Here is a 288,358-nt window from a genome sequence, read left to right on the forward strand (position 1 = left end):
GCGTAGGAAATGTCAAGGTGGGACTAGTCAGGCACGGTTACACTTGATTGGCAGTTGCCAAGGATCAGGTTCCAGTGACGTGCAAATGTCCTAGTCGGTCACCATGGTGATCTGTAGACGCTGTGAGAGGGTTGTCCCTCTAGAATCCAGGGATGTAGTAGAGCGGCTGTTTGTCTGCCTGTATCAGAGAATGTGGAAGGATAAACACCATGCAGTGCGAGTGGAACTCCATTACCCAGTTCATCCTCATCTGTGAATACATTTTGCTTCTTATTCCTCCCTCTCTCCATACATTTACCCGCCCCGAAATATCGCAGCAAACAATTATTAGTTACTGATTTCTAAGAATGATAACAGGTATATTGTAGGCAATCGGTTGTGATAGATAATGATTACAATCGATTGTTCCTGGTATACATTTCTTCTCGCTCCATTCCCTCTAAAACAGCGGTTTTCAACCTGTGGGTCGCTACCCCTTCGGGGGTTGATTGACCCTTTCACAGGGGTCGCCTAAGACCATCGGAAAACACATATTTAACAATATATAATTACATAATTTTATGGTTGGGGGTCACCACAACATGAGGAACTGTATTAAAGGGTCGCAGCATTAGGAAGGTTGAGAACCACTGCTTCAGGGAGTAAGCGGGGCCCTCGCTACAGAATGTATTGGTTTGTCGCACACTTTCAGTCCTCCTTTTGTCATTCCCTTTGAATATGTGTGTTGTAAGACGTGCTGTGTAAATTGTTACATTATTAAAAATAATAATATTTCTATGTATATTTAATGGTCATCTCTAGCAATAAAGTAATAAAGCATAGCATTGTCCAAAATGACCTAGTGTGTGCCCCTCAGCATACTGAGACTTTGTGGACAATGCTATGCTTCCAACTTTGTGGGAACAGTTTGAGGAAGACACTTTTCTATTCCAGCGTGACTGTGCCCCAGTGCACAAACCAAGGTCCATGAGGACACGGTTAGAGTTTGTTGTGGAAGGACTTGACCGGCTGCACAGAGCCCTGACCTCAGCCCCATCAGACCTTCTCATCCAACATCAGTGCCTGACTTTACAAATGCTCTACTGCATGAATGAGCAAAAATTCACACAGAAGCCCTTCAAAATCTTGTGGAAGGTGAAGGAATGAAGAAGGTGAGAAGACTCTTATCTCTTAACGCTCTCTAGGAAGAGCTACATCTTTCACAGTCTCGGATGGTTTTTGCACAGCTGCTGTGATGTCTCCTACATATACAGTAGAGCCCTCTTTCCTAATGTATTGCTTTTTCTGCCAATTCCTGTTTTGTCAGACCCCTTGAATATATGTTTTGCGAGAAGCACTGCGTAATTGTTGGTGCTATATAAATAAAAAACCATTAACCCATACTATTTCATTTGTACACATTAGGCATACTATCTCATTTAACCCATTGGTGCTGTTTATGCACACATTAGGTATACCATTTCATTTATTAACCCATTTGTGCTGATCATGCACACATTAGGTATTTTATTTCATTTATTAACCCTTTTGTGCTGTTTATGCACACATTAGGTATATTATTTCATTTATTAACCCATTTGTGCTGATCACGCACACATCATTACATCTTTTAGGGCGATGGGCACGGTTATATGCATAGTTTTCATCTAGTTCCGTCGTGTCAGTTGAATACACCATGCGCATCACTAGAGGCGCTCTCGCAATGACCGAGGACGTTTGGCCTTTTGTGGTTACCGTAGCTCGTACAATCTCCCGCTCTACTCCGGTAATTTTGGATCTTGCACCGCGGAACCGGACACTCGCTCGGTGCAAGAATAGCCATCATGGCGGCGGATCCCGGGCTAGAAATGGCCTCAATGATCCCAGCCTTGAGAGAGCTAGCCAGGTAAATATGTGCAGCGCGGCAGCAGGAAGTGACAGCGAACGGAGGGAAAGTGTGAGAAGATCCCCTCTTCAGCACCGAGCTGAATGCCAGCCATACATTCATATAAATGCGGTAGCATTATGGAAACTGACGCAAAATACGCAGGAATTCTACTGCCCTAAATATTTCCTACATTATAACCCTACTTCAGTAATCTGAAGGGTTAAACATTCTCCATACAACCGTACTGTGAGCTAAGATATGCCATATGTCCGAAGTGTCCCTCTGCAGGAGGAGCAGTCCCTGACAGAAACCTTACTTGTGTTTTTCCTCCCCTGATGTCCCTCTTTCCTATCAGCGCAGAATGTTTGGTGCTATGAGAGCATCGCAGTGTGTTACAGCCCTAAAAGTCACAATAGTGTGTATCTAAACAGATTGTGCTAATAAAATATGTTATTGTAAATACCTGAGTAGTGGAAAAAACTACCAAATAGGTATTTTACTAACATCGTTCCGTACGCAACGCTACAGAATAATAACTTCTAAGCCGAATATAAAGTAATAACTTCTAAACCGAATATAAAGTAATAACTTCTAAACAGAATGACATATCTTATAAAATGTGAATGCTAATTCAGCTGCATGGCCACATTTTATAACATATATATTTATATACACAATGTATACGGTATATATATATATATTATAGTGATATTTTCACATGTTCAATGAAAGTAAGCCTCCAATGACACAGGCAGGTAATTAGCTAATGCTGTTTTTCTTAATGGAGTACAATCATTACCAAGTTCTAGTAATGGGGTTGCCGCCTTATTTGCGCACACACACACACACACACGCGCGCTCGCGCGCGTTTGTATTTCTGTATTTATGTTAATTATGTATTATTATCGCACTGAGAAATGTCTGTAAAGGAGCAGCGCGCGTCTTTATAAAATCTTCTTGAAGTCGCCTCTGCCATGTAAGCGATACAAGGGACTTTTCTGATGTCATAGCCTGGTTTATATTATTATTATTAGCCTTGGATCCGTCAGCACTGTCCTGAATATACGCTGAGGGGCCGGGCAGACTAAGCCTTGAGTCTTTAACGCCGGTCTTTTCCTTCGCTGTCGTTTTCTAGCGCGAGCCCCGAAGCGTACAATACTATTGTTCAGAAGCCGAGACAAATTCTTTGTCAGTTTGTAGACCGGATTCTTACAGATGTAGATGTCGGTAAGTAACATTCACCTGTGTTCATTGTGTGTTTATTATTTCTTCTCTCCCGGCCTATAGATTGATTATGAGAGCGACCGCCGGTTAAATGATTGTGGTTTCTACGTCTGTGGCCGCTTTGTGGGACTCCAACGGCTGGATCCCTGCAGATTTTGTCTTCTAAATCTATGTTAATACTTTTTAAGAGATGCTGCCATTCACTTTTGGTATTGAGGGTTTAGTTCACTAATTATTATTATTTTTATTTTTTTGGGGGGAAGAGTGCTGGACTAGCCCTGGGTGATGCATTGTTTAATCTGTGACATGGCTAATTGAAATATGCCTATTACAGGGCTCAGTGATAAAGTGATACCGCTTAATAAAGCTTTTGTGAAGCCATGAACTTGAAATAGCATGAATGACAGACCTCCGGGGCTCACTGGGCCGTCTGTTTAAATTTACAGTTGCCGTGGAGCTGTCTAAGACGATGGAATCTCTTCCGAGTTCTGTGATGCTGCTGGACTTCATTAAACACATCATGAAATCCTCCCCGCTCATGTTTGTCAGCGCCAGCGAGAGCAATCAGCCCGGTGAAACCGATCGCAGCTGCATCGGTGAGTGTTTGTTATATCGCTGTCCACACTGGCTTTTGTGCCGACATAAAAGGCATTTGTTCCCCGTTGAGCTGCTTAAGGAGCAGCCCCAACAGCCATATTGAGGCCAAGGTGCAGTAAAACAAAAAAAGTATGATTTGGGAACCAAAGACGGCTACCAAGGTTTTTACTGATGTCTGCATTGCATCAGTCGAGCGTCATATTAGCCAAGAACAAGTAGTGAAAAAGTGAGGAAAATGAATGGAAAACCAGTGGCGCGTTGGGCTTTTGGGGCACCTGCTGACAATTCATAGTCACAAGTTTTCTGCCGCTGCCTTCTAGAATAGTTCTATTAAATCTTTTAAAAAGTGTCCCAGAGTGTGTTGTTCAATATACAGTTATCCATAACCTATACTCCTGCTCTAACCTAAATATATTTATTTTATAACAGAGTTTAGCAACTGGATCATCACAAGGCTTCTGCGCATCGCGGCTACGCCAAGCTGTAAAGCTTTACATAACAAAATCGCTGGTGTCATCCGATCATTACTCTTTCTTTTCAAGAGTAAGAAGCCATCCCTTTTTGGTGTTTTTACAAAAGACTTACTAGATCTCTTTGAAGACCTTATTTACTTACATGAGCAAAACATGGAAGCGTCTGTAGACTGGCCAGTGTCTATATGCAGGTTTCAAGCCAATGCCAGCGAAAGCCACATCTCTCTGCGTTCCGCTCCTTTCCAGCTGCCAAACATGCAGCATGTCGAAGCTCTAGAACTCACGTTACTGATGATATTGACAGACCATGATAACGATGTTTCCGCTTTTTATTTCCAAAGACAGAATCTAATTCTGTGGGGGATAGGGTGTTCTTTGTTGGACCATGGAAGCCCCCTTCTTAAAAGTCTTGCCTTGAATTTCATTAGAGAGCTGATCAAACTCGGGGGGCCACCTGAACAACCTGCAAACTATTTCTTCACTGTGTTTTTTGGGTTGCTTGCACACATTAAAGAAATGGATCCTGAAGAACGTTCAGTCTACGAGATGCCGTTGTTGGAGTTGGTGACCGTCTTGTTCCCTGTTGAGTCTGACTCTTACTTAAGCATCCAACCTATATACCTAAACATGCTGCTGGAGAACCTTGTGGCGCTATTTGAAGCTGGTATCTTGCAGAATGTTTCCTCTGACCCATTAAGAAGAGCACTCTGCTACATGTTTCAGTATTTCCTAAATGTTGTTCCCCTGGGATACGAATCTGCTGTGGAAGTTCGGGAGAGCCTTGTTTGCCGCATTACCAAAGTCTTTGTTGAGGTCCTCGGAGCACAGCGTCAACAAGTGGTGAGCCTTATAGAGTCTGCGACCGTTATATTGTATACGTTAGTGATGTTTGAGTTAATATCCACATTCCTTTTGTTCTTGTTTTATACGAGTCATAAAGGATCTGTAATATTAGGAAAAACAGCTAAAGTTAGTAGTTACTGGAGAAAAAAATAATGTATCCGCACAAAACGGAATATGTCATAACGCTCGCTGGGACCTAATGATGTGGATGTGTCTTTGTCCATTTGAATCGCATGTCTATGCGAAAGTGATGTCTCATTTGTGTACATTATCTGACTCTGAAGATCTAATAGTTCTGTATTGTGACTATTGCTACGGAGTAAGACCACCTCTCTCACGTGGTCTCCCTGTGAACGCTCGGAGCATGTTGTCCAAGCATAGTTTGTACAATAAGAAATAAAAGACTGAGAAACTTACCAGGAATATATAAATGTGCCGGCTGTTGCTTGCCTGTGCAGATCTTTGGTTATTTGCTTGTGAGTCCTTCCTGCACCAAAGAAATGCCAATGACATCATTCATATGAAGTAGAAACATGTAGTCTAAGTTTATGACTTGTATTGAGAAGATGGAAATGCTTCCTCCACATACGATTACAGAGAAATGATGTTCGGACCTTGTTGGTTAGGATTTATGCGCAATCTGTTTCATTGTCTTTTCTTTATCGGCTCGTATAACTCGTATATATAACAGTACCTGCTGGGCTCCCTGTCTGCGGCTCTGCGAAAGGACGGCCTGGAGTGTACCCAGCACCCGCAGCAGGTACAGCCCCTGCGTCCTGACTCCGAATGTGGCGGAAGCAGCAGCGATGAAGTCCACGAGAAAAGGCCTCTCTTGAGTCTGACCGCAAAACAATCAAGAAAGCATTCTTCGTCGGGAGGGTAATTATTTCTCGGATTCCCATCTGTTTGTATTTGTATTCCGTATGTGGTTTCTGTTTACTGACTTTAATATAAATTGTGATATTTTGACACTTTTATTCTTTTCACCTCCCCGTAGTTTTTACTAGTTCGCTGTGTCATTTGCCTGATTGTTGTATGCAAACGTGTGAACATTGTATGAGAAGTTGCCATTAATCCTAGGAGTGTTCCAGTGGACATGAAATCAAAGAGTGCTCTCTGGAGAGATGTTGACGTGAAGCTCTCCTCTCTTCTGCACACCCTTCGGCGTGACGATATCACCGAGGAGGATGTGCTGGGTTCGCTGGAAGGTGTCGCAGTCACTCTGCATGTTGCTGCTCTTTGCACCAGTCATTTCTCCTCCGCAATGTATGTACGCTTTGTTTGCTTTATTGGTTAAATAGCCGTTGTGCTTTTACAGACCGCCTTGGTTTGTGAATGCACTTTTTATCTTTATCCACCCGTGGAAATCTTATTAGTCATCATTATTACTAATTTTCTCTTCTCAGAATTAACCAGAAAAATTCAAATTTGGGTGAAACTGGTTGTACGCGACCACTAGACGTAAGACTTATCTGGCTTAGTGTAGATGACATCATGGGAATACTTACGACATGCAGGATGCTACTTGATTCTGGATGTCCGAAAACAAACATGAGCTTTGTGTGGATAAAGTTGGTGAAAATATTTGACGCCTTACTATATATACATGGTAAGAAGTGGTTATATTGACATATCTATCTATAGAAAGTTATATGAAAATTGGATGTCTATTAACAAAAATCGTAGGACTGTAAAACACGCTCTAATATTTATTTGACATTAAACAGTGGAATACATTTCTTAAAAAAACTTAGAGCTGGGGGGGGGGCAGGCGATTGCATATGGGAGGACTCTGCAGATTACCTCCATGCAAGATGGACAACATAAAAATGTAAAGGCGGCACTCAGGGCACGACGAACCCAGGGCACCTGCTTCCCATGGCGACTAGAAACCACTTGCTGGCACCCAGGGTTTTGTGGGACAAGGGCTGCCGTCGTGAATCTAGCAGGTTATGTGACTCCGCTGGGCCCTTAACTATGCAGTGTTAGGGTGTGTATTTTTATATATGTATAGTATTAGCCAGAGTGTGTATGTTGTTGGGTAGTGTGTGCATACTGAGTGTGGTGCTGGCATTTATGCTGTAGTGTATGTAACAGTATGGCATTAGCATGAGTGTGTATGTCGGCATGTAGTGTGTGTGTATTAGTGTGTGGTGTTAGGGTGTGTGTACATGAGTGTAGAATGTTAGCGTGTGTGTACTGTAAGGTGTTGGTGTTTCTGAGCATACATTAGCGGATGTCAGTTACTGTATGGTGTTAATGTGTGTAAATGGAAAAATAATGCTTAATCCTGTACAAAGTGGTGCAGCACTGAAGAAAGGTGTGGTTTGTGTAATTTTTTTAGGTAATAAATGAACATTAAAATATTATCGGGCAAGAAAAATGTTTTTGGTCTTGCTCGTAGATCCAGATATAAACCCACATATATAGTACTGGAACACAGTATTTACTAGGCACGTGCTGACAACCTTGTTCTGATATTTTTCGGCTTAAACCCACAAATAAATGAAATTGCTATATTTTCGTGGGCACATAATAGGTGAAGTTTACTCACCAATATCGGCAACATTTTGAGGAACTTTTACATTTTTAAAGCAGTTATTGTGTTTAAAGGGACGGTTGAATGGATCCCGAAGAAGAATGCATATTAAAGGGTACAGTCCGTCATGGTCCCACTATTCTTGCCACTGATTGGCAGCTTGAAGCAGCCAATCGATGCCGGGAAAGCCCTCCCATTGAAATCAACACACATGCACACAGAGAGGTCTGAACAAAAAATTCCCCGACATTGTTTCCTTCATGCAGAGCATTCTGTTGATTTCCCCTCATTAAATAAAGATTTTCATGGAAATTAGGCCCAGAACATCTCATTCGTATACAAAGCAAAATGAGATTGTAAGACTTCTCCTCTTCGGACTGTTCTGCCTTATGTCTGTACAGTACCACATCTGTACCTTGTGTCTCTTGTGTTTTTTGTTTTTCTTTAGTGACGAGGCAATTAAATGACACAATCCTCCGGTGCCTGTGTGAAATGGCTTCTTTACCCTGGATTCACAGCCGTTCCAACCATCCTTCCTTTAAGGTGGCCGCATTTGACCCTGCGCTTGTAAAATTAAGTCTTCAGGTCTGTGAGACTTTAAGTAAGTGTTGCATTTGATTGTGTCTATTGCTTATTGTAGGCACAAGAAATATATATTTAACAAATATTACATTACATCATCTATTTTATATTCTTTATATAGAACAAGAGATTAGGAGGGTTACCTGTGATTGTACGGGAAGATGGTGTTGCAGTTTACCTCCTGTTTCCCTTGTATCTGTTCACTTATAAAGAGTCCACAGAGTAACGGTGGGCTGCAGCAGGAGATGGTGGGGTTCAGGGGCTGATCAGATAACAATACCCATAAGAGAGGGAGATGGTTGAGATTAATACGGATTGCAGGTATTAATCTCAACCAATCTCAACCATCTCCCTCTCTTATGGATGAAAGCATGAAGACCAGGAGTGGATGTCTGGATAGTCCAGTGTAACTCCTGTCTGTTCACGTATAAAGAGTCCGCTTGGGATGAGGCCGCTGCAGCTACAATAACTAACATAACATTGTTACCATTGGGATGTGGGCCAAGGACCTGAGCAGATTGAGTGGATCCCTTGTATTGCCAGAAGTCCTTCCTCTTGCTACAGTTGTGTCTCTAGTCTGTGCCTGAGGCTTCTGACTTCGGTTCCGCTGGCATGGACGGGTACTTCCGGGTTCATCATTGGATTTAGCTTCAAGGAGGAAATGCATTGGGAGTGCTTGCAAGTGTGCTCTCAGTGCCTTAATATACAATTGCGAACCTCAGCTTCTAAAGTAAAACATGGGAATGATCACCTCTTTGATTTAATGTTCAGCATGTTGCGTCTGAGCTGTTACTGTTTTTCTTAATACATGTTTTTATTTTTCTCTTAGCGCCTGAAACCCAATCTCACCTTGTATTTCTCTTGTCACTGTTCCCAAATACGATAATTCCCGAATGGAGATTAGCGGTTTACCATTGGGCTCTGGAGAGTCCAAATGATATGGTGCTTGCTTACTGTATTAAAGGCTTTCCTATTCTTCTTCGCCATGTTGGCCAACAAACTTATGGTCCCATCCCAGAGATTTTCCTGTAAGTATTATACAGCAGTGCCTTTTTCTTCCCCAGAGCTATGTTTGCAAATGTATTTTCTGGATGCATTTCCCTTTAAAGCGACAGTAATATATTTCTTCTTCTAATGTAAAAGAACTTGGCTAAAGACATTGAGATGCGTATTTGTTCTGCAGCTCTGACACCGAGGGACTGCAAGTTGGGCAGGCATGCGCTACTGTGCATGCATCTAAACCCAGTAGTCTATATGTAATCTATACATTTGCAGGTATGCCCTCATACTATATTTCTTATTATCGCTGTTGACTGTCAAGACATTTCTTTGTGTATTTTGCATGTAGAGAGCACTTGGATGATGACTCCGAGTTGGTGAAGAGGGAGTTTGCCGGTGCTATAGGCAAGTTAGCCTGTGGCCTTGCATGTGGTTTTGAGCTGAAGAATTCACCCGTGGAGCCGTCTGCAGAATGTGATCTCCTCTGCGGCAGCCTCAGGGTGATGTTATTACCGACTCCTGAACCCTCTCGTGTTTGCGCCTCGGCTTTCAAACCCTTCCTGTCGCTACTAGACAGAAGCACGCCAAGTTCTGTTAAAATGGGTAAGTTATTCAGTATTATCGGCACTGCTTTAGGAAGTCGATTTTATGCTGTTTTTATGTCCTGCTAAAGTTTGTTTTGTATAACAATAAGTAAAGTCCCGCCGGGTAGCAAATGCTTTGTTTGCTTTTTGTAGCCTTTATTGAGAATATCCCAGAACTTTTTGCACACCTTGATACTAAAGATGGATTGGATTTGAGGGCCGTGGTTGAGGCGTTGCTGAATCTTATGGAAGATCCAGACAAGGAAGTCCGAATTGCTTTCAGTGGGAAGATTAAATATATATTGGAGGTAGCAGACTCTGAGCAAGGCTATCTAAAAGAGGTAAACCAAAAGCGTATGACATGGTACGTGACTTACAGATGAACCTTTCTCAACAAATATGCTGCTGATATAAATCAAAACAAATTTGGGTTGAAGTTAAATTAGGTTGAAATGACCCATGTATCTTTTTTTAAGTACAAAAATGTATAACATGGCCTAGTTTTTATATTGGATTTGTTGTTGTGCAATATATTGTCTTCTCACATGTGCAGCTCCTTGTTACTCGGATGAAAAGGGCTTATACAAATGCCAAGATTGCCCGGGACAATGAGATGAAAGACACACTGATTCTTACAACAGGAGATATAGGAAGGTAAAGCGTTTCTTACTTATGGGCTATGGAATGATGGTTACAGCTGAACCGTTTATCTCTGGGAAGTACATCCCAAAGCTGTGATGCCCATAAAACTGGTCACCTGCTGCTTCCTAAGTCTGGTAAATGAAATACATTCCCATGTAACAGCGGCCGGTGCTCGGAGGCAGCATTTACAATCCTTAGAAGGAAACTGAAAGAATGTGCTAATTTAATCACGCATTGTTTCTTTTTAGAACCCTTGGCTTGGTTTCTGAAAGATAAAGCTTCAGGGTATATCAACTTGCTATTAAGTTGTTGCTTAATAGCCTGGACTTCCCATGCTTGTGGTTATGGCCGGTGAAAGTCCAGTCTCTCAGGCAAGAAGAGATGGGATCGTTTTACGGGGAAAATGTTATACATAAGAATTCTTCCCAATAACACCTTTGAGGGATTTCCGGCCATTGCTGGTAAATGTAATACCGGCAAAGTAAATGTCCATTATTTTTCTTGCAGAGCAGCGAAAGGTGACATGGTGCCATTTGCCCTTTTGCATTTGCTGCACTGTCTTTTGTCCAAATCCACATCTGTGTCCGGGGCTTCGTACACTGAGATTCGATCCCTTGCAGCGGCAAAGTCTATCCGGCTTCAGGATTTTTTCAGTCAGTATAAGAAGCCTATTTGCCAGGTGGGAGACTTTGTATCATAATGCCTCCTCGGCTATCAGTAACTGGAATTCCATATGCAAAAGTGTTTGTATTTTTACAAAAGGGACACTGGCTTTATAGAAGGTGTTTCGATGATCCCTGAAAAAGGCAAAATGAGCTTGACTATTAATTTTACTGCTGTTGACTACTTCCGTGGCACTTTATGGTAAAATGTACGTCACAACATCCATTTTGGAGAAGTGTAATTAACCCTGTGGATCGTATGTGCTAAATGATGTATATTCGTGCAATTCCCAAAAGAAGTTGATGTTTTAACATTATTAAGGTAGTAAGATATTTTATTAGTTCCTCATACGAGATGGTATAACATGGTATAAATGTTCCCGGCAGTTTCTTGTGGAATCCCTCCACTCCAGCCAGAGGACCTTTCTCTGCAGCACCCCAGGTCCGAGCACTGAGGTCCAGAATCAGGAGGCTGCCCATCACAGGGAAGCGGCACTCGACATGATGTCTGAAATCGCGAATGTGTTTGATTTTCCTGACCTGAATCGCTTCTTGACGGTATGCGATACATTTCTATTGATTTATCTGATTGAGGCCAGTCGTATGCTTTGGTCGTGGCTTTCAGCTTTGACATTTACCCCTTACAAATCTGGAGGGGAGTGGATTATTCTCCCTGCACACCATAGAGCTACATCTTACCTGCTCCATTGATGCTGCCAGTCAAAAGCACAGTTAATGCTGTTCAGAATTAATGAGCTTCACATCCAATCATTCATATTGTTTTCTTCTAAAACATGCTTTCTTTCTTTACCTAGCGGACCTTGCAAATGTTGCTTCCATACCTTGCGGCCAAAGCCAGTCCTACGGCCTCTGCTCTCATCAGGACAATTGCCAAGCAACTCCACGTAAACCGAAGGGAGATCTTGATTAATAACTTCAAGTACATCTTCTCCCACCTAGTCTGCTCATGTACAAAAGATGAACTAGAAAAGTCACTTCATTATCTGAAGGTATGTAGGAGCAAGTGTTACTAGAACAGCTGGCGCCATTGGAGGAGCACAAAATGCCATTTTAAAAGGGAATTTGAAAGGCGCATGTAAACGTTATAAAATCCAGTCCATTGTATGTTGTTAAAGTGATCTCTTTATTTTCACGCAGCGAATTCTCCGGTCAGGATAGCATCCGTGCTTTCTGTATTGAATATGCTATTGATGTCTTACTAAAATTGTGTATTAAACAAACATTTTGTGTCAGCACCGGAGGCTAGACATTCATCAAGAGCTGGTTTATAGTGGCTGCTCTCCCAAAAACATACAAAGCGGGGTTAATGGCTGCGTCTCTCTCTCTCCGTGTGTCTCAAATCCTTTTCCTAGTAGGAGTACCCTAATTACAAGCAGGGAGAGAATACTCCATCTTAACCTGAAAGAACCCTGCCATATTCTATTCAAACCATGAAATTCTGGAATAACTGAAAACTAGTGGCGGATTTGTAAACTTTGAGAATCATGGATTAATTCAACCACACCATGTCATTTTTCATCAGACAAGTCATATGTCCCCCACATGGCCTGTCTTTTGAAACCAAAAACTGGAATTAGGTCTCCAATGTCTTTGTCATTTCAGTTACCAATCACACATTTTATACCCAGAATAAAAATGCCTGAATTTCACATTGAATCCATTGATTTAAAAAAAAAAAAAAAAAAAGTAAATTATGAAGATTGCCCATTCATTATCTGTGAAATGCTTTGATTTGTACTAAACAGAATGAGACTGAGATTGAATTGGGCAGCTTGCTGAGGCAGGACTACCAGGGGTTGCACAATGAATTGCTTTTGCGGCTGGGCGAACATTATCAGCAAGTCTTCAACGGGCTCTCCATTTTAGCATCATTCGCATCAAATGATGATCCATACCAGGGGCCAAGAAACATTACAAAACCAGAGATAATGGTGAGAGAATCTGTATGTTGTGTTTTCTTTGTACACTTATGAGAGGGAATTGATTTATCAACCTCGCCTATGTTTGCTGCATAAATGCACAGGATTTTGCTTCAGTATATATAATCAAACAGGTGATGTGGCTGTTCCCTCTTACCGGCGCATCACTTATGTGGCCATTACATCAGCAGCGTTACTTACGCCCAGAAAGAATGATAGCCCCCTCCTTAAGTTTTGAAACTAATGATACGTAGAATAAAAAACTGCAACGTCTAAGACCACCAAGTTTGTGCAGCCAGTTGCAAACGTATGGCGTAAGAAAAATAAATGGTTAAATCGGTTTGTTGGACTTGTAAATGGTGAACTGTTATGCTTGCGTGATGTTTTGCTTGCTTTGTGTTGCATTGTTTGGGTTCCAGGCATATATATATATATATATATATAATATTCTGTAAACATTACATCATGAACAAGGATGCCCTTAACTTTGATTAATGTGCTGTTTCTTCGTTGCCACAGGCAGATTACTTGCAGCCCAAACTATTAGGGATATTGGCTTTTTTTAATATGCACTTATTGAGCTCCAGTATTGGGATCGAAGACAAAAAGATGGTAAGTGAATGAAGACTTCTTAGTCTTAGCAGTTATTTCATGGCACAGATTAGGTAGTCTGTTGTAAACACGTACATATTTAATGCTCTGTTTGCTTTCTGTAAACAAAAGCATTCATCATTTTAAAACAATCAGTAGCACAGAAACTGAATTGACAGTGAATTTCTTTTGTAAGCTACCTGCGGTTGCTCTGAAAGCGGCTAGGTCAAACTCCATGCTATCCTTTGAAGATATTTGAGGATCTGCTGGTGTGAATCATGAAGAATTAGGACAATTTTAAGACGCTTTAAAGAAATTAGGGACTGTTGGTATGTCTCCTCTGTTAGGGACACTGGCAGCTTCCAGGATTAGTTTTGCGCCATTGACATTACTATGCCTAATACTTTAGAACATAAGAGGGGCATGTCTCTATGAAACCGACCTTACAAAGCATTAAAACACCCGCATGAAATAAATGCAGAAATAAAATGGCAAACCAAGTGCCTAAAGGGGCTCATATGTTACCTATCAACATACTTAATTGATCAAAAGGCTCTAAAGGTATCAGGTAGGTGAGCCGGCCCATATGTGGCATGCACTTGGCCCCAGACTTTAGTAAGCATGCACCCAGCTCACCATGACTTCATACAGACCCTCACAAGGAACGATACTGAACGATAGGAGTGGTTTCAGTTGGCCCGTACTTCTCTTTCGATTCTTATTCACGTTTTAGGCTTTAGCCAAATCCAGCTCACCCAGCTATAAAATGTAATTCTATGTGAGTAGTTATGAACTCTGCTGGCCCATCGTAGAAGTCAAGTTTGTAAAAATCAAATGTCTATTCAAACCTTCGCATTGCCAGCTGACATCAGATTTTGTGAATCTGCTAATGTGCCACACTTACAAAAAAAGAAACGAAGCTCTACAGAATAATGATTTTATTTTTTCTTTCAGGCCTTAAACAGTTTGGTGTCCTTGATGAAACTCATGGGACCCAAGCATATCACTTCAGTTAGAGTAAAGATGATGACCACCCTCCGCACCGGCCTTCGATACAAAGAGGACTTTCCAGAGCTCTGTTGCAGGTAATCAAATGAGGCTGCTGCAAAACATCGAGCCATCCTTAAGTGTAAGGTGGCTTTGTCACCACGCCATCGTAACGTGCTCTAAAAGCCAATGTCAGGAGATTGCTGGGGGCAAGGATGGCTAAAATTCTCTACATGCTGTAGGCCCTTTAGTCTTTTCCTGCCAGCTGTAAGGGGGCCGCCACAAGTGTTTTTAATCGTAGCTCACTTGCAAGTTTATGGCAGTCCATTTACTCAGGCATATTGTGTGTTTTTTGTCCACTACAGAGCTTGGGACTTGTTTGTCCGGTGTCTGGACCAAGCATATCTCGGCTCCCTCCTCAGCCACGTCATTGTTGCATTACTGCCTTTGCTTCACATCCAGCCGAAAGAAACCATGGCGGTGTTTCACTATCTCATAGTGGAGAACAGGTAGGCGTGACGGGAAACGCTGTGCTGCGATCTGTGATACGCATTAGCTGACAAGCAACTGACAAACACTGCTACAACTACTACAACATGGTGAATGTAACTAGACCGACACATATGTAACCCCTTATATTTGTTTTCTTTTAAAACCCCAATAGAGATGCTGTTCAAGATTTTCTTCATGAAATCTATTTTCTACCTGATCATCCAGAGCTTGGCGAAATCCAGAAGGTTCTACAGGAATACAGAAAAGTAGGCTTCCAACAGTATTGTACTCGGCATGCAGGTCCCCATACTTGCCTCATTATGTGTAGTTAACACCACCCGTGTGTTTCTACATGTGCGCAGGGATCACCGCTTTGACCTAGTGTAGGGTAACGGATATCCATTTCCCACTGCATGGATCTGACCGTGAATAAGGCACTTTTATGCCCCATAGCTTATCTAGTTGAGACCTTGGCCCTGGCTCGGTCAGCTCCTTCTGTGGTCCATATCGTTCAGACGCTCTTTGCAATGAGTTCCTTGTTCTTTTTTTTTTTCCCACCATAGGAAACAAACAAAAGCACCGACCTCCAAACCGCAATGCAATTATCCATCAAAGCAATTCAGCATGAGAATGTGGATGTCCGAATGCACGCCCTCACCAGTCTGATTGAAACCCTGTATAAACACCAGGTCTGCTTCATAGCGGCTGTTCGATTGCTTTTCTTAATGCTTCCAGTTACAGCACCAGGGGTGCAAGCATGGTCTGCCCTGTAGATGGTCAATGTGCACACTTCTGTACCCTTCCAGAGTGCATACAAACCAGACCCCACGGCTTTTTAAACCAGTCGAAAGATTTTAGCAAATTAGAAGGGTTTCACCTCTTAAAAAATCTTTTTTTTTTTTTTTTTTTTTTTTTTTTTAAAAAGGCAATGGTTAAGTTCTCACAGATCTGGAAATTGTTCACCAATCACCACCCAAAAATTGTATAGAAAAGTCTGTTAGATGCTACTGCATAGAATGCAACAAACATTCTTAATTTCATTTGCTCTTTCTTACAACTTAGCGAAATAACCGAACAAAATAACTTTAGGAATTCAATTAAAGCCTTCGCAATTTCTCACCAAATTGGTACCTAACAACTTTTGCCAGAAGTTGCAGTTCTAGGGAGATTTTAAAGGTAAAATTATCAGATTATCTAGAATAATACAAAAGGTGACATGTTTGTATTCTCCCATCTAACTAGTATAGTCCATGTATGTGTGTATGAGATTTTCTGATGAAAAGCGTTTTGCTTTTGATTACAGTATGGTGAAGATCTGCTAGGTGTTTGGGGCTCTTTTCTAATACGTCTTTCCCGTGCATCTAGGCTAAACTATTACAGTATTCGACAGACAGCGAGACTGTAGAACCAGTTATTTCCCAGCTGGTGACCGTCCTATTAATCGGGTGCCAAGATGCTAACCCGCAGGCCCGCCTGCTGTGCGGTGAATGCCTTGGACAACTCGGCGCCATAGATCCAGGTCGACTGGACTTCTCATCAAGCGATACACAAGGGAAGGGTTTCACTTTTGTTGTAAGTAAATGTTCCCAGGCAGTTGTTGGTTTAAACACCAAGTTAAATAATTAATAAACATAAGGATGCGTGCGTGCTGGGAAATTTTCTGTCTGTAATACACACCCTGTTTATTCTTCTCCATAGACAGGAGTTGAAGATCCAAATTTCTCTTATGAGTTACTTACGGAGCTAACCAGAGCGTTTCTTGCATATGCAGATAATGTCCGTGCTCAGGATTCAGCTGCCTATGCCATACAGGTAAACGGTCCTCTTCATTTACTGAATACACTTTTTACGCCAACCATAATCTTTTCATCCAGTGAGAAGGCCAAGAACGGTTTTATTTGTAAAGATTACCAAATGCATTGATTCACAGTGGATAAAGAGACAATAAGTAGAACAAAAGACATATAGTGAAATATTTCATAATATCGGCAAAAAATGTCATAGCCTTCTAGAAGCGTACTCCGTCCCGTCTTGCAGGGTGCATGATTAATTTAGGGCATCCCAGGTTACTGATTTTACTAGATCACAAATCTTATTCTTATCCTATGTCTAATGGTTTCTTTGCCAGGAGCTGCTGTCGATCTATGAATGCAGAGAAGGAAGGATCGATTGTCCAGGGCGAAGGCTCTGGAGGAGATTCCCAGAACATGTTCAAGAGGTCCTGGAACCTCATCTTAATACAAGGTATACCTTTCCACTCGGTACCGGGCAAAGTCTATATACTGTCCGTGCGCCTATGTCTTTTATACATTTTAATAGGATTTTTCACACTGATGGAGTGGCCTGAAGCACTTAAGCTGCATTCATGACTTTTCCCCCCAAACCCTACATTTTAGTTCAAGATACTAATTAAGGCCGTTTACTGATTAAAATATGCAATATGTACATTTTGGAAACCCACCATTTGTGTTCACCTCAAAAGCAGTTCTTCCTGTTGCCCGGATCTGCGTGATTATTCCTTCTTTTGTTGTGATTACATCTGGCAACGTTTGAAAGAGTGAATCAAGTTCAGAGCACTTAAAAAGTACTTCTAATTCCTGATTTGCCACTTTTTGTGAGCGTTTCTACTTTCCTATAACGTAAGTCTGATGTTTCTGAAACAATTTAATTGATTGGGAAAAACCCGCAGGCTATCGTTGGTTTTAATAAGTACTTTTAGTCATTTCAAAATCTCTGAAAGTGGTGATTCCTATAAAAAAATGCAAAATGTAACTCTTCAGCATAAATTCATATTTACAGGTGGTCGCTAGAGATATGTACTACGTTGTTAAATATAAGGATATCATTTCAATATAAAATGACTTTCATTTGCAGATACAAAAGCTCCCGGAAAGCTGTAAACTGGTCTAAAATGAAGAAGCCTATTTACCTGAGCAAGTTAGGGAGTAACTTTGCAGATTGGTCGGCAACCTGGGCAGGGTACCTGATAACTAAGGTAATTTAAGATTTTGTGAAATCAAACGTTTAAAGTGTCAAGCAGTAGTGGGACGCAAGCCGCAGCGCGACGCAAGCAGACGTGGAAACATAATGAAAATCCTCATAGATGCTCACAAGGGCTAAAATATTAAATGTGAAGTGAAGTCCGAGTCAGGTTAGCCCCGGCTTGCACTTTTTTCTTATAAGTGACTCAACTGCCTGCTCATCCAGCTATGCTTAGTTATATCAGTGCTGTGAGAACAAAGATGTTATGGCCCCCGTTGACTAAGTAGCATTTGTTTTAATCTGTTTAGGATTAAAGTACTATTTTTTTGCATCACTAAAATACTTGTGTTGTATTAAAGCACATTTACAATTGCATACCTAGAATACCCCAAGATCTTTGTGGACAGATTAAATTCAGTTTATGTCCCCGCAAATAAAGTAATCTCTGTCCATTCAAAATCATGTGCGATCTTCGTACAACTGTATTTTTACTACATGAACAATACATTCATCTAATATGTAGCAGCCATACAGATTGTAACATAAATCTTAACATTTAGTGCCATCTATCAACCGTACTTGATACGTCATTATGTCCTATTTATTCTAGACTCTTTCCCTGAATAGAAATAGGAAGTTAGTCCGTTTCAGTACGGAAAGAGTTTCTCAAACTTGTCTGTTGTACGTTCCAAGTATTGTATGTTGTATCACATTTAACTCCCTGAAGTAAGAATCAAGCTTTTGATTAAGATTAGATCCAGATTAAATCTGTTTGGTTAATCCTGATGGCTGCCAAGCGTACTCCCAAAACTTCAGTTACTTATCTCTCTGACAGAGATACTCAAAGAGCCATTTACATGTGTTTTGTTTTTTTGTACATCAGGTCAGGCATGAACTTGCAAGAAGGGTCTTTAATTCTTGCAGCATAATGATGAAGCACGACTTCAAGGTGACCATTTACCTTTTACCGCATATTCTGGTCTATGTTTTGCTGGGCTGTAACAACGAGGATCAGCAAGAGGTGAGCTCTAAGAATGCAGGCAAGTCATAACTGCTCCTTTATGGCACATCACATAGTTCAGCTCTTTACTGTCTTTCTGTACGTGGGGACCAATACAGATACTACAATAAAAATAACATGGTTTGGGTTCGGGGGATTAGTGGGGGCATTGTATATTAACATAGCATACATAGACTCAGACATGTATATAAAATAAGCACAACTCTCAGCGGATGCAGCTTGGTTGCTGCAAGAGAAACCTGCCAGTTTATAGTTGAATGAAGCAGAATTCGCTGACACTTTAAAAATATGATGTCATCAAGACGCGCAGATGCTGTGGTCCCCCCCCCATGAAGACCTTAATCTCTGGAGACTACATCTTCCATACTCCTCAGCCAGCCCCTTAGCTGAAAGAGCATTATGGGAGATGTAGTCCTGCAGCAGCTGGCGGGCCGCAGGTTGGACACCCCTGCCTTAAGGGATATTTTAGCACATTTGTCTCTGCTTTGTTTCAGGTGTATGCTGAGATTATGGCAGTTTTGAAGCACGAAGACCCATGGGTTCGGCGATTACAAGACAGTGCCTCGGATCTGAGTCAGCTCAGTACGCAGACTGTCTTCTCGATGCTGGATCATCTCACACAATGGTCACGGGAGAGGTTTCAGGCACTCAATGTGGAAAAAACCTCCTCCAAGCCTGGGAACCGACTAGACCCAAAGAGTTAGTGTTACAGCAATATACCCAAAGTGCTAGCAATGCCCCCTTTGTGTCAGGTTCCTACTTTACACACCCTTCACACCCTGCCCTCTTCACACCCTGTCATTGTTCGTTGCTATGCAATGTGTTTGCGCTATACAAATAAAATAAAAGTTGTATGCATTTCATTCTAGGGGGTAGAAGATACATTAAATTCATATTGTGCACACATAATATATGAATGGAGCACTGTGGATAAATAAAAACAGAAGATATTGCAATTATAGTTACAAATAGATGTACTTAATTGTGAACATTTTCAAGACCCTTCATCTTGAAACATTTTATAGATAAGATGATGTATGCAACATTGAAAGGCTATATGAATTATACAGGAGGACAAATATTAGAACAATAGGTCCTTATCTAAAACTAGAGGCTTAGATGTAATGTAAGGACGTTTTACTTTACTGAGAGTGTGCTAGATACATGGAACGTCCTCCCTGAAGAAGTGGTTTAGGCTAGTACAGTGAAGGAATTTAAACATCCACGGGATAGGAATGAATCCTGAAGACAAAATCAAGGACTGATTAAGGCCAGGAAAAATGGGCAGAAGTATAATCATTCTTAGCTTTTTTTTACTGCTAGAAATATGTATTGTGTCATTAATGTATGCTGCATGATGCTAGTATTATTTAGTAATACAGTGTGTTTGTGTTTTAATTATATTTATTTTTCCTGCATTTCCTGCCAGTATCTGAAGAAGACCACCTAGAGTATCAGAATGTGACCAGGTTCTTAGAGCTTATACCCCAAGACACTTTGGCCATAGCTTCTTTCCGCTCCAAAGCCTATACCAGAGCTGTCATGTACTTCGAGTCCTTCATTATGGAGAAAAAGCAGGCGATTCAGGAGCACCTTGGATTTTTACAAGTGAGCCGTTCCCCCGTTTATTTGGGCGCATGTCTGTGTATATGATTAACTACTCAAACCTGCAAAGGGAGTGAGAGGATCCCTTCTACCCCAACGCATGGCACCCTTCTTTTACTGTTGTCTGTGAATGTATTGCAGCGCTGCGATGGTCCCTCGGGTAATGCGCCCCAAGTAACTCTTGCTTTATTGTATTCTGGAAATAGAAACTGTATGCTGCTATGCACGAGCCTGATGGAGTAGCTGGAGTAAGTGCCATTCGCAAAAAGGAGGCGTCTTTGAAAGAGCAGATCTTGGAGCATGAAAGCATTGGTTTGTTGCGAGATGCCACTGCCTGCTATGACCGAGCCATTCAGCTGAAACCAGACGAGGTACCAATCCCGAATAAAAAGCAATGTCACGTACCTAATAGTGACTGATAAATGCCAGAAAGTCAACCTATGCTCAATAGGAGTATTCAGGAAATTCTCCTCTTCCTCCTCTTCTTCCGTCATACATAGTAACATAGTTCATAAGGTTGAAAAAAGACCAAAGTCCATCAAGTTCAACCTAGGTCCATCAAGGTCATACTTGAAGTCAGTAAAATAAGATTAGTGAAAGCAGTCAGTTTCCCCAGTACTAGATGTACATATCTGATGCAGCTCGAGTGTTTTTATCCTGGCACAAAAAGGCACAGAACCTGGTGTTAGAAATGTCTTTTTTCTTGATACATTCATCAGCGATGCCCGTGAAAACTTGAAATAACAAAACATATACAATAAGATAAAACTAAACATGTCTATAGTGCAGGGAACAGCTCACGCATGGGGCGGCAATGACTGTATTCACACAGGTTTCAAACGTAAAGCGTGTTTATTTGGATGCTGTAGGCACAGAGCACCTTGAAAACAAAACAAACTCTAAGCCTGTCTGGCTCTAACTAAACATCCGGATACCTCTCTACAAGCCTACGGTCTGGCACAAAGCAAAGTAACAGGTTTTCCATAGGTAAAGCTTCATACCTGGTGGGCTGCAGCGCTGGCTGTAGCTGCTCCTTCCCTCAGTTTCTCCTCACCCTGCAAACCCAACAGCCCTCTCTTTTAAGGCTTCCTCCCCAGTAATGAGCTTAGGAAGCCTCACCTGAGGGCTCCTGGCTTTGCTACCGTGCCTGGCTGAGGAAACCAGGTGAGATATATATCCCATCAACCACTCTCCCATACACTTTACCACAATATATAGAAGATATCTCTTGTGATTGCCGTGCCAATGTTCTCATGATGGTGCTCGCTCCTTAGATCACTCATTATCATGGAGTAGTAAAGTCCATGCTGGGACTTGGCCAGTTATCTACAGTAATCACGCAAGTCAATGGAGTACTGAACAGCAAGTAAGTAAACCTAATCATGGAGACCTAATAATATTGGTTATGCCCAGCCTTTTACCATCTGATTCTGTTTATTAAAGCACACGTTTGTAGAAGATTATGGCGGACCAATAAGAGCTGTGTGCCACCCGTTGTTAAGTATGCAAGGTGATCTCTTGTTGATGTCATCATACTTAAGCATTGAAACATCATTTCCCCAAAACAGTTAAAAAAGCATCTGTTTGATAACGATATGTGCATTGACTCCATTGTGTTACACACCATTTGTCTTTTTTAAATGCTTTCTATTTTGTTTCTTAGACCCGAATGGACAGCTGAATTGAATACATATAGAATTGAGGCGGCATGGAAACTGTCACAGTGGGATTTGGTGGAGGATTACCTGTCTGCAGGTATTAACTAATTCTGTAACATTTTAAAGTACTTCATTGACATGATCATATGGGTAGTGGAATCATGGTCGGGATGTATTTTCTTTGTGACTGGAAAACAATGTTATCGTCGTATGCAGGTTATGTTCAGTTCTGTCATTCTGAATGTAGAGTATAGTCTAGGTACCCTTTTCACTTAATACGGCAGTGTCTAAATCCACTAAGAACAAACCTTCATACAATGGCAGATGGAAAAATAGCCTTCTTTATTACAAATTATTATACCACTATTTAAAGTGATGGAATCAGTGGCTCCCATAGCTGTATACCTGTATAAAGAAGATACCACCGGGTATTTAGTCCAAAGTTGTGTCTTATCTATATGGAAACTGTGTCTTACTGAAGATAAATATTGTGCTGGGTATTTACAGACTTTGAACAGTCTCTGCCATGAACAGCTTTGATAATTAGTTACTGGGATGGTTCTTTCTGATATATTATACTTCAATTGATTTTTTTTAATTGATTTTTTTATTGACATTTGTATAAGTCACTGGTCATTCACTGTTGTATTTTGGTTGCTCCATAACAGATAACAAATCCACCGCTTGGAGTATCAGACTTGGGCAGCTCCTGCTCTATGCTAAGAAAAGTGAGAGGGAATTATTCTATGATACGCTCAAGGTGGTGCGAGCGGAGCAGATCGTGCCTCTGTCAGCTGCTAGTTTTGAGAGAGGATCCTATCAACGTGGATATGAATACATTGTAAGGTACGCTTATAACCAATACTCGAAATTACTTCCAAACCGCAGAGAGAGGTATATTCACTAAAGGGAGAGTTTCCAGGAGAGCCGTGAACTGCCTTAATTCACTCTTCATTATGAAGGGCCGACACTGGCAGGTTCTTTCTTGTTAAGCCGTTGCATATTCGTTTTCTGTTTGAGGTGGAAAAACTAGTTGCGAGGTGCATCTAGGGACTGATTTATTGATAAAATATTATCGTCATCATGAACTTTGTCTAGATCCCCTTTTCAAAATGTCCCTTTGGTCTTTCTATAGTTGCTGTATCTTTTGTGGTTTTGTTTTAGTTTAGCCACTTAAAAGTTCTAGCCATCTGTAAGAAAGGCGTGATGCATCTTCTATCATACAATCTGGTAGCAGTTACTGGATACTGTTCTTGTGAACGTTTATTGACTCGTGTAGTGATCGGTACGTTTTTCCTGAATTGTGAAGGTTACACATGTTGTGTGAACTTGAGCACAGCGTGAAGATGTTGCTACAGAAACCTGCCGGGGAGCCTACAAAGGACACGCTGAACTGGCTGGCACGTCTAGAAATGACCCAGAATTCCTACAGGGCCAGGGAGCCCATCTTGGCGCTGCGCAGAGCGTTGCTAACCATCGACAAAAGGTGATCTTGCTTCTGCTTGGTTATAATCGTACCAAAATTACCATTCACATCATTCTGAGAGATGTAGTTATCCTGTGAATGGGGCGTCCTATAATTTCCTATAAAGTTTAACATGGCGCCGCGTGTCGCTGGAGGAGTCTGTCGTTACTTCCTAGAAGGAGTATTTAATGTGCGGTCTTTTTATCTTTTATCACACGTACACATTTAGGAGGCTGGTAATGATTTTGTGTTCTTTATTACTCATTGTATTGAGAAAGTCACTGAGACGTTTTGTGGTTTCTTTCGCCCAGACCTAATCACACTGATATGATTGGCGAGTGCTGGCTCCAAAGCGCTAGAGTCGCTCGCAAAGCGGGGCATCACCAGGCGGCGTACAACGCTCTGCTCAACGCCGGGGACTCCAGGCTGTCTGAGCTTAACGTCGAACGTGCTAAGTGGCTTTGGTCCAAGGTAAGCAGCTTCTTGGCTTGTTTTCTCAATCTGTGGCAAGCGCGCACATGGGCAAAGCAATGTACTGACTTTTAGTTGCTGTAACTGGTAGTTATAAATGACTAGTAACGCTCCCTTATGTTCCCCGCTGACGCAGGGTGACGTGCACCAGGCTCTCATCGTCCTTCAGAAGGGAGCGGAGTTATTCTTGCCTGATAACAGCGCCCCTCCAGAGCAGCAGCTCATCCACGGCAGGGCTATGTTACTGGTAGGACGTTTCATGGAGGAAACCGCTAACTTTGAGAGCAACGCAGTGATGAAAAAATATAAAGTAAGTCTCTCACAGAGGTCCTGATTGTTGTTGTTATTTATTGATTTATATAGCGCCATCATATCCCGCAGCTCTGTACAATTGGTAAAAAAAAAAACCCATAACAAATGGTACATAACATAACATTTCCAAAGCAAGCTTATGGATTAAAAAAAAAGAGGCTGACAACTTCAGAATGCCAAGGACAAATATTGTTTTCATGTATTAGCATGTGTGTTGCCACAGGCGGCGCATGTACGTAGAAGTGACATTTTTGCACGCAGTCTGCTAACGTTTTTGCCGCTTTTGCAGGACGTAACCAGTCTGCTGCCCGAATGGGAGGACGGCCATTTCTATCTCGCCAAGTATTACGACAAGCTGATGCCGATGGTGACAGACAATAAGATGGAGAAACAGGGTGACCTGATACGATACATAGTATTTCACTTTGGCAGGTGAATGCATTTTATGCACCCTATATAAAAAAAAAAAAGAAGATAGAAACTTACATAAAAGTTGTGTGATTGGAGCATCACTTCTTTTGGGTTCAGTTATTATATTGGTAATAGTAATAGTTATTGTATAGATAATAGTAACATGAAACAGCTCTGCAGCACTTCGCCCTCCAGTTGTAAATGAACTACAGCTCCCATGAAGCACTGCATAGAAAGGGTTCTTATGGAGATCATGTTGTAGTTCAACAACAGTGCTGTTTGAAGTGTCCCTCCATTCCCGTGTAACTAATAGGCCTGGCTGAGTTGGCCTAGGAAAGGGTTTTTGTTTATCACCCGGTTTTAATGCAATGTAGTTGTTTTTTTAAATCCCAAGGTCTCTGCAATATGGGAACCAGTACATCTACCAGTCAATGCCGCGAATGCTCTCATTATGGCTGGACTTTGGAGCAAAAGTATATGAATGGGAGAAAGGTATGGCTTTTGAATAACTATGAGTTACTTTACACTGACCCTTTGTGTCCCAGTCTCCTGTTATATGTTTGCTGCGTTCTCATTCTCTGGTCTTGAATCCCTTCCCAGCTGGCCGGGCTGACAGACTGCAAATGAAAACTGACTTGGTGAAGATTAACAAGGTCATTACAGACCATAAAAATCACCTGGCTCCGTACCAGTTCCTAACAGCCTTCTCTCAGCTGATCTCCAGGATCTGTCACTCCCATGACGAAGTGTTCGCGGTGCTCATGGAAATTGTGGCCAAGGTCTTTGTGGCTTATCCTCAGCAGGCCATGTGGATGATGACTGCTGTATCCAAGGTAGCATATCAAGCTCAATTTTTAACTTTGGATTGGGTTTTCAACCATCACACATAACATCAGTACTCTGTGAAATAAACATTCTTTGAAAGTAGACAGAGATACAATGAAATGTGGTCTTGGCAGGGTTTAAAACAATCATACCTGCTTGATTATTTAGGGACAGAACATACATGTCATATAAAAGCAGACTATGACAAAGCACAGAATGCATACATCGGCAGCCATACATTTGTCAACCTTCATATTTGCATTTTGGCATAAAAGAGTTCTATACCTCAATCAAAGTCAAGGTTAATGGTGTCAAAGTCAAGTGGTTAGCAAAGCATTAATGGTGGGAATGTTGAGAGTATTAGCAGCTGGTGATATGTTATACTTCGTATGAACAGAAGGACTACAACTGCTGATTATATAGAAGTCACAAGTCGATCAGTAGGTTAGCAAAACATCATGGGAGTTCACGTTCTGTAACAAATACGGAGCTGATGCTTTGAGTCAGTTGACTTAGGCGCGGACTTGCATGTGGGTCATGTATTCTTTTTTTCATCATCAATAAGTCTGCTGGCGTTTTTAACGAAATGTTACGTTTACAGAGATTCTGCTTTTATTTCTGCGGCTGCATGTTAACTTGTTACGCTGGGCTGGTCGGCACCTGCGAGGCAGGATTTACTAATTCTGTGAATTACTCCCACAGTCATCGTATCCAATGCGTGTGAACAGATGCAAGGAAATACTCGAGAAAGCTATTCACATGAAGCCTGCTTTAGGGAAATTCATCGGTGACGCGACGCGGCTCACGGATAAACTCCTGGAGCTGTGCAATAAACCGGTACGTACGGTCAGCGGCGTGCAAGCCGGTCTGCAAGCAGAGAAACCCTCCTGGGTTCATGGTTATCTGTATTAAAAGACAAAGCTGTCCATTTACTAAAGTGGGAGCTTGCAAGAGAGATAATCATTTCAACTCCCAAATAGCCATCTGCATTATGGACAGCAAACCCTGTTGAGTCTCTCGTGCGGGCTGAGCGGAAAGGTCGCTGGATCGTTCATGGTTTGCATATCCCTGATATCGGGAAGGTCTGTGTTCAGTTCTTCTGCACACTCTTTTAATTATTTGATTTTAATGAATCAAACTGGACAGTCCCCAAATCCCAAATTTATGGAGTTCAAATAAAAGGCCTATGATTGCAGGATTATGTATTCTTGTTCAAAAGGTAGGAAGTATATATATATATATATATATATATATATATATATATATATATATATATATATATATATATATATATATATATATATTACATTGCCAAATGAGGCACTTTATAACATAAATTGCCGCTTTTACATTCTGCTGGCCTCGGACCTGCATGCTTTCCTATTATGTTAATGGAGCCATATTGTCTACAGACAATCCTCATCTCAGCCACCGGGTAGTAAGTGAATGTGAGAGTAAACTGTAAATTCATGAGTGAAGTCTGCTTTCTCGAATATTCCAAAATATTTTTCATTTTTGTTTCTTTACTTCTTTTTTACTTTTAGGTTCAGTGCCACTTAAGTTTGAATCAAATATTTTTATTTTTTTCGCACGTCAATCTTTTTTTTATTTTTAGGTGGATGGGAACACTGGCACTCTGAGCATGAGTGTTCACTTTAGGCTGCTCAAGAAACTGGTTGAGGAACAAACATTCAGTGAGATCCTGATTCCGTTACAGTCAGTGATGATCCCAACATTGCCGTCTACTGCAGGGAAGCGCGACCACGCTGACCATGATCCTTTTCCGGGGCACTGGGCATACATCGCTGGTTTTGATGATGTTGTGAGTATTTTTATATAGAGTCTCTGTTTAGTGGTGAAGATATAGGATATGAGGCCTTCCCCACACCGTTGATTCGTATTTCTTATGTTTAATGTAATTTAACAGTAGCCAATGTAATAAAACACATAATTAGACCAAACTTGTAAGAAAATGTAGAGTGCATATGTACTTCAGATGTCCTGAAATATGCCAAAATTCACAGCGATGTTCACTTTGAGGGACAATGTTGGAGAAAAATATTTAATATGTATTCTTTGCTCATCACTGTTCCCCTTCCATCTCAGTGTCACACTTTGCTGCCATTAGTACTGGTGTACCTTTGACTGGTACATTATACTGTTTGCTGTTGTAAAATAATATGTGGCTATTAGGCTTGGGCCAGAAGGTGCCATAGCCATATTAGTGTGTAATACTGAATTAAACCCGTATTATTTATGTCCCTCCTAGGTTGAGATTCTGCCATCTCTCCAGAAACCGAAGAAGATCTCGTTGAAAGGATCTGATGGAAAATCCTACATTATGATGTGTAAACCAAAAGACGACTTGAGGAAAGATTGCAGACTTATGGAGTTCAACTCCTTAATTAACAAAGTAAGTTGTCCAAAAATGAAGTAAATTGACACAACTTTTGGATTTTAATCCTGAGAACTGTTCATTTAAATTGCACATTCCTAAAAATCCTTTAATGTGTCAACCCTGCAAACTGAATAACTAGACGATTTTCGAAATATTGCTGACTCGGCATGCTGCCTTTCTAATCTTGGGTTTTGTAAACACATGTATAAGACATTTACCATTTTAATTAACCAATTTACGCATCACGTTCCTTTGAATCAGATGAATTGTCCTTAAATGCACTTCTACACGAAGACAAAACATTAATTGGACGCTCTTGTATGTTAAAGAAATAGACCTTAGGAGACCCGCAATGATATTATTTCCTATGATGGTTTAATAACTGAGAAACCAACAATGACACATTTAGGATCATTTTTCTGTTTCCATGGCGACAGTCTGCTCTTGTGTCCAATTTGACAATTTGTCTCATTACGAATGAGACACAATTTTCCATGATTAAAGAATTATGTCTGGGAAAGGTCTGGATATTTAATAGTACTAGAGACGTGCTTATGCTGCTTTTAACATGTAAATAATGTGAAACATGAATGTTAGACGATTCAGCAAGAATGCAAAAAAATGCTGTGGTCTTTGTGGTTCTCAAGTGCAAATATCCACGGGAGTGAAGGGGTTAAATATCAGATATTTTAACGTTATGGTAACTGTTACCTGAAGCCAGCAAACATTTACCTGAGTTGTGGAACCTTTTTGTAATGCTTTGTTGCTGTTCTAGTGTCTGCGTAAGGACGCAGAGTCCCGGAGGAGAGAGCTTCATATCCGAACCTATGCCGTTATTCCATTGAACGACGAATGTGGAATAATAGAATGGGTTAATAACACAGCAGGTTTCAGGAACATACTAATCAAATTGTACAAGGAGAAAGGTGGGTTAATTTACATGAACGTTATATTCTGAACCATGCCTACATATAGAGTACAGTTTGAGTCTGTATTCACCCTGTAACCAAGTTAATAGAATTCAATGAGGTTTGTAACATCGTTACTAATTGCTTTGTTCCTACCCAGGGATGAGGCGGCCGGATACATTAGATATATGGCAGGGGTGTCCAAGTTTTTTCTGCAGTGGGCCACTTCATCAGAATTGTATACGTGCGCGGGCCGCACTCATTTTTCACTGTGACAAAAAATATGGCCTTTAATAAAATATGCAGATTAAAATAAAGTAAAATGACACAAAACCTTTACTTTTCCTCTCACTGATTTCTGGGCCTTGAAAGTTTTGCGAGTACAAATTCAGGATTCCCTAGATTTATTCTAGGGATGAACTAAAATGAAAATTCTGGACCAAAACATTCATGGTTCACTTAGCCAAAACCGAAAATGACCCCCACCTTTAAAAATACTAATAAAAACTCACATGTTTAATAAAAGTAGGTAACACGCAATTGGACAAAATTAGCAATATGACTTGGCATGATAGGAGTGTGATTGCTGTTAGCCTAGGCAACCAGTAAATGCTGGTACCTAGGCATGATGGGACTGTGCTCGCTGTGATTGCTGTTAGCAATCACACTCCTATCATGCCAAGTCAGCCAGTACATGCTGGTACAGGGTGGCTGTAAGTGATGTGCAGACCCCATACTGCTGGCAGCATCACTACACAAGGGGGGCAGCTAGCTAGGTTTCAGCATGTACTGGCTGACTTGGCATGATAGGAGTGTGATTGCTAACAGTAGTCACAGTCCCATCATGCCTAGGTTCCAGCACTTACACATCCATCCAGTAAATGCTGGAACCTAGGCATGATGGGACTCTGATTGCTGTTGGCATGATAGGAGTGTGATTGCTAAGTCAGTCAATACACGCTGGTACAGGATGGCTGTAAGTGATGTGCAGACCCCATACTGCTGGCAGCATCAATACACAAGGGGGGCAGCTAGCCAGGTTTCAGCATGTACTGGCTGACTTGGCATGATAGGAGTGTGATTGCTAACAGCAATCACAGTCCCATCATGCCTAGGTTCCAGCACTTACACATCCATCCAGTAAATGCTGGAACCTAGGCATTATGGGACTGTGATTGCTGTTAGCAATCACACTCCTATCATGCCAAGTCAGCCAGTACATGCTGGTACAGGGTGGCTGTAAGTGCAGACCCCATACTGCTGGCATTATCACTACACAAGGGGGGCAGCTGGCCAGGTTTCAGCATATACTGGCTGACTTGGCATGATAGGAGTGTGATTGCTAACAGCAATCACAGTCCCATCATGCCTAGGTTCCAGCACTTACACATCCATGCTATCACACACACACACACACACACACTCATTTATTCATATAATCATTAATTCACAGATTCATTCCCTCAATCACACACACTCATTCAAACACCCACCCCACCCCACCCCCTCCCCTTACCTGTACTGCAGCTCCCTCGATGCCGCTCACAGACTTCAGCAGGGGGCGCGGCCTCCCTCTGCCTTCTCTGCTAAAGCACAGAGGAAGTAGGAAGTCACGTGAACTCCGCTTCCTCTGTGCTGTCCAGAAGACCCTCCCACAAGTAAGTAGCAGGGCTTGAGGTGCGGCTCGTGTAAGATCGGTTGCCCTGGCTGCCGATCTTACGCGGGCCGCACCTCGAGGTCTCGCGGGCCGCATTTGGCCCGCGGGCCGCATGTTGGACGCCCCTGATATATGGTGTTGCATGTGTTATAAACGCATTGGCTATATGTAGCCAATATATATATATATATATATGTATATATGGTGGATGGCATAACCATATTAAAATATTTCTTTAGTGGCCTAGTCTAAGCAGGACATTGATGTCCTGGGTTACCTTTGGGGACATGACTACAGACAAAATCAGTACCTTGGCAGACCCCCTGTCTATTACCCTTCCTTCTTTTGCTAGATCATTCCTATGAGCAACACATTTGGAAGACTGTCCTCTGGCCATTACCTCGCTGTCGGGTGCTAGAGATTAGGGCTGTGTCACGCAAGCCTGCTTCTCTGATATCCAATCCATACAAATCAGCTCTTTGACCATTTCTAAAATGTTTGTGTATTTATCAGATACATCTTATATACAAAAAATACACGTATGTACATTAAATCTTTATCAGCGATAATATATATTTTATAGGGATATACATGGGTGGAAAAGATCTTCGCCAGTGTATGCTTTCCAAGAGCGCCCATCTACAGGAAAAGCTGAAGATGTTTAAGGAGACTCTTCTGCCTCGTCATCCTCCAGTATTCCACGAATGGTTTCTGAGAACATTTCCTGATCCTATTTCTTGGTAAGCGTTCACGGAATTACAAAGCCATAGTTAAAAAAAAGACACGTCTTTGTTTATGTGTCTTCCTTTTCCTACACCTTTAGTAATTGTTTTCCGGACGCTGTGTGTAAGCACCGAGTATTCTCCATTGTATTAGCAGTAGTCGGATGCACCAGAAAGTAGATGCAATGCAGTACAGTCTGTTCCTAGATAATGCAAACCGTTTTAAGTAATATTTCAATATTTAAGATTTGGTTTCATTTTAGGTACAATAGTAGGTCAGCCTACTGTCGGTCGACTGCTGTGATGTCCATGGTTGGTTATATACTGGGTCTCGGGGACCGACATGGAGAGAACATTCTATTTGATTCATTTACTGGGGAATGTGTGCATGTGGATTTCAATTGTCTCTTTAACAAGGTAAACGGTTCAACATCAACTGTAAGCAATGCAGTCAATGGTGGTTAGCAATTGGTCTTTTTTTTTATCATCATCATTATTATTATTTTTGTATTCAAACTTGTCATACGATTAGAAACTTATCTGGTCATCACTGCTGGAAAAATAAGAGTACCTAGGGCAGGGGTTTTTAGGGACTTGATGTTTTTTTAAACCGTCGGCAGGTTTAAGACTATAATGTTTTTACATTTCCACCAGGTCAGTGGGATGCCAGGAGTGGAGTTTAGAATAAAGTGAGTTAGTGTGTTCCGGCGAAATACTGACTGGCATACAGATCTATAAGATCCAACAAGCTGTCAAACGGCATTTGTGATAATGTGGCTACTTACGCCGGATGTTGCTGTAAAAGGGGGCAAATCGGGTACCACCAACAATCCAAATTTGGTTACAAGGCAGCCCCCTGCACCAGGAACTCGCACGGAGCGTGCAGCGCCACTTAATGCATGACATCTATGCAGTCAGTATAGGTTTTTGGGCATTGAACACCATGAAAGTTTTAAGGGGTTCATTTGCTTTGGGTAGATCTTTGGTAGATTTGCTTTTGCTGTTTTTTTAATAATTTTTAGGGAGAAACATTTGAAGTTCCAGAAATTGTCCCATTCCGCTTGACTCATAACATGGTTAACGGGATGGGCCCCATGGGGACAGAAGGTCTCTTTCGCCGAGCATGTGAAGTCACCATGAGGTTAATGAGAGACCAGAGGGAACCATTGATGAGGTAATGTACATGATACCACACGTTGAAAATATATTTTTATTATCAAGCAAAGATGAACTAAAGTAATGTATAATGTGGATTTGCTACATCCCCAGTCCTAGGTGTTCAGGGGCCTATTAGAGGAATAAATTTGCAGGAACATACCAGAACTTAGCTTCCTATAATAAAGATGAGGCACATGCTTATTTTACCTATGCTTTAAAGTTATATGGACTTTATGCATTGATAAGGGATATCAAGCTTGCCTGTGCCCACTCTGTCCCTGAAACAGCCTGCCTATGCCAACTCTGACGCCCCCCCCCCCAGTTAGCTGTTTGAATTAAAACAATGAGAAGCCTAATAGATCCAGAAGGGTTGAAAATATATTTATATGTTCATAAACTATAGCTAAAATGAAGCTGTCGAACTGCATAATGCTTGCGTGCAGAGGTTTGTTATAATGAGGCGATTTCAGCTAATCACAGCGCCCCGCGGGTTGTCTCGCAGCGTCCTGAAGCCTTTTCTGCACGACCCTTTGGTAGAATGGAGTAAACCGGCGAGGGGTGGCAGCAAAGTTCAAGCAAATGAAACGGGAGAAGTTATCAATGAAAAGGTCGGTATCTTAAATACCCCTAAATAATGTGTATGATTATCAGTCTGACTATCGATATTACTTTGCTGCAGCTAATATCTAATGAACGTAGTCGTGCAGAACCTCTTATTGAGCTACAAGCTATTGTGATATTACATTAGAAGGAATCGTATGACAGATTAATCAGTCTCTCTAGAAACGTGTGGAATATTTTAAATGCTTTTTTCCCATCTGCAGGCAAAAACACATGTGCTGGACATAGAACAGCGCTTACAGGGAGTAATTAAGACTCGGAATCGTGTGAAAGGACTCCCGCTGTCCATTGAAGGACACGTTCACTACCTGATCCAAGAAGCTACTGACGAGAACCTTCTGAGCCAGATGTACCTGGGCTGGGCACCGTATATGTGACCCTTTAAAAACAGTCTTCTGTACATATGTCCATTACCCTTTCATTTCTGGTCACTTAGTGAGATATATATATATATTTATAAATACATATACATATATACATTCACTACAAAGGTAGCTGGTGTATGGACCAAGAAATTAGATTTTCTTTCTTATTTCATTGAGCTTTCATTGAGAAGAAAAAAAGATGGAAGGCTATTGTGATATGTGTACCGGTACCTATGTTTTTTTGCGGAGACAGGTAAACTTGGAACTAAAGATATATATTTTCCTGTATCTTACTATTTTAATTGTTAATCTTCTAAGGAAGATGTTAAGATTTCTTGAAACTAAACTGACAAAAATCGTATGATAATTTCTGTTGAAATGAAGTCATATGTGCATTCATGTTATCTTCCACCCTCGGTGAGCTTCAATATACCTCCGTGGAGAGTCACTTTACGGTGCCACCAAACCGGTGTAGGCCTGCTAATCCGGAACATGGTTTATTGTGTTGATGTCTGTGGATCTGTTGAGCGGGCCAAGTTCTTTTCTGATCTCACAAGCCGTTCTGACTGTATTTAAGGAACCACAACATACGACTGTTGGGACGGGGGGGGCTTCCTGTTACCTGCTGTTGTAAGCAGATAACTTGTTACTAACCCGTATCGGTTCAGTTAAACAGAACTGCACTTTTTGTTTTGAGTGATTTCCCCCCCTGTATATGTTGTCTGGGTAAAGAAATATTAGAATGTTTGTTCTGCTAAAGTATTGAATATGGCAGCAAATAAATATGGTACAATTCTTTCATAAATCTTGCGAGTGACGCTTCTTCTTGAGTTATCGTGTTTTTAAATCCATCATGTTAAACAGATGATATGTAGCGGGCAGTACACGGGATATATGCACATCAATGCAAAAGCCAAGCAACAGCTACTGTGCCAGGGAGTGAATACAGTCATACAAGCTTGAGTAAAAGAAAATGTGTTCAAATATTCTTGGGGGTGAAATTTGAGACGTTATGGCTACGGGGCAGAGTAAAGAGGATACCTGCAATCACTGGAAACAAACATATTGTTACATTAATGTTAAAGTCAAGTGGCAAGACCCCTCCGTTCCCTAGAAGGTGAATACGATTCTCTGTGCAGAGAGAGGGTTAAGATGTGTTGCGGATCATTACCTGAATGAGGCCTTGTCTCTAAAGCTTGCAGTCTGTTTTACTTTAGCCAATATATGTGAGAAGAAACGTGATGAAAACCAGTATGAAGTGGGTGTATAGAGAAGGAAATTCAATAAAAAATACTTCCCTTATTATATTGTGACCTTCCCGGATACTCAGCTGCAACCCGTACAAAACACTCTCCAAGTGTTTCCAAACAAGAACTAAGAACACTAGGGGGCGCTCGTGTATACCGGTTTCAATGAACAATAAAATACAAAAAAAGAAAAAATATAATTGTGTAATATTAGACCCAGGTGATATCGCTGCAAGTCTGTGCGATGCACTTACAGTGTTTACACGTATACAGGCTTCAAGAGACAATCCAGTCTTCCAGATGGATGTGTGACCAATATGCAAAAAAGCAGAGAGACAGGTAGGGACCCCAATGGTGTGTTATCACGCAACGTATGTACCACGCAAAATACCAAAATGCACTTACACTTCGGGAGGGGTTTATGAAACCCTTACACAGCAAATGTCTTTTCTCTGCTCCTTTTGTAACTGCTTCAGATGATCTGTATGTGTGGAGCTGTATCCAATGCTGGAATCAGACTACATCCACTATATATGTAATATAAAACCTATTTATTCAAGGCTTACAAGCCAAAATAATAAAAGATTAACAATCATCCGCTAAGGGATGCTTAAAATGAGTAAAAAGTCCAAATAAAAAGTAAGAAGAGCTCTATAAAATCCTCGACGCGTTTCGCCAGTTCCGTGGCTTCATCAGGAGTGTTCTTCGTTATCGGTGTGTGGTCCTTTTAAATTGTATGCGACGCCATCTTTTTCCGCCGGCGTCCGACGTCAACACGTTCGTTTTCGTCATTCCGTCCGTTTCACTCTCCTCCCGTTTGTCTCCTCCTCTCCAGACGTTCTCCTTCTCGCCAGACGTTTGTCTCCTCCTCTCCAGATGTTCCGTAGGGTTCAAAAGGCAATCGGTAAGTAAAGATTATATGTTATATATCTTAGTCAGAAACGATCGAGTATATCGATCGGTGTCTTAACCCCATGATCTAATATTTTCGTTATAGGTGCCTATTGGTGCCGCCCATACTATATATTATTTTGGTGATCGTGAAACGACATTTCAATAGTGGGGACGGAAGTGGGAGGTAGCCGGAGTTGTTTTAAAAGTCGTGCCATTCATAGTATCCATCTGGTGTCACCCCCTTAGATCGTGATATAAGCAGAGGAGGCCTCATACGGACAAACATAATATCTGAGGTAAGTGAAGGAAGATCATAAAGCCAGACTGTGCTTTAAGTGATTTCGTATATGGTGTATATCCCCTTAATGACAATTGCCGGTCCTGGCACGGCACGGAAAAGCATGTGCTTTACGACAATTGACGTGCCAGGACCGGCACGTCTTTAAACGGGTGCAGAAAGCGATCTACTATCGCTTTCTGCACCCAAAAAGCGTTGCTGAATGCCTCGACCTCGAGGCATTCAGCAACGCCGCGATCGGCACGAAGGGGCCATCTCTGGCCCCTCCACGGGGCGTCAACATCCGCCATACTTTGTATGGCGGCGGACGCCCGTTTTAAAAGCGTTTAGGAGGCGATCGACGATCGCCTCCTAAACTTAAATGGTGTCGCTGGAATGCCTCGATCAGGAGGCATCCAGCGACACCAAACACTAACCTTTTGATGGGCTGTGACCGCTCCGGAGAGCGGTCACAGCCGCAGCTGCCGGCAATCTTCGCCATCAAGGAAGATGGCCGCCGTCCTGTAACAGGAACCACAAATTTTAAAAGTTCGCTAGATAGTCCAGACCATCTAGAGAACTTTGGCTCCACTTGCAGGTTGAATACAGGTACTGCATTCACCATGCAAGTCAATGGAGCCCAGCTTTCTAATCACAGTGTGATTAGTAAAAATAAATTAAAAAATAAAATAAAATTAATAATAATTAGAAAAAAATAGTAAAAAAACAGTAAAATGTAAAAATCATTTCCCACTGATGTCACTATCAGGGGAACCTCCAAGTTGAAAAAAAATGTTAAATTTTTTTTTAAAAAAAATAATAAAAAAAATATATATATATATATAAAAAATATATTTTTGTGAGCAAGTCCTAAAATTAGCATATTAGCTTAAAACAATTCTCGCATGGAAAGAGTTAAAATACTGGCATATTAAATGCCCGTGGGGTGTCTACTTTTAAAAAATGTATGATTTGATGGGGTAAATTGAATTGGCCGGGTTCAACAACGTCCCAATTAACACGGGGGGAAGGATGGCCACACATCTAATTTCCAATTAGAAAAATGCACACGTACCAAATGTGGCCTTTTAGTTCCCCCAAAAAATGACACACCCATGCATGTGGGGTATCACTGCACTCAGGAGATGTTGCTGAACACATTATGGGGTGTCGTGTGACAGCGGCATATACCAGGAGCTGTAAATTCATACATAAAGTAGGTGTGTGTGGGAAAAATACACACACAAAAATATTACTGCAAACTTTGAAAAAATGCTGGTGGTAAAATATGTGCATGCAAAGAGTTAAAATACCAGCATTTAAAATACCCTGTGGTGTCTAGTTTTGAAAAATCTATGGTTTTGTTGGGCACACTGAAATGGCCTGGCTCAAAGATGTACCAAATAGGGCATGGGCAGTGGATCCCAAATGCCAAAGTTCAACATTGAAAAAAGCGCATGCCCCAAATGTGGCCCTTTTGCCCCAAAACAGCCAGGCAAAATCATTCATGTGAGGTATCGCTGTACTCAGGAGATGTTGCTGAACACATATTGGGGTGTTTTGTGATAGTGACATATACGAGAACATTTTAATTCATACCTGAATTAAAATGTGTGTGGAAAACCAAATGCAAAAAAATGACTACCACAAAGTTTGACAAAGACTGGTGGTAGATATGGTGCATGGAAAGAGTTAAAATACTAGCATTTGAAATACCCTGGGGTGTCTAGTTTTCAAAAATATATGGGTTTATTGGGCACACTGAAATGGCCCGGCTCAAAGATGTACCAAATAGGGCATGGGCAGTGGATCCCCAAATGCCAAAGTTCAACATTGAAAAATGCGCATGCCCCAAATGTGGCCCTTTTGCCCCCAAACAGCCAGGCAAAATCATTCATGTGGGGTATCGCTGCGCTCAGGAGATGTTGCTGAACACATATTGGGGTGTTTTGTGATAGTGACATAAACTAGAACATTTTAATTCATACCTGAAGTAAAATGTGTATGACAAAACAAATGCAAAAAAATGACTACCATAAAGTTTGACAAAGACTGGTGGTAGATATGGTGCATGGAAAGAGTTAAAATACTAGCATTTGGAATACCCTGGGCTGTCTAGTTTTCAAAAATATATGACTTGATGGGGTAAATTGCATTGGCCGGGTTCAAAGATACCCGAAATGGCACATGGGGGGGAAGAATTACCAGATTTGGAAAAAATGGCTTTGAAATAGCAAAACGCTACCTGTACTTATTGCCCCATAATGGGTAGAAAAAAGCAAAAAACATAAAAACATTGGGTATTTCTAAACTCAGGACAAATAGTAGAATCTATTTAGCAGGTTTTTTCATTACCTTTTATAGATGAGTAAAAGATTTTTCAACTAAAAGTTAGAAACAGTCATTTTTTTCTAAATTTTTCACCATATTTTATAATTTTTTTAATAGTAAATAATATGATACAATCAAAACAATGTCATCTAAAGAAAGCCCTTCTTGTCCTGAAAAAAACAATATCTAATGTGTGTGGGTTCAGTAAACGGGAAAGAAGAAAATTACAGCTAAACACAAGCAGCGCAGAAATGTTAAAAAGGCCATTGTCACAAAGGGTACAAAAAGTAAAATCAGCCTTTGTCTCGAAGGGGATATAGATATTGTATTCTGTTTATTTTTAGGGGCAGTACACTCCAGACATAGAGGACTGGAAACAACATGCAGAATGTCCTTTATCCTCAAGGAACACCTCTACAGCCCGGCATCACCACAGAATATGGGTCCATTAAACCCCAGTGATAGAGATAACTATTACATAAAATAACATTAAAATTAAATAACATCAAAAATAACATTAAAAATTATAAAATGTGAGAATGAGTTTTTTCAATAGGGAAAAACCAAGGATATAGATAGTCCTATTTCCCTGTGCTGAATGTACTAAGAATACAGAGGATCGCTTTCTGTGTGTATTTTTATAAAAAATAAAATAAAATAAAATAAAACATATATACTTGAAAACTGTGTCCTATTGTATGTCTCACATATACGTAAATATGTCTAATTCCATATTGAGACCACCTTTTTTGAAGGTTTTCAATTTGAAAATCCATTCGGTCTCCCGTTTGGACAAATACTCTACAGTGCTGCCTCCTCTCCAATTGGGAGGTACCCAGTCTATCCCTATAATTTTTAAGGACTCTATTGAATATTTTGGACACATATTACAGTGTCTGGGGACACTGTGTTTGATGTCTTTCTTCCTTATATTCCCAAGATGCTCCAGTATCCTTTCCTTCATAGGTCTTATTGTCCTGCCCACATACTGAAGGCCGCATCCACATTCTAATAGGTAGACTATGTTTTTCGTTAGACAATTTATAAAATGCTTTATAGTATATGTTTGACCTGTTGTTGTGCCTGTGAATTGGTTGGTTTTTTGGGGTAAGAACGTGCACATCTTACAAAAGCCACATTTATGAAAACCACTCGGTTTTCCACCTATAAGTATTTGGGGTTTCTTTACTCCTATGTTTTTTGGTAAGACACTAGGGGCTAATATTGTTTTTAATGATCCTGTTTTTTTTAAAATTATCTGTGGTCTGTCCGGTAATACTGTACCAAGGACCTCATCATTTTTTAAGATATGCCAGTGTTTATTTAAAATCTGTTTAATTTTATTCGCTTGCGTGTTGTATTGAGTAAAAAAAGAAAAGCTAAAATCCTTATCTTGAGAAGGTCTCGATACCCTATTTTTGTTGTCCAAAAGTAATTGTCTATCAACTGCCCCTACTTCTAATAGACTTTTGTTTAGTTTCTCTTCCGGGTAGTTTTTCTCTATGAATTTCTGTTTAATTTCATCTGTTTTAATTTCAAAATCTTCTTTCTTGGTACAATTCCTTTTTACCCTCAGAAAGAGGACATCAGACGAACAGATATTAATCCCGGAGAAAGAAGGCATTGTTAACATATCATCCATCTCCCTCACACAAAATGAAATAAGTTTACTTAAAAAGGGTTTAAAATTCGCACCAGCTAGAGGTCCTAATCAGTTCCAATTGTTTTTAGACACCCAGAAGTATTTGAGGAAACTTACAGTGAAAAGGTTCTTTAGCAAACCAGAAAGAATGGATATCAGTGGAGATATAACAGTAGAACTATTTTCACACACAAATTTAAAACCCAAATCCAAATTCTTCCCACAAAATGAAAAAAGCCAACATATTGAAGTCTTTACTGATCTCATACAAAAGGACTTAGAGAAACTGGGTAATAAAACCAAAACATATAACTTAAACAAAAACGAACAAAAGGCACTAAAAACATTAAAAGAAAAACATGATATAGTGGTCAAGCAGGCGGATAAAGGTGGAGCTACGGTTGTGATGGACCGTCTCTACTATATAAAAGAATCCAGAAGGATCCTGGGAGACACGGTTACATATAAAAAACTCAGTAAGGACCCCACGAAGGAATTCAGTACAGTGCTATATAACATCCTAGAGGAGGGTTTAGAACAAGGAATCCTTAACAAGAAGGAGTTTAATTACTTGAAAAAGGAACATCCGAAATTACCAGTATTCTACTTTCTCCCGAAAATTCACAAACATCTGAAGGAGCCACCTGGTAGACCCATAATTAGCGGTATTGACTCACTCACATGTAACACGTCTGAATATGTGGACTTTTTCCTCCAGAAATATGTTCCAAAAATTCCAGCATACCTTAGGGATACTACCCACCTCCTTAATACATTGAAAGATATATCATGGTCCCCAGGTTGGATGTGGGCTACAATGGACGTCTCCTCTTTATACACCATCATTGATCATGCACAAGGATTGGAAGCCATAGACAAGACAGTATCAAGAGATATGGACATAAACTCACTACAGAAATCATTTATTTTAAAAGGTATTAATTACATATTGACACACAACTATTTTTGGTTTGAGGAAGAATTCTTCCTCCAACTTTGCGGTACTGCCATGGGCACCAGGTTTGCACCGAGCTACGCGAACCTATTCGTAGCTGAATGGGAAAATCAGTATATATGGAACAACAACCCATTCGGTGCAAACCTGGTGCTCTGGAAGCGATACATAGACGATATCCTCATTATCTGGAGCGGATCTAAGGAAGATTTGAACGAATTCATTAAGTATACGAACAATAACAAATGCAACCTAAAGTTTACCTCAAATATTCAAGATCAACGAATTGAATTTTTAGACGTAGAATTGTTCCATGAAGACAATCAGATATGCACAAGAAATTACAGCAAACCCACCGACAGAAATGGATACATAAATTATAATAGTTGCCACCACCCTCAATGGTTGGACAACATCCCCAAGGGTCAATTTCTGAGGGTAAAAAGGAATTGTACCAAGAAAGAAGATTTTGAAATTAAAACAGATGAAATTAAACAGAAATTCATAGAGAAAAACTACCCGGAAGAGAAACTAAACAAAAGTCTATTAGAAGTAGGGGCAGTTGATAGACAATTACTTTTGGACAACAAAAATAGGGTATCGAGACCTTCTCAAGATAAGGATTTTAGCTTTTCTTTTTTTACTCAATACAACACGCAAGCGAATAAAATTAAACAGATTTTAAATAAACACTGGCATATCTTAAAAAATGATGAGGTCCTAGGTACAGTATTACCGGACAGACCACAGATAATTTTTAAAAAAACAGGATCATTAAAAACAATATTAGCCCCTAGTGTCTTACCAAAAAACATAGGAGTAAAGAAACCCCAAATACTTATAGGTGGAAAACCGAGTGGTTTTCATAAATGTGGCTTTTGTGCACGTTCTTACCCAAAAAAACCAACCAATTCACAGGCACAACAACAGGTCAAACATATACTATAAAGCATTTTATAAATTGTCTAACGAAAAACATAGTCTACCTATTAGAATGTGGATGCGGCCTTCAGTATGTGGGCAGGACAATAAGACCTATGAAGGAAAGGATACTGGAGCATCTTGGGAATATAAGGAAGAAAGACATCAAACACAGTGTCCCCAGACACTGTAATATGTGTCCAAAATATTCAATAGAGTCCTTAAAAATTATAGGGATAGACTGGGTACCTCCCAATTGGAGAGGAGGCAGCACTGTAGAGTATTTGTCCAAACGGGAGACCGAATGGATTTTCAAATTGAAAACCTTCAAAAAAGGTGGTCTCAATATGGAATTAGACATATTTACGTATATGTGAGACATACAATAGGACACAGTTTTCAAGTATATGTTTTATTTTATTTTATTTTATTTTTTATAAAAATACACACAGAAAGCGATCCTCTGTATTCTTAGTACATTCAGCACAGGGAAATAGGACTATCTATATCCTTGGTTTTTCCCTATTGAAAAAACTCATTCTCACATTTTATAATTTTTAATGTTATTTTTGATGTTATTTAATTTTAATGTTATTTTATGTAATAGTTATCTCTATCACTGGGGTTTAATGGACCCATATTCTGTGGTGATGCCGGGCTGTAGAGGTGTTCCTTGAGGATAAAGGACATTCTGCATGTTGTTTCCAGTCCTCTATGTCTGGAGTGTACTGCCCCTAAAAATAAACAGAATACAATATCTATATACACCATATACGAAATCACTTAAAGCACAGTCTGGCTTTATGATCTTCCTTCACTTACCTCAGATATTATGTTTGTCCGTATGAGGCCTCCTCCACTTATATCACGATCTAAGGGGGTGACACCAGATGGATACTATGAATGGCACGACTTTTAAAACAACTCCGGCTACCTCCCACTTCCGTCCCCACTATTGAAATGTCGTTTCACGATCACCAAAATAATATATAGTATGGGCGGCACCAATAGGCACCTATAACGAATATATTAGATCATGGGGTTAAGACACCGATCGATATACTCGATCGTTTCTGACTAAGATATATAACATATAATCTTTACTTACCGATTGCCTTTTGAACCCTACGGAACATCTGGAGAGGAGGAGACAAACGTCTGGAGAGAAGGAGAACGTCTGGAGAGGAGGAGACAAACGGGAGGAGAGTGAAACGGACGGAATGACGAAAACGAACGTGTTGACGTCGGACGCCGGCGGAAAAAGATGGCGTCGCATACAATTTAAAAGGACCACACACCGATAACGAAGAACACTCCTGATGAAGCCACGGAACTGGCGAAACGCGTCGAGGATTTTATTGTCAGGGTCCACGAAGAAACCCACAACGCAGTGACTCACCTGAGTACCCGCTGACTGCGGGTACCAGCTCCCACACCGCTGCTCTCACTGCTCCTGCCACAGTGCCGGTCTCAAAGAGCGAGCGCGCATGCTCCCACCTCTCCTTATTCACTCCTGAATGGAGAGGGCGGGGAACACACACCACCGTCAGCACGTTCAGGGGGAAGGGCGACCTCTGGTGGTAGCTTTAAAAATGAGCACTGAGAATCATTCAGTGCTCAGTTATTGTGCTGTTAAGAGCTACATTGTTGTTCTCTCCTGAGCCCTGTTATTAACCCTTTGGCTTTTGATACCGACTACGCTGCTTTCTCCTACCCTGAACCTTTGGCTTGTTACCGACTACGCTGCTATCTCCTACCCTGAACCTTTGGCTTGTTACCGGCTACGCTATCAAACCTTTGGTTTGATCTGGACTTTGCTGGGTTTTCCTGCATATCGGGTTCCTCACCTTGATCCTGACATAATAACTGAGCCTGTCATGGAACCCGCAGGATTAGCTGACTCTATCGCTGCCCTTACACAGCAGTTGACCGGTTTTCAACAGACGCTCCAAGATATGCGGGCTGACCAACAGAATCTACGGCAACAGGTGCATCACCTGCAGTTACAACTGAGTGCACCTACCGAACAAGTTCCACCTACTCCTTCTACGTCAGCACCCCCAGTCGCTGAGGGCGCTACTGCCCTTGAACCCCAAATCCCATTACCGGAAAGGTTTTCAGGAGATCATAAGGCCTATCGTGTTTTCATTACGTCCTGTGAGATCCTGTTTCGCCTTAAACCCCGGACCTACCCTACCGACTACATCAAAGTACATACTGCTATAGCCTTGCTCTCTGGTGAACCTCAACTCTGGGCACACCATCTTTTACACAGTAATAGCCCGCTGTTGGACTCTTGGCATTCGTTCCGTGAAGCTCTGGATTCCCTCTATGAGGACCCCTTCAGAATGTCCTCTGCTGCTACTACTATGCGTACCTTGAAACAAGGCCGGCGGCCAGTAGAGGAATACATCACAGAGTTTCGGCGTCTGGCCTTAGAGTCTAACTGGAACGAACCAGCACTCCATGACCAATTTCGCTGGGGTTTATCGGAGGCCATAAAGGATGAATTAGCCCGCACTTCTGTTCCGTCCTCTTTGGAGGAGTTTGTGCGCCTGGCCACACAAATTGATAGAAGGCTCCGGCAGAGGCGATCTGAGCGACAAGCCACGTCTCCTAGCTGGACACCTGTACGTACCCTTCCCAGGGCACTCTCTCCTCCTTCTACAGAGGAACCCATGCAGATCGGCATAATTCGAGGGCCACTCTCGGATGCGGAGAAAGAACGTCGCAGATCCCTGAACCTCTGTATGTACTGTGGTAGACCTGGCCATACCTACAAAGACTGTAGAACCCGTAACCGCTATACTCAGGGTAAGAAACCAACCACCCTGTTTCATGTTAATTCTGGAAGAAATCCTTGTCTATCACCTCACTTATCCATTTCCGTATCTTTGCAGTGGATTAAAGGGGAGATCCGTCTCCCAGCCATGATAGATTCCGGCGCCAGCGGAAACTTCATTGACGCCAAGACACTTCAGATTTTGAACATCCCTACACGTTACAAGAAAACTCCTGTCTCTATCCAACTAGTGGACGGAAGCCCTCTTAAGACCGGCCCTATTGTAAGGGAGACCATCCCTTTGACCCTCCAAATAGGGGTCGGCCATGTTGAGACCATCCAATTCGACGTTGTTCCTTCTCCGGTATCTCCTATTATCCTGGGCCTCCCATGGCTTAGGAAGCATAATCCTTGTATCAACTGGGAGTCTGGCGTGCTCCAATTTACTTCCACTCAGTGCACCATCCGTTGCATAAGGACTGAATCCATCTGCCACACACAAGTTATGCTTTTACAAGAAATTCCCCGTCCCTATTATCAATTCAAAGATGTCTTCGAGAAGAAAAGTGCCGATAAACTTCCCCCCTCCCGACCGTATGACTGTCCTATCGACCTTTTGCCAGGTGCGGCTATCCCCTTCGGCCGTATCTATCCCCTCTCAGAGCCAGAACTCATCACATTAAAAGAATATATAAAGGATAACCTGGCGAAAGGTTTTATACGTCCTTCCACTTCACCTGCGGGAGCCGGCATCTTCTTTGTACACAAGAAAGATGGGGGTTTACGTCCCTGTGTCGACTACCGGGAACTCAATAACATCACGGTGAAGAATCGCTACCCGTTACCCTTAATCTCGGAGTTACTAGAGCATGTGCGGTCTGCTAAAATCTTTACCAAGCTGGACCTCCGTGGGGCGTACAATCTGGTCCGAATGCGGAAGGATGACGAGTGGAAAACGGCTTTTCGGTGTCGCTACGGACATTTTGAATATCTAGTGATGCCGTTTGGCCTATGCAATGCTCCAGCCACCTTCCAACACTTCGTAAATGATATTTTCCACGACATCCTAGATCATTTTGTAATAGTGTACTTAGATGACATATTGGTGTACTCTCCGTCACTAGAGGAGCATCGGAGGCATATGTGTCAAGTATTGTCTCGTTTAAGAAAGCACGGACTATATATTAAATTAGAAAAGTGTGTGTTCGAAGTGCAAAGAATTGAATTCCTCGGGTATATACTATCCCCAACCAGTATCGAGATGGACCCAAAGAAAGTTTCGGCAATTCTCAACTGGTCAGCTCCTACAGACCGTAAGGGTGTCCAACGATTTGTTGGTTTTGCTAATTTTTATCGTAAATTTATTCGTAATTTTTCCCACATAATACAACCTATTACCGCACTCTCATCAAAGAAACAAAGATTTAACTGGACCGAAGCAGCTCAGAAAGCCTTCGATCACCTAAAAAAAAAGTTTTCTTCCGCCCCCATACTCCAATTACCGGATTCTCAAAAACCCTATACACTGGAGGTTGACGCATCTGACACCGCCGTCGGTGCCATCCTTTCCCAGCGGCAGGACGTTGACAGCCAGTTGCACCCAGTAGCTTTCTTCTCAAGGACACTCACACCAGCCGAGAGAAACTATTGCATCGGTGAAAGGGAATTGTTGGCCATAAAGCTTGCACTGGAGGAGTGGCGACATCTCCTCGAAGGGGCCCTTCACCCTATTACGGTCTTCACAGATCATAAAAACCTAGAATATCTTCGATCCGCCAGACGTTTGCAACCACGGCTAGCCAGGTGGTCTTTATTTTTTACCCGATTTCCATTACATATTACCTACCGCCCGGGTTCTCGCAACACCAAGGCAGACTCCCTGTCCAGAATGCATGAACTTCCTGCAGCAGATCCGCCAGATCAGGATACCGTTCTATCCTCTAACCACTTTCTGGCTGTAACCCATTCCGTTTGGGATTCAGTACGCCAACATTCTAGTAGAACTAACCCACCTGAGATTCCCGGATTACGTCATGAACAGGGTTTTTATCGTTACAAAAACTTTATTTATGTTCCACCTGAGGATCGCTTACAAATTTTACAGTCATTTCACGACACTCCGGCTGCTGGTCACGGGGGCATCAAACAAACTCTCGACCTGATCCAGCGCTCCTTCTGGTGGCCTGAGATGAAAAAAGATGTAATATCCTTCGTGAACTCCTGTGGTACCTGTGCCCGCTCCAAAGAGATCCATCAAAAGACAGCTGGTCTCTTACAACCCCTTCCTATTCCTTCGGGACCCTGGACTGATATTACAGCAGATTTTATTACTGACTTACCGTCTTCCAATAATCAGACTACGATCATGGTTGTGGTCGACCGCTTTACGAAGATGGCGCACTTCCTTCCGTTTAACCATCTCCCTTCCGCCACCGAGACAGCCGCACTGTTCATACGTGAAATCTTCCGCCTCCACGGCTTACCCATGCGAATAGTTACGGATCGCGGCTCCCAATTCACCTCCCACTTTTGGAGGGCTTTCTGCGAACAGTTACACATTCAGCGGTCCCTATCTACGGCATTCCACCCACAGAGTAACGGCCAGACGGAACGCACAAATCAAACTCTGGAACAGTACCTTCGCTGCTTCACTTCCTATCTCCAAGATGATTGGAACCATTACCTACCTTTAGCCGAGTTTGCTTACAATAACCATACTCATCGCTCCATTAAGATGTCCCCCTTTTATGCCAATCATGGACGCCATCCTGCTATGCTTCCGGGTTCTCCCATTTCATGTGCTGTTCCTTCGGTTTCCGAACACGTTTGTAAACTCACCAGAACATTCGAAACCCTTCGCGAGACACTACAAAAGACTCAACAACAACACAAACGTTTTGCAGACCAACACCGTACTGAAGCCCCAATATATCATATGGGCGACATGGTCTGGCTATCAACCAAACACCTCCATCTCAATTGTCCTTCTAAGAAGTTGGGGCCAAGGTACATAGGACCTTTTCGTATCCGTCGCCTCATTTCCCCTTTGGTGGTGGAACTCGAATTGCCAGACACCATGTCTATTCACCCTGTTTTTCACGTATGTCTCCTAAAACCATGGAAGGAGAATCCCTTTCCTAACAGACGACCTGATCCTCCCGCTCCTGTCCTGATTGATGACATTGAAGAATATGAGGTGGAGGAGATTCTGGACTCACGACGACATTATGGTCGCCTCCAGTACCTGATCCGCTGGAAGGGATATGACCCCAATGAAGATTCATGGGAATCAGCTCACGAAGTCCATGCTCCCGATCTCATCTCTGCTTTCCATCGTCGTCATCCGAACCGCCCAGGACCTTCTAGAGTCGGAAGGCCTCCCCTCAGGGGGGGGTACTGTCAGGGTCCACGAAGAAACCCACAACGCAGTGACTCACCTGAGTACCCGCTGACTGCGGGTACCAGCTCCCACACCGCTGCTCTCACTGCTCCTGCCACAGTGCCGGTCTCAAAGAGCGAGCGCGCATGCTCCCACCTCTCCTTATTCACTCCTGAATGGAGAGGGCGGGGAACACACACCACCGTCAGCACGTTCAGGGGGAAGGGCGACCTCTGGTGGTAGCTTTAAAAATGAGCACTGAGAATCATTCAGTGCTCAGTTATTGTGCTGTTAAGAGCTACATTGTTGTTCTCTCCTGAGCCCTGTTATTAACCCTTTGGCTTTTGATACCGACTACGCTGCTTTCTCCTACCCTGAACCTTTGGCTTGTTACCGACTACGCTGCTATCTCCTACCCTGAACCTTTGGCTTGTTACCGGCTACGCTATCAAACCTTTGGTTTGATCTGGACTTTGCTGGGTTTTCCTGCATATCGGGTTCCTCACCTTGATCCTGACATTTATAGAGCTCTTCTTACTTTATATTTGGACTTTTTACTCATTTTAAGCATCCCTTAGCGGATGATTGTTAATCTTTTATTATTTTGGCTTGTAAGCCTTGAATAAATAGGTTTTATATTACATATATAGTGGATGTAGTCTGATTCCAGCATTGGATACAGCTCCACACATACAGATCATCTGAAGCAGTTACAAAAGGAGCAGAGAAAAGACATTTGCTGTGTAAGGGTTTCATAAACCCCTCCCGAAGTGTAAGTGCATTTTGGTATTTTGCGTGGTACATACGTTGCGTGATAACACACCATTGGGGTCCCTACCTGTCTCTCTGCTTTTTTGCATATTGGTCACACATCCATCTGGAAGACTGGATTGTCTCTTGAAGCCTGTATACGTGTAAACACTGTAAGTGCATCGCACAGACTTGCAGCGATATCACCTGGGTCTAATATTACACAATTATATTTTTTCTTTTTTTGTATTTTATTGTTCATTGAAACCGGTATACACGAGCGCCCCCTAGTGTTCTTACTTTAGCCAATAAAGGTATCATGTATACAAAAACTGTCTGCGCTTCTTACCCTAATAAAGTTGGCAACAAATATATAAACATAATATAAATGAGAGGTTTTGGTTATATGAATTGGCCAAAGCATAATTAAGCTCACCCGCCACGTCAAGGCACACTCTCAATAGGGTGAGAACCTACGCTCACCTACCTGGGGGGCACACAAAGCAGTTTATACTGCTACCAAAACCTTATTAATGTGTTGGGGGAGGTGCAATTAAACCTCCTCCCCATTAACCCCTGGACAGCAAGCTGCAACCAGACTGATGAGGAGCCAACAACCTCAAATATGTGCAAACAGGGAAAAGAAAAAATGTCGGTGCGCTAAGCTAGTCTCAGGCTCAGGTATCATGTTTATGAGATTTGCCGTTTTGCTTTCTGTGGCTAACACGGTGTGGCTCGACTCTACTCCATGTGCCTCAGGAGACGGAAGGGAGAGCGGCTGTACGTTGGTCTGGTGTACGTAATGCTGATGGCCTTACACGGAAAGGAGTTATTGATGTCTTGGTGCAAAAGGCTTCAGGCTACGAATCGGATTTAGCGCGGCGGCCCTCTAGCTGGACACACTAAGACATTTACGACAAAGGAGTAAACAAATGACATGACTGCTCGGTTCAAGGTTTGGTGTGGTGCTTGTTTTCTTCGGCGTCGTATCTCCAGTCCTAGGGCCATCCGGGCTTCCGTTTTGGGGATGCGGGTAATCAGTCCTGCTGGCGTTGGTGGGTGATCTCGCTGACATTGCGTGAAGGGCTAGCCCCGCAGGCTATCACCGTGGTTGGAGGGGAAGTGGGCCCAGAGTTTGCCCGTGATGATCTGGAGAAGCGACGGTTCACGCAGAGGTGTACGTAACACATGCATTTCACTTGTTGCTGAACACGTAGAGATCCTATTGAGCTTTCGGTTATTTCTAGCAAAGTTTCCCGATCCCTTCTAACCAAAACGCACGGCTTTTCAATGAAACACAACCTCTCTGACAGGGAAACTCCCAATTGTTTTTATTAGATTAAAATACACTTGTGGTTTTTTTTTTGTTTGTAGTTTTTTTTGTATGTGTTCTATCTTTGTTATCTGAGCCCAATCTTCTAGTCAGATAAATACTACCTGTGGGACTCACCCGGTCGGACACAGGCTAATGAGAGTCTAAAGAGGAATGGACTTCATTAGCACTGCCATAAAGCATCAGCTCAGTGTGGTGTTTAAGCAGGAAAAGCCACCTAATATTTCTCATCTGAGTACAATGGCGGCCTCCCGATAAATAACGTTTATTGGAACAAATAAGACAAAAGCAGGTTTCTGTCAGCGTTAACCAGCAGTACTGTATGTTATGCATGAGGATTAAATAAGGATGGCGAAGAACCTGCAGTCCCCTCCATGAAGAGACGGGTCCCTGCTGTTCTATTAAAATAAATCCCCTATTACGTGAGTTTTGCCTGCGGGGATCTATGCATATTACCGTTTCTCACCGAACCCGGCTGTCCTAACGAGCTGCTGAATCCGGGTTATTAATCAATAGGTGACACGTTACGCTCCAGCGGCACAAGGCTAGGAGCACCAATAGGTGTACAAATATGGCTGCCAGGCTCGTGACATCACAAGTCAGAATCCAGTGGTTTAATAGTCCCCGCCCCTCCTTTGTGACGACGTCTTGGGATCGCGCCGGATGTGACGGTTGTTTAATCTACCGCAGTTTACCTTTGGCTGTTAGTGCTCGGTACTAACGAGAAGCAGCAAGATGGGCGTCCCGAAGTTTTACCGCTGGATCTCGGAGCGGTATCCTTGCCTCAGCGAGGTGGTGAAGGAGCATCAGGTAAGGTTTGCCCGGTGACGTGTTTGGCGTGCGTGGCCGCCACCTGCCACCCGTGTCAGTCCGGTTCCTCCTTCATATACCTTTAGTAAATGCTCCGGCCGCCGTCCTGCGTGTGATTATTAATATATACATGGCTCAGGTGCCCTGTATGCCCCGCCCATCAAGATGAAAGACCACGGCCCCAGAACGTGTTCCTATAACTGTTCTCTTCCTTCCAAAGTCTCCCTATCCCTGAGTTACCCTGACTCATTATATAGTAAAAGGGACTTGGATATAGACCCGCATTCATTGTATAAAGGACGCGGGTATAGATCCTCACTCATTATATCGTATAAGGGACACGGATATAGACCCTCACTCATTATATAGCATAAGGGGCGCGGATATAGACCCTCACTCATTATATAGCATAAGGGACATGGGTATAGACCCTCACTCATCACATAGTATAAGGGGCGTGGATATAGACCCTCACTCATCATATAGTATAAGGGGCGCGGATATAGACCCTCACTCATCATATAGTATAAGGGGCGCGGATATAGACCCTCACTCATCGTATAGTATAAGGGGCGCAGATATAGACCCTCACTCATATAATATAAGGGGCGCGGATATAGACCCTCACTCATCATATATAAGGGGCGCGGATATAGACCCTCACTCATCATATAGTATAAGGGGCGCAGATATAGGCCCTCACTCATCATATAATATAAGGGGCGCGGATATAGACCCTCACTCATTATATAGCATAAGGGGCATGGATATAGACCCTCACTCATTATATAATATAAGGGACATGGATATAGACCCTCACTCATTATATAGCATAAGGGGCGTGGATATAGACCCTCACTCATCATATAGTATAAGGGGCGCGGATATAGACCCTCACTCGTTATATAGTATAAGGGACACGGATATAGACCCGCACTCGTTATATAGTATAAGGGGCGCGGATATAGACCCTCACTCATTATATAGTATAAGGGACACAGATATAGACCCGCACTCGTTATATAGTATAAGGGGCGCGGATATAGACCCTCACTCGTTATATAGTATAAGGGGCACGGATATAGACCCTCACTCGTTATATAGTATAAGGGACACGGATATAGACCCGCACTCGTTATATAGTATATAAGGGACATAGATATAGTTGGTCTGGGAGAAGATTTTGGGAGCTCCAGAGGCTTCTTCAGATCTTGTTTTTAAATGGAATGATTCTATCGCAGGGTTGTACAAAGAGTAAACTGCACATAAAATGTAGTGCATCGCTGGGCTCTGTGGGCTTCCGGAAACCAAAGGTGGATGGAGGGTCCTGCTCAGACAAGTTTACAATCTGAGAGGAGGTCGGGTGAACGTATCTTGGCGATGGATCAGTCACATAAGAGTATATCTTGGGAAGAACACCTGTTAACCCCTTCTTTACCCTGTGGATGTGCAGGAACATCCTCAAAAGGTGGGAAGAGTGTGAGGAACAGGAATTCTCACAAAAGGGAAAAAGAAATAACAAAATGAGAAATAAAATAGCAATAAACAATACATTGGATTCAGAGATTTTATTGTGACATCACTGGCAAACCTAACATGTATGAGAAATCACTAACTGGAGCTCTGTCCATGTTGCACTAATGGATAGAAAGGAAAGGGTTAAATGAGTAATATTGCTGGGCTTGAGAGAGTTTAGGAAAGGTTAGCTACACATATGGAGTTCATATGTCAGCTCTTGGGCTAAAGTACGCATGGCACCCAGTTACTCTAGCGGTGGGTTCATCGGTTAGCAAGGGCATTTGTATTTATATAGGGTAAACGACATACGGCGTGGCGAGATCTGTTGTAGGCCATTTCCTCCCCTCGATGTCGCTCCTTCCTAAAGGCATATGTTTCGCGTGTAAATGCGTATGTATTGCGATGTAGAAAATAAATATTGGGGTGGGCTGCCCCATAGTATTCCTGCCTGCTGTGCCATATGCGAGGTTAGAGATACCATTTATCTCTGGCACCACAACTGTTCTTCTTCACACCAAGCTAGCAGAAATAACCCGAGGAGCGCGCGGCCATGGGACATCCAACAGTGGACAAATAAACAAGACTAAGCAGCAACAAACTTTATTATTGTGTACGGTTATTTATTAATAAAGTGTTTGGTGGAATAAATCGTATGGGAAATACATCATTTTAATCTAACATTGCTATAGCAATAAAATATTTATATCAAATATATGCATATTGGGTCACAGGGATTTACACAATGAAAAGACGACCTGTAGTTTGTGATTAGCAGTGTGGCAGCTGTATAACGTATAGGCAATGTATGGTCCTTTGGGATTATTCCTGACCCTGTATCTCTCTAGTTTATTTTATCAGCAAGGAACAAAATACTGATCCTGATATTAGCTATCTAACCACCTATGGACATGAAAAAAAAAGAAATGCCCAGCAAAAGTTCCTTTATATCTGTTACCAAGTTTCATAAAACACAATGCTATTTAAGGATCGGAGGTGACGTGTGATCTAGTCTATAAAATTATAAAAACACTAAGAGAAAACTAAGGGATTTTTTTTTTAATGATTAAAAAACCCAAACAGAAATATTGGATCCACCTCGTTTGTAGTGAAAGACCCTGGGAGACTCTAGGTTGTAGTTACTGTAGGTGAATCGTTGGCGTTAGAGAATCATGACATATAGTTCAATGATCAATGGCTATTAAGCGTTGATGTGAATAAAGGTATAAACTGTGTATGGCCCTATGGCAAGCAGCCACGCTTACGTAGGCATAAGGCTTTGCAAGGTGCACTGAACTGCAGAAGAGTTGAACGTTTTATCTCCCTAATTTAACTGTCGATTATCTTAATGGGTTCCTTCTGCAAGAAGGTCTTAGGTGGCCCTATACACTAATCAGCCATAACATTATGACCGCCTGCGTAATATTGTGTAGATCCAGCTTTTGCCACCAAAACAGCCCTGACCCGTCCAAGCATGGACTCTATTAGACCTCTGAAGGTTGCTGTGGTGTCTGCACCAAGATGTTAGCAGCAGATGCTTTAAGTTCTGTAGGTTGCGATGTGGGGCCCGGCCATCCACGTGATGTAAAAGAAAACGTGATTCATCAGACCAGGCCACCTTCTTCTATTCCTCCATGGTCCAATTTTATGCTCATGTGCTCATTGTAGGCACTTTGAGCAGTGGACAGGGGTCAGCATGGGAACCCTGACTGGTCTCCAGCTACACAGCCCCATACGCAACAACCTGAGATGCACTGTGTGTTCTGACGCCTTTCTGTCAGAACCAGCATTAACTTTTTCAGTAATTAGCTACACCCCCCACGTGCATCAATGAGCCTTGGCCCTCATAACCCTGTGGTCAGTTTGCCGCTTTTCCTTCTTTGGACAGCTTTTCGTAGGTACTGATCACTGCAGCTTCGCTCTGACCCAGTCGTCTAGCCATCACAATTTGGCCCTTGTAAAAGTCGCTCCGATCTTGACACTTGCCCATTTTTCCTGCTTCTAACACATCAACTGAGGATGAAATGTTTACTTACTGCCTAATATATCCCACCCACTGACAGGTGCCATGATATGATGATCCGTGTTACTCACTCCACCTGTCAGTGGTCATAATGTTACGGCTGATCTCTGTATAAAGTATATTATGTATTATGCAGAGTCAGCTCAGCTTTGTTTGCAGGACAGGGCTTGGCATAAGAAAACTAGTGAGTTGAAGTCACAACTCTCCTAGAAACGTCCTGGCCGATAATGTGAATCGCACATTGTTTTTCAGGTAGTAGCTAATTCTGGGTTCTGATATAACATTTTTTGTTTGTTAAATTAACCTGTTTTAGATCCCAGAGTTTGACAATCTGTATTTGGATATGAACGGCATTATCCACCAGTGCTCCCATCCCAACGATGAAGATGTGCACTTCCGAATAACAGAAGATAAGATATTTGCAGACATATTTCATTACCTGGAGGTGCTCTTTCGTATCATCAAGCCAAGGAAAGTATTTTTCATGGCCGTGGATGGTGTTGCTCCAAGGGCGAAGATGAACCAGCAGCGAGGGAGGCGCTTCAGGTGAGCGCAATACATCCCGTAACGGAGAAGACAATTGTTTTCCGGTATCTAAATTAACTAAACTGGCAAACTCCAGGGCATGTGGACCTGCGCCCCGATACGCACATGCAATTATTGTTTATTGATGGTATTGGCGGCCAAATATTCGTTGTGTATGTATGTATGTATGTATATATATGTGTATATATGTGTGTATATATATATATATATATATATATATATATATATATATATATATATATATATACCGGTAGAGTTACTGAGCCTACAAGGTTTGTTTCTGATATTTTTGCTTTAGATCCGCAAAAGAAGCCGAAGACAAAATAAAGAAAGCGTTAGAAAAAGGTGAAGTCTTGCCAACGGAAGCTAGGTTTGACTCAAACTGTATTACTCCTGGTAAGCATTTTCTTTATTATTTAAGGTATTCGTGTGTTCAAAGAGTATCTGTATTGGGTCTAAACTTTAGTAATTTATATGACCAGATGGAACATCTTTTAAGGGCTGAAGGTGTAATTGGCCCAAGAATAGAACCGAATTCTTGCCAGGCGTTTAGATTTGGGTTATTAAAACCCGAAAATAAATAAGTGATCCTCAAACTTATACTGGAGCCAGATACTAACTTAAGTGCTGTTGAAAGACTTGATGTCTTATAGCTTAGAGGTTCATGAGATTTTACCTTTTAGGTCATTGCGGCTGTCACAAAGAAATCACCCAGAAAATGATTCCCTAACAGAAAACTATGACAAAGAGAATAAAGAAACTTATGTGTATAAAACAGCTGGCTGTTCATTTCTCTCTCTCATAGGAACTGAGTTTATGGTGCGCTTGCACGAGCATTTGAAGTATTTTGTAAATATGAAGATCTCCGCAGACAAGGCTTGGCAGGGAGTGTCCATCTACTTATCTGGTCACGAGGTAAGCAGAAGAGCAGCGAGGTTCCTCAATCCTCTCGTGGGTAATTGTCCCAAAATAGGGCTTCTCCGTAAGTCACTTTTTTTGTTATTTTTATTTCAGACGCCAGGTGAAGGCGAACATAAAATTATGGAGTTCATTCGATCTGAAAAAGCAAAGCCAGATCATGATCCAAACACCCGTCACTGCCTGTATGGGTTAGATGCTGACTTGGTAGGTACCTGTTAAAGCCAAAGGTTTAAAATATCTCCACTATAATTATGCTTTCAATATAATTATTTCAAGGGGAAGCTGGTAGTAAGGATGGTTTTGAAATTTTTTTATTTTGGGAATTTTGAAAATCCTGTTCTTTCTTGAATAGCATTCTACCTATTAGGGTGAATTTGACACTTTTGGGACAAAATGGGGAATTCGGGACATCATTCCGAATGCTGGATGCCCAAACCCTTTCTTAAATATGTTAATGTTTATCGAATTCATAATTTTAGTTTTGAATGCTTAGGTGACACAAAAGGATGCACCAGTGGCTTGTCGCCATTGAAATGGGGGGATGTTCTATGTTTCTAAGTCTTAACTATACGTTTTCTGGACCCACGCAGCCCTACATGAAGGAAAGTGTTGTAGTGAAACAGTAGAATTGAAATGTTTCATCATACATTAGCATACGTACGACTTTTTTTAACACAAACTTCTAAGTGCTGGCATGAGTAAACACAGGTTTTCAGTGTGCATCTAGCTTGGCAAATTTTCCAAGTGCATGCAAGTTACACTATCATGCTTCGTAGCAGACTCAAGCTTGTGGCCTCGCTCAATAAGTAGCCACACAATTCACCAATGCATAAAATTAAATAAAGCAGGTGTTACACTGTATTGTAGATTAACTGGATTTCTCAGCCTATTCCAACATTAGTTGATTAAAAATGAGGGGAATGTAAGAAAAGGGATTGGGGGTCTTGTGACACTGTGCTAAAATACTGCCCTGTTCTTTCTGCAGATAATGCTTGGTTTAACAAGCCATGAAGTTCACTTCTCTCTTCTAAGAGAAGAGGTCCGCTTTGGTGGAAAGAAGAATCAAAAAAGGTAACTATTGGGACATAGTTACATAGGCTGAAAAAAGACATGCGTCAACCAAGTTCAGCCTTTCCTATATCTGTTAATTTGTTGATGTTGATCCAAAAAAGGCAAAAAAACCCAGTTTGGCTCTTTCCAATTTTGCCAGGAAAAAAATCCTTCTTGATCCCAAAATGGCAGTCAGATTTCTCCTTGGATCAATAAGCTGTTTCCCCATAATTAAAGAATATTATGTTTTTCCAGGTATCCATCCAGTTGCAGTTTAAACGTCTGTATAGACTCCGATAAAACTACCGGCAGGCAGAGAATTCCACATCCTTATTGTCCTTACTGTAAAAAACCCTTTCCTCTGCTTTAGTCTAAATCTCCTTTCTTCCAGTCTGAACGCGTGACCACGTGTCCTATGCATAGTCCTGTTTATGAACAGATTTCCACACAATGGTTTGTATTGGCCCCGCATATATTTATATAATGCTATCCTATACCCTCTGAGGCGACTTTCTCTAAACTAAACAGATTTAAATTAGTTAACTTTTCTTCATAACTATAGTGCTCCATTCCTTTTATTAATTGTGTAGCCCGCCTCTGCACCCTTTCTAGTGCTATGATATCCTTCTTTAGAATAGGTGCCCAAAATTGCACAGCATATTCAAGGTGCTGCCTTACCATTGATTTATACAGAGGCAAAATTATATCTTTATCCCGCGACTCGATGCCCCTTTTTATACACGACAATACCTTACTGGCCTTAGCAACCGCAGACTGACATCGCACATTGTGGCCTAGTTTGTTGTCTATAACAATTCCCAAATCCTTCTCATTTGTCGTTACCCCTAATTCACTACCATTTAGGGTGTAGGTTGCTTGTGCATTCGCTACCCCGAAGTGCATAACTTTACATTTATCTACATTGAATGTCATCTGCCATTTGTGTGCCCAGTCCCCCAGTCTATCTAGATCCCTCTGCAGCACAGTAATATCCTGCTCGCCCTGTATAACTTTACCTAGTTTAGTGTCATCTGCAAACACAGAAACATGACTTTCAATGCCTACTGCCAGGTCATTTATAAATATGTTGAATAAGGTTGGTCCCAGAACAGAACCCTTAGGGGCACCACTTACCACTTTTGTCCAGTTTGCAAATTGCCATTTATAACAACTCTCTGTTCTCTGTCTCTAAACCAATGTTCTACCCAAGAACAAGAATTTGCATCTAGACCAATTTCCTTCAGTTTGAATACTAACCTATTGTGTGGAACCGTGTCAAACGCCTTGGCAAAATCCAAGGAGATTACATCCACTGCCACACCCTGATCTACACTTCTACTTACTTCTTCCTAGAATGCAATTAAATTAGTTTGACAGGACCTATGTTTCATAAAACCATGCTGATTTTTGCTAATAGTACTGTTCTTCCCGAGGAATTCTTGAATATTATCTCTAAACAGCCCTTCAAATACTTTCCCAGCCACGGAAATTAAGCTCACAGGTCTATAATTTCTGGGCACAGAGTTTGAACCCTTTTTGAAAATAGGAACCACATCTGCCTTCCTCCAATCCTCTGGTACAATTCCTGAAAGAAAAGAATCCCGAAAGATTAGAAACAGAGGTTCACTTATTTCCTGACTCGGCTCCTTAAGTACCCGTGGGTGAATACCGTCAGGCCCCGGAGCTTTCATGTAATGTATGCGTGAGACCCAGCCATCAGTCTCTACCTGTCGCTATACAAATACTGCATATATTTAAATGCCGCTACTTTTATATTATGGTGCAACCTATCGATTGTAATGTATATGTATGGGACGTAAATACGCTATTTACAAGTTCTACAGGTACTTCTCTGACATTTATATTTTATTACGTTGTAGAGTTTCTGCGCCCGAAGAAACCACATTTCACCTTCTTCACTTATCTTTAATGAGAGAGTATATTGACTATGAATTTTCATCGGTAAAGGTAAGTTAATTCCTTCAGCAGTGATGAATTTAAACGTACGCTACGCTGTAGGGCTGAAACAACTAATCGATATAATCGATAATGGAAATCGTTGTCGACAATTTCCGTTATCGATTAATCGAGTGATCGATTAGTTGTTGGAGAACTCGGCTCGTTTTACCTCCTCCGCGAGCGTTTCCCGGCTTCTGCTACGCGCTCTGCAGTCTCTGCCTTCTTTGAGCTACGTGACGCGCTTCGATGTTGGTCTGCCGTTCGAATAAAGTTTTCAACTTCTTGAAGGTTGGAAGTGGAACGAGTCCATAGCTGAGGTAAGTGATTCTCTATGTGCGAGTGTCAGTGGGAGACTGGGTGCAGGGCTAGGTGTGCGTGGGGATGCAGAGTGTGTGTGTGGGTGCAGGGCAGAGTGTGAGTGTGTGTGGGTGCAGGGTGTGAGTGTGGGGGTGCAGAGTGGGTGTGAGTGTGTGGAGGGCAGAGTGGGAGTTTGGATGCGGGGCAGAGTGGGTGCGGGTGCAGGGCTGGGTGCAGGGTGCAAAGTGCCAGGGCTGGGGCAAAGTGCAGGGTGCAAAGTGAGTGGTTTAGATATTAAAACTAGTTTGATAAATATTGTGTTTGGGTTCCTATACTTAGAAAATATTTTTTTATTACCTCATAACAAAAAAAGAATGTTAATGTAAATTTTAATTTGTTTTTTTAACATCCAGTTCATTAAATTATTTTAAATAAGCAAAAAATTTGCATATTGTTTTTTTTATCCGATTAATCGATTATTAAAATAATCGTTAGTTGCAGCCCTACTACGCTGTGACAGACACGTAGCTAATGTGGTTTTCTTATTTTTCTTTTCTAGAAGAAGATTTGCTTTGAATACGATATAGAGCGAATAATTGATGATTGGATTTTAATGGGATTCCTTGTAGGCAATGATTTTATTCCACATCTACCTCATTTGCATATTAATACTGATGCACTGCCTCTATTGTACAGAACATACATTAGTGTCTTACCAGATCTCGGAGGTATGTTATCAAATATTACATCTCTTACATAATTATATGTCTGTCGTTGAGTACTCTTCATACGGCGTATTACAGATCTAAATACACTGCTCATAAAATACAATCATATGATTATTAGACTTTGACATTTGTTTTGTCTTTTTGGGTCATTTGTTTTTTGGCAATAAAATTTAGTTTCGTACGTTTTTGGTTTGGAGGGCTTTTTCCATTTAGAAAATAAACTTGTTGTCGCTCCCCCTCATTCACACTCTCTCTCCCTCTCAATATCTTCCTGCCTTCACCGCCAACCGCCTCTGTGTCCCTGTCTCCTCTTCGGCTGCTCCCCTTCTGTGTCCCTGTCTCCTCTTCGGCTGCTCCCCTTCTGTGTCCCTGTCTCCTCTTCGGCTGCTCCCCTTCTGTGTCCCTGTCTCCTCTTCGGCTGCTCCCCTTCTGTGTCCCTGTCTCCTCTTCGGCTGCTCCCCTTCTGTGTCCCTGTCTCCTCTTCCGCTGCTCCCCTTCTGTGTCCCTGTCTCCTCTTCCGCTGCTCCCCTTCTTGTTCTTCCTTCTTTCTTGGTCCGCTTCTGGACTCTATCCGCTCTATTATTGTGGCCTCCTGGAATGGCGGGTCCTTCACACACGCTTTCTTCCTCAATCGATGGAGAGGCTGTCCCCGGGGGCCACGCCATGGCTCTGCCCTTTTGCGGGAATACTCCAAAAGGCCAGAATAAGGCAGGTGGATCTGCGGAAAAAATGTATCATCGTTGGGCACCTTCCTCTGCCAGGGCATGTATTTTTATCAATTTAAAGATTTATATTTATTTTTCTTTTCAATTTCTAGGTTACATAAATGAAAATGGCTATTTAAATGTGGTTCATTTTGAGAAATATCTTATAAAACTTTCCGCGGTGAGTATTTGGTTTTAAAACGGAACATTATATCTTTGATAAGGTCACACCAGTGATTATATGGCTTTTTCCTTGGGTTTGGTCCAGCAGTATCAGGGAGTTTAATGAAGGAGAATACCGGGTAATATTGTTAATGTCGCCAGTCCACCCATTAGACTCTCTACATCTTAATAATCATGCATTAGATTTAATTTTGTCTATAATCTATTTCTTGTCCTTATTTATTATGCGAATTAAATGAACAGTATCATTCTTAATTAGACCCTGAAGTCGGAAAAGGAAACGTTTTGATGTGAATTTACCAACATAGTCTAGCATTGCTAAACCGAACTCTGCAATTCTGGAAACTTGGCAAATAGTCTCTTTGCGGAGCTTCTACTGCCTGATGCTTTAGTTCAATCTATTGACTGTTTTGTAATTATATTTTCTTAGATTAATGATGATTTTGTGATGGATTATAAAGGTTCACTGGCCTGTGGATGTTGATAAATATATACTTATAGATTTAGTTAAACCAAAGTCCCATTGTTGTTCATTAGGGTTATTATGAATTTGGTGCCATTTGTACCTGATGATGTTCTTCATGAAACCAGATAAGGGGACCTATTGTGAAGCAGCGCTGTATTACTGTTGCTCTTATACCAAGTGCGGGCTGTATATAATTACAATACAAATATATATATATAAAGGCATCTCCATTACTTGTGTTGGGCTGTTGTGGGAGAAATCCACTGCTGCCAGCCATTCATTGTCGCCTCTTATTTGTAGTTTGACCGCGAGCACTTCAACGACATATTTGTCGACTTAAAATGGTTTGAAAGCAAAGTGGGCAATAAATACCTCAATGAGGCTGCAGGCCAGGCTGCTGAGGAAGACAGAAACAACAAGAAAAAGAAAGCCAAGGTAAGCAGCTTTCTCTGCATCCTATGGTTTCGTTCCATGAAGCACCCGTTTGGTGCTACGGGGTCGTCCCTCCTGTATCCTGATGAGTTATACGCGCAGCGTCACACAGTGGTGGTTTACATTCTGCTTGGCACAGGAAGACAAAATTGTCTACTTGTTTCATAATTACATTGTTTCCAAAGAGTGACTGGATTAATAGGTAGCAGGACACACAAGCCCTCTTTTCCTGCCCTCATTGTGGAGGAAGGTGGTTCTTCAGTAACACTATATCAGACAGTATCAGACAGTGGTCTTTGCCACCATAAATTAAATTATTGAGCTCTTAATTTGTTTAATGCTGGATTTCTTTCTGTATCCAACCCAAATGTGACATTTGCATGAGTTGTATGTGCTGTGCACCTGGTCTGGTGTAAGGTACTCTGCAGCCCGGGGCGCGGATATTCGATTTGGTTTTCCATGGATTCTTGAAGCTGTTGGAATTCCCTCACAATTTTGTGTCTTTACAGACTGACGTGTTGTCGGATTATTGTGTATTGTATTGTTTAAGCTGACACAGCATGGCTGAGATTAATTCCAAAGTGGAATCACTGAAATTTAATTCCCCAAATTTCTCTCTAAGCAGGTGTCTGATGAATCTCTGTGTTTAGATGCACTGGAGAAAGACGGAGAGGAAAGTGCCAAATGTGAGTAAATTATGACTTACTTCATCATGAGACTCTTCAAACTGTTCGTCTTCGCATGCACCCGTTTCTCTGCATATGTTTTACTTTTCGATACTTTTGAAAGGTTAGTTGCAGGAATAGGTGTGGACATGAATCATAGCAGACATTTTCATAGCTGCTGGACTATATATTTTTTTAAAACATTTTTTTTGTTTGAAACAATACGAAATAGTTCCCCTTTGGAAAATGGGTGAATCATCTTATACCCTTTAGGCCCAGAACAGTAATGGTAATTGCTCACCAGTACTTTTACAGGCTGCCAAATTCCCCTACAAAATGCCTACCCATGCACACACATTCACGCTTACCCTTACATACAAACATCCTGGCTTACACTTACTTCCCTGCAGAAATACGTGCCCTAACATACGAACATGCTCTTTCTCCCCTTTTTATTTATCTAAGCACACATTGCGAGGTTGCGGTGGAACAGACCTCACACTCCCTTCGTCTTGTGCTTGTTAAAGATTTGTGATCTCCTCTATTGGCGAGCAGTCCAGTTCGCTTTAGGGGAGAGCTGGTAGGGTGGCAGACTCCTGACCCCGACCCCTGGTTAGTTATGTCTGACATTTGTGTGTGTGTGTGTGCACCTGATGGATACAGCGACTACATAAGTACACCAGCTCCAACCAAATAATTTGCTTGGTTGGGTTCATTGCGATCAAAAGCACATATACAGGCTGTCTTATTTTTCATTCTACATGTGTACCTTGAACATCTAGCTGCTCTGCTCATATATACTGGCAGGATTGCCCGTGTGTTCTAATGTGGAGCTAGCTATGTATTCTTGTTTTGCTTTGTAAGTGTATTGCATCACGTTTCTCTTGTAGGCTTAGATGAAGACGCTGACGAAGATGACCTATTTGAGACAGAATTTAGGCAGTACAAGCGGACATACTACATGTCTAAGATGGGAGTGGAGGTTGTATCAGAGTAAGTGTTGTGAGCACACCTTATTCCAGTTCCGTGTGTCATTATGAAGGATAGTTCGTCCCTAAGCTGTAGCTGTCATCTGTTTCTTAAATCACATCCTTATAGATTTGTTATCACTTTCCCCAGCTCCCCGTGATTAGAGCTGTTTGGTGTATCCACTCTTTCTATAAGTAACCTATTGTTGGCTTGCTATTTCTCACCCTCCGTTACATAATAATTTTTGTCTCAGTAAAACCCGTTCCTTGAATAATGTATTATACCCCTTATATTTAAGGTCCGGTTACTGGAATGTTGTATACTAAGTGGTTTTTTTTTTTTTATTTTGTCCTGTTTCTTTTAGTGAGTTTTTGGCTGAACAGGCTGAATGTTATGTCCGGGCCATCCAGTGGATTTTGCACTACTATTATCACGGAGTCCAGTCCTGGAGCTGGTAAGTGGAGACGTTGTCCTTCCAGCTCTTACTGAAATCGTATTCTATTTAATTGGAAGTCCCACCTTTCCCACATATGTACCCGTCATATAACTAATTCATTATCTATAATTAGACCTTTACCAAATAAATTACAAACACGCCCAAGTATAAAGATATTACCTATAACTACTTGCGACCTATTGTCATTGTGCGATTACTTGGCATTCACAATGTACGCCAATAGTGCATCTTACTGTCTGGCTTCCAACTGCTGGAGAATCAAATCCTATCCTTGGCAGCCGTGTTCGTCTCCAGCATCTCCCCGTTAAAGCCAAGAAGGATTAACCGTCCTCCTCCTTTAATGTTTCTTATTGTAGGTTATATAGAACGATTTAGAAGTTCACTACTGAAATATATTTGTTTTGAAGTAAAGAATGGTTATTTCAAAGTACATTATAAAAGAACAACCAGCCTATCATGACAAAAGGGATTCTAATTTATTCTCATAGAATGGCTTAAATATTAATAAAAAAAATAAAAAAAAAAATCATTACAGTTTTGGTTTAAAGTTCAAATGGCTCTGCGTTTTTGATATGCTTTATTTAATTTATTTGACAAAATAACCTGTATGTTTTGAAAAGAAAATGAAACTAATCGGAGGCCTAATATAGTAGATATCAATAAAATGCATATCAATTAAGAAAAGTAAATTGTTCAACAAAAAAAATAAAAAATCTGAAGAGCACAGCTGAAAACGTTTTGATTTTGGGTATAATTAGCCAATAGCGACAAATCCAGGACAGCATGATATATTGAAATGAGAATATTATGTCCAAGTACACAATTTATTGTTATTTGGTATAGGGAACTGTGATAGTGTAATTAGTTGTTTTGTCAATTGAAACTGTGCTTTCATTGAAATGTTTATAATGGCTTAATAACCACCCCAGTCCGTGTCTGTTATCTTAGGTACTATCCTTACCATTATGCACCGTACCTGTCTGATATCTGCAATATCAGCCACCTGAAACTGGAATTTAATTTGGGGAAGCCGTTCATGCCGTTCGAGCAGCTCCTGGCCGTCCTCCCTGCCGCCAGTAAAGATCTGCTGCCTAAGGCCTATCAGGTAACGTCTTTTTCATCTAAGATGATATTCATGCGGGGCATCTCCTTCTTGCGAGTGTGCGTGCGTGTGTGTGTAATTTTATATACTTTTTTTTTTTTTTTTTTTTAACCAGAATTTGATGACCAGTGCCGACTCCCCGATTATAGATTATTACCCTCAAGATTTTAGAACTGACCTTAACGGGAAGCAGCAGGAGTGGGAAGCTGTGGTGCTGATTCCTTTTATTGACGAGGTGAGTTCTCTGTGCCATACCCCTCCTATGCTACTCCACCTATAGATAACTCGGTATATGTGAAATACTCCAGGGATCGCACAAAAACTAAAGCAGTCATGCGGAGACCTCGGACATATGTATAGACATTCTATACCTCTGTCCGTGCACGACCTGTGGGACCCATTTGCAAACCAAGTCTGGAGACGGGTTGGGACCTCTGGATCTCGCTGTTTGCGGTCAAAAAAAGAGCCCTCACCTGTTATAAAGCAGGCATAACTATAAATCCTAGTCCATTCTCAGTGCTCGAGGGCAGAAAATAAATTACCCCTCTATTGTTTATAAAACAATTGATAACGCCTCCATTTAGTTAAGCAGTGTGTTACAGTAGTAAATTGTATTGTTTTGTAGACGTTTATGTTGGTCACTTTGATCAGTCGGTGTGAGGTGAACTATTATGGTGTAAGATTTCCACGGTGGTCTTTTAGAAACGGCTGCTGGAAGCTATGGAAACCTGCAATAAGTGCCTGACCGATGCCGAGAGGATCCGAAACCAGCACAGCGAGTGCTTCATGTACTGGCACGACAGCGACACCGACTTCCAGTACTCTTCGCCTTGGCCTGAAAAGTTTCAGAATATCGAGCACTGCCATGGAAGGTAAAATATTTAGCCGACCGTTTTTGGATACCTTGAGCTCTTCAGATACTCTCTACCATGTATGGTCCGTGTTGTCCTCCTTGCTTGTTCAATTTTTCCCTACTTTGTGGTAGTGAATCTCCTAACTATATCCATTTGTCTTCCTAGGTACAAGGCCATTTCCTTGGATGCCTGGCACGTGGACATGGTTAATAATAAAATTACCAAGGTTGATAAGGGAGCGCTGTATTTTTGTGGCTTCCCTACTTTGAAGCACATTAAGCATAAGGTAGGTTCTTATTTTTCCTAATAATTTCCATTATTTAGTTCTGTCCAGAATGCCAAACATTCTGCTCTTCTGCAGCACTTACCTCTGTTAAATTTCCAAACTATACTTTGTGGTTGTTCTGTATGTTTTCCCTCTTTTTTTCAGATTTTAACCTCTTTTGGAGCTTTGTTCCACACAGGTGTAATATTCGCAAAGTAACATACAGTAAACCATCATTAAGCTAACAAAAAAGACAAGTTGTATCTTCATTTTATATCCCCTTTTTTAAGTCTCTGATTTCCCAAGAAGAAAAAAAATGTGGCCTAATTGTATGTTTTAGGGGTTCACAATGCACATGGTATTGTAGACGCTATGGGCAGGCGGTGTATAAGATAGATAAACAGTGTCGTTTCATGAATCATTCTACCTCAATCTTCAGTAACATATACAAAAAATGACCAATATTAATCCTGGGAAACCATGTTTTTATCGCAAAGTATTCTCTGAAGAAGTCTGGCGTACAGGTCTTCCAGCAGAGCAGCAGAGGCGAGAACATGATCTTGGAGATCATATATGATGAAGACATGCAGCAGGTGAGTGATGAGTGCGCGTTTTCTCTTATATGCAGTGATAGCGCTTCTTGTGGTTTCACCTTACAGCATATGGAGATATTGGGAGCAGTTTCTAAATCGAGAGCATTTACATATTGACCACTTTTGTGTTTTAGAACGTGGAAAGCGTGGCCGCTGCTGTGCTTGGAAGATCCGTTTTTGTGAACTGGCCTCACCTTGAAGAAGCGCGGGTTATTGCGGTGTCAGATGGAGAAACGAAGTATGCAACTTTCAGTGTCTTGATGCCTGTGATGATAATATTGCATTGATATTTAACCTCCTTGAGGCAATTCATCTGCTTTAATTAAAACTGCTGAGAACACAGCATAAGTTTTTATCTCGCATCGTTATGTGTTACATCTGGCAAGATAATGCCCACTTTATGTGCAACATACGCAATAATGATCTTATCGCTGCTACTTGTTCATTACTGCTTTGTTTATTATATATTCAAGGTATTTTGTCCTTGAGTTATATAGTGTTGGAGCGCTTCTAGGTTTAGCTAAAAGAAGCTGCCTTTTTATTATATTTATATAGGGCCAAGAATTTGTGCAGCTCTTAATACAAATACGTATATTCAAGGGGTATGACAAGATGAGAATGGACAAAGAGAAAACATTTTTTAGTAGGCCGTCCAAAGATTTGAGGAACTTAACGCCACTCCATTTCTTTTGCAATTTTACCTCTATAATGACACATGTATTAGTTCTCATCAGTGACATGCAGCATTAGCTGGTCCTCAGTGTTTAGGAGAAGCACCAGGGGAAAATAATAGTTACATTTATCCTGAGTGGATAACGGAAAGTGATCACAATTATGGTTTTCTTCATCTTTCTGTTGGCTATTTCATAAAAAGTCAATCTAATCTTAACATTACCAATGGAATCGTGGTGGCTACAATACTCTGTTGACTGTATTCTTGACATTTTGTTTTCTATGTTTCAGATACTATTTGGAAGAACCTCACGGGACCCAGACTCTTTACACTGGGGATTTAGTGCCGCCTGTTAAAGTTGCTTTTGTTGGTGATAAGGAGCGAAATATCTGGGTGAAGGAAGTCCAAGGGATCTCAGAACAGTAAGTTGGAGCTGTAGGAAAAAAAATCTGTCTTAAATAAACTTGAGTAGAAAAGTAAGGATATTTTTGATGCTGTTTTGCCGCTGAAGTTGTTGGATTCTTTACTGTTACTTAACACTGATCGTCAAAATAAAGGCTACGGTGTTTGTCTTCTTCTAGACGTGTCATTTTTTTCTGTGTGACCATTGACTATCTTTTCATATTTTGGTGTATCCAGTGTATACTAACATTATACTTCTGCTCTTTACAGCTTCCACAGGCGAAAGGGAGTAGTCATAAACGAAACATCAGTGGTGCTTTATGCTCAGCTGCTCACCGGCCGCCGATATAAGTTAACACAAGAAGGGGAGATTATTTTTGAGAAACAATGGTCCAAGCAAGTTCTTCCTTTTGTTTACCAAACCATCGTCAAGGTGAGGAAGGAATGAATGCTTTTAATGTCCGTCGTGTGTCCTTCTGAATAGTTTTTGGTGAATATCTTCTCGCGTGGGCTGGGGTAGATCGCTCGTTGATCCACATGTGCCATTACACTGAAGTTAATAAGTAGAGCGCCAGCAGATCCCGAAGCGCTTTTACAAAAGGGAAGAGAGAACGGCATCAAAACTGATATAAAATATACAAAATGAACTATAACGTAAAGACATGCTGGTACAGATGGAGAAGTTTGGCCTGCATTTGCTGTTAAAACCAACAGGCCATAGTCACAGACCACGATAACCGTCAGAACTAACGCGGTTGTAACCAGGCCTAGCCTAACACTCCGTTTCATCACCAACAGCCTGCTATCATTCTAATTGTATCTTCACCCCACATCAACACATAGTAATCACCAAGCTTAGCTAAGACATTAGTCTGTGCTTACAGGTTGCTTTTATAAATATATATATATTTTATAAATATTCTATGTGATCAAATAAAGGTCTGACTGAGCCGGTCGCTTGTTTTCAGGATATCACTACGTTTGATTCTGGTTCTGCCGTTTTCAAGACGTTGGGTGAGCTGTACTCTCCCGGAATTTCTGTCTTCATGTTGGGGGCTCCCTACTATGGATGCATGGGAGAGGTAGGATATTGCCTTCCATGATTTACTATATTACAGGTTTTATATTTTCATAGTTCATTTTAATTGCTTTCAGTAATATTCATATCAATATATTGCCAAGAGCCACTAGATTCTATAGTCGGTGAACATCTTGGCCTTTGATTTTTGCTGCAGCGGTCCTTGCGAGGAACTGCAAATTGGACAAGTCTGACTGTCCAAGAATGATGTGCAATGCATTCTAACAGCCCGAGAGAGAAACATTTGGTAACTAACATTGTCACAGTTATCTGTCGGATAACCAGACACATAGGGTGTGAGTGTGCAAGGGTGAACGATACCAGCCCTTTGGTCACTCACTTAACCCCAAACACTATGCCAGACTGGTAATACGCTGCCACCACCATGTTATAAGCTGACTACAGCTTAGACGCTTCGGTAATGCCCAGTACCACGCAGATCCGATCAAAGATGTATAAAACAATTAAGTAACGTGGTTCCAGCTTTCTCAGAAGATAGAGTTCAGTTAGAGCGCTGAGAAAGAAACTGGTTTCACATACAGTTCAATCTGACGAATGTCAGAGTTTATCTACAAAAATAATATAAATAATATAAACAATTTAGACGCAGAGTATACAGTACAGTTTGTAAAAATAAAACAAGAAGAAACACAGAAAAAGCTAATTATACAAAACCCATATAGGTCACCTGGGGGAACCTCAATATCCTTGTTGAGTTTGAGGATTTTCAGTGATGTTCCAAATCCATAGAAAGTTCCAGGAGACGTTATGTGATTTTACAAAAAATAGTCATTTTTATCCACTGGTGAGACGTTCCGCCCCTCCAGTGTCAGAGAGACTCCCCCAGGCCTAGTCCTTAGTATGACACACATCAAACTACATCTTAACATACATCTGTTAAGATTGACAGATCCCATGGTGTCCTCAACATGACTCAAACCCAGCATAGAAGACCATCACTCTAAATTCCATATCATAGGGGAGTTACCACTGATCCTCACTGAGTTCATAACCTGAATTTATGGCAGAGCTTCGGGTATGTACACAGTGTCACCCGGTGTCGGGCAGTGGCATAAGAGGGCAAGCTGTAGGCTGTAAAATACACCTGGCTAGGTTAACCCTTCCAATGCCAAACCCCTGCGTTAGCCCGACGCGAGGCTTTTTAGTAATTTTCTTTCCCGATTTGCAGGTTCAAGATTCTTCCGACGTTCTCGGTGAGAACAGAATTCGAGTGCTTTTTACCATCCCCACTGAGCCTCTGCTGGATGTCTTGATACAGAACCAGCATGTAAGTTATTTTCAGTGATATATGTATATTTAGAGTTTTGTTCTTGTTTTATTTTACATATATTTGTCAAACTAATGTTTAAAGGTCTATTTAGAGCTGACCTATCGTGCCAAAAATCTCTTCTTGCAATTTGTTAAAATAACAAAAACAGGGGCAGCGGGGTCTTCAACCTGCACCCCTACTTTGTGAACAGAAGTCTTGATGTCAGGAGGAAGATGAGGAGGAGAGAATCGGAGAAGCACAACTAGTTTCCTAAAACTCCATCCGAACTTCTCATCTTCCCTCCCTCCAATGCTAACATTCCCTCATTAATGTTAATGGTGCAATCCGCTGTCTTTCTGTCACTCTTGAACGTTGCCCACATTCGGCCCTTTCTAACACAAAATGCCACCAAGGCTCTTGTCCATCTCCCGCCTTGACCATTATAACCATGTGTTAGCTCATCTCGCCGCTCAAAAATCCACCATGAGCACTGCTGCCAGACTTATCTTCCTCTCCCATCACTTTACTAATATGTCACCATTGTCATGTATTTAATGTATGTTTTCTTTGGTACTATTCATTTGTTTTTGTACTTTCATTTTAGAAATTTGCAGTAAAATATAACCCTGGCTATGTTCTGGCTAGTCGCCTTGGCATAAATGGATACCTTGTTTCAAGATTTACGGGAAGTATCTTCATCGGCAGGGGATCCAAACGAAAGTAAGTAGTAAGAAACAAACACCCCTTTATGTAAGGAAGATTCCTACCCTTGCCTGGATTTTTTTTTTCTTGTTTGCTCATTCGTATCTCGACAGTTATAACCTGATGTGCACATAGGAAACAAATTATTCTATTGTGTTTGTAGCCCCCATGGAGAACAAAAGGCAAACGTGGGCCTGAATCTGAAGTTCAATAAGAAAAACGAGGAAGTTCCTGGTTACACCAAAAGAGTTGGAACTGAATGGATGTATTCATCTGCTGTTGAACAGCTACTTGGTGAATGTATAGAAAGGTATGGAATCAACAAAGTGTAGCGTCAGAAACGGAGAAAGTCTGATGAGGATTTATTTTATTTTTTAATGTTCTATTACCCATGTGTGTTTTTTTTGTTTTTTTTCTTTTAGGTACCCTGAGCTGTTTACGTACATCTCTAAAAACAGCCAGGATGATGTGTTCTATGAAGATGATATCTGGCCAGGAGAGGATGAAAACGGGTAAACACAACCTTGGTTATTACACGGGCCATCACAATGGAAGCCGCCTTGACTGTATGACCCATGCTTGCTCTCTTTATGTTCAGGGCTGAGAAGGTCCAGGAAATCGTTTCTTGGTTGAAGGCTCATCCAGTCAGCCTGCTGTCCCGCTCATCCTGTGACCTGCAGATCTTGGATTCTGCCATAGTTGAAAAGATCGAAGAAGAGGTTGCAAAGTGCAAGGTTGGGTCACTAAAATCCTTCTTAATTAGAATAGAATAAAAAAAAGTGTGTGTGTGTGTTTTTTGTTTTTTTTTAATGGGTCATTATCTTGTGTCAACTGTGTTAAGAATGGAGAGTGTATAATATGAGCACTATTCTATTACATTGTTCTATTTGAAATGTATGCATTATAATATCTAGTAACCTGCTCACTCTGAATAACTGAGATTCTACTACAATATAAAGGCCTAAGCACATAGGGTCATCTGCCAGCTTCAAGACCCTCACCATATGATTCATCTAATTTTATTTTCATACTGAATCACTTGTAGTTAAGCCGTAACACTGTGTAACATATCTGGGCAATTGGCTGGATTGTAAATCTTTAATTGGAAACATAATATCTTCCCCAATAAACGGTTTAAATGAGGTATCGGATGTGTCTCCTAGATAAGAGTAGACCTTGAATTGGAGGTTCAAGTTAAAGATCTAGTTTTATAGCTGCTGCTGGGAATTTCCTCATCAATCTTTAATGCTTTATGAATATATTTCTATTGTATTTTAGTGAAACAAGTTAATGTGTATGGAATGTTCTGTGTCTTGAAGTGGGACTTGGATGTGATGTAATTCATTCATTGTAAATGCATTTACAGAATCATTTATGAAACAAATCCAGTATTGATATCTTTCGATGATTTTGCTTGTATAACGTACGTTGTACGCTGGCTGTATGTAATTGGTGTATTTTCATTGTGTTTTCGGCTCTATAGTCCAAGAAGAGCAGTAAGAAAGTGCGAGTCACTGTGAAACCTCACTTGCTGTTCAGGGTAAGTCGTTTTTAATGTTTACCCCTTTTGTTGTAATGTTGCACCACTTGGTCATCCCACAATTCCACTTTTTCACATTGCACAAAAATATTTTCACCTCGGCAAACTAAACAAACAGGTTGTGTCTCTCACAAGTGGTTATATGTAATGTGTTTAAATCCGCCATTTTGTTTTGTGTTTCCACACGGCAGCCCCTGGAGCAGCAGCAAGGCGTGGCCCCCGACCGCGATGCGGAGTTCCGGCTCTTTGATCGCGTGGTCAACGTGCGTGAGAGCTTCTCTGTTCCCCTGGGTCTCCGAGGCACTGTTATAGGAATAAAAGGAGGTTATTATTTGTTTTGCCTTTTTCAAGAAATATTTTCACACGATTTACATTTCTCGTTTTCCCACTTATATATTCACTTTTTTCAGAATCTGGGAATCCCGCCTAAAATAATTACAAAATATGGAAAAAATAAACGCATGAAATGAAAAGATTTACCAGTAGACGTTGTACATGGAGAGGCTAATATCCGTTTATCTAATGGTCATTGTTTTTATATCTGTAGCCGAGCGGGATGCTGATGTGTTGCTGGAGGTGCTATTTGACGAGGAATTCCTTGGCGGACTAACAATAAGGTAGCTTGTGCTCAAAATAAAAGTTGTGCAAATTCTTCGGAAGAATATTTTATATGTTTATATATATATATATATATATATATATATATATATATATATATATATATCTTTTTGCTTTTCTCATCGTTTCTTGTACTTTTAAATGTAGGTGTTCCCCAACTAGGGGTTATCGCTTGCCAACAAGTGCCTTAATCAACATCACTCACGGTTACCGTATAGAAAGTGGGGGGCAGAAGCTGACGGCGATAGTTAAGCCGCAGCCAGCGATTAATCACCATGCCCATTACTCCCCCGAAATAACCGTAGGAGTGTCTCAAAAAGGCCACCTGGGAGCCCTCAACCACTCTCCACGCTCCCTGTTTATTCCCACAAGGGTAAGTTTGTGTTTTTTATTAGGTTGTCTGACTTCGCAGGGTACTGAATAGCCGCTTGTGTAGACAAGTAGTCTGTAGATTTTCTTTTGTTCGTTAACGGGTAGCATTATTTATTTCAACATTGGTAGCTATACAATGCAGCATGTTAGGATGTACATCGATGGCGGGGAGGTGTCTGTCCTTATGAATCCAAAAGGCATATAGGGTATAGATTAATTTGCTAATTATATCTTCTGAGCACCTCTATTGACTAGCTTACCTTAAAAAATAAATTGGTTATAACTCGGTAAGTGGAGAGGTAGTAGATACCCAGAATAGACTTCCAGATGAAGTAATACAGAGAGACAATGTAAAGACATCTAAGTAGGCTTGGGATGTAGCTATATTTTTCTTCTTACACATCCAAGTCCAGACTGAAAGTCCTATTGAACAGAATTTGCCAGTTCACTGATCTGTCTCCATTATCTAGCAGCAAAACGGAAAACAACACTTTCAGGGAAATGCCAGCTCGCCGCATAAAGGCTTTGCTTCTCCTGGAAATCAGAAACAAAAGGCAAGTCATTTGCAATTCCCCTTTGTGTATCCAGTGAATCTGTTCATTTCTCTCAGAAAAATTGAAGTATAAAATCCAGAGATTTATATGTAACTGAAATCATTCTTTCTAAAGAACCCCCAAAGTATTAAACATGTCATCATGGCAAGCCATGGCTTTTAATGGTAATTTGGGCTGTTACGCTGGTTGAAATGGTCATAAGGACACTTTTAGAATTTGCTGTTAAGAAATGCCCCGTATTTGATAAAGAACACTGATATCATCATGTCTGATCTTTGGAGCTTACATTCATCCGGATATATTGTGATTTCGTTCATGCCTCATTCATGTTCACTTATCAATTTGCTTTTTGTTTTCGTGGGGGGGGGGAAGAATCGTTGTGCGTTTAATTTAACTGAAGTTGATAAGATTAAAAGATCCTGTTTACCGTATTTTAAATGTCATGCGCATTCTTTTTATTTGCTTATATGCCGTTAGTATTTTAGACTGCGTCTGGTCCTCCTTCACGCGCACGTCTGATCTTATCGTAATGCATCTACATCATTTCTCTCTAGAATAAACAAGATGATGAGTTCTGCAATGTGTGGCAATCGCTACAAGCAACTGGGAAGTCCCCACATAACAAGGTCTGTATGTTGCCCACCTGGTCTTAGGGAACACTAGAAGGCTATATATTTGTTTGTAGTATGGCGCATGATTCCCTGGTGATGATATAATACAAGAGGGAGGATAATTAACAATATCAACGATCTAGAGTATTAACTATGCCGTGAACACACAATAGACCTACTGCGACAGGATGGCAGCTGTGACTGGGAAAGAAAAAAGCATTTTTATTTTTTTTTATTTCTTTTTTTTTTTTAGGGTGAAAATCTACCTCAGGAAAACAAATTTGGACAAGCAAATCAATATCACAAGTCGGGCTATGCAGAGAACACTTCCAAGTGCCAGCAAAGGAAGCAGGAGTCTGGAAGAAAAGGTAAGCGGAAAGACCCCCACGGCGTCCTATTTAGAGTATGCTGATCACGTGTTAATGGTGGCATATGCCGACGGTGAGAAGCGTAGTATGGCCTCTGCTTCTTCTGGTGAGAGTCATGTATAATAGTTACAAACCATGATACAAACATATGTTTCGCATGCACTGTGCGTATGTGACTTGAAAAGCGATAGTGGAAATCACAATATCTGATTAATCTAATGTGTTACAGCCTTCGGGACAAAAACAGAGAGCCAACAGCAAGAGACGCTAAAGAAACAGGTATGTGCTTCTTATCACAGACGAGGTTCTCTTCCAAATCCAAGGTTGGACTTGTATGTCAGATAGAATATCCGCTGGTACTCAAAATGATCAATAAGTAAAATCCATTGTAGTCGTATAATAGCTTTCCACCTATTGCTGGTAATGACTGCGTTCTAATATGGCTGCTTATGCGCTGCTCACACATTCTCCCTCGCCTATTCGGTCCCAAAATACTGTTCTATCGTGGGTATGTGCACAGCAGCCATGTTTGTAGTTGTTATATTAATGCGGGGAAGTCTGTTACTGTGTTTCCAAGGGCCTTTAACACCTTAATTACTAGTTTGCAACTCCTGAAATTACACAAATGTGTGAAGTAAGAAATACAGCCATGCTCCTAGTAGTTAATGTTTTGGAAAGAGTGCATTTGCGAGTGGTGCTTCCGTCTTACAGAATCCCTCTGAGCCTATTAAACAGGTGAAGCTTTTAAAGAGAAATGAGCTACCCGCTGAGAATCGGGCGGAAAGAGATAATCCTAGCCATGTGGAAGAGAAGGTAATGAGCACTGCTGTTTGCTACATTAAGTTCAGAAATGCGTTTTATCGTTTGTTCTTGTGTTTCTTTATTTAAATAACGTTTGTTTGTTTTTTGTGGGGGGGGGGATATTTAAACCAGGTTGTATTCTCCTTTTTGATTTATAATTTCTTGTTATTTCAAAGGAGGATGAGGTCATAGTCTAAAGCTATTGTGCGAGAGGTGTAGATGTAATGTAAGGAGATTTTAGTTTACGGAGAGCGTGTATTTCAAAGAGATCTTCTGATTTTATCTTTTATTAGCAAAAGAATGAATTTGAAAACCTCATCGCATCCCTGAAGATTGGCGGAGAGGAACAGAGGCCATCTACATGCCCCGCGGAGACAAAGGAGGCTACGGAGGAGCACTTGTCCCCACAGTCTTTTGCTTTGGTTTGTGTATATATATATATATTATTATTATTATTATTATTATTATCCTTTATTTATATAGCGCCAACAGTTTACGCAGCGCTTAATACAATACATAAATTCAAGGGATATGACAAGACAAGAATTGACAGACTAAGACAAACCGATACATTTGGTGGAGAGAGCCCTGCTCGCATATATATATATATATATATATATATATATATATATCTATATATATATCCAATTGAAATATTAATTTACTGCTAATTAGTATGACAACACGGATGCAGCATTCTGTATGATTTCATGATTTATACCTCGTCCTACTTGTTATGTCTGACTGGGTTTTTAAGGCATATAGATCTAGATATGCTATAAGTGTGTTTCACGGTAAGTACATGTAAACAATTGCATGGATTATAAAGCTCTGTATTCCCTTGAGATAACGTTGTGCAGGTTGTCCATACTCTTCAGTCAGTCAAACTACCTTCTGTAGCAGCTTATCAATAGAGTTAATAATATGATGTGGGGTAAAACGCGCTTCGTTAATAATGAATTTCACAAGCTTATCCCAGCTCTAACACTTCTGCTGCCTGCATATGGAATTGCATTACCAAAACTGATGCATACTTATTAAAGTTGATTACTGGTAAGAGTCTGCATCATTTCCAGCACTTCATAACAAAAGGGTACTTTGAACGGTTTAAAGGTAAGCCGTGATACAAAAGTTTCCATAGACTGCTTATACTGCCTGTGGTAAACAATAGAATTGCTCGGTCACACAGACGGACACCCGAACCAATGAAGATACATGAAGGGAAGGACTTTATCAGATAAACGAGATTTGGTTGTGCCATAAAGAATCGGCTCAGTGTGATGTTTGAGCAGCAAAAGCCATCCAAAATATCACAAATGACAACAACGGCAGCGTCCAGGTTTATTGCAACAAAATCATGTTCACCCTCTCCCATTTTCTTCAAATCTACACAACATTACTATGTACAATACAGCGATGTATTTAATGCTCAAAGAAGCATATTTAGTGTTAAAGGGCTGAAGCATTTTTAAGCACGTATGCCCTGTCCTTTTTAATGTCTTAAGTATTCAGATTCCAAAGTCACCTCGCAAAAAGTAGACACAAAAAGTTTTATTCCCAAGGGTTATTTTACCCCCTATCCATTCTTCTGCCAAGGAATGTGGCAAAAAAAGGCAAGTGTGTTTGTCTCGAATCCTTCCCAGGTCAGATATTTTGTGCCATCGCCGGAAGAGAATACCAAAGGGAAGGTGTAATAGTTCTCAGTGTGGGCTAACGGGTCCGTTCTTAAATAACTTTCTTAGCCCTTGGGATATCTGTGTGTTAAAAAATATATATAATTATCCATCACCCCCGCACTCATGTATTTTTTTTGTTTTTTTTTTTATTTACATCATGGTTTAGAAAGGAACACAAATGTTGAAAGAGATTTTGAAAATCGATAGTTCCGATTCTTCAGAGCAGCACAAAGAGGCGAAGAGCAATCCCCCCTCAGCATCTGTGCAGCGCAAGCAAGCCAAGCAGATAGGTACATACTAGTGGCATGTGTCAGACATGACCATCTCCTACATGTGTGATTTCACGTGATCCTCCACTGGCTTCATGCTAAAGTAAAGGAGTACATTTTAGGGGATATTTTATGGTAGAAGTATATAGATTCCTATCTATGTGTCTATAGAGAATGTAAAATCTGGCACATTCGTGTTATGCTTGAGCAGAAATGTGCATCAATATGATGATTCTCTTACTTCACAGCTGTGCGCATGACCAGGCCTGTTGGACCCGGGCCGTGTTTCAGCGCGCCTAACCCAGAGCTGTTACGCCAGCCCCTTCTTCCTTCGCTACCTCCTCTGTCTACGCCGGTGTCGGAGCTTACTCGTATCTGCGGTGCAGTTGGAATTCCTCCACCAGAGTTCTCGTTTCTACGAACCCCACAGGTGAAGTGTAATACATAGGACCGATACACTTCCAACTACTTCCAGTGTGTAGTGTTAAGTGAAATGCTTCAAAGGCTTAATTTAGGTTTAAAAGTGTAGGTGGAAAAACACCTTCAACAATTTTGCTTCTGTATAAGCAAACCTCTCAGTGCCCTCTTCTTGCCTTCACGTTTCATTCATTGTATTGGCTTTTATTCCCAATTTATAATGTGGATGGTGTGTTCTGTTTTTTCCCCCCCAGGGTTTGGCGGTTTGTCAAGTGAAATTGTCAAATGGTTTTGCCACACACGGCCCTCAATGCCATACGGAGAATGAAGCCAAGGAGAAAGCGGCTTTGTTTGCTTTGCAGAGACTGGTAAGTGAAGAAGTGATTTCTTGTATGTGTTTCATTCACCGTTTTTTATACTCTGCAGTAAGAAGAATCCAAATGATTGACCCAATTTGACCTGCCAAAAGCGCTTGACAATTTTAGTGACTATCTGGTACTGATCACACATGTGACACTTTAAGCACCGTGTGAAATCCAGTAATGCACGATTCTGAAACTAGAGATATTCAGATCAAAACAAACGTTGTCAGGCTCTATTCCAATAATGCTCTGACAATTGTGTATATGCACAGAATATGATTGAAGCTGATAGGATTTACCCTTTATGACGCAAATTAACTATATTAAGAGTGTGGTGGATAAGTGGAGCAGTCTACCTGCAGAAGTGGTAGAAATGTAAGCACGCATTGCTTATGCATTTGGCTGTCCTGAATCTAAGATGAGACCAAGGACTAATTAAGGTCTGAGTCTTTACATCGGGGAATATGGGCAGAATAGATGGGCCCGATGGAATCTGCGGTTTGGTGTTTCGCACAGTAAAGTCTTGTTTTTTGGTTTGTACAGAGCACTGGAATAAACTTCCCGTATGCACCACCAGCACCGCTGTTTCCCGGCTTCCAAGCTTTAGGGGGCGCTCTACCAACAGGACCGATTCCTCCAGTTTTCCCTCAGCCTACAGGTAAGTTATGGTTTAGAAGTAGATGTGTATATGTATGGGTGTATGTGTGTGTGTGTATATGGATATGTATATGTTTTAGAATAGACTATTGCCTTTTCTGCTATATGAGATGCTTTGGAAAATAGACTATTTTCGAAGCCATTGTGCATCGCATGGGTAATATCAGCAGCACGTTGCATTTGGCCAGCGTTGCTGTCAGCCGCGATTTAAGAATTGTTTTAAACCACTTGGTACCCTTGACATACGTGGGTTTAGTTTACTCTCCAAAAGAAACTCCGTGTTTCTGGCGTTATTCTTTCCAGAAGTTCTCTAAAACAATGTTTCACCTTAACCTCAGGCTTATAGAGCTTTGGTTATATGCGTGGGCTGTGGGCTGTGGGCTGTGTGCTTTACAGGTTAACCCTGAGTGCAAGTAGAGCTCTTTTGTAAACCCGGGCTTCATCCTGGTGGTGGAAAGCCTCCAGGGGTTCTAAAGAAGACCCTAGTTTTGCACCCACCTCCCCTAGATTTATTTTTCCCCCTTGGCAGGTATATGTATTAGCGAGTCTTTAGGATTTGAAAACCTGCGGTTGTAAATATTTGAGTTAAGTCACCGGTGTTATATATTTACATCATTTGTTTTGTTTTTGTTTGTGCAGCAAATTTAATCTCCTCTGCACCCCATGGCTATGGCGCAGCATCATGGAGACCCACAATGCCAGTTCAAAACAAGTCTTTCTACCCGGGCTCCTATCCTAGTAACGCACCTATAGTGGGGCATTTGCCGACAGGCAGCCATAACCAGTTTATACCACTTCAGGTAAGAGCATTTCACATCAATAAAGTATTGTAACTGGGACTATTATGCCAAATGCTTTTGACATCGGTTTTAGTGGCACACTGCGAACTTGGTAAGATCTGGAATAAAGTATTTATTTATATGAAGCTATAATAATCCTAGCTGCCTTACCTTCCCGTAACCCTACAGGAATTAGGGTGCCCCGATCAGCAGCCTGATTGGGTGATAGGCCATGTTTAATATGCATTAAATTAGTAACAGTGTACATTACAGGTTCACACACGATATACTGTTGTAAACCTAAAACAGTAAAGGAATCTTAAACAGATTTGCTTGTGTTGGTGGGGTGTTGGAATGAATGGTATAGGTGTGGGGTTGTCTATCGGGTGACTGAAGTTCTGAAGTTGATAAGTGATGTTCTTTAGACTCCGTGTCCTTTGTAATTCTGCTAAGAAATCTTTTTGGTTTTTTGCAACTTAATCTCTTATGCATTTTACCCTTTAAAGGTAACCAAACAAAGGGTAGCAGTCAGTAAACATTCTGACTTCAGGGAGCCCTCAAATGCTGCCCAGGGTCCTTTAAGCAACGATCAACAATCGGTGCCCGACGTCGGCAGCCAGCCAGTCTTGGAAATGTCTTCGTCCTCTCTGGCATCTCCCCAGAATACTCACAACCCGGCTACGGACAAAGGAGCTTCATCGGCGTCTCCTCACAGCAAATCCGCCCCAGGCTCAGGCAACCGCCGAAAACCAAGAAAACTGGCCGTCAATTTTAATGCTCCAAAGGGACAATAAATAGGGCCGTCTTTAGTGCCCGGTTCTCACCAACTGTGTAATCTTGCCTTAATATTGCTGTCTACGATAGGAGGTTCTGTCTAGTATGTTGAAGTCATTTTGTCCGGTGGCTCTTGATCTACAGGTTAATAATGACCCCTGTGCCCCATTTGAACAGTCATTTCACAATTGGATTTTATTAACTCTTTGAGCACTAGAGTCACTTTAGAATGCATCTGGAGGAAAATGATATATATATATATACCAAAACAGTACAGTTTGCGGTGTTAATATTCAAACAAGCCAAGTCTTCAGCTTTGTATAATGTACACTCAGTCTGTTTCTTTAAAAGAGAATTATGCGTGACGCTGAGGACATGGAGTAGTTTCCCAAGAACAACTTCAAGTATCGTCTATTAATATCAAGTTAATCATTCATTTACCTTTTTTTTAAAATTGACATGTTTTTAAGCATGGAACGTACCTGATGTATATGTTGTGGACTGCTCTCTGGCTACTGTGGGGATACAATTTCCATGATGCTCGAGAAGCATCCTCCGCTGGGAGGTGTGAGCTGCACAATGGGAATTGTAGTCTCATAATAACCGGAGAAGCTATCTGTTGGCTACCCATTCTGTAGAGGAATATTGTAAACGAGATTCCTATGTTTTATTTTTATTTTGTGTATGGTTTATCTCCCTTTATGATGGACCATTGCATTCTACACCAAGACAGGGCAAATAAACAGCCCTTCAGCTGTTGTTGATCTACAGTTCCCATGATCCCCATGTTTAAAGGGTTATCGGCTTACACTTATGGGAGTTGTTTTTCAGCAGAATTTGGAAGAACGTACGTTGTCCAGCTTTTCATTGCCTGGTGCTTCTGCCTGAGAAAATGTACATAATTGGCCCGGCTTACGTTGTGTTTAGAATCCATGCATATTCCTCACATATTCCACCAACTTTGCCAATATTTATGTTTGCAAAATGCTTTTATGAATTACTTTCCCCCCCAAATGGGATCTTTTTTTAAGTACTGGAATTTTTCATCGGATCTTATACAGAACAGTATTTTATAATAGAAGGGAAGACTTTTATGTGCCCATTGGTTTCTATGGTTTCTACTTTTTTTTTTTTTTTTAAGATGTTTCAAAGTAGCAAGTGCTGGCGATTATTATGTTTTAAATAAATATAGAGTGCGGTTCAGGCATGGCATGTAACTGCCGCCAAAATCATCCAAAAAACATTTTGAACATTTCAAAACAGAATGTCTACTGCCGAATTGTACAATTAAAGTCAATGTATATGCAATGGTACCGAGCCCTGCCTCCTTTATGTTCTAATACTTAAATAACTCTTTCTTCTGTCTTATGATCATTTATCTCATTTATACACATTTGCTACTTATGTCTTTTATATGTTTTTAAAACATACCTTTCATTTTCTATTCTAAACATTCGGTGGTTACTGCCGTAGGATTAGAACGTCTCTTGCCAGTACAGGTCTGATATACATACATTATCCAATAGAGATGTCTTATTTTACTATAAACATCATTGGTCCCTGGAGTGGTGGAGGTTTCACTTCTGGCAAATAACTTTTACTTACATGTGTATTCGGGTAAGAATAGGATTGATTTGCAAATACTAATGAGGAGGATCAAAAGCCTGAAAATCTGCTTGCTTGAGATGTGGAGGGGGGTTATTAATATTCCTGAGTATAGGATCTGCGTCAAAACGGATTTCTCCTAAATGCACTCCAATGGGCTTTGTGTGTATTTAGAAATCCCTGTGCATAGTGCTATGTACACCAATCCCTGTTTTTTGTACATTAGCCAAGCTTTGCAAGGTTTTTACTGTAAATATGGTAAAATCTAACTTGAAGTGTAATATTGTCTTTATTACGTGTCAAGAGATGTCAATGTATAGAACTGGATTTAGTTAGCATGCCCCTATCTATTCTCCTTTCTTTTTCCTTTTTTGTGGTGTATCCTTTGCAGAGGAAGATAACGCACTGCATAAACAAAACCTTGCGTTGAAACGTGCATGGGATAGACGTAAACCTATGCTGAATCTGAAAACAAGAGACCAAGGACTGATTAATGGTTCTTATCTGCCATCAAATATTGTGTTTCTATATGACACATACCCCTGATCAACTACATTTGTATGTTTTGCAATGTACTAGGATATTAAAATATGCTCTGCAGCTATGCCATTTACCTGTTTTTAATAATTATCCATGATTTGTATACATATCGCCTCTGAGCGTCTCATTGCTACAGCATTCGGAGAACGAAATGATAAATATAATTCATGCACGGGATGGGTTTCCAGATCTGAAGGACAATATTTAATGAAAGGCAAAGTCGAATTAAGTGGCATCATTGCCTAGATATACAGCGATAATGAAAGAAGGCCAAGTGCACACATGAGCGAATAAACTCTGTTGCTGTGCTCAGAATGTGAAAACGTTTGAATTTGGAAAAAATTAAATAGTGCTGGGGTAATTAAAGCAATTCTCTCGCAAAAACATAACATGATTAGGTAATTAGAATGATCTGGTCACATTTTTTTTCAATGGCATTTTTTTGAGGTTGAGGAGAATTGACATGCACATTAAGAAAAATTGGCTACTGCAGAAAAACGGTTTCTTCTAGATGCTACTATGCGTTATAAATAATCAGATCAACTCTCGTTTGCTGAAGAAGCTGATTAGAGCATGCCTCTTCAAAATGGAATGTGGAGTCAATGATTTGAGTTGGTCATCTCCTCTGCAAATCTATGGGTCAACCTTCCGAGATCTGCCACATCCTATCTAGAACTAAGAGTTCATTCTCTATTTTCAACATTGGCTGTTCGGTAGATACAAGATTTTTTATTTTTTAATAATCCAAGCTGTATAAAATATTCTTATACAGTACTGTGCAAATGTTTTAGGCAGGTCAGAAGAAAAGTGCTGTAAAGTAAGAATGCTTTCAGAAATCTAAATCAAATCAATATTTGGTGTGACCACCTTTGCCATCAAAACAGCATCAATTCTTCTAGGTACACCTGCACTGGGTCAGTCAGGGATTTTGTGGGCATATAGTGAGGTGTATGACTAAATAATTATTCCAAACAGGTGCTAATAATCATCAATATGTTGTTTGAAACACAAATAACTGAAACAGAAACGGCGGTATAGGAGGAATAAAACAGACAGGAACAGACAAACTCTGTAGTGAGGCTGCAGAAGAAGCAACAACAATAAGACACAACGTAGTTATACTGTGCTAGCAAGGTCTCACCCGGGCAGAACTTTCAAGGCAGACAAGGTTTCCATTTTTTCTGTCCACGCTGTTTTGAAAGAAGCACAAAGAAATAGGAAGTGGTCAGTCAAGTAAACTTAGTGCAACAGATGAAAGACACCTCATGCTTACTTCCCGTCACAACTGGCAGTGCCATCAGCTGTGCATCGGTAGAACACAGTGAGACCTTGGTACACCCATCTATTGTCCAGAGAAGTCTGCTCAGAAGAGGACTTGCAGCCAAAAATCCATACCTCTGACGTGGAAGTAAGTGACTCAACTATTCACAAAAACACGGGAGGAGAAGCTGCCTAAACCACAGAACTGTGGTTAGCTCTCCAAGATGTTTGGAATTGGCTTCTTTGCCCCATTTAGTGTGAGGGGTGATGGCCTTGGGTCCCCGGGAGGAGCTCCTCCCCCCGTGCTCCCCTCTGCTTCCCTCATGCCTTCTGTCTGACATATAGGTGCCACAAACCCCACACTCTTAAGTTGGCCACTGAATTAGTAGCTGAATGGGCCACATACCCGTTCTCGTCCTGTTCCTTTACACCACTTGCCCTATTTTAGGAATCTTAGGTGTTTTCTGACTTCTGGCAATCAGTGACTTTGTTGCTAGTAATATATACATGGCCAATTTTCTTGCAGGAGAATTAGTTCCTCCCGTGGCATTTGTAGCAAAAATAAGGTTGGGAGGCCTGTGCCAGGGCAGAGAAGACCCTTTAAAGCAGAATCTGCTTCCACAATCCCGAAGAAGAGCGCATTCCCACAATATATGTATCTTTGTACCCTTAGCGCAGCACCCCATCCCGCAATACCTAGGATAGTTTGGGAATAAAAGGGCCAACTTGACAGGGACATAGTGCCACCTGTATTGAAAGTACCTCCCTGGCGCCCACCTCCACACATGTGCTGCTCTGGCTATGAAGGGATGAAAGACCCAAGGTGTGCGACTTTTTACTAAGATCCTAACCTTCCCAGAGCTTCAGCAGCAATATGATCTCCCCTCGACGGAGCTCTTCCCATGTAAAGCACATCTTGATACATATGTCTGCAGGGGGCTGATGTAGACAGGCTGCAAAGGCTGTTGACAAAAGGTCTTCACTAACGTGTCTGACTGCTACTACATGCTTATGAATTACTCAGGACACACGATATTGCCTTTTATGCTTACATTGGAAAAAAGATATGACCTCTGTGTTCATCACAGAACAGTGGCACAAAGCATTGCATAACATATCAGGGAGGTGGGTAGGAAAATGCTATTTCTGCCCATGAGGGCAGTAGCTGAGGGATATGCGAGCCTAAGGCTTGCACTGCCCTGGTTGCCATGAAGTAATTATGTACATTTGAGTCCCCTAGTCCTTTTATTGTAATGTGAAATCCGGGGGTTTAATTCTAATCCAGCACAGACTATGGTGCCAAGTTTCACAACCAAAATCAGGTAGTGAAACTTGGAAGAACTTAGTTGAGCAGAGTCACCACACATGAGACACTGGGTTTTCTGGTTAGGATCTTGCCACAAAGCTAATGGGAATCATACTAAGCGCATCTGAATTCAGCAATTTACCATCAGGCGCTGTTCAGGGTGCTTGGGTTCAGTTACTAAATCCAAGGGAGTTACCCCTGACATGTATTCAATTGTACCCCAGGAAGGATCCGCTCAAGGACATTGCATTCAATAGTTTCCTCCCTGCAGTCACTGAAAGAGTCAATACCTTTGTAATAATGCATGGTGTTATAACCTAGGCATACAATATGTGCCTATATAAAGCTGCCAGATTGATCTACGAGATAACATTCAATACTGAATTGTCGACTGTCATGTACATGGGTACTGCTATTCAAATCCAGGAGATTATCTCCAGTGATAGACTCCAAACCCAGGGGATCAAAACAAATTACTAAATTCCTAGATATTTCCTTGCTTTGTTTTGGTTCTTTTTCATGCAGTATTTTTTGTTTTACAAAGCTTGTTTATTTCAGATCTTTTAATACTGCATCTGGGGAGAATGAGATGATGATGAGAATGATGATGTTGTCGTTTTGATAAACCCATAGGATAAGAGTGCTGAAAGTTTTATCATAGGGGCTATAATAGCGGAGACAATAAAAGTCATTGTTCCTATTGTGTGCATTGTATGCCCCCATGATGTGGATTCAGATGCACAATCAGTTACATTGTAGGGTATAAAGGAAAAATAAATGAATGCAATCTTCAGCTGTGACTCTAGTGACATTGCTGAAGACAATTATACACAATGACAAGATGGGAGTCTAATGTGTCTGATTCTCCTGTCTGATGTCTGGAAATGGCTTTATAGATTTTATGGATTTTATTACAAATCTGAAATATATCTTTATAGCAGAAAGTGCTTCTGCATCACAGTCTAGCAAGGACTGGGAGATCAGGGTGACGCTGCAGGGAGAGGACATTCCTAAACCATCCACAACATGACAAGGTGTTTGGAAGGATTGCACAGTTCTGCTGTTTTCCTCCCCCTCCTAATCCCTGATTTTAAATAGCTAGCTCTTTAGACAGGTAGGTAATGTGACATGTATCACTGTAAATTGTCACTGTTTTCTATTGCATGATTATTGTTCCCAGTGATTACTATTACCAATGAAAGCAGATGGGGGAGAAGAATGCATTATCCACATGTCAAAGGATCTCCAGCAGACTGTGACCTGCATAAATGGCTTAGAATTGAATGAAAGGCATCACCGTGAAGGAGATATTCCATCTCCTGGCAGGAACACAGACTGCTTGTGCAGACAGCTTCAGTGTCTAAAGACAAATGAAGAATTTCAGCACCACCAACTCTGGACAGAGACACTGAAATCAAGGAAAGCCACCCAACAGATGCTTACAACTGATTGCCTTCCAGAGACCTGCACACCCGTCGCAAATCGGCAGAACCTCATGGATCTTCATAATCTTCACTGATAGATTACCTTGGAACCAATCAATAGCTACAGGATTGCTGTGGGATCCTAGCAGAAGTTCACGTGGGAGATCATTGATACCTGACCTACAACATGTCTGATCCCAATAATTCAAGTATGATCAACCAATTTTGATTGTTTTTAGGTCACAATGAGATGGCTTTAATCGACTATGTGGAATGAAAATGATAGAATGCAAGAGAACGACCCAAACCTGAAGATTACTTTATTGGGAGATGGACGTATGGGGAATACATTAATCTGGATCTTGTATTCATGTGCAGAAGAGGACACAGCAAAATAACCATAAAATGGTAAGTCTTAAAAAAAAAGACGTAGTGTGTGTTGTTGTTGTTGACCCATATAAATGATAAGTTAAAGGACAAATAGAGCAGGTGCCCCATAACTATAAAAGAAGAACTGTATTCTGTAAAAGAATCACATCAGTTAATTTGTTTATGCCGACAGTTGCCTAAATAGAGTTGCTTTATACAAAGTGGTATTTCTATTGATTTACAATCCCAATTAATACATTGATAAAAATCTGTTTCATTTAGATAATTATAACATTTAACCTTTGTGTGCCTGCCCATAATGCATGTATTCTGGTTTAATTGATGAGCAAAGTTACACTGTAAATTATATATGTATTGCATCCACAAAGTTAAGGCTAGTGTTTTATCTCTAAGCAAAGGTTTGTCCTTTTCTTTCAGTATGGGTTTATTAACACCTGCTTGAAGTCTCTGGTGATAGAGAAATATGGTGAAGAAACATGGGAATTACTAAGGTTATGTGCGATTTTATATTTATTACACATATTATTGATGTTTTGAATGTTTTTTACATGCAGTTCCTTACACAGCCACCAGGGAACGTCAGCCAGGATTAAACAATAATTGGATCCTTTATTTGCTCCTTCACACACTGATTCCCTTTGTGTAAAACTGTTAGAGAGGACTGAATGGTGCACATTGCGAATGATGTTTGCGAAATGTGTTAGGGATACTTGGGCCACTAGGCTGGACTTTCCTCCTGGGGCAATTATTGCCAGGTCTCCTCTGATTGTAGATGTTGCTGTAAATGCTCCTTTGATATCAGAAGGCATGTCTGTAGCAACGATGGTTCAGAGTTGCCTATTTTAAAACACTCCATGCCTCAAGCTGTCAAGAGTCTGTTTTAAAACACGCCTGTCATTTACAATCTATCCGCTTGTTTTACCAGTTTAAATGGCCAGAATGCTGACATATTGGATTTTGGTAGACATGCCAATGGCTAAAGTGACTATTACTATTCTTTGTTGTGGGATTTGATAGGTATGATATGGTCATGGGCATCACTGATGTATTTATTGAATATACGCGTGACATGCATATTCCCAGAAACAATGTATGAGTTCAGTGGGTATACAGTAAAGGAATGTAAAATGTGCTGTTAGTACCAGCTACGTATCGTCTTCTAACAGATTCTATGACATTTTCATTGATGTAATGAGTTAGGAGGCCCAGCAGAGACAGCACCATGTGACTCCGGTGGATGTGGCTGCTTCGCACTCTTTGCATTGGGTAGTCATGTCTCAGATGACATAAATCCCATTATATGTTGTCTATTCACTGCATTTGTAGAAGGACTGAATTTGAGTTTTCAAATCACAGGGTTTACATGATGAACATACTTGTGAAATTCACATGTATGTTATCTAGGAGGTCTCCATTTAGGATGTGTAATGAGTACTCATAGATTGACAGGAAAAGGGACAGAAATGATGGAAAGTAGAAAGAACCCCTGGGGAACTGAGCAGAGGGTAAGAGGACCCCATGCCTACCAACTAGCTGCCATTTCTGGAGACTCCATATCACATATGGAGAGTTCCTGGTATATTAAGGAAGATACAGGCCCAAAGGTTTTCTCATTGAATAATAAGTTAAACCTTGAAAGGGCATCTCATTGATGTAATACGGTATCAACCTAATGTCTCAACTCAACCACAGACTCGCTGTTTAAGGGATAAGTTCCTATGTCTGCTACCTTGCTGTTCTTTAGCTACCAAACCCACCGCACTCCGTCCATGTTATTTCATTAAAATTCCAAACTGAAAACCATTTCTCCTCGGCTCGCAACACATGTAATCTCATCGCTCCACCACTCTGCACTTTTTATCCATTTTTATTGTTATTTGTTTTGGGGGGTTTTTCTGCTAGAACCGTATAATTATTCCAATTAGATACTAATTCTATTTATGTGACCTGTATTCATCGATTATAACTCTCTTATGGAACTGATATAGGAGGCCATTTCATGAGTTATATATTATACATATTGCAATTTTTTTATTATGTATGTGACAACTTAAATCATGGAGCACTTTGGATAAACGCTATTTAAGACCAGACGCAACCTAGTCTATGACTAAGGTCATTTTTGGTGGCGAAGCACGTAAATTGTTCACCTACAGGGTAAATAAATTCATATATTTCTATACGTAGCCTGAATATTATTTAGTCTGGAGTTGTGGACCCAAATCCTGTCGTTTAATTCTTGAAGCATATTATTTCATTGGCAATCAATGAAACAGAAGTCGTTCCAAGTCATTAAAGACGCAGGTCATGAAAGTGAATACGGAGGCCAAGAATAAGATGAAACAAGTGTCAGGGACCCCAAGTTTTATGGGACTCACAGTGACCAAAGATTTTTATGGTTATAAGTAACAATTAAGTTACAAGGTTTCAACCAGCTGATAGCCACAATCAGTAATTATTATTAAGATGCAATAAGGAATCATTTCTTCAACACCTGTTTGCATTCACTGATTTTATATTTTTGTAAGCTTTTAAAACACTATCCAAAATCTGTCTTCACAATAAAATATACACATATTAGCCTAAATTTAACATCTTAAATCTGGGTAAGGCTGGTCCACAGGGCAGAGTGCCAATTGCCTCCCAGTGCTGGTCCAAAATTCTTCACGGTCAGTCTGCTTTGGACTAGCCAACTCATGGAGGTGAGGGGTGCCTTGGGGGCCCGTAACCTGACATTACGTGGCAGTGTATGAGCAGCCATGAGGAAGAGCTCCAAGAGTGTGAGTAATGAGGTGTTATTGTGTGTTATAGTGAGTGTGTGTTAGTGTGTATTAATCTGAGTGTGTATGTGTGAATGTGTGTATGCATTATAGTGAGTGTGAATGTGTGTATGCATTATAGTGTGGGACACCCGGCAGGAAGGCGCTAGCCTCCCCTGTCTGAAATAGTGTGTTTTTACATCGGCTGGAAACCAGCAATAAAAGTAAAAGAATAAACTCAGTATCGGAGAAAAACATATACAGGTAAACAATGAATGGTTGCAAACCAGAATCACAGATGATACCCTAAAGATACTTCTCTGGTGGATCAATGCATGTAGAAGTATTAGCCCAGTTGGAGGTGATACCTTTTATTAGGCTAATTGCCCTCATGCCATATGTCCTCTTTCTTAATGGCCATTTCTAGCCTATTTTGCCAGTTTCGTGATTTTTAGGAGGAGGGTGGGTGCCTAGAACAGAACTTTTAATAAATAAATACTTTGTGACTACTGAATTCTTGTAATCATCAAATATAAAGCTAAGCATAGGAAGGCAACATGCATTATTAGATGCGGCAAAAGAAACACAGAGGGGAAAATGTAGTGTAAGGAAGTTTTACTTGAGTGTTAGATAGATAGAAAAACCTCCTAGCAGAAGAGGTAGAGCCTTTTACAGTGAGGGGATTTAAACATACAGGGGACAGGCAGAAAGCTATATGGAATCTAAGACAAGACTAAGGATTGATTAAGGTTTGAGCCTTTACATTAGGAAAATTGTGCAGATTGGATGGGCGAATGGTTCTTATCTGCCGTTAAATTATACGATTAGCTAACCATATGTCAATATGACACCTTAGGAAAACATCGAAACATCTTAATTGCCATTCTGGTGCATTTTATGAAGAAATAGTACTAATTTCACTAAATAAGCTTAATACTGTTCAGATTTCACATATAAAGAGCCTTACATTTCGAAACAAATGCAGAGCTTATGTAAATAGACCAATATATCCTAAGCGTCACTGCTTCCATCCAGTATATTGTAAGTATACTGGGGACTGGGGATGAATGATACATTCTAAATATATGATACTATTGTTTTCCATTATCTTCTAAGGCACAAGATTGTATAAATGTTGAAACCATTAAAATGTCGTTGTGGAAAGATAGTAAATTTCCATATTTTGGCATCATCATTTCATATGTTGTTGAAAGAAATGTTTGTTCATATTAATGATTCATGTTGTTCATACAGAATTAAAACAGGAGTGCAAGACACATTTATGACATATGAAGTCTACAAAGATGAAATAACATTGCAGTTAGTTGACAAGGCCTGCCAGATGTTGGGTAAGTCGGACTCTTACTCAGATATGATGTTAGAAAGAAAATCTGATGGTCTGATGGTCTGATGACACAGAAAATAACACAAACAAAAGAAATTTATAGCCATGTATTTTTTTACAATAAATCACTGTTGTGTGAAATTTTTTGAACAATGGGACCAAACACCGGAGAGAAATAATTTGACCTCTTAATTTGAAAAGTGCAGTAAATCTGTATGACAGACCTTTCCTGTGATGTACTATCGCTGTGTGTACATGTAGAGTAACAATGCTTTCGGGAAGCCCATGGGGATCGTGTGTATAAGTATACATACACAGCCAGAAACATCGCAAGTAATATTTAAGGGCCTAAAACTAATACTACTTCCACTGCAACTTTAATTGTTCTATACACTCTATAAGCCCCTGGAAAGTACACCCGCCATACCACTTGTATACCCCATAGACACCCACGAAGTGAAAAGCATAGTGAAGTCCAATTAACTCCATGCACATCAATGCTTGTATGGGAGTTGGAAAATGGGCCTTCTGTCTAGTTATCTCCTCCTTCTGCCTGTCTCTACTGAAAGCAGAAAGCATACTTAAATATATAGAATTAAAAAATACTGACATGTATCTAGTAGATGGGTTTGGCTTACCTAGATACAAGTAGGGGAAAGAAAATGGGGCATACTCCGGTATGCATTAAAATGGGGAGTTGCGTACCCATTAATCTGTCCCTGTTTCAATGAGGACATTTCTCTCATTGAGTAGTTAGCTTCATAGCAATGTGTTTGTAGCCCCAGCTCAATCATCCGCCTAGCTGCCTGCACACATTTTAGCATCGTGAAGTGTATTTGTCTTAACTGCCCATCTTATGACTTTTATTTCACAAGCAGAACATGTTTTATTATTTCAATGTTCCAAGTCATTTTACCTCAGCGCGTTCGGTAGCCAGAAGGGGAAGAACCTTTTATAATAATAATATAACATGAAGTGCCTGAATGCCAATCCTTCTCTTCATTTCCTCGTCGGAGACAAAAAGAGTTACTTAATGTGGAGGAAAAATCATGCAAATCCTGTAGAAGTCAGTTAAGATGGCTGCTCTTGCCGGCATAGAGATAAAGGCAGTTTCTAATAATACAATATAGGGGTTATTTTCATCTTACAAGTATTCTTTAAAGCCAGAAATTCCATAAATATAGTTTAAATCTCACTTCTTGGGAAAAAATATATTTTTAACAAGTTTATCATTATAAGTTTCACTTAATTTTCCCATCTATAGGATATCACAGGAGAAAGCCCCAACATTCAATACAAATACACTATCGTTCAAACATTGAAATGATTTGGCTTTTGAAAGAAAAGCAAAATATGTCCATTAAAATAGCATGATATGGATCAGAACTACAGAGTAGAGACTGTTAATGTTGTAAATGACATATTCCATCAGAGGCCCTTTAGAACGCTCCTGTGTTCCAATGGGACATTGTGTTCACTAATCCAAGTTTAAAAGACTAGTTGATCATTATTAAACCCTTTTGCCAATATGTTACAGATAGAAATGTCCTTGTTTTCCATGAAGCCCCAAATATTTTGGTAGTGCATATAATATATATATATATCTATATATATATATGTATGTACATTTTTTACCTTGAGCTTCTCCAGAGCTGTCTACTTGACCCCAGCTCAGGCTGACAGCGTGACAGGCCATGTGGTGTCTCGGACCATTGACCCAGAACTCCAAACAGACCTGTAGCTGGTGATCGAAGCCTTTGGGAGATGACGTCCAGTACGGTATTATTCACATCACACATACACTGGGAAGAAATACTTGTTTACGCTGGGTAAAGTGACATATGGTATGTCTGTCTGCTATACCTGTAAAATAAATATGTTTTTCTAAAGGTGTTTCACCAGAGGCTGTGCTGAAGCAATTTGGCGAGTATTTCTTTGAGTTTTGTAAAAAATCTGGATATGACCACATGCTGAGGACATTAGGTGGAAACCTGTATGAATTTATAGCAAACCTCGATGCTCTGCACAGTTATCTGTCTCTCTCCTACCAGGTAAGTAAAGAGATTACTGATCAGAATGGCCTACTTTCTGTTTCCTCTGACGAAGACCATTTTGGTCCAAACGTTTGCTTCACAAACTCATTTTATTTCAAGGTGTGTGAGCACTGTAACATTTTGTATTAATTTCTGATGTGTTGGATAAGCTAGGGGATCAATCTCTTTAACTGTGTAAGCTCAAATCAATATTTTTCCTCGATTCAATTATGAATTATTGGTGTGAACCTACAAATACCTTTATGGTTGTATCATGGAAAGGGAATACTGCTCCATTCTTTTGTCAGCATAAATAGTGGATGTGATTTATGCACTACCTGTAACCTGCAAGCATTTTCCAAGAAAGAGCCAGTGTAGGGTACATAAGGGCAGGGGAGGGCTGGCAGCCTAAGGCCTGGGGGGCAAGTCAAGTCAAGTGGCCCATTGTACCACCGAATCAGCCCATCTTTTCCTGATTTTCTAACGCATATTGATTATAAAAATACAAATATGATTCAAATGTGGTTTAACATAAGTAAATTTAATAGCAACAAAGGATAGTAAAAAAACCGCAAAACCTAATGTCCCCCTGATGCTCAGCCAGGTAAATGTCCCCCATGATACTGGCTGAGAATTATGGGACATATAGTACACAGCAGCAGGGAAAGTGTTTTTAAGGCTAATATGAGTACCCTACCAGGATCAAGTGGGCATGGGCGTAGGAACCGGGAGGGACGGGGGGGACAGATCCCCCCCAGTAACTCATGCGGGGGGGACCGATAATTAAGAAATCCCCCCCAGGGCTGTAGGAAACCCCCCAATAGAAACGCCGCAAATGCGGCCCGCGAGACCTCGAGGTGGTCCTGGCTGCCGATCTTACGCGGTCCGCACCTCGAGCCCTGCTACTTACCTGTGGGAGGGTCTTCTGTACTGCACAGAGGAACCGGAACCCAGCAGAGTCCTGAATTTGTAGTCACAAAACTTTCTAGGCCCAGAAATCAGTGAGAGGAAAAGTAAACATTTTGTGTCATTTACTTTATTTTAATCTGCATATTTTATTAAAGGCCATATTTTCTCACAGTGAAAAATGAGTGCGGCCCGCGCACGTATACAATTCTGATGAAGTGGCCCATTGCAGAAAAAACTTGGACACCCCTGGGGTAGACAGTGAGAAGGGGGGGTAGGGAGAGGGTAGCTAGTGAGAAGGGGGCGATAGGGAGAGGGTAGCTAGTGAGAAGGGAGGGTAGGGAGGGGGTAGATAGTAAGAAAGTGTGAGAGGGGGTAGATAGTGTGAGAAAGTGGGGATCTGATGGGGGAAAATGCTGTCCCCCCAGATTTTTAGGGGTTCCTACGCCCATGCAAGTGGGCCCATACACTCTCAAATATTACCGTATTGGCTCGGATATAGGCCGCCCCCGTATATAGGCCGCACCCTAAAAGTTTGGTGCTTTTTTAAAGAAGACGTTTTTTTCTTTAAAAAAGCACCAAAAAAACATGCTGCCACTCTGTCCCCCCCCCCCCCCGAGATATGCTGCCACTGTCCTCCCTCCCCGAGATATGCTACCACTGTCCTCCTCCCTGCCCGAGATATGCTACCACTGTTCTCCTCACTTACCGGAGCAGACTCCCGGGTGTCTTGCGGGGTCGGCGGGGGACATCTACGCAATACACGTATACAGTGCCGGCACCGGAAGTTGTATACGCGTATTGCGTAGATGTCCCCCGCCGGCCCCGCGAGACACCCGGGAGTCTGCTCCGGTAAGTCGGGGGGGGGCAGAGGTAAAACGCATCGTGCGGACGGTCCGCACGATGCACTTAGACAACCTCCCGTGCCGGCACCCCCCCCCCCGTGGGAAGTGCTGGCAGGGGAGGCTGTCTGAGCGTATCGGGAATTAGGATGCAGGTCCCCTGCACCGCTGCGGGGGATCTGTATCCAAACCCCGCTGCCTGCCCGGCGCCCGGGACTGCATGTCCCGGGCGCCGGGCGCTAGACCCCGAATATAGGCCGCACCCCCACTTTAAAAACTTAAGTGGGGGAAAAAAGTGCGGCCTATATTCGAGCCAATACGGTCATTCCCTGGAAGAGCTGATTGGGGACAGAGCTGACACATGGGAGCTGAATGTGGACAGTAATGACATGGGAGGATGATTGGGGACAGAGGTGACACTGGGGAGCTGAATGGGGACAGCAATGACATGGGGGGCTGAATGGGGACAGAGGTGACACTGGAGAGCTGAATGTTGACAGTAATGACATGGGGGGCTGAATGGGGACAGAGGTGACAGTGGGGAGCTGAATGGGGATAGTAATGACACTGGGAGGGGCTGATTGTGGACAGAGGTAACACCGGGAGGGTATGATTGGGGACACAGGTAACACTGGGGAGCTGAATGTGGACAGCAATGACATGGGGGTGCTGAATGCAGACAAAGGTGACACTGGGAGGGGCTGATTGGGGACAGAGGTGATACTAGAGAGCTGAATAGGGACAGCAATGACATGGGGGGGCTGAAAGGGGACAGAGGTGACACTGGGAGGGGCTGATTGGGGACAGAGGTGACACTGGTTGGGGTTGATGGGGACAGCAATGACATGGGGAGCTGATTGGGGACAGAGGTGACACTGGTTGGGGCTGATGGGGACAGCAATGACATGGGGAGCTGAAAGGGGACAGAGGTGACACTGGGAGGGGCTGATTGGGGACGGAGGTGATACTAGAGAGCTGAATAGGGACAGCAATGACATGGGGGGGCTGAAAGGGGACAGAGGTGACACTGGGAGGGGCTGATGGGGACAGCAATGACATGGGGAGCTGAAAGGGGACAGAGGTGACACTGGGAGGGGCTGATTGGGGACGGAGGTGACACTACCGTTTTTTTTTTGTTTTTTTAACGAATACAATAAAATAATATATAATTTGTACAAATATAGATTGGTTTAATAACCTTGTACATCTTCCACTTCTTCGTGTACACCTCCGTTCCCTGGTACCTGCAGACTGCTGTTTTCTATGTACTGACATCCGGTGCTCCAGCAGTGAGGAGTGTGTGGGGGCGGAGCTTTCACCCCTCACGCTGCTCCCATCACTATGCGGCCAATCTAATCTAAACGGCCGATGCGTGCTGCTGATGCCGCCGGCCGGAGCTTCTTTAATACTTTTTTCTTTTAAAAAAAAAAAAATTAAAGTAGCGCTGGCTGGCGGCATCAGCAGCACGCATCGGCCATTTAGATTAGATTGGCCGCATAGTGATGGGATCAGCGTGAGGGGTGAAAGCTCCGTGCGAGGGCCACTAGGTGTTGATGCTGCTGGCCGGCGCTACTTTAATACCTTTTTTTAAATTTAATATGGCAAGTAAGTAAAAGAAAGTATTATAGTAGCGCCGGCATCAGCACCCAGCAGCCGTTTAGATTAGATTTCGGGCGGCCTGGGGGGCAATTGCCCCCCTGCCCCCCGGCCCAGCCCGCCCCTGCATAAGGGGCATCATGAATACATGATCAAAAAAATTCTGAATATAGTTAATATATTTATGAGACTGCACATTGCATCCGCCTTTGATCTGCCAGACTACATCTTTCCAGAACATTGGGCCTGGACATCTAATGCTTATTCATTTCTTAATAGTATAATATGATTTATATGAAAAAGATAAGTCCTCTGAACTAGAATAAATGGCATACTGTAATGTTGACTTAAAAGTTCCTCGTCCTGCACGTAGCCAGTTTTAGGTTGTTATGAGCCGATGTGGATGAGGGCCCCATCCTTTACCCTAAAATCGCTATCCTGATTTCCCAAGTGATGGGTATGACTCTTTAACCAGGGCCAGACCAAATGTCTCTAGCACCCTGAGGCACCGTGTCCCCTGGTGGCCCCTGCTGCATTAATTTGCTTACAAACATAAAATGGAACCTAATTGTAGCAAAACATGTTACAAACATAAAATGGAACCTAATTGTAGCAAAACATGTTACAAACATAAAATGGAACTTAATTGTAGCACCCTAGGTGGCCACCTACAGTATACGGTTAATCCAGCATGAGAACATCAATGGCATCAGTCCCATTTTATGCCCAATATGCCTAAATAATTGTATTTAAATAACTCATATGTGGGTTATACATATTTTACCAGATATTTCATGCCTGCTGCAGTGACACTGAGTATGTTCTAGAAATGACCATGCTCTAGATACATTAAAAAAACATAGTGTTAGATTTTTCTGCATTAAGTTTTACTAAAACCAACAAAAGACGCTAAAATGTGATTAGTCAAACTTTATCATGTCAGCCAGTCAACATTTACACATGAACATGGCACTGGTGTCATTTTATACAGTATAAACATTATAAACACACACTGATGCATAGATGTGATAGATTAATGGATGGGTAGGCAGACACACATGACTGGAAAGCTAACATTTGCTCACGGTTACTATGGTGAATTTGTTTTATCTACAGGCTATGAATGCCCCATCTTTTAGAGTGGAGATGAATGATGATGGATCCATGCATTTACATTATTATTCAGACAGAAGAGGCTTATGCCACATTGTTCCAGGTACAATGCATTTTAACTCCAATACATGTGATAATATTCTACTAATCGTATTTAGTGGTGTTTTGGATTTGCTATGGAGGCAAACCATATCCCAATCAGTTCCACTGACTTAGTGCCTTCTCATTGACTTATTCTACATTCCCCCAAATTTTTTTTTTTGGGTGGAAAGCTAGCCATTCATGACATCATGTAAAGGGAGGTTTTGACATCTGGGACCGTATACAGAGGAAGGTCCCAGTTCTACTGCCAGTATACCTGTTGAGGTTTAGGTCATATTGCCGATCTGCATACTGCACATGGGCATCCACGAAAATCTTCCTGGGGGTGCTAAATACTTACCCTCCATGGGACATTGTATCATCTGAATGATATAAATCACTGGCAATGCCGTCGTTCATATTCACTGTTGATGCTGTAGTAACCTCACTTTACAGTACACAGATACTTTTATGATATCTATTATTCCTGCTCGGGTTACCCTTGTTTGGGATTATAGTACTGCTCGGTGGTGATCTCCTGAGAGTAGCGCAATGTCACGTCATATCTAGGAGCACACTGCCAGTGTGGTCATGCCACAGTGGACCTGGTTTTTAAATGAAATTGTAGGCAGAAGAGCTTGAAATAGATTACCCCTGCTGTTTTGCACGTTGCCCAGTGCCATCTCTGCCCGGTAGGATAAACTATTTAATTATTCTAAACGCCCCTGTCTTTTTTTGATCAAAGGGTAAAATTTAAGTCAGAAAATTTAAACCCAGGGGGACATGGCACTGTATATGTTATTTGACATGCCATATAACGTGTTATTCCATTGGCACACTAACATTTTTTACACCTATTAACCTGCACATTCTCACTGGCATAATTAGACTATAATTCGTATAACATATATTTTCCTGTATTCTGCTGTCCTTTACCAAGAGTAGAACTTAAAACAACACTCCTTAAAAATGTGCGTGCGTATAGAAAATACAGTCTCAATATTACCTTAAATAGCCCTGAGCTCTGATATATGATTAGTCTCCCAGATGAACAAAATACTTTAACAAATGCCCCAGGGCTAACACCAAAATGTACCAAAATGTCCCCTCCTGAGTCATCTATGTCAGTTTATATCTAGAATTTATAATAAATAGTGATTCAGTAACTGTATTGTTGCCAAGTAGGGATCTCAAGGGCCAAATTATATCATAAGGGGATATGGGGTAGCACATGAACACGGGCTCTTTAAGTTAATTCTTGTTTTGTATCCGCAATTAAAAAAATGATATTAATGCACTTAATTTCTCCTCCTTGAATGGCTCATATTTTATTGCATGCTGTTGTCTCTGCTGTAGTCACATGGCAGCACGGGGTATATTCATTATTTATTGCTTTAATTAGGAGAATAACTGCCATGTAAGGCGTTTACTGGGTTGTTGCGCTCATTGTTGTGTCATTTATTTTACTTTTTAATGTTAACAACTTCATTTAGAGTTTCACAATACAAAGCTTTAGAACGGTCACCTTAAAGGGACTGTAAAGCTTCAATCAGAACTAATCACTCACTACGTAAATTTTATCTCTAAAATAGATCTTTGAGGCTTCCGAGGTTTTAAGCAAAGAGGACAAAATAATTACTAACTTAAATTTCTCAGTTTTGTCACTGACAGGAAGATTTACAGGACAGATTGTATGAACAGGAACTTGAACATTTCATAGAATTACTGGGCATTATATGGAATGCCGAAACAGCTTAGGCAAAGTATGAAATGTTGGAATAAATAGGCTTAAACACAAAAAGTTTATTCAAGACAAAAAGTTAAATTAAATGTAAACATTTGTAATGATTTAATTATTTCCATCAACGAAAATGATCATTTTCGTAAGCAGCCTTAATCATGGGTTTATTTCCTTCTGCTGTATGTTTCAGACAAAATATTAAAAGAAAATCATAAAAAAATTGTGTTTATCTGCATCACCACTATTCCAAAAATGATTAATGGCGCTATTGACAACTATGCAGTGTCGATGGTAACTATTCCAACAATAGTTAAAGCACAAATATAGAACCACTGTAATAATATAGATTTTTAAAATTATGTAAAATTACAATTTCTGTTAACTGTCAAGTGACTTGTTTTAGTAAAAATTGACACAGGCAACATTAATTGTGTTCAATTAATCCAGAAAAGGCTGTTTTCAAGCATTTACAGAGCATTTATGTGGATTCTATATAATGATGGAATATATATATATATATATATGGTCCTTAACTTTCTAGCACAATGGCGGGTTTGAAGAGGTCGCTTTGATTCCATTGATTATATCTATAATTATTTTCCTTACGGCTCACAAGAGAATCCTTGTCACAACAAGTGATGCTAAATATGTCTGTTTCGTCCATTATTTCTAGGTATCATGGGGGCAGTAGCAATGGATTTTTTCAAAACTGAAATTTCAATGGAAATAGTTAGTCAAATAGATGAAGAAGAGAGAACAGGGAAGAAAGAACACATTGTGTTTCTGGTCACTCAGAGGCCAGCATTTCCACCCAAGCCCAAGCAGATACCTTCTTCCCATCAAGTTAACAAACAGGTACTCCAATAAAAGCCAACCACGTACATGTTTATTAACAAATTCTATGCCCCTTATGTTTCATATTTTCGGACTATAAAGCTGGAAAATGATTACAATCCTCAGTTGTGATTTTTATCGATTCTATATATATATATATATATATATTTATTTATTTTTTTTATCTGTCAAATATCTATTTTGATGATTCAGAAATCTTAGCAAGGTCTTCATCAGTTCTTTTCTATAGCTGTATTAGTTCAGGTGTGCAATTATTAGGTAAAACACCCAAACATACAGAAAGGACTGTCTCTAGAGCCATAACACCTAACTGGTATGCCATGCCTATTCGCAAAATCAGTGCGCCTTAAAAGGGTTTTCCTTTCAGTTACGAGGAGAAGAAGAAGGTCCTGGGTAGATTTGGTTATGGTTGGATAACACTGTAGGACCTGATCCTTCTGAACTTTTATGTCACTTTTCTACCTGTGGATAGCTGTTTATATAACCGAGCTAAGCATTTCTAGGATCATTTTCTGCTATTTGTATCGGGCACTATGGAGATTATCAGGGCAGAAAGATACTGTGATCCACTCTTACCCAGCAAAAGCTCTGGGATTCTAGAAAACAGAGATATCAGGTGAAGAATGATGAACAAAGGGATTTGAGTGCCAAAAATGGGACCGATCCTCTTAAAGAGAGACACAAGTCTCATATTATAACATGCTTAAAATAGATGTAATACTTCATGACAGTTCATTGATTTATATAGCGCCAGCAGAATCTGTAGAGCTTTACAATCAGAGTTGTAGGATAAATTTTAAATCACAAACAAAAACAAACTGGTACACAAAGAGAATACCTTGTTCTTCCGAGCTTACATTCAACAAGCTTTGCAGTTTATTTCTTAGTACCTATGATACAGTAATTTCAAATGCCTTAAAAAACCATACAATTGTATATAACAAACCTGCAAATGCTAATTCAGGCCCAAAATCTAGGAAAATTGAGGTGCGTGCTATTAACGTTTGTACATATGAAATTTGAAAGGCTACAATGATTTAGGGAAATGTTGGCCAATAAATTAATGAATAAGACCGAGTAGTGCCAATTCTTTTGTGTAAATCTCGTTTGCTCTCTCTCAACTCAAACTGTAAGATGATCAGTGAAAATGTTTATTATTTCAGAGGAGAGACGACATGGCATACAAATTATTGTCGGGAGAAACGTCAGACATCTCTGTTTCACATCAGTGTTTCTGAAACATTGTATACAGATGCAATCTGGGCATCCCATGTGCTGCACATTCAGCTCGCTTCTTACACACATTGTAGGCTAACTAATCACCCAACAATGCATAATTAAACTTGTGACACCTGGGTCCCTTTTAGATTTATTGGCATTATTGGCTCCTAACATTAGATATTTTTAGAATGCTTGTTTTGTTATTTCTCATTGCTGCAATATTTCCATTTGATTTGGAGTACGGATTTGGCTTTGAATTTCAATATAGTGAATCATTTGTGTATCAAATGGAGTGAGCTAGAAACACATTGCGCAATACCCCAAAGCCATCATAAATGGAAAAGAAATGCAGAATATATTCTGCAAAATACATATTTCATTTTTGCCTCACCAACCTTCCCAGGTTAATATGGAAGATATTGATGAAAGATATAGGGTAGCTTGGAGCTCCAGATGGTAGCAATGAGTACTGATATGCTTATGTTGAATATTAGTGATAAATGGCCTGCATTTTGTTACAATGATTAAGCTTGAACATACAGTACAAGAATATTCACCAAGTGAGATGAGGCTTGTCTATTTTTTTGCACACAAACTGAAGTTACCCTGCACCCCAAAACCCTAAAAAAACATTATTATACAAAATAATGGGTTCATTATTAATGAATACTGTCATAACACAAACATCTAGGTATACAGATATACTAACACACCTCCATAGCATACCTGTGTGGGACTCTATTTCCTCCGCTTATAGAATTTTTCTAGGAGCTACAGATGTTTGGGGATATTAGTGTGTTATAGTGTTTTGCATTCTTCAAAGTCCCAATGATGTCTACTTAAGCATTAGAAAGAATAATTACTGTAATTTATTAAATTCAGTGTAAATTGTGTCAATAAGCCATATAATTATCATGGGGTGACATAAAACATCTTAGTATCCCATTCACCCTTAAAACAAATGTGTCAGAATGTATTAATTTCAAATATTGGGAGCTATGCACTTGTTAAAAGGGATCACATAATCCGCCATATTGGTTTTCTTACTTTACCTTTTATACACTTATGGTAGGGGATAGAAGGGGATCTTACCTAACTTTTGCAAAGCAATTTATAAAAGTGCAAAATTAAAAGCACAATATTCCCCCGGCATTACAAGAATAGATTTAATATTTATTTTCAGCACTGATTTGAGATATTAAGAACAAAGTGCTGTATTTTTTACTGTAGTGATCTAAAAAAATAGAATGTTCCTTGGAGAGTTCTGAGCATGAAGAGACGCTTGGACAATCTCTTTTTACCCCAGCAGATGTCTTCTTCATGCTGAAGTCCTGCTCCCAAGGGACTGGTATTGTGATGCCACTGGACAGGGGTCTCTATGGACATTTCTACTTGCATCAGTCCTAGTCTTTATACAGGTGTGATCATTTAAGAGAAAAATGAAATAATAACCAAGTTCCAGTAAATTAGAGTTGACCTTAGAGTTATAGTTAGAATTTACACTTATAATTGCGGACACTATACCAACAAGCTCACTACAAACATAACACACCTTTGCATAGTGGGTGAGAAATCAATAGTTGACGCAATACCATTGATTTCAAATTATGATCAGACTATGATTGACTGTGGATGAACTGAGTTTTTTTTGTATTCCTATCCTTGAAATCCATTTACAGGACATTGAAAAGGCATTTAACAAATTTAGAGACAGAACTAACTACGTCTCAGTATGTCCTATAAAGAAGAATCACTGGGGAACACTACGAGGAATTGTTCAGCTTGGAAAGGGTAATATTTTTAAGGCATTTGCTTGTCTATTTATCTATCTTTCTATTGATCTATCTATATCTATCTATCTATCTATCTATCTATCTATCTTTTTAAATTGTGGCCTTGCGTTATACAATGTATTGGGAACAATACATATAATATATTGCTTTAATTTTCTTTGCATTGCGTGTATTTTGGTAAGGTCAATTCACAATTTTACACATTTGTTTTTAGGTAAAATGCTAAGGGGATTTTTACCGGTTTATCCAAATAACCTCTGGGTGGATGTAAAAACATTTTGCAATGGACTCCCTTTTCATATAGTGTTCGACGAAGAGGTAAGAGGCTATCATATGAACAATAACAGTGACTTTTACTGGAATGTTTGAAGTCATTGTTGTTTTGAGATGCAAGCCGTGCTGAGTTTAGAATAATATGAACAGTGGATCCATTATGTGATTGTATTCTTCCTGTAGAAGAGCTAACACACATATTGGGCCCAATTTAATGACCCATCTAAACCTTAATTGGTCTTAATGAGATGAATAACATTTGGTTTCCAGTTCAATTACCCATCTAATATAAAATTGTGTAGGGTTTTTAACATACATGTAAAGGTAATATTTTTCTCATATGAGTGTCACATTGTACCAAGGGCATCTGGGCATTTGTATCACTTTTGCAGGCGATTCCAGATACTCTGTTAGAAGATACTGTTAGTTCACAGGTGTACTTAAAATTCCCCTGGCAATTTTTACAAAATACGCTTCTAGAAATCGTTAAGAGGTTGCTTAATTTGCTGTGGCTTCAGAAAAAGTATATTAAAGAAACAATTTGCTTGGCTGATTTATCAAGCACTAAACAACACAGTCATCAGAACATTAAGTCCCAGACTCAATTATTGTGGACATTATAATTAGAAAGTTTTGAAAAAAACTTATAAATGATGTATTAGAAACCATTCTGTGTGGAAGACAGTAGGTTGTAATAATTACCATTGCTTTTTTAATGTGTTTATTTACTTTCTAATGTCCTCATGTTTAAATTTGAAGCTTAGAATAAAGCAAGCCGGTGTGAGTATTCAAAGGATTGTCCCAGGCATCCAGATAATGGGAATAAGACTGGATCAGTATTTCAGTACAGTGCATCCAGAAGTCACGTTAACAATATCTAACATCCGAAAGTTCATCAATAGTCAGTTTGTCTTCCGGACAAAGAGAGAGATGATGCCAGAGTCCTGGAAACATCGGCCAATGCTAGAGCTGAGAGGTATGTTTACTAAACTTGTAGAGTTTAGAAATGAAAACTAATAGATGCTTCTTTTAGAGTTTATGTTTAACATTCTGTTTCTTTTAATTTCTAAAGACCTATTCTCTCTCTCCCTAGTACTTCACCTTTCAATGCCACATCGAATAGCCCGCATAGTCATTCATATGTGTAATATTGTATATTTTTTCGTACTCAGGACAAATGATATGGATGGAAAACCTTCAGTGTATGCTGTACCTGTGCTCACCTCTGTTACGTTCTTTGCATGAGCTGGAGGAGCGTCAGATGCATATCTCTGACATAGCGCCACACGATGTAACAAGGGACCTGATTCTGCTGAACCAGCAGAGACTGGCTGAGATGGAGCTTTCCAATCAGCTGGAGAGGAAGAAAGAGGAGCTACGCATTTTGTCCAAGCATTTAGAGGAAGAGAAGAAGAAAACAGAAGCTCTGCTCTATGCTATGCTTCCAAGGCATGTGGCCAACCAACTGAAGGAAGGCAAAAGAGTGGAGGCAGGTAAACAAACTAATTTGCTGTTCCAAAGAAGCATCTAAGCATTGATTCTAAATAGCTGATGATTATTTTCAATTTCGTTTGTATATATTGACTACAAAATATATAAGTGGGTGGGTGTTTGCAATGTGACTTGTGAGTCACCACTCTGCCCAGTTCTTAGAGCAAATAAATAATGCCGTTTTTTAAATGAAATGGTGGTCCCAGGACCATTTTTCCCACTCTACCACACAGACTGTTGTGGTGTCACTTGTACACTGAAATATCTTGCACCTTAGTAAATATGCCGTTAGGTGAGTAAATATCTAGATCTAACATAGTAACATAGTAAGGTTAAAAAGGTCAGTTTTTAATCCAGTTGGTCCAAATAAATACAAACAAAATCACATTGGAATTACACATCATAAAATCTTCTGATGTCTCAATGGATAAATGAGCTCATTGTATCATTTTAACTCATTATATCCCTTTTATATTCTTTTTTGCTAAAAATCATCTAGCCAATAGTTAAAGAGCGTTGTGGTTCAAAATAGGTAATTAACAGAATTGCTTTAATTAAACATCAATAAATAAAGAAATGTGTTTAAATAAATGTGTATGTCTATTTTAGTGGGAGATGCAAGCATAGTGGGAGGGGGAACCATGCCGACAAGGATAATTTTTCTACCAGCTTTTTAACATGAATCATAGTTTTCTTTATCAGTATGTCAGCCAGCTGATCTCATAATAGATCAGCTTCCAAAATGCTGGCTTTTTAAAACATTGTCCAGCATTATTTGTTAGCATGGTAGCAAGCAGCCATATTGGCTGCCTGCTCCATGGACCTGGAGAGGGATGACACTTTCTAGACTAGAGACTGCATTTACCTTTGGGGATGCCCTAGGCCCAAACTAGTAAAGCACCCCAGAAACCTCCACCTCCATGGTCGGCATCTCCAATACAATAATGTCATATGATCTCATATCCCAGTGCACTGTATCTTAAAGATACACAGTCTATGGAGGTTGTGCTAAGCCCGCACAGCGTACAGAGGAGGGCTGGCAGCCTAAGGCCTGGGGGGCAAGTCTAGTCAAGTGGCCCGTTGCGCCACCGAATCAGCACACCATCCATGCCCATCTTTTCCTGATTTTCTAACGCATATTGATGTAAGGTGATGGGACTGGGAGTAAAAAAAATATATGTTTAATACATTAAAAAACAGCTAATCTTTGTAACAAAATAAAATTAAAATATGGAAAAATTGGACCCTAGGCATTTCCTTGGGCCCCTGCCTGTAATTATCCCCAGAGTCCCTTTGTCCCTCATTCACTAAGCCACACCTCTGTTTTACTTACTCCCGGTAGTTCAGGTATAGATCAAATAAACAACACATGTAAACAGCACGTGCATGTATAGATCAACTGAATAAGAAATACAAACCCTGTATTTGCAGGTATACATAAATAATGTATGGAAACATACCATAGCAGAATAACACACAAACCCAGCTTTGCAGGTACAGATCAACTGGAAATCACATAACAACTAAGCATTAAAGGTATAGATAAAACCCCTTAAATTACAGGCATAGATCACAGGATGCACACCCCCAAAGCCAGCCCTGGCATCCACACTGCCCACATAGAACCCGACCAGCACCAAGATAACATTAACAAATTACAGTCCAGAGTGAGCCAATATTGTCCCCAAACAGCCCGCCCTGACACCAGTACAAGCTCTGCAACACCGACACCCAAAACACACACCGGTACAAGCTCTGCAACACCGACACCCAAACACACACACACCAGGACAGGGTCTGCCAGACCGACACCCAAACACACACACACCAGGACAGGGTCTGCCACACCGACACCCAGACACACACACCAGGACAGGCTCTGCCACACTGCCACCCAAACACACACACACCATGACAGGTTCTGCCACACAGACAGCCAAACACACAGACACCAGGACAGGCTCTGCCACATCAACATCCAAACACACACCAGGACAGGCTCTGCCACACCGACACCCAAACACACACACACACACACACACACACACACACCAGGACAGGCTCTGCCACACTGACACCCAAACACACACACACCAGGAAAGGCTCTGCCACACAGACAGCCAAACACACAGACACCAGGATAGGCTCTGCCACACCTACACCCAAACACACACACACACACCAGGACAGGCTCTGCGACACTGACACCCACATGCAAAATGCTTTCCACACTGGTTTGCTGTTTGTTTGTGTTTTTCCCCCTTGTGTATTGATGCCCCAGCCAGCCCCCCCTTTGGTTTTAATGTACTTCCCCCACACCGTTGTGTATTGCCCCATGTGGATTTGTGCCCCCAGCCAGACCCCTTTGTAAATTATGCCCCTTGTGTATTGCCCCATGTGGATTTGTGCCCACAGCCAGCCCCCTTTGTACATTATGCCCCAACACCCTTGTGTATTGATTTACGTGATGTCCCCAGCCAGCCCCCTCCCTTGTGTATTGATTTATGTGGTGCCCCAACCACCCTGTTGTGTACTTATACCCCCTAGCCACCCCCATTTTGCATTTAATTGTTGTCCCAATGCAGCCCCTCCCCTTCCGCCTATTACCCCAAAAATGTTTGTAATTTTTTTAATACTTACGTTTTTGCTGCCATGCTTCACTTCTGCTGTTCTCCAACGTGCTCTTCCAGCTGTCACGAGGAGCTGTTCCGTGTGACTCCGCCCCCTTGAGCGGCTGATCACATTGACGATGTGACGTGCCGCTCAAAGGGGGCGGAGTCACACAGGACACTGTGTTTTTAAAGCGGCCAGCGTGTCTTACGGCCGCTTAATGATTTTAAAGCGGCCAGCGTGTCTTACGGCCGCTTTAAGAGTCACAGCCACATCGGCTGCAATGGCATCTCGGTGTGCCGGCCAGTTCGGCCGGCCTACCGCGGATGCTGTGGGCGTTAAAGACGGCCCTAGCGTGGCCGAATCGGCCACTTAAATGGGCGGCCGTGCGGCTGTTTAATGTAGATTCAGGGCGGCCTGGGGGGCAGTTGCCCCCCTGCCCCCCGGCCCAGCCCGCCCCTGACAGCGTCCATAGTGTATATAGGCCAGTTGGGAGATCATCTACAGTAAAATGGCCCCACAGCCCCTTACTCCATTTCCACGTACTCCCCAAGCATTCTAATTCTTATATTTGATTACAAACACACACATGCTTTTGTTTTCACTTTCTCTTACACTGCTCTGACATCACACAATATGTGAGCTTATCTGCTACCTGGCTCCACTCCTGCTTGTACATGGTATGTGCTGCCAGGCATCTATGGCAGGGCAATATAACATTGTGTTACGCACCCCCAACAGTGTTCACCTTCCAGGTCAGTCAGGTCCAGCCATATTTGAATAAGTCAAAACAAACCCATAGGCTAGTCTGCCTCTGTCATCCATGGAGTGATCATAGAGTTCCATCTACATCTGGACAATTGCAATATAAATATTTTGTTTACTTTGAACTCAATAGACTTTAATAGAAACAGAAACATGAATTTGACAGCCAATAAGAACCATTTAGTCTGTCCATATAAAATGTGCCTGTTTACATTGTTGTCTAACCTATGGTCTGATGTGGACCTCTGACATTCTTATTTGGCCCTTACTGTATATGTTTTGGAAACCTCTTATGTTTCATACCGTGACATAAGACTCTAAACACTCTAAAGATCATTCATCTAAATCTGATCAGACACACATCAGGACAAACGGTTCCTTTTGCCATGTTTCCTGATGCTTTGTTGTACAAAACCAGAATCAAATACTGTACATGCATGGATTGATAACTATCTTTCACATAATTGATAACTATGACGTGGCATGGAAGGCAAGTATCTCGTTTTGTGAAAGAAATGTAATTACATACTCAAGATGGGAATACATCACTGTTTTAAACATATTTAATTCTTCACAGGGGAATTCAAGGAGTGCACAATACTATTTAGTGATGTTGTAACGTTTACCAACATTTGTGCGCAGTGTGAGCCCATCCAGATTGTCTCCATGTTGAATTCTATGTATCTTCGTTTTGACCGATTAACCACCGTTCATGATGTGTACAAGGTATTTGTACATTATTCTTTCTTTGCCATTATTACACATAAGTTGTTATTAAGAGCAAGAGAGAGTTTAAGTTGAATCAACATAAAAAATGAATAATATGAATTAACTAAATATGATGAATAGAATATAAAATATGCAATTTTTGTAATTCTGTTATTGTAGACTGTATCGCCAAGTAAATATGTAGTCAATTCTAAATGACATATGAGCAGTGGCATCCGTAACACAGTTTCATATGAAAAATAAACTACTTTGCTATGCTTAGATATGCACACGTGCAATAAATATTGGATTTGGATTCAGATAATGCGTCCTTACAATAACATAAGGCTGAATAACTTAAATGATGTCATGGATATTGTCTTAAAGGTAGAGACCATTGGAGATGCGTACATGGTGGTGGGTGGTGTCCCCATACCCGTGTCTACTCACGCAGAAAGAGTTGCAAACTTTGCATTGGGAATGATACTCATGGCGACAGAAGTAAGGAATCCAGTCACTGGAACACCCATTCAAGTAAGCTAACTAAACATGCTAAGTTCATTATCTTTGTTGGGCTACTGTGTACTTCTAATGTTAATGTGTCAATCAACAGAAAATATCCCAAGGCTAATAGTAATTTTAGCCACTTAGCACTTTGAAGAGCATTGTTTGGAAAAAGATAAGGTGATTAATGTTACTCTTTAGAGTTTCTTTAGGTGCAACCGTATTTGAAAAATGACAATGTATAGTTTAATAGTGCAAAATATCAAGTGCACTTTGAGTTAGCCACTCTTCGGACTAACCTAAAAGAATCCTTGCAGAACTTTTCAGTAAAAGAAATGATATACTTTATATATGATGCCACCTCTTGGTATTCATCTTTACAAAACTTTACTGTATTCTGGAATCAAACTTTATTGTTCTACTTTTAGACGTGTTTGTCAAAATTATGGCTATTCATTATTTCATTATTCAATGTTAGCATAATTTAGCATAAAACAGGCCGTAACCACAACGGACTACAGTCATTGTATAGGTGGCGGCAATCCTCTTCACAGTTTCACAGCACGGAGTCAGTATGTGTTGGTGACAGTTTAGAGGATTCTGGCTCCGGTAGCATATGTTTTAGCAGCCATAAGTGTCCACTGACAGCCCTAGACTTCAAGTTTTATATTTTTATTTATGCACTTTCTTGGCAATTTCGCTGATCCAGTGTATCTATAAACCGTCGTACTTACCTGTTATGGTCATCTGCAGATTTAAGGGGGATAGGTCCGCTTTAGAGTCCATATGCAAATCCATCTAACAGGCAAATCGATACTAGTTCATAATTTATATTTTAAGACAGGCCATATTATACATTCAGACACAAAATTATGTATTTGGTTAATCTTTGGTTGTACAAACTGTACATTATTGTTTTTACAATTATAACTAATCATTGTATTAGTTGCCTTTTTTTACATATCATGGGGACACTCTTAGAAAAAACAGAGAAACACATGGTTTTCTACCCACTGTCTACTACTTTCCGATCTTTTATAATGTAACGTTTCTGGAATTAGTTGTTTCTGCACGTTTGAAAACTCTGTTAAACTAATGTAATTAAATGAATGATGTAATACAGTAGAGCCCGTGGGAGTTTTCAGCAGGCCTCAATTTATGACGTTCATGACTGGATATACTTGCTGTAGAATGAACTGCTCAGTGGTGGCGGAATCATTTTATATAATGGACACAATCTTTTTGTGGTTGTTTTATTTTCCACATAGATTCGAGTTGGACTGCACACTGGTCCTGTGTTAGCCGGAGTAGTTGGAGAAAAGATGCCTCGATATTGTTTGTTTGGCGATACTGTGAATACAGCTTCTCGTATGGAAAGCCATGGGGTCCCCAGTAAAATTCACCTCAGCCCATACACCTTTAGGTAAAAACAACTGCTTGACTGTTTTATAACCTTCTATAAAGCCTTCATTAAAGAAGTAGTCCTTTGTAGATGATTGTTCTACAGTCTTTCTTGAAACACCCTGGAGAGCCTTTTACTCTATTCCCCCTTCTCTTCATGTTACTTTAACCTGTATAAAAGGCGAGCCTGCTGTAGGCCTTGTCACTAATGGATGCTGGCAGGGTTTAATCCAAAACCGTGCCGCTAGCAGAGAAAGCATTACACACGCATTACACTTGTCAGTGTTCCCCGCCATGATGAAGGTAGAAACCGCCGTGAAATACCTGGAAAAAAAAACATAGATACCACTCTAAATAATGGAAGCGTCATCATTTAAAGGAGTTCTAAGGAATGCTTTACTGCTTAATAATTACATAAATAAATACATTTAGAATACACGTAATCAGTTACAATTACTGATAAATTATTACTCCCTTAAGGCACTAAATGAGGTTAATGCAACTTCTTCCCTGGTCTTGGTTTGACTCATAGGTACAGGTAGTAGACCATCTTCTCTCGGGTCTTTATTAGCTGCAGTAAGTGGTAGGAGTTGTGGTTGTGCATAGTTTTTCTTAATTTAGTGATTGTTTTAATGAGTTTGTTTTAAAGACAATACATTGGTACTAAATCATACAACAGTGATGTGATACATCTCATAGTGACACATAGCATAGGGGTACTGTAGCATGTTATATAGTTCCTTGCCAAGTATGTTTTTGTGGGCAGGTTAAAATCACATCAATGCAAGAATGAGTTTGCAGTGCTATAGTGTAATGAAAATAGTGAGAGAATGATCAAATGCGACTGCTGTCCAGGATCTCATTGTGGGCTTCTGGTTAGAATAGTGTGAATTCCAGCTCATCCATAATATGCCCCATTTTACATAATAATTACATGTAATACAATGTATCTACTATGTGTTTAACAAACCGCCATCTCTTTTAATGCAGGTGCCTTAAAAATAAAGAATTTGAAATAACTGAACGGGGGGAGATTGATGTGAAAGGGAAAGGGAAAATGCGCACATATTTCTTGATAAGGAATTTAACTGCAAAGGAAAGTGAAATTTTAGGACGTCCAGTAAAGGTGACGGACTCGGGCTGCGAACCTTCTCAACCACTGCAAGATGAATTCAGTAAGGAGAACTTGCAAATGAGCTGCTCTTCAGGTAAAACTGGATAAATGGACACATGTGATGCTCAGTTATTAAATTTGCCGTCTATGTACAGTAAATGCAGTCTATGTTTTTTCCATACAGATGAAAAAGAAGACTTTATCCAGGAAATGCTTCCTGCCGTACCAATGCAATACGCTGATAGCCCAGACATAAGCAACAAGGAAAGCAATCCAAATACGAAAGTATTAACAGGTACAATATTTTACATTACAATGGACCTGCAATGCTTTTTGCAAAAGTATGTATCAAAGAAAGTATCAACAAAATATGATTTCTATGACCAATCAATGTCATTGTGTGTATATATATATATATATATATATATATATATACTGTATATATATTGTGACAAAAGGTGTGGTAAAGTGATAGATGGCAGGTATATTAGACCAGCCTTGGTCAATAGTAGCCTGCTTTAACCCCTTCATTCCCCTATAGACGTACCGGGACGTCCAAAAAACGCCCACTAAGAAACCCCTATGGAAGTCCCGGTACGTCCAGCCCTTCGTGCAGCGTCAGGGACACATCCCTGCCGCTGCACGGGAGACCAGCCTGTCGTTTGACAGCCTGGACTCCCCCTGGCAGCAGAAGCCGGCATTGCCGGCTTTCTGCTGCCCGATCTCCCGTAACAGCTTCCGGCATGAAAGCCGGTAAACTGTTACAGTTGAAAGTGCCCGATCGCGTTTGCAACTGCGCGATCGGGCATTCCCTTCCGGGTTGCGTCACTGCTGGCGTAACCCGGAAGGTCATCAGAGGACAGGATATCCCCTCCGATGAGGCACAGAGACGCTGCGATCACAGTGTGATCGGTGCAGGGGGATCGCGGGGAGGGGAGTGAGAAACCATCTCTCTCACTCCCCCTCCCGTCCTGAAAGAGAAAAGCAGAAAAAAAATAAATTAATTCATTTAAAAAATAATATTAAATAAATCATTAAAATAATAATATAAATAATACTAAAAAAAATTATAATGTGAGCTGCGATGTCATTGTGACATCACTGGCATGTTCAGGAGGTCCCTAGGAGGACTTCTAACCATTTCTGTGTAACAATAATATATATATATAAAAAAAATGTAAAAAAATTATTAAAAAACCTTACTTCCCATTGCCCTAGCATAACATCTAGCCAGTATAACCCTCCTGCCCCCGTTCACAACCCCCAAACCCGTATACAAAATTGTACACCTAATAGTATGCTCCCTGGTGCTGGGAAAGTCTGGAAAATCTATTAAAATTAGGTATTTCTGAAATCAGGACACCTGAATTAATAAAATTGGAGGGGATTTTCCATCACTTTACCTAATTTTGTGAGGATTCAGAGTTAAAATGAAAAAAAAAATTAGTTTATTTTTCTAATCTTCGCTAGTTTTTACAAAATTTCTCATTCTAAATTTTCAGCTAATCATCCAACTTTGGTATCAAACGAAAGCTCTATCTCTCCTTGAAAAAACAATACATAGTTTACATGGGTACACTATTCACAGGAAAAGAGAATCATCGCTAAACCGACATACCCCAAAAATGGCAAAATTGCTCTGGGCTTTGAGGTACCAAAAACCCCTGGGATTGAAGGGGTTAAAATATGTCCCAGGGAAAGATGTTGTTTGTTTACAAACTGCACTACTGGCAGTTTGCAAAACATGGTAAGGGTCCCTGGGGCGGAGCATCTGGAAGAGCTTCAGTCTTCCACCAGTGTGTCCTCAGTGAAAGAAAGGCATGCTGTGTGTTAGCGGTGCTCCATATGTTGGAGGTGAAGTGAACGTTCTGCTGTCCTGCTTTGGACAGCTTGTCCTTTAACCCCTTGATGACAATTAACGGTCCGGGCACGTCACCAGAAAACAAACGGTAAAAAAAACAGTAAAATGTAAAAATAATTTCCCACTGATGTCACTATCAGGGGAACCTTCAAGTTGAAAAAAATGCAAAAAAAAATAAAATATATATATAAAATATATATTTTTGTGAGCAAGTCCTAAAATTAGCACATTAGCTCGCATGGAAAGAGGTAAAACCAATTCTCGCATGGAAAGAGTTAAAATACTGGCATATTAAATGCCCATGGGGTGTCTACTTTTAAAAAATGTATGATTTGATGGGGTAAATTGAATTTGCCGGGTTCAACAATGTCCCAATTAACACGGGGGGAAGGGTGGCCACACATCTAATTTCCAATTAGAAAAATGCACACGTCTCAAATGTGGCCTTTTAGTTCCCCCCAAAAATGACAAACCCATGCATGTGGGGTATCACTGTACTCAGGGGATGTTGCTGAACACATATTGGGGTGTCGTGTGACAGCGGCATATACCAGGAGCTGTAAATTCATACATAAAGTAGGTGTGTGGGGGAAAAATACACACAAAAAAATACTACTGCAACTTTGAAAAAAATGCTGGTGGTAAAATGTGTGCATGCAAAGAGTTAAAATACCAGCATTTACAATACCCATGGGGTGTCTAGTTTTCAAAAATATTATTAGACACACTGAAATGGCCCGGCTCAAAGATGTACCAAATAGGGCATGGGCAGTGGATCCCCAAATGCCAAAGTTCAACATTGAAAAATGCCCATACCCCAAATGTGGCCCTTTCCCCCCCCAAACAGCCAGGCAAAATCATTCATGTGGGGGTATCGCTGTACTCAGGAGATGTTGCTGAACAAATATTGGGGTGTTTTATGATAGTGACATATACCAGAACCTGTTTATTCATACCTGAAGTAAAATGCGTGTGAAAAAACAAATGCAAAAAAAATGACTACCACAAAGTTTGACAAAGACTGGTGGTAGATATAGTGCATGGAAAGAGTTAAAATACTAGCATTTGAAATACCCTGGGGTGTCTAGTTTTCAAAAATATATGATTTGATGGGGTAAATTGCATTGGCCGGCTTCAAAGATCCCCGAAATGGCACATGGGGGGAAGAATTACCAGATTTGGAAAAAATGGCTTTGAAATAGCAAAACGCTACCTGTACATAACGTGTAGAAAAAAGCAAAAAAATCTATTTAGCAGGTTTTTTCATTACCTTTTATAGATGAGTAAAAGATTTTTCAACTAAAAGTTAGAAAAGGTAATTTTTTCTAAATGTTTCACCATATTTTATACTTTTTAATAGTAAATAATATGATACAATCAAAACAATGCCATCTAAAGAAAACCCTTCTTGTCCTGAAAAAAACAATATATAACTTGTGTGGGTTCAGTAAACGGGAAAGAAGAAAATTACAGCTAAACACGAGCAGCGCAGAAATGTTACCCAAAGGGTACAAAAAAGTAAAATCAGCCTTTGTCATGAAGGGGTTAACAAGGATGGACAGCCATTGTCACAGCTATACCCAATGCGACTGGCACTTTCCCATTCCAATATAGTATTGGCTACTTCTATCAATCACTTATTCTGTATTATCCTGCACACAACCTCTTCACACTTTCCCTGCTGATAGAACAGCAGAACAGGTTCCAATGGCACCAAAATGGACAAATGAATCATCCAATGGGTAATGAATATTCAGAGGTTTTACATTCTTTCTTATTTGTTTTGTTGGGAGTCCCTCCTCGTTTTCAGATTCTTGTACAAATGCATAGATTAGGCCACATTTGCTAAAGATGAAGTTTGTATGAATCTGAATGTACAAGTCTATTCTGTATTGTGTTGTGTGTCTTCATACATGAACACATCTTGACAACGTCTATGTATTGTACTTTTTATTGCTGTGCAACTAGTAATGATGGGACAATGTTTCATTACAGGGAAACTGCAAGATTCTAGAAGAAATGGGAGCCCTCAAAGTGACCAGAAGCTTAGGGAAGGCAATCACTCTAACAGCGGAGTAGTCCCAGGAAAAGGAATACAGAGCGGGAATGTTAGATCACATTTCTGTCTTTTGCTTTAACCTGTTCCCTAAGCAGGCAGGATTTAGGAGCACATGTAAGCAATGTAAATACAAGATGGCCACTGGTCTCAAGATTCCAGCATCGCATCACACATGAATCTCACACAGAAATGTACCACCAGCAACGCCAGTTTCCAATTACCAGATTATTAAGAAGTGAAATAAGCACTTTCATTTCAGTTAAAGGAACATCTTTAGCTCACCTCTTAGACATAGGAATGGAGATACATCTAAAGCACACCTAGACCAAAGGCTACTGGTGAATGAGCTAAAATAAAATTTGAACAGAAGGAATAGATGGGATTTGGGTGTGTCAGTTTCCTAAAGGTTAAACTAAATGCTTTTGTTTTGTGTCAATATATATAACACACAGTGTGATATGATTAATACCACGTGGCGGATAAGCCTAGAGCTCTCAGTCTGCAAAGAAAAAAAACAGTTTGTGTTTGGTGATGTACTGTTGATCTTTATGTTAAATGTCTATGGGGTATTAATATTTTACTGCAGACAATGACTACAGACAAAAAGTTTTCTTGTGATAAATGGTAATAGGACCAATTGACCAAATAAACCAAAAAGCAGTTTTGGGGGATTTTGTTTTCCAAATAAGCGGCTGCTCCTGTGTTTATATGTCTGTTATGTTGTAGTTATTTCCTAATATATTATATACCGAGACAAGTCATTCTGTTGGATTATGTCCTATAAAGTGTATTATTGTCTATTGAAGCCCATAGCAATAGAAAGTGCCTACTTTATGTTTTGTAACATGTAATCTACTCTTGTCTGGAAATTATAACAAAACTCTTTGTTTCCTGTATTTATTTTGTTACATATGCTAGGACCTTTTTACCTAAAAAGAGTGTCTTAGAGGATATATTTAAAATGTTTGACTTTCTGATGGAACAGACACCTGTATACAACATCCAACATAGAGAAAGTAGAAACTCTCACGGTGTACACTGATTACCCTTGTTGTATTACTGTGTGTAACATTTAGTAACCCAGATATTCAGTTCTGATCCTAGCAGGACACAAAAGATGAGTTCAGAGTTATGTGCCAATTGTAATAACGCCTTATCTCAACATATATCATGACAATGAGAAAGCAAGTTCATTACTGCTTCATGGGAACTTATTCCAAGTTCTCCTGCTCCTAGCCAACTTAATAAGCTCTTCTATTCAACAAGTAGTTGTAATGTTTTGGAACTGTAATGTAATAATTCCTTGGTCTATGTTCTATGTATTATACTAACCTATGTTCTATGGGTTTCCTAACCTTATCTGTTCTTGTTAGTACTTGATAATTCCTGATGTTCTGTGTAAGTGGCAATAAGGTAGCCCTATGAATCGTTTGTTAACTTGTAAATAAATGTGGGTAAAGAGCTCTCAGATATTTTTTCTAGTGTAAACATTTTCAATCTTCTTCCTACAATGTACAAGGTGGCTGTGTATTTTGTCTTGGAGTATTTTATATTGAAGTATCATTGAGATTTGATAAAACTTCCCAGTCCCTGGTTTAATTCCATTATGTATTTTGTGTGTGTATGTTATATATAACATCTGCAAAACCTTGGATGCAAACCAAAAAGGCAGCTAGAGATCTAAGCTCTTCACAGAACTCCAAGCTGGATCAAATATGTAGATTTTGTCTGCTCAATGTTTCCTAATAAAGAATTTAAAGTCAAAATCTAGGCGTGTTGTTTGTATTTATAGCTACACTATATGACCAAAACTAAGTGGAGCAGGAGTGAGAAGAAGCAACAAGTCAGACACAAGTTGTATTCCCTGTGAAGAGGACAGTTAGTAGGGTATTTGGATATAAGGGCAGATATATAGGAGATGGAGATTCAGGATTAAACTGACAGAAATGTTCAGAATGGATCAAGCAAATTGAAAAGGGTTGGGGGGGGCTGGGTTCAGGTAAGTGCGATGCTTTCCAGAATGCAATTTCAGAGAGTAAATTGCGGACAATACAGATTAGAGGCACAGAATTGATGAGGTTGAGAGAGTGAGAGTGAGAGAGAGAAACTTAAAGGAAGAGAAAGGGAATTGGTGGTATACATTGAAGAAGAGGTGGTGTCAGAAGACAAGAAGCCAGGGCTTTAGATATAGTGAGGTGGATGAGGCGATTAGGAATATAAAGGTTGTGAATAGCAGAGAGTTTGTTTCAAACAGAGCATGCATTTCAGAGGGAACAAAAGAAAAGACTAATGAGGTTGGAGGCATTAGGGTTGCTTCACTCGCTTGGTTTATTTAAAAAGATGTGAGGTAGAAATAGGGGACCAGGCTTGGGTTCGATGTTTCATGAGCATAGAAGGTGAGGAAGACAAATGAAAGGTGGAAACAACCTTTGTGGGGACGGCTACGTTCACCTGAGTTTGGTTAGTAGTAAGTGCATGTTGGGTGAGCTTGGGTGATGAAAGTTTGAGTAGCTAAATAAAAAAGAATTCCTGGTTATAGCAAAGGGGGTGGTGGTATTGGCATTTCCCTAAAGTTTACCTCTAGTTTGCCTCCGTCTGTCCTCTTGTGAAGAGTACACTTTCAAGGAACACCCCAGAATTTAGAAGACTACCCCTCAAGTTACCCAATCAGTTGAATATGCTTCCCACCTAGGCTCTAACATTTACAATCAAGCTACACATGAGGGCACTCTTTGAAATCAGCATGCTGGAGACATGGAGAGGAGACATACCAGGCAAAAAGACATTATAGAATTTTTAGTACAGCATTTGATGAAAGATTTTCAGTCTGTAGACAGGAAACATATGAATTGTATATGTTGTATCTTTAAGTCACGTACAGATTTTTGTGCTGATTGCATAATGGTAGATCTTAAATTGAAATTCCTTTGGACACAAGAAATTTATAAAATGCACACGTTATCTAACGACTAAATTACAGTAATTATGAGAGAACTTAACATTAAATAATATCATGCCAAGACACACAGTGTTCTAACAACATGGGACAGTACATTACATAACAGAACATCAATGACATCAAAACTATATTAAAGGTGCTCTTTCACCTTTTAGTATGTTAACATAGGTTGTTGCCATACCATACAGCCCAACAAAGCTTACACATTTCTATGAATTATATTATTTCTGTCGCATGACAAGTGTTCCCGGCAAATCATTGCAAAAAAGACACATTTGTTCTATATAAAAGTTTTCAGAATGATGTTTGTAAGGATTTAGGTGGAGTAGCACCATTAAGCAATATTGAAATCTAAAGTATAAATATAGTCAAATATATTTTACAAGAAATGCATATATACAGTATATATATATATATATATATATATATATATATAACATAATCCTTCATTCATTTATGATCATTAAGATTACCTGAACCTTGCATTTAAATACATTTAATTAGTATATATTGTTACCTTACAGCATTCACTACAAAGTTGATATCAAATTATAATAACAGGATGACTACAATGAGGAAAATAAAAAATGCTAAATTACTGTAAAGTTATTTGTAAGACTACAACACAATACTTCTTGCACAGACATTGGGTTTCAAATAACAAAAGGCCAGTGACCCAATCCAATTATTCTGTCCATATGAGACGAGCCGCACGCCAAATACTGTGCACAAAATGTAACCGAAGACCCAGCTATCATTTTAAGGATGCCTCATCACGCTGTAAGATGGTCGTAAAAAATTCACCAGGTCATGGATCCTTTTCAATGATAGTGCTCAAGTGATTTGCATTGTGATTTTGAGGGCTCTGGATAGTGATTTGATTTTCAGCGTAGGATCTCATATCCGTGGGCAATAGAAATGTAACAGCTTTTACTCTGCTCCTGTAATGAAATTATGACATTAGAATAGAACAGAACCTTCGTAACATACACAACATATGCACTAGCAGACACATTTACACATTCACTCTCACACTAACACATAGGCTTACACACTCAAATCAGCACACACCCTCATGCTAAAACAGACACCTACACATTCACACACACACACACACACACAACCTAACACACACATATGCACGCACACCAACACATTTGTTAACACACACACACTCAGGCTAATACATACACACACACGCACTCAGGCAAACACACACACTGAGCAAGCAGGCCCACTTATCAAAGCATCTCTCTGAGTGGATCACTCCAAGTCAGATTGCCCTGTATAAAGAATTTCGGCCTTGCTGCTTCCCGAGCCAGTCCACCTTTGTTATTTGTTATTCAATTACCTGTCAATTTCACTTGCTATCTTAAATTGATACTTTTTGGTCATACTTTCAAGATAGAAACAAGTAGGTATAGAACTTGGTAGACATGTCTCAACTAGTTTATCACACTGCAATTTATTCCAACATTAGAAGATGAGGCAAATGTGCTGCACATGCACAGACAGATAAAAACAAAGATCATTTTTTAACAAATTAAATGAAATCGGCTCCAGCAATGCAAAGATTACTTTTAAAACACCTTTTCCCGTACTTATTTTTTTTAAAATACCCCCCTCCCCAACATCTCAAGTGCATTTGTGGACTTTTGCCAGCATACGTAACACATGTCAAAGCTTTTATTATATAGCTCGCTACCCTAAAGCAGAGTTCAAAGGCAAGATGGATGGGTTTCTCAAATGAACCATTTTTGTAATAGGGAAAATCCTTTTGATGTTGCAAAATGTGTAATTAAAATGGTGACTTCATAATAAATTAAATCCAGGCTAACCCATCCCTTCATAACCTACTTAATATGAAACCAAACTATTCCTCAATATTTGGAACTTACTTAGTTCTTTTTTGCAGCTTTTATATTATTATTACTAAGTTTATAGATAAACTGTTGCATTAATTGTATTCTTGATTTACACATACTGTAACCAAAATGTATATGTAAATGTGTTTTTTCCTGTATCAGTTTATCTTTACATCAAGGGGATCTGGACTCATTTTAATAAGAGTTTACCTTAATTGAAACTACTTATTAAATTACTCTGATCCCATTAGCGGACCACATGATTGTTTTTATCTGCTGAGACCAGAGGTGATTTTAAATGAAAAGTTAATTGAAAAGAGGGTTCAGTATGAGGAGATTAAGAATGAAGATTTGACTGTGAGATTGAGCGCCCTGGGAGTTGTATCACATACTGACGAGTATAGTTTTAGCGTGCAACTTTTTTCCCTATAGTCTTGTATTTCATAGGTGGCTTCAGCAACATTTTGTACTGCCTACACTTAGTGGGAAGGCTGGCCTGGGGGCTAAGGATAGCCCCTAGGCCTGTCAGGTTTAAGGAAGGTGGATTGTGCTGGGCAGCCTCCGTGGGTGGCAAAGGGCTTAATAATAGAATGGTGAGTGTTTTTTTACATTGGGAGTTTAAGGTTGGGGTATTGCAGGTGGGCTGTGGGGCCAGCTCTCCCCTGGCAATGACTGAGATTAAGGATCAAAAGGAAACAATTGGCTCAATGTGCTAGAGAGCCTCTGTAACTTATTTCCCCTTCACATTGCTCTTTCATATGTTGCATTTATTTGTAAAAAAAATAAATTGAAAAGGCAATTAACAAAGGGTAATTGTGTTATACTATACATTACCTGCACTGGTGCACATATTCCTGAAATGATCTGGTTTTAGGATTGTTATTCCTAAGCACATTTTCTGATATTACGTGTTCAGCTTGGACTTCATGCCTTCCAGTACTTTGCTCTATGTCCTGTATGGATCCATTCGGTTCCAGCGTCCCACTACTTGAATATCTTTTTAGGCTTACATTTTGTTTATGGAATCCAGAGCTGGAAAGTGGGGGTGAGGACATGGAATACCTACGGACAGTCATTGCCACACCTGTGATGTAAAAATAAATATTAACAGAAAATATCCTGTACTCTGTTTTAAGACTCCTTATTAGTAATGATTTTAGGTAAATGCTGCCACCAAATATTGCCATAGCTACTTAGCATCAAACCTCCTTCTTTCTGGATTAGTGTCTACTCTGGATTTCATATCATTATCAACAGAAGGGGAGTCAAGGGAAGAACATCACAGAAAGGGTATATTAGCCCCATTTTAAAGATTAAAAAGTTGTGTTACTAAAAACAAAATGATTCCCTAAATACAAACTTTTTTTCATTGGGCACAACCCAGTAAATTTATTAAAATGATCTCACAAGCTTAAATACACATTATTCACTGGTGGTGACAACAGGGGGTACAAGCAATAAGTTCACTTTAAAGCAGACATGCCAAGTGGACGTGCGCTAAAATTACACCAGTGACCTAAATATGTCTCGCTTCTCCTATAACCACGAGCATACATACTGTGATTCACATATTTTTTGTGTGTATTGTTGACAACCTATTTTCAGGCCAAAATTGTAAACTAGATGTACAAATAAATGCATCACATGATTCTTCTAAGGGGAACCATTTAAGTAAACACATTGATCAGATACAAGTTTTACTCCTTAAATCAGATTACACTACAACCCACCGAAGCTTTCAGCAGAATGGATATGAAACTGCATGGGCCAAAGCTTAGTGGCCAGTTCCTAGCGGAACATGGTGGGTAATTAGGCACCAGCGAGCCTCATAATGTTACATTGCTAATGCTAATTTAATGTGCTCTATGGTGCATATGTAAATGAACAAGATATTGAAGGAGCTTAATAAATATTTAACATTAGCTGTCTGCATCCTTATAACCAGGCTGGTTAGCAGGTATCCCTAATGAAGCTTAGCTGTTATTTTAAAGGTATTCAATTGTCTGTTACGTGATAATGGTGATAAAAGGTGGATGTAGCCATTATACACATCATATATATATATAACATAAACATTAATCCTTGGAATATTTATCTCAAAAGAAACTTAACCAATGTCACCAGTCTGTAACCCAGTAATAAACACAGCCATTAAATGTCTTGGATTTATTGTTGTAATTATCTGGATAGACTGTGCTGGAGATGAGGTGGCAGTGGTATGGTATAATAATGCTACATACAATAAAGTGATTTAATGATATTTAATTAATTTAATAATAATAGCTTATTATAAATTAGATATGTTTCATAGATAAATCACATAAAACACCTCGGTTGGGTTAGTAAATTTCCCTAAAAAGGTTGATAAGCACATTTGGTGACCCTCTAAATCCAAATATACTACACAAGGGACCATACCCATGCAATTCTGTTGCTAACAGGTTATATATGGAAAAGGGTCTTATTATTATTATTTTTATTATTGTTATTTGAAATAAGGGAAGGTTCTTACAGATTAAACCATTTCATTGTAATGGTGATGGGATCACTTGGCACCAGAATTCCTTTACATACTTAACCCCTAAACTGTGGAGCAATCGCTATGTAAACCAAAAGAAAGTTCATGATATACATTCAGATTTTAGGGTTATTAATGTCTACCTTTCTGCTCCTGTAACGCCTGGGCTGACCCAGCAGATACATTCCTGCGCAGGACTCCTTTGGATAAGGCCTGTTCGTTCGGAGGCATCTGGCACTTCTTGTCATCGCTTATTTCTTGGTCCTTGTCGGTTAACGTCCTGATCCCAAGTTGGCTCAGTTCCTCGCGCAGTGCCTTGTTTTCTCGCTCCAGCTTGTCTATCTCGGAACGCATTTCCTGCATCGTTCTCAGTATTTGTGTGTCCCCCTCCATTAAGCAAGGCGTCTATACAGCCATTACACTACCGATGGAAAAGTCAACAAATACCCCGGCTGGAGCATTATTTACTACTGATCTTTGGTACAATTGCAGTCTGTTCGCACGCTAAACACTGGGTCATCTTTCACCAGGAAGTGAGCTTGGATTAAAGCGTTTAGACAAGAGGTCTTCAATTATTCAGGCAGGCATAGGTTTTTGTTTTCTGTGGGAGTTTGCTATGTCTATAGCTGATAGATTTTGCTCTGTTTTAGGCTGCCATGATAGATTCATTCTTTAATAGCTGTTCGGTGATTTTTTATATTTGCTTACATTGTAAATCTATTGATCCAGAAGGTAAAAAAACAAACATATTTGACTTATCTAGTTCTGCCTCCAAAGGTAAGCAGGGTTTTCCTTGGGTAAATATTACCGATGCAAAAGCTAATACCTGAGAACCAGCCAACCTTGTTTGAAAATATTAACTGAATCCATCAAAATCAATTCACTTGGCCCTGAATATACTGAATTGAAGGAATATTGGGGCCTTTCGCTGTATTTCAGCAGAATAATATGTATGTTCTTGACAAAATGGGATATTTTGAAGGTCCTAGTTAATGTTAGTGGCATTAAAAACACTAGCATTGATATAGCATACATAATACATGCCATTGTTTTAAAAAAAAAATAGGAATCCTAAATATATATTCTTCTTCTTTTCTTGCCCGAAGATAAAGACAGACAGGAAAAACACATAGAATGTGTAGATTGTAAGCTCTCTAGAGCAGGTCCCTCTTCTCGTTCTGTACCAGCACATCTTAATGTGTGTCAATCTTTATTATTAAACTGTATATTGTCAGTCTTAACGTTATTGTTAATTTTCACTATTCTTATTGTAACAGCGCTACAGAATCTGTAATATTTCTATAATAAACTGAAATGAAGTATTTGTATACTTGTCATGCAGCTGGTGACAAAGTAGAATTAAAAAAACAGGTCACACGGAAAAAAAAAATCACATTCAGCAATTTATAGAGTGAATACAAAGTTTTCATTTAAAAGAGTATTTAAACCCATTTGCTCTGGAGGCACTATGTTTCCGCCAGCGGTGGTCCATGCATCACTAGCAATGCACTTCTCTTCCCCTCCATTAAACACAGAATGTGTTAAGCTGATTTACATGCTCATAGTGTTTGTGTGCCTTGGCATTTTACAGCATATTTCTAACAGCTGTCACATGAAAGTGCACTGGGCAAAGAGGTCTATATTCTAAACGATAGTCTCCATTATCCATTATGAGAGGTACGTTTCAGAAAGAGCTGAGCTGGCTCTGGGTACTTAAATACAGTCAAATCAAGAGGGTCATCTCAAATAATTATCAATGCATTACAGAGGGCTACCTCAACCTTTCTCCCAGGAAACCCTCACCAGGGTTTGTCCTTCAAGATCCATTGTGATGTTTACTGACTAGATCCCTACAGTATTGGTGATACGCCTTTGGCATTGCTCAAAATGTCCTTGGTATGCTGAAGGGACATACTAAGACATTTTAGACAACTTTGTGGGAACTGTTTGGGGAAGGGCCACTTTCTATTCCAGCATGCCTGTGCCCCAGTACACAAAGCAAGGTCCATAAAGACAAGAAAGAAAAATAATGAGTTTGGTGTGGAAGAACTTGACTGGTCCACAGAGCCCTCATCTCAACCCTATTGAACACCTTTGGGATGAACTGGAACGGAGATTGTGAGCCAGGCCTTCGCGTCCAACATCAGTGCCTGACTTTACAAACGCTCTACTGGATGAATGAGCAAAAATTCACACAGAAACACTACAAAATCTTGTGGAAAGCGTTCCCAGAAGAGTGGAAGCTGTTATAGCTGCAAAGGGGGACCAACTACATAATAATGTCTATGTATTTAGAATGCAATGCCATCAACGTCCCGGTTGGTGTAATGACCATGTGTCCCAATGCCGAAATATATAACAAAACAAAAATCTTAAAAAAAAATATATATATGTATATAGGCACAATATGACACATAAAATTATTCTCAGAAAAACAAAACCACACACAGCAAGAAAGAAACCTCAACCAAGCACACTGACAAATACTTTAATAGATTTTTGTATAATGATTTCTATATAATCTTAGTTATTACGGGTATGAAGTAAACATTCTCAGTTCTATAAAAATGACCAATTTTACACATCTTCTATGTACAAGTTCCATTGTAAATATGCTTATTATAAAACATAGGATTATGACTCTTAAAATATGAGTAGGAGATAAAATATTAGAATTAGCATGAAAAAAAGACATTTCAAATGAAGTGCCCATTTGGACCAAAACAATGCCCCATTTTTAATAAAGGTATAATTACTACCTTTGCATTTGTGAATTCAAAATGATCACCTTAGCACTTCCAGAATCATCAGCAGTGACAATTTAAAATAAATAAAAAATTCTAGCTAAACTTCAAAGAGGCATATTCCTTATACTGTACTGGAATTGCAAAGACCAGCCAGCCTATGACATGAGGTCCATTCTAGAGATAATAATAATTAAAAAAAACAACAAAAAGCTTTCATCATGTGTTCTGAAGGACGGTGTTTGTCCTACTAATTGATCGAAGAACACATTGTTTCTCGGCTCCTTGATGCTTTGTTGGATCCTCCTTGTACGTCATCTTTTATTGGAAGGAAAAAAGAAAAGACAGGGTCTAAATTTAAAAAAGTGACAGTGGTGAATTTTACAAAGTGAAGGCTAAAGGTTCTAGTTGGTCTTGTTCTTTAAACATTTTAAAAGGAACGGCAGATTTGACTTTTAAATTGAACTTATATCCAAACGCCAAATTACTCGGTGCAGATATCTTGCTTTTTCTATTTACTATTAACTGCACTAATATTCATCTCCCTGGACTTATATTCACATCAGTCTATGTTACACCAGTGTTAATACCGTGTTTAAACAAATGATGTAAGGGAGTGGTGATTAAGTGGAAGCTATGTGGGTTCACATTCTCATATAATATATCCTGGTGGTTGATACTTTGGTTAACTCACAGAAACATGGTTGATAGTGTAAATGGCTGTTTAACTAACACACAAGAATTGATGGCAAATTAGAAGAGTCCGGCTCATCTAATCTGCCCATGTCTTTTTTGTACATGGTGCATTACGTCTGTATTATGTAAGGAACCAAACCTAGAAAATGATACCGATGGCTCATCAAATATAGGTTTTTAGAACCACTTCTGAAAGGGCCAAATAGAAGAATCTCCAGTTGCTTTCTATTTATTTCCGCCTTACAGAAGTCTCCTTCAGAGGAACTCCTGTCCTTACCCTACACGTTCTTATATGTTCACTCCCACTGCAGTCTCCCTTTAACAAAGACTAGAAGACAATGACAAAAGACATGCATTCAAATGAGCAATGATAAGAAAGGAAATCACGTACCCATTTTCCCTATAGTACCAAGTGAAATGTTAGACAAGGATGGGGAGAAACTGAACAAGCAAGGGCCACATGAAAGCTGACAGAGACAAGAGAGAGAACGATGGATTGATTATAGCTGTAAATGTTACATGAAAAGGCCGCTCTGTTAGCATAATGGAATGGGGTTTGTGTATAAAGAGCCATTCTGGTTCAAATTCTGCAATAGTCTTATAATTATAGCAAACCAAAGGTGTGTTGGTTCTGATTAGACCATTTCAACTATGGGTTGCTATACTTGTAAGGCCACTTGAAAAAATTTGCACCACTATCATGTTTTATACCCACAATCCACATTACAGAACTACACATAGCCAGCCACATGCTAAGTAGGTAATAAGCAAGATTGTGGCCCCTTCACCCTATGGGTCCTGGGGAGACTTCAGTTGACAAAGCCGTGTGATAACTAATGAGTGTAGGAAAAATAAGGCAACAATGCAATGCAACAGTCACGACAAAGAAGATGATGAAGGAAGAGATACCTAGTGGAATAAATGTACTTTACTATCACATTTGTAACATAGTATTCAAGGTCATGCTATACATTATGTTATTTCATACACAACACAGGAAGAAAAACATTTTCTAATTGTGACAATCTTTTTACTGTTTTTGGATTTTTCCCATTTCCATGTTGGGATCTCATTTTGAAAAATGGTCTGTCTGCAGCTTCTGAAGGCCATATCTCATTTGGTTTCTGTTATGCATGCAGCTTGATAACAGCTGCTAGTTAGAGCTGCTATAGGTAAATATAGTCTGCCCCCACTGGGTTTTTGGAGGTATGTTTTACCATGCCCTTAATCTATCACAGGTCACCACCGTTACCTCAAACACTGTTAATTCAAACTCTTAAAAACTCTTCCAACCAGTAGGGACAAAAAGGGTTCCTGTACCTGGTGGCTGAGACACACTAAAATACAGGCATAAAGGGGGCTCTATTGTAGAAAAGCTCCACTACAAGGTTGGTGTGTGATGGAAGCAGAGGTGAGATTCCTAGAAAATTGATTTAAAAAAATACAAAATGTGAGCTAGCAATAGCTACCCATTCTCATTTCCATCCATCATGTGTGCAATGATGTGTGATAATGGGGCAAGTAGGGGGTATGTTGCGTATCCCTTGTTGCGTCACCATCTTCTATGCAATTTTAGAGACAAGCAGAAGAGTGGAGCACCTACCTTCTACCTTCTGGCTTATTGGCTAGGCCCTGACTATTTCTGCTGTTGTATTTTCTTTTTATTAACTATAGCACTAGAGTTACTGTTCATGTTGAACTTGGAATTCCATCTCTGGTTCAACTCAACCAGCTATGACAAAGGTGATTCACTTAAGCTTTTCCTCTTAAATCTAGATAAGGACCAATATTTCATGAATGTACCCTATAGTTGGGAAAGAATTTGCAAACTGTGGTTCCTATCTTGGACTGCCTCACAATAAAATTAGCTCATGGCCAACAGTCCTTTAATGTAAACAATAACAATGTATAGCCTATTTTATAAAAAGTGGCTACAAAATCCTCACCGGCTCGTTCATGACTTCAGAGAGCTCTGCAAGGATGTCTCTATAATGAGATTTCATTTCTTCTTGATACTCAAGCTGGTCCTCTTTTATAAGCCGCTCATTGACTTCCAGAGCGAGCCCACAGGTGTCTGCAAATTGTCTGCAATAAAGTTGTAGTATTACAGTGATTATAATTTACAGTCAAGAACAATATGAAATGACAAGCATCTTTCTCCCTGACTTCCAGTTAAACTGGACTCTCATAAAAAGCTGGACTCTCCGAAGCACAGATACAAGTGCATAAAGCCTCGTGTTAATAAAATATCCCAAGCACAGTGCTGAGTGATCATTTACAACAGCCCCAAACATGTTAGTGGACCAGATCGATAGCTTAATGAGGGTTCCTTCCAAACATGATTTTTATAGCAATGCTTTATAACCAAATAAAGTGGCAGAGAAGCATACGTTAAGGCTTTTCTGTCACTGTGTTTTGCTATAATCCATATAACTATAATTTGAAGAAATTAATGAATGAATGGTACATGAACAGAATTAACGAAGCATATCACCTGAAGATGTCTTTGAGATGCTTTACTTGACTCTCTGGATAGTTATTGGCATTTGTCTCTGTTAAAAAGGCTCTCGCATATGCCATTGGTCCAGCATTTACCTGTAATGAAAATATACACGTAGTTCCATTTCAATAGGGTTCTTTACTTAATTTGATCCACAATTATCTGCTTACAAAAGCCTTCATGGACAGAGCTAATTTATTGTTCATTTTCCTTGGTGAACTGCGTGAAGAATGTATCGATCCTTGCTTCAGTTTTATCTTCTACAGCTTAAGATTGTCTACACATATTGGTTATGCGAATTTAGAACACTCCTGAAGCTCAGTTCTCTCCAGGTAAATACCAAAATGTAACTCTTGCTCCACACCCTTTCTTCTTTTTCTGCATGTCTCCATAAAATTCAACAACTCACAGGAGATAGGTGGCCTACAACTACTTTAAAGATGTCCACTGCTCACAAGCGTCAGTTTTATATTATAGAGAAAAGGCCATTGCGGCTCTTACCTTCACACTGACGCTCCCTTGGAGTTTAAGCTGTAACCTTATCATGTCTACACCTTCCATCAAGCAGAGTTGCTGAAGTTCCAAAACTTTTTTAGACATTTCATCAATTGCAACTTCAATAGGGTTCAATTCTGTGCTTGCTTGTTTTACAACCTGTATTCTTTTCTTGACGTAAGGGAATGAATGGCTAGCTGTATGGGACAAAACCAGTGATTATTGGCAGGGTGTTCTGTCATTTCTCACACCAATCTATTAACAAGTATTTTCCCTTCTAATGGGAAGTTGCGAGTAACTAGGCGTTACTCTGTGGGAAGTCTATTGTACTTTTGTGCATTGTGAAGATGGATCTTTCTAATATGTGGACATTATATTTCACACAGTCAGATGCTAAGTGTTGTTTTTTGGAAGGTTAATCTTGATCATCTACACCTGATTCCAAACCCAGTTAACATTTTTACTCCATGTCATTCTTACTTAGTTAGTATCAATTTGACATGTGTTTCGATCTAAAATATGTTGGAGGCAGCCCTGCTCGTCAAATGTGGAAGCATAGCAGCCAGGCCTATTTTTCTCCTTTCGCTTAATGTTTTGTGAGGTTCCTAAATTATGGGTGAGTCTGGATTGAGAATGGCTGATAAGTCTGGGGTCCGGATAACCAATGGCTGGCACAACCGCATCAAGTTACAAATGTAACTTCAATAACTGAAAACACTTGTCAAAGCCAACCAGAAGGCCATCTTGTCTGTTCACAAAAATACTAATATCCGGATCAACGCGATAGATTTGAAGTTGGTAGTCTTGAGGCTACTGCCAGACTGCCTGCATTTTGGTAAACATTGTCAGGTATTTGTTGTCACCATAAAAGTATGCATACAGTGGCCTATCATGCAAAGATGGAACTAAATGTATGTTGTGGTACTTATCCTTGTAATAATAGGAACGTACATGCTTTCTCTCCTCCAAATAAATGTTTGGTTGTGTCCTGTTTCTTGGGACAATCCAATGTTCCATTGAGTCTGCTTTCCTAAATATTTCCATAGAATTTCAGGAGATTCTAAATACTTTATCATCAGATATTTTAGCCATTTTCATCCACAGGTTTGTATGTATTGATGAACCATGTGCTTTATAAAGGTTGAAACCCCAACCTTTCACCCAAACCTTCATCAGTAAATGTGTATAAAAAATCAACAAGTGTAAAGCTTAAAACTGTAGAAAGAACCTCAAATGCACTTAAATCAGGAACTGTGGCTTCATTTATTTTAATAATTGATGAGAGTATTGTCCACAGCTTCAATAGCTTGTCTAGTCTACTGCTTGATTGTTTGCTCTCATTTTGCACCCATTTTGCACCATATGGTCTCAGCTTTGTAACATGTCTAATTTCGCTAATGAATAACCTAATTATATCTCACATTGATGAATACATTGTTCTTTTATCTGGTCTGCCGATTATACTTCTGTCTTATTTACAATACACAGAAAGATCAAATACCTGTCCTTTTCTACATAGCAACTACCTTGACATGCTGTCTCTACTCCCCATAGAAGAGCAATCTTAAACATACAGCTAATATTGCTATTGTGTTTTTATTTTATATATATATATATATATATATATGTATATATATATATACATATACACATGATATGCCTATTTTATGTCAAAGTCCAACCATTTTTACCAATGCCCAGCAACCTTTGCAACTATACATGTACATGTTGGAGTTTAAAAAAGATATGAATTAAAAATTAGATATTTTTTGTTAGTAGGGGCACTTTACTGCAAACAGGGGTTTTCCCCAATGATGAGTTATTATGTTATGGGTTGGGTCATCCCTCATAAATGTCCTCATATATCCAATAATATGCTGGGTGTACAGTGTTAAAAGCAAAACCTGATTTAAGACAACCTACTTGTAAGGATGGTTCTCCTCTTGCATTGCTCCTCCACCCCGCCGTGCTTCTTTCCTGACAGCGTGAATGGAGTTTCAAACACAAATCTGTTGATATTGTGATGTCTTTCAAAATCAGTTTTTCTGTCCTCCATTTCCTTTTCGTCAAAGTACGGTGTTACGTATGTAACCTGGATGTAGGCAAACTTTGAGTCCAGATCCTTAGGGTTCACCTGAGTTAGAATAGAATATTAATTGGCATCACAGCTGTTAGCATACATTCATCTATTTATTAGCACTACCAAAAGCTAGCATTTTTTGTTTGTCAGTGAGTGCGGGAAATTTAGATCAAATGTTCATCATATAGAAACTGAAATAGGTGAGTACAGGACCCTGCTTGTGTGCTTGCATCCCAGCAGGAATGGTTGTCTCACAAGTTGTGACTGCATGGTGACTGCTCCCAAGGAGGATCATCATTTATCACACTTGGGAAGTTTCTTGAAGTATTAACTCTTTAATAGCCCATCGTGAAGTTTCTATGTAGTCACTCATCGGAAGTCTGAACCAAACTAATCTAATACTGGTCCTCATGGAAACCTTGACTTGTCATTATTTAAAGATACACTTATTTGAGTCACTTGCATTCAAATTAGCGAGATCAACCATAACATACTGCAAAACTCCAATCTGGGAGCCTTAGATATGCAGTGAGGAATAGAGAAGAGTCAGTTCCAGACTCTGTGGCCCTGAGACTCTGCCCCTTCACCCTTCAGACCTTGACACTCAGGGTCATACCTTGAGAGTTGCCAGGTAGTTATCAGCACAGTAAGTATTGTTGTAATGTAGTATACACTAAGCTTGGAGAATCAGATTTCAGTACAACCCATTCTACTGTCTATCTAGATGGCTACCTATGTGCTGGATTTTATATAACTTTTTGGTCAGATGGTGTATTTGGAATGATCTCTGAGTAAGCTCATCTAGTTGGCTAAAAGGACCCACCTTGTTGGAATCCTGAATGATCTTGACATTGTCCGCTCCAAATTTGTCAGCATACAACTTGAGCAGCCGCTGCGATATTTCTGAGAGCCCTGTCAGTTTGGGTTCTTTGTAGACATATTCTTTGCCTTCTTCTTCTTCAAAGAATCCCTGAAAAGAGGATCAGCATGTTCACAGGGAAACACTTTGGGATTCCTCAAGTCTGTGACTCTACAGCAAGTACGTATGTGTAAACAAAACTTCTGATGGGTTAGAAATATAACATTGAGGAATGAACATGTTCCATATTTAAGGGCGTTAGAGACAAGGAAATGCTGGGAAATTGTAGCAACACTGAGAGACAATCCAGCTGTTGAACCAATGCTCCTAAAATAAGCCTGGTTAAGAAACATGTTAGCTTTAGTTCATCCGCAGCTGGGCATTGCGGGGAAGCTTCTGCTACTCAGTAAGAATAAAACGTTCAGTTTGCTCCAAACTATGAGAGACAGCTTAAGGAGAGCTAATTGTGATTATGGCAGTAAAGGTGTTAGATTCAATGTAGCAGTTTCCAAATCATATCAGATCAAGAGCATTTACAACTATCAGGCTGTTAACCTATTGTGGCAAATAAGTATCTCTCAGTTTATCTCACACTCATTAAAAAATTCCTCCATAAGTGCTTTTCTGATGTGAGACAAATAATATTAAATTTGATATCTAATACTCAGCAAGAGTGAAAACAAGCACTTAACCGGTGTGTTCTTCCATGGAGAGCCTTCATATTATTATTTGTCTCTTGAAACGCATTTACCCAATTGAGCTCTAAGCCCAGAATCTCTTCTGAGCTGAATTTTCAGCATTTCCGATAATGAAATAGGCAGTAATGCTGCTGTTTCCCTAAGGAATCATTGAGCCAAGCATTGTTTTGCCTGTTTCCCTGCCAGCATCAAGCAGTGCCAACGGCAACTTAAACCGTTTAATAGGGTAACTTGTCATCGCAGCTAAAGCGGTAGCAGCAAGCAACTCTGGGGAGATGTTGAGGGGCCTTGATGTATTTCTATTAAAGGACTAGTAATATAAAAAATTACACACCAAGTTCCTATCAGTTTAAATGGCTAAACAGTCAACTCAAATAGGTTGTTATGTGTCTCATGCCACAAGCCCACTTTCTATTGCTGATCTTGACTTGTCTTACAATGATGGAAATATACATTTCTTAGAAAACATGTATCTTTAAACTTGCACTTGAAACTGTTGTTATTAAGGGAGTTGGTAAAATGTATCTTCACATATATGACTTGTGGTCGTATAAAGGAAATCCTGAAAACATCAAGGCGCCCTAAAAGGCTTGAATTAATTTGTTTATAGTGTACAGTAGAACAGAACTTCCTGGATTCGGAAAAATAAAGGGCGCTGTTTACCAATAATACACTTATTGTTATTTCAGATATAGTTACATTTTAAAAGGTCTAAACACTTAACAGCACTACGGACTCTGCTGGCGCTATATATGAAAATGTAATGTACAAGAAAACCATGAATGAGGATACATGTAACAGCACCATCTAGTGGTGACCCTGACTCATAACATTTATTTAATGGTATGTCAAAAAACCAAAAATCGACACTCTATTTTACTAGAAATATTTTGTTTCGCACATTTAGTATTGTAGCCACCCTTAAAGCTATTATGCTAAAGAACCTAGACCTGGATCAACTGCTCCCCCCCCCCAGTGAATGGTGAGGTATTTGGAATTCCCTTACGTGCATGGCCATGTTTATTCACATTGTACCACAAACATTTATATGTTTTTTTATTGCCCTCTTTGTTGATACACTAGGAGTAGTTTTATTTATAATAGAGCAGTATAATATACTTTGAACACCTTTATAATGTGTGAATGTGAATATTTTGTTAAAAGAGACTATATGAATTTCTATACTGGATGTGCTGTCTCTAATCAAAAATATATAATATCAAAATGCATGTTCCTCTGTTCTCTGAATGAAAAATCCAGAATGACAATTTGTGGATATGTTTACTATAGAAGGTTGAAGTTAGGTCCTTGTTTCTAGGTTCACAATAAATGCATATAAATGATAGATGTTCTGTGCTCTGTATGAATTCATTTAATCATTGATCAGGAGTCCTTTTTTGGGTCCTAAACTGGTTGGCTTGAGGCTCTCCTTCTCCTCCTATTCCATAGGGAAGCCAGGACGAGCTGTGGTGTGGATAAAACACATTACATGAGCAAGGGATGAGAGAGACATAGATGGGGAGTCAGTGGGGCCAAATGCCATAGCCCCGATCCAGAGAATAACATATGTAGGCCCAGTAATCAGCTGTGATACCGGGAGGCTCCAGGGCAAACTGGTGAGCTCCCAGGTATCCCCATTTAGTAAAAGAACACCATGAAATAAACACCACATAAACAGGCTAGGTGATACGCCTTATGGTTTGCACACACACAATGGAGCACAACTCACCATTACGTAATGACAAATGAATTTTATCACAGGTAGATCATATTAATGAATTAAATGTAGGACATCACGGTTAATCTGTCGTTGAACAAAGTGAGTAGGGAAATGAATATGGGAACAGAGATATGGCACACTTACCACAGCCTTCAATAGGATCATGAGAAAAAAGAGCAAATGTGTGCATTAAGATACAATCCACATTTTGATACATTTTAGTAATTCACAACTCAAGAAAAAGTTGCCTTTAACAATCCAGGTTTTAACCCCTTAATGACAAAGCCCGTACATGTACGGGCTCAAAATGCATTGTTTTCATTGTCCTTAAGAGGAAGATCTGTTTGCGTTATGTACAGGAAACATTGACCTCTCTTAGCACAGCAAGGAGCCAGATATAATTTACAAAGACTGGCTCAAATTGTAAAGAGTACAGAATGTATAAACTGTGTGCTTATAGAATGCAAAATAATTAATTTATAGCATATTGCATAGGGGAACATTTTGATAAGAGGAAGTCAGCCATGGAGGGGGCCAAATAAGTCTATTAACCCAGTTTAAGACTCAATGAGATGGACTTGTTACTTTAATACTAAAACTGATTATGAGCTGGAAGGATCTCAGGTTTTCCAGGGTATGATTTGCCTTTATGTGTTCATTGTATAGCCACACAATCTGCCCCTTTTGCATCACTTAAAGGTTTAGAAGACCACCTCCAGCCCTAACCCTCAGATTGAACAATGGCTCTGTGTTTAAAGTGACATTTAATTAAAGATAAATTGGTTTGGTGGATAATCAATTAAATGTCCTATTAATTAAATGATTAACCATGTAATCACTTATTGATATTCCCCAGAATTTGATTTACCTGACCGTAGAAGGCAACCCTATAGTATCGGCCAAATAACCGCTTTTCTGTGTTCACAACTTCTGCGATTTTCAGATAAGAACGATGAATACGATAGTACAACTCTGACAGCCTCTGACATATAAACAAAACAAAACAAAAATAAAACATATTGACTTAGTCATACAAATACAATTGATTAAATCTCACTGTAAAAGTCATTCTACAGAAACTGCCCTTTTACTATTGATCGTTTTATTGTAATGGAACATAGAATCCCCACTCAGTTCTGAATCAAATGTTAATATTTATGGCACTGTAAGGGTCAAAAATAGCACAGATGCTGGTAGCAGTATACAGACAGTACGCAGCTTACAAAAATCTTACTTTGAAGTCTCGTTGCTTCTCAAACACCGCAATAACTGGCTTGCTGACATCAGCAATCAGCTCGTAGCGTTCGGACTTCCACAGATAGTCTACACACAGATCCAACTGTTCCACAAGAGTGCTCTGTAGAGTAAATAATTAAATCCCGAATGTACACTGATACAGAGAAGAAAACTGGTGTTTTAATGACAGAGATATAAACTCAATTAAGATGAAAGGTATCAATGAAGAGAAAGAATGTTGAGATGATTAAGTGATGAGGTAAACACCCTATACTACTTAACAGGTATCCTCAGATATCCGTTTCATGTCCATAATGCAAATATTATATAAACGGTTTTAATGATTGTCAAAGACTCCGTAAAAGTTTTAAAATTGTTCTTTTGGGTCGGTTTTGAGATTTATAAAATGCTCTTGCCTCACTGTATGGAGTGTCCTGCATCCCTGAATCTTCTTTCATTGCCCCTTCTTCCTTGATGTTTGGGGTAATGGTCTGAAAGGCTGGCCATCCCATGGAAAATGTGCCTGGAGACAAAATGACTAGGTTAATATGGCATGATATTTCTCTGTTCTCATCTGTATTGTCATCCTCGTGATTGTGACCCAATAACTGCAGTCCCACAGGGTTATGAGCAGGACGCCTGGTACGTTAAAACGTTTGGACAGTCACGCTCCATTAAATAGGTACCAGGGAATGGTGATTTTCAGCAAAGTCACTTTTGGTAGAGGACACTGTTACTTTTACCCACAGCATGGCGCAGGCATCTTATTGTGTGTGGAGCGTCAGTAACTGGGGAACCTAAGCCTACACAGAGTCGTGATGAGTCTATCAGTTCGACTGTTGTATCAGTTTGTTCATGAAAAAAACAGAGCGTGTAAACTTTTTGGGAAGTTTAAAGAATCATTATTCTTATTGGACTGTAAAGTTTAATGTATAGGTATTTAGGGCCGTACTGGCCATCTCATACATCGGATAAATGCCTCGTGGGCCCTGGCCGAGAGTGCCACACAGTTACCCCACCTGTCGCTCCACTAGCTGGAAATGCCTGGCCGCATATCACGTTCATGTCATCAAGGAGCCACTGGCCTTAAAGTGCCATGGCTGCCTTGTCATTGCCCAGTCCAGGGCCCTGTATTCATCATGCACATTAGGGTAAGAAACATGGGCATGTGAGCACGTGTGAAATCATGGAATGCCAACAAATTCATTAGATTGGTGGTGATTAGTAGATACTATAATTACCTGTTCAGAGACCCAAGTACATGGACATATGAATGATGTTGTATCACTTACATTTTCCATTGGCAGATGTTAGTAATAGGTTATAACCAGGGCTTTGGGCATCTTCCTGCGCCAAGCTTGAAGTCTGACTGCTATCACATTTCCAGTAACCTAGTTTAACATTATCGTAACACCGAGTCAGTATGATGTTAGTGCATGCATGAACCATTCAGTATGCAGTGTTATCATATAGGGATTAGTAGAACATATGGAGTGATGTCACATACGTGCATTAAACAGGCATTTGTGAATATACAGTTTCTGGTGCTAAGCATGCTGAAGATAATCCTGTTTGGAAGCATGCCCAATTTCGACTGAATTTGCTTCATAAATGTGTTAAAACCCACGAAAGTGATAATATGGTGTGACATGGCTTTTTAAGGGGCTTTATGAAATGAGAATAGCAACATACAATATATGATTAAATATACTCAGTTAAAGCACAGTCTCACATATAACATGTTACTGTTTTGGCAGGTGTCATTTCATTAATGTGTAGACATTTTGGGGGCATTTGTACTTAGTTTGCTTTTTTGTGTGTTTTTTCTAAATCAGCAACACTGTTAGACATTTCAACCTCCGACATGATTGAAGGACCTGTCTAAAACTTACTTGATGTTTATCGTGGAAAATGCACGTTTTTTTTTTTTAAACTCATTTCTGAACTCAAATATGATTCTAGATTGTGACTGCAAGAACGCAATAATATACCACTTCTAGTAAGCAATTTAATTTGGCATACAATGCAATTTTACCTGTATATTCCAGACCATAAAGAGAGACACGTGAAGCATCTCCAATGCCGAAGCAATCAAAAAGGTGAAAAAGCAATACACCAGTGACAGTATAACTCGGTTATATATATATATATATATATATAATGTAAAAGGGTGAAGCCGTATTAGTCCAGTAGACACGATGTCAAAAAATAGAGTATTGCAGAGTATGCGGTGATACCTTTTTTATTGGACTAACATAATATTAAAAAGACAAGCTTTCGAGAGTTATCCTCCCTTCATCAGGTCTGAAGCAATACTAATCAACATGATAGAGGTTACAACTTAAAATACCCCACTCACCCCCCCCCTTATACCATCTTGTTTTAAGTTGTAACCTCTATCATGTTGATTAGTATTGCTTCAGACCTGATGAAGGGAGGATAACTCTCGAAAGCTTGTCTTTTTAATATTATGTTAGTCCAATAAAAAAGGTATCACCGCATACTCTGCAATACTCTATTTTTTGACATCGTATATATATATATATATACATATATATAACATTTAAGACTATTAGACCTGCCCTTACCAAATAGCATCAGTCATAATTTTACTCCCAAGTTACACGACCCTCTACACATCTACAGCATATTAACACATATTATAACTGACTTTATGTAGATTTGTGCCCAGGAACACAGATAGCTTTTTACCGGGTATGATTTTAGCGACTGATCTACGTGTTCTTGAAGAGTCTAGTTTGTAGACAGGTCTTTCGTAGATCGGCAGTGCCCTGATACCCCGGGAACCAAAAAATTGGTGGGATGTTTAGCAGAAGTTTGCATTAGTACGTTATTTCTTAAGAACACATACTTGAAATTGTGTGAAAGTATACTTTTAGACTGATTTATTTGTTGAAAATAAATTATTTAAATAATTTGTTTGCAGATTTCGTGGAAAAAAAAAGGACGCTCAAGCCTTTCCTGCCTCTCCGTGACAGTGGCCATGGCAAAATGATTCACACACAGAATATACAAAAATGAATATTTGATCTCTCTGTTAAAATCTGAGGCTTATATTTTCCATTCAAGAGGTCACCTTACCTTTCCTTTTCAAATACTCCGCTATCAGTGCAGCAATATGGACGTAGCACATGGCAGCCTGAAAAAAACAGATGATTTATAATAAAATCACAGAAAAATAAAATAAAATAATGTAATCTCTTCACACTCTTCTGGCAATAATACAGTTTATAGCACAGCACCAAACATCTAATATAGCAGAGAGATGCCAGTATAAGGCGTTCTATAGCCAAATGATACAAGAACTTTTAATTCTTCCTCGCCACAGCATCACCAAACATGAATGCGTATTAAAGTATTTAGTTATTAATTTAAATATACAGTGTTTACATTGTGTTTGTGAGAAATCCATGATTTCTTTATTCCAAATATACATTCACATTAGGAATAAGTAAAACACGGGTGACAGGAACATCACGAGACTGGAGGAGACTCTATTGGAGATAATGTAACAGCCAAATCTATAGATCAGCCCTTGCCGTAAAAGGTAATTACTCCAACCTGACCGATATAGAAAAAGGATATAAAACACATCAGAGGACATAGAAAACTCCTCTATCTTCTGCCCTCCACCATCGTTTCATGAAGAAGAGCCTACAGCACTCGAGTTCTATCACCTGTCATCGATTGGTTTAGACTGGTCACGGAGAAATTTAGATTTGTTAACCAAACAAATATCTAACGGTGTTCTAAAAGAGTACTACTTACTCGGTTCTTTATTAGTTCTGTCAGTTTTAGCCGTTCAATGAAGCCAATCACTAGAAGGAATATTCCCACTGAAAGCAATGGGACCGCTCAATGTGCAGGCATCTTGCGCACCCAGGAAATCCTGCGTGAGCTAGCACTGGGGCTGGCTGAAGGTGGCCATCTCACGGTTGCCAACAATAAAGATGAAGAGCAGCCCCGGCATTTTAAGGCCATTGGCTGGATACGCACTGCCATATGCTACATTCTCGCATTGTGTGGCCACGTGTATCCAGCTGGTGGCCGCACAATGAAGGACTGGATCTGCAACTCAAGTGGAAGTAGCGGTGAGCAACCATTGGTCTTTGGCCCACGGGGCATTTGGCCAGTTTGCCAGATACCCTGTCCAAGCCTGCATGTGCACTGCTGAGTAAGAGATACGTTTAGACGAATGTCTACGAGACAAAGGTGCTGGGAAACATCCTATATGTCACGATCTCCATATGGATTTGGATGCAAAAAAAACGATAATTACAGGGAGACACTCAGTTATCATATGCACTTTAATGCATATGAGGGCTGGAGTATCCCTTAAATATGCAATGAAACATGTTTGTGTCAATGTATGGACACATAACAGCACTTAACAATAAAATAGAGCTGTAATGATTCAGCAAAGAAAGGGATATGTTTATTTTGGAACTAACACACCATACGAATCCTAACTAAAGCCATTTGCTTCACTGGGGAATACCCTCCTCTCAGTTTCGTGTCTAGACAGTGGCTTATATGCACATTCACATGTCAGGAAACTTTGGTTTCATTCCTTGTTTTTCACGAGTTGTGTATGTGCCACGTGGTGAGCAGTCGGAATCACACCATATGCTTTGGATGGCCATTTGGATGATCTAAAGCAAACAGGATCAAATTCACATCTTTCCCCAGTTACTCCATCCACTCCGAAATGCTATGATATGTATTTGTCATGTCTGTTTTATCTGTAGCTAACATTTAAAATATCCAGAATAGCGAAGGGATTTTACAGAAATATGTGTTAGTGATCTGACACTCTTATCTAATTACTAATATTTTACTACTAATGTCTTTGTATGGCTTACTGTTGAAAATGTATACAGGGGTGACAGACAGAGGAAAACAGGTGCCTATGCTAGCATCCATATTGCTTCCCAAGGAAAATTGCTTTTCATCTATGGCATGATATAGTATTTCCAAAACCTCAGTCATGCTCTCCTACTGTGATTTCAAGAAGCTTCCTCTGCATGTTCATATTAGAACATACATGACAAATTAAATGCAATTATAATAAAACATTCCAACAAAATATGCCATGTTAAGGGTCTAATCAATGCTGAAATTATTGCTCTATTTTCCTAAGTGTAATCTATACATCCAAGCCAAATATCGTGTTGCTTTTCTCACCTGGCAAGTTTTAAATAAGAACAAAACATTCCTCTACCTCTGATAAGTCTCCATTTCTGGCATGGATCTTTGCCATACTCTCCAGCCATGTTCTCCGTAACTCCGGTGTACTCGCGTAGGAGTTTGCCAAGCTGTACTGAAGATCCACCAGCATCTCAGGGTCTTTCTCATGCTCCTTCATCTGAGCTGTTGCCATTAAAACTGTCCTGATGCGCTTGGTCAGATCTTTTACCTCTGCTGGAAACTGAGTATTCTTTGAAAGCGAGAGAGAGAGAAAAAAGGGTAGTTTTGTTAAAGGGACAGTCCTATGTTCGACCATCAAAGAATATCATATTAAAGTAGTTTGTAATATGCATTATTAAGCTGCAAAGGCCTCACCTTTAGGAGAAGCTGCAGCTTCAGGGCCGCAGTTCACTGTCCCCTCACTTGTGCTATGTCAGGCAAGTTTTGGCTGCTTTAAGTAGCCAATCACTCAGAGCAAACAATGCAAGTGAGCCCTTACGAAAAAATTACTGCAGTTTTCCTGAAGTAATACTGCAGTTTTTTGGACATGAAAAAACTGCAATACTGCACTTTTACTGCAGTATTACTGCACATTTACTGCACTTTTACTGCATTTGTACTTCACTGTACTGCAGTTTTACTGCAGTTATTTTTGTACGGAAGTACAAATGCAATAAAGCTGCAGTACATTGAAGTACAACTGTAGGTTTGCAATATAAAAAAAAAAAGTGCAGTAAATGCGCAGTAATACTGCAGTACAGTGAAGTACAAATGCAGTAAAAGTGCAGTAAATGTGCAGTATTGCAGTTTTTTCATGTCCAAAAAACTGCAGTATTACTTCAGAAAAACTGCAGTAATTTTTTTGTAAGGGAGGGGTCTTCGTAGACCCCTTGGAAGTCTGGCACGTGTCAGTGCTGGTGCTGGATGGCATTGGGTATAGGGCACATGCACAGTGTGGCAAGCATTAGGTGCATTCAGCTGAATACATCTCCTGCAAGCCAAATAACTTGGGGGGTGAGGAAAGAGGGACACTCAGCTTCGATATGCATTAAATTGTACATGATGGCTGGAATATTTCCTTAACTATAAAATACATAAGGCAGGGTAGTGATAGGTTTGCTTTTGAATCTGTACCAAGTGACAAATCATTACCTTCATTTGTTTGTCTCCATTGGCAAAGTTGTTGATAATTGCCAACGAATGCTGAAAGCGAGAGCCTCCGATTCCTGCATCCGCAATCAGTTGACTCACTGCCTTGATCAGCTAGGGTGTTAAATCAGAGGATTGACAATATTAATAAAAGATGCGATAAAGTGTGGCTAAACATTCTCTACATGTGAAACTATATGCAGAGGTGAACTGCCAGTCTGAAAATAAAAATGCCTTTTTGATTAAAAACACACAGGGATTTTATTTGGGGGGAGACAATCATTTACCTGCAGATGAGATCTCACTATTGACTTTTGCTTGTTGTAGTCAAAGTTCTTTCTCATGAAAAAGTAAAGAAGCGCAGAGGCTTCAGTTTGAGTTGAGCGAGAGTGATGGTTGCAGCATTTCAGAACTTCATAACAAAATGGTCCACAAAGGTCAGCCTGGCCTTCAAAGAATGCAGAGGGAAACTGCAAAGGGAATTATATATGAAATCAGTATTTATATATATGAAATCATGTATTGCAGCTAATGGCATGTTAAGGTTCGCAATTCCAATGGCATTCCAGTTGCTGTGCACTACAAGTCACATCATACCTGGAATTGTAGCGCATGTCTGCTGGACTATCATCGGTTACCAATATATGCATCTGGCAAGGTATTTTGGAAAAAACATTTTATTCTCATAGTGAATATGGAATATAGCATTATATGAAACTTTTTGAAAGGTGTCTGAATGTATACGCCCAGCAATATTCTAACAGCGTTCCTCTGCATGGATCTCCTCTCGCATCAGGCTCCAGACAGACAGCACAAATATGTCCTGGACAGCCTGTGTAACCCTGTGATGATATTGAACTAATTTTAACGCATTTTATTCTTATTTTTCCACAGTGAATTAACATTGGATGTTATTTACAGACTTTATTCGGGATGAATAACAGGTTACCAAAAACCACCACCTTCTTTTATCTTCATAGTTGGCAATTATCCATTTTTTATATATAAAAAATAATGTTGACTAGTAAATGTCCTTTATCACTTTTGGTACCTTGCACACGAACATCCGCAGGGCAGCAAAGACGTGACGAAGGGCTGCAGCTGATTGGTTGATTTGCAAAAAAAGTAAGTGGGTGTCAAAAATCTTCTTCATCACAACATTCTGGTTGTCAGAGGGCAGTAATTTCTAAACAAAGCAGATACACAAAGTAAAATAATACAAATTATCAACTTTCAGAAACTATCACGCCAAATGTGGTTGGGTCCTGAAGAAGGAATATTTCTTACATCCACCAACATCCAACATTTTTAAATGCTCACCAAACGATCTTTTTCGTTTACCGCATCTGTCTCACCAGCCTTTGTATATCCCTGTCCTCCATTTTTTTATAAGAAACATTCTTGGAGAGCTCTCAGTGTGGTCAAAATGTCAATGTCAACCTATCAAGTTCCAGTTTATTAAAGGTATAATTCTACTACCCTGATATATGACACAAGTTTGCTGACAGACCTAACCAACTTGGGCCAGAGAAGAATGAGATTTAATAACATTTGTGTAAAGAATTATGCTATTCCGCAGAGATAGGGAGGAAAAAGCCAAATATGTTATATAAGAGTTACCTGATGGCTGTCATTGAAGAGACACAACAGATCAAGAACGGTAATGCAGACCTCTGTGGCAATGTTGCCCTCTATATCAACATGATGCACGATGTCTGTCTCATTGGAACCACCTGCTAATGACAGGAATTGAGGACATAATTAAGATCTCACAACAGATAAGTGTGACGTTCTAAGACAGCAAAATTAGAAGCAGAAGAAACTAGAGGAGAACAAGCCTTTTTGCTGAGGACAGGTGATCTACAATATCTACAAGGACAGTGCAGTTTATAACGCAGCATATGTGTCTTATATTTGGTAAAGAGAGACCTGCTAGTGTCCGTGGTGGTGGGAGCTGAGATTTGAACTTGTAAGAACATGTTAAATGTGAGGAATGTTAAGGTGAAGTTGCAGCATCTGGATTATTTTTATTCCATTGAATAACCTTCATTTGACTCACTGAAGAAACAGCTACCTAAATAAAGGATCTCTATTAGTTTGGCAATGGCATTTCTTGATCCATACTTACTTGCTATTGAACTTGTTAATTCTATCATTTGCAGCAATTTAGGATTGGAAAGGGCATTTTTGCCGCGTATAATGGGCAGCGTCTGTGATCTTGGATGCTTATGGCCGTCATGTGTAGAATGTATCCTGCAAAAGGAACAGAAAATGTATCTGTCACCTGTTTAAAATTGTGTGACTTTGTCATTCTACACAAGCTTGACTGGCGAGGTGTAAAATCTGAACATTCTGTCGAACTTTGCCTAAGCATTATAAAGAAAGCCCACCAATGCCTTCAATCATCCAAACCACCTCCAATCATTGTGTCTGCTAAATTGGAAAGGCAACGGATATTTAAACTTTGGAAAGGGCACAGAAAAGTATTAGGCTTCCATTTAAACTCTTGAGGCCATTTGGTAATGTGCTGTTTTTTTGTACCTTTAAGGGACAGAAGATTAAGGACCTGAGGGCATAATCTGAGAAGGATGGATGGCCCCTAAAGATAAGAACCATCTTTTTTGTTATAGGTTTTCACAGGAGGGGTGGAAACAGGGGTGCCTTTCATGCCCTCCAAAAGGTTAATTATACTAATCCCCCCCAACCCACATGGGTTGTTGAATATGGGGGCATAAAATGGGATCCAAGTTTCCCACTGGGAATTTTTATAATTTCAAACTGGTTATTCTGTTACTGTTCTCTACCCACCAGTACATGGAATAAGGGAATGGGGACTATAGTGCCCCCACAACTATAAAAGGATTCGGGGGACTTTTTAAACAAAAATATGTTTAATCTCACATGTACTTGTAAGCAACGCTTGTTTTAGTTGTGTCTGGTCGGTTGAGTTAACCCTTTCCATGATTTTTAGTGAATCAATCCCTTAAGTCAAGTAGTTAGTGAAGTACTATGTAGAACTGGTCAGCATCATGTAAAATGAGCACGTGTCCCATGAAAACGGGGCAAGGACAATAAAGACATAATTGGGTGCGAGTTTTTGGGGGTGAACAGAGTTGTTCTAGAACACTACACTAAATGTTTATCAAAATATCAACAGAGATGGAAGCTAAAGAGACATTATGTTTATTCATAACTTTTTGAATATAGTTACTGATATAACTTTTAGAGCATCTGCTGTAATGGTTGAACAGAACTTCCCGAAATTCTTCTGATTATGCTCTTATGGTCTCTTACTAAAAACACTTGCTTTTTACTAAGTATATTTTGTAAAAAAAATAATAAAAGCTTGTGCTGGTAGCAGCTACTTTAATTAAAAATGCAACTATATATAGATATTAGAGCTGCTAAACTGAGTTCGTTTTTTTAATAATGGTAAATATGTGTCCCAGGATGTCATTTTATTATTTGTCCAGATGCCAGATATGTGTTTTACAATGTGGGAACTGGACTCTGGAAACAGGTGTTCAGAGATCGCTTTGTGGGAAAATCTGGGGATAATTCCATGGAATGTTCATGCAGAGAATCTTCACATGAAACCACTACATTTACAGATAAGCATTGAAGATCATCAGTCAGTGCTTATAAAATAAAAAATACCCCTTCACTCCGAGGTATTCAGCACTATCGGTGTTATCTGAGAAGGCATAAAATTGGGATTTGTTATTTAAAACCTTCCCAGGGTATTTCATGTGACCTAAAATAACCCTGCAAGCACCCGGACATGTAAATATACATATATAGAAAAACACTTCCTAAAGTATTTGACTTATTCAATTTCAGTGATAATTTTTTCAGTCAATTTCCAGGTTATTCCCCACTTTTTTTTTTTTTGTATTTATAAAACTGTTGGGTTGATGGGCACTTGGTTTTATCTTATATTTCTACTGCAAGAGGTACAAGGTGTTTGGAGACCTTTCTGCACTTTCTTTCCTCTTTTTTTTTTTTTTTTTTACTTTTTTTCAAGATTATTTGTACTTCTTTTTCATGACATAATAGTACATCCATAGGGGTGTTAACGCTACATATTTTCGAGCTGACATCCAATAAGCCTGGCCAGTGCATTTGCTACAGACTAGATATTATATACAGACTATATACCGGACAATACAAACCCATGCAGTATTCTGTAAAAGCTTTTATCACAAATTTCTTAGGGCATTAATAAAACCCAAAAATTGCAACGAGGTTACACCATAAACATTTTTTTTTTCCAAGAGTGGTGAACTGCTGGATAATGTTAATAATAACAGCCCATAATGATATTCATTGATGAATAATACTTTCTGCTGTAATGTTGACTTGTATCTGTGTAGTCTGTGTAATGTCTGTGTTATACTTGGCGGTTTCTGCCAGTGTGTTTGCGGAGATCAGTGAGTGTAAGCAGAATATACTGTGTAACACATCGGTGAAAGAAATCTTTGTTGGAATACCACTGTGTTAGGAGTCCAGCTTGTGAAGAGGAATTGGAGCCTTTCAGGGTCCCGTTGTTCTGGGATGTTTGGGCGAGTTTGAACGCTGCAGTTATTTTTCTGGTGGAAGAAAATTCACATAATTAATTGTTTGCTATACTATAATCCTCCTGCTTCCCAGCGATAGCTTACAAGTCACTGGAAAGACTATCTGCAGGTTCTGACCAAACCCTATGGTTGAGCAGCCCCTCCTGTCTCAGATAACGGTTTCCAGAGAAGGCTTTATATTGAAGATTAAGCTCTTTGCTAAGCAATATTGCCTTGAAAGATTAGATAGAACTTGTCACACTTGGGGTACTTTGACGTAGTGGCGGGCTAAGCAATATATGGCCATATAGTGTGACGGAATCCCCAATATTTATGCCTTAGATAGGTGTTTTATTTAAATAATATTCACTAGATATGCTTTGAATTCTTGCTTTGTTTTGAATACAGTTGAAATTTAAGCAAATAAATGAATAACACGCACCTTATTATATTTCTTTTTCCAAGGTACCTGAAGTTTTGGAGGCACACTCTGAAAAACAGATTTTTGTTAATGTATACTGAATTTTCACAATCAAGCATTTGGGGATTTTAATAAATAAAATGCTATTCGTACTGAATAATGCACTGGAAAATATTGTGCAGAAAAAGCAAAAAAACATAATTCTTTTTCACATGGAAATAAATGCTGTCAGTGCGGCGACAGACTAAATGATAAAGGGGTACATTTGTTAACCGGAGTGTTGATTATTTGAAGGGTCAACCTTCCGAATGTCTGGAAGAAGGGCTGAGCTGTCTCCACATAAGCTATAATGCCGACTGTTGCATCTTCGCATTATACAGATTTAAGTAATGAAATACTAAGCAGGAATAACAGTGATACAATGATCTTACTCTAGAATACTGAAGAAGTCATAGATCTCAGTGTCAGGTGCTCTCTGCCAATAGGAGATTAACATATCTGTAAACACAAATGGATAATGTCCATTATATATCATTTATATATAGGTGCTGGTTACACGAAGTCAGTCAAACACGCCAAATAGCTTACCCTCTGATATCATTTTCATAATGTGAAGGAAGCACATCAACAGACATTTTGTCTCGGCTTGGTCGAGTTTGTCAAACCGAAGGGTGGACCCAATCAGTGACAGAGGTCTTGCGATCTGTTGGATGAAGTATGATCTACAGTCTACATTCAGCTATAAAAAGACCAGGGTGTCAAAATGTCGCCTGTCTTCCTAACACAGTTCCAATGATAACCAGCAAGAGTCTTGGAAAGCAAGCTACTATGTTATAAATTGCCTATGACAAACATGTGATTGGTTTAATGAAATATGTACATATAAAATGTTGTTATTTTTAAGCACTGGATAATTTAGTGTGACATGAGAATGTAAATGTAACACATAAATGCATTAGAGGTTAACAGAAGGCACAGATGAACTCATAATCATTCAGCTTTGAAAAGTCGCAGGAAATTCGTCTTTAGGAAAGAACGTGTGCATCCATGTTTAAATTGCATTATTTAATTAAGTAATATCCTACCGGTACCTCGCTTCTGGCTCTTACCTTTATCTCCAGCATTGCATTCAGGGCTCCATCTACTAAACCCTGACAATTCTAATGAATATTGTGTGTTGGAATATTTTCCCTGTTATATTCTTCTCCCCTAATCCCAGTTTGAGCTGAATATGTGGAAAAGGACAGCACAAAATCAAAATTCTCATATATTGTGTGTGTTCCTTACTCAGGGGCAGCAACAGGTGCAGTGGGTGCGATGAACTCATATGATCACGGGGAGGATTCTGGGAGTTGTACTTTCACAATTTATTATATAAATAAAACAATGCAGACTGGAAAAATAAATCTTTGAGAGAGACTAATCTAGCAAACTATGTAAATTAAATTGAGTGAAAACAAAAGTATGTTTTGATCAAGTACCTTTTTTAATTATTTTCATTTACAAGACAACTACTTGTACCTTTACTCAATTCTTAAATGTAATGAAGCAAAAAAGGAATGTGATGTTTCCCGGTGCATCATTTGCATATATATACATAAAATGTATACCTTTTCACAGTTTTCCGCCTTCTCGTTGTTCTTCTTGTTTGTGCTAGGAATTGATTCAAGACTGGCTAAAGATGCCCTTGAGTCAGCGTTGTTTCCTGCTGAGATAGCGATGGATGAAAAAGCTGTAAGAAAAGAGTCAAATGATAGAAAATGATAATATGACAAAAGAGAAACACTCGCAGTTTACACATCAGTTGTTAGTTGATAGGGAAGTAATGGGCGTTATTGCGTGTCCAGTTCCTCTCTTACCAGCTATGGAGTTCAGAACATCTTTGGAGAATGAGGTGTCTGCAGACGTGGCGTGTTTCAAAGCGGACTGAGATGCGGCAGTAGTGCTTAGGTCATCTCTTGAACCCTACATATTAAAGAGGAAAGCATATGTGTATATGAAACATTCCTTTCTTACACCAGCAGACAAACCGCGATCAGCAGGTACACTCCCAATGTTACTATGGAGGTTAGATGGATTTCAATAGAAATGGAAGGTTAAAGTGACATTCGTAATAAGTTTAAGAAGATGTCCTGGATTTTGTAACTACAAGTATATTATAAATTGTTCACCTTTTTGTTTGTGAATTAGGGCATGCTCTGCAGATTTGTATTTAAATAATTTGGCACTTAGGTTCAGATGAGAGGTCTACTTTATCTTAACTTTATGGACATTTAAGACTTATTCTGCAGCCAACAGCCAAACCTTCCCTCAAAATAAATTTTTATGAAAAGATGTATTTTTTAATTTTTTTTACAACTAAAATAATATTCCTAATTTTCATTTATGTGATAGATGATTCTCTATTGGCTGCACAAGGATAATGTGGCATAACAGCAGCCAATCACTCTTCATGAAGAAAGAATGGGGTGTTTCATATATACCTCCCCCCAAGTAAAAGAACACCAAAATGAATGAAATACACTACATGTGGCCCTAAAACATTTAGAAGAGGCTTCAAATATGCAGCAAATCTGCCACAATGCATGCAGGATGCAGGGACATATGCCAAAAAAACATATTTTGTGCCATGTAAGAAATACATAATATAGGCTCTTTTATTCTCACACCATATCAGCCAGTTTCCAAGAAATATCTATTTTTAACATGTTGTTGATCACATCCATAAAGTGCTTCCCTGCATTATGCGGACCAATAAACTTGATGAATTGAGCTCCTTCTGTGGGGTTTTATATTTTATGTGCTGCAGGGTCCTCAACATATGATAATTAGATGTGTTCTAAGAAAAATGGCTGATAAGCCAGCCCTACAACCTGATCATATAAGACAATATTGCAATCCTTGTTGTTTCCCTATGAAAAGATTACATGCGGCACAATGGATATCGCTTCCTTACCATTATTAACATTGCGATCAGATGTATTATACTATTCAACGGTTACTGAACCTATTTAAAAATGCATGTGCATTTAGTAGACATTACAGGAATGTTCCAGCAAAGCATATTGTCAAGACATTAAAGGAGTTTTCAGAGCTGCGAAGGGCATGAAGTTTGTTGGAAAAACCAGATGGAATTGGAAATGTCTAATGTTTTGGCTGGGAAAAGGTGTTATTACACACCTAGTCAGAGTTTAAAAGGAGGAATTAAGTGGGAATGCTTTTAGGAACACTTACAATGTACGTAAACATTTCCATACATTGGCAGTCTGTTAAAAATTACAATGCTTTTATGCCAGGTGGCTGGCGGAATCGATTTTAGGAAGGTTAGTTCTTGGAAGAGTAAACATCTTTAGAGGCCCACTTAACAACGGCATGGCCATTTTAGATATCTTAAAACAACAGTCGCCCCCATCCGCTGATGTTACTTACACCGCTTTGAAAGAAGTCTAAGTAAACTCTCCCAAAGTCTCATTCACATACCATGCCAACAGGCAGCTGTAAATAACCAAAGCCGAGACCAAAGAAAAGAAAAACGCAGACATTGCTGTCCTGAGCACCATATCTGGGATAATACTGACAGCTACCGACTAGTTGAGAAAAATCATTGTTATGTACTCTAGTAGGACTACCAAATGTAACCTATCCCTGGAGTGGCCTGCAGCTGCACAAAAACAGGTAGTTCGGCCCTCTGCTACATTAAGCCCTCGTTGCTTCTTTTAACACGAACCTGGTTTGATGTATTCACGCCAAATGGAAAGAAGTACTTCATGAAAATCCGAGGCATATTATCCAAGAGCAGACCATAGAGAGGTAAATATAAAATGGCTATTTGAGCCTGTTTTTCCTACAAATAATGAAAAAAATATATATCACAAGGAATCACTGGTGTATCTAGACAACAAATTGCTGAAAATGCAGTTATGTGTATCTTGCAAAGGTTAATTTTAACTGGGTGCAATAAAAAAACATTTGCAAGTTACCCCATTTCTCCCCTCTTAACTATTAACACTCTCTACGAGGGTTTTCTAATGATCATTACTTCTTTCCCTGCTCTCTGATGACTCTCTGCAGCAAAGAGAGTTATGGTGACAAGATAGTTATCACTACAGCATAAGTAGTGTGGTACCAAGCGAAAAGAGACCTTATTGCTCCAATAAAGTTTGATCAGCTCACTAGGAAGAGGACGTTGCACAAAATGCAGAGCTGTCCGAGAGGCCTGCCGCAACTCGGAAAAGGACAGTTTAAAGTCTCTGAGGCGGCCCTGCAGCAGCAGAAGAGGCGGCCCTGCAGCATCAGCTGCACTCTTCCTCCATGGTCAGACAACTCTTGCCACTGATTGGCTGCTTGAAGTAGATAACCAGTGGCAGGAGAGTGCTCCAATAGAAGTGCTCCAAATAGAGGTCTGAAGCTGGAAGTAAGTATATCATGTGCAAGGAAATGTGTCTGAAACAGAACAACTAAATCAGCAGCTAAGCCTAATATTTGTTTATTTTATTTTGTCTAAAAGAATTTACCTTCTCAGCATAACGGCCATCAAAGGAATGTTTGGTCATCAAATTTCGTAATGCAGCCAGAGCAAGATGTCGAATATCCTGGTCTTCTTGTAGTGCAAATCCAATTTCCCTAAGTAGTATCCCAATCAGGAAATGTTTGCGACAGAAATCATCGGTTAAGGTGTACTCTGGCATATCTTGAGTAAAGGTTGAAAAGAGAATTTACTGCAAAGGTGCTCATGGGACATGGGATATAGAATACTGGTGAACATAGAAACATAGAATTTGACAGCAGATAAGAACCATTGGGGTTGCCTAGTCTGCCTGTTTCTGGGATGAGTATAAAATATAGTAACTGTTCAAAAGGAACTATTGGCCAGTAGTTTATACATGATCTTGTGCATTGCAGGAAGACCAATGTCAAGAAGGCAGCAAAAGCATCTCTTTGATCCATACATGAGGCCAATCTCCGTGTTAGTTAGAAAACAATGTCATTATAGTTAAATCTAACATATAAAATGACTGTACTATGTGCGTTCCACAATAAAGACTGCAGCGTATATATTTCTTAATATAGTTGTGAGGCTTCACTGAAATATTTGCAGCACTTTGTTGGGAGCCAGGAAAGTGGCATTCACTTGCCAACAACTGTATTTAGGCCGTGTGTAGAAAGAAAGGAAAGAAAACTGGAATGCATGTATCACTCTCCATTTAAACCAGAAAATATTGTATATAACATATAGCATTTAATATACGTTTAAAAGATGCATAACACAGTAATACAATCACCTAAATAAACAGATAGGCAACATCTTGCATGGGAGATCATATTAGTTTAAAATGGGGAATCCACTGGGGTTTGACGCCCTTACCATCTACGAGCTGCAAAGTGAACTTTCATTTTCACCAATCCAACAGTTTTAAAATTATTCTTAATTTAATCTGATCACACGCTGGAAGACAAGATTCTACTATTTTGTGCCCATTAGCCTTTAATGAACTACAGTAGCTTGGGTCATTTTTGAGTTACTATTATTTTATTAAGCATTTCTCAAAAACATGTAGCCACCAAATACCTTGGTTTATGTAATGGCTGTTTTGTTGTATGCGACAGCATGTAGGACACAATAACCTACCTAACGCATGCAAAGCTTTTGTGGAGTCTGAAGGGGAAACTGTGTCTGCGTTTGGTCCAAAACAGAAGAAAAGAACATAACATTTAGTCAACGGAATATTTAGTTTATTGGTAATCAGAGATTTCAAGATACCAACTTACAACCCTAACATTTGGAATTTTAAATATATAGAGCTGCACACTCGTTGTATGGTCTGATAATTTAGTTAGCAGCAGTTAGATGGTATTGCAGATATAAAATGTCACAGAGGAACTAGAATACAATTCAAATAAAATATAAAGAACAGGAACATTGATACTGAGTGAGCATGCATTTCAAAAAGGCTTTCTTCATCTGGTATATCTATCCGCGTTGGAAACTACCTGGGATGTTTGCAGATCGTATGGGTAGACAGAGAGGAACAAAGTGCTCATGGTTGCAGACCTCCTGGAGAAACTCAAACTTGTACTGACAGAAATCCTGAAACAGAACAATATTGATTTTTACTTAGAATCTGGACTCTTCTTCCTAACTGTTTTACTTCTAATGCACACAGATTAGACAAGAGGAGACTTTTGCTGATTTGTATTCAAAAATGCCTCTTAGATCTTCCCTAGGAGCAAAATTATTTTTGAGGTGCAGCCACCAATGAAATTCAAACATAAAAACGCGTGATTTCTCCTTTCTTATTCTATGAACATTTTATACGATGTTAGATGATGTGCTTGGATACTTGGATATGACAGCATGGAACCAACTACATTCAGAACCCTTTGAACTGAGGAGATATAGCAAATGTGCATAAGGATATATACAGCCGGGCGGACATTTGTGCCTCATTTGGAGAAAAATGTTGTCGCTTAACTGCTGGGTCAAAAATCTGTAAGTTAAAACACCAGGTGTCGTGCTGGAAGCAGTCAGATGCTAAATTCTTCCCCAGACCTGGGAAGTCTGATTTTTTTCATGCGTAAAAATTAGAAGCCCACATTTTCAGGGCTGATTTATGCATTTGTCATACATTATTACTATTAGTGTCCTCTCTCATATTTTCCCAGGTAAGGAACATGAACACAGGGTCACTATATGATACATGTGCGGAATGGGCATAGTTTATCATATGTAAAAAAAAGAGCAAAAAGTAGCAATCCACACATACATACAGCCAAAGAGTAAGTGTAGCAGCTTCGTCAAAATATATCATTGCACTATATATATGGTCAATTATCACATGTATCAGCTGTTGTGAAAGGGTAATAATAAAAATGGAAAACACATAGAACAGAAAACAAAAGCCCTCACTATGTCTGTGTCCCAACACAGAGAAGTCCAGCCAAGGCAGCCAGCAAAGACATTTTAATGGTCCACTCACAAGCCACGTGTACCTGGCCTTCAAATCTCAAGGTGGACGCAAATAAATCCCCTGCTTACTAGGCATCCCTCGCTCCCTCCATCTGAGGACACGTACATTTGAGAGCTGGAAGGACCCTATAACAGCGGGTCAAAATCCCGCATCAGAGCCCCTAGTTTTTTTTCATTTATAATGAGCTTTTAATAGGTTACTATAAAATATTTCTGCAATTTTTCAGGTGACTGGGGAGGGCCGAAGGTCCCTATTTCAAATGTGAATATAACACAGGTTCACCAAAGGGTGAACTCTCAATAGGTACTTGGTTTTAAGACCCAAGACAAAAATGGACATCTAATGACATTTACTGAAATTAAGTGACTTTAGGATCTTTAATTTGTCTCTGTCTTAAAGCTGGTTACAAGAGTGAGGCAATGAGACAATGGCGTGACATGGTCAGTTTGTTTCAGATCTCTAGTGGGGAAATAATGGAAGAGGCAACATCGGGGTCTACAAATCTTCCAGTCTCACCCAGTTTGTGAAGCTATGTGGAACGATGCAGGATTTGGGAGTATTATGATATGTATTTACAGTTAAAACATGCAGTACAAGAATGTGAAATTTGTTGATTACAACATTGACAAGAATGATTTAGATGATATATTATTAAAAAATAATAACGTGATAACTATGATCTAATGAATGATTAACAGCCTAGCTGCAAGCAGTAAATTAGTTTATTTCTTACCTTGTGATCTTCAGGACTAAACATGCTGATATGGCAACTTATCATCTTAAATATGGCACCACGGTCCATAAATGTAAAGCAGCGCTGGAATAATTTAAAAAAAAAAAAGTTTATATGTTTAGCGCTTCCTTTCTAACATTAGGAGCTAGAAGGACTACAAACAGTTTGTAGGGTAAATCCTTTGACATAAGGGGATATTTGATGCATACATATAGGTGCAGTCATACATGTTGATTTTCTTGTAGACATTAAGACACATAGACTAAAGCATTGTGGCAGATTTACCCCCCACGAGGAGCAATTCTGGAGCAAAGTGCATAATTTGTAGAAATCACCATGGATGAGAATGTTATGTCACTAAATATTGCTCCAACTTTCGGAATTGTCCAGAATTGCCCTAGTTATACCCAAGCAAACATGACCCAAAGATTCACGGGTGACATTATCTGTATCTGTCTGTATCTGTATATGTTCACCTTTAAAAAACAAGCCACACTCAGATTAGCTTTCCTAGTTTCTTCCACGGCATCTCTGTATTTCCAGATGATGTGATCTGAGAAGCCCATCACAAGAGAATCCACTTCAGTGAGGAAGGATTCAGGAAACCTTTTAGTCCGGTGAACCTTAAAAAATATAGCAGTTTTACAGTTTATATAAGAAATTGAAAACTTCAGCAAATATACATCAGATAAAATATGTCTAAAAGTGAATACATGTCAAATACAGAACACAAACTATAATTCCAGTGCTTTTAGGCACAAAGATAACATCCTTTTCACTATATAATTAGAGAGAGATATTACTCCCACCTCCCACCTCCGTTAAAAAAGGTAGTCAGCTACATTCTTTCTTAAGTTGCTAAAAATTACTTTTTGACAATACCAGTATATTTCAGCATCAAACTTTTGAGACCTTCTGTAATTGTATTCGTTAAATGAATGCATTTAAAAGTAAATACAATTTCAAATTCTATTTGAAAAACAAGAAAAGCATTAATGCGTTATTTTCCTGTCTCTGTACCTACTTTAACCTAGCTGCTCCATACCTCAGCATGACATAATCATACCTGGGAACCAATGTTCCATCTAATTTTTCTTAGTCGGTGTGCGCAGAAAATTTCTCTTGTGCAAAAATTTTCACAGAGCAAACATTTTGTGCGCACAATATCCGCGCCGCATAAAGTTTCAAAAAAATTATTATTTTTTTCTTTTTTGGGGAAAAACTATTGTGCGCACAATTTTTGGACGTGTGCGCTCTCTAAAAAAGCTATGTGCGCGCGCACAAGCGCACAGCTTAGAGGGAACACTGCTGGGAACTCTCCCTGGGGAGGAGAATGTTGTTTGGTCCCGCCTATTTCTCCTCCTACTCCTCACCCCTTGTCCTGTCCTCCCACAAAACCATTCCCCCAGAAGAGGGGCAGCTTCAGGAAGGGAAGTTCCCAGGTGTATGATGTACCACAGACATGATGTACCCTTGACTTTGTTCATTACATTTTCCATTTTCATCTAATTTATTACAAAGCTCTATATTGTAACTACTTCCAAAAATTTTAATCATAGTAATAAGCCAAAGACATTTTTATCTTTAAAATACTTTAGCTCTGAAATAATAATAATAAAAAATATGACTTACCTGCATTAAATTATTGTCATGAAGATGTTGAGCCATTGATTTGATAATTATTTCAAGGAAAAACCAGGAATGCTGAAGGAAGAAGCAGACAGTTGAATTTGCCAGTAGCAATGTGAACAATATTAGCGATTCATAAAAAAAGCTGTTTCCCCAAAAATAAGAGTTCTAACAGGTGATAGCCAGACATAAAGCTTTTTGGGGTATTTCCATCGATTACAGAGTGACAAAATTATGCAAAAGTATTCACAACAACTTGTGGGAAAACACTTTGCCTTCTATAGTAACATTTTAATGGGAGCATTGAATACATTTAACATTCTTAGTAGATTCCATGTTTTGTATCATAAAACACTGTTTACAAACTTACCCTAAGCACAAGCTTTATTGGATTTGCTTCATTTGACTTTAGGAGACTTGTCACTCCTTTAGCAAGTTCCTCATGGACTGTCCGATTTCCATGTGATTGTGTTTTAAATACATACTGGATAAAACAAGGATAACGGATAAATAAAAGGTATATAATGCCTGCACCTTTTTTACTTGATATATTTATCATGAACATTCCGCAGCTTATAATCATACCTTTACCAATATTGCTATAAAGGAGCTTTTAGTTGAATTCCAAACTCAATTTAAATGTATGGCCCAGGCTTGTGTCATCCAAAGCCTGATCTCCTCTCACGCATTCATTTTCCCTGATTCTAGCTGGAAAGCTTGGGATAGAGACTTCATTACAGCTTTCTTACATGACTGGTACAGATATTCCAAACAGCTCAGTACTGTCATATGTTTGCATGCAATAAGGTACATTACTCTCTATATTAGAGCTTCAATGTATGTTAAAATCTATAGTTAAAGGTTCCACTAATCAGATCTACACAAGTACCACCAAACACATTTTAAAGCCTGGTGCACATTAGATTATACCTATATGGAGACATTTTATCATTATATATATATATATATATATATATATATATATATATATATATATATATATAGTCTCCCAATCACCTTAAGAATTACATTTAACACACAGTTAAAGGAAGCCCAAGATTACCTTTATGTAGGAATGGACATAGCTCTCCAATTGTTCTTCATGACATTTGGCCACAAAGTCTGTAAGGACCCTGAAATGAAAATGCATCAACAAATTCAAGGAATGATTGAGATAATGAATTCTAATAAAGTCAACTACATCAACAACACTACAGGCAGTGCGGACATTGTTTAAGGATATTTTAAAAGGACATATATTTTATCTATTTTTATCATTATTCCTATCTCTATTATTACTAATTTGTTAATACTTGCTTCGATCTGTTTATCTGGGGTACTCAAACTCACCAATGTTGCTAATATCATAAAAAAACGAACAGAACTATTTCTTCATTAACGAGCAACCTGATAACATTCACATTTTAACACATATATTTCAAAGCAAACATACCACCGAACCATACCTATGGGATGATTACTTACCAGGCAAATTTGCCATAGGAAGACTCTAGAACTATGGATCTAATTCTATACGGTGCGATGGTACAAACTGCTCTCATATGTCGACTCTCTTTTAAAAGTTTTCTTCTTATCGATACCAACATGAGGAAGTTATGGGTAATTGTAAATAAATAAACTGTTTGTAATTTGAACTTTTACATTTTATCTATTGTAATAATACAAAATATCTAGTAATGCTAGTGGAATTTGTTGTCAATACTTATACCTGGTTATAATGGTGATGACATCATCATCATTATTTTGTGCAAGAATATGGAATAGTTGATTCAGTAGAACAGGAAGAAAGTTTATAACCACATGGATCTTCTCAATATTTAGTAAGTTCTAGGAAAGGAATAATCAGGGTAAACAAATGTGAAATACAACATCATTATTAAAGGAAAAGTATATTTCACATACCTTAATTAATGTGGGAGCCCATTTTACCCTTAAGGGGACTTTAAAGGCTGTCTAGTACAATTGCTCCAAGAGGTCCATGTATAAAGTAGATATAGAGGCTAAAAGGTGATCCATTGTTGGCCTTATTTACATATACCCACCCAGAATCCCTTGCAGTGGTGGTAGAACTACAAGAATTCTGTAAAAAAGCAGGTCTTCCCGCATAGATCTACAATTTCTGGGTGTTTTGCATAACATCTGGGTTTTTTGTTTCATCAAGAAAATGTTCATTTTACAATAACGCAATGCATTTATAGAGAAGAGAGGTGCTTCGAAGGCAGATGGCCGACTCAAACGACCACAGCTATTATATATATTTATATATATTTGTGTGTGCATTATGGATTTTTCTGTACCTTACAGGAAGCCATGAAGTCAGACGATGTAGGCTTTGATAGCTCATTCTGTTGTTTTTGGCATTGCTGGAAAAAGCTATTCAGATATGGATCCTAAAAGGATAAAATAGTATATGTCATTTCTTTTATTCAATATATATGCACATTACAACTAAAATTCAGGTTATCTAGACTTTACACATTTGGGTTTTTCCTAATTAACTAAAGTAAAGAGAAGTTATCCATGCTAAAACCTTCCCAGACATTTTTTAAATAGTCCAAAATTTGTTAACATCATTATAAAGTCCTCAGTCAATGATAAATGTTGAACTGAACAGAAACAGCTCTGAAAGGATCAGCCTATTTTTTTACATATCGGAGTCAAATATATATTTTTTTATGCGAATGAAACGTATGTCTCCCCCTTTGGCTGCCTATACTGAAACCAGGAATAGTAAAGAAAAATCATGCTTATGTACACTTCTTGTACATGTTCTGCTGCACTCATATTTAAGGCAGACACCTCTGACACAGAAATCTAATTTTCAAATTCCAACAAGAGAGAATAAGTAGAATAAGCAGAGAATGGACACCAATATGCATTTAATATAAAAAGGCTAGAGTGGTTCTTAAATATTATCCTAAATTCACTATAGCCTTATATGCACAAAATCTGAGACAGACTGGATCAATGTTAGTTTCAATTTTAACGACAGGTTTTAGAATGTAACATCTGTAGAGAAAAATATGGGAAAAAGGTAACGTGGACAAAATGCAATCTACCCTTTTAGCTAAACTGTCTTTTCTCCACTATCTGACAGCGAAATGATGTTGTCAGCATGCAAAATCCACTACTCCAGTGTTAAAAAGAAAAGCTTCTACTGAAAGCTACCTTCTAAGTACCTGGGGTTTCCAAAGCATCTTTTTTGTAAAACAAAAAAAAAGCTTTATGCATTATTAAATTCTATAGTGAAACTAGCTGCGACTTATCTTCTGGGTTTTTTTTTTTACAAAAAGTGCTATTTTCTAGAAATATTTTACCTTAGTGAACTGTAGAATTAAGCTCAGGTGTAAAACCTAGTCAGCTAACTAACATCCACTCCTGAAATGCTCTCACTACCTTCTACTAACCCCCAAATCTCAAACTAGCAGAATCAGATCCAACAAAGGGAAACAGATAATAGGGAGATGTAACCGTGCAACTGCGGACAACAAGAAGATGACTATATTGCTTAAAACATCAATCCATGAATTGTTATTAAGTATATTGAACTGTATAACTTTGGAATTGAGAAAATGTCATAGGCTCTTTAAGATCATCTCTAATCAATTTCTGTCAATATCTGTGAGAAAGTTTATATGTTATCTGTAGCATTTTGGGAACAAGACCATACCTGAGTGTATATGGTGGATACAATAAGAGTTGACACTTTAAAAAGTGGTTTTCCTCCATCCACCCATTTGAGGTCACTTCCACTTAGCTGAAATACAATTATATTAACATATTATTATTTAAATGTTTTATTTATTTATATATTTAAACCGTGCATGTTGGATAACATACTCATGAGAAGGAAATATTAATGAACTACAACGTATGCTTTATGATGGCCTTCACTGTTGCATGAGAAAGCTGCCAGGGTTCACCATTCATAATTCATCATAGTGAAGCGATACATAAGTTGAAATGTCACCACATACCAACTACAAACATATGATTTGATTAGTAAACCCCCAAGTATGAAGCCTGTGGGAAAAAATATCTCCAATCGTTTCTTGACTCAAAACAGTTTGATGATACACACTGCACATTGATTAAGTCTAGTAGTCAAGAACTTATATGAATGTATCCATCCCCATACATTGTATGTGTGTCTGTTATTCAGTTCTTTAGATTATTGTCTACAGGGGTCGCCACTAAGGATGAGGCTCTACAGGCTTTATTATTTTTGGTCTCCCAGTAATCAAGCATTATTTTATCAATGAAAAAATGGTACAACAGGACAACAAAAAACAGTATCTAAACTGAATTTTAAGAATAGCAATGCGGAGCACTTCCACATAAGGACGGGGCCTCCGCGCACACTCTCTCCCCGATTGGAGGTACAGGGGAAAGGCTGTCCTCTTGGCTCTGCAGAAGTACTCCGAGATGCCAAAATAATACAGACAGGTTCGTGGAGAAAGACAGGTGCAGAAACGCTTCTCTGATCCCACAAATCTGTCTTCATTACTCTGGGCTCTCTGGAAGCACTCCGAGAGCCCTGGTTTACAGAGAAGCCGATGAAGAAAGAAGATGAAGAAGAGGTAACAGAAGCCGAGCTGTGGGAAAGGAGACAGGGGCACAAAAGCGGTCGGTGGAGAAGGTGGGGAGACACAGAGAGAGAGAGAGGGTTAGAGCATGAGAGAGCATGAGAGAGCGTGAAAGAACATGAGAGAGCGTGAGAGCTTGAGAGAGTAAGTGAGAGTGAGTAAGAGTGTGGGATTTTTTTACATTTTAAAGTGAGGGGCTGAGGGATGCCAAATACAGAATCCACCCTAGGTGCCAAATACTCTAGTAACTTCATATCAATTTGAAGGCGATCAATTGCCCATATTAAGACTCCTGTCATACCTTTCCAGACATAGAATCTTCATAGCCTAAGTATTTTGGAGGCAAAGTCGTAGCAACAGGGATAAGGTGATCTTGTGAGGTAAGCTGTCCATTTTTGAATAAGGGCAGCCATGCAAATCCAACTATAAGAACCGAAGACAAGAAAACTATCACAGAAGTGCAATAGACAGACTTTTATACAAGAAATGGATACATACACTTATGGAGATCAATGGAGTAGAAATGAAAAAAAGACAACAAGTGATGAGTTTAATATCTAAATGAGGACATTCACTTAGAGATGGTTACAACATGTGGGTGAATGTAATCCTTCTAGATACCTGGGGTTTCCAGAGCCTCTTTCTTTTTGGCATTAGCTTTTGCATTTATATCACAGGTGACGTGATGGAATGAAAACAGAATGTGATGTTTCTCATGAAGTTGAGTGGGAAGCTCAATTTTCACCTGAAATGTAAAATATCACACTTCTCCTTAGATACATGCATCTTGGACACAGACCTTATATTGTACATCCTAATAATAATAATATCAATGATAACATATCCAATGAAAATATTTAAATTGTACAGACCTATGTTTGCACAAGATATAATACTTTACACCTAGGCTTGCTTTCACACATGTTTTTTCATGCACCAGACCCATCGGCAGGTGTTCTAGAATACTTTGCAGCTGGAGCAGAAAACCAATCAGACAAAGAAGATTAAAGCAATACAGCTTTTGTGTCGTGTCCCAGAGAAACAAGGCTTTCATCCCAGACACAGAGACCATGTCCTTCCTTTCCTTTCTGTTATGTTTGCACATAGTATTTATAAATGACTATAGGGATGTGAGATTACTCTCACTTAAGTGAAATTCTTCATAAAATGCAAGAAAAGATGTACAAGTGGATAAATGAGAAGAAAAGTAGCCAAAAACTCTGTTCCCCAATGTTGTGGAACTACAACTCCCATGATGCCGAAGGTTGAATGAATATCACAGAAGCATCGGGGGTTTTGTAGCTACACACGGAGAGAGCTACTTGTTTGCCATCCATGGGCTAGAAACATCTTCTTTAATCATGGAGAAAACATCTTAGCAATTTCAGTCCCCTTAGGACGTCCTTAAAATCTGTGCCAAGAAGTCCATTAGGATGTATCGGTACATCCTGAATTTGTTGCAGTGGCAGGGACATCTCCATGCGGCTAAATGGGAGATCACGCTGTCTATTGACAGCCTGTAGTCTCTTTTGTTGGTAGAAGCAAGCATTGCTGGGTTCCTACTGACCGATCGCATGTAACAGCGTTTGCAATGAGCGCTGGTACACAATCATACAAGGAATGCCCCATCACGTGATCGGGCATTGCCTTCCAGTATGTGTCAAGATTTCATTGTTGACACCCCCAGAAAATAATAAAATAAATAAATACAATTTAAATAAAAAATGCCCCTTAGCCCTAGCACTACCCATAAAGTAAATTATAAAAAACACTTTATTTTACACCTTAAGCAAATAGTTTTAAAATATGTAATACAGTGCAATATGTAAAGCATGAATGTGGCCCTATTGAACATAAAAATAAAATCAGGAAATGTTCTTAAACTTTCATTGTTCAGCTGTGGCACCTACACTGCAGGAGATTGTTTTTCTATTCTAGTATTGGTTTGTATCTATTATAACTAACTAATAATTATTATGTTTTATGTATTACAATGATTGTAAAGGAACACAATTAGGTATTTTGTGTGGGTTCATCAAATATGAAAAGGGGGATTATCATGGTTTTAAAAAAATGACAAAAAAAATTCTGGTCATAAAGACCTGTGGGCATAAAGGGGTTACAAAATAAATTTTACTAGCTTATTCCAGTATTGGCACGAGGTAAAGTTTTACCCACAACATACAATATGGTTATCTTGCAATGGCAAGCAATATTGTTATGGATGCTTCTTTAATAATATAATTAATAATAATAATAATCAGATATCAGTTTATAGTTTAAGATGGATTACTTTCAACTTCATTGCCCCTCCAATCGTGGATGGAGCCCAGTATTCCAAACGGCCAAATTTTGGTGTCAGCTAACATTTGGAAAATTCATCATTTTATATTGGTCTAACCTATACTTTATGTACAAAAATGCCAGCAAGCCTTGGCTATAAATATGAAAGATCTGAGCTGGAATATGTTGAGCTGCAAACAGAAAAAAAAAATTCTTGGTTATTAAACCATATTGGTACAGGAAGAGAAAACCACTTATTACAGGGTCTTTTGAAAATATAAAACATAAGCTTAACCTAATCACTGCCAGATGATAGACACTGCAAGGCTGCTGCCATTAGTCAATTTGTTTCAATTTTAATGGGAAATGATTGACTGCAGTTTAAACAAACCCGTTATGGGCTGTTTCCCAATTAACTGATCCATTCACAATTAATGCATGAGTATGATGACTGTTATTGGTGTGGGAGAGTTCATACAAAAGGTGGATGGGGACAGTACAAGTGAACAAGACAGATAACATTCACAGACTGACCTCGTCATAGAAATCTGGATTCTGAGAATGATGAAGGATTGTGGTATATGCTGTTCTTGTATACAAATGACCTCCGGCTTTTCCATAGATACACTAATCAGAAAAGAAAGAAAATTATGAAAAATCGCAGATTTGTCATAGTAGACATATGGAAGTAAATACCATAGTAGGAAATATAAGCTTTAATACTGCAGACAGAAAGGATATGGTATTATAGTAATAGGTACTTTTATTTCAGGACAGCTCTAAAGGAACTTCTAAATGGGTGTGTAAACCATTGCTAAGTAAAAATCTGGAGTAGAAAATATTATTATAAATTTCTTTTTACCAACCCGCCAAGTGTTGTGGCTAGAAGCCTTACCCAAGTGATAAAAATCGTTTTGATAGATCCTCATTTCCATGCACTAGAGGAGTCCCCACAGCAAGCCAAAAGATCTATAACACTAGTAATGATTTTTTTATGTCAAACCAGACTGAAAATATGGATGTTTTTTTATTTCTGTAAAATGGGGAGCCATAGCTTGATACAGATGTTTTCAATCAGTGTATATTTGGAGCCTGGCTGCTTGGTGATTCTCCAACATCCTGAACGAGAGGATTAATACATACCCACGTGTACTTTTGGCAATGGCTTTTTCTTCAGCTCCAGTTTTTAACTTTTTTTAAGGCTTCTTCTGTCTAACATTAGAGTGCAATAATCTACATAAATACCGGTTGGTTGAAGAAATGAGAACTGTATATTGTTACCTTCCCATAATAATGTATATGTATATATATATATATATATATATATATATATATATATATATATATATATATATATATATCACAAAATTCTAACCAGACTACATTGGCTTGCCGGGTTTGTGATGGCTAAAAACATTTGTTCCCATTACCTTCTACCAATAATCTACATATGAACTTTGTTACTGGTTATAACTGAAAAAAAAAATAATTTATTCCATTAAATTATTATATAAAAACAAAGATTTGAACGAAATGCCTCCCACAGACTGGAGCAGACCCTCGAGGGTTATGGTATGGCCCACAAAAACCCTATAGCTTCTGTTGTATTACATCATGATTTAACAACATTCACACATTACTGGAAATGCTTCTGAATAACATATGAGTCATCCCTTCAAAATATTAGCCAAAACACTAGATACAATATAATAAAATAAAACATATTATTCAGAACGATTTTTAGTGTATATAAAAAGCATAAGCATTTTTTTTATTTTTTAGATATTTTAAAAAGGTGAAAACAGATGACAAATAGAATCAGTTTCTAAAACTTCCCAAGTCTCTATTTAGTGTTAATGCAGACTACAATATGATCCTCTGTCCTAAACCAACTAATCCCCACTAAAAACATAACTAACTTTGCTGTTATTGATACCGTGTATTCACATTGTAGCATAATATTGCATGGCTTTTAGGCTCTGGGCTTTAGTTACCTTTAGAGGCTGGCTTCCTTCTTCATCTGAGTTCTTAAATTCAATACACACCATTATGTTCCTTGCCTGCAAGAACCAAAAGATAAAGAGTTTGTGCAACAATGCTATTTTGCTTAGCTATGGAACAAACGGGGGGAATATTGAAAACTATTGTAAAAAATAAATCAGAATCCCAGGAAAAAGTTTCATTATTATTAATGAAAACAACATAAACTTTAAAAATATATATGTGTGTGTAAGCATGGGTGTGCGTGTGAACATGGATATGTATGGGTAAATATGTCAGCATGGATGTGTTTGAAACACATTATTGTTTGTGAGTATTGTTGTGAGGGGGGGACCTGCTATTATATTTTTTGCCCTGGGCTCATCAGAGCCTTCAATCAGTTTGTGTATTATTTTAGTATCATATGTATTCAAAGGTGTACCCACTAATACACAACAGAGAAACCAGGGAGAGTCAGATTACAAGTTCGAGAGTTATTCTCGTAAAGTGCTATTCTGAAAGAGGCTTTAAACACACATTAGTACTAAGGCTACAAAGAATTACATATAGCTCTGCAAAATATTCTACCGTGTTACATCAAAACATCCCCATTATAATCTTGGAGAAAGAGCCAGTATGACGACCCTCGATATCACTTACCTTGTTAAAGCACCTCTGACTGTCATACTTGAGATGTTTGGGATATAAATACATTTGGTTCTTGTAGGTTCTGTAAGGCTGAGAATATTTGGTTGAGGCTTGAACAAACTCTTCCACTTCCACTGTGGGTGCGTACTTCTCTAGTTCACCAAATGGTTTAATTGGTATTAGAGATGAGGTAAGACAGTCTAAAAAAAAAAGAGTACCTTGCATCATCCACTGTTATTTGGAATATTGCATTTTTAAAAATATAAATATGTATTAGGCAAAACTGCCTTTAATAAGCATGAATTTCCAGTGCTATGCATGTTTCCTCCTAGGGCTTTTTGATTATTTTATTGAACTAGCCACTGGGGAGAGCTGTAAGTCCCCCTGCAATCAAATGTGTATTATTTACTTCACTTTCTTTTAATTTAAACTTGTAAAAATATTTAATTGTGCAAATAGGGGGTGTCAAACGTGCGTATTTGCAAGTGTCAAGCAACACAGGTGTTCCCATCAGTTTCTGGTTTTATTTTTTGTGTTTCAACATGAGCTTGACTGTGCCCGTCGAGCGTAACTGAGTTGGCAGTAGTGAATCAGCGGACTGGATATTTTGATTAATTTGCAAGAGTTAGATATTGCAAACTTGCTTTGACTTATATCTCACATTTCCCAGACCATTAGTGAATAGACACTAATGCACTACAGGACCACTGACGGGTTTAGTTAAACGCATGGACATTTTTGTGCTTAACCAAGCTGATAACGGTTTGGCTTTTATAGCTGAGCTAGCATTTAGGAAAACTCTAGTTTTGGTAAATACCACTGAAGCACTGTTACTGTTTCTGAGGAACAGACAAGCATGGTTGTAATTATTTCACATCTACATACAATCATTTATTAGCATCACAAGAACATAAAAAGATCCTACTCACTTGGGAGTTCCATGGGAACAGTGTCTATTGATATTTCCAAGCTTCCAGGAATTATCTGTATTTTACTGATCTTCTCAGCCCTGAATATTTAAATAAGTAAACATAAAACATTTTATTGCAGGAAAAAAAACAATAAAATACATCAAATATGTAAACAATATGCAGAGAAAAACCGTATGTAAGTCAAATGGCATCAAGGTATTGAATGTATTTTGCATTAAAATACAAAATACTGACAGCACTTCAGTCAGATAACACAAATTATATTTATGGAAAACTATTACACTGAGAATATAATATTCGGAAAAACAAATTTAACAGAGAAGTCTCGTTATGCTTCAGAAAGGCTGCATGCATTGTCAGATTCATGATATTAAGCAATTGGTGATGTTCTGACAGCAGAGATGAAATAGAGAATACATTTCTTATAATGCAATCATTGTAATATAATGAGCAATATCCATCCTTATCCTCATGTTCTCCGACCAAGAACATTGAATAAACAAGAATTAATTGGTAAGACCATTTGTAGGATCATTTTGCTTATTTATTACTCTTGTATAGCTACATTTAAATGTTAAAACTATGCACTATAATATAAACAATAATAACAATAATCATAATAATTATTATTATTCAATTATGGCAGATATACATCCCACCCCCTCTCATTAAATATATAAGTAATGACACAAAATGGCCACTATGTTTAGGAAGAAAGCAGAGTTTTGCTTAACTGGGGATCCTATAAAAAGGTGTATCATCCAGAGTAGTTTGTATGATTATATACTGATATTGATTGATGGACAGGCTTATAGATGGATATAGTTAACTATATGTTATACAGACAAATGCCCTACACATAATTATGTATAGGGTAGGAAGTTTAGTGCTGGAAAAGATTCCTTAAGACTGGTGCTGTTATGATGGTAAAGACCATAGCTGGTTCTTGACGGGATAAAGAAAAGCCAATGTCACCTAGGAGAACTTCATACTGAGAGCTGAGTAATAAATGAGCATACAAAAAAGCTACTAAAAGCTAACAAAAAATATTGTAGGTGTGATAATGGGGATATACATGCAGTAGAAAGATTAGAATATAACCCTATACAAAGTGCTATCTTTTGAGTTTTCTACCGATTAGTACTCATAGGTGAGTCTTGAAACAATCAAGATATACAAGACTGGTCCTAGGATTAGAACCAGGATTACAAGATATTCCATTATTTCACTGGAAAAAAATATACATATATGAAACTCTTCAGACTCTGTAAATTTAAGGCTATCTACCATAACTCATAACTGAACATAATGTTGAAACTGTGACTTTTCAAGCCACTATCTAGAAAGGATGAAGAAGGTCTTCCCTAAACCGGCCTACTTACAAGAGGAACATCGTTAGTCAACTGCAAGTTCAAATATATTGTTAAGAAACAAGGCTACTTAATCGAACCTTCTGTATTCTGACACCAGTTTAAACAGATCTTCTGTAGCAATCTTGTTACTTTCTTGTCTGAACAAAGGGGAGAATCTGGATTCTCGATCAATGGCTCCACAGTTATCTTTAAATATTGGTCTGCATGAAAAAAGGTAAGTATTTTAATAGAGAAGATACAAAGCTTTTCTCAAATTTTCCTTTTTCGCAAAAAAACATATTCTCACTGCAGGGTTTCAATGTTGAGAAAAGATGATTCTATTATGAATAACAGAGTGATCAGGTTAGAACTTGGTACGAGCTGAAGCTATGTCTGAGCCCGGAAACTCTCTCAACACACAGATCCCGGTCAGCACATTTCTGTAATGGTATGACAGTTCATTAACACTAACTATGTAGGTTGCATCAGAGGAGAGTGCATAGGACATGATAAGGACGTGTCCCCAATAGTTGTAGATGTGTATTTAGTGTGCTAAAGAACTAAGAAAGTGGATACTGGGAAAATAAACAAGCAGAGTTTGTAATTGAAACTCCTCTTGTTTAATGGAGGGATAGGGATCAGTGCAGCAAACATAATTTGATTTACTGAACCCTGAAAAAAATCTGGGTATGAAAAAAAAAAAGATCTTTTTACATACCTCATTGACCATGCAAAAGGCATTCTGTATTTTCCCAATTTACTACAGAACTGTTTAGTTGATTTCAGTAGTTTCTGCGTTGACTAAATAAATATTATAAAAAAAGAATTTAAATTAGCATTGCCATGTATATCAAACTCATAATACCTTTTTGTTCGGTGTTACAGAATACCTATATTGCTTTATAAATAGGGGTAACAATAATAAATTAATGTATATTGAAAATAGCAATTAGAAAAAAACACATATATTATGTATGTTGTTTACATTAACATTCAGATGACGAGAAAAACGTCTTACTAGGTCAGAAATTGCTATAAGCATTTTGGTTGATGAAACAGGCTCAGAAAGCATCAGTCGTTGACCCTCTAATGTATTTTCGCTCATAGGCTGATCGCTGTTATAAATTATTTCTGAAAGAAATTACCCCCAGGGGTCACTGAGGCTATTCTTTTCTTCCAGTCTCTGCCCAGAGACAGCAGTTCTAACAATGGATAAAGGGTTAACAACTTAATCCAGATATAAAAGCAAATATGAACTACTAGTCCAAGTTCCAAGAGCGAACGGAAACAAAATGTATTGAGCTACTTGTGATACTGAGAATTTGATGATATGTCCCAATGGTTTCGATGTCATCACAGCTGTCTGAACAACCAACAGGAAGTTCCAGACCACTAACTGTTTCCGAAGCTGTTTAAGTTCTAAACAAACTTGACTCCCAAATCAAAGAGTCTATATCCAACAATACCTTGCTGGAGGAATCTGCATTTCTAATGTATGGATCAGCATTGCTGGCAATGTTTCCCATGAGAACTTTTTCTATTCTGGCAACCAAGACAACATCAGGATGAGGGTTTGTTACTGAAAAAATAGCCTGCAAGAAAAATAAAACATACGCACAGCGTTGAATCTTATATATATGTATACACATAAATGTGGCTAGTCGTGGCTTTTTAATCTGTTCTGGCTAATACACTGAAATGGCAAGACGCTTATTATATCAACAGGTTCTGTAATATACCAGTGAACAAATATATTATATATTAATTAATATATAATTACATTATAATATATATCTAAAGTGATCTTGGTGCAAAAATGGTCGTCTTATCACCATAGCAGCCAATGGAATGGTGCAATCAGGAGAACGAGTACATTGGTTGCTATAGTAATAGGACCACTATTCACACTTTGCGCTAGAATAACTTCTTATATTCACACCTCAATGTGTCTCAAGTGTAAGAGCAGACAATGTATTTTAAAACAATGCTTGAACTAAAATTCTTCCATGGAAGTTTTTGCGGCTTCATAAATAGCGGTCACAATAATAAAGTAAAATAATGTATATTGGGAATAGTATTTAGTAAAAATACACATTTACATAAGCATTCTTGTGCAAATGTGCATTTTTTCTACAGACTTAAAAGAATATATATTAGATTAAAAAAAAAGCTTTGTGCTCTAGCATCGTGTTTCATAGCCAAGAACCGATTAGTAACCAGAAGTATTCTAAGCAGCTGAAATTTCTTGTGAAGGCTTTTGTCTTGAATCATATGTACCCACTTGCACATGAGAGGTTTATTTCACCTGAATTTGCATCAGTTTGCTGCCGACAGAGTGAGCGCATGGCTGCAGGAAAAGTAAAGTAAAATATCCAGCTAGGTAACTGTCTTAGTCATCTCTATGGTCACTGACGTATAACTCATCTGATCTTCAGCCAGTCTTTTGAAGTTGGACTTTAATTATTGCTGACTCTCCTTGGACAAAGTGACTAGATTTTTCCTAAAGATGCATTAAAATCATCATTGATATATATTTTTTTGATAAATGCACTTGGTTACAAGAGACTTCGGGTCCCAATATCCATGGAACAGAGCACAGAAAAACTGAATGGGACGGCCGGAAGAGCCAATCAGTCCAACTAGTCTGCCCATTTTTTCCTGCAGTAAACACCAAACCTTATTTTGTTCTTGGTCTTGTCGCTGGTCCCATGCATATTTAAATGTCCTTAATGTCACAGATTTGATTTTACTAGTACACATAAAAAGGTTTTTCATTGGCAAATACATGTGCTCTGGAATGTCCCATAATCCACCTGCTATTAACTCTTAAAAATGAATATAAAACGCAGCATCTCAAAAAAATGCTTTAATCGTTATTCTTTCTTTTAATATCAGTGCGACAGACCAATTTGTCCCCATTAATACTTTAAAACATACGTTTGTTTGCCAGGGGCCCACTTTAGGCAACATTACTCTACAAGACTTGCTTTAAATTTACATGTTTGTGATGAAAATGATCTCAAGTCATTATTACGAAAAAAAAAACACATTTATTTAAAAATTACGATTCTTACAAGAAATCTTTTATACGATCCTTTCAAGAATTATTTAAAAGATTGACTTGCTGGGAATAGAAGGTAATGTCTAAAAATCACAGAAAATTCATTTTTTTCTCTCTGAGCTATAGTACAAGTACCCTCTAGATTCAAACTAAGGTTATTTTTTTAATAAAAGTACATTTTATTGTAAAACTTTTTTTTTTTATTTGTTGTGTGCGCAAGAAATACACATAGAAGTTGGGCACAATTACATCAGGGACATATTCTAGGACATCCGTTGAATTAGAACCTATTTAGAAATGGGGTAAAAGCCAGGAAGCCTTTAAAGCATTAAGGTGCATATAATGTCCAGGTGTGCTAATGGCTCCTTTAAAATCCTGGCACTAAACTTGAAATCTGTTAGGACTTTTCCTTCCTTTACATTCTGCACTTATTGATTTCAGTCCTAGATAAACAGCTCTTATACACTCACGCATGCTTTCAAGAAGGCTCCATCTTCTTGGGATGCATTAATCTTTCACATTCAACTTACTGCATCTCTTCAAAGTGTAATATATATATATATATATATATATATATAGTTATTAATATTAAAACAAATACACCACTAAACACTCAGGATAGAGGGGTGGTAAAGTTGGCTTTAGCACCCCTTTAACCTAACAGGTACTGTCATGTAACTCTGGTCTAACCCATCAGGGTGAAGGACTCACATTTTGAGTACCTGGTACCTGGTCCTGTTAATCCCATTCCCCTAACATGTGTTTACCTGTCTGGGGTACTGCAGCCACTTCTCTGGGAAACCTTGGATATGGGGTTCTTCCAGTTCTTTTCCCTGATCGATGAGCTGAGAAGTTGTTCCATTTTCGGAAGTACTGGTGGAACTGGAAATCAGCTGTCTGACAATATCATGGTTCAAATCGGTATGAAAATCTGCAGATATCTTCCTCCCATCCCTGATGTCAAATAAAGCCACCGACATAAAGAAAGGCTCAATCTGGGAAGGGGGAAATAATATGATGATATAATGGTATGAGACTAGAAACAGTAATCTTTCTAAATCAATAACTCCTGTGAAATAAAGATGACGAAAATAAGAACATGTGTGTGTGGTGATTGCTCCCATTCTAACATTTTTTTCACAAATTTTGCCTTTGTTTATATTGGTCAGTATGGCACAAGGGTCCACAAAGACCAAGATAGGATAAACAGTCTAGTATTTTTTTCCATGGAACAAGATTCCATACCCAGGGCTTCAGAGGCTTCATTCCTGCAATCCCACATGGGAATCATAGTAGGTTAGCATCTGGGATTTACAAAGGAAGTTCATAAACCTATCCAAGAGTATTAATAATAAAAAGTGGTTAAAAAAGGCACACTAGATGGGCCAACGGTTTCTTTTCTGTCGGCACTATCTATGTATCTTGATAGGATTCCAAATTTTTTCCAGCTATGGAAAGAAGACCAAAGATAAAGCTTTTGTTTTACTGTTTAATGTTTTTGCCAAGCCTGTACTGGGACAAAAGTACTCAAATCCAGAAGATGATAAGTACCCTTTGAAGGTTAGACCTGCACACAGCATAAATAAGGATCTCCAGCCCAATCTTGTTAGTGAACAACGAACGTTTGAGTTTAAACAACATCTCCATAGGGCCCATCGCATTATACTATGAAACAACTAAAGTGACAGGTTCACAGATATACACATTGGGTCTGAAACCTGTTTCTGTTTTGTTTTTAAGATGTTTCGAATTGATTTGTTAGAAATTATTATATTCTGTCTGCACTAGTGGCAGAGCACTTTTTGTTTGGAAAATAGCACACAGCACAAGAGTTCTATGCTCTTCCATTATGAAGAACGCAATAAGATAACTTCCCAAAACTTACATTTGTTATTGGATCATTGTCATTTTCTGTGAGACAGGCTTGAAGATTTAGACTGAGGGATTTGCAACATATCATAATCCTCTTAGTTGTCTTTTCCTCAAATGGTTTGATTGCAGAGTCGCTTGCTGACTTCTGGAGCTTTGTTACCTAAAAATATTAACTCAAGTAGATTAGAAAGAAACGCAAAAGCTTAAACTGTAGAACAGACAGTTCTATTGTTATAAATGCTTTGCTTTTTTCCGATGGAAATCTTGCGTATGTATTTCATGCTTAAACACTGTTGCAAGAAACCAAAATGATAACGATGACAACAGTCATGAAATAATAAAAATAATAATAATAAGAAATAATTAGAGCTGCACAAAAATGTATAAACCTATAAACCGGGTTGATATTTTAGGAGTCAGAGAGGGATTTGTCGAAGGAAATCAACCTAAAATGTCATAAAATGTTAATAGCCAGATGAAAAAATGTAGAGGACCTGGCGACTTGGCTCTTAGGAATTGTAAAACACTAATAATAATCATATTAATAATAATAATAATAATAATAGTGTAATAAGATACACTTACACATATATCTGGGTCAAGTGAAAACAGATTGAGTCGATCCACATTTCTAGCAGATCTGATGCTTTCTTCTGTTTCTGTTAGGTACTTAAAGTGGAAGAACTAGTGAGTTAAGTTACTTTCTTTTGCAATGGTACTTTATTACTGTAAATGCAAACTACCAATCAACTTTATTTTTCAAGGGTTAATTAATGAATACTGAGTATAAGTGCTTCCTGTTTGTTAAAGAAATATGTTTCTATATTGTTTATGTATCACTATAGATCATACAAAGTCCTTTGATATTAGAGCATGATATATTTTTTATATTGTGTCACATAAACACACTTTAATTAAAGCAGAAAAGGTAAGTACGTGTTACTAACTTTAGCAAGGTCAGGGTGCAAGGAGTTCTCTGTGGCATCTTCTTCTTCCTGATGACATTCAAAATTAATAAGGGCTTCTGGATCATCTGCAAAAAGGTGTGAAAGAATAAGGTAACAGTCTATTAAACGCTATACAGTGACCTATGATTTAAATTTTTGGTAGCCTTTCTTAATCAGTGAAGAAATGATGGCTTTTTCCCTTTTTCCTTTGTAATTTACAAAGCACAAAACTACATTAAAAACTATAATTTTGTATTCATTATCGTATGCATTATTTTCAAAACAGAGCAGGAGAAATGTGTTTCGAATTAAACTTCAACACACTAAATCAGGGGCGTCCAACATGCGGCCCGCGTGACCTCGAGGTGCAGCCCACGTGAGATCGGCAGCCAGGATCACAAGCCCTGCCGCTTACTTGTGGGAGGGTCTTTTCTCTGCTCCAGTCCTGCCTCCTCTGTGGGGAGAACAAGGGAGGCCACGCCCCCTGCTGAAGTCTGTGAGCGGCATTGAGAGCTGTAGTAGGTAAGGGGGTGGGGGAGGTTGTTTGAATGAGTATGCCTGTGAGGGAATGAATGTGTGAATGAATGAGTATATGAATGAATGAGTGTGTAAGTGCTGGAACCTAGGCATGATGGGACTGTGATTGCTGTTAGCAATCACACTTCTAGCATGCTAAGTCAGCCAGTACATGCTGAAACCTGGCTAGCTGCCCCCCTTGTGTATTGATGCTGCCAGCAGTATGGGGTCTGCACTTACAGCCACCCTGTACCAGCATGTACTGGCTGACTTGGCATGATAGGAGTGTGATTGCTAACAGCAATCTGCTAACAGCAATCACAGTCCCATCATCAGGTTCCAGCATTTACTGGTTGCCTGGGTATAAAAAGAGTGTGTTTGCTGTTAGCAATCACACTCCTATCATGCCAAGTCAGCCAGTACATGCTGAAACCTGGCTAGCTGCCCCCCTTGTGTATTGATGCTGCCAGCAGTATGGGGTCTGCACTTACAGCCACTCTGTACCAGCATGTACTGGCTGACTTGGCATGATAGGAGTGTGATTGCTAACAGCAATCTGCTAACAGCAATCACACTCCCATCATGCCTAGGTTCCAGCATTTACTGGTTGCCTGGGTATGAAAAGAGTGTGTTTGCTGTTAGCAATCACACTCCTATCATGCCAAGTCATATTGTTGATTTTTTTTTTGTCCAATTGTGGTGTGTTACTTTTAATAAAAGTGTGGTTACACACTAAAATTGGACAAAAATTACTGGTACAATGCCCAGCCAACCAGTACACGCTGGAATCTGGGTATGCCAGAGATTGCTGTTAACAATCATAATATATAATTTTTTTTGTACAATTTTGGTGTGCAACTTTTATTAAAAGTATGTGGGGGGTGGTCATTTTCAGTTTTGGCTAAGTGAACCCTGAATTTTCGGTTTTGGTCCAAAATTTTCATTTCGGTGTATCCCGCCCATTGTCCTTAAGGGGTTAAATAAAACACTTTAACTGAAGCAGATGTAGAAATACAGAACAGGCCTATGTTTCATTTATATGGCAGATACAATAGAAACAAGATTAATAACCATTTGATCCAACTGGATAATCATGGGAAACAAAAGCGGCAGATACGTATTATAGGACTATGAAACTAAGTGACGCTGCAAAGTGAGCCGTGGAATGTATATTACTGTTGTCAAAATTCATTGAGTTGGCTAAAAATATTACCAAGTTTATGATCTGTTAGATCAGTGCTTTTCCTTTCTGGAATGACTCCTTCGGGATTTATTTGCAAAATTTTATTAAGAGTAGAAATCCAGTCATCCATATCCTGCTCAGTTTCAGCTGCCAACACGAAGTACGTCAGGTCATTCATTTTCAGCTCAAAGGCATGCTTTCTAAGCTGTTTATTCTGATTTAAAGAGAAAGAAAATGTATCCACGTTACACAACAAGTAAAGGTTAAGGCCGAAATCACAGTGACCTTCTAGGTGACTTTTAGTGGACATTTAGGTGGGCCAGGATATGGACACTCTATAGACGGGGGTTATTCGCTATAAGACCTATTTTCACTGAAACATTCCAATTTAACTATCCATTACGAAGAGTCTACCCTGAAAAAGTGAGTATGTTGGCACAGCATAGAAAGTTATTACATCAGTGAGGTGATAGTCTTGCCATTAAAACTCAACTATGCTGGTCAATGTGTCCACTCACTGCAACTCACTCTCAAAATTAGAGTTTAATACATACATCACTGCGTTTCAGATTTCCAAATGTATTTTAAGTGCCCCAATCACATGTCAATGAGAACATACTTTCATACTTTGGTGGTAAACTGACATTGGGCATCTCTTAATTACCTTTAAATATTTGATGTTAAATGGTGCTCTGTAGGGCAGAGGGAGAACAATAATTTCTACAAATTTCATAGGTTCTATCATACTGCACTATTACATTTTAAAACCCAACACCCAAACCTGTCTATATGAATAGAGTCTGCCTCCCAAAGTTAAACGTTGGAAAACGTCAAGAAAACAAGACGTTTTTATTATTTTTATTAGAAGTTGATGTTTTGTGGAAGTATAAGAGCATAATGATTAACTGCTTCCGGTGTAAGTGTGTTAGCCGTGTCTATTAGGCACACATATTTATACCAATACCAATAAACACTCTTTTTTGGTACATGAACCCAAAGCAAGGTAGTAGAGATGAAACGGTTAAGGTATTTTCTACCACTCACCTGGATGACCCCAGTGCAAGAGTCTAAAAAAATACATCCTTTTGGTTCCTTTGATATTTTTTCATCTTTGTAAAAATTCATAATGTAAGAATTATCCGACAGCTGCGTCAACTGGAAGAAGCGTTTTTTAAAAGACTGAAAAGAGCGGGAAAATAAAACATTACAGAAGTGAACGTTGGTTATGGCTCCTGTCACAAAATATTTTCCTGAAGCTCAGCTTTAGACAATGCCATGGTCATATATATGTCCAGATATTTTATGCTTCACAACACACAGCACATAATATGCAAGTGTTTTCACGCTGAGGGGGCTGAGAACTGTAATTACACACAGAGTAATGTTTTCTACTCACCCGCACAGTAATGCTATTGTTTATAGTGCTATTAAAATTCCCTTTATACAGCCAGCCAGATTTGAAAACTCCCGATCCACCTCCTCCGCCACCTCCTTTAGAAGACGAGAGGGACGTTGTATCCTGAATAAAATAACATTATACATTTTTTATGAAACTAGGGAAGAATGCATGTCTGTGCTGTACTGATTTGCCTCAATTCAGCCAAGTGAGATTATTGCCCATGCAAGCATTTAAAATACGTTTTGTGAATTGATTCTCGGTGCTTACTTCATCCTTGTCTGCATCTTCATGGTCAACTTCAAAGGAATGTGAAGGCAATTTTTCTGTCTTGGAAAAATTTCTATATAAAAAGAAACAATAATACATTTTGTGATGCACAACCTTTTTTCTGCCATTTCACAGTATAGTTTCCTGCAAAATTGATGCCCTGAGTTCATTTGCTCCATAATATAACTGCACACATTTGCTTGTACCATATTAGTTCAATGGCACGCACCAAGACCCCAAACAGGTGAGACAGACCATGGAGGGAGTCTCAAAACAGTTTTCTGGGAGCCCAGGATTCTGTGTAATGGAATAATGGTAGGAAAATTTGCAGACATGTGCCAAAAACAATTCAAACAAATTTTTTGGTTCATTTTTTGGACAACCTGCCTGTTCATTTTGGAAGACCATTTAAAATTCCGGAAGAAAATTCTTTGTCCCATGGTCACATTTATTCTCACACTCTTTCTGACTCTCACTTTCTTCTTATTTTCATTCATTTCACTCTCTCATGCTTTCTGAATGTCTCCCTACCGCCTCTTCATCTCTTCTCTCTCTTCGTCCACATCTCGGAGGACATAACCTTCCGCTGACCTTCAGCTATAATGGGGGAGCTTCCTGTTATGTCCCTGAAGCTCCGCCACTTTTGTGGAAGTTCACACAAGGTTATTGTTTTGTAAAATGGCGGAGCTTCTGTTGATGACCTACCCCGATTCTCCAACCAGGGTAGAAGACGTCACCAGAAGCTCGCCATTTTGGCAGAAGTTCACACAATCTTCCAATGTCAGGGGGAGAAGATGTCATAATAGTAGTAGTAGCCCTTCTGCCACAAAATCTCCAATCACCACAACTGTTTACACTATGGAGGACTAGGCCCAGCTGGTACAGCCACTGTACCATCCTGTACATTGCACCTTAAGAGGTGGAACACTAAGAAATCACATCATATCCTGGCACACAGTTGTAAGGATGGCAGTCTCAGTGGTGGGGGGACTCTCGGGGTGTTTCCCTGGGTCAGGCCTAAGGTAGTACCTAACATAAAAATGTTTTACTTTTGAAAAAAAAAACCTTCGGATAAAAAACAATGCATATAGAATTATTTTGTGGAGAATACTATAAAGCAGAGATAGCTCTATGCAAAACACTGGCATTATATATCATTATATATTTAAAAATTATGAATTTATATGTATATATATATATATATACACAGATCAGCCATAACATTATGACCACCTGCCTAATACTGTGTAGGTCCCCCTTTTTACCCAAAACATCCCCGACCCGTCGAGGTATGGACTCCAATAGACCTCTAAAGGTTGCTGTGGTATCTGGCACCAAGACGTTAGCAGATCCTTTAAGTCCTGTAAGTTGCAAGGTGGGGCCTCCATGGATGCATCCTGGTGCCGGGTGTTCTCCAGGTAAGTGATGGTCCACCGCTTTTCCTTCCTGGGACCGCTTTTGATAGGTACTGACCACTGCTGACCTTCACAATCTTGCCCTTGTCAAAGTCACTCAGATCCTTACACTTGCCCATTTTTACTGCTTCTAACACATCAACTTTGAGAATGAAATGTTCACTTGGTGCCTAATATATCCCACCCACTGGTCATAATGTTATGGCTGATTGGTGTATAATATTGGTTTTATCACTATAGCTTCTGCCCATAGCCGTTTAGGCTTTACAAAAACCCCATGCAGTTTTAAGTAGAAGAGAAAATACCTAGGACATTTATAATACACTGTCCACTTGAGAAGAGTAAGAGGAGGACATCACTGCATTGTTCAGACAGCAACGCAACTGAAGACCACACAAACTCTATGACTGCTGGGTCTGCCCCAATAGATTGATTAAATAAGTTACCGGTATATATCATTAAGTATTTCAGGAAAGATTATCACTAATAGAGAGATATTTACAAAGCTTCCAAAAGACATTCATCAGTGACATTTGTATATGTGTCTAAAATGATTTGATAGAATGAGTCATTAAATGAAATGAAACTTGATCATTGTAGAAAATACAACACATATCAATGCTACAGGCAGAGAATATTGTTTCAGGAAAAAGTAGTTAGAAGGGTCTAATGACACTTACTGTTGTAACTGTCGGAAGTCCCCAGAATACAGCTCATACTTGTAATTCACCACATGCCAGTGAGAATTGTAATATTTGCAGGCCTAGAAAAACAATATTATTAGATTTAGCAGAATTCCTGAAACAAAGGTACTTACCATTTGCCTGCTGAGTGATAATAGAAACGGTAGAAACATTATAATCAGATTGCAACAGCATGACTAAAGAATAATGAGGTCTCAGCGGCATACTGTCTTATAGACATAAATACAAATATCCAAACACTTTTAACTATATCAGTTCCAAAGTTCTGTGCAATGGTCTCCAAATTCTTCCATTTTAATCTGGAACATGCTACATGAATGAAACACAGTGTAGTTTCTTAGTTCTTACAAAATGGAACACCTGGGGTTGAATTTAGGTTGTATTTGCTCTTTTGGATAATAGAGAGAATGACGTCTCAATGCACACTAAACAATAAGATGGGTCCTGTAAGGCTTGCCCCAGTGGTAGTGGCTGTCGTTCGCATACAGCTGCACTAAAGATAGGGCTCTGCAAGAGGTTATGTGAGCTGCACAGAGCGTGAGCGAGAGTAAATGTATGGTATTAAGAGAGTGTGCAGGTGTGTTAGTGTATGGTGTTTGTGCGTGAGTCTATGGTGTTGTGGTGTGTGTAATTTACTGTATAATGTAAGTGCGTGTGTTACTGGTGCTAGCATGTGTGTGTTACTGATTGGTGTTAGAGTGTGTGTCTGCATATGGTACTACACCATATTATTGTATGGAGTTGGCATGAATAGTTATTTTATGGAGCTGGCATAAATATGAGCGTTAAGGGTGAGCCTAGTGTTAGTGGTACGTAAGAGGAGGAGAGGGAGTGGGTGTGTGTGTGTATTATGAGTTTGTGTAATATAGACTACTAGGTTACAAAAGTGGATTCATGCAAACAATGTCAGTGAAACATGACTAGTATAAAGAAAATACCTACTGGGATAATCAAAATGTTTAATTTAAGTGTCTGTGTTTAAAAACACATTTCTCATTGAATTTTACCTAAAGATAGTTAGGTAGATAGATGGATTCTCGTACACAGCACCAATGAGAGTGACTTGTTTGACGTCTGCTACTTTCAGTTTTTGAAGGTTCAATTACATTAAGAGCAGATCTATATTCTAAATGATATAGAACCAGTGACAAAAGGAGTATTGGAGGATGCACACTACTATCATTCACATACTTATGGGAAAACCAAAGGACTCCATTGATTTACTATGTCTCCATCTAAGAATGGCGGATAAAGGTCATTTTCCAAGTGCAACACAGATTTTAAGGTTGGATAACTATATGGAAGTATGTAAACAAACCTGTAACGCATTCAGCACGTTGGACATCATTAAACTCATTGTTAGAATTAGTGAGGTGTTTTTGTTTTGTTTTATGATGTTTATGTTTTGGGGTCCCTGAAGCATAGAACCACCTCAGGGGACCTTTCATTAAGCAAACATTTTTTGCAGTCTTAACATAGGATTAAATAGACTCATAAATGATGGAGCCGGAGTGAGGACATATGAGGACACACTAGCCACAACCATAATTATGTGCTTAGTAAATAGAAAGCACTATTATCACTATTTTTTTTCTAATACAGAACACAGACAAATCAACTTTTATATTGCATAGAAGAGCCAAGAAGGCTTCTGCTGCTGGGACTATATCTAAAAACATGCACAGATATATATAATGATGATAAATATATAATGGAGAACTGTATACCTCTTTGCAAAGTATAGGATACACATATTATGTTAAATCTTTAACAGAGTTTCGATCCAAAAATATTTCCTGATCATCGTGTACTAGAAGTATTGAATTAGTGTTTCCCGGAAACGTGATAGACAAGTTTGTAAGAGATCTGTATCAAATTATCTTAAGTCAGGTTAAAAAGTTAACTCTTTGAGTGCCTGACTACGCACTTAATGTTTGATCCCTGGATGCTTCTTTTGTCATTCAAGTGCACTGCATAGTCATTAATCTGGGCAGATAACACTATTCTACATGCCTAAGAGACACACAAAATATGTTTATAAATTAAATTGTGTAAATAAAATGTTATTTTTCTTCTAAATGCCTTACTCAATTACATACATAGCTATTGACTGGTTAAAAACTAAGACAAACCGTCTTGGCAAAGCCCCGGCACCCAGTCTATTCAGGGCTAATTTTTTTCTGCCTTAATGACCAGAGATATTTTGTGATCTTTCCTTTATGTTTCTAAAACCATGATTCCCCTTTAAAATTTTTGATGAATCCACACAAATCATACATCATTTTGTTCAGGACTAGTACTGTAAAACCTTCTTTTAAAATTATAGAAATACACAAAACATAAAAAATAGTTATAATATGTAAAAAACATAATAGGAAAAGATTTTGCACTTTTTCATAGAATAACTTCTATAGCAGTGATGGCGAACGCGTGGCACGTGTGCCGCTGTTGGCATGCCGAGCCGTCTCTGTGGGCACGCCGTGACTACAGTCATACACTGTAGTCACGGCGTCGGCTCCCGCGGACTACATCTCCCACAGTTCTCTGGGGAGAACCCTCCCCAGAGAACACTGAAGCCACGCCCAGGGGCGGGCTGGGCCGGGGGGCAATTGCCCCCAAGGCCGCCCGAAATCTAATCTAAACGGCCGCTGGGTGCTGAGGCCGCCGGCCGACGCTACTTTAATACTTTTTTTAAAAATTTCATATGGCAAGCCGGATCGGCTATTAAATGAAAAAAAAATAGTATTAAAGCAGCGCTGGCCGGCGGCATCAGCACCCAGCGGCCGTATGCGATGGCCGCCAAGTGATGGGAGCAGCGTGAGGGGTGAAAGCTCCGCCCCCTCGCACTCACCTTTCACCCCTCACGCTGCTCCCATCACTATGCGGCCATCAGATTGTTGGAAATCGAATCTAAACGGCCGCTGGGTGCTGATGCTGCCGGGCGGCGCTACTTTAATACTTTATTTATTTATTTTTAATATGGCAAGCCGATCCGGCATATTAAATAAATTTAAAAAAAAAGGATTAAAGTAGCTCCGGCCGGTGGCATCAGCACCCAGCGGCCGTTTAGATTCAATTTCCAACAATCTGATGGCCGCATAGTGATGGGAGCAGCGTGAGGGGTGAAAGGTGAGTGCGAGGGGGCGGAGCCACTTCACTTGACTTGCCCCCCAGGCCTTAGGCTGCCAGCCCTCCCCTGGCCACGCCCCCTCGTTATTCAGGTTTAATTGCAGTGTTGGCACTTTGAAAAAAATAAGTCGTTTTGGTTTGCAGTTTGGGCACTTGGGCTTAAAAAGGTTTGCCATCACTGTTCTACAGTATAGGTGCCACAGCTGAACAATGGGGTTTGGTGCTAGTGATGTTTTTTTTGTTATAATTTTTACTGGTAGTGGTAGGGCACTTAAATTTTTTTTTACAAATAATTTTCTCTTTTTTTGCTCTCAATGCAGTGCAGATTGAGATCCCATTGGGGATCTCTCTTAGGCATTCTGCATTCTGGATTCAACAGATTAGTCATCCTTTCAAATTATCACCATAAACAAAGGTTAAAGAAACTTGACAAATCCTGGACTTTCTATAATATATTTCTCTGCTTATTTGTAATGATATGAACGTTCTAAAATAGAAATACATTCCATCAAAACCTCAAATGAATTACTCGGTTATTATTTAAATTAAAAAGAAAATTTTAAAGACAATAACAATAATTTCCCCTGCCATACTTGTATATTGGGCATGATTTATTAATAATGGTATAAAATGTATAGATTGACTCTGTTGTTTAATTAAACCGAGCCTGCCATTCAGACTGCTCTTTTTCTTTGCCACCCTAAACTGGCGTTCACATCGTTAATGCGGCTGATTGCTGACACCGTGCAACCGTAGATAGGTCGAACCGACAAAACTGTTTCAGGGTCAGCTCTGACTACAGATCAATGAGGAACCACTTCCAAAGACATTCTGCCATCATACAGACTCTATTGAGTGGCTTATTTTCAAAACCCTGTGTTTGCCATGTACACAATAAATACGTCACCCAGTGAACTTGGATTTACAGTTGGTGGATCATCAAAAAATGGTTATATGCAATCATTCATTTACCTCTCTGACTAATAAATGTGTTGCTTTTTGTTCAGCTTCTTCAGGCACCGTGGAAAGGACTGTTTGCATCTCCAGTGGGATTGTTTCTATCTGTTGGTAAACAAATTAAAAGCAAAACCGGCAGATTATACACTGAACAAAAACGACACTGCAAACAGAATGAAAGTCACCCGCTTAATGTATGGGCGCCAGACAAGAAGATACACCTATTGTTCAATTCTCCTGTACCCAAAGGGTTCTAGCTATAATTGTATAAAGAATGGTAATATCAACTACAGTGTAATAATTAGAATAGCAGGGTACATCCAATGCTCTTAATATGCAGGGCTATAAATGACTGCTTTTCTCATCATTATGGATATGTAACAATATATGGCCAGTTATTCTGCCTCATTGTCACTACTATTGAAATTCTTCTCTAGTAAAGATTTGATGCGTAAACAACCATGTCTGCATGAGAACATTTTCTGGATTGAGGGTATCCTTTATAAGGGTGAATGGGATTCCTTATACATTTTTTGGCAAACCCCACTTATTATAAATTATCCAGTAATAGCTGTGTTATGCAGAAGGCAGTAGACACTCAATGGAAACTGGAACATTTGATAGAGGTTAAAGTTCATATTTTATCAGGTTTACTTAGCATTTGGAAGCGAAAATTTAAGATTAGAGCAGCAGTTAGTGCAGAGATCATATGGGGGAGGAATTAATACGTAATATAATTTTAATTGATAAAGGAAAATTAAATATATACAACTTTCCCCTGAGTCATCAACATAAAAAGACTAATATGTATCAATGAAGAGATGAAATATACTGTGGAACGACAAGAAGAATGTGAACAATATCTATGATGGAGGACAGAATAGCAACCATGGAAATTGATGGTCAATGGTTGTCTTCATCTAACAACAGCATACACTGGGGGGGGTTGCGTACAGTTAATAAAAAATCTTGCTTTTGTTAAAAAAACCCCCAACATTTTGTTTAAAAAAATAAACTAGTACACCTTTTTCATACATTCACATTAAATATTATGTGACGTTGGACGAAGCACACTTTTCAGTACTCCCTGTGACACACTTCAAACCCAAATTCACTTCTAATGAACCAGACAGACTTCAACTTATTAGCGATACATGAGAATTTTCTCTTCTGGTTTTGTTTGTAGCTGTTGCACTTACACACATTTTACTCATTATATGAACCACAAATAGACATCTCCATCTGGTTCTACCACTAAAGATTTCCACTGTATGGTGACACTTTGATATTTCCTGAGCACCCATCACCTAAACTGACAGCAGTGCTCTAAATAAAATGTCATCTTTGACCCAAGCGTGATATAAATAGCTTGTACGTGTTCCCGTACACATATTGTCAATATGAGAATATTTATTTGCTACACTGTATGCTTACTTTTAAATATTCAGAATAATATAACAACTATGTTCCCTGACCATAACAAACATATATACTAAAGAACACGCTTAATTAACTTAAATAGCCATCAAAAAAGAAGGGTGCCAGATCACCATTAAAGTCTTTGTTGTAAAACAATTATTTTCTTGCAAAACTGTTTCACTAACTTATATATACTATTGCCGACGCACAGTGATGAGGGAGCAGTAAAGCAGAGGTCTGAAATGACAGCCCTCGCGCTCCCACAACTGGATGGAAGATAGAAGATGAGAAAGGTAAGAGATGGGGAGAAAGGGGTGTGAGTGCAGTGTATGTATATATGTTGGTGTGAGATGGTCAGTGTATGTGTATGGTCAGGTCTGTGTAAGAGCAGTGTAGGTATTTGTGTGTTTGTAAGCTGGTGTATATATATATATATATATATAGGCAGGGGTTTGTGGTGAGGGCAGTGTATAAATGTGTATGTATGGACAGACATATGTTACTATGTGTAGATATATATATATATGTGTGTGTGTGTGTAAGGGCAGTGTATGTATGTATATGTCTGTGTATGGGCAGTGTATGTGTATGGACAGGTGTGTGTAAGGGCAGTGTATGTGTATATGTGTGTTTGTAAGCTGGTGTGTACGTGTATATGTGTGTAAAGGAAGGGGTGTGTGAGGGCAGTGTATACATGTGTGTGTGGACAGGCATATGTTAGGGAGAGCTGACCACCCAATCCAAGCAGGCTTTGTATACAACAACCAGCCAATCACTGGTAAGGTACATCGCTTGCCGTGATTGGCTGGTTGTTGTATACTGGGTAGAGGGGTAGTCTTATACGGCGAGTATAGCCCAAATTCCTGTTTACTGGGGGCGATGTATCGACTTAACTCTGGGAACAAAGAGCTGTGTATTAACATAGATTTGTAGATGCAGCTTTATATCTTCCTGGAAAACCCCACAGGGATTTTCAGTAATACCCCACTGGCCCTAATGATAGTAAGTAGGGCTATCATGTATTTCTGTACAAATTTGACGATCTGCCTCTTAAACACCGAATCTGTTTATCCGCGTGCCGTATTTCTTTTACTACATCTTCTGATGTATGATACAGTCTGGAAAGGTGAGTCCTGCTGTTAGCATCGGTGACGGTTTGTTGTAGCAATGCAAGTACCAGCTATACCACCCAATGATCCCTAGCTTAAGTACCTTCGTTTCTGAATAAATGAACCCAGTGGGGAAGAGGTTAATCTCAGTGAGGCTTTTTCCCAGTAAGAAGGATGTGGTCACACAAGACATAATTTAAAATGTATACATTCTTCATCTTTTCTGCTCCATACCAATAAATTATTTTCACTTGGTACATTTTTCACTTTCCTGCTCTTCACGTATAAGATATACTGTATGTTACAATCATATGTTTCGGTCTTTCTTCCTTTCTTTCTTCTTTCTAACCATCGGTTTGCAAAAAAGAAGTGCATAATTTATGCATAAAAGGAAATTACATAAATATATACTGTATTTATACTTAAAATATGTTTTTTTAATATGGCATTTCCCAGCCCCCCATTTACACGGGCTTCACTTGACAAAGCTGTTAATTATTTTAGTTACGTACACACAGGTTAACAGCCACCTCTTTACGGACAATGGCTAAGACCTAAAATGGTGATCTAACACAAAGCCATCATATTCAGGCTAATTGTCTTCTTTGCGACTCTCTCTATCGCTAGACATACAGATTATTATTAATCTCACAAAATAGAACTCTCAGTATGAGCTCACTGTACTTCATGGCAACAGTCCGTGCAAAAGTTCCATGATGGTCGATACCAGCAGCAGATGTTATGTCATCAACCATTGAGAATCTACACCATTTAAATAATCAGATATCAGAGTTGTTATTCAACAACGGCTATAGAGTTCTAGGTTTCATCTTCCTGATTTATTAAAACTGAAAGCATGATCACTAAATTTCTTTCTTTCTTTCTTTCTTCCGCAGCACAAAAGAAAAAAGCAGGAATGAATTACACACAGGTGCATTTAAACTGGGATTCCCCTGAGAGTTTGTGTTGCTGCAATCGGCTTGTCGTCTTAAAATATAAATATGCAAAAATATTTCATTCTTAGTGTTATGACATATGTTATAGCAAAGCTGCCACACTCCAAAATGGAGATATGTATATTTGTAAGTCAAATGCAATTGTGGAACAATTATCTTGATCATGAATCACGCAATAAATACCAGAGGAATGCGCAGACATATAGATCAAATTCTACAGGAAAGGTAAAAATGACTCTGCAAGCATACCTCCCAAGTACGGGACAGTCCCGATGTCCAGGCACTGTCCCGCTGTCCCAGGTAGCTTGCCCCCTGTCCCACTTTTACAGGCAGTGGTGGACACTGACAGGTTGGTGGTTTCCCCTAACCGTCTCACGGAGCTGTAAAGTCAATGTGATGTCCTCTGCATGGCCACCTTGAGGTGCTCTGAAGCTGGCGCCACCATGACCGCACCAATCTCTGCTTCCAAAGATGTTTTGTCAATACTCATTTTTTTTTCTTCTAAAAAGCTGCATGAGCCAAGGCTTACCAGGGTACAAGCCTTAGTTATCAATGCACTCTAACCTAACGTTATGATGAATAATTAGCATAACATATATTTTTTTAGATTGTTTCTTAGCAGAGGTCAGAAGGTTTCGGCTCTGTAGATGATAAATGCATGGGCAAATATTAATGTTTTTTTGTTTTTCTTCCCGGTATAAAAATGAAATAAAATACTATGTCCAGCCTAAAAAAATTGTTTACAGTAAACATTCATTATGCATTATCGTCTTACAATAACTGTGCCAAATTTCATATAAGTATTAGACTTAGAATTTAATTATAGTTTATTATAAGAACATTTTGTTTCTTACCCTATACACAATTTTTTCATTTGTCCATGACCTTTTAAAATTGTATTTCTTGTATGTGGGGTAGGGGAATGGAGGCAACCCTTCCCCCTGTTAATAGGGGGTCCTGGGACCCCTGTTTTTGTAATTGAATTATACCATTTCTATTTTTTAATACATTGTGGCAATGGTGCTGTGTTTCAGGTGAGGGCATGCAAGTTAACAAATTGAACTGACCACTAGACGCATAAAAATGCTTATATATTAATACAGTATTATCACAAATTAACGTCACATCTGAAATGATAAAGGCCGTGCTGTCTTATTTCTGCCATAAGCTCAATATTTGGTACCAGTCTGGCCTGGATTCAGTTGCGTTAAAAACATGAAAGAAACATTGTGAAGAATGTGATAGTTCATATTTATTGTGCAATCTTTGTAAATAGTAACATTGTTATGTTAGACTCTTACAGAGGACAATAGTCTCTGACATGTGATATAACGAGGGTGGTAGTGAATGTATGCAGATGGCCATAGACACTCAGTTGGGGAAGGAAACAGTACATCTTTCAAATACAATATACACAGCTTCTGCAGGCACATGCCCTCTTAGTTCACTGGTCATTAAACACTGTGCCTGATTGTGCAAATATGTATTTGTGTGTGCCCATTCTCCAACTGTCTCTTATATCCTTAACAAAACTGCAGATGCAGCAACATCTCCAGACTTCTTCATTTTATACAAATTTTATCATAATCAATATGTCTTTACTGAAATTCTTAAGAACCACGGGATGAACGACAAACTGGTGTGTATGCAACATGTTTTGGAACTATGTGCCCTATACAGAGACCCACAATCCCACCGATTACAAGTAGCATTTACTTTTTTCCCAAGCAGTGGCAATACTTTTTGTTGCGTGTACTTGGCAATAACAATAACAATTTTATCCAGAAAAAATATCATACCATAAAAAAATAGAGAAAAATATAACATACAAACCTGTGATAATAACTACCAATATATAACAGACAATAAAGGCTTTAAATATACAATAAAGGCCTGAAAGATAAAGTCAGTGCAGCCTACAGGTATACAGCAATTATGGCCGCTAACATCCACTGGTAGTTATACATGGGAGATTATAAATGAACAGAAGATCCTAGCATATATATCTGTCTGATTAGACAGCCTGTAGAGAATATTTAATGAACTCATTGTTGTTTAATTACATTAGCACATGTGAGCCTGCCAATAGATCTGTCATCTGGCCAAGACAGTCCAATTGATGTCCTACTGTTGTTTAACAAATGTCGCGACATAACTGACTGACAGATTACACATTATCTCCTGCTGTTTAGGTGATAAGAACTTGTGGCGCTCATTGGATTTATAATTACAACTTTCACATCAGATTAGAGCATATACTGGAGTAATCGGACACAAAATATACATTGTCAGATTAAAAGTCATTTCCAAAGATTCTCCTTCTGCACCAATTTGTTTTAACCAAGTTATTGAAATTTTTAACTTGCTTTTATTAACTATTTTAACAGCGCTATGAAATCTGCTGGCCCTATATAAATAAATATAAAGAAATAATGTTGAAAACATTTGATATCAGTGATCTATTCTCATTCTACATTTTGGTTTTAATAGGCATATGATTAAAGGAACTTGACAGATTGCATTAGGTATGTGAGCAATTACCCCAAGTTGTTTCTGATTTATACCACAGTGTCCTTCAAATTACCTATCCTTCCAGCACAGACACGAATAAACGTAACTTTCCATTTCATGCTGTTTCTTCCACTGTTACCTATAGTAACATTAGTAATTATGTAACTGACTATTAGTACATCTGTTAATACCGGTAGTTCTATACCGGGTGAAAATTCGGGTAAAATATTATTCAAACAAATCTTGAAAAATAGCAAAATGTGCTCAATTAAAAAATGGTTAGTTGCTAAAAGCCACAAACCTTTATGTTATTTGTCCATCATATAGGATATGACATCATATACCGCTATATATATATAAAATTCAATACTGTTCATGACAAATTAAACTGTACAATTAAGCCTACTTACTGAGAAGTCATCTTCAGGGAATAACACCAGATCTTTCAGGGGATCGTTGGAATATTTGTTTTCTAGCTCTGTAATAGCAGACTCATAATCCAAAGGTTCCAAAAGCTTAGGCTTCTCATGCTGTTAACAAATGGAGAAAACATACATTACACAAACCATTAACTGCACCGTATACCTATGGGGAATCAGAAAGTGCTCTATAGAAAAAGGTAAAAATTAAATGTTTTGTTGAACACAAAAATGGAAATGTAGCCAACGCTCTTGAACAAACACAGGTTAATACATTAACAATTAAGTATCAGAAGACTGCATTTGACTATAGACGGTGATCCCTATCAAACTCACAATCTCCTACTTGGATTCCGGGTAGTTTGGAGGTAATTTAGAAGCATTTAGGCTGTGTAAGTCTCAGACGCACACAGTTAAATCACAATATCGCCTGTACACAATGTAACGTAAACAGACAGTACCTTAATGCCGAGAGAGACACGAATTTCACAGAACAGGACCCAAAAAAATTTACTTTCCCCGGAAAATTCGGGACTGTTGGCAGGTATGCACTATGAAGTCCCAGAGTACCAGGGTGCCAATCAAGGTAAATTGAGTTCTTTCAATCAATAATTATAATTTCTCTTGAAAATGTATTTTCGTGTAAAAATTGATGACCCTTGTCTAAGAATGGATGTATCTCCCTTAGGGGCATGGAAAGCATGGAAAGGCTTTAGCTATCAACCAAAACATAATGATCCTTAAAATTCCCAATTTACATTACATTACATTATTCATCTCCATTATCTGATCTGAGATTAATGTGACACTAGGTAACAGACGTCTCAAATGTTAAGTGTCCTCTTTGATTATTTTGTATTTATATAAGCACATCAGCCCTATTTTCATTTTAAATGCACAACGGAATGCATTGTGCATGGTCTTCAGTGCATATACTGCATGCGAACAGGTGCAAGTACTCTTTAGTTATTGGAACTCTTCTGACTCATGAGACTCTTTCTCCCAGCTGCCTTTTCTGAAAGCAGGAAGCCTACCGAAAAATGCTTCTTGCACAAGCTCAGCTAATTATAATCAATGAAAGTTGAACACCATTGAAATCAACGAGAGTAGTTGAAGCCAACCACATACAGACTGGCCAGACTCGATGGGTTGAATGGTTGTTTTCTGCTATCAAATTCTTCTTTTTTCTTTATATTTAGGTAATTCGAAGTCTTCTATGGGAACGCTGCTCAGTATATGAAAGATGTTTACATACTAATGCTTTCTGGTTTCAGTAGAGGAGAAAAATGGGGCAGAATTCCCAGCTTCTGACTCCAAACTAGACAATTCATGCTCCAATCTGTATGTAATAGAATGCACTGTCCATGCAAAATGCACTCCGACATGCATTAAAATTTTGGGGACTAGACCGTTCTTTTAATAGGGACTGTAACTCGTACCAGGTGCTCCTTTATTGTAGGGATCTTATAAATAGTGCACTGTTCCCAAATTCACTGGTTCTTCCCCAGTCTCACATCGGCTGGGGAAGACCGATATAAAAGTACAGTTTAAGTATTTTATTTCAGGTTTATTTCATTAAAGCTGTAAGAAAACTTACTTTGTGTGAACAGGGTTCAATTTTCTGAATTAAAAAAAGTGCCTATCTTTCATCAAGTAACTGTTCCGTAAAAAATGAGCCCTTGGTTCTCAGGCCTCTTGCATTAAATTAAATTCCCTGCCGCTACAACTCAAGCTATTTGATTATCTGCAGCTATCACATGATCATTTCAATCATTACCTTTATAATTACTTGTAGACTACATCAATCAGCATCAAAATGAAACAGCTGACAGTGAAAGCATTTGGCTACATGGGCATTAACAGTTACATTTAGTGATGAGTTCAAGATTCACATTTAATACAAAACTTTATGCCTAATAACTAGAGTCAGATCACCCTAATGGGCAATCAGGCTCCATAGTGCACAACTGCTCCATGTGCCAGTTGGGGGGGGGGGTCAGAGATCCTTCTTGTGATCGGCCCATATTTACATGCAAGGAAAATTACATCAGTGTGGGCGGGTTTGGTGACATCATGGAAAAGAGAGAGAGTGATATTCAGGTATAATACCTTGGTGCTGCAGACCAACACACTAACCACAAATGTGTAAAAGGTAGCACACAAAATAGAAAAATAAGGTGCTGCCAAAAATATACAACAATACTTAAATTGTACTCTTGTACTATTCAGTAGGTTGCTCTATTGGAAAGCCCATGGAGCCCCATCTGGGGGGGATGGAGCTTCTTCCTTGTACCGGTATAACAGAAGAGGACCGGAGGAGAGATAGTTAAAATAAGTAACAAATTTAATATCAATGATGGTTTAGTGACATCAGTGGGTGTTCCTGCGCTCATAGGTGGGTGATGCACCAACATTAGTAGGCGGTCTGCTAATGTCATGTGCTAGCCTCAGACACGGAAAACTGCAATATGTTAGAATGTGAAGTGAGGCTTCCTAAATGCTCCTCCCGCGACCTAGAGATTCTCCACAGTGATCCGGAGAAGAGGTGCTTTCCGCAGAGTATCCAGCCAAAACCCGTAGAGTTCCAGGTATCCATATACACAATGGAAGACTGTGCCGAACTGCATGTCCTTAAAATGCAGTATGCCAGAGTATGACATAATATGCAGCCCTCAATATAGAAGAAGGCGGCTGTAGAGATAAGTGGTTGGGAGCAGCTAGGGAGCTGCCCTGTGTCAGGCCTTGTGAAGCCCCCAGCCAAAATACACCACTGCTGCTCAGACGTCTACAATTCTCAAACCTACTAAAAACGAAATTGTAAACCTAACCAATGCCAACTGATCAGTTCCATAATGGGTTCCTCATTTTAGTTTCAATATGAGCTTAGCCAAGAAATAAAGATAGCACTATATGGTCTGGTGTGCATATGCATTTTAGTGGTCCTTATTAACATGTATAAGGCTGAGGTGAGTCTATTTTTATAAAGCCATTACTAATGTTTTCCACTAAGATTTTTCATGAGATTATTTACACCTGTACCCAAATAATTCCATTCAATAGAAGCTTCCAAGATGAGATGAATCTATGTAATGTTAACACCAGATTTCTGTAGATCATAATATATTTTTCATCAATAAACAGGGTCCACAGATCTATGGTTGCATCTCTGCTCCCATGTTCTTCAGCTTTTTCAATACGTTCAGATGTATACTGCGTATTTCTGTTGATAGGTGACGCACAATAGACTCTACATTATACAGTATAGATAGTAATATAATCGAGTGAGGAAGAAAGATGGGGAGAAAGATGGAGTGAACAGAACTCTTTGGAACAAGCAGGCTGCACACATATGGTGAATATTTGAAGATCATTTTGGCTTTCTTCCCTTGCATGGTTTTAAAGAGCATTCAATTTAATACAGTAAATCACACTTTTTAAATTATTTCCCTAATGACAAAGCTGTTAAACCATTTGAACACCAGCCATGTGCTTTTGCCATATGCGTGGGTGAAGTGAATGAACGATGGAAAATACTACACTGCTTCCGCTCAAGGTTAGAAAACAATATCTTTCTGAGACTCCAATAGGAACAGTCTCCTTGACAGCAGTACTGAAAATGGCCAAAGTACTTTTCTGGAATATATAAACAAAATAAAGATCCAACAAAATTAGCTGCTCTGGAGTTATATTTACAATGCCTATAAAACACAATATACAAAACAAGATTAATAGCTACACGAACAGTTCTTGGACTACAACAGTTGTAAGGCTCTGGCACTTATAGGATTTACACATGTTCAAAGTGTGCATAGCATTATGAAAATACAGTAACTGCGCTAATAGTCACACCTCGCAAATATAGTCCCTTAAAGGGACAGTCCAGTCATCAAATTCACTTTAATGCACATGATACCTTTAAATCAAAACTTTTCCCTCTTACAAATGCATAGACGGATTTAGCAGACTCCCCATGAATTTGCCCTCTCTTAAAATCCCCCCAGCTCTTTTGCCTCCAGGAGAAGTGTTCGGCCCAACACATCTCCAACTTGCCACTGCGCATGCTATCCTCACTGCCACCCTGCTCCAACTCTGACTTAAATAAGCTTAACAGGGTGTCTAACGAGACCCCGTAAAACCTCAAATGTCACAATAATGTGTGACTTGATCAATTTTCACAATTGTACCACCCACCCAACAGACCATGTTTGATGCCTTGGTGTCACACTTGTCTCTCGTTATTCACCTTCACTTGAGATACATCTCTCAAATGTGTCCTTTCCTCAAACAACCAAATTACTAATCCATTCCCTTGTGACTTTCCTGTCTAACAGGTCTCCCCTTCTCCTGCTTTTTACAACTCCAATGCATCCAGAACTCTGCTGCCAGACTAATCTTCCTATGCTACCGCTCTTCACCTGTTGCTCCCTGTGCCACTCACACCACCTGTTCACTCCAAAATTAAGGTTAAACCCATGACTAACAGAACCCTTAACAACTCTGCAACCACATATATCTTTGCTCTCATATCCAAATAATCTCGTAACGACACTCTTCATTCTTTCCATTCTTCTACCACTATTACCTATCCCTTTTGCTTTTTCAGGATTTAACACTCTACCAATTCTATAGAATCCCCCATCCTGTTCTTTCACACTCTCTCCTACTTACTCTGTAAAAAAAACCAAAAACTATTCATAGAAGCATATAACTTACCATCCTAATACCCTCAACCTGTATCCTTAAAAAGCTTTCATCCCCTACTGCCAAAAATCTCAACACAGAGTAGTCCTACTGCCCTACTTCGGGCACTACTACCCTGCCCGACAGAGAAGTCCTACTTCTCCCAAGTGGGCCAATCTCGCCTTGTTTTTTTTAACAAAGAATACTCAAATTAATAAAATTAGCGTTTAGCTGCTCTTTTTAATTACGTTATTTAAAGACAATGGAAAGGAAGAGGAGTTTGATCATAATTGCAATTTGTGAATTCAGAAAGATGATTTATTTTGACAGCAATGTTAGAGAATGCCAGCTACTCATCAGATTTTCAGCAGAAACGTATTCATGAATTTGTTTATGGATCAAATGCGTGTTTAACACACAACCCCAGCTGTTATAGATCGAGCAATACAGAAACAACAGATGAACCGGTGGCCACTTAAGGCTTGAGGACCAAATTGTCGCTCAATCTAATTCTAATGATTTTAGCACACTTTTGTAAATATTACATTTCATTAGTACTGTTATAATGTGGTTATTTTAAAGGGGTAGTCATGCCTTTTTTTCTCTTTTTTTCACAGATCAGGAAGTAAATTTGTTTCCCTGTTTCTTTTTTAGAAAAACCTCAGCATTGTTTAACTGAGAAATGTTGCTTGTTCGCTTACTCCAGGCTATGTCTACTCATGGAGTATAAGCATACCTGGGAACTCTCCGGGACCGCCCGCTGATGTCACCGGGACCACCCACCGACGTCAGTGCACAGTCCTGGACGCATCCCGCAAAAGAAAGGCCCTGGGTAGCCGGAGCCGAGAAGTTCCCAGGTATGAGTACAAGGTGGTATACGTGGGTATGCTCACACTAGCACCGAAAACATTAGCATTAATGGATTTCCCATTGTGGCTGGATTTTGCTATTCAAACAGGATGACACATCAATAAAATTCATTTCTGCTTCAAATGTATTATATGCCTGAAGAAGAGGCCTATATAGTCTCAAAATCTTGCAATCCATTATACGTCAGGTAGCCAAAGGTATCATCTTTACCAAATTTGCTTTCACTTCAATAAAATTTAGTCATGGCAATAAGTTGGCATGTGCCTAGGGGGACCAAAGATCAGGGGACTCCCTGGCCCCCAGTGAATAATCAGACTCCAGTGTATTAAACACCAGAAGAGCAGATTTTTTGCATATGTTCGCACACCCCCTAAAACCACTGAATGCCACTATGGCTAAAAAAAAAAATATTGTGCTGCCATAGGGACTTTTTTAAGCAATTTTTATGGAAACTCACAGATTTCCTTCATTAAACGCTTTTGGGAAAAAATGATATGAAAATTTTTGGATTTCCCATCTAGAAGGATATGTACAAGATTCTATTGGTTTCAGCTGTACATATGTACATATAATTGCTATTATATGTTTAGAAGAACCACTCTTAATCATCATTGAAAAACAGTAACATAAATGTCTATATTGACATTTCATTTTCTGGATTCTATAAACAGATTACTAATGTTAAAGCCAAACATGTAAAAATAAACATTTGGGTGTGTTCCACTGGGAAGGAAAGTGAAATGCAAAAAGCTGATGTGTATCTCATCGTGCTTTGATCTATCGAATGAAATAAAAGCGTTATTTGCCAGACTGTAAATATTGGCTGACATGTATATTGCGTTATAATTCTTGATGTTGATTCCTAAAAATGTGTAATAGAAATGCTGCGAAGCGCAGAACTTTGGGTGTGGAGTTTCAGCTAGACGTGTGTTAAGTCTATGCCGAATAGGACAATGCACACCCATAGAAAAGGGTATAACAGGGTGTTCCTTTGTAGATTGTCTCATCCCATGTACTTTAGGCATGGAAATGTGCACCCTAAGGTGTCCTGGAAAAGGAAATCGAGACATAGTCTATGAATTACAATCATAATTTCAAGACACCTGTGTTAAAATTTTACACACCGTGACTGGTCATCTAGATGGGCCTCTGGCCATTGACGTCTCATACTCACCCAGTCTGCAGCTTCACTGGCTGAATATGCCTGACCACGCACTACATAAAACCATACAGTGCACATATCTCATCAAATCTAAAATTCCAGGGCTACTCCATCATCGCCAGTCCAGCCATTATATACACATACACTTATCAGCCATAACATTATGACCACTTGCCTAATATTGTATAGGTCCCCCTTTTGCCACCAAAACAGCCTTGACCTGTCAAGGCATGGACTCAACTAGACCTCTGAAGGTTGCTGTGGTGTCTGCACCAAGACGTTAGCAGCAGATGCTTTAAGTCCTGTAAGTTGCGAGGTGGGGCCTCTATTGATGCATCCTGGTGCCATGTGTTCTCCAGGTAAGCGACGGACCCGGCCATCCATGCGATGTAAAAGAAAATGTGAATCATCAGACCGGCCCACTTTCTTCATATATCTCTACAGCTGCTTTCTCATCTTCCTGCGCATTAAAAACAAACCTGTGTAATACTGGAGACCAGAATTCAGGCCAAACAACTTTACAGCTAACTCCCGATTACCTACGACCACAATGTTCTCATGACAGAAAACCAGGCTATAACACTGATCATATTGCAAAAGTCATTATTTCGAAGTAAATCTTGCCATTAAATTCCAGTGCTGGAAAACCGCCTAAACCAGGGCACGGGATGTAGATATGTTTTGTAAGAATAACTGTGTAAAATAGTTCTGATTTTCATTAGCCATGGGCCAACATTCTCTGCCTATATGTTTTACAGTTTCACCATACTAACAGGACCAATACCCCGACTGCTTTTAAATAGCGTTTACTGGGTGTGCCCTGACATCTTGCTTTATTGTACGTACATTTCTGCAGGTTCTGACCAAACATTATGGTTAGCGGCCCTTCAGGTGCCTTATTTATATTGTCCACAAAAGGCTTTCAATCACTTGAGTCTCGTGGATTAAAATGTGGTGCAGTCCCACTGATCCAGCTCCTTGGTAGGAAATCTAATCATGACTCGCCTAACTTGAGATACTTTGACATAGCGGGGAGCTAAGCAATATATGGCCGAATAATGGGACCAAATCCTTAATATTTATTCAGATAGGCAGTAACATTCACTTTTACTACCACTATACGCTTACACACATACAAACCTTCTCCAACACCTCACTGGCGCAGAGGAATTATGTCACTGCTTCAAGGCCCAAAGCTCCTTAATCTGTATAACACCCATTATGTGACCCCACTCTGTGCCTCCTGCACACCCCTGCATAGTGATTACATACTCGGACTGCAGACTAGTTTCTAAAAGCACAAAGGTGTTTATTTGCAAATCTGATGACTGGGAAAACACCCAACTAACTACTGAGCTGCTATTATTGATAGAATACATTTAATGAAGCACAGTAGCAAAAAGCATAGTAATGAAATTCTGCCCAAGCCATGTGCTACATCAAGGCTCTGCAAACACAGCACCAGTACACTACCATGTTATTCTGTTTACTAAATATAATACATATGTGCTACATGAGAGCAGCCATATTGACTTCCTGTTCTTAGGATCTAAATGAGTATTCCTACACATGAAGTAACTGGTGCCAGCTGGTTCAGGCAGCAGTGGTAAGGGTAGAAGTGGAGAGGGGAAGGTATTTGTAATGATATGCTAAAGTTGCTTTGGGAAGGTAAAATGGTCACTTACTTTTACAATAAATGTTTCAAAAAACAAACACGCTGATTATCAAGCGCAGGCTTTGTGTAAATATAACACAGGCATTGCAATCCGCTTATAAAAGTAAACATAATCCCCACTGGAACCCAACCAACCTCTTTACTACTTGCTCTTCAATATTATTTAAAGGCCAGTCCAATACCTCAAACATCCTCACTAACGAGGAACGCATATTTAAGTACTTAGTAAATACTTTAATATATATACTCTAAAAAAGGAATGAATGTATTATATAAGCTACTTATCTTTCTGAAACGCCCTTTTTACTGAGTCTCATGTACACTCATAAGTAAACAACGCACACAGTCGAACCCATCTCCTGAAACCCAAAGAGCTGGGGAGTTTTAGAAAAGCTCCAAACGTATACAAATTCTGCTAATTGTGTGATATAAGTGTGACATAAGTTGATAGTCAGCTATCATATGCATTAAAGTGCCAGACAAACTCAGAAGTATAGATCAATACACGTCATCACCTACACAGCTCAGTCTCTGAAGTTCTCCGTGGTTTACCCTCCGAATGGTCCTCCTTTTCTTCCATGAATCGGGGCATTGTGCTCTCTTGAAAACTTTCCCCCTCAAGCTTATTGAACTCATAAATAAAATCTCGGTAGTCCTAGATCAGATCCTGAGGTGCTGTCACACTGAAGTACATCATACGATATCAAGCACACTTTCGAACGGGAAGTATGCTTTAGTCTCTTACTGAGAGGAAGAAGAAAAACCAGCATTGCTCACATCCTCTTTTAGGATTTCAATTTCATGCACATTCTTAAGCACATAGGTATAATTAAGATAATCACTATTCTTGTACACATTTGGACGGCAATTCAACCCCCTGATGAAGCGCTCACACATAACAGTTAATTGATTTAAGAGTAATTCTGATTTTTCTGAAATGAAGACTTGTGTCAGTAACAGGGTACTACATTAACCCCTTCGTGACAAAGGCTGATTTTACTTTTTGTACCCTTCGTGACAATGGCCTTTTTAACATTTCTGCGCTGCTTGTGTTTAGCTGTAATTTTCTTCTTTCCCGTTTACTGAACCCACACACATTAGATATTGTTTTTTTCAGGACAAGAAGGGCTTTCTTTATATGACATTGTTTTGATTGTATCATATTATTTACTACTAAAAAAAGTATAAAATATGGTGAAAAATTTAGAAAAAAATGACTGTTTCTAACTTTTAGTTGAAAAATCTTTTACTCATCTATAAAAGGTAATGAAAAAACCTGCTAAATAGATTCTACTATTTGTCCTGAGTTTAGAAATACCCAATGTTTTTATGTTTTTTTGCTTTTTGCTACACATTATGGGGCAATAAGTACAGGTAGCGTTTTGCTATTTCAAAGCCATTTTTTCCAAATCTGGTAATTCTTCCCCCCATGTGCCATTTCGGGTATCTTTGAACCCGGCCAATGCAATTTACCCCATCAAATCATATATTTTTGAAAACTAGACAGCCCAGGGTATTCCAAATGCTAGTATTTTAACTATTTCCATGCACCATATCTACCACCAGTTTTTGTCAAACTTTGTGGTAGTCATTTTTTTGCTTTTGTTTTGTCACACACATTTTACTTCAGGTATGAATTAAAAGGTTCTCGTTTATGTCACTATCACAAAACACCCCAATATGTGTTTAGCAACATCTCCTGAGTACAGCGATACCTCACATGAATGATTTTGCCTGGCTGTTTGGGGGCAAAAGGGCCACATTTGGGGCATGCGCATTTTTCAATGTTGAACTTTGGCATTTGGGGATCCACTGCCTATGCCCTATTTGGTACATCTTTGAGTCGGGCCATTTCAGTGTGCCCAATAAACCCATATATTTTTGAAAACTAGACACCCCAGGGTATTTCAAATGCTAGTATTTTAACTCTTTCCATGCATCATATCTACCACCAGTCTTTGTCAAACTTTGTGGTAGTCATTTTTTTGCATTTGGTTTTCCACACACATTTTACTTCAGGTATGAATTAAAAAGTTCTCGTATATGTCACTATCACAAAACACCCCAATATGTGTTTAGCAACATCTCCTGAGTACAGCGATACCTCACATGAATGATTTTGCCTGGCCGTTTGGGGGCAAAAGGGCCACATTTGGGGCATGCGCATTTTTCAATGTTGAACTTTGGCATTTGGGGATCCACTGCCCATGCCCTATTTGGTACATCTTTGAGCCGGGCCATTTCAGTGTGCCCAACAAAACCATATATTTTTCAAAACTAGACACCACAGGGTATTTTAAATGCTGGTATTTTAACTCTTTGCATGCACACATTTTACCACCAGCATGTTTTCAAAGTTTGCAGTAGTATTTTTGTGTGTGTATTTTTCCCACACACACCTACTTTATGTATGAATTTACAGCTCCTGGTATATGCCGCTGTCACACGACACCCCATAATGTGTTCAGCAACATCTCCTGAGTACAGTGATACCCCACATGCATGGGTTTGTCATTTTTGTGGGAACTAAAAGGCCACATTTGGTACGTGTGCATTTTTCCTTCCCCCGGTGTTAATTGGGACGTTGTTGAACCCGGCCAATTCAATTTACCCCATCAAATCATACCTTTTTTAAAAGTAGACACCCCACGGGCATTTAATATGCCAGTATTTTAACTCTTTCCATGCGAGAATTGTTTTAAGCTAATATGCTAATTTTAGGACTTGCTCACAAAAATATATTTTTTATATATATATATTTATTTTTTTGTCTTTTTAAAAAAAAATTTGCAACATTTTTTTTCAACTTGGAGGTTCCCCTGATAGTGACATCAGTGGGAAATGATTTTCCGGAGCGGTCACAGCCCATCGAAAGGTAAGTGTTTGGTGTCGCTGGATGCCTCCTGATCGAGGCATTCCAGCGACACCATTTAAGTTTAGGAGGCGATCGTCGATCGCCTCCTAAACGCTTTTAAAACGGGCGTCCGCCGCCATACAAAGTATGGCGGATGTTGACGCCCCGTGGAGGGGCCAGAGATGGCCCCTTCGTTCCGATCGCGGCGTTGCTGAATGCCTCGAGGTCGAGGCATTCAGCAACGTTTTTTGGGTGCAGAAAGCGAAAACAGATCGCTTTCTGCACCTGTTTAAAGACGTGCCGGTCCTGGCACGTCAATTGTCGTAAAGCACATGCTTTTCCGTGTCGTGCCAGGACCGGCAATTGTCGTTAAGGGGTTAAATCCTCTTTGAAGGCGTTAGACAAGACATTAATTGCATTCTCTTTAACGCTAAACAAAAGCACCTTAGATCTGAGATTGTAATCTTTCTTCTGGATGTTTAACCACATAAATAGAATACCAATGCTTTTTGGTTTCTATGACAACAGCCTGTCAATGCCTGCTTTTATGTCACATGACAATTAAGTGTTCCTGACATGGGGGAAAATGTTAATTGAATAAAAAAACATTTTGTGAAACAATGTTTCTTATGTTACATTATCTTAGAAAAGTGTTACATTCAGGTTGAACAATAGAATATTTTGATGAATTCGCAAAAGTCACGGTTGGTGATTAAATGAGTTACAGCTCTCATTTCGATTCACTTTTTTAGTGAATAAGAAAACATGAATTTTAACTTTTCATAGTGTTTATAGAAACAATACCTTGAATTGACTACAACAACGGTTCAATGGCAGCAAATACTGAATGTAACTGTGTCCAGTTGTAATAAAAAGTCTTATTGCCATAAACAGTCATTGGTTTTTCTCCACATTTAAAAAAATTAAAAAAAAACAGCCAACACCCTCTGTATTAAAATGAGGTTGCATGTGTGCCGGGTAAATGACATCAGGAGCTCAGCTGATGCTGCTTGTCGGCTCCAGATGTGCAGAGAACAAACTGCACATGTTAATCAGTCTGTGCCAGATGCCTGTCCATCTCATGCCAAGACCGGACTCCTACTCATTCCACAGTCACTGCCATTTTCCTGGAGCTCAGACCCCCCTAATCTATGCATTCTGCAGCTTGCAACACAATACAAAAATATCCCTGTCATACAGACTGACAAGAACATACTACGTAAAAAAAAAAATTAGAAAGTAGCATTTACAACAAGGAATGCCAAAATGTTGTGTACCTTTGTTTATTAATTGTTTATTAACAAACTGGCCCATACTGGGCACAATATGTGTGACTTTTCCTTTTACCCTAGAATACTGGCCATTTAAGGGTCCCAAAACCAATTAGCTTACAAGTCTTACAAGGAGCGGAGTTTCCCACACAGAGTTCTATTACGATTGTGAAGCTCAGAGTAATTAGATGGAACAAGTTGTTAATGAAATGTGTCAGTTTAATGACATACATGTTCTGTGTATATGAAGCTCCGAGTCTCCTGTTGTTGCAGACTCTCCTAGCTTTGTGCTTTACTAAAACCCACTGTATCCGGTCTGGCATAAAACTACAAACCACAAGTGTTTTACATTTCACACCAAGTACTATCATGAGCACACAGCATACCTCCCAAAGTGTGCTTCTTAAGGAGGGATAGACTCTTTTTGCGAATCAAAAGCGTCTGGGCCCCCTGGGGCTTATTCACTAAAGAGTGAGTTGACTCTTTGCTATATATTATAAAGGCACAACCTCAGTTACAGTGTGTTCCAAGAATAGTTTGGATGGACCTGTAAAAAAAGCATAGTTTGATCTGTACGTGTTCTTGAAAATTGAACTATGCATTATGCAGGGCCAGCTCAACCCTTCTTGCAGAAAAAATGCCAGGGACAGCCCTAGGTAACGCATAGTGATTTCAGAGAACGGAAACTACAACTGCAAACTCTCCTGACAACTCCTACTTTAGTAATTAAACCTTAATGTCACTATTTAGTGCCATGATGATTCTGCTAGCTCAGAATGTTTGGAAGGTATAAGTATATTGTAATAAATTATGAATAATAATCGGTTAACATTTATGGTTTTATAATTGTTTCTGACTGTCGTGCAAAGAGTCCATAAAGTGAGCCTAAAGAATGTCAAATGAAGGGTGACCTCCAAAGAGCATACATGAAAGCAGATGTAATCTACCAGTCTTCACTAATGATAATTATATTATCTAAAGACAGACAATTACCGTTAGTAAAAAATGTCAGAAACATGTCTAAATGTAATTATTAGACATAAAGGAAACATGCGGTGTAATTACTAAACAAAACACCTGACTCCTTTCTGTTAATATAGAATGGGAAACCATTTACTTTGCTTTGGTGCAGGTTAAGAACCACGAGTAGGCTTTTTACATTCAATCTATAAAATTCATCCCTATACCTGTATTAATGTACTACTGGCACACATTGCAAAAAATAATAAATTTGACTGGCGTACATACTGGGGTTGTACATGGTGCAGCCATAACCCGGCCGCTGCTCCAACAAGACTAGTGGTCCTGCTGCTTGATGGTGCATCAGACAGCAGAGAGAACTGTCCACCAGATTTCTCTTGACCTGGTGCTAGCAGGTTGCCTGTACCCAGGGCAGAAATCAACGGGTCAATGCTGAGGCAAACTACTCGCAGGCAGGAGGAGAAGAGAGATCTGTGCTGAAAGGGCACATTTTACCCCTGGGCTCCACAAATCCCAGGCGCCAGGTCGCCTTAGTGACTAGAAATCACTTCCTGGCACCTGGGAGAGGTAGCATATGCATTCCATGCATCCGTATGGTCACTGTCAGCTACGTATGTCATTACAGTTATGTGTTGGGTTTAAATACGATATATAATAAGGACATTGTATTTACATGACCAAAAAAGACAGTGGCAGAGAGCTTGCATGCAGTGGAGGGGGGGGGGGGGGTCTGAGGAAGTAAGAGGAAGAGGTGAGGGGTTAGTGCATGTATGTGTGTGTGTGTGTGTGTGTGTGCTATATTAGAGTCAGTGTGTGTGTATGTATATTGCCAGAGTTACTGTGTGAGTGAATGTATATTGCTAGAGTCAGTGCATGTATAGTGTTTGATATAGTGTTTAAGTGTGGTGTTAATGTGTATGAGCATATGGTGTTGTGTTACTGTGTGAGTGTGTGTCAGCATATAGTGTGTGTTTTAGTGTATGGCGTTAGCATGATTGCGCATAAGTGTCTGTTACTGTATGGTGTTAGAGTAAGTCAGTGTATGTTAGTTATAATTTTAATAAAATCTGTCTCCTACATTTTTGTCTGGCTCCTAGATCCAAACGAATTTGTCAAAACCTGTGCTACCCTGCTCTCCCTACACCACAGGGGGCACCATATCTGTGGACAACATTCTATGCTGCTTTGCTGCAAGGGCCAGTGCGTAAAGTGGGACCTAAGCAGCAGCTTCGACACCCTCAGTTTTAGGTGATGAGACCAGTTAGGTTGACAATATACTTTCCCTAATGCAAAGTACAGAGCTCAAATAAAAAGCATATTATGCTGGGTATTTTACAATAATGCCATCAAGTCTGTATGGGAAAAAAGGAAGCACCAAACCCTTTTTTTATATAATAGCTTTCAGTTTGAGAAAATATATGACTTTCTTAGAAAACTACTTGAAAACTGAAGGTTTTTTTTTCAGCAGACTGCAACCCATTTATCAAGTAAAGGGAGCAGAGTCAAATGTGACAGCAATGAATACAGGTAAACTAGACAAAATGTGTCTATATGTGTATATATAAATGTATCTTGGATGAAAGAAGATATAATGTAGATGTCATAGAAACATTTAAATACTTAAAAGAATTTAAGGGAAGTGAAGTTTATTTCAAATGATGAGAAATGTTAGAAAAAGAGGATATACCGTATTTGCTCGATGATAAGACGAGGTTTTTTTCAGAGCAAATGCTCTGAAAATTACCCCTCGTCTTATAATCGGGGTCGTCTTATAATCAGACCTCAAATAGGTCTGACTATGAGACGACTAAGATCCAGATCCCCCGCAGCTGCAGGGGACCTGGATCCTCCTGCCCCCCCACCCCACTTACCGGTGCTTCTGAGTCCCCGGTGTGTAGCCAGGGCAGCGTGTAGATGACAAGTTACGCTGCAGCCGGAAGGAGGTGCGGTTAGCAGCGGGGGTTGTCTGCGTCCATGGGGAACAGTGGCATATAGGGGGCATAACTGGGGGGGCAGGTTGGAAATAAAACCAAAATATTTTTCTCAACTTACTACTTTCTGCAAAAAGTCTTCAAATCTAATTAGTTCATAGAGATTTTAACCTGCATGAATTTACACAACCCAGTATACTGTATGTACTATTAAGGGCTTTGAAAAGTTTAATCTGAAGTAATTTGAGGGTGAGTTGTTGGCCTAAACATTGAGTACAACAGCATGAGGAGCCTCTGAAAATATAACTTTTACGTAGATGAAAAATGCATGGCTTTTGATTAAATGACCTGTCTATTTTAAAATTGTGAGGCGTGGAAACTAATTATAAAAATTGTTATAATTAAAGCTTAGGGAAACATCTGCACTTAATCCTTAAGGCAATATGGCAGTGCTTGCGGTGACGTCATCTCACCGATCCTTCGGTAGGGGGAGAGGACGTCACTGCAACCGCTGTCATAGTGCTCTCAGTTCATGTTTATATATTTCAGATGGCATGGGAAGGGCAGTTCATAACCTGACCCATGGGCTTATGTGTTTAAAATCCCTGGACCTATTTTTAAAGACTAGGATCAATTTGTATTCCAAAAAGAGGCTTGATGGTATACTTAAGATGAAAATTAAGGTGCTCAGAAATAATATCTTAACTTGCTAACGTTCACGTCCCTGGCAAATAAGCAGAGTTTACATGATTAGACAGGTAAATAGGAAAAATAACTATTTTAATTAAAACAGCCACTTCCCCATTCCTTGATTTCTCCAGGTGTATAATTAATTTTGTTCATGGAAAGACATTAATTTTAATTACAGCAACACATTTCACTGCTTCATCTGTAATCATCCTGCAGCAAGTAAAGTATATAATCTATAATAATATGAATGAATAAAGCAAAAAAAATCCAAACTGGAAAAATAATTTTCCTAATATCAAGCTGGATTAAGTTGCCCAATAAATATTATTAAAATGTCATTTTCTGTTGCTTTTATACACACCGATTTTGTTTTTACCCACCAAATATTATGAGCTTCTAAAAATTAATGAGATCCAAGGAGAAAAGAGTGATTTGGGTTCCAACGGTGGACTGTCCCTCTTAAAGTTGGTTAAAATAAGCTAAAATAAGGGGAAAAAGAACCTTCTGATGTGTGAAGGATCTGCTATACTTTGGCATAGACTGTGTTCAAGCAATGACTGTTTAACAGCACATGCTTACACTTGTCAGACTCCTTTGTGTTACAAAGTAGGTTTAGGGTCCTCCACCTTTTATGCTTCTAGTAAAATTGTAAGGAAAAAAAATCTGGTACTAAAATCTATAACTGTATTATTCCATACCATTTTACGCATGATCAGCTTGTGGCCTAGGTATGTGCAACATGTCACAATAGGTAAAAGCTCCAAGACTATAGTTTGTGTGGCATAGTGGCATATGTGTATATACAAACAGTGAGGTATGTAAGCATGAAATATTTTTTCTGCGTATATCAGTTTAAGAGCAAGAACAGGAATACAATTCCACAGATTTTTGAATAAATTATGCTTAGCTTTGTCTTCCATTTGTAATTCTAGAACAGCAAAAACCCTTAACACAGAGTTGCCATACTAAGTTCATCAGATGCCAACCACTGCATTGGCTTGTGTCTTAATTTCAGGGATGACATCCAGATGACGCAGAAATGAAAGTGGCAAATAAATACAGAAATGCACTTTTTAGATTGGAAAAAAATAAGAGTAAAGCCTAAATGAAGAATAGGGCTGAGAGCATAACATTTCTATTATCAAACACTGTATTAAAATATTAGTACAGTCATAATCAAATACTGAGGTTAGAAGCAAGCAGTCAAAGGGCAGACCAGTTATCTATATTCTGTGCGTCTGCAATATTGGTTATCAATGTAAATGCAACATTAATGGATTTACAGTGAAATCATAGATGTTTACCTAGAGACTATAATGGAAATAATGACAAAAAAATCATATTAATCTTAATACTTCATGAAATATCTACAAATACTTTTTTCTGTAAATGTAATAAAGTAACAACATATCATTGTTTATATGTGAACTATTTGTGATTTAAAGTAGATGGATATTTGTGATTTAAAGTAATATGAATGGATGCCAGCTCCAGAAACTTGTGTGGGCTGTACTAAAGTTGCGTAGCTAGAGGCATTTGTAGCAGGAATAGGGAAGATCCCTGGTCAGACCCCACCTAGAATATTGTGTAAAGTTCAGGAGAGCCCATCTCCAGAAGGATATTGACACATTGGAGAGTTCAAAGGAGGGCAACTAAAATGATGAAAGATATGCTGAATAGAAATTATCAGGAAAGACTAAGGAATCTAAATGTATAGTTTCGAGGAGACAAGAGAGGGAAGAGATGTGATAGAGATACTTACTGTATATTTATAAAGGGAGCGAGGTTCATTTCAGACAAATATTAGAACAAGAAGATAATCTCTAAAACCAGAGGGTTAGGGGATTAGATCTAATGTAAGGAAGTTTTACCTTCCTGAGAGGGGGTAGATAAATGGAACAGCCTCCCAGTAGAAGTGGTAGAGGCTAATACAGTAAGGGAATTTAAACATGCTTGGGATAGGCATTAAGCTATCCTAAATCAAAGACGAGAGGCCGGACTGATTAATGTTTACACCAGGAAAAATGGGCTGTTGTCAGATACTATTTTTCAATATAGTTCAATGCACTTCTTGAGGCCAGGAGGACAGTGAAAATGAGAGGTTCAATTGCAAGTAAAAAGGTTATGTATATTAAAATATGCTGCTATCTAGCAATGATTTATTTTGCAACAGTTGGGTGGGCAGGGATTTTTGTTAAAAAATAATATTTTTTTTTATTTTGGGGGGTAAAGCCCTCCATACGGCTGCAACCAGGGTGAAGGGAAAAGGGGTCTCTGTGTATATTAACCCCCATGATAAAACGGCATAGGGGATGGAAGGGGGAACATAGTTGGGTATGATGTTTACCCAAAGTACTCTTTTAGATATATATTGATCACAACTCAACAGGTTCAGGTGGCATTTAATTAAAGAGCAGAAGGCTTTCTCCAAGACGTCTTAAGGGCCCCAGTGTGTCTCCTTCTGTGTAGCCAAAATTGAAGGCTCAGGGATATGATATCATACAGTCAGCTACAGACAATATGGATCCGCAAGGCAGCAGTAAAAATAACAGATCTGTGCCTCTGATCAAACCCTTATTCCAAGGAAAATACTAACAAACAACACAAGCCTACACACTAGCACTAGCAAATAACACATGTCATAATATATATAGAAAGACTTGTCATTGGCTTCCTTCTGCTCAGAGACTATGATCCTTCTCCTGACTTACTGTGTATTCTGCAATGTCTCACTGTGATACAATGTGCACCTACGCATCTACTACAAAGTCTATTCACAGACACTGCTGTTACGGGAATACAAAACACTCTGTGTTTATATATATATACATACGTACATACATACTGTACATCTCACATTTTACACATCAATACTTTCAGCATCAAAAACACATGCATGTTGGCATGTTGTATGGAAGAGGGAGTTTGGGGTGCCTGAGGACAGACAGTACAGTATCGAATGACTGGTGTAAATTAAAAACAGACAATGAATCAAGCTGATTTACATTATTTGTAAATTCTCTGTGCTCTGCTGATCTAGTAATTTTAAAACCATTTTGCCTGGAAAAAAAACATCGGCAAGGTCCTATCATCACAACATAAAAGGTATGAAGCAGTATATAAGAAGGTGCAATTTCAACTGGGTGCAAATGAAGCTATCTCAACCAACCTGCACGATGTGGCATTCTGATTAAAGAAATTAGAATATTCAAGACTTGTTTTTCTCATTTGATTTTAACTGGTTTATTTTTATTTTATTTCCGTCAGCAGTGTTAGGAGTCAAAAGACTCATGAATATTTATCCACGACCTGTACTGTTACATCTAACACAAATATTAGCACTGGTGTCGCTGTTCCTTTTAAAAGGCCCTATGCTAATATATCACACATTAACAAAAATCACTTCGAAATGCCTTAATAGTTAAATGGATGCATTAGAACAGGGCCTGTGGGATGCAGACAGTAAAATCATGCAGTGATCACCAGCATTCACTTCACAAAAAGCAGCAGAGATTACTTTTATCCCAAAATCATACAAAATAGGTTAGAACATCACAGGATCCAGAAAAACTATGCTGCGTGACACCATGTTGCATCAACAGCAGCCATAATATTTTGTGTACTTCTGTACCCAATTGTATCACAAATCCCCATGTTTACTTTCAATTCTATGTAATCAGCGCAAATTCGATTATTTAGAAGCTGCAGAATAAAAAAAAACTTGTAACCCCTTAATAATAGATGATCTCGGTGGAGCAAAGCCCTCCGTAGCTGCGGTAGGAAGATAACAAGACAAAATGCTATTACATAAGGTACCGACAGCATTAGTTAAAAGACTTAAAAGACAACAACACAACATTTGTGGATGTGTCAGAATTCTGCATAATCAGATTACGTCTGTGTGCATCCTACTATTCATAAATGATGAGAGCCCCTGTAGCATCTAATCCCTTCTCCCCTGCCATGGACTGCTAAGGCATACCGTACCATTATGATCAGAGTTCTTGGTCTGCTTATAATATCCACTTCATCCTGTAGCACAATTTCATGTGACAAATCCTCTTGCCGTCTGGTGCAAATATGGGGACAGCTCCTCTGTACCACAGAGCGAAAGGCTTGAAGCAGAACAATGCTGGCAGCACAGCCCATATCTGCATCGTGAAACCCACAAAATAACTTCTGTGTTGATGCTATGTTTGTAAAACAGTGGTTCCTTGTCCCCGAGAGCAGCCTACATTACAGCTGCAGCCAGGCGGCTCGCCAATCAGTTCCTGCTGCCCTGATCATCTGATCAGAACTAAAGAGCTTGGATGCAGCCGAAGGAAAAAGCTTCATCCACTGTAACCGAACACTTGCAGAGACATTAGGGCATAGAGCTGTCTCCAAATAATTCTGGATTCAGGAGAAGCCCATTGGCTTCCTGTTTTCTTATTTCCACAGAACAAAAAGCGCTGCATTTCCATTGGAACGTCTATTAGAATCATCTGTTCAAAAGAATGTGTTGGGTGGCTTAAGAAATAGATCAGCCTGGAAACTTTGAACGCGGATAAGATAAGTCTATGGAGGAAAACAAAACAAAAAACTTGAATATGCATACACACGGACAGATTTTATAATAATGTAATATTGTTGCAGTCACGATAAACAGTCCGTACCTGGATACTGGTTTATATAACTAGGAACGGATTGGGGAGTTAAATCGGTCCTGGCGCTTTGCGGTCAGAAGTTGATAAAGACATGCATGCCCCTGCCGTACCAGGGACGTACCAGCCGACCATGCATTTGCTTGGTGTGCCCAATGGCCAGTTCGAGCCTGTCACAGGAAAATGATTGCGGCTTTTAGTCAAATGTCTGCCACAAAGTGTGTTGCTGGCTACCTCTTGGGAGGAATCCCTGTGACCCCCTATTAACCAAACTCTGCCTCCCACCTAACCTCATATTCCATTCCCGGTGTAATGCGGGGGGTTAACTTAAGTAAAAACACCTTAGGAGACACTGCTCTCTCTTGATTACCCCCTGCCTACTAAGCTGGTTAAAAAGTCTGAAAAACCTTTTTAGAGGGGCACTGGCCCCCAGCTCCTGTGGGGCCCTCGAGTATTATTATGTAACTTGATAAAATAATAAAATACAAGCTATTTAAAAAATAAATAAAGGTCTATCTCCGGGTCCGGGTAGGGACATATGAGATCAGTTTTCAGGGCCCATTCAGGGATTGCATTGCTCCTATGCCCTCCTTCTTGTAAGCTGTACTTATATTTATATACGCATATGATCACACAAACATAAAGCATCAAAGCCCATTGACTGAGAGTGTTCAGGATGCAGAGAAGAGACTGCCTGGGGCCGTATGGTGTTTTATCATTATATATATATATATTGTCTGGAAACGGAACTGCAAGGCATTTTTTAGTTAGTGGACACTCTCTCTTTCTGCGGGTGTCTATTCATTCGGAAAGCAGCTACATAAAGGTTTAGAAATCACGTGCCAGCTCAGGGAACATATCAAATCTTAATGGTACCCTGCAAGACAATAGCTCGAAGAGTGAATTGCAACTAAAAATACTGCAGACTTCAGAAAATGATTTTCTCAGTAAGAGTTTCTGCACAAAAAAACATACCAGCAGTTGTATTATATCTAATCACAATAATTTAACCTCCACAATACTGAGCATTATCATCTCATGAAGAGGGATCTTTCCAGGCAATCTACATGCAACATTGTCTAATGCCTTTTGTGTTTTCTGTATCAGGCTCAGCCATAACTAGGAGACTGAACATGGAACGTTTCTTGGTAACATGTGTAATTCAATTACATATAGATTATAAAGAAACCTAAAATGGAATGTAATCGACTAAATAATTAACAGAAACGTCTTTTCTGCCAATGGTATCAATCGTTTCTTTAGACATGGGCAGTAGGTGCAACAGCCACATTTTCACAGCTGGGGCAGCCAATGCTGGCCAAACCTCTTACGTGCCCCTGTTTATCAACAAGGGGATGCTTTATGTGAAAATACACAAGGACCTGTGTATGTGGTGGACAGGTCTGGCTTTGGAGCCCACCAAGGTATCCAATTACTAAGGTTGCTAAAATGGTTGACCAAATAGCGCCCCCCATGGGCTCTTTCCTTGCTACACAGATGACAATGTGCTTCTGTGGATGCATATAAGGGGCGACATATATTAAGGAAAGGATGGTGACCTCTCATGGAACCTGCATGTAGAGCACTGCAGACCATGACTGAATACATGTAAACCAGAAATACACCAGACTTCAAATGAAATGTCAATATGAATCTTAAAAAAGACTCATGTCTCAAGATGGTATCTCCATGCAATATACTATGTTTGGACAGGAATTTCTTCTCCATTGTCCCCTAATAAATGTGTAAAGACAATTGAGTTGGAGGTTTCCACCCTAGAACAGCAAACAATGTGTCTATTGCTGCACAATTTCAACAAGGTGCGATGCCTTTAGTAGTGTTTCTCTTCCTGGCAAATGATCAAACCCACATGACATACAATACACACCATTTTGCACAAGATCCTTCTAGATTCTGCTATGTCCTCGTATTATTATTATTATCTTTTATTTATATAGCAGAGAATGATGGCAGTCTATCTTTTCAAATATGGGGTGCCTTTGTAATACTTCTTTTTTAGCTCTTTTTTAGTTTAATTTTGTCTGAAACTCAGACCGCAATGTGTTTTCCAGTGAACCATCCCAGTAATGCATACAAATTTGTACACCACTCCAAAAAATATATATAAACGGTAAACTCAAAAAAAATATATTTTCTCCTCCCATTAGAGGATGAAACATGTCTAGATGTCAAAAAAAGCAAAAATGGGCAGACAACACATGGAAAATAGTATGTTTATATGTCTAAAATCCTATCAGAGTGTACTGTGGGAGAGGTTAGTTGTATTTCGGATTTTCAGGGTACCCAACTTGTTCAGATTCCATCCGTACAATCTGCAGACTGCTAAATTTTACATGTCCTCCATGAAACGCATTAATATTTGTAAATTCTTTTTTAGACTGAAAATGGATTACAAGGGTTTCAGTGCTTCAAGATTCCAAGTATTTTTCCCCCACTTGGTCTTTCTGTGACAATCAGTGACCAACGGTAGCAAATGTTGGTCTCTAACCAGTTGCCTCTTTTGCCCTGGTAATGTTTCAGCAATTTTTTAATTCTATGAAGTTGTAATATTTTATTCTGCTATAAAGGCAGTGGAAAATAATATCCCAAAACCAGACACAATTGGCATTTGTTGTCATATTGTACAAATTATAGAATGTATCATTTATTGGTCTTGTATGTATAATTTATGATTTATTTTTCTCCTATGGCTAACCCTCAGTGTGTTAGGGGCAAGTATGTAACGGGGGGCCTTTGCAAATGGCTTATATTCTCAAAAAAGGAAGTGAAGCCAATGGGGAGTAAGCAAAACACTGTCTACATTTTCCCAAACCAATCTATTTAAAGAAAACTCCAGCACATTTACAGAAACATTTTAACTTGTCTGCTTCATCAACTTCTTCGCCATTGTAACAACACTAATAAATTTGCAGATGGTCTATTCAAATATTAACAAAATACATTTTACAATACTCAAATATATGCATGCAACCTAATAGAGTGTTAGCCTCCAAGAGCAGGACTCTATTCTCCTTCTGTACAACTTTGTTATCATGTGTTCATGTTATTGTCAAGTTCCCCCTAATGCAATAGGAATAAAGGAATTTAATAAAGGGTAAGAGATATGTGGAATTTGTCATGAATATAACACAAGATCAAAGATCAAATAAGGTTTACAGCAATAGAATATGGCCAAACTAGAATAGGACAAATGCCAAATTATATGTTTCTTTGTTAGTATTTGGCTCCAGTGTGCATTCAAAAATATGCATGGTTAGAAACTGGAACTTCCTTTTAACAACTTTTTAAACTTCATCTTTCTGAAATTAACCTAAAATTGTGCAGAAATAAAAATGTGCAAATCGGCTCAACTGAAGCTGGACATATTTTACTTTTCTTCAGAAAATTATTACTAATCTTACTGCTAGTGTCTAATACAAAGACAGAAAATACATGAATCCAAAGCTCTGGTCTGGCCCACCAAACAGGTCAAATCTGGAAAAACATATAGACAAACCCTTACGAAAAATTGCTGCAGTTTTTTCTGAAGTACTACTGCAGGTTTTTGCACATGAAAAAACTTCAATACTGCACTTTTACTGCAGTATTACTGCACATTTACTGCAGTTTTACTGCATTTTTACTTCACTGTACTGCAGTTTTACTGCAGTTATTTTTGTACGGAAGTATAAATGCAATAAAGCTGCAGTACATTGAAGTACAACTGTAGGTTTGCAATATAAAAAAAAGTGCAGTAAATGTGCAGTAAAACTGCAGTACAGTGAAGTACAAATGCAGTAAAACTGCAGTAAATGTGCAGTAATACTGCAGTAAAAGCAGTATTGCAGTTTTTTCGTGTCCAAAAAACTGCAGTATTACTTCACAAAAAACTGCAGTTATTTTTCGTAAGGAACTTCTGCAAACCTTATTATTTATTGTTTTATATAGCACCATCATATTCTGCATTGCTGTACAATGGGTAAACAGGACGTGACATGTCATAACATCAGCCATAACATTATGACCACTGACAGGTAAAGTGAATAACACTGATAATCTTGTTATCATGGCACCTGTCAGTGGGTGGGATGTATTAGGCAGTGAGTGAACATTTCGTCCTCAAAGTTAGAAGCAGGAAATGGACAAGTGTAAAGATCTGAGTGACTTTGACAAGGGCCGAATTGGGTCAGAGCATCTGAAAAAAACTGTAGCTCTTGTGGGGTGTTCCCAGTCTGCAGTGGTCAGTACATATAAAAAGTTGTCCAAAGAAGGAAAAGTGGTGAACTGGCCACAGGGCCAGGATGCATGTGGGGGTCAAAGGCTGGCCCGTGTAGTCAAATCCAACAGAAGAGCTACTGTAGCTCAAATTGCTAAAAAAGAATAGCATTGGAGTGCTGCAAAGATAAAGAGAAATATGATTGCGATACCTTGGTGTGCGTCCGTGATGGGTGTTAAGAGTGAGTGTGTTAGTGTAATGGTGTACGGTGGTGCACAGCTGGTGTAAAGAGAGCAGGATAAGTCAGGGCAGAATTTTGGTTTTCACGGTGGTATCTTGCAGGCGTGGCTATTGTATGACCACCCGAGGAAGCCGATTGGTGAAATGCGTTGTGCTGAATACGCCCATTGAGGAAGTGGACACAAAGGAATTCTGTGAGAATCTAGCTGTCACTGCTACAGCACGGCACGATTCCGGTCCCCTCCACGGGAGCTTTAAAGTATTTTCCTATGTAAGATACTACTTTTTTTATTTATATTAAAGTTGTAACTTATTTTAACCATCTCTCCTCTGGTCCTCTTCTGTTATACGGGTACAAGGAAGAAGCTCCATTCCATTCCCCAGAATGGGCTCCATGCGCTTTTCAATAGAGGACCCTACTGAAGAGTCCACTTATTGTTTAATTTCCTACACATATTGTGGTGCCTTTTGCAAATTTCTGTAGACTGGGCAATGGTATTTAAAAAGTTATCAATGGAAGCCAAAAATGTCTTAGCACATGATCATAACACAATCCCATAAATGCTATCGAATGACCACTGGACAAATACTATACAGTATCTAACTATTAAAGTTACTGGGAAATGGGTAAAATATATTTTTTACCAAAGTGTTCCCTTAGGAAAAAAAGTAATACTGCAGTTTTTTGGACATGAAAAAACTGCAATACTGCACTTTTACTGCAGTATTACTGCACATTTACTGCAGTTTTACTGCATTTGTACTTCACTGTACTGCAGTTTTACTGCACATTTACTGCACTTTTTTTTTTATATTGCAAACCTACAGTTGTACTTCAATGTACTGCAGCTTTATTGCATTTGTACTTCCGTACAAAAATAACTGCAGTAAAACTGCAGTACAGTGAAGTACAAATGCAGTAAAAGTGCAGTAAATGTGCAGTAATACTGCAGTAAAAGTGCAGTATTGCAGTTTTTTCATGTCCAAAAAACTGCAGTATTACTTCAGAAAAACTGCAGTCATTTTTTCCTAAGGGTTTGCCAATGTAACATGTAATTTATGTAACCTGACTCAACTGCTGGATTATAAAATAATTAGATTTTTGCTCTGCCTGTGATAACAGCATACATGTTTCATTTACTGTTTTGTGACTTGTTACACAACTCATCCTATAAAATGATTGGCCATACCACCCTGAATGCGTCTAATCTCGTCTGATCTCAGAAGCTAAGCAGGGTTGGGCCTGGTTAGCCATCATCATAATCAAGCCATCTGAACAATCAACAGCTTCAACACAACATCGGAACCAGATCAATTCATCCCCATCCGAGCAGTCCTCTCCTATTGTCTCACTTCCCCCTCAACCACAGACTAGATTGTAAGCTCGCAAGTTCAGGGCCCTCTTCTCCTTTTCACCAATTTGTTATTGTATGTGTTTCTAAATTGTTCTACCGACTGTAACAGCGCTGCGGAATCTGCTGGCGCTTTAAAAAAAAAATGTTATGTAATCATTATCTATATTGTATATAGTTGGGGACAACAGCTCCCTCTTGTGGCCTATTGTTGAAATGATCATGCGCTGAATGGAACTAATTCCAGCTGTGATATTCTTTTAGCCTTTACATAGAAACTTTAGGAGAATGCAGTAGGGATCTTTGATGATGACTTATAAAATACAACCATTTTGAGTGTGCATGTGCCAAGATTACACAGAAAGTGACTCCCCTGTTATCTATTAGAGTGTGTGTGACTGTCCTGTCCAACACAATAGGCTGGGGAATCCTTGTCCATGTTACCTACCTCCCCTATACAAACAAATATATAAATACCAGCAACATAATTACTTCTGCAGAATTATTACTATATCTGGAATCTCTGCATTTCATCTCTAAGGGGATTGCTGCTTCTCTGTGTTACTTTCCTCTTTTTTTGTCAGGAATACTTAATTGTCAAGTGATACAAATGCCTATAAGCAGCTTCTCGCACATTTCAGCTATGCTTTCTTGTCCATACAATATGTGTGGGTTTCTAAACATTAACTGTGACTTTTCCAGTCTCAGCCGTGTATACAATTAACCTTTTGGGTCCCAGACACCTCATAGACTTTTATGTTAATATGTGTACAGATTCATTCCAAATTCCTTTTTTTTAAATATAAAGACAGGGGTTGATCAAACCCTTTAAATTTAGCTTCCAACACTAACTGCTCTGTTCTAACAAAGAGCTAAGTGACTAGTTTACATATTTTTATTTATGCAATGGTGTTTATGCAAAGTTCGAGACCACTGCTGTTCATGTGTCAGTTCAGTCCTACAACATCTGGTTTTATGATTTTGTCACCGCAAAACGTTTGATTGCTGTGCGTTTAATGCCAGGACCACCTACCAAAATGTGGTTATGGCTGCAGTCTAAATACCTAGAGCCTTCTTTCCAGGGTAGGGTTGGCTGTTTAAGATTCTGAATGCAAAACTAAGTTGGCTAATGTTCTTTTGAGGTGCACTCAGGATGTGGTAAGATCACTGCTGCAATTATAATTCATCTTCATTTAACCCCTTATATGTCACTTAAACCTCATAGACGACAAAGGGTTCATTGTTGGAAATATTTCGCGAGTAGCTACCAAAAGCTGATCAGTAACGTTCAGTTCTCATTTGGAAATATAATGTTATCTAACTCATCTGGGTTTGTTACATATGCAGATCAGACTAGTATAAAAAGTTTGCTACTCTATAAATAATATATAATGACAAAATGCACAAGCAGTTCAGCTGAAGTCACCAAGAACCAAACGAAGGTTGCAAATGAACCTCATGAATATTTCATTAATTTCAAATTTTTATTAGTAGCAAATTCAAAAGTGCATCCAACATTTCTGCCTGAGTAATGCTTCTTAAATAATTAAATGCCATTATTTAATTTGCAGGTTAATAAGACTAATAAGGCATTAATGTTATTCCTAATAGACGATTTTCAGGCAGTATGATGAAGAGACAATGATGAATTAGACCGTTTAGATGGTGAGGCACATTTTTGTTAAAAAGATTACCAATGGTACACACCACAGAAAAACTAACATATTTTTTTAACATGTTCTTAACATGTTTGGTTAAGAGTTAAACTGCCCTCACCCAACTGCCCTCTGCAGATTGTTTCAGCATGCCATTAGCACGGGATGGGCACCCGCAGTGTTCAATCCTGATCCTGCCGCAAGATCTGTGCATGCGCACACAACATTGCTCATTTTATTGAAAACAAGGCATCAGTGTGATAATTTTTTTTCACTGAAAGAGGTAACCAGTTGCATTGAAACAAAAACATGACCTTAAATTGCTGATGCATATTTACAAATTTGAAGGCAAAGTACCAAATTGGAACAATTTACAATTGAGAATGAAACAAAGCACAGATGATAAAAAAAGACAAACATTTGTATTCCTGTTGACCCTACATATAGTATACTTGGCATGCTCTTAGAGTGGTGGAAACAATGCAGTTGCATATAACTTTACATCTTAAACTCTCCCCCTATTGTTTCAGTTTCATGCAGATTCCCAATACCAACATTGCCAAAACGAGAGACCCATCACGGAAAATATATTGGAAAAAGTTATACTTCTACAAACAGCAATGTGGTTTGTATGTCCCATCTCCATTTCAGCAATGGAACCAAATAAGTATTTAAAGTGATCTCGAAAATACATACACCAAATATCAATCCAGAGAACATTATTCATTCAATATCTGCTAAAATGAACATTCCATCCTGGAATCTTCAATGCCTGAAAATGGCAAAGCGGAGATCACCTTTTAAGCTCCTATTAGGTAGGAAAACGGAATAACGAAAATGATTCTTGAGCAGTTCGGGTAACGCTTTGAATTTCTGTCCAAACAAAGCATCTGCAGAACAGAACATCTTCGCTCTATGAAAGTGCTGACTAAATATTGGCAAGCTAGCAGGTTTCATTCAGATTATCACATTGCAGGAGACAAACGCCAAAAGTATTTTCCAACAAATTAGAACCAGGTTCATCATCTTTTATCTGTTTATGTTCTTTGCAAAGTCATAGTTTTATATTGTAAATATTGAGCCAACTGAATTTGTGCTAAGCCAAAGAGGATATTGCATAAAGTTTGAGGAACGACAAACATACTTTTTGGTAGGATGGTTTTATTAGCAAAATATTGTTTACTTAACTAAAACCTTTATTAAACGTATCTGTTCTGACACTTGACCATTACACCAACAGGCACTTTTATGACATTGCATTCTAAATATGTAGACATAATATTTAGTTGGCCTCCCCCTTTCCAGCTATAACGGCTTCCACTCTTCTGGGAAGGCTTTCCACAAGATTTTGGAGTGTTTCTGTGTGAATTTTTGCCCATTCATCCAATAGAGCATTTGTGAGGTCAGACACTCATGATGGACGAGTAGGCCTGGCTCGCAATCTCCATTCCAGTTCATCTCAAAGTTGTACGATGGGGTTGAGATCAGGGCTGTGTGCAACCCAGTCAAGATCTTCACACAAAACTCACCAAACATGTCTTTATGGACCTTGGTATTTACACTGGGACATAGTCATGCTGGAATAGAAAAGCGCCTTACCCAAACTGTCCCCACAAACCATCAAATACTAGATAGGACTCTGCAAACTTGGGAGTACTTTGACTTAGTGGCGGACTAAGCAATATATGGCTATATAGTGTGACGAAATTCCCAATATTTATCCTTTATATATGTGTTTTTTAAATGTCATTCACTTGGTATGCACTGAATTCTTGCTTTGTTTTGCGAAACAGTAAATATTGTCCACAGACGTGATAGTACAGTCAATGTTGAGAAAACAATGTACATAGTTTTATTAATTTGGGGGAAGGGAGGATACAAGAGTCCCTGTCCTAAGGAAGACTGATATTGTGAAGTACTAGGTTGTTTACTATTGTGTTACTTGAAGGAGTAAAATCCCACAACTCCCACAGCAGATTCTCTAAATGGTCCCACAGATGTCCTCCAGTAACCAATTCTGAGAAATACAACATAATGCTTTTACTTTGCAATGTAAATGGCTTATGTCTTGAAAGATTACGCTGCAACTAACGATTATTTTCATAATTGATTAGTTGGCCAATTATTTTTTCGATTAATAGGATAAAAAAAAGGTAAATTTTTCATTTATTTAAAATGATTTAATAAACAAACAGGATGTTAAAAACAGCAGAATAAAAAAAACTGATAAAACCTCCCCCCCCCCCAGTTATGCACATTTGAGCCCAGGCTTGCCACACTACCTGCCAGATATGCCACATACCCCCTGATATGCCACTGTGCCCCCTGATATGGCTTATACCACAGTATGCCACTCCATTCTCCCCAGATATGCCTTATACCGCCCAGATATGCCATAGTGCCCTCATAGAGTCACAGACTCGTCCACAGCACACCGACACCATACTTTTATGAATAAATACTGGATTAATTCCCCTTAGTTTGCACCCCTCTACCTCTAACTGCACCTTAAGTTAACCTTATTAAATTAATTTAATTAACTCTCAGTCCTCAGCATTAAATTAACCCTAACGACCCCATTAACCATAACTCCCCTAACTTTCAACAGCCCAAATATTAATTTTATACTTTCTGTTAGGTGAGTTGCTGACCAGTGTGGATGCTATAAGGAAAGGCGCGGGGCCAGACTTATCCCACTTCTTTAAGGATGCTTATAACATAGCACATTAACGCCCTTCCATAATCCTTTAGCTCACCTTTCCAAGTTCCTCTCCTGCAATACTTTTACTAATGTGGACCATCCCTAACAATGGCACTTTTACCTATTGTGTAATGCACCCTAAATCTCTCTAGATTGTAAGCTTGTTTAAGCAGGGCCCTCCTCACCTGTTGTCTCTGTAAGTTTTGTTACATACTACTTCTTGTGTCCTGTCCACCCATTGTACAGCGCTATGGAATTTGATGGTGCTATATAAAACAATAATAATAATAATAATAGCAAGATGTGTCAAAAATTCCTGTGGCTTTAAATTTAGCGTTTCTCACACAATCTTTTTTTCTTGTGTCCTATGGTCAGGCACCCTGGTTCATACGTCACTTATATCCTAAGGCTAATTGGCATTTAATGACCTTGCTCTAAATATACAAATCACAAGGCAGAGATACCCAACAAAATCCATAATGTGCACTGTATGCAGCGGCTTTTATTTCAGTATATGCAACTTTTATATCTGTGTGTATGTGTGTATATATATATATATACCGTATATATATATATATATATATATATACACATTTGTAATATACCTATCAATGTACTTTTGTATCAATATACATAGCTCTAAGGCAGATGCTACTTAGTTGTACATTCTATATAATTTTTTACTAAAAAGTAAACCTGCTTTTCAGTGTTATTTCTCATGAAACCTTCCGCTTTAAGTAGCCTTGTTATTCTCGTTGGCTTTCCAGTAACCAGAATGTTTACTGATAAGAGGCCTCATACAGTTAGAATTTTAAAAGTGGTCCTACGTATGTCATGTTTTTTAAGCATAACTAATTTAAATTCTGGCTGAAATATAATCTAGCCTAATGTGTGAGTCAGTCAGTTAATTAAGTCTTAAAAAGCTGCTGAAAAACCAGTTTCGCAGTAAGGAAAATAATTATGTTTGCCTTATTTGAGTATGTGCCATGTATAAATTGGCTTCCAAACAGTCATATCTTACCATAAAGCAAATTTCTGCGTTTTTAAGCGTGTAAGATTGCTGTGTATTCAAAAAAGGTCATCTCCTAGCATTATACATGCCAGCATAATATCACTTCTGGTATAAGGGCCGGCCTTAGGGTTGTGCGACCTGTGAGAAGGGGATGGGGGGCGCCAGAGGAGTAGTCCGCACAGGGTGCCAGAACACTTAAGGCCGGCTCTGTCTGGTATTCTGCGTTATTGTAATATCCCTCAATCACCAAACTAACATAACTGTTTTTTTATTTCCATGCATTCTACCACCCATGAATATACTATAAAAAATCAGATACACATTTCATAGCAAGCAAAAAAAAATTGGTTCACTAATAACTCGAGTGGACACACTCAACTCATGCCCTTCCATGATAACACATGCAGATTCATGTGAGTTATTTGCGAGAGCATGGAAGGTTTTGAATATTGCAAATATTACCAATACTAAAATAATAATAATTACTATTATTGTCATTGATATAATAATAACAATAAGTAAATAAATCTAAAATGAAACTGGGTAAGGTCCTCATCCTGTCCCTCTCCTTTTGCTTTACACATGTTCCCTGATGGGTACAGTAGATTTATCTAATTACAGATCAATAAAATACATTACAAACATTTTGTTTTCTACCTGCTGGTCCGCCTCCTGGGTCAGCATCCCGCCAGCGTCGTGAGGACCGCTCATCCACCACGCAATCTGGGTCGACCTCCATCCTGTGTCCCACGCCACCCTGTGGTTGGAGTGATATCACTCCATTTGAATCTTGGCGCCACATATGTATTTGGCGCCTTTTATCCTTCTGTGCCCTATAAAAACTTCTGTTTCTATAGGGCCCTTTGCTGAGAGCTTACATGGCTTGAAAAAGAAGCCTGTGAAGTTATAGCTTCTGCAGGCATTTATGCCAAGTGTTATAGACACAGGAGTATCTTAAGGTTTCACTACTAGTGGCTCCTTACCAGTGGCGTCGCTACAGGGGGGGCAAGGGGGGGCATTTGCCCCCCTAGGTTAATCCTTGCCCCCCCTGTTGCCCCCCTGCCGAATTTGGAATAAAGTCGCAATGCGACTTTAAATCCTGTCTTCTTCTTTTTTTTTTTTTATGCAGACCGCACCTCGAGCCCTGCTACTTACCTGTGGGATGGTCTTCTGTACTGCATAGAGGAAGCGGAACCTAGCAGAGTTCACGTGACATTACATGACTCCGCTCCAGTCCTGCTTCCTCTGTGCAGGTAAGGGGGTGGGGAGGGTGTTTGAATCAGTATGCGTGATTGAGGGAATTAATCTGTGAATGAATGAGTATATTAATGAATATGTGTGTGATAGCATGGATGTGTAAGTGCTGGAACCTACTGGAAGTACTGGCTGCTAACAGCAATCACAGTCCCATCATGCCAAGTCAGCCAGTACATGCTGAAACCTAGCTAGCTGCCCCCCTTGTGTATTGATGCTGCCAACAGTATGGGGTCTGCACATCACTTACAGCCACCCTGTACCAACATGTACTGGCTGACTTGGCATGATAGGAGTGTGATTGCTAACAGCAATCACAGTCCCATCATGCCTAGGTTCCAGCATTTACTGGTTGGATGTGTAAGTGCTGGAACCTAGGCATGATGGGACTTTGATTGCTGTTAGCAATCACACTCCTATCATGCCAAGTCAGCCAGTACATGCTGAAACCTAGCTAGCTGCCCCCTTGTGTATTGATGCTGCCATCAGTATGGGGTCTACACATCACTTAAAGCCACCCTGTACCAGCATGTACTGGCTGACCTGGCATGATAGGAGTGTGATTGCTAACAGCAATCACAGTCCCATCATGCCTAGGTACCAGCATTTACTGGTTGCCTGGGTATGATAGGAGTGTGATTGCTGTGTGGGCAGTGTGGACGCCAGGGTTGGCTTTGGGGTGTGCAACCTGTGATCTATGCCTGTAATTTAGGGGGTTTTAAATATACCTTTTAATGACGTGTTTTTATGTGAATTCCAATTGATCTATACCTGCAAAGCTGGGTTTTTGCTTTATTCTGTAAATCCATATCTATATATTTCCATACATTATTTATGTATACCTGCAAATACAGTGTTTGTATGTCTTATTCAGTTGATTAATACCTGCAATGCTGTTTCCATGTATTTATTTGATCTATACCTGCAATGCTACGTTTCATATACTATTGTATACCTGCAAATACAGGATTTGTATGTCTGATTCTGTTTATTGGATATATACCTTCAGTGCTGAGATCACAAGTGAATTTCAGTTGATCTATACATGCAAAGCTTGGTTTGTGTGTTAATGTGTTGATCTATACCTGCTATCGGCAACTCGGGCTAATATTAATATATATATGGGCAGCAGGGGCATCAATACACAAGGGGCAAAATCACTAAGGGGGGTATAAACGACAATGCAGTGTGAAAAATCCATCCTGATGTAGACGTCTAGATTGTGTCCTGCTGTTTGTGTGTTTTTGGTTATCAGTGTAGCAGAGCCTCAGGTGTGTGTGTATATATGTTGGTGTGGCAGAGCCTGTCCTGGTGTGTGTCTGGGTGCCGGTGCGGCAGAACATGTCCTGATGTGTGTGTGTCTGGGTGTCAGTGTGGCAGATCCTGCCCTGGTGTGCGTGTGTGGGTGTCTGTGTGGCAGAGCCTGTCCTGGTGTGTGTGTGTGTTTGGGTGTGTGTTTGGTCATCTGTTTCCTGGCACTTAACTTACAGTAGGAATTATTTAATTTATATTTATCCACAGATAAAATGCCCTCCTGAAGTTGTAGTGACTTCAGGGGACAAAACGTTCAAGGCCCTGAAATCATTTAGTGGAAAAGTTATTTATTGTGTTATAATATTTATTTCAAGGATTAGTCGCACTCAATTGTGGCTTCAGACTTCCAATGTTGAATGATCAAGTATTATTTTAGCCCAATAACAAAAGTATAATTCCATAGCACATTACTTGTGGAAATTATTAATGCCCCCCCAGTTTGACTGTGGTATCTTGTGTGCCCCCCCTATATATTGTTTCTAGAGTCGCCACTGCTCCTTACCTGGCAGTATATTCAGATTACTTGCATATTTTATATGGTAAGCTCCTTTGAGCAGGACGCTCCTTGTCTTCTGTGTCTGTCCAAATTCTTATGTGATGTACTACTTGTCATGTCCTGTTTACCCGCCAGGGTAATGTGATAACACTATATAAATCAATAAACATTATTATTATTGTTATTAATAAAAATAGTAATTGTTAGTTGTTAATTGAATCAATCCAATGTGTAATATTTTCTCAAAATACTTCTGTGATAAATAAATTGAAAGAATAATTTATAATAATGAGTCCTGTATTTCTCCTGCCAAGCACACATAGTGCTTTTTACTCAATGGGCAATTTGTACAGCAGCAAAGCAATAAAGGCCATTAGCACGCATGTTGACACCAGTTAGGACTGAAGTTTAAAGACATCGCAATTACCTGTACTGTGTGAGTATTGCATCAGCACTATGCACAATTCCACGGTACATAGTTTAGTCAGATAACATATTGATGATAATAGAAGACACTGTCCATTGTGTTGTGCCAGTTAGCATGGGTTGCATCCTCTTTTTTGGTCAGTGGGGTACAAAGAAGTAATTTTGTGTTTTAAGAGAAACCCTTTATGGATATATATATTTGCTTTTTGTAATTGTTGTATCTGGAACCCATATGATGCAGGATATGTACCTTTTAAGTATTAATATACTCAGTACAGAGACATCAGGGAGAGTCTTAGTGAGTCAAGCCATGATTCTACCGAATAAAGAAGGGTTACACAGACAACATGTTTTGTAATTGTTCTGGGGCCACTCACCAGAAATTATCCATGAATCAAGAGAATGATCCTTCCCAATAAATGTTTTATACATGGTTTTCTTTTTATTATCACATTAAGCAATGAATAACATGTTTCCATCACTGAGGGTGGGTGATGAAAATTACCGTTTAATCCTTTAAATGGAATTGTAAAGATCAGGATTAGGTTATACAGTATATTTGTAAATGGAACACAGTAGAGGGGGAAAAAGCATACAGGATAGTAAAATAATATGCTATTAGGGAGGAAGCAGAAAGGACGTGTTACAGAGAGGAGAATAAGACGGTAAGATCAGACATGGCCTATGAAACAAAGGTGAGACAGGTTTCACGAACGAGAGGAAAATGGGGATGTGGGAGAAGAGAGCATTAAATGTAGTAAGGAGGAGGGCTGAAGAGAAAAGACATATCCAGAAGAGAGAAAAGGGAAGGCGGGGATTGTAAGCAACATCTGTATACCTGGGCAAAACAATGACAGGAAAAGTTTGTATCCGGCACATATTATAAGTGTCATATAAAGTTTAAAGTTCACAGCAGTTGCTGAACTTGTCTAGCAACTTCATGACATGTAGTTAGACATATCCAGTATGTATCTTGCCACCAGCTGAAGCAAAGGCACTTGACATTCCACATCCAGATGGTGGAGACTGTGATGGTGGGAACTACAGCAGTTTTTTCTTTAGTAAATTGCAGTTGTTTATTCAACAAAATATTTAGTTTTGAAATAAAACATACACTTAAGAGCTGTCATATTTTCCTAAAATACTACCTTGTTACCCAATTCTGCTGCTGGCAAAGGGGCACTCTAGTTTTTTGGGGTTTTTTTTAACCAGGTAACGCATTTAAATGATTTTAAATACATTAATATGTGGCTTTCAGCATGGTTTTCAGCTTGGTTAAAAATTGCTGTTCCATAAAGCCAAACATTTATTGCACCCTCAGAGTATACTTTAGGCAAAATATATCAGATCTGTCATTTTATCCTTTGTTATGAGTGTATAATTACATAGAAACCACAAGGAACCCACCTTGTGGGTATCAGCGTCTGATGTTGTGTCACAAGACAAGTGTTGAACATCTCTGGAGCAGAGATTGCGAGCCAGGTACAAATGCTCTACTGGATGAATGGGCAAAGATTTCCACAGAAAAGGAGGGACCAACTACATATTACTGTTGATGTATTTAAAATGCAATGACATCAAAGTCGCTGTTGCTGTAATGGTCAGGTGTCCCAATACTTTTGTCCATATAGTGTATATATGTGTGTGTTTCACTAGGTGAAGTGTAAGCTGTTAAAGTTGTCACCTAAGTATGGAAATTGGCTTGGCCTCCCAGGGGAAGCAACATGCAGACTACAGAAATGTTTGTTCAACCACAAAAGACACGGTGCCAGCAAGTTTGGAATAGGTGGTTGGCCTCCTGAGTTGAAAGCTGCTTGTGGCTTTGCAGTGCTGGCACACATTGTATGTGAATTTGACCATTGCTTCTTGAGTACCCAATGGAAGATGACATGGGTCATCAAACAGAAGCAAATTTCGGGATTGGAAGATGATTATATTACCAGATTTTTCAGCCTCTTTGTAGTAACAGAAATTTATAAGACCTTAAATTGTATAATTTTCTGGGAGCGCAGTATGTAAAGGCCTGCAAAATTACTGCCTTACTTTGCATTTCCCAGCAGTTCCAAATCAATGCAACAATTTTTACATGTTACTTTTTGAATTCTGACCTTTAGAAGAAAAACATTTTTCACAGTAACATGTGTTTGTGGTTTCTCATCACATGATTAAAATCACACACTTACTTAAAGTTGGTACTTCCTGTGGAAATCACGCACCTTTCTAGTAAAGAAAAGCATTAACAAAAATTGCAATGAGAAATCCCCATGCAGAGGAAATCACGTATGCATGGTTTTGCCCTAGGCCTGACTTTGGAATTACATAAAGGGCCAGCCTAGGGTTAGTGGTGCCTGAGTGTAGTATTTCTTCAGTAACCAACACACATATTTGCTCTAACACCGACTCACTCTCATGCACTCTCATACACTTACACACACACCCATACAATAACACATTTTAGAAACCATACACACAACTTAAAACCGTATGATGGTGCACACACTCAAGCTAACATTCACACACACATTCTAACACCAAATACTAACAGAAACACTGTAACAACATATCGTGATACACATACACACTGACACCATACACTAACAAACAAACATTACAATAAAATGGACACAAATATATGCTAACAGCTTACAATCACACATGCTAACAACTACACTCTACCACCATACACTTACATACATACTTTCCAACATCATACTTACATACGTACAGTCACTAGCACCATACACTTACACATACATATATATATATTTAGGGCTGAAACAACGAATCGATAAAATCGATAATAATCGATAACGGAAATCGTTGTCGACGATTTCCGTTATGGATTAATCGAGTGATCGATTCGTTGTTGGAGCACTCGGCTCCTTTTACTTACCTCCGCGAGCGTTCCCCGCTTTTGCTACACGCTCTGCAGTCTCCGCCTTCTTTTAGTTGCGTGACGGATGTGACGCGTTCCGGAGGTAAGTATTCTTCATGTCTGTGCGATTCGCTCTGTGCGAGTGGCTCCATTCGCACAGAGCGATTCGCGGGGGTGGGGTTTCAGGGGATGCAGGGCAGAGTGGGGGTGGGGGGGCAGGCCAGGGTAGGAGACTGAGTGCAGGGCAGAGTGGGGGTGGGGGCAGGGCAGGAGACTGGGTGCAGGGCAGAGTGGGGGTGGGGATGCAGGGTGTGAGTGTGGGTGCAGGGCAGAGTGGGAGACTGGGTGCAGGGCAGAGTGGGGGTGGGGATGCAGGGCAGGGTGTGAGTGTGGGTGCAGGGCAGAGTGGGTGCAGGGTGTGAGTGTGGGGGCAGAATGTGGGGGCAGGGCTGGGTGCAGGGCAGAGTTGGAGACTGGGTGCAGGGGCACAGTGCAAAGTGCTGGGTGCAACGTGCCAGGGCTGGGTGCAAAGTGCTGGGTGCAAAGTGCTGGGTGCAAAGTGCCAGGGCTGGGGCAAAGTGCTGAGTGCTGGGTGCAAAGTGCCAGGGCTGGGGCAAAGTTTCTTGAACAGTAATAGTCCACCTCTTTTCAGAATGTTTGGGGTTATTTTGTTTTATAAATATTGTGTTTGGGTTCTTGTACTTTGAAAATATTGTTTTTTATTACATCATAACAAAATAAGAATGTTAATGTAAATTTTAAGTTGTTTTTTAACATCCAGTTCATTAAATTATTTTAAATAAACGAAAAATTTGCATATTGTTTTTTTTTATCCGATTAATAGAAAAAATAATCGGCCAACTAATCGATTATTAAAATAATCGTTAGTTGCAGCCCTATATATATCTATACAGTATATACACACACTATCTCCCTCTCTATCAGTGCACTTCACAGTCTCTCTCCATCTTACCTCACGCAGAGCCCTGTTTTCACAGCACATTATTTGTGTGAGGTGTTGTGCTGCTGCCCCCCTATTTCCGCAGGATCACGTAATGTGCTGGGCACCTCAGTTACCAGGTGCCTGGGTGAAGTGCACCCACAATATTTGCCTACTGTGCACACAATTGATCTAGCATTGCCTATATTCACAATAAGTAGCCACACATATATGTATAGGGGATTACCAAGATGACAAATCCATCAATTTCACCCTCAAGAGGCCACAATTATGTGAAGCAATGTGAGGGAGCAAGTGGAACAGATAACCATACAATTTGCTGCCATGTTATGGCAATAAGGGGGGAAACAAATGATTCTGTATTGAATTTTTGGCTTTTATCAATTAAAAATATGAACAAAACATAACTATTATAACATAATATTATTACTAGCTTCTGATTGGCAAACATTGGAACATGCTTGGAACAACATAAGGAAACAAGGTCCCTGCTCCATAGGATTTAAGGCCTAACTTTTCCAGTTTCATTTTAATTAATCTCAAAACTTTCTCAGAGTGCCATCACTCGATGTAAAGAACATAATAAAATAATTTTGCACGAAAGCCCTTACTCAAACAATGTAAAGCTGTATAGAATCTACATGAAACAGGTTTAACGAGCTGCTGCAGTTATTTTGGCAACGCAGGTGTACTGCGCAAAAAATACTTCTTTCTCAGGGTATCAGTCTAAGTTGCTTCTCACAGCTTGTCTGTTACAATTGTGAAAACAGGGAAATACCACAAAGATGTCTTCATTTACTGAATAATATAAACAGCATTACTCTAGAAAACAGGATTCATGTACTTGACTGATTTTGATCTGACAATACTACTAGCATAATCTTATCAATGTAATTCTAGCACTGAGCTTGACAAGACCCAGAAGCCAGGTAGCCATGACTCTTAGATTTTTAGATCTGGCTCCTAACTCTTCTGAGCTATTTTATACTGTTATCTATGGATATACCGTATTTGCTCGATTATAAGACGAGGTTTTTTTCAGAGCAAATGCTCTGAAAAATACCCCTCGTCTTCTAATCGGGGTCGTCTTCTAATCAGACCTCAAATAGAGTCTGATTAGGAGACTAAGATCCAGATCCCCCGCACCGCTGCAGGGGACCTGGATCCTCCTGTCTCACCCCCCCCCCCCCCATCATACACACACTTACCGGTGCTTCATGCTGTATTGCCGGGGCAGCGGGTTGACGTCTACGCGATCCGCGTAGACAACGTCCGCTGCAGCCGGAAGGAGGTGTGGCTAGCAGCGGGGGTTGTCTGCGTCCGTCGCGCAAACCTTCCCCGACTGTCAGAGATCAGAGTTCCCCGCACCGGTGCGGGGAACTCTGATCTCTGACAGCCGGGGAAAGTATACGCGACGGACGGATACAAACCCCCGCTGCCAACTCCACCTCCTTCCGGCTGCAGCAGAAGGCGACGTCAACCCGCTGCCCCGGCTGGAAGCACCGGTAAGAGAGGGCTGAGAGGGGAGGGGAGGGGAGAGTGTGTGTGTGTTAGTTAAATGGGGGTATAGGGTGTGTGTGTGTGTGTGTGTGTGTGTGTGTTAAATGGGGGCATAGGGCATTTCTGGAGTGGCGTTAAGGGGGCATTTAATAGAGCACTCTGCCTCCTGAAATGCCTTATACACCTATATGCCACTCTGCCCCATAATATGCATTTTAACCCCCTAAATGCCAGAGTGGCATATAGGGGTATAAGGCATTTCTGGAGGCAGAGTGCTCTATACAATGCCTTTTAACTCCCTTAATGCCACTCTGCCTCCTGAAATGCCTTATACCTCCCTATATGCCACTCTGCCCCATAATATGCATTTTAACCCCCTAAATGCCAGAATGGGATATAGGGGTATAAGGCATTTCTGGAGGCAGAGTGGCATATAGGGGTATAAGGCATTTCTGGAGGCAGAGTGGCACATAGGGGGTCAAAAGGCATACCATGGGGCACAGTGGCATATAGAGGGTTAAAAGGCATATCATGGGCCACAGTGCCATATTGGAGTGGCAAGCCTGGGGGCAGATGTGCGTAACTGGGGGACAGGTTGGAAAATACAAGAAATAAAAACAAAAAAAATATTTTTCTCAATCATAGCTTTTATTAAAAAAAATAGTTTACATGAATTAACATTTACTGGTAAAACTTTTTTCCTTTAGGGTCGTCTTATATTCAGGCTTTTTCTTTTTTTCCTAAGTTAATATTCAGATTTTGGGGGGTCGTCTTATAATCAGGGTCGTCTTATAATCGAGCAAATACGGTATACCTTATCTAGCCCCAGAGTTGTCTGCCTGGCTCCTATCTTCTACAAGAATTTGTCTTGCCCTCTACTAGGAAATGCATGAAACCTACAAACAGAGGTACAACAAACTTCACAGAGAGGTATGTTTTGTAGAAATATCTTCATCAGCGATACGATTTGAGTATTTTACACAGATCATATGAATTGGCTTCCACAAAGAAAAGCACAAAGCTAACTCCTAGACATAATTGTTTGGGTTCTAAAGTCTACACAATGGGGTCTACTCATTAAAGAGAGAGTTGTCTCAAATGGGTTTTCTGGAGACTTGTGGTTTTAACTTTCTCACTTACTATTCACACTGAGGGGCTATTACTAGCAGGCTTCTACAGAAAGAAGAGCTGAGCTGGCCCTGTACAATGCAGAATTCAATGGGTGAGGAGACTTTGAAGAAATCTAATTGATATAATTATACATAATAGAAGGTCAGCCAAGCTCTGCCTACAGCAGAAGATCAGCGGAGTGGTCCGTTCATAACGTATAGTGAAGTTAAGGAGCTGAAACACAACTCTCCTGCAAAATCTCCCTTTAGTTAATAGACCCAAATATACCATCCCTAACACGGGATTGTAAGGTATCGTATGCTAACATCTCAAACAAATGCACTGATGGAAGCCCAATACAGGTTTGGGTCAACAATAAGGACCCCTGAACTAAGAATACTAACATTTGATATATTTTACAAGAAATTACATGCCAACTCACAGAGAACCATTTGATGTGAATTTATCATGTGACATCAGGTAGCATATACACGGGGTTAATAATCCATATGCACTTGCGAAATAATACATGACTGGATACTAAATGACTGCAATACTATACGAATACAGTTGCATTAATAAATGCTGAAGACATTTCTGATAAAAAGTGATTTCTTTCCTTTCACATATAAATCTGTTTCCTGACTAAATGTGCACAAGGGAAGGCTTTAATGGTCTCTAAGCCTGCTTTTCACTTTACTGCTATTACTCCCAAGGCTATTGATAACACTGAATCTTGAGAACCAAGCTGAAAAATATCCTTAATAACACTAACCTATTTTTCACTAAATGGCTCCGTACTTGACACAATATATTTTTTCTCCACAATCCATTCCTGATTAAATAAGGCTTTAAAAATAGATTGAACAAATAATGACATACACTACTTAGAAATATCTTTGTTTTTTTGGGGAGAAAGCAAACTGTGCCCATTAAAATATCATGAAATGGATCAGAAATACAGTGCACACGCTGTTAATGTTGTAAATGACTATTGTAGCTGGAAATGGCTGATTTTTAATGGGATATCTTCAAAGGCCTTTTATCACTTCCATCACTCCTGTGTTCCAATGGCACGTCGAGGGGGGGCATGTTCCCTAATCCAAGTTTAAGTTAAAAAGGATAAAAACCTTTTGCAATGATGTTACACAGACAGAAATTACATTGTTTTCTATAAAAACAGCTAAGTGACCCCAAACAATTGAACAGCAGTGTATTTATATGTATATATTGTATGTAAATAATATGTAAATAATATAGCTAGAATTTTCCAGACAAAGCTGACTTTCAGAAAAGTGGTAGTTTCCCAACAAGCTTTGAGTTCTTTTGAAAGAACTTTAAACTTTAGATTGCAGGGTAAATGTATGGTTTCTTGTTGTGTCCCTAGCTGAGTAGATAGTTGCCCTCTAATTTGTTAAACAAGAATGGATTTTTTTTAATTTAAGATCAACTTGGGTAGTAATATTCAAGGGGTTACCAAGGAAGGTGTTATAAAAAAAAAAAGATTTTTATTTAACCTGGCAATGGATGGTTGGAAGCTAAACTTCAATGACTTACACTGTTCATTTTAAACTTATTCCTGTTTCATCCTGATCAACTTAATTCCAAATGTGTGGAATTTGAGAACCTGTGAGAGCACCATTAATATATATATATATATATATATATATATATATACCTTTACTGCTTGGCTGCTGTAAAATTGTGCATGTAAGTTGCCCAAAATGGGGGGGGGGGATATGCTGTGAACATCACCTTGTATCACCAAGTGTACATTAAATGAAAGATATTTATTCTTATACATCATCAAAAAGCAAGATGCTGCCTCAATCCTTCAAAAGAAAAAAAATGGTTATTTGGTAAAATAACTTTAAAAAACATATTTTATTAATCTAGATAGTATGAAAAAAAAGTAACAACTGTCTGATATAGCACAAAATATAAGGTGTATTTGAAAGGAAATGAAAGGCGTTAGGAACCCTGTGTTTACACCACACTTGTGTATTGACTGACAACATGATATGTCCCACATACAAGGCCTGAAATGTAATATTCTTCCCCCAAATTCATGTACATTCAAGCACACATCACACATTACTTTTACACACAGCACTCTCAGTCAAATACACCACTCTTAGCCACATACACAAAACACTTGCCTTTATTTTATGGGTGGTAATAGAGCCACAATTGCTAGGTTGTCCATGTACAAGATGTTAAAAATTCTTAGGTAACAAGACAGACCTGTAATTTTTTTAAGAAATACTAACATTTTGGTTACTACATTGGTTTTCAAAAGAATTGACTGCATTGGCAGTCTTTCTTTAACAAAATATAAACTTCAATGGTAGTCTCCATCAACCTAATTGTTAACAAACCAATTTAAGATTCTGGGATGTTTAGTTCATACTGCAGATATATAATATTTCTCCCCCTGACCTAGGTATTATACTAATAGTAACTGTTGTCTAGAGCACGATGAGGTCAGAAATACGTAATATATGAAAAACATATTGTACAGTTATTATATAGTTATTCTCCTATCTACTTAGTCATTCTGAAACAGTACTAAGAACACCAACATAATCATTAAAATCATACTTTAATTATGGCTTAAGAACCAGAGGGTAAGACTATCTTGGATTAACCACTATACTGTCTACCAGTGAAGGCTTACTTAAGGGTTAAGGGTCGTTCTCATGTTGGTGTCAATTTGACCCATCATGTGGCAAAAAGTCAGTGTGGTCATTGAAAGACCCATGGTAGGTTCCTTTAAAACTGCTTCCATGAGTTGGGCTCCTGAAATGCTTCCCTACAGCAACCAAGAAGACTCAACTTATATCAAGTCACAGCTTAATGGACTGGATAGCTGGAGTGGAATGGACAGGTGTCAAATATTTTCAAGTGCATGGTTGCTGCCAGAAGTTTTACACAGAAGTTTGCCTTGTGTCAGGACGCAGCCTTGTTTGGAAAGCAAATATCAAGTCACGAAATTTTGATTTTTAGAGGTATCCATGCATACTGTAACTGAACATTAGTTCTAGATTGTGAGCAAGACCCCCTCATTCTTTGTTTATGTAAGTCCAGATAGTTATGTGATGCATTGCTTTCTATGTCCTGTTTTCCCATTCTACAACACTGTAATATATGTTGGTGCTATGTAAAAAAAAAAAAAATAATATAAGCAAACCAGCTGGCACCGTACCATACATCAGCAAAATGTCCAAAACTGGTGTACTGTGAGTACCAAAACTCAAACCTACTTTGATAAAATAGAGCAGGGCTATCGAAAATAGGCCACGAGGCATTTGGCAAACACTGGGTTTTCAATGTTTCCTAATCTGCCTTAAAAGATGATGATGATGATGATGATGATGATAATCATGACAACAACAGTATTAATTACAACACCTTTTCGAAAATAATCCAGCATCTGACAAATGAGTCAATATAGGGTTTCTCAGAATCCAAACACTTTCCAAGGAGTTGACTTACTTGAGTGCAACAAACTTAACCATTTGTGCTGAATCCCCATATAAGCAACAGGAGGAAGTGAAAAATATTCATGCAGCAGTTTATGTGCTATTTGCACTCAGTACACAACTATCAGTTTCTAAATTCTAAGTGCAAACCGTGCAACAAAGGCTCAAAATAAAACTCTTACTTGTGTACAAATACATTTGATATTGAAACCCACTGTGCATGTTTTGTTTACTCCAAAATGTATTGTTTGGCACAACAAAACTCAGTTATGAAAGTCAATACAATGCTTTCATACCAAAACCCACATCATTATGGCTGTGGTCCAACTATTGTGGGGAAATGCAATCGACACAAAGCCATGTATCAATAACCATATTGTGTATGTAGAAATGCATGTGTGTCTACATGCATACACTGCAAACACATATGTGTACACACACACACGTATACACAGATAGAAGTACAGAGGTGCAGAGCGCAGGAGAGAAGGGTTCATCAGACACCAGGCAACACTCACCCTGTTACGGCCGGAACGCACTGCCCGGGAGGCACTCTGCCGTATCCCGGCCGCTATGCCCGGCTTCAGAATGCTCTTGGTGAATCTCCGGGTGGACTCCATCAAAGCGATAACCGGGGTCGGGGGGCTAAGGGCATCGGACTGACTGATACGTCTGAGAGGAGGGACGGAGGGAGGAGGGGAGCGAGTGGATGAGGGATGGGGTTTACAGAAGAATTGGGATGAATTAGGGATGGAGGGCGCAGGTCTGAGAGATGCAGCATACAGCTAGAGGGAAAGGGCAGCCATGAGTGGAAATAGCGGCTGGTGAAGGGTTAATGGGACAGTGGGAGAACCAAGCCCGGGTCAGCGTGGTATCGGAATGAATGAGGCCAGATGTGCACGCGTGGGAAAGAGGCTGCAGTCGCAGGGGAACTTCTGCTGTCCTGATGAAGGCTGGTGACAGCGAAACGTCACTGTCTAATTGTATCAAGTGTGTCCAGGAAGCGGAACTCACACTCGCTATCTCACAGGCTGCAGACAAAGTTCAGCAAGAAATTCCAAACGAAAGTTTGAGAAAGTGAATGAGGTGTCAGGGAGTTATCAGCATGCATGGCGTTTCCATGTCACATGTAAAACTTTGTTGGGAGTTATTTCCATTATTTCAGCTACATTCATACACAGCTAAGGCTGCAGCTCAGCACAAGCAAACAATGCACAGAGATCCTTTTTACAGTTTGTGGTTAACCATATTTCACATAGAAATTCTCATTTGAAGCCAAAATGGCTTCTAGTGTGCAATTACTCCCAGCTTTTGGTATATGGGTGTATGTCTGTGTACAGCGGAAATAAATTATAATACTGAATGGGTTATTAGAAATGAAAGTGATGCGTCAAAAATTCCCAGTATGTGACATCCAGACCCTCTAGGAGTGGAGAGTCAGGAGTGTAACTAGGAACCATTGAGCCCCGGTGCAAAAATTGCCCCGTCCCCTCAACTTCAACAGCTGGTCTGTGCCATCATTGCAACCAAATAACTTGTCTGTGCCTTATTTGCCCTCTCCAACATACAACATATGTAAACACACATAATTACACACATGCTCACTAACATACGCTCCATCTCACCCCACATATACATGCTCACAAACACCTACACATCTATGCTTACATACACACACATAATTAAGCACGCATGCTTACACACACACAAGTACACATCCATGGTTACACACATACACAAGTATACATCCATGCCCACACACACAATTACACATCCATGCTCAGATTTACATACATCTCACCACCCGCCTGCCCCTACCTACCTCTCACCGCTCCTGCAGCTTTCTCTCTGGCTCCTCACACACAGTGTGCGAGCAGCCTCTGTTTCACCGCGGGGTCACGTGCCGGTTCAAAAAAGTTTAGAAAGGGGCCTTTTGACCTGAATCGGTGTGGTCCAGGTCGGAAGGGGCCTTTATAAACAATTTTAATAGAATTATTTGAGGGTAGCATCCCCACATGGTGAGGGACATGCTTGTATTTCCCTCCTTCAGTCAAGGTTGCTCTATGGGCCTCTGGTAATAAGGGGAATTAGCATTGGGAGCATCCTTTGACCTGAAGTTAGGGTTGTTGCCCAACTCAGGCACCAAGATACCTAGTTATGGCTTTGTTAGGAAGAGACGAGCATTTGTCCTCTTGTGGATCAGTAACATCAGAAACCTTACGCCTAGAATGCACATGAACTGTTTTGGTCCTGCTTTATTAAACAGATTTTAGAACAGAAATATGGCAAGAAAATGAAGACACAGAAATTGAAAATTTTAGTAACTCAGGTTAACCATATGGATTTGTTTCCATACTAAAATGGGCTTCTATTGGGTAAAAGAACAATTATATTTTAGTATGTTCGCAAACAGTTCAATAGCATGTGAAGCTTAAATAGCAAAATCAGAGGACAAAGATTTTTACATGACATTTGAATTAAAGTACAAAATACTGTAAATAATCTGTTTATATTTGAATCTGACAAACATTAATAATATTAATAACCTTTATAAGATTATTAATAAGATAAAGTTGAGACTTTAACTCTCCATCAATACAAAGAAACAAACTTTTAAGCAGACACATAGCAGTAAGTAATGTTCTACAAGGGCTCACGCAGTCATCAGTTACTTTCATAAACCCCTCTCTGCACTATTTTCTGTGCCAAATATGTCGAGTATGAAAGTTGTGGTTTCCTGCTGCAGAAATAGTGCTTTAAGTTAAAGTTCCGATGCACAATATATTAACCAGGCTAGCAACCTGAACTATAGTGATTGGTGATTTATTATAAAAAAAAAAATAGCATACACATTGTGTGTAAATGTGTATGTTTCCACTTTGGTGTTATTTTGCATTTCATGGTATGTGAAAATGTCTGTCCTTGTTTAATGTTTGTTAATTTAAGGTGAGGTGACCATCGCTATTTTAGTAATCGGCCAGCATGTGATCAGGTAGTGCTCAAATATGGGTTCTAATACATAAGCATTAATATTCACACCATTTAAATGTAGCACATTCCCAGGTTGTATATGCGATTACCGGTAAATTTTAATACTATGAATGGTAGAAAGATGAGGAGTAATGACTAAGAAGTTGATAATTACCTTGCAGCATTAACTTAAAATGGATAGCAGTGGTTTACATTTTACAGATTGAGACTCAAAAACATTGGTTAAAATGTGTTTACAAGTTCCTTGTTATAGCATATCCCCCAAATTTCCTTTGCTATAGTTGGGAGAGACTTAGTTGGAGATGGAGCAGGATGGGATTGCCTGCTTACCCTACCTGAAGAGCCACCTCATGATCCTCAGCTCAGAGAGTTACAAGGTGTCTGCATGGGAGCTGTGATGGAGGTCTGAGGTATTGCATTGGATTTACAATGCCCAACAAATCAAGACAGAAAGTATGTTATAGTAAGTCCTCAGACTGATTTTGGATTAAGTGATCCTACATAGTTTTACTTGCAATTGAAAGCCCGGTTCATGCTTTCTTTGAATGATTTAAATGCATTTTGGATGTCATGAATGCTTTGTGATATATTCTAGTTACCTTTTTATCATGTTTCACCAGGGCTGTCCATAGTGGGGTTCAGGTCCCAGGACAACTTTACATTTACGGACCATCCACTGGCAACAACATCACATAAATGCCATGAGAGAAACCACTAAGAATACAAGAGCTCTGTGTTTTCTTCAAGAAAAAAGGGGTGTTGCTAGGTTCTAAAAAGATGTGGAGTAAAGCTCAATAAGTGTGAGGTGTGCCGCGAGATGTCTCCCACGCTTAACAGTCTACAGCAAATAATCCAATCCATGTATGGAATATGTGACAGGTTGACAGAATGGGCTCACAAGGTATATGTAACATGCACAATTTATTATTTAACTTGGTGAATACAATACAATGAAATAATGTATCAAAGAGAATAACAAAGGATTAACAACTAAATGCTAGAAACATCTACAAGCATGTGGGCTACTTTTATTGCACTGCACATGAGGACTGGCAGCCTTTAGTCTGTGAGGCCAGCCCAGCCAAACTGCATAAAAAAATAATAGCCCCACAATAGACAACTTGTCCCATGCACATTAACTTTGCCCAATGGACTTTTTCCAAAAAGACTGCATTAAAACCGGTGAAAGTAGCTCATAAAGGACCCAATGACAATGTAAATGGCACCCAAAGTTATTTTCACTAAATACACACTGTTGATGAAAAACAAGCTTGCAGCAGCGGCCTAAAGTCTTCAGATCAGAGCCGCCCTACTTTTCTGCCCTCCCCTTGATCATATGTGCCATGGAAAGTGTTCTGTGTGTTTTGTTGGTTGCTGTGGAACTCTTTAAGAGTTATAACAGTTATAAACAGCAATATGGATTAGTTAATTGTCTAAATTATTAGCACTAGTAATTATTTGTTGTTTTTTTTTTTTTTCTTTTTTTCCTTTCTTTTTTTTTTATTCTCAGAGCAAGCTAAAATGACTTATACAAAAATACAAATATTACAAAAAGCTCACATTTCTGAGCCTAAATGCAATAACAATATATCAGCCATAAATATTACAAAATTACAAACCCCCCGCCCCCCACCCACCCCCTCAAGGCCCACCCACCCCCTCAAGGCAAGGTCTGGGGGAAAAAAAAATAAAAAAATATATATTTTACCAAAAACTCCAAGTGAGATAGAACTCTTTCTTTTTCTTTTTCGACTCCAAACTTCTATAATGTTCGTATTTTATAATTCGTTCTATCAATTTGTAGTGCAACACCCTGTGTATTTTAATATACGGTTCCAAGAGGCCTCATCAATAGTACCAATATCCTCTTCCCATTTCCTCTTGATATTACCACGGAACTCTATTTCCATTTCTCTAATCAAAATTTTATAAATAAAACTAAGTGACTTTTTCCTTTTAACATTTTTTTGCAAAAATTCAAACAGATCGTGTGTCTTAACATCAAAAATCTTCTTATTTTTCGTGGAATTATATGCGTGTATTAGTTGATTATACCAAAATTATTAGTAATTATTTAATAACATACAGTATATTATACATTGTAATATCAGAATTCAGCCAGCGTGGATGTATTTTAATACACATTCCAACCCAATTCATTTGTTAAATATTTTTACAAGCCAGTTAAATCTATCCTTACCTAAGCCAGATACTTGTTATACTTGGCTTTAAAATGTACTATAAAAGTGTCTCTATTTGTCAAAGTCAAATTAGAGTTTTAAATGTAGTCATTATACTTCAAATTAACACGTTGTGCCATGAAGAAAGCATCAATACAGTATTTATTCCTTAACTGTTAACATGAAGATGCTTTAAAAATACCAATTGTGATTTCTTTAAAAGGTTTAATTTCATGGTTATCCAAAAAATGGCAACCATATATAAATGAATAGCTAGATAATAATATTTATTATCAGTTGTTTTCAATCTACCAAGTTAAACCACTCCTTATGTCTAGTTAGACCTGATAAAGGATAAACCGTTAATTGATATTATTGCTTTTTAAAGGGAGGGAGATGGGGGTAGATAGTGAGAAGGGAGGGAGGTGGTAGATAGTGAGAAGGGATGGAGAGGGGGGGTAGATAGTGAGAAGGGAGGGGGTTGATAGTGAGAAGGGAGGGAGAGGGGAAGATAGTGAGAAGGGAGGGAGAGAAGGGGTAGATAGTGAGAAGGGGTAGATAGTGAGACGGGAGGGAGAGGAGGTTAGATAGTGAGAAGCGAGGGTAGTAAGTATAATTAAATAAATAAATAGAATGAGTGGGAGAATGAATGAATTAATGTGTGGATGCATTGTGTGAATGAGAGAATTAAATAATTAGTGGATGAATTGTCTGAATGAGGGATATAATAAATGAGTTTGTGAGAATGCATTAATGAATGTGTAAATTATTTGTGTGAATGAGTGAGAGAATAAATGATTGTGTGAATTAATTATGTGAATGAGTGTGAATTAATGAGTGACTGTGTGTATCATAGATACATAGAATAATTGATTTGTGGAAAAGTAAATATGGCACAAGCAGGATGTTTGAGCCTCGGAGATGACACAGGCAGGGTGTTTATGGGACAAAGATGGCACAGTGATTTCCAGTTGATCTATACCTGCAATGCTATGTTTCCATACATTATTATTGTATACCTGCAAATACAGGATTTGTATGTCTGATTCTATGCCTCCAGTGCTGAGTTTACATGTGAACAATAATAATAACAATATTAATATATATATATATATATATGCTTGCTGACAGCAATCACACTCCTATCATGCCCAGGCAACCAGTACATGCTAGAACCTGGATATGCCTGGGCATGATAGGAGTGTGATTGCTGTTAACAATCATATATATTAATATTAATATTATTTAATTTTTTTGTCCAATTTTGATGTGTTACTTTTAGTAAAAGTGTGAGATTTTTTTTATGGTGGGGGGTCATTTTCGGTTCCGGCCAAGTAAATGCTGAATTTTTGGTTTCGGTCCAGAATTTTCATTTCGGTGCATCCCTACAAAGCAAGACACTGAAGTGGTAGGCCTACACCACATCAATGTTTGACTTAGTATATAGTGATAGGGGTTATGCTGCACTATTGTCAATGTCTGGCTCAATGTATAGTGATAGGGATTACGCTGTACCACCGTCAACGTCTGCCTCAGTATATAGTGATAGGTGTAAAGGCTGTACCCCCGTCATTGTCTGCCTCAGTATATAGTGTTATGGTATACCCCGTCAATGTCTGCCTCAGTATAAAGCGATAGGTGTTATGCTGTTCCCCCGTCAATGTCTGCCTCAGTATATAGTGATAGGTGTTATGCTGTACCACTGTCATTGTCTGCCTCAGTATATAGTGATAGGTGTAATGCTGTACCCTGTCAATGTCTGCCTCAGTATATAGTGATAGGTGTTATGCTGTACCCCCGTCAATGTCTGCCTCAGTATATAGTGATAGGTGTTATGCTGGACCACTGTCAATATCTGCCTCAGTATATAATGATAACATTAATGCTGTACCACCTTCAATGTCTGAACCAGTATAGAACGATAGAAGCTATGCAGTTTTAAAGTGTGTGTGTGGGGGGGTGCCACATACAGGATCCGCCCCAGGTGCCAAATACTCCAGGTATGCCCCTGCATGGGTGGTATCACTGTACTCAAAAGGAATGCAGGTTTTGGTGGCTATTTTAGACATAGCCATCATACGTATGTTTAAGCATATGATTCCATTAAACTTGTTCCAGCACACCTCTCACAAGTGCAGGAAAAAACACAATCAGATTCTCAGATGCTGTTGCAGGAACCAATTTCACTTTTCACCCAAATTTAGGAGATGCCAAAAACCTGTACTGTTGGGGATCTTGATGACCAACCTCAAATTAAAGCTAAATTTGGTTTAAGGGTTAAAGGCATTAGCATACCTAAAGGGGGACGGGGGCAGTCTGCCCTGCGTGCCACTCATCAGGGGGTACCCGGTGGCTGCCTGATGCAGGCCCGCAGCTTACCGCTGTGGAGCTTGCACACTGCAAGGAAACTCTTTTCCCACCCAAGTTCCTGCTCTCCCTGAGTCGGGCTGCAAAGATGTCTGCATGACCCCCAGTGATGCTAGGCCAGTGAGTGGGTGAATGAATGAATGAATCAATCAATCAATGAGCTAGTTAGTGTTTAGGGGCAGAAATGGGACAGACAGGCTGATTAGAGGGGGGAGAGGTGGGAGAGGCAACCTGATTAGTGAGGTCAGAGGTGGCTCAAGCAGGCTGAGTGGGGGCTGCTAAAGGGGCTGGGTTGGCACAAGTAGGCTGTTTTAGGGGCAGAGGTTGCGCAGGCAGGCAGTTTCAGGGGCAGAGGTTGCGCAGGCAGGCAGTTTCAGGGGCAGACTTGGTGCAGACAGGCTGTTTTAGGGGCAGAGTTGGCGCAGACAGGCTGTTTCGGGGCAGAGTTGGCACAGACAGGCTATTTCAGGGGCAGAGGAGGCACAGGCAGGCTGTTACGGGACAGAGGAGGCACAGGAAGGCTGTTTCAGGGGCAGAGGTGGCACAGACAGGCTGCTAAAGGGGAAGCGGTGGCACAGGCAGGCTGCTAAAGGGGCAGCTGTGCCACAGACATGGACGTGGGGATGGGGGCAGATCTCCCCCAGTAAATCACGTGGGGGGGGCGATAATGAAGAAATCCCCCAGGGCCGTAGGAATCCCACCAGTCCAAATGCCGTACGGCACCCATGCGGAGGAGAGAGAGGGGGGAGCCGAGCGGCCGATCATGTCTCTCTGCTCCCTGCCTCCAACCACCTCAGCGCTGCCCTGACTGCAGTGGTAGGAGCACGAGGCATCTGTCTCGGCACCGGCGCTTCATGCTGAGCGCAGTAATATGACGTCATATGCCGCCGCTCAGCAGTGAAGCCTCGCGCACCGCGGCTGAGCAGCGACACAGAGGCCTCGCGCTCCCACCACAGGACTTCAGCACAGTAAGTGAACTGCAAAGGGGGGGGTAGGGAGAGGGTAGATAGTGAGAGGTGCCAGATAGATGGGGTAGATAGTGAGAAGGAGTGAGAGGGGGTAGATAGTGAGAAAAGGGGGATAGCACGTAAGAAAGGGGGGTAGTAAGAATATTGAAATAAAGAGTGAGAATTAGAGAGAATGAATTAATATGTGGATGAATTGTGTGAATGAGTGGGAGAATGAATATGCAGATGCATTGTGTGAATGAGTGAGAGAATTAATTAATGCAATTGCTTGAATGATTTGTAAGAATGCGTTAATGGATATGTGTATCATGGATGTGATTTAGGAAAAGGCAAAGATGGCTCAAGTGAGGTGTTTATGAGACAAGGATGGCACAGGGTGGGCTGTTTGGGGACAAAGATGGCTCACACTGGGCTGTTTGGGGACAAAGTTGGCTCACTCTGGACTGTAATCTGTGTGTATAATTTAGGTGCTGGTCAGGTTCTATGTGGGGAATGTGGGAGCCAGGGCTGGCCTTTGGCATGTGCAACCTGTGATCTATGCCTGTAATTTAGGGGGGTTTATCTATACCTTTAATGAGTTTTTATGTGAATTCCAGTTACAAATGTTACAAATGCTGGGTTTGTGTGTTCTGTTAATCTATACCTGCAATGCTATGTTTCCATACATTATTATTGTATACCTGCAAATACAGGGTTTTTATGTCTTATTCAGTTCATCTATACATGCATGTGCTGTTTCATGTGTTGTTTATTTGATTTATTCCTGAACTACAGGGAGTAAGTAAAAGAGAGGTATGGCTTAGTGAATGAAGGGACAAATGGACTCTGGGGATGCTTACTGGGGAGAGGATCTCACAATGTCTCGATAGGGTCAGAAGGAGGAAAGACTGCACTGACTCTCACAGTCTTCCCCTAATCTGCAGTCAGTGTGGCAAATATATTTTTTGGTGTGGGGAGAGTGTAGGGAGTGATTGCATGCTAGGGAGTGGTGAGTGGGGCCCAAGGAAATGCATGCCTATGGTCCAATTTTTCAATATTTTTTTTAAAATGTTTTTGTTACAAAGATTAGCTGTTTCTTCCTATATGTAATGTATTAAACGTACAATATTTTTACCAGTGTTTCAGGTTATATATTATTGTACATGTTTGCAAAAAAAGAGATGGGGAGAAAGTGAGGTGGGGATAGTGAGGAAAGAGGTATCTGATGGGCACAGACAGACTGCTAAAGGGGCAGTGGGAGTGATGGGAGTTACGTTGTACCACCATTGATGTGTGGCTCAGTATATAGTGATAAGAGTTATGCTGTAGCATATATGTTCAGTAAATGTTATTTATTTAAACTTATTTAATTTATTTATAAGTTAATAATAAATTTTTTCAGGTTTCGATTTTTTTCCAGTTGACATACAATCAATAATTTGTGGAATAAATATTCTTGCCAACACTTTTTTGTGTGGGGTGCCACATACAGAAACTGCCTGGGATGCCAAATAATCTAGGAACGCGCATGGTTAAAGGTTATGAAAAAATCGAGTCTATCATAAAATCAAGTGTGTCCCTTGTTGTCTTGGCTTAGAGCCACATATATCAGAAAACATCACTTTAACACACAAATGACTGCATCCTATACATTTTGATGTAACAAAGAAAGCTATAAGACTTAAGAAGAAACCTTTTAAAGCTTATGTGAGTAGACATCAATTGTTGCACTGCTAAATGAATGTGTTGGTTTAGAAACATCAGAGATCTCCCTTGGAACTGGCCTATGAGGGTCCATTGCACTTTGATATGAGATTGGACACCATTGATCTGAACTTTATTTAACTCATTTTTATTTTTTACCACAACAAACGGTGACAGGCAGTATATAAAACAAAACACTGCCAAGGCATAATATTCTCATGTGGTCTTGGCAGTTCTATGGACTTTGTTGTGTGTTGAACACTACCAGTGATTAAGTTTCATTTGGTAGTCATTGAGACAAATGTAAAATTGATCCATTACATAAGTACACCTGGGCCTTGAGTGGCCAGTTTTTCCTTGTATAAACTTGAAAATAAAGTACAAATTTGATTGACATACTTTCCTTTACTTAACGCCATTAACCATACAGCTTACCACATATTGGTTTTAACAGATATGCAGAATAAGTATTAATTAAAATGTGAATGTGATTGTAATATTACACCAACATGCTAATAACACAATTTAGCCTCTAGATGGAGCCCCAGTACAGTGCTGTACATATATCATATCAACGCTGCATGGACAGGGCAGAACTTTTGGCTGTTTTTGACATGACATTCTAAAAACCATTATGTATCACTCAAGAGCAAAGTGTGAACAGTTCGCAGGCCAACATTATCACTTACATGCTGCAAAAGACAGTAAAGCTTGCAGTCGGTTATCAATGCAGCTGGGGCCAATATATATATATATATATATATATATATATATATATATATATATATATATATTATCTCTCTCTCTATATATATATATATATATGATGGTACTGTCCATTTAACAGTTAATGTATTCAGTGTCTCTATACAAAAGCTGGCACATGAATGTATTGTTTATATTGACTTTGTTTTAACGATCTTCTTGCAGTTATAATGTTCATTACTGCATTAGCTTTACATATATTGTCACTGATTTCAGTGGGAAAGTTTTGGGATAAAGCAGCAGCGGTTTATGTGTTATTTAAAACAAATAATCTGAAACCTGATATTGTGGAAAGCAATAGCCCAGGCAAGGGATCTGTACTTGGACCCATTCTCTTTAATATTTTTATTAGTGATATTGCAGATGGTCTTGATGGTAAGGTATGTCTTTTTGTGGATGACACAATGATTTGCAACAGGGCTGATGCTCCTGGAGGGATAAATGGCAAATAATTGAGGTAAACTGAAAAAATGGTCAGAGCTGTGGCAATTGGCATTTAATGTAGATAAATGCAAAGTAATGCATCTAGAGCATAAAAACCCAAGGACAGAGTATAGAATATTTGATAACCTCGATTTGCGAGGAAAGGGATTTAGGGGTGATTATTTCTGAGGAATTAAAGGTAGGCAGACAATGCAGTAGAGCAGCAGGTAATGCTAGCAGAATGCTTGGTTGTATAGCGAGAGGTATTAGCAGTAGAAAGAGGGAAGTGCTCATGCTGTTGTACAGAGCACTGGTGAGACCTCACTTGGAGTATTGTGTACAGTACTGGAGACCGTATCTCCAGAAGGATATAGATATGTTGGAGAAAGTGCAGAGAAGGGCTACTAAAATGGTTCATGGATTACAGGATAAAACTTACTAGGAAAGGTTAAAGGATCTTAATATATATAGCCTGGAAGAAAGATGTGACAGGGGGGATATGATAGAAACATTTAAATACTTAAAGACAGTCAACATGATAAAGGAAGAGAGTTTATTCAAAAGGAGAAATACTTCCACAAGAGGACAAATTTACTGAAAGGGTAGTGGATGCATGGAATATCCTTCCACCAGAGGTGGTAGAGATGAATACACTGATGGTGTTTAAGCAAGCATGGGATAGGCAAAAGGCTAATCTAGATATAAGATAAGGCCAGGGACTAAGGAAAGTATTCAGGTTGGGCAGACTAGATGGGCTGAATGGTTCTTATCTGTCATCACGTTCTATGTGCCTATGTTTCAGCAATGCCTTTTCTTGTTTATGACTGTATGATTATAATGTTTTATATGATTAAAATACATAGGGACATCTATCTACCAAAAATATATGCTGAAATGTGCAAAATAATGCATTTTTGCTAGTTGAACGGGGTCTACAAACTGAAGAAGAGACACGACAAGACGTGGAATCATTTTTAGATTCCTCTATTTTGGATTTTGAAACTTCTTTAAAAAAGTGAAACCATGTGCTTAGTTGTAATGGCAGTAGACTCTATGAATGATGTTTCCATGGTCTACTTTCTGTATGGCCCCTTTGACAGTTGTGAGTAATAGTTTGGACTTGACCTTCAATGAATAATTTTAAGAACAAAACACAGATGACCTTCATTTAGTGTACTATGTGAGAGTGTCTTTAAAGCTCCAGTAGAAATGCCCCGGCTTCTTTTTTGATAAATACTTACCGGTAGTTTTTTTTTTATAAAATATTGTTATTTTTCTTTATAAATAGACCACCAACATATTGTTTATTACAGTATAATTATAAAATGCAGAACATACACATCCAGGGACTCTGCTTATAATAAATTACATTGTGGCAGGAAATGGGCTGGTAATATACAATTTTTCTCCAATTACATTTTTTAACCAATTAAATTCTAGCTTTCGATGTTTTATTCTGGGGTGGTTTGGTGCTCCTAGATAAAAAAATACAGAAACTGAGACTTTTAGTAGTTAAGCCAGGGCTGGGGAAAGTGTCCATTTGATTGAGTAGACAGGAACTCCACAGGTGTTGAATCAGCAAATTGTCTTCTGTAAGGAAATATTTGTCTTTCTGAAAACAAAACGATTCATCATATTAAATGAATTACTATTATCAGAATATTCTTCTAGGAGTAGTAGCAAGGATTGCTGACAAAAGAGGATCCTTCACAGCTTATACCCAAGTGCTTTACTTGATGAGACATAACTCACGCTTTTTTGTAACCCTTTGAGGTTTTTTGTCTGTTTTTGCTGAAGCTTTCTAATTAGGAAATTAGATTGTTCATTATTTATAATTGGAATATGGCAAGTCTAGTTTAACCATATTGAACTTTTAAATGTGCAAGGTGCGAATGTCATTTTATGCTTGGTGAAAAGGCAGCAGAAGTCCTTGACTCTTCATGCTCATTTACCAACTTGATTTCCATATCCATAATTCAAACAATATTGGCTGGTGATCAATTATTCTTAGGACTGATTTCGTTTTAATAAATCTGGGCTGCTTAATCTGCCAGTATGTGTGAAAGCAATGCAAATGATTTGCCATTGTGTTCTTTAGACGAAACTCTTATTATGTTACTGGTTTCCCTGGGTCTTGTCTTTTAGAGAACTTGGTCATATAATTGGCCAGTACAAGACCCAGCATGGTGCTCACCCAAAGTTGCCATCTTACCTCGATGAGGGATTTATTCATCATGAATAAGGTTAGTGTTCAACATATCAATTAGTCTGATAATTTATACTGCTCCTAAGGATTCTTTAAAGGGACATCCCAGCCATTTTAGGCTGCATATGACAGCTGAGATGTCTATATAAATGTATGAACAAATCTCCTGGTATGTGATATACTTACTGCCAATCATCTCCAAACATTGCAGTTGAGCTCTTTCAGTGGGAACACTTTCCTCCCAACCAGTGGTAGGAACTGTTGTACCAGGGATGAGGATTTGAGCTGCAGCTTCTACCTAAGTATTTTTATTTTCACATTTTAGAGAATGCATATGAAAGTGCTCACAAAGTACTTTAATATGCATTACTTATCTTTACTAAGGCTGTAACTGTCCCTTTAATTTCTGTAGGTTCTTTTTGATAAAGAATCATTTTACAGACATGAATACCTTTGTACACAAATATGAATCTTATTGGAGCCATAGCAACTTAATTCCTATTAACATATTTGTAAGAATATGTTGAGTCTGTTATGAATGTTGGCAGCATTTTCTTGGCTTTTAAATAAAATGCCAGTTGAAAAAGATTCTAAAAATAGTTTTATCTCTGTCAAGTGACACAACAATGACCATCTGTATCTTATGGACAGGCAGCGGTGTAAGGAGTAAGTCAAGTGATGTTTGGAATGAAAAATCATGATTCAATAAACAGTGACATGTGCATGATTATTTGCTGGCTGGGATATCTTAGAGGGCCCATATGACATATTCTTATAACAAAATAGTACATGGGATTTTTAGTTGAAGAGACATGTTTGATTACAAGGTAACATTATTTTTATATAGTTGGACTAAGGGTAAGAATATAAGAATTTCTCCATGAAAAGTCTAACCAAGTGAATATCCCCTTGATACATCTATGTTTTTAGTGAGAAATGAAACTATCGCCCCTTCAACTCTTTGTTGTTATCTCTCAAGGAACATTCTTTAATCTTTTCAACATCAACATCCATAACTTATTGGGCTTACCATGATATCACCAAATGCAATCTAAGCACCTAGATCCATACAACTTTACCCACGCATATGACATGCCACCAGCTGCCTGTCAAATATTTACTCCTTAATGTTTTATTATGAGATTATTTCAAATCTATCAAAAACAGTGCTTGCATTAAATATTTCCCCTTAAATATTTGACCTTTTTTGCCAACCCCATATCACATTTCTTACATTGACACTCAATGGGTTCATTCTTTACAGTTGCAGAAGAGGACATACATGTCAAATGGGACTTACTTGCATTTTTTAAAGTGTGTTAATTTAAAATAAAATAAAAATATACTTTTTTCATTTTTGAGTCATTAACCAGTCCATTAAAATAAGCAGTACTTTGGGGTTTAGCACAGCTTCATTCAATCCGGCCTAATCAGTTGCATAGTAGGTAGGCCAAAAACAAGATTAAGAATATTTCATGAACTTGGAATGGGCATGAATTTATTTGCTCCATCTATAGATTAAGCAGCCTTCTTTTTAATGGGCCAAGCAATATCTGAAAATAAAATTATTTTCCTTATAGCTTTTTCTTTTTTTTGCAAAGCAGTTACAACAAAAACCCTAAGGGAAACTGTTTATTTTATTGCACCTTTCAATGTCTGTGCTTGTTCGCTTTCTTGTTTTTATGTGTAATTTGTTTTGTTTTTTGCAATGCAATATTTTTTTGTATCTTCATAGTGTAACATGCTCTCTACAGTTCTGTGTCTTAGTACACAGAAAATCATGAATGGCTAAATAATAAAAACAGGAGAATAACACAATGTACAGACATTGGTAGAATGTTCTAAAAGAGATAATTATCCCTACTTTGCTTGTTTCTTTAGAAAGGCCAGCTGCAAAATGTAATTGACATGCAACAAAGGCAAATACAGTATGGGGCAAAAATCTTTTTGTTCGATTCTACAGACACAATAGAATGAATATTGGTCACAGACAAAAAATGAACCACATTGTTAGAACATGAGCAAAACTCAATATTAACTGATTTTCTTCTAAAAGCTTTGTTAGAGATACTCGTTTTACCTTTTAAAGTGGGCGTTGCATAGAATTATGAGGGTGTTTATTGTAATTCGCAGACCTCTTGTTCTAGTTGGCTATTGATGCTAGTGATGCTCATTTAAATACAGTTAATGTGTAAAAATGCAAATAATGCCATAAAATGCATGCATTTTACTTTAAGGAGCATCTTATTTTCATGTTAAGAACTTCATAAAGGGGAGAAGTGGACGAAGATAGCAGAGCTGCAGGAAAGGAGAAAGGGACATGGAAGCTGTTGGCGGAGAGGGTAGGAGGACATTGAGAGAGAGGGAATGTCTGGGAGACTTGGGACCTCTGTGTGCCAGTGTGACACCCCGCTAATAATGGCACCAGACTAACCTTCCCATAATTTGTGGTTCCCCTGGTTGCGCTGTCCTCTAATTAGAAAACATTGATATTTGGGATAAGCTTAACTACTCTGGAAAATGTATTTGTATCCAATCTCCCCTTACCCTACTTTTTAGAAACAGGACATTTCCATCGGGTACGCATCTTATTTCTTATTCTAACCTGGCAGACCTTGGCTTTCGTCAATATGGGGTCACGTACTGTAGCGGCACTATTCGCCCTGTCCCACAATGTACCCCAACTGTACACCTGACATCGTCAGACATATTCCAAAAGCCAAAGCCTCTATTTCTGTAACAATATGAGAGCATACAATAAGAACCCTCTTTAGGTTAATCAACTTTATCAGATGCTGGAAGGGCTGTGGACAAAAGTACTTACATGTCTGGTGGTCTTGCCAGATTCTCCCCCTGGTCTCAGACCAGGTCAGGGTCCTGTGTGAGATAAGAATAATGAGAATTTTACAAGCACACCACATTGTCTGAAAATTGGGATGCATCCTGGTGCCATGTGTTCTCCAGGTAAGCGAAGCACACTCACTGAGCCATCCACGTGATTCATCAGACCAGGCCACGTACTTACATTGCTCCGTGGTCCAGGTCTTATGTAGACACTTTCAGCGGTGTACAGGGGCCAGCATGGGCACCCTAACTGGTCTGCGGCTACGCTGCCCCATATGCAACAAACTGTGATGCACTGTGTGTTCTGACACCTTTCTATCAGAACCAGCATTAACTTTGAGCTACAGTAGCTTGTTTGCTGGAATTGACCACAAAGGTTCGCCCCCCCACCTGTATCTATGAGTCTTGGCTGCCAGTTCAAGGCTTTTCCTTCATTGGACCACTTTTGATAGGTACTGACCACTGCAGAATACCCCACAAGAGCTGCAGTTTTGGAGATGCTCTGACCCGTCTAGCCATCACAATTTGGCCCTTGTCAAAGTCATTCAGATCCTTACGCTCGCTCATCAACTTTGAGGGCAAAATGTTCACTTGCTGCCTAATATATCCCACCCACTGACAGGTACCATGATAATAAGATAACTTCACCTGTCAGTTGTCATAATGTTATGGCTGATCGGTGTATGTGTTCATATTAGTTTTAAAACAATAATTCAGATACAGATTACAATCTGTAAAACAGTATAGATGTATGATTTATATATAAATAAATGCTGAATTACTTTAACACTTGTATCATTATTACTATTAAGGTGATGCATGTTTGCAATCCCTTGATGGATGATGGTTATTTGAAAGACAGTTACACTTAGAATGTCCTTGATTGATAATATGTAATTCCCAATGTTATTTTCAAATAACAACTTCAGAACCTCAATGGGGTTGATATGTTATTACATAGCTTCTGGTTGCACTTTGAACTACAGGATCATTTGCTGGCTAAGGAAGAGATGTCAACAATTGTTTGTTGTAAAAAAAAACTGGAAGGACACTAACAAGACACCATATCATTATACAATTTCCTAAATTATCTTAAATTATAGCTGAATGTGGCACAATGTTTACAACAATTAGGCTACAAGCAATTTTCTATTCAAAGAGGTTAACCACAGTGTTTTAGTAGTATACAATAATTTGATGCTTCACATTGATGCTTTACATACAGTTTTGTTTTATTTTATTTGACACATTTTATTCAATAAACAATGAGAAAAAAATATGCTGTAGGAATTAACATGTCGCACCCATCAGGTTTATGTTGACACCTTTTAATGAACCAATATAGAAGAAGATGTAGAGTCACATAAACCTGGTTATCACTCAAATGCATAGCAGCTTCTTCATTCATACCTTCTATAAATAATAAATGTGACTATTGCTGAGTAGTCACATTGTTCCATGTTAATGGATCACAAAGGAATGTCCTATCACTGCAACTAAGCAGGTGTTGGTGGGGAAAGAGGGCATAGATTTTAATTAATCCCTCCATACATTTAAACTACATGTTAATTTAAAATTCAAAAAAGTGCTTAGGATGGCTGCAATGTCCCTTTAAGAAGTGCTGTGAATCCAGCCCATAAATGTTAATTGGTGGAAAATGAAAATGTCTTTACACTCAATGCTGCATAAAATGCAACCAAACATGGGAGATAATTATTAAGGGCCTATTACCCCTTTCAAGACAGGTACACATATACATTTGTAATGAGTACAAATAACCTTTAATTGGTCCACAAAGGTCCACGTAACGGAGACACTAATTGATCAGCTTGCGCTTATAGAAAACTGTATCGTTGGATTATCTTGAAAACAGACTTTTAATTATAGACCTATAATATGAATGCTAAAGATGACTGACTATTACATGTTGGGACCCACAGCTAGATGAATCATATTCCAAGTTGCTCATTTATGCTTTATGTGTGAGGAGTGGTTTGAATCAGCCCCTCTTTCACTAAATGGAATACTCGTATGACTTCATCCCCATAGCAACCACGGCTGAACCAGGCAACCAGTACTCTGGTGATTTCCATACAACATACGTGAGGTCACTAGTGCCTGCAACAGCATCTTTGTAGTGACTCATGTTCTCTGATCCAATACAACCTTCTGTTTAGAGCTCACATAAAATATTTGTGAGGAAATGCCTGAATTCATTGCCTTGGGATTTTAAGAGCTGAATGAAAGCTGGAAACTGGAAAAAATGATTATGAATGCACATATGTGCAAAAACAATGTAAAGCACACATTAATGAGTATTATTTATTTTATTTATAAAGTCAGAGCCATCCTCACGAACCAGACAGCACTTGAACAGGAGTGGCAATTTGCCACTCCAAGGCATGTTCTTGTGGGATAGATTCAAGTAGAAAGAGAAGCGTTTCTGCACGTCTTTCTTCATTATTCTGTCCTTTTGGTATAAAAGAGCGGAGGCATCGAGACAGCCTCTCCCCCGTTCTCCCAGGGGAAGTGCACCGAGATGCCAGGTTCATGGAGAAGCGGACGAGGAAAAAAGACACAGGGAGAAGCAGGCGAAGAAAGAGGACAGAAGAACAAGAAGAGGCAAGAGAAGAAGCAGACCTGTAGGGTAGGAGACGGGGACAACAACGTAGCCATGGAGAAATTAGGAAAATATTAAGAGATAGTGTGAAAGAGCGTGAGTGAGAATTGTCTAGGTCCATCCTCCCCACATGCAGGCTGTTTGGGGGCACTGGCAAGTTTTTTGGGACAAAGATAGCGCAGACAAGCCTTTTTTTTGGTGGAATGAAGCGCTGTTTAGGGACAAAGATAGCAGAGGCAAGCTGTTTGGGGGTAAAGCTGGTACATACAGACCTGCCCCCCAGGACAGCCAGAGCCTTTACAACTGTAAAAGTTGTACTCCCCTGATGTCAGAATATGAGAGAGGGTGAGTGAGAGTGTAAACTGAAAAGTACAAACCATTTTCATAATTAAATAGCAGTATTACACACTTTTAACCCCTTCGTGACAAAGGCTGATTTTACTTTTTGTACCCTTCGTGACAATGGCCGTTTTAACATTTCTGCGCTGCTCGTGTTTAGCTGTAATTTTCTTCTTTCCCGTTTACTGAACCCACACACATTAGATATTGTTTTTTTCAGGACAAGAAGGGCTTTCTTTAGATGACATTGTTTTGATTGTATAAAGTATAAAATATGGTGAAAAATTTAGAAAAAAATGACTGTTTCTAACTTTTAGTTGAAAAATCTTTTACTCATCTATAAAAGGTAATAAAAAAACCTGCTAAATAGATTCTACTATTTGTCCTGAGTTTAGAAATACCCAATGTTTTTATGTTTTTTTGCTTTTTTCTGCATGTTATGGTGCAATAAGTACAGGTACCGTTTTGCTATTTCAAAGCCATTTTTTCCAAATCTGGTAATTCTTCCCCCCATGTAACATTTCGGGTATCTTTGAAGCCGGCCAATGCAATTTACCCCATCAAGTCATATATTTTTGAAAACTAGACAGCCCAGGGTATTCCAATTGCTGGTATTTTAACCCTTTCCAAGCACTTATTCTACCATCAGCCTTTGTCAAACTTTATGGTAGTAATTTTTTTGCATTTGTTTTTTCACACACATTTAGGTATAAATAAACAGGTTCTGGTATATGTCACTATCAAAAAACACCCCAATATGTGTTTAGCAACATCTCCTGAGTACAGCGATACCTCACATGAATGATTTTGCCTGGCTGTTTGGGGGCAAAAGGGCCACATTTGGGGCATGCACATTTTTCAATGTTGCACTTTGGCATTTGGGGATCCACTGCCCATGCCCTATTTGGTACATCTTTGAGCCGGGCCATTTCAGTGTGCCCAATAAAGCTATATATTTTTGAAAACTAGACACCCCAGGGTATTTCAAATGCTAGTATTTTAACTATTTCCATGCACCATATCTACCACCAGTTTTTGTCAAACTTTGTGGTAGTCATTTTTTTGCATTTGTTTTGTCACACACATTTTACTTCAGGTATGAATTAAAAGGTTCTCGTTTATGTCACTATCACAAAACACCCCAATATGTGTTCAGCAACATCTCCTGAGTACAGCGATACCTCACATGAATGATTTTGCCTTGCTGTTTGGGGGCAAAAGGGCCACATTTGGGGCATGCGCATTTTTCAATGTTGAACTTTGGCATTTGGGGATCCACTGCCTATGCCCTATTTGGTACATCTTTGAGTCGGGCCATTTCAGTGTGCCCAATAAACCCATATATTTTTGAAAACTAGACACCCCAGGGTATTTCAAATGCTAGTATTTTAACTCTTTCCATGCACCATATCTACCACCAGTCTTTGTCAAACTTTGTGGTAGTCATTTTTTTGCATTTGGTTTTCCACACACATTTTACTTCAGGTATGAATTAAAAAGTTCTCGTATATGTCACTATCACAAAACACCCCAATATGTGTTCAGCAACATCTCCTGAGTACAGCGATACCTCACATGAATGATTTTGCCTGGCCGTTTGGGGGCAAAAGGGCCACATTTGGGGCATGCGCATTTTTCAATGTTGAACTTTGGCATTTGGGGATCCACTGCCCGTGCCCTATTTGGTACATCTTTGAGCCGGGCCATTTCAGTGTGCCCAACAAAACCATATATTTTTCAAAACTAGACACCACAGGGTATTTTAAATGCTGATATTTTAACTCTTTGCATGCACACATTTTACCACCAGCATGTTTTCAAAGTTTGCAGTAGTATTTTTGTGTGTGTATTTTTCCCACACACACCTACTTTATGTATGAATTTACAGCTCCTGGTATATGCCGCTGTCACACGACACCCCATAATGTGTTCAGCAACATCTCCTGAGTGCAGTGATATCCCACATGCATGGGTGTGTCATTTTTGTGGGAACTAAAAGGCCACATTTGGTACGTGTGCATTTTTCTAATTGGAAATTAGGTGTGTGGCCATCCTTCCCCCGGTGTTAATTGGGACGTTGTTGAACCCGGCCAATTCAATTTACCCCATCAAATCATACCTTTTTTAAAAGTAGACACCCCACGGGCATTTAATATGCCAGTATTTTAACTCTTTCCATGGGAGAATTGTTTTAAGCTAATATGCTAATTTTAGGACTTGCTCACAAAAATATATTTTTTATATATATATATATTTTTTTGTCTTTTAAAAAAAAAAAATGTAACATTTTTTTTCAACTTGGAGGTTCCCCTGATAGTGACATCAGTGGGAAATGATTTTTACATTTTACTAGTTTTTTACTATTTTTTTTCTAATTATTATTAATTTTATTTTATTTTTTAATTTATTTTTACTAATCACACTGTGATTAGAAAGCTGGGTTCCATTGAATTGCATGGTGAATGCAGTACCTGTATTCAACCTGCAAGTGGAGCCAAAGTTCTCTAGATGGTCTGGACCATCTAGCGAACTTTTAAAATTTGTTGGTTCCTGTTACAGGGCAGCGGCCATCTTGCTTGATGGTGAAGAACATCGGCAGCTGCGGCTGTGACCGCTCTCCGGAGCGGTCACAGCCCATCGAAAGGTAAGTGTTTGGTGTCGCTGGATGCCTCCTGATCGAGGCATTCCAGCGACACCATTTAAGTTTAGGAGGCGATCGTCGATCGCCTCCTAAACGCTTTTAAAACGGGCGTCCGCCGCCATACAAAGTATGGCGGATGTTGACGCCCCGTGGAGGGGCCAGAGATGGCCCTTTCGTTCCGATCGCGGCGTTGCTGAATGCCTCGAGGTCGAGGCATTCAGCAACGTTTTTTGGGTGCAGAAAGCGAAAACAGATCGCTTTCTGCACCCGTTTAAAGACGTGCCGGTCCTGGCACCTCAATTGTCGTAAAGCACATGCTTTTCCGTGTCGTGCCAGGACCGGCAATTGTCGTTAAGGGGTTAAGGAGCAATACCCCAGCACTGTGATGGGCCCATACCTCTCATTCAACGCAGCACTGGCAATGATGCTCCCTGTAAGTCCTATAAGTACTGTGGCTTTACTGTGCTGCGTGCACAGAATTCACTTCACCAGTTGCATACATAGAATATTCTGCACCTGGGCGGATCCTGTATGTGGCGCCCCCCACACACACTTTAAAATGAAAAGACACTGACAAAAAAAATGTATGTTTGCAAGAATATTTATTTCACAACTCTGTAAACTGTATGTCAACTGGAAAGAATTAGAAATATATGAATTATATACCGTATTTGCTCGGTTATAAGACGATTATAAAATGCTCTGAAAAATAATATATAATCGGGGTCGTCTTATAATCAGACCTCAAATAGGTCTGACTATGAGACTAAGATCCAGATCCCCCGCAATGCTGCAGGGAACCTGGATCCTTCTGTCTCCCCTCCCTAAACCCCCCCATGCCCAACTTACCGGTGCTTCTTAGACAGGGAATTCTCTCTGACAGCCGGGAAAGGTCTGCGCGATGGACGCAGACAACCCCCGCTACTAGCCACACGTCCTTACGGCTGCAGCGGAAGTTGCCTACGCGAATCGTGTAGACGTCTACACGCTGCCCGGACAACACACCGGGAGTCAGAAGCACCGGTAATTTTTTTTTGGAGGGGGGGGGGTTAAATGGGGGCATAAGACATTTCTGTAGGCAGAGTGCTCTATGAAATGCCTTTTAACCCAGTTAATGCCACTCTGCCTCCAGAAATGCCTTTTAACCCTCTATATGCCACTCTGCCTCCTGAAATGCCTTATACCTCCCTATATGCCACTCTGCCCCATAATATGCCTTTTAACCCTCTAAATGCCAGAGTGGCATATAGGGGTATAAGGCAATTCTGGAGGCAGAGTGGCACATAGGGGGTTAAAAGGGATCTCATGGGGCACAGTGGCATATAGAGGGTTAAAAGGCATATCATGGGGCACAGTGGCATATAGGGGGTTTAAGGCATTTATGGGGCAGAGTGACAAGCCTGGGGGCAGATGTGCATAACTGGGGGCCAGGTTGGAAAATAAAAGGAATTAAAAACAAAATATTTTTCTCAATTATAGCTTTTATTAAAAAAAATAGTTTACATGAATTAACATTTACTGGTAAAACTTTTTTCCTATAAGGTCATCTTATATTCAGGCTTTTTCTTTTTTTCCTAAGTTAATATTCAGATTTTGGGGGGTTGTCTTATAATCAGCGTCGTCTTATAATTGGTATAATACGGTACTTATAAATTAAATAAGTTTAAATAAATAACATTTACTGAACTAATATGGTACAGCATAATTCCTATGCTGCGCATGTGTAGCGGCTTTAATTGGTTCTTGTACGGTGTGCACATATAGTTTAGTGAGGTCTAGTAGACGTTAGAAATAAGATTTGATGGTCGGAAATGTATGGGCAAAAGTGAATTCATTTTAAGAGTTTGGACAAATTGTGCACCTCATTGAATTACTTTAAGAAAAGTGTTTTCTGTAATTTCAACATAGAATTTTCTGTACTGTTGAATGTATGATTGTTTATAAAGTATTTTTTGTACACTGTTGAGTCCAATTAAAGTTAAATCCGGTCATTGATTAAATTCCAAGATATTTCAAGCTTTGGTGAACAGGTGTCTATGGGTTTTTTGTTGTGTTCTCTTTCATTGCTGTCGTACACCTATGGATCTCCAGTTCATGATAGTAGCTACTATTAGTAATTGTAACTGTAATGAAACTACAGCTGGACCTGTTTAGAGCCCTAAATGGTTAATAATTCCACGAGCAGAATTATTTTGCCCTGCTTTGGCTCTTGGTACAATAACACACTGTGCGACTGATTGCTCATTGTGAGTTGTTCTTTACTACCATTTGTTAATTACAAAAAAAAAAAAAGAAATCTGGCTATTTAATAGGAAGAAGGACCAGTGCCAACTGACAATTCATCTTGTATTTCATCATTCAGTATTAGAAATGCAAATTCATGTACTCAACATCTAGCTGCAGGGCTGCAGTTGAGAAATTCATGTACTCAGCATCTAGCTGCAGGGTTGCTGTTTTACTTTAGATAACTAAAAGGAACCAGTTGCACTTGGAAAGTGGAGAAGTAGCAGTTTTGTAATTCTTACTGACCTAATATAGCTATTTTTTAAATGACCTATTATGAATACAGAACTTCTAGTGGCTGCTTGAAGCTCTCAAGATAGCAGTTTCCTTGATTAAGGTCATTTTAGGACACTTTTGACCAACACAGTCAGTTAAATATCCAAAATGCAGTAATGTTAAATATTGCAGCATTTATGGTCAGCAAACGCACCAGATGTTAACCAAAATACACAGTCAAAGGCAAATCTACACAAACATATTGAAAATGCACAGCCAAGGCAATATACTATGTGAAAATGAGAATCTTCATCATCAAAGGGTTTAATGTATCCGCACTACTTTAGGTTATGTATGTCAAGGTAATTAAGGTATCTGGAGATTTCTGGGAAATGTCTTCAGAAACCCTGGCATTCTTCCAGGATTTCCTGCATTATCGTGTCAGGACTTGTAATTCAACATATTAAACAATGAAAATGGGTTATTAGAAAAAAAGATAAAGCTTTATATCCTCCCAGAAAAACCTATTTCCCATTCGCTGTGCTACAATTTTTTTTTAAAGTAAAATGGTGATACAATATATGTAATATTAGCATATTAATAATGTATCAAATACGTAAGTGTTGTACCTATGAGTTTGTCTGTTGATGTTGTGATTGTTTTTGGCAGAGGAAGTAGCAGTTGACCCACTCAACTTTATAGGATCCCTCACCTGCTGTGATTTGGATTTGGATTAATAGTTTTTTTGTTAGCAACAATACACCCAACCACAAAAGGCAGCATCCCCCAAAAAAGATATCTCTATATATTTTGTGCGTGAATATTATTTCTCACCACAAATGGATATTCTGCGCTGGTTCACTTCTGAGCTATTTGGGTTTTTTCCACAGATGAAAGTTGAAGACATGATATGATATAACTGTAGAAAATAGTTTTTAGAAAACTTTCGAAACTGTTTCAAACATACACACGTTGATGTCAGTTCATTATAGAACAATGCTTTAGGCCAGGGGTGTCCAAGTTTTTTCTGCAGTGGGCCACTTCATCAGAATTGTATACGTGCGAGGGCCGCACTCATTTTTCACTGTGAGAAAATATGGCCTTTAATAAGATGTGCAGATTAAAATAAAGTAAATGACACAAAACCTTTACTTTTCCTCTCACTGGTTTCTGGGATTTCTGGGCCTACAAATTCAGGATGCTGGATAAGTAAAAATAAAATAGTTCTATTTATTTTAGGGATGCACTAAAATTAAAATTCTGGACCAAAACCGAAAATTCAGGGTTCACTTAGCTGAAACTGAAAGTGACCCCCCCACACACTTTTAATAAAAGTAAGTTACAAACCAAAATTGTACAAAAAAATTATATATTATGATTGTTAACAGCAAACTCAGGCATACCCAGATTCCAGCATGTACTGGTTGGCTGGGCATTGTATTTTTTGTCCAATTTCAGTGTGTAACCACACTTTTATTAAAAGTAACACACCACAATTGGACAAAAAAAATCAACAATATGACTTGGCATGATATGAGTGTGATTGCTAACAGCAAACACACTCTTTTTATACCCAGGCAACCAGTGAATGCTGGAACCTAGGCATGATGGGACTGTGATTGCTGTTAGCAGATTGCTGTTAGCTGTTAGCAATCACACTCCTATCATCCCAAGTCAGCCAATACGTGCTGGTACAGGGTGGCTGTAAGTGCAGACCCCATACTGCTGGCAGCATCAATAAACAAGGGGGGCAGCTAGCCAGGTTTCAGCATGTACTGGCTGACTTGGCATGATAGGAGTGTGATTGCTAACAGCAATCACAGTCCCATCATGCCTAGGTTCCAGCACTTACACATCCATGCTATCAGGGCCGGCCCGACAATGGAGCCCCTTTTTTTTTTTTAAAGCGAAAGAGAGAGAAAGGGGTGCTGAGTGGTTTTCGCTTACCAAGCTGTCAGTACCCGCTCGGCGCCCCTCTCTCTCTCCTCTGCGGCGAGTCTTCCTGTTCGGTCTCGGTACCGGCTTGTAATGCTGAGTGCTGGAAGATTTCCGGCGCTCAGCATTACAAGCCGGCACCGAGACCGAACAGGGAGACTCGCCGCAGGACTGCTGAAAGGTAAGTACAAGGGGGGGGGGCGGCAGGGACGGAGGGAGAGGAAGGGTAGATAATGGGGGGGACGGCAGGGACGGAGGGAGAGGAAGGGTAGATAAGGGGGGGGCATCATTTTAAAATTCGCCCCAGGCGGCATTTTGCCTTGGGCCGACCCTGCATGCTATCACACACACACAAATTCATTCATTCACAGATTCATTCCCTCAATCAGACATACTCATTCACACAACCTCCCCCACCCCCTTACCTGCTCTACAGCTCTCAATGCCGCTCACAGACTTCAGCAGGGGGCGCGGCCTCCCTCGTTCTCCCCACAGAGGAGGCAGGACTGGAGCAGAGAATGGACCCTCCCACAAGTAAGCAGCAGGGCTCTTGTGATCCTGGCTGCCGATCTCACGCGGGCCGCATGTTGGACGCCCCTGCTTTAGGCTATCTCTAAGCAACAAAATGTGATTATATGATATTAAACGTGATAAGTATGCAATGGCATATTATCTTTAGAGCATTTTTATAAGAGCCAACAGAAGAAAATTAAATCAAGTGGATAATGAAACAAATTAACATACTTAGTCTTAAAAAGCTATATGTTTTCATCATCCCCAAATCCTAGTTCTAAACCTATATAATAGTATTTACAGATCAAAATAAGCAAAATATATGAATAATAATATTAGAAATCCAAATTATGTATACAGGCATCATAATGTCATGTTCTATGAATCACACAAAATTATTTTTCAACATTAAATTGTTAAATTGCAGAAATGAGGAGCTATTGGAGGTTAGAACCATCTGTGTAGAATCTTAGGATGTCCACCAACAAGCATCTTTTCTTAGAGGGTGTTCATTGAGACTGCATTGTCAATGGTCATAGAATATGTTTTTCCAAATATAGCATGGAGAGAACTTTTCAGCAAGATGAATAAACATAAAATCCTAAAAGGTTATATGTTTCAGAAGGAAGGCTGGGGTAAAGGAGAGACAGAAGAGTGGCTGCTCTACACGGGTTAGGAACCGATGAAAGGTAAACACCCCATACAGAAAAAAAACAGCTGGTGATATTGATGGTTGCAGTGAGGGTTTTTTTTGGGACACACATTTAAATCTGGCATGGAATGACCTTTGTCCTGTGTTCTTGGGTAGCTTGGCTTACCTTTTGCTCTACTGGTGTCTATACTTACTTTTTTGGCTAACATGTGGACTAGCTTAAGACCGATCTTTTGGTTTGGTTTCTGACTGCAGGTTTAGGTTTGCATTTAGCACATGGATTTTAGACTGTAGCTGCTAAAAAATAATGGTTACGGTACCTTGAGGTTCTACTAAAAGGGTAACTGATGGTTATAGATATTAGACTGACGCTCTCGGGATTTCCTTAGCAGCCTCTGTCCAAGCGTCTATCTGCTGACTTTGAGGTTGTTATGGTCCTCGGTTTCAAATGGTAGTATAAAGGATCTGATTGAAGCAGCCAATCAGTAGCAGCAAAGTATTCCCATAGAAACCAATAGGAGCACTTTCCGTATATGCACACAGGGATCTGAACAGATCCCTGCCCGCAGCATTCCCATTGCCAGCACTGGAGGTAAGTATATCACATGCAGGGAGATGTTTTTGGCCGAGCACATCTCCTGCACACCAGGAACTGGGAAAGTTGCATATAGGGGGTCATTGTAAGGTATATTTTTAAATCAGTATTCTTTAGAAATGTACCTTTAAAGATTGTTCTTAGATGTCTGGCTGGAAAAAAATACAGATGCAATATAGCATAAAGTTCTTATGAATTATAGTACATCTGCAACTTTTTATTATTAATTATTAACTGTTTTATATGCCACAATATCTAGCTGGTGCTTTGTCTGCTCTACAAGGATGAATAGATACAGACGTAGACAATAATATTAAAATAGAATATACAAGTAGCAATATGAGTTGAATCATAAATCAAAGCACAGGCGAGAACTCATAAGCTGAGCATGGCTCATAAAATGGTGTTTGAAGTTCTTGATTATTTCTGGCTGTCAGATTTTTCTTCTGAAAAGGAAGAAGGTATTAAAAGCTTTAGACATTTAGCATTAGCTAAGAGCTCATTTGGGAAAAACACATTAAAGCAATCTTAGACAGACAATAGAATAAAAAATAAAATACAAATGTTACTGCTCTGGAAAAATCTGATTGACCGAGTTGTCATATTATCTTATACCTAAAGTTTAAATCTTTATTAATAATTATTCTTTTAAAGACTTTTTAAGAAGAATTTTAATAAGAGGGTTAATGATTTTTGGGCAATGGGTTGCAATAAATGTACATTTAGTGTCAAAAGTGTAATACAAGTATATAAACTGTCTTAAACATTTAGGCTTGTATAATAATGGTGCTAAAATTTTAGACACCATTCCTTTATATCGCCAGTAATACTGGCATTGGCAACATTGACAAAGGGCAGAAACCAAAACACACCCTAAACAGGCATATACAATATATATATATATATGCATATAAAACACATACTGAACACACAAAAAGGGATAAGGTAGAGAAGAAAAGAACTGTATCATGATATAATCATCAGTGCTGGATACAAGGCATGTGCTTAAAAGCGCCATATTTTAGTGGTTACACAGGCGGCATATGGAGAGGAGCTTTATTGTTCCTCATGTTCATGCTCTTCTCACTTTCAAGCAAGTATAGATTTCTGCCAATTCCCAACACGTTTCACCTATGCCTTTTATGGGGCAGGGGTGCTTTGGGTCTGAGAATAGTAACAGGCAATAGCTTACAGCTTTGCCCACAACACATGGGTGATGATGTGATGTCACATGGCATTGCACCGACGGAATGCCCCAATCTTCTGCCCATTTCTGGACACACGGTGAGCGTTTTACATCTCCGATAGGTTCCAATAAATTGCACATTTGTCTGGTCAGCCAGAACCCACCAGGCAAATTCAGTAGTGTAAGCTGCTATGTTGCAACAAAATGTTGTGGAAGGTAGATCTGGTTTAGGGTTTTACACAAGAGGGAAACAAGATATAGAATGTTGAAGTATAATAATACACTTATTTAAAGGCATATAATAATTTCAAATCCATGCTTGTTTGTCCATACTTTGTGTACATTGGACAATAAACATTATTATGATGTCAGGTTTGTATAGGCCACAAGATTGCTCCGGAAAGTACCTCATTGCTCCTTGTGCTTGTGTCAAACCTAGTGAATGCCAGCAAGGAATCACCTTATATGTTTGTTTCCTTCTTACATGGTAGGTCTTAATTTCATTAAATGTTTGACCATTTACAATGTGTCAACCTGAGATTGGCTGAATGTTGTGCTTTTTACACTTTACTGTATGTACTTGCTTCTATGGTACCATACTTTAGCAGCACCACTTTCTTTCTCACTTTCTTGGTTTCACTCAAGAACACTAGGCATGCAGATGGAGGGCTATGAAACTGTAAGAACCCCCTTACACAAGGATGCCTGCCTGGAGATCCCCCCACCCCAAGTTAAACTTTAGGCAAGTGTGACCAAGAGCTGGGCAGGGGGACCAAATGACCCTTCTCAGCACAAAGATTAAATGGATGCCCCATCCAACATATGTACATGATAGCTGAGTGTTCTCATTATTATTTTTCCCAGAACACATCTTCTGATTGCTGCAGTGCATGAACCATATACTGACAGCCAGCTCAAGATTTACAGGGGGCAAGCAAGACATTTCTTCATTCTTTATTTTTGGGGTTGCATGGGACTTTAAATTGTGCCTTAAAAATTACTAAATAGAACCCTAGGTTGGCAGCATGTTTGCAGGTATAATTATGAGGGTCAAAGAAAATTAATGTCTTTGGGAGAAAAGGTGAGAGATTAGCCTTTGCGAGTACAAAGTATTCAGTGGTTAGCTGGGTTTGGCCAGCTTGGCAATTTTCAGTTGCCTTGTTTGCCATGATGCTGAATTTTACACTCAAAGTCATTGATAATCTCAGAATGACAATAATGTCAAGTTCAATGTATCTCAGTGTGTCATAGTGTGTCATAACGAGCTATAGACATAAGCAAGTTTGTAGCAGCATCTTAAGGGTCATCTTCATAAAGGGAAGACACATTCCCCTCAATGACAGATCGATGAAAGCTTTCAAAATAGTAACTCTGGAACAAAGATATACAATTAAAGGCTTACACAAACCTATAAGATGAGAAGTGAAAAATGGCAATATCGCAAATATATGGCTATAGTTGTATTGGACCAAGAGAGGATGTAGACTTTACTTAAAGGTAATATTTTTGGGGGGGCAACAACCAAAAGAGGTAAAGCCACAAGCATCACAACCTTTGAGGCCTTAGAGGTCTTTTGTCAATTAATTTTATTGTTAATTATAGTGTGCTAACACTTTGCATAGCGCTGTTACAAAAGGGGAGAATACAAAGTTACCTTCTTAAAGGAAATCAAATGGCTAGGAAAATGTATGACTTCTTGTTGTAAAAATGCTAACTCAACCCATCAAATGGAGAATTCATGGTTATATATCCAATTGAGTGAGTATATAAGCTGCTCAAAAGATCAGTTTAGTTGCAGTTCAGTTTGTTAAACTCTACATACAGCCCCCATTGTATTCTGCTTTTTAAGCCCACCAGCGATCTTGACCAATTATTTTGACATGAATTTAGACTGATTCAAACTGATCATACACACGCAAAGTGCTACAGGCAACTTCCATGATACATTAGGCATTTTACCATCACAATGTCCTTAAAATAGCTTTTTAAATTCAAAAGGACTCCCAGCAGGGGATGAACAGCTGACCTATTATATGGCAAATATATGACATATAACTAGAGGCTGGTTACACTACCAAACATTCTAGAATGTAAAAATCTTGCAAAAAAACAGATACAAGCTGAAACAAAAAGAATAATGTAAGAGAAAATAATGTCAGTGGGAAGTTCCCAGGTAAATTAATAAAATGTATATGAAAAAAAGCTCTAGCATCGCAATCAGGGACATATCATCTCTTTGCAGTCGCAGTTCAGTCATTTTAGACTTCACTGTTAAATTTCCCTCCACCGATACATTTAAAAAAATGTTTTCTCCATGTGAAAATGGCATGTGTTGTGTCATGGAAGCTATTTGGAGCTGTGCTTTTCATCTCCTATTTTTATCAATGGTCCCTTTAAGATAAAGGGAGTTGTAAAACAAGCCAGAACCGAAAGGAGTCACAATTCATCCAAGCATTGCATGCGGTTTCAGTTATCGAAGTAAGAAACCATCTACATATCATATCAGGAAGCTAAATCTACATCAGGAAGCTAAATACTTCCCTTATAGTGTAGAGTATTTTTTTTGCTTTTTTCCAGCTTAAAAATAGTGTAGTAGTGTGTACTGAGTAGACATTAAGGACCTTCTTAAGGTTAATGTATGTTTGAGTGTGTACATATACATTGCATTTCTACTTAAGTAAAACTGTAAGTATTTTCAGAGCCATATGTTTAAAGCTGGGCAAAACAGGCAGCTTGTCTGGACCAAAGGCTTACCTAAGGATCCCACAGCAGCTACCCCTACAGCTGCAACAGTCCTGTGGTGAAGGTCTGCCCAGCTGCCAACATAGACCTCTCCTAACCTACTCCCTTGAATCCAGCACACCATCTGTTGCTCATGAGTGACCAGATATGACATCAAATGCCAGTGCCCAGCAGCAGCAAGCACTTCTACTCAGATACGATTAGGTTGAGGGCACAGGTGGAGCTTCCCTGGGCCCCATTGAGGTCCTGGTTATTCTTTTTTATCACTTGTGCTGAACATCAGGACCTGTTACATTGCTTTACTTAGGGCCCCTAAAAACCTGGAGCCACCCTTGGTGTAGTGGAAATAATAACTATCTATGAAAAAAGTGTCTGAATAGTGTCTAAATATTAGGAAAAGTGAGTGTGTGTACACGTATGCTTGTGTGTATGTTGAAACAGTGCCCCATAGTGCCCATACAAATTCCTTGTTTGCAATATATCAAATATGAATTAATTGTACCCTGAAAAGCCAGAATTTGTCCCATAACTGTTCAACAATGAAAACGCTAGACTCTTACTTTATTGTTACGAGGGCAGGTTTGAGGAAATAAATGTATGCGGTGACTAGACCAGAATGGTACAGCATGTGAAATCAAGGGATATAAAAGCATCTGGTGCATAACATTTAGAAATGCATCACTGGCTGGATTGCTAATTATAAAAATCATGCTCCATGGCCAAGACTATCTGTATTCATCAAGAGAGTTGTCGCTTAAAGACACTATGACAATGCCCTTGGTTTTTTTATATGCAAATAAAAAAAGGAAACCATCACTGTTGTTTCCATTGCAATCTATAAGAGGTTTGTAATACAGTTGTTTGGGATGGATTTACTTCTTGTGTTAAATCCAGCCCACTGAATTGTATAATTTCACAGTAAATTATTCTGGGGGTACTGTGTGTATAAGTTTGTGGTTTCATACAATGGCATGAAATCCTCACGGAAGAAGCTAGTCATAAAGGTCTACTGACAAATAAAGAAATCAATACATGCATTTTATATCATAAGAAGAATAAACTAGATTACATAACATTGTGGAAACAGTCTGTTTAGCTCTTTCTTCATGCTGTTGATACCTTTTTGAAAAAAAATAGACAATTATAGCAAGTTATAGCTAATCATGTACATAGGAGTGGTCCAAAATTCTTTAAATAGGGCAGGAATGCGGTCACTTAAGAGAATGTTATCTGACCCTGCGATAATATTGTGGGCACACATTGTGCGAGCAGCAGGTAAAACAGGCTCTGGTAAGGGTAGGGTAATCGTGTGATTTTTGTTATATAAGTGTGTGCAACTTTGAGTATAAGTGTGTGTTAGTGTGTGTTAGCATGGGTGTGTTTGTGTTAGCATGTGTATGTATGTGTGAATGTGTAAGTGTGTGTTACCATGAGTGTGTATGTGTAAGTGTTTGTGTTAGCAAGAATGTGTGTGTTAGTGTGAGAATGAATGTGTCCCAGTGCATATGTGGCATTACCTAGAGGATAGCAGAAAGTGCCAGCCCTCCTCTATTTATAAAGAACCGTTTTATTCTGTAGCTGTCAGGCCCCATTCAGGCTGCGGATCTCTAGTTTCGATACAGTTCCCCTGTCTCGCTACAGTTCCCCTGTCTCGCTACAGTTCCCCCTTTGCTGTAATCCATTCCTGGATTTCCCTGTGCTCTGCTGTTTACTTCTGATACTTTGTTTCAGTCCTGCTCTTAGCTTCATGTCCTGTTTCCTTTATCAGGTGTGCCCCACCCTTTGTTATGTTTGTCTCAGTCAGCAGTCTAAAGGTATGTCCTTCTCGGTTCTGTGTTTAGATTCAATGTTGAGTTTCAACTTATTAGTAACTTATTAGTAATTCAGTAGGCGGAGTTTAGTGCTAGGATCCACCAAAGATTGGAGTACTTTGGCGTAGTGGTGGGCTAAGCATACTATGTCTAAATCTCCAATTGTTATCTATAGTCCTAGGCTAGTCCTGTATTTGTGTGTCAGTCTTTTATGTGCCTTTGCCCTTTTTTCCCTGAATCATCTGAGGATTTCGGTTCCTCGCTCCATCCCTTGTGTTCCTTGCCTTGTTCACTGTCATTTGTTGTTTCCTGTACCATGTATGTCTTGTCTGGCTATGTTTCTTGCTCGGTCTCCCTGTTTCTTGCTATGTCCCCTTGCTTGCTATGTTTTGCTATTACTCTGCTTAGCTTCTCTACTCCCAGCTTGCAGCATCCCGCACATTTCTCTGTAGAGCTATGTCTCATGCCTGCTCCAGGGTGCCTGCAGGATATCACTTTGTTTTTTTTCTGGACAACACGGCCCTGGTATGTGGCCGCACAACCCTGCTCAACATTTGGGAGAGTGTAGTCGCCCTGCACCAGGCCCTGTCCAACTTTGCTACTGCGTCATAACTCCTGAATTCCATCAGTCCCTGACATTAGCACTGTGCAAGCAGTGCATCACAAAAGGCGAAGAGGTCCTTGCTAAACAAACTTATTAATTTGTGTTTTCATGTATAATTCTTACAATTTATTATTTTAAGTTGTGTTAAGTTGCACTAGTGTCTTAAATTACAACTTCCAATCAGCTAGCCAACAACACAGGGGTAAACAAGCTGTGGTGTTTTTTTAATTCTTAACTTGCAGGTTTCTTGTTACGCATACAAATTGAGTAGTAGTAGTAGTAGTAAATTTGCGATATTGCCATTTTTCACTTCCCATCTCACATTCACTCAACCTTTAGTGAATGAACCCACTTATCTCATTAGAGTCAAGAAGCACAAAACCACTGTTGGTATTCTACCTAAAATATTAACCCAGTTTTTTGTCTGGCTTTTAGTTCTCTGATTCCTTTTGCATGGAAGAGAAGGATTTACATTTTTCTGCACTAATACCAAGTTTTTCATTCCTACTTCTTTCACTGAGCAGATTCTCTATCAGCCACAGGGCTTTTCAGTCTCTCTGGCATTCATTTAGAAATTTAGGTCACTATACAAATTACTCATGCTGAAATCTAAACGATTCTTAAGTATTTAAACTTGCTCACGCTGATATCAGTTCAGCATTTAGTTAATTTCAACTGCAGAGCACACCACTGGTAAGTAATCCTCTTAGGAGGAAATGGAATTCCATCTGTGGAATCAGAATTGTATTGTGTTTACATCCAAAAGCATCAACAACCAAGACACATGCAAAAATTGACCATCACACTTACCTAATTCAACACTGCAAATGATAGCACTTGTAAGTCACCTGGATTCATTGCAACTTGGGTCACTTTTAGTGATGGGGGCAGGGATCTGACTTCCTGTCATAATGGTTCAGAAGGCTACCATCCTTCACCCTATGAGGAGGAGAAAGGAATATCAACTTTTGCAGGTGGAATGTCTTGCACTGTGGTATCCCACCACACTCCACTTCCACGTCGACAACATGCAAAGCAAATTTATTACACTGTATCTGATTTTGGGTTTGTTCATCTCCCACAGTACACTGTAAAACAACACACTTCTCCTGATTTGCTTCCAGCTCAAGTTGATCCATTTGTACCATTTGGAGTGCCAGGATCCCACTCTCACACCAAGTTCAAGCTGATGGAAAATACCTTATCTCCTTAAACTAATTCAAAAATATACAACATCAAAACATCCTCCCAAACAACAGAAATAGTTTTTTGCATCAAAGACAACAAAAAGTCATATCCTTAGCTTTGGGTTGCTTCAGCAACAACATAGGGGAAGCCCGTGTCAGCATCAGCCGATGCCCACAATCGAGAGTACACTATACAACAGCTGGATGTGACAACGTAGTCCCACGTTCCAGCAGAGCTTCAAATTAATAACTGCGCAACATGTTTTATTACACTCACAACAAGGCGCTGAAGGTGCACTCTTATCTAAATGGACAGTGGTCCAGGATCCAGCAAGCCCTGTGCACAGACATGCTATGCCCAAGAAACCAGTAAAGCAAATAGAAAGATAAGAAAGAATAGAACAATAAGGAGAACGAACAGCTGCATGAGCACTAAGGAGCCATAGAAAAAAACCTTCCATCACAACATCCATATATACATCTGATGTTTGTTTTGGACATTTCCATACACATGGACTTATTTGAATGAAGCCAAGGTGGAGGAAGCATGGCTTGAGACTTTGCTGCTGTTATGGACCGGACACACTTGCTTAGAGATTAATACGTTTTGGACATTAATGAGCTGAATGTTTTCCCGACTGCTATTCTAACAGTTTACACGCTCACCAGGAGTTATACAGCAAAAACAAGTGAACAGCTGTGAGTGTCATATAGTTGAAAATACTGCAAATTAACCAGGCTGAAAAAGCTACCTGTCAGAATTACCATATGTTGGTTATTGGCTGAAACCTTTACTGAATTTGCAGTGGTATTTGCTGTATTAATGATCAGCTATCTTTAAAAGCTATCTTCCAAAAGACAGGGATTTGTAATATACAATGTTTTGCTTTAAGGATAGGTTTTGTGGAAATTCAGATAATAAAGAAGTTCCTCTTAAAAAGAAATTAGCACTAAAATTGTAGTCCTGTAGCCCATGGAACCAGCGCAGCTAAGTGAAAGGGGCCTTGACTGGGTGAGGAGGTGGGCTTAGAATAATGGATTTAAGGGGACCATTTAGTGTCACTTTTAATTATTTTTTTCTTACCTGAATCCCCTCCCTGTTATTAGTAGGATGATTGAAGGCCTTCTCGTCAGTGTCACAGTGGCGGGGCTGGTCATTGTAAGGTGGGGGTGGAATAATGGTTGGTTAATAGGAAATAGTGTGTTTCTGGTTTGGTTGGTGTTGGTGATTTCGAGCTGGTCGTGAGCTGGTGTGGGAAAGGTGCGTCTCGGTATGCTCCTTCCCGATTGGTTTTGTTGTTGGGGTTAATGGTGTTGTTATACGTATGGGAAGTGGGTGTCATTGTCAGGAGGATGATCTCCTCATTTCTCATTCTAACACTATGATATTCAGTTATTTCCATCTGTCATCTTCTGTGCTTGTATTGTGTAACTGAATTGGAACCTTACCATTTTTCTTTGCTTTTTTTGTTAATTTGAATACAATGTGATAAACAGCTTGAACATTTATTCTCCCTTTTAGACATGCATTAATCATTGAAAATATTTGCCATACTACAATTAATAGAACTTAACCAATAGGTATTTCCTCTATAACCATCCATGGATGGTAAACATAGAACTAAATAGATATATCTGAGTCTCTGACCTATTAATAGTTATTAATAAGTAACAAATATAGATATGCCTCCTAACCATCCCTTTTTTTGTGGGATAGTCCTCATTTTGGCTCTTTCCTGTAGTCATGCCAAGGCACTCTGCTGTACTGCTTTAGAGTGGGCATTGATGATGTGCCACCAGCAAAATGAGAAGATATGTCTGCTGGGCAGTAAAAATGATTAAGGTGATTGGGATTGCAGTACAGACCTTAATTACAGCCACCTCACCATCTGTGGAAGCAAGGTACCATCAATGTACCTTTTATCCTAGAACAAATGCAAGTTAAATGCAAGTGTGTTATATAATAAAAAGATGAAAAATCTCTGCTGTGATTTTTTTTTTTAAATATTGCCCCCAGGGTACCTAAACAAATTTTGCTTGAGATTCCATATAATCTGTTACATTTTAGATAGAAACATAAAGTACCGTGTGACCGTATCATGATTTTCTGATGTTCCTGGCAAGCCAATGTTCACAAATGGATTCTAGGACCGCAGAGTAAGCAGTCTAGACTACATGGCCTGCTTCTTAGACTATATGTCAAGTTTCACCTACTGTCTGTTCCCTTGCCACGTCCGTCGTAATTGCTTGATACACCTCCCCAAAACCCAGCTTGGCTTACCTTAAGTAGAAGCTGCAGCTTTGAAACAGCTACCCTTCTCCCCCTGATCAGTGGCAAGAAAATGTTCCCAGTGAAATCAATGGCAGCACTTTCTATGCATGTCATCTCAATAGACCTCTGCTCGCAACTTTCAGCAAGTCATCTCTTAAACTGACTGGCAGTAAGTATACCATGTGCAAGGAGATATACACACATATCCTGAATGGAAAATAGCTGTGTGGTGGAGGAAGAGGCAACTGCATGTGCATTTACAAGGGGGACATCACAGAATTTTATGGATAAAGTGCGTAATGGCTGGATTGTGTAGAACCAATGTTGCCCCCCCCCCGTGCATTTGTAATATGGACAACTCAAATATTTAAAGGAACCATGCAAATGATTGCTTTAACAATTTCAAACTGAGCTTATGCCAATCATCTGGGTGACAACTGCTAAGATTCAGTATTTTTTGACTATATCCTCACTGCTTTCTTTCATAGAAAATCCAGTCCTGGGTTGTAAAAACTATATATGCTAATGTCATAAATTACTTGTATTTCCAAATTATTTTAGGTGGAAAATATCTTATGAAGTTAAATGATCTAACCTCAGCTGGATCACCTTGTTTTCTGAAAATTCCAACGTGAGTGTTAAAATAACTTCAGAGAAGCCACAGTGTATTTACATGTTTAGTGGTTCTTCAAAAATATAAAAGATTTATATTCCTTAAACAAATTAGGGTATGAAAGAGAAAAAATTATTGACAAATACATTTCAATTTGTTATTATGAACAAGAACAGAGTGTCTCAATGAACAAAAGCCATGTTATTAAAAACCAGCAAAACTAGGATGGTCTAGGATGGCATCATGACAGAGGAAAAGGGCTGGAAACAGGTACCACCTGCAAACAAAAATCAAACATAACTAAGAACTCTCCAGATTTGACTAAGAGTCTCTGTTGCTTGCAGGTCTATGGGTCACTGTTCTGTTTTTTCAGGTAGGGGAGATGCATTTAGCCATGCCAACTCTCTCCAACTCAAGCATAAATCACCAGGTCATGGGAGCGGTGTTTAGGCATGTCCATTCCCTGCCTATTTTCCTTCCAACGCCCATACAAATTTAAGGAGTTTGGGGCTAGCCCTGCCCAATGTAAGACTCAGAGCTTAACCTGTGCTTGGTCGTGTCTCAGATTCAGGAAAGCTGTATGCCTATGCCAAGATACGGGAATAAACAACAATAGGAACCATGGGGCTCGAACTGATGGACCATGGGTGTTTGGGCTAAAACAGCGATTAGACTGGAACTCCTTCTAAGTAGAACACTGTGGCAGAGCGACGTTGGTTCCCATTATTAAAAGGGTCTACTAGGCTCTGTAATACACTCAAATGAATGGTCAGCATACGGCGATTTCAATGCAAGAAGTTTTCATCAATTTTACTGTCAGTCACCAGGAAGTCTACGTCGACCCATGGACAGGAAGTTCACATACAGTTCATTGAGTAGTCTTGGCTTGAGGCCAAAACTACAATTTTAAGGAAAATGAGAAGTGTAAGTCTTCCAACTGCATCTAGATTTGTGGTGAAAATTTTAGGATTTGTTAATTTAATTTTTTGGAATTATATGAACACAGTATATCGTTATTAAATAAATATGTTGTTAAAATTTTGATGGTTTTTTTTTTTGCATTTTTGAAAATTGTGAAACAACTAAATACGATATTCCAATGACACATGGATTTTATTGTGTACATTTTTATGAATGAGCCGTTACAGCACACACTGAGCCGGTAGAGCACACAGTAAAGTGACACCTAATATTTGACAGGAGGATACTGTATTAAACCACGACACCAACATTTTATTTTTTATTTGTCGGTAGATTGATAAATGTAGTGGTTACAGTAGGCTATGCCACAGTTCTTTGTATTAAGTATTTCTTAAGTCACTAGCCTCTAGGGATCCATAGCTACTAATTTAATTCAAAGATATCTCCTAATTTATGTCATCATGGCAATCTGCATCCTTTTATCTTCATTTCTTATTAAATATTGCATTAAACTAATGTTTAATGTCCTAGTTTAAATTCTCTGAAGTGAGGACAGTTTCACTTGCGGTGTTCTAAAAATAGCTTTCATGGTAATATAAAATAGTACTCTCAATCTTATGTATATTTGCCTCTTCTCTGATGTGCAGTAAATCTTTTTATGTAGAGTATGGGTTGGTTACTATCATATGCATGGATTTGGATGCTTAAAAAATAAATCTTCTTTACAGACTTTTACTGTGACAGATATCGGACATAAATAAGGGTGGAAGAGTTAATAATCAGTGTTACGGTTTTATTGCTGTGAAATACAGTAGGATGTATGAGTAGGAGATAAATTCTCAAAAACAATAAAGACAGAAGTGCATCATTGCTCTAAAGATTTCCAATGATCATATCTTCTTACTAGAGAAGGGGCAGAATATAACCATACAAACTACAGGTTCAATAGGTGGATCTTATTAGTAGTAAATTCCACCCCAAAAAAGATAAGTTCAACCTCTTGACCACGGAAGGAAGGGCACAGTACAGCATTTCTATTGAAGAGCCACTGGTTACAAACTTGGAGGAAAACATCTGCCTAGAGAGAAATACCAAAATTGCTGTGTGCAATCTTCATTGATTCCATTATTTAATTAATTTATTGGTAATACAGGGCAGGTTTGGGTATAGCACAGGTCCCAGAGCCCATGCCTAAAGGGTGCCAAGATCTTAGGGACCCCTAAGGCTACTTGGTGCAGAAGTGTGCTCTTTCAATCTACCCCTACCTGAGTTGATATTTTCACTGAAGGTAAAGTCTAGACTGTGCTCCATGTTTGTAACAGCCTATTATTTGCAAAAGAAAAGAGTGAGAGGTGGGCACACTGGTAAAACCCATACGTTTACTTAACTGCTTGCTGTAGGCCACTCAGGCCTATAAATACATCCTATGAAAAGAACATTTGTATAATATTATTGTCAATCACATCACTATTTATGGTATATACTGTATATACATATCACATCATTTACATAGAAAGTGGGGTATTTTAGACAATTGCATATTATGTTGACGTTAACATTTGTATGAAACATCTGCTCATGAGAGGCATACCCTTAATCCAATATACCCAGAGGTCTCCACATCAAATTTTCCCTTGGAGAAATTTTCAATGCAATGGTTTGCTGCAAAAATGACAAGGATGTCTAACCCAATGTTCATGGGATTTAATAAAATGATGTTAGAGAAAACAGCCAACAGCTTGAACAGAACTCAAGATAGATGAGTTGGAGAGACAAATTAGTCTTACTATGTAAATTTGATGAACGGAAAGGTTTAGGACTAAACATTAGATATGTGTGAATGGAACCAAAACGGAGACGAAATTCGTTGTCCAACACCCACATTTACTCTCTGACTCTCACTCAGACTCTTTTTTTCTCTCTCATGTGTCTCCCTACCTTCTCTGCCTACTATTTCTGGTTCTGTGCATGGTAGCTTCACTTCTGTGACTTGTATTTTCTTGTTCTGCATCTTAGTGTTTTTCCTCTCTCTCATTTTCCTCTCTCTCTGCCACATGGCCACTTCACAATATTTTGCATCAAAGCACTGCAATATGACATCATATGCTGGCATTTTACTTCAATACATCTTGAGGTGACTGGAAGGGTAAGGTAGGTAAGTGGTGTATGTTTCTCTCCCTATCTCTCTGTCAGACACACACACATTTTGAACATCCATGACACTAACAAAATCATTGTCTAATTCACACATTAACTAAATTAAAAATCAATACACTGACAAAAACAATGTGTTAATATTAGATTAAATCATCATAGCTCAATTCAACCATATTGGCTGACATGTTTTTCTAGATCATTCTTAAAACACTGACAGCACCAGATAACAAACCATAACCCAGATTTTAGGGACCATCACTCATGGGCTTCATTTTTGAGTGTCATTTAATTTAATACGCACACCTGCTTATTCGTTAAGAATCACACCAAGCTTCTGTGTCCCTTGTTCATACTTCAGGCTGATGATGTTGGCTTTGTTTTGTAGCAGGTTGTTTGCATAAAGTAAGTAATATGAATAATTTACTTATTTTTATCATGTCATTACTTGTTAGACACGGCTACGTGTAATGCTGTCAAATGTACTTGTTATTATGCAATTAACAGATAGATACTTGAAGATAACATTAGTTTAGCCAAAAAAGTAGAAGCAGTCTTTATTTAACTTGAAAAATAACAGCGCAAAGGAATAAAGAAGAGCAGTTTACATATGAGATACGCTTAATTTATTTTGGACCCAGGTCAAAATAGATTTGTTTTAACGTCTGGTGTTTAGTTAAAGGCGCTGTTCCCATTGAAAAGACCGTTGACTGCACTCTCTAGTATGCTAAGCAAATAAACCTTAGCAGAATTATAATTTCCTAAAAACAACAAAGAACGTTTAAGAAGAAGTCTCATTTTTTTGCAGCAGAGTCCAGGACTGGCATCCGTTTGGCATTTTATGTATGCCGAGCCATTTATAGATATAGTGTGAACATACATAATGTCTTTATTTTATACAAACCACTTTTTAAAATTAATTTAGCATGTTTAAACAATATCAATATAGCTATTTATAGTATTACTGTATTTGCTCGATTATAAGACATCTGAATATTAATTTATGAAAAAAAGAAAAAGCCTGAATATAAGACGACCCTATAGGAAACAAGTTTTACCAGTAAATGTTAATTCATGTAAACTATGTTAACAATTTTTTTTTAACCCCTTCGCGACCTTTGCCGGTTCAGGACCGTCATGACAAGAAGGTCACTAAATGACCTTTGACGGTTCTGAACCGTCGAAAAATTAAATAAGCTTAGAAAGTGATCAACGATCACTTTCTTCGCTTAAACGGCGTTACTGTAATGCCTCGATGTCGAGGCATTCAGTAACGCCGAGATTGGCATCGGGGGCCATGTCTGGCCCCTCCCCGGGGCGTCAACAGCCGCCATACATTGTATGGCGGCGGACGCCCGTTTTAAAAGCGTTTAGGAGGCGATCAACGATCGCCTCCTAAACTTAAATGGTGTCGCTGGAATGCCTCGATCAGGAGGCATCCAGCGACACCAAACACTTACCAGCTGCCGGTGATCTTCGCCATCAACAAGATGGTGGCGGCTCGGGAAAAAAAATAATAAAGAAGAAAGAGTTCGCTAGACGGTCTCCTGACCCTCTAGAGAACTCTGGCTCCACTTGCAGGTTGAATACAGGTACTTCATTCAACCAAGCAAGTCAATGGAACCCAGCTTTCTAATCACTATGTGATTAGTAAAATATTCAAAAAAAAAATAAAAAATGGAAAAAAAATTAAAAAAAAATGTGCTAACATTTAAAAATAATTATGCAGTGATGTCACTTGATGAACCATCCAGTACCAGCAAAATGTGTAAAAAAAATATAAAAAAAGTATTAAAAAAATAAAATAAAATAAAAAAATAAAGTTTATTATTTTGAGCAAGTGCTAAAATTTCTCAAAAATCTCAACAAAGAGTTAAAATAAAAGCACTTCAAATACCCAAGGGGTGTCTAATATATAAAAAAAATGGCTGATGGGGTAAATTGGAGTGGCCGAGCTCAAAGATAGGGCATAGGTACAGACTGACCAAAATGGAGAAAAAAAGCGCACTTCCCAAATGTGGCATTTTAAATCTCAAACAACCTGACAAACCCATGCATGTCGGGTATCACTGCACTCAGGAGATGTTCCTGAACACACATTGGGGTGTTGTTTGACAGTGACATATACCAGAACCTGTATATCTATAACTAAAGTACAATTTGTGTGAAAAAAAAATAAAAAAATTACTATTACAAAGTTTGACAAAGTGTAGTTCTATAATTGGTGCATGGAAAGGGTTTAAATAACAGCATTTGGAATACCCTGTGGTGTCTAGTTTTCAAAAATATATGGTTTGAATGGGTTAAATTGAGTTAACCCGCTTCAAAGATATTCCAAAGAGGAGATGGAGGCAGAATGACCAAATGACCACCTGGATTACGCATGCCCCAAAAGTAGCCTTTTACCAGCCAAACAATCTGACAAACCCATGCATGTGGGGTATCGCTGTACTCAGGAGATGTTCCTGAACACATATTGGGGGGTTGTTTGACAGTGACATATACCAGGACCTGTATATCTATAACTAAAGTACAATTTGTGTGAAAAAAAAAATAAAAGAAATTACTATTACAAAGTTTGACAAAGTGTAGTTCTATAATTGGTGCATGGAAAGGGTTAAAACAACAGCATTTGGAATACCCTGGGGTGTCTAGTTTTCAAAAATATATGGTTTGAATGGGTTAAATTGAGTTAACCGGCTTCAAAGATATTCCAAAGAGGAGATGGAGGCAGACTGACCAGATTTGTTAAAAAAGATTTGGAAATCATAAAACGCTGCTTGTACTTATTGCCCTATAACTTAAAAAAAACAGCAAAAAAACATAAAAACATTGGGTATTTCTAAACTCAGGACAAGTAGTAGAATCTAGTTAGCTAGTTTTTTTACTTGCTTTTTTAGGTGAGTAAAAGATTTTTCAAATAAAAGTCATAAACTGTTTTTTTTCAATTTTTCACCATGTTTTTTTTTATTTTTTTTATAGTAAATAAGATGATACGATCAAAATAATGGTATCTGAAGAAAGCCCATCTTGTCCTGAAAAAAACAATATATAACTTATGTGGGTACACTAAATGGGTGAGGAGAAAATTACAGCTGAACACAAGCACCACAAAAGTGTCAAAACAGCCTCGGTCCCACAGGGTACAAAACGAAAAATGAGCCCGGTCCTTAAGGGGTTAATAAAAGCTATGATTGAGAAAAATTATTATTTCCTTTTATTTCCAACCTGCCCCCCCAGTTATGCACATCTGCCCCCTGGCTTGCCACTTTGCCCCAGAAATGCCTTAAACCCCCTATATGCCACTGTGCCCCATGATATGCCTTTTAACCCTCTAAATGCCACTGTGCCCCATGATATGCCTTTGACCCCCTATGTGCCACTCTGCCTCCGGAATTGCCTTATACCCCTATATGCCACTCTGGCATTTAGGGGGTTAAAAGGCATATTATGGGGCAGAGTGGCATATAAGGAGGTATAAGGCATTTCAGGAGGCAGTGGCGTATAGAGGGTTAAAAGGCATTTCTGGAGGCAGAGTGGCATTAAGAGGGGTTAAAAGGCATTTCATAGAGCACTCTGCCTCCAGAAATGCCTTATGCCCCCCATTTAACACTCCCTCCCCCTCCCTCCTCAAAACTTACCGGAGCTTCTGAGTCCCCGGTGCATAGTCCGGGCAGCGTGTAGAGCTCTACCCGATTCGCGTACACAACTTCCGCTGCAGCCGGGAGGAGGTGCGTTTAGCAGCAGGGGTTGTCTGCGTCCATCGCGCAGACCTTCCCCGGCTGTCAGAGATCATGGGGAAGTCTGAACTCTGACAGCCGGGGAAGGTCTGCGCGATGGACGCAGACAACCCCCGCTGCTAACCCACCTCCTCCCGGCTGCAGCAGAAGTTGTGTATGTGAATTGCGTAGAGCTCTACAAGCTGCCGGGGACTCAGAAGTACCGGTAAGTGGTGGTGGTGGGTTGACAGGAGGATCCAGGTCCCCTGCATCGCTGCGGGGGATCTGGATCTTAGTCTCATAGTCAGACCTAGTTGAGGTCTGATTATAAGACGACCCCGATTATAAGACGAGGGGTATTTTTCAGAGCATTTGCTCTGGGAAAAAACTCGTCTTATAATCGAGCAAATACGGTATATGTGCATAATTATCTTCTTGTAATGGACACCTGGTTTGATCAGCAAGTTCGCAATATTTGAAATCCTTATAGAACATAGAAATTTGGCATTTTAAGAAAAGATGCTGATGGAATATTATAATTTTCTCTATAGTCTGAGATAATGTGATTTCCCTTTCATTTTTAGAATCCTTTTCTTAGCAAATACCTGACAGACCAAAGGTAAATGAAAATGATTCCCTCAGCTGCATTAAGGTGAAATTTCTGCTCCAGTTACTGGAAAATGCATGGAAGCTAAAATGTAGGAGATAGCATTCCCTTGAAAACTATTCAAGGTTGAGTAGCTAGAATTGATTTTCCTTGTTAGGAATTCTTAGAAGTTTTTCTGTTTATGTATATCTTCCATGGTACAATAATGTTTGACTAGATATATCCCGTAAAGATGCTATGTAGCATCTGGACAGGATTGAATCACTTTGTAGCTTGCAGGAGAGTTTAAACTCCAACTTTACTGTACATTATGAAGTGGAGTTGGGAAATGTTCAACTCGTCTTCAAATTAGAATTGTGCATTTGGATTTGTACGAATTGCAAATGTACCGAATTTGCCATGGAAACGAGGTTGACCCACCCCACTAAGCGGAAGAAAACAAAGCAAAAGCTGAGAATTTTCATACGACATTCGCTAGCCCTTTAACTCATACTCTCGCAATCTCTTACACATTCTTGTTCACTCTCTCTCACCGTCTCTAAATGTTTCCTTGCCATTCCCGCTTCTGGGACCAGTTCTGCTTCTTCTTATTCTTCATCTCCTCTCTTCTACCTTCTATCTTTCATCTTCTCACCTTTATCTTTTATCCTCTTGCTTCTATCTTCGTCCGCATTTCTACATCCAATTGAGGGGGAATCATTCACTAGTCAATCATTCACTAGTATGGTTTCACTATACTCGTGCCCTGTCAAGCTATTTGCTGTGCCACCAACATGGCCGCCACGATTTAGATGGTCGGTGCATGCATTCCACACCTAGATTCTACCCCAGAGGCAGGGTTTTTGATTAAGAACTCTAAACATCCTGAGGACATCTATGTATTGCTTAAGATTCGCGTTCCCTGTGTCTTCAGGAACCTTGCTGGTCTCTAGACACCTGGCCTGTTTACATCTGGGGTACATGTGTTCTTGCATTGTGGTTCCTCCCCATATTACACAATTGTGTTCAGATTTCATAGACATGTTTTTAGTAAGTAATATGATAAACAGAAATAGAGATGCCCAAACACAATGTAAGGACTAGTCGGTCTAATGCTAAATTTTAGAGTTTTCTATTAATATGCAAAGTACTGTATATGTAACCAAGGGCATATACCCAAAGTATTTAAGTCTCATGTTGAATTTCTTTCATTATCACTTCTTTGATGCACCAAGAAAGTTTGACTTGTCACTCTTTAACACATTTTAAGGTTGTGCAGTGCTATATAATTGCCTTGTTTCCCATATTTATACATAATTGTATATTTAGAAGAAATTGTGCTGTGTGTTTTCATTATTACCATTTATTTTGAAGTGGTTAGCAGTAAATTATATAGCTACTATTCAGAATAACTTCATTTAGTCAGTCTCCAGGACAACTTCATAGTTTAAATTTCCAGGACATTATCAAATGTCCATAGTAATGACGTTTAAGACTACTGTGTTTTAGTCCTATGATTTAGATGTACAGGTAGCAATTTTGTCCCTTTATATGACGCCTACCTCTTTATACTAAGAGTGCAGCCACTGGTTCTTGCTACTGTAATTGGTGGGTGATCTGGTACCCCATTTCTTCTGGTTCCTATAGCCACATTTATATAGTCAGTAATCAATAACTCTTTAATACCAATTTATTCTATCAAGGACACTATTCATTGCCCAAAAATTTCTCTTATCTAAATTTTTTAGTCTTAAAAGTATATCATATAAGCAAGTGTTTACAAAAAACTAAACTATGGACCAGAGGCTTAACCCAAAATTTAGGCCCCTGCAAACCTGTCTGAGGGGTCTCCATTTTCTCCACAATTCTTGCCCACCACAATCCCTGCCCATAGATTATGTGCTAGTTACATTAACCTGCGCCAGTCTCCCTTTGGGCATGGTTGATATGAGAGCACCAGTTATCTTATCCCCTTTGCGTCACTGACATGGTATAAGTTATGGCTTGCAATATAATAAAAATAACATTTATAAAAGTCTTTTGAGCAGTTCATTATTGTTTATTTTTTAGTTAAGGGATATTTCATATCTTGTCAGTATAGCAAGCACGGGTAAATGATATGGTAATGTGTTTTCCAGTTTTTATTATATGAATAACAAAGTGAAGGATGTGGCCTTTACAGACAAAGGTAAGGTATAAACAGGTAATGTCAAATATACACTTCAGTGTATAAGAGAATGCATGCGGTTGCTTTTCCTGATGAGATATGACCTTTAAATTGGGGAATCTTTCCCTATTACCATTAGAACATTCAATATTATGCAAGCTGGAACTAGTAAAAAGAGGTTCCTGATCTTGCAAGCTTACAATCTAGTGGTTGTTTGACGAGAAACTGAAACAATAGGAGAGAAAATAGACACAAAATTGTGACCTGTATATCCCCTTAGTTCCAGTAATTCTTTGCAAACTCATTATGTGATCAAGAGGGTTGAAATGAGAAAAAATGGAATTTAACAGCTTTTTGTTTATGCTTAATTATTATAATAGAAGTCATTAGTACAAATGAAGTGGAACAGCCATTAAAAACATTAACCATTGGACTGCCAGAAGACTGAGCCATGCATTGCAAATATGCTGCTGGCATTCCTTGTACTCGGCTTACGGGAGGCCATTCTTGATATTTTCTAGGGTCTTCATATTTTGATAAGTAACCACTAAAACCAGTATGGTTCATTCTGTGGCTATTAGTTCAGTTTAGAGGATTAACTAGACTATAGCAGGGATTATTTCGATCAGTAGAAAATTGCTTCTCCAAACTGTTTTTAAATTGCTGAAATATGATTCTTACATAAGAAGGCAATAAAAAGGCTGCGCATTTAAAAAGGCATACCCTAAATTATGTAAAAATCAGGTTTTCTTTATCATCTATGGAATTATAAAATTAGACTACATGTATTGACTTATGCTATCAAGGCTGGGTTGGACTCTTTAAAATAAAATAATAAAGAAATAATCGAAATTGCCAAGGCTAGACATTGCTGTTATATTATCTAGTGATAAATACTAATGTCTATAGTCAAGGATAAGATTATTATAAAAGCAAGACCAATTATAATGCAAATATTCAACTACTTCCAGCAATAATATAATTCCTGTCCCAATAAAGCTTACCGTAATTTATCCCCAGTATGAATTGTAACTAGTAAGCGGTAAGTGCTGTTGGGCACTCATAATTTTTAAATGGTTAATATAAATAGATTTGTGTGATAATTGGTGCATAAAATTTGAGAAATTGGTCACAAGAATAACTACCTTAAAATTTCAAGCATCTATGCACTTTTATAGATCCAAAGTTGTAGCAAGGTTTCTATATGTATCCTGATTTGTATGGGGTTGATACACTACCAGTGTTATGCACTAATGCACATAAAGAAAGACAGAAGTGGACAAGCTGGGGGGTGGCACAGCATACATCCAGCCGGACTCCTGGGCTCAGCCGGCCAAACTATGCATAAACTGAGCCAAAGGTAACTAAGTACGTTTCATCATAATCTTTCAGATTATTTGTATATCATTGTTAATATTAATAGATTGCAATTTGATTATCAGTTATTTGTGGCATTTATTACACAGGCTTTGAAGAAATAAAAAGTAATATAACAATGCAATCTGTAGAATGAACTGAATTAATAAACAGAATATTTTTGATGTGAGAGTTTACAAGATAAAGAAACAATAAGAGGCAGGGCATGTGATGGGGGTTGTAGAATAATAGAATATGACTAAAATGCAAGAAAATACGAATGGGAAAAACTTAAAAAGTAATATTGTCAGAATTAAAAAGTAATATTACTTGAAAACATTTACTTTGTTATTCCAGGTCCTTCTTTTCAGTTGAAAGTCAAAAGGGAAAAAAAATGTTGACTCATAAAAACAAAAGTATACGTTAAACAAATCAGACAGTTTGACAGGACAAATAATTGTGTGAAAAATACAATTTTACCAAGAACACCTTCCCTTCTCCTTGACAGCTGTTGTATTTTTACATCAGAAGAAGAGCTTGATAAGAGACATAAAACCTGACAGCAAAAATTATTAGTTATTACGTACCGATGTTTATGATACAAACAGCAAGATGTTTCCACTGGTACCAACAAATACTGCTCAGTCACAAAATGGCCTGTTCTTTAGAGGTACAGAACCATAAATTATAAGTAAATGTTCTTATTTGTTATGCCTACCTGCATGCTGCCATTTTTAGATATTTAGGAGCATTAACTGCCCCCCTGAACATAGCAGCCCAGCACTTCTACCTCGCTTTAATGTGTCTGGGAAGCTGAAACATAGTACTTGAGCTCATCAAAGAAATTAATAAAACTATACAGAGTAAAGTATGTTTCCTGATTTGTGTTGCCATGGTTACAGACAACCCCAACTAAATAAGTTGGCACTCTCGACTCACTCTCACTTACTTCCTGAAGTCATTTAAGGGGGTCTCTGCAGCACTTTACTTTCCAGCCCCTGAGTAAATTGGTACAATATCAACAAAACACACCGACAAGACTTCAATGTAAATGTATTAAGGCTTAGTAGCTTACAATAACGAGACAAGGCACTGTATTATTTACCTTCCTGACTGATTGTGACAAATAGCACTAACTGAAATATTTTTTCACACACTAATTCTTCTGTTCTCACTTATGGGAGCTTTTTGACTTGTGATATAGGGCACGTGTATCATTTATTTGACCATGTGAGATGGATAACATCGACTGAAAAGGAAGTTGCAAATACTGGCTCTCTTGATCCTAGTTCTCTATAGGGCACAGAACGAATCGCGTACTTCAGTCGTTTATCGCAACATTACCTATAATTGACAAAATAAAAGTTCTGAGGTACACCCTACTAACTCAACTATCAATATAGTTCATAAAGTTCTAGTTATAAATACAAGTTTTTGTTTTATTTATTTTGAATTATTTAATTTGATATTAGTTCATTTGACCTAGAAATTCATAGGTGATCTTGGGGTTGAACACAAAAATACCAGCATTAAACGACCACTTATATGGGAATTAGTTATACAGTAGACACTTTTGTGTTTTCCATGAGGGTGCTAGATTTAATTGCCTCTTAAATAATGAAACAAAAACACACAGCCCATTACACACAAGTATAGACAATAACTGTATTAATTAGTTTTTAATTTTCTTTTTACTCCTTATATGACATAAAAAAGAGAGTCATGGCCCCCTTCCAGCATGCTACGTTTCTCATTGTAATTTAATATATTATAATACTTAGTTTTTATTAAATAATTAGTATATACTATACTTACCCTGATATTTTTTTTGTTTGTATTAGTAAATCAGTAGAACACTACATAAAAAAATAGGTACTCAGCAAAGGAATGGGACCAAGGAGTTATTTTTTTCTGATTGCTTCATTGTAGGGTTAGCCAGTAAATGTAGGCAGGTAGAATTATTAGCAGAGAGAGGAAGGTGATCATGACACTTTATAAATTACTGGTCCAGCCTCACTTAGAGTACCGTCTTGGGCGCATAAGACACCTATTCTGGGAGGATATAGATATAGGCATAGTAAAACAATGCATGCTTTATATCACCTATAATAATGAATAATGCAGACAGATTCAGGCGTATTCGCGGAAAAACTCCAAGAGGTCAGAATAATGCAGACAGATTTGCGAAGAAAGAGGTGCGGAAACGCTTCTCTTTCTCCGCAAAACTACGGCGGCTGAGCGCAAACCCTCTCCCTCTATTGGAGGAATGGAGAGAATAATGCAGGCCACAATAATGCAGATGGCGGAGTCATTTCACGCCCCTGGGTACAGCCTCTCCTTCATTCCTCCAATGGAGGTAGAGAGTGTGCACTCACGAGGCCTGGATAATGCAGTTGACAATGGGAAGAAGCGCATCAAGATAAAATACAGAAGACAGAAAAAACAAAGATCAAGAAGATACAAGACAAGAAGCAGAGCTGCAGAAAAGGAAGGGCACGGAAGCGATTTCTCAAAGAAGGTAGGGAGAAATTGAGAGAGATAGCGAGAGAGTGTGTGGGAGTGAATGAGGGTGAGTTACAACAAATTTTGTTTCCGTAT

The 288,358-nt window shown here is 39.2% G+C and overlaps 5 protein-coding genes across 5 annotated transcripts; 3 read left to right on the top strand and 2 right to left on the bottom strand.

The window, feature by feature from the left end:
• The first annotated feature begins 1,823 nt into the window (after positions 1-1,823).
• Positions 1,824-33,613, top strand: LOC149300277 (serine/threonine-protein kinase atr-like). The gene is made up of 47 exons (XM_089485375.1): positions 1,824-1,885; positions 3,003-3,094; positions 3,538-3,687; positions 4,118-5,001; positions 5,696-5,883; positions 6,088-6,270; positions 6,411-6,613; positions 7,992-8,144; positions 8,955-9,153; positions 9,474-9,727; positions 9,862-10,049; positions 10,262-10,362; positions 10,858-11,029; positions 11,400-11,570; positions 11,828-12,022; positions 12,779-12,964; positions 13,472-13,564; positions 14,498-14,628; positions 14,896-15,039; positions 15,195-15,288; positions 15,586-15,711; positions 16,388-16,594; positions 16,721-16,834; positions 17,151-17,266; positions 17,897-18,017; positions 18,888-19,025; positions 19,520-19,724; positions 20,455-20,633; positions 20,837-21,001; positions 21,905-21,996; positions 22,294-22,385; positions 22,957-23,134; positions 23,598-23,774; positions 24,065-24,224; positions 24,361-24,534; positions 24,826-24,968; positions 25,342-25,439; positions 25,548-25,780; positions 26,475-26,609; positions 27,388-27,594; positions 28,042-28,185; positions 28,946-29,096; positions 31,319-31,475; positions 31,721-31,874; positions 32,480-32,631; positions 33,118-33,223; positions 33,440-33,613. The coding sequence occupies exons 1-47, from the start codon at positions 1,824-1,826 to the stop codon at positions 33,611-33,613; spliced, it is 7,941 nt and encodes a 2,646-aa protein (XP_089341501.1).
• Positions 33,614-50,847: 17,234 nt separating this feature from the next.
• LOC149300278 (5'-3' exoribonuclease 1-like) lies at positions 50,848-80,594 on the top strand. Its single transcript, XM_089485273.1, has 40 exons — positions 50,848-50,922; positions 54,774-55,006; positions 55,305-55,402; positions 55,812-55,921; positions 56,021-56,131; positions 56,913-56,998; positions 58,858-58,945; positions 59,793-59,961; positions 60,779-60,846; positions 61,615-61,749; positions 62,372-62,432; positions 63,302-63,404; positions 63,745-63,834; positions 64,786-64,942; positions 65,055-65,174; positions 65,642-65,811; positions 65,959-66,079; positions 66,556-66,666; positions 66,786-66,889; positions 67,615-67,746; positions 67,997-68,159; positions 68,695-68,808; positions 69,994-70,092; positions 70,679-70,794; positions 70,940-71,086; positions 71,199-71,288; positions 71,375-71,510; positions 72,260-72,316; positions 72,508-72,640; positions 72,864-72,933; positions 73,082-73,307; positions 74,725-74,839; positions 75,069-75,118; positions 75,934-76,062; positions 77,483-77,606; positions 77,834-78,015; positions 78,257-78,370; positions 78,908-79,022; positions 79,661-79,821; positions 80,307-80,594. The coding sequence occupies exons 1-40, from the start codon at positions 50,848-50,850 to the stop codon at positions 80,592-80,594; spliced, it is 4,971 nt and encodes a 1,656-aa protein (XP_089341399.1).
• Positions 80,595-87,039: 6,445 nt separating this feature from the next.
• On the top strand, positions 87,040-116,190 carry LOC149300279 (putative guanylate cyclase soluble subunit beta-2). Its single transcript, XM_089485274.1, has 16 exons — positions 87,040-87,045; positions 87,517-87,590; positions 91,113-91,207; positions 93,094-93,254; positions 97,697-97,796; positions 100,189-100,370; positions 103,271-103,382; positions 103,599-103,702; positions 104,417-104,633; positions 104,830-105,150; positions 109,101-109,249; positions 109,619-109,765; positions 111,004-111,158; positions 112,127-112,344; positions 112,435-112,535; positions 116,107-116,190. Exons 1-16 carry the CDS (start codon positions 87,040-87,042, stop codon positions 116,188-116,190), a joined length of 2,226 nt encoding a protein of 741 aa, XP_089341400.1.
• Positions 116,191-119,937: 3,747 nt separating this feature from the next.
• LOC149300280 (coiled-coil domain-containing protein 195-like) lies at positions 119,938-123,875 on the bottom strand. Its single transcript, XM_089485275.1, has 3 exons — positions 123,656-123,875; positions 121,829-122,078; positions 119,938-120,070 (listed from the first exon to the last, which is right to left on the bottom strand). The coding sequence occupies exons 1-3, from the start codon at positions 123,873-123,875 to the stop codon at positions 119,938-119,940; spliced, it is 603 nt and encodes a 200-aa protein (XP_089341401.1).
• Positions 123,876-126,506: 2,631 nt separating this feature from the next.
• Positions 126,507-211,133, bottom strand: LOC149300281 (dedicator of cytokinesis protein 10-like). The gene is made up of 57 exons (XM_089485277.1): positions 210,972-211,133; positions 190,862-190,981; positions 184,472-184,561; positions 180,347-180,429; positions 178,252-178,324; positions 177,982-178,104; positions 177,630-177,764; positions 176,616-176,799; positions 174,887-174,972; positions 174,525-174,608; positions 173,953-174,099; positions 172,835-173,062; positions 170,473-170,598; positions 169,725-169,807; positions 169,105-169,227; positions 167,652-167,731; positions 166,735-166,922; positions 166,089-166,154; positions 164,629-164,721; positions 162,433-162,556; positions 162,113-162,234; positions 160,896-160,982; positions 159,523-159,615; positions 158,934-159,052; positions 158,268-158,337; positions 157,575-157,688; positions 157,208-157,279; positions 156,052-156,198; positions 155,576-155,659; positions 153,866-153,962; positions 153,504-153,548; positions 152,389-152,564; positions 151,602-151,718; positions 149,734-149,839; positions 149,485-149,606; positions 148,463-148,577; positions 148,306-148,372; positions 147,896-147,943; positions 147,388-147,486; positions 145,026-145,150; positions 144,518-144,630; positions 143,949-144,083; positions 143,185-143,367; positions 142,901-143,011; positions 141,783-141,998; positions 139,643-139,700; positions 137,833-137,931; positions 136,957-137,063; positions 136,539-136,661; positions 136,173-136,286; positions 132,851-132,997; positions 131,871-132,081; positions 129,954-130,144; positions 129,447-129,547; positions 128,899-129,037; positions 127,344-127,419; positions 126,507-126,574 (listed from the first exon to the last, which is right to left on the bottom strand). The coding sequence occupies exons 1-57, from the start codon at positions 211,131-211,133 to the stop codon at positions 126,507-126,509; spliced, it is 6,615 nt and encodes a 2,204-aa protein (XP_089341403.1).
• Positions 211,134-288,358: the final 77,225 nt, after the last annotated feature.

Source organism: Sceloporus occidentalis, unplaced genomic scaffold (assembly GCF_023333645.1).
Source record: "Sceloporus occidentalis isolate IW3139 unplaced genomic scaffold, rSceOcc1.0.p SCAF_25, whole genome shotgun sequence".
Taxonomy (NCBI): Eukaryota; Metazoa; Chordata; class Lepidosauria; order Squamata; family Phrynosomatidae; genus Sceloporus; species Sceloporus occidentalis.

Coding starts and splice junctions, on each gene's coding strand:
- LOC149300277 (XM_089485375.1), top strand. CDS start 1,824: ATGGCGGCGGATCCCGGGCTAGAAATGGCCTCAATGATCCCAGCCTTG. Junction 15,712..16,387: donor AAACCCTGTATAAACACCAG/GTCTGCTTCATA, acceptor CCGTGCATCTAG/GCTAAACTATTACAGTATTC. Junction 32,632..33,117: donor CAGAGGGAACCATTGATGAG/GTAATGTACATG, acceptor GTTGTCTCGCAG/CGTCCTGAAGCCTTTTCTGC.
- LOC149300278 (XM_089485273.1), top strand. CDS start 50,848: ATGGGCGTCCCGAAGTTTTACCGCTGGATCTCGGAGCGGTATCCTTGC. Junction 55,007..55,304: donor CAGCGAGGGAGGCGCTTCAG/GTGAGCGCAATA, acceptor TTTTTGCTTTAG/ATCCGCAAAAGAAGCCGAAG. Junction 56,132..56,912: donor ATGGGTTAGATGCTGACTTG/GTAGGTACCTGT, acceptor TTCTTTCTGCAG/ATAATGCTTGGTTTAACAAG.
- LOC149300279 (XM_089485274.1), top strand. Junction 93,255..97,696: donor ATCTGTCTCTCTCCTACCAG/GTAAGTAAAGAG, acceptor TTTTATCTACAG/GCTATGAATGCCCCATCTTT. Junction 111,159..112,126: donor CTCAGCCCATACACCTTTAG/GTAAAAACAACT, acceptor CTTTTAATGCAG/GTGCCTTAAAAATAAAGAAT.
- LOC149300280 (XM_089485275.1), bottom strand. CDS start 123,875: ATGCAGGAAATGCGTTCCGAGATAGACAAGCTGGAGCGAGAAAACAAG. Junction 122,079..123,655: donor GGCGTTACAGGAGCAGAAAG/GTAGACATTAAT, acceptor TTTACATCACAG/GTGTGGCAATGACTGTCCGT. Junction 120,071..121,828: donor GAATATGTGCACCAGTGCAG/GTAATGTATAGT, acceptor ATTTCATTACAG/GAGCAGAGTAAAAGCTGTTA.
- LOC149300281 (XM_089485277.1), bottom strand. CDS start 211,133: ATGGGCTGTGCTGCCAGCATTGTTCTGCTTCAAGCCTTTCGCTCTGTG. Junction 137,064..137,832: donor AACATCTGCCAATGGAAAAT/GTAAGTGATACA, acceptor TTTTGTCTCCAG/GCACATTTTCCATGGGATGG. Junction 136,287..136,538: donor AGAAGCAACGAGACTTCAAA/GTAAGATTTTTG, acceptor TTTATATGTCAG/AGGCTGTCAGAGTTGTACTA.